Consider the following 288,358-nt stretch of genomic DNA (forward strand, 5'->3'; position numbering starts at 1 on the left):
CGAGCGTCGTAGATACCTATTGGAATCGAAAGATTAGATGACAGGAAGAAAATAGGTTATATCAAGTTTTCTTAACTAGCGAGCAGCCGGAAGCGCCTACAGATTTTTTTAAATTTCGGAGGGTTTGTGGAGAGTTAAAAAAATCATTCAGTCATTTTGGTCCAAGTTAATAATGCTACAAATATTCTATAACTTAATCTGACAATTATTTATTTGCATTTCCTTAATCTGACGATTAGAAGTTCGACGCCTGATTTTCACACTGTAACCGTCAGAATCGTCAGATTACGAAAATGCGTACCTACAAGTAATTGTCCGACTTAGTAATATATAGCACAATTATAGCATTAATTTGGAGTAAAATAACCAAATCCACAATCTGCTTAACTACCTATTTGTTGAACCCCCCCACCAACCAACGGATCAACATAGACGGCTAAAAGTGGTTAGGGAGACTCCACCGGGTATACCTATAGCAAGATATCACTCATACCTCGCTCGAGTAGCTACAAAAATCCCCTCTTGGGCTCCCGGACTAATAGTTGCAGCAGGACAATTCAAATAAGTTCAATAAATCAAAAAAGGCTACTTATTAAAGTAGGTATAATTTTGCTTATTTTTTTGTGTTTCGTAGGTACCCAGGCCATGTTAAAGATAATCGTTTCGGTTTGTATGATGTGAATATGATGAACAAATTCTTTACCACGAAACAGCAAATACGGTAACATTTTTCACGCATAATTATTACATTATCTTGAATCTTACTAACTTTTGTTCACCTATAAAAGGTAGCATGGTGACAGATTAATTGGAAAATAACAACAAGTAAATACTTAGGTACCTTTTGGAAAAAAGGGCTTGTTGCGTTTATGCCTTAAGCCCCCATTCGCACGACAGCTTTTTCAACGCGCGTCGTTAAAAAAGCGTTTGAATCTGTGCACACTCTAAATTCGATTTAACGACCAAGGCTTAAAGTCGAAAATCCAACAACGCTTGATAAAAAGCGCCACCGCTGTCGTGTGAATAAATACACATGTATCCATTTGTGTCATTCAAACGCTTTTTTAACGCGCGTTGTAAAAGCGCCCGTGGGAATGGGGACTTAGTGTCAACAATTTTCAAAATTATTCTACTAATCGGCACCGCGTGGATGCTGTTGCTGACAATGACCGACATTCTTCTAACTAGGTATATAATATACGCATATAATAATTAATAAATCAGATCTCCATCGATGCACTGTAAGACCTTATGAACTAACCAGGTCAAACGGACGTAATATAAGGTAATAATGGCTAATTGTTCATAAATACTCAATCAAGATGAGTGGTTTGGTTGCTCGGTTTGCATGCAAGCGACGTCTGATTATCGGCACGACACATGCAAAGCTATTCGTGATCCAAGATATTGTTGGGGAAAATTAGCACCTAATTAGTCGGCTTAGTGTACGGTCAAGGGGAGTCTTAAATGTGTTAGGAAGCTTATAATTTTCTAGCTCGATCGTGCGTTAACATTGCGGGTTTTTACTGCAGGCAATATGACTAAGTAAGATTTTAAAAATTTTCTCAGGCTCTAGATTTACATAATACAAGAGACTAATAAATATAACTGAGTAGACTGACAACCTGGGAAATTTTCGCCTGTAGGCTTAGCATTAGTTTAGAGTGCCGCGACCGTATCTCGCCTGCGAGATATTAAAACTACCCGTCGCTCTCTTTAAAAGGAAATACCAGCTGAGCCCCTTTTCAAGTTTCAGAATTTTAGGTAAATATCTCCATTTTTAGGGTTCCGTACCCAAAGGGTAAAAACGGGACCCTATTACTAAGACTTCGCTGTCCGTCCGTTCGTCTGTCCGTCTGTCACCGGCTGTATCTCACGAACCGTGATAGTTAGACAGTTGAAATTTTCACAGATGATGTATATTTCTGTTGCCGCTATAACATCAAATACTAAAAACAGAATAAAATAAAGATTTAAGTGGGGCTCCCATACAACAAACGTGATTTTTGACCGAAGTTAACCAACGTCGGGCGGGGTCAGTACTTGGATGGGTGACCGTTTTTTTGCTTGTTTTGCTCTATTTTTTGTTGATGGTGCGGAACCCTCCGTGCGCGAGTCCGACTCGCACTTGGCCGGTTTTTTCTTTTTTTTTCTCTAAGACTCTCTCTAACCAATCGTAACGAAATTTTGGGAACGGGATATTAAAGAAATTATCTGTGTCTCACCATTTTGATCTTTATTCTATATCATTGGATATTTGCGTTTATTGATGCCGGTTTTGCTAGGCGTGTGGTTACGCCGCATTTATTTGACCAAAAAAAAAGCACGTTTACACTGCATACATATATACATACGTTACCAACTAACTTCCAACTAACATACATGCTAACAGGGCAAGTCTAATAAAAGCTTGTAATGAATAGGAATGACGGATGCGCACTAAAAGTAACAAGTAGTGACGTGGTTCAACTGATCATTTTCATACATTGTTTAATTTGGATCAACGATTGTCTCCTCCACTATGGCCCTTCATATAGTAGGTAATAAAATAATAAATAAAAAACTGTCATGTAATTTCAATTTTATATTGGATTTTAGATTAGAACACAATTATTTTTCGATCTAATTGAATAACATTATAAATTCAAAATTTTGCTCTTATACTTTTAGGAACAGTTAAAAAATTATACAAGTAAAACAGCCATGCCAGAATGTGTTCTACTCAATCAAAATAAACAAAATGTAATTGATAAAATATATTAATTGTCATAAAATACAATCGTTATACATTTAAGAAAAGGACGAGATTCTTGACTCGATCCGAATATTATAAAAAGCAGATGCCAAAACGCAAGGGTTAATTTTATTACTCTGTGGTATTACTGTATACGTTATCTCATTATATGGATTTTCTAAGGCTGTTTAAAAGACACTTAAAGATATCGATTACATTTCAGCAAACCAGTTGAATTACATAGATATTCAGTTTTCCCTGTAAAGGCGGATACCCACTGTGGCGCACGGCTACACAACACACATCTTCTCTCCTCGCTAATCCGCATATGATCTTAACAATGTTCGTGACGTCCAATAGGCTAGATGACAAATTTTCATTTATGGTATCAATCAATCAGGTTTTTTTGTAAAGCAATACAAAAGTCACAAATGATAGTCAAAGTCCGACATTCGTACTTCACTCGCGAAACGCCCCCAACAAATCGCTATGTGAACGTGACGTCAAGGTCACTGAGAGCGCATCTTGAAGTATGAACAAAACAAGAAAATTGCATTTTTGTCGGTGAAATATTGCATTTATGTATATAGTTGCTATAGGTACAATCTTTTTATGGATAAAATGTGAGGAATCGAATAGTATACTTACTTATTACTGTATTTTTGTATTATTTCCATTCTTTTTTATATCTACATACTATATTGTGATAAATTGCTCATTTGCTATCTATTTTACTAGATTTTGTTATAAAATTCAACATGTTTGTGTCATCATCGCTATTGGTGCGTGGCATGCGCCGCAGTGTAGACAAGTGCGACCTGATTCGGTCTAAACAAAGAACATGCGACTGTAGGCCAGCATCTTGTCGAGCACACGCAGCCGGCGCGGCTCGCGCTCCAGCCGAGCGTTGTCGAACTTCTCGTTGCTGTAATATAAACGAAACAATTAATAACGCGTTCGTCACATTCATGCGCTCTGCCGGCCTAGCACATGATTGGCGCGACAGTATCTCGCGGCGAGATACTGTCAAGACTACCCGTCCCTCTTTTATTAACATAGAAATGTGCTAGGCCTACTGACATAGGTATCACACAACAAGCACAATTTTTTCCTAGATTTTAGATCACCCGTCAGCGAAGGTCTCCGTTTCAGCTTGGGCAAAAATGCTGTAGTCTGTCCGGATGTTCTTCTCTACAGGTCGCAATTCTCTACCGATTCTCGTGAAATTTTATGAGCCTGTTCGATCCATGATTACCTAAATATAATGTTGTTGTCGGTTCAGTTTTGGAAAATTTCACAATGGCGTTCCGAACATTTATTCAGTTTTAAGTTATGCTCGCGAGGTAATATTCAAAGCTGCGAGCGGAGATTTATGGAGAAGGGATAACTGTCAGTGCAATAACAATCAGAGTAAGGCCCACATGCAACGTTTCACTAACCCGTGGTTAACCGGTTAAACCTGGAGTTACCATGGTTACCAGTACAATTTGACACTTGGTTAACGGTAACAATCGCTTAACCCCGGGTTTGGTAACGCCCAAGTGAGCCTTATGGACTCAAAAATGTAGTGATTGTGAGTACTGACTGGGTGAGCGAGCGGGCTCGCAGGCAGGCGAGGTGCGCGTAGTAGGTGGGCGTGGGGTAGGACACGGAGCGCATGCAGCGCGAGTACAGGTGGCACAGGTAGTACGTGAGCTGCTCCACCTCGTCGTGCCTCAAGTTGCCGTCGTTGCACACGGCGTGGTAGCGCGTGGGCCGGGCGGTGCCCTTGATGGCTTGGTGTGACACCTGAAGCAACGCACTAATAGTTATGGCATTGTTTTTTTTTTAATGACATATGTTGACACTGATTGAAGAGGTTAATAACTAATTTTATATTAGACTAGCGAGCCGCCCCGGCTTCGAACGGGTTAACAAATTATACATAATAAACCTTCCTCTTGATCACTCTATCTATTAAAAAAAACCGCATCAAAATCCATTGCGTAGTTTTAAACATCTAAGCTTACATAGGGACAGACAGACAGCGGGATGCGACTTTGTTTTATACTAGGTGGCGAAACTTAAAAAATATTTCTAACATATCTCGATAATCTCGTATCTGAGTTTGTAAATACCGTGTGATTTCGGGGTCCCCAATGTAAAAAATTCTATTGAGATGGTCATACTGAACAAGGTTTCCCATGAGACCGATACATCAATTTACTTTCGCGATTTTGTGGTCCCATGGGGAAAGTTTATTATGACCATCTTAACACATTTTTGACATTCGGGATCACGATCCCAAAATCATCCAGTATAACTGGTCCCCCGGCTCAGCCTTGCCTGTCCAATTATGTACCTAAATGTAATGTTAATTAATTATAAGCATTTAGCATTAAGCAATGTATCTGACATGTAAATTTTTATTTTATCGCGGATATCAAACATTTTTGTATGTGCCTTATGTATGGATAAAATAATACCTCGAAGCCAAAACGCGTAGAGTAGTGCAAACTATTGAAACAGAACACCTCAGCAATACTTTCTGTAATAAATAACTTACCAAGTAAAAGTCCAGTTCAGTGGCATGGACAATGTGTTTATCCACCACGGTTCCAGGCTCCACATTTCTCGGATTATTTTCACCCGAAAACAATCTGAAAAACATATCTATATGAAACCTAGAAACAATTTAATTAGCTGCGTAAATATTTATTTATTATTTTTCTTTTATTTATTTCTCTTCTTAGGTTGGTTTTTTACAATATGGATATAAAAATAAAATACAAAAACACTTACAAAAACAATACAAAATACTTATAAACATATTATAAAAAACCTAACCTAGGGTGCCGCCAGCAGCGGGGCAAGACCCAAGCTGCCGGTGGTCAGGGCTGCAGAGAGAGGAACCGGCGGACTATCCGCGCCGTGTCCAAGATGACCGCCTTCTGCATCTGGCCCTTGACCCAACCACCTAGCGAGAGTCTCTCAAGATGTTGGTCGAGACTCTTCGCTATTAGACCGTTCGCTGAAACAACTATCGGGACAATGATCGTCGAATCAACATCCCACATGGCGGTTATCTCGTGAGCCAAGTCTAGGTACTTACTGGACTTGTCCTTCTCGGCTTTCACGAGATTCTCATCATGGGGGATGGTGATGTCAACGAGCACGGCCCGGCGTTGCGATCGATCTATTATCACAATGTCAGGCTTATTGGCTACAATAGTCCTGTCAGTGATGATAGATCGATCCCAATAGAGCGTGGCACGACCATTCTCGAGAACTGGCGCAGGTGAATACTTGTAGTACGGTACTTCGCGGTCCACAAGGCCGTATAGAAGAGCAAGCTGCTGGTGAATAATCCTGGCTACGAGATTATGTCTGTGCAAGTACTCGCCGTTAGCAAGATGAGAGCAACCGGAAATAATATGCCTGAGTGACTCTCCGGGACGGCGGCATGCCCGACAAATGTCGACCGTACCGTCCTTCAGGATATATTTCCGATAGTTGTTCGTCATCATTACTTCGTCCGCAATTGCACAGGCAAAACCCTCGGTTTCTCCGAAGAGGTCCCCGAATCGTAACCAGTTCACCGACGCGATCAGGTCCACATCGGGTCCCGTGAGGGCCTTGTAGAACCGCCCGTGTAGCACCTTACTCTCCCATGCCGCCTTGCGATCCGCAGTACTTAGTACCACAGGTTTGCGCCAGTTCTCGTTTGCCAAGGAGAGCGGCGTGAGGTTCCTGTCTACTGCCACCACATCACGATGCATCCCACACTCGTTGTTAAGGAAATAATTCCTGAGATTGTACACCTCGCGGTTGTGGAGATCCTTGGCGTTTAGGAAGCCTCGGCCTCCACATTTCCGTGGGATGTACAATCTCATAACTGACGAGCGTGGGTGTAGCATGCGATGTGCGGTGAGCAGTGATCGGACCCTCCGATCCAGGGCGTCCAGCTCGGTCTGAGTCCACCTTAGTATGCCAAAGGAGTATGTGAGTAGGGGCATTACCCAGGCGTTGAAGGCGCGCACTTTGTTGCCTCCTGACAAAAGACTGTTAAGAACTTTTGTGAGCCGACCGAAAAAGCGCTCCTTCACCGACCGTCTAATACCCTCGTCCTCAATACCCAACGACTGTGACATACCAAGGTATTTATAGGTTTCTGATTCAGAGATAGATCTGAAAGACATTGTCTCAGAAGGTTGTAAATTTGTTGAATTTACAACCCTCCCCCGCTGTACATGCATAACCGCACATTTATCGACACCAAACTCCATGTTGATGGCACTACTGAAGACTTCGGTGGTTTTCAGTAGCTCCTTCAAGTCTTGGTTATTTGGTGCAAATAATTTGAGGTCATCCATGTACAGAAGGTGAGAAATGACTTCACCCTCTCTCCGAAGCCGACAACCTAGTCCCAAATCCTTCAGCAGGGTGCTGAGGGGATTCAGAGCTAGGCAGAACCATAGGGGACTCAGACTATCACCCTGAAATATTCCTCGCTCAATCCTTATAAAATCCTGCGGGCCAGGCCGGTCATCCCCGCCTCCTGGTTGACGAAGGACTGTGGTCCACTGCCTCATACACGCGCTTAGGAAGGCTCTCAAAGCTGCATCAACTTTATACAGCTCTAAGACCCTCCCCAGCCATGAATGAGGCACCGAATCATAGGCCTTCTTATAGTCAATCCAAGCGGCTGAGAGGGCACCTCTGTTCCGCCGGATTTGTTGGCAGATGGTCATGTCTATGAGGAGGAGCTCTTTAGTACCACGGGACCCAACCCTACATCCATTTTGAGCAGGGGCCAAAATATTGTTAGCGACAATATGCGCGTTGATTTTTGTTCTCAAAATGGATGTAAGGAGCTTATAGAGTGTAGGTAAGCACGTGATGGGTCTGTAATTCTTCGCTTCCGTGGTACTACCGGACTTATAGAGCAGGAAGGTGACACCAGTTGTTAAGGAAGGTGGGAGAGAACCAACCAATTATTATTAAATATTAAATATTATTAATAGGTATGATTAGATTAGATTAGATTTATTTATTTCACAATATATGATTACAGTACAAATTACATTAATGTCAATTTATAAGAATTTATATTGTGATCGTCAGAAATACATTTAAATGCTTAATCCAAATAAATTCATAATATGAAAAAAAATCACCTGAGAAGGATCGTCAAATAATAACAATAATTAAACGAAGGTTAAATTAGGTTTTCTATAATGTGTTTATGTATTTTTTATTGTTTTGTAAGTGTTTTTATATTTTACTTTTATATTCATATTATAAATAACCTAATCTAAGAAATTAAATGAATAAAGTATTAAACGAAAACAATGTCAAAAATAGGAACGCGATTATAAATTATACAGTTATGTCAAAAAATTCAAATAATTGAATATAATGGGTTTTCCAGTAAAAAGTTTCTCAATTGACGCTTGAATGTTGTATCGGATGTTTCCGTCCTTATTTCTGCAGGTAATCGCTCATAATAAGTCGGACCGATGACACGCGGGTTTTTTGCTGCAAGTGTCATGCGACGTGGAACTGTTCGTAATCTACCCGTAGTTCTAATGTTTCTACCAGATACCTCAACACGTTTGAATAAAGATAAGTTATTTCTCACATACATAATAATTTCGAATAAATATAATGAGTGGTGTGTCATTATTTTGTGCGTCACAAAAAGGTCCCTGCATGAATGTCTAGGCTTCACACCCGCTAGCGTTCGTATTGCCTGTTTTTGCATAATAAACACTCGATTGGCATCCGTAGAGTTTCCCCAAATGAGTACACCATATGTCATTAGCGAGTGGAAGTGAGCATAGTAAACCGATTTTAATGAAACGTACGAAATAAGGGGTTTCAACTTCCGTAACGCAAAGACTGCACTACTCAATAATTTATTAATATGTACGATTCATTTAATTAAACAAAAACATATGTTTGTGAATTTGAGCCAGCCTAATGGCAAAACCAAAACCAAACAGTCTGCCATTGCCGCCTCAGGCGGTTGGTAAAATTTGTTTATAGTTGATCATGATATGTATAAAGTGTCTACTGATTCGCGTTATGCTCAATTAAAAATTTAATGCTTTTACTAGAAATCGCCCCTATTGAATCCACATTGAACTGTAGGTAAAGTAGGGATGTAGGTCGCTAATTCATCGGCACGAGAAGGCACGCTCATTACGCGTAGAATACTCGCAGTGAACAATGGAAGATGCCTGGACTATAACAAGGAAACACTTCGTTGGTCCGCCAGTTTACCTCTATCGCTCTAAGGGCCAGTTGCACCAACCACATTGGACAGGTCAGGCTCGTCACGCTTTACTTTGAAATTTTCAATGCATAAAAACTTAGCGAACGCTTTAACGATACGAACAGTTTGGTGCAACCGACCCTAATATAGCTAGGCAGATAAGGAAACATCCAGTTCTGACCTGGTGTGGTGCCGCTTCTGCACCAGCAGGAACAACACCTCGGGCTTGGCCGCGGGGCCGGCCATTCGCTGGTACGCCTTGTGTACGGCCAGCAGCTCGCTATTCATCACCTGAACCACAACAAAGTCATGTTTCAACATTCTGCGACAATAGGCTACATGACTAATTTTTTTTTATGGTATCAATCGATCGGGTTTGTTTTTAGGATCAAATGTCTATATGGGACCCATTGCATTAAAGTAACACAAAAGTCAGAAATTGTAGTCAAAGTCCGACAGTCGCACTTCACTCGCGAAACGCCCTATACAAAACGGACAGAGGCCGTGACGTCATCGCCCATCTGGACCGCATCGCCCGTATGGACAAAACAAGAAAATTGCGTTTTTGTCGGTGAAATATTGCGTTTATGTATATAGTTGCTATACAATATTTTTTTGGATGAAATGTAAGGAATCGAATGGTACCCTTACTTTTATCGTTTTTGGAAGTTAAAAAAAACTTAAATTTTGAAACTTTCAGGTCCTGTAATTTTGTAATTTTTCAATATTTTATTTTAATATCCACATTATTGTGATAAATTGCTCGTTTGCTATCTATTTTACTAGATTTTGTTATAAAATTCAACATGTGTCATCATCCCTATTGCTATATTTTTGGATAGTTTAAAGGGGCCCACTAACGGAATCGGCCTGTCAGTTAGAACAAAATTTTGACAGTTCCGAACAACTGACAGGCCGATACCGTCCGGCGGACTGGTAATCAGTGGGCCCCTTTAGGGCCTGTTTCACAAAGTCTCTTAAGTTAACTACCTTAAGTTACGCTTATTTGAAATATACTGTTAAGCTTATTTGTAGATAGTGAAACGGCAACGATGACTTTATTCGTTAGATAAGTGGCATCTAGCTTATTCAGGACTTTACTGGGACATTGTGAAACAGGCCCCAAGGTTATTTTATTGTGCTGATAAAGACATTTCTTCTTCTTCACATTATTACCAAACACTGTATGCCATTGGGCACATTCAATACAGTACAGCACTACTTCAAACTAGAAGCCAAGTAGTTAATTTGAATTTATCTCTAATGGAGTCTATCATGACAAGTACATATTTACAATTGGCCAAACACGACCTTATTATCATAATCTTAAGGTAAGGTATATACTATATACTGCTCCGACTTGGGACTATATGTAAGGCCCAACTAGAAAGTTCTGTAATAATGTGTGTGTAAGTGTACCTGGGCAAATTGTCCCTCGGACACGCCGTCACGGAATACGTATATTTTTGTCGGCAAAAATCCGTTGCGTTGCTTGTAAATAGTCAGATGTTCGACCATCATATCCTCAAACTCGATAATCATTTCTTTCTGTAAAAGAAAAAAATAAGTGTGGTATGGTAACATTCAAATTATTTAATTGTTTTATACTTTTAAAAGTTACAAAATATAATTAAATTACCTTAGGAGTTTGAATACTCAATCCGATATTATACATGAAACACTTTGGATCGATGGACGCTGTAACCGCAGCAATGCTTGGCACCGAAGTCTGAAAATGAAGAAGCCGTTAAAAGACTTATAAGCACATTTCTTAAGCAAAGACGAAGTTTTGGTGGAGTGGTGCCTTCTTTTAATTAATCGGAACGAGTAACCCAGTCTGGAGACACCCCCGTATCGTAATTATTCACAAGCGCCAAAGTGGTACGTTTTGCCCGAAAATATTACACATTAGCACCGAAAATGCACTCATCGGCGCCGAATCAGATTGAGCAGACGATGTTTAGTGTTTTGGAAACCTTGTGGTTTAAAAATGGAAAACTTAAGTCACACGAACCGGCTGCCAAAAAGCAGTTCCCAAACAATAGAGACTACGCTTTCATTTTAAAACGGAATGCTGCAATTACATGAATCTTTGCATTAACATTTACGTAACATATACCTATCTACATCTAGTACATTTCGTTGCTAGAAAAAATTACACAAGGAAAACAGAGTTTTGTATGTAAAACTTCTACTAATTAAATCTAATTTCTTTGTATTACAATGTCTACTAACGAAAACTAGTGCCTGACAAATTTCATGTTATGACAGTTTCTTTGTAGTGTTTTAGTATGTAGCTTTATGTGTTATCTGTGGTGGCATCACCGAATGGGCCCTACGGAAGACCAGCGCTGGCTTTTATAGCTAGCATTATGCTGAGTTGGGTCCATTTCGTGATGCACACTTATTGATTTCCTCTTTTCTTGCTGTTGTTGTTGTCTGTACATGACCGTATTGTCCGTACATGTTTTGTAATCGTCACGAATAAAAATCTTTTATCTTTATCAGAATCTCATGTTAAAATGAGAGCGTGACTCTTTAATGACTCTCTATACTGCCCCCTAAAGTTCACGTACTTTTTGCGTTACTGGGCCCCTGAGAAATTACGTTTTTATCGCTCTTATGACATGGATATAGAGCTTATTTTACCGGCTAACTAAATTGACGCCCTAGTAATGAAAATTATACAAACCTGATCCGGAGACGGATGTGTGACGTCAGCGCCCACCACCATCACCCTGCCGTCTCTGAGGCAGTTGGGCAGGCTCCTGTTGTCGAGGGCTTGGTTTATACCCATCAACTTGGAATTAACCTAAACATACATGCATATATTATTAATCAACTTATAATATGTGAGAGTGATCTCTAAAAACCTTGATTTCAACAATAACCTCAGTAAATAACCGAATATTATCTCGTTCGGCATTTTTTAACTACATAGGTATGTATTATTATGAACCGGAAAACATTATTACATTGTGTGGATAGATTCATTCAAGTTTAATTCACGATAAGCAATCCAATTACATAATACATAAATAACATTTCGTATTGGCAGCAGATCAATCTACCGGATATTATTAATTACCTATGTTGTGGGAAACAGGGGAAGAATTTTATTATGACTATAATAAGCGATGACGGCGGGCCTTGACATAAACTTGTGGTCTCATTTTTATTTGGGAAATGTAAATGTGACTGACGCACCTAGCATAATGTCAACTAATGAGGCCTCTAGCCGCCGGACTGGCGTAATATTCGTACACATAGCCAAGTTAAAGCCTTCAGTAGACACTAGACATCTTACCTTTAGCAGGATATTGCGCGCGGTCTGCGGATTCATACGTTTGGAGGCCGTCTGTTCCTTTATGCACTGGGTCAGGATGCCAACGTCGCGCTCCGCCATTTGCTTCACCTATGGATTATATAGAAAAATAACCTGGCGCCAATAGCAGGTATATCCGAAAAGTGCGAGGACTAGTGATGTGCCGTTCCCGGGAAATTTCCCTAGGTGGGAATATTCCCGGAAACGTTCCCGGGAAATTTCCCATACGAAGGGAAAATAGGGGAATTTTGAAATTGTGCACAGATATATTATTTTATTATCAGAAATTCAATCAACACTTGGAATCTTAAACTTTTTTTAAAACATTAAAAACCGTATCTCATTCGCCTTAGTAAATTCCCTATACTCCCGGGAAATTGCCTTTACTACCAGAGTTATCTTAAATTATAATGAATTTCCTTCACGAAACTAATATTTTCAGATTATATTAGGTTAGATTCTGTCTATTTAATAGTAAGTCACAAAAATTTTATGTTTTATGATAATCAAGGAGTCAAGTAGTATAATTCAAATAGGTACGAGGTACATACGATATGGTAGTAGTCGCGCCCTCTGGTGGGCACAATGATGAACAGGAACCTGACTTGCTGTTCCAAGCACTTCAGTAACGTATTGCGCAGCTCTTGCATTCTCAAATTGAAGAGCTTGACCGACGGTTCCGACACGGTCATGCCCATCTGACGGCCGCAATTCATCATCTGAAAAATAACGTAAATAATGCACGTTCAATGACGATCATAAAATATAGTTTCGTAAACTGGCGCTGCCCTCATTTTGTCGGCCTTTCTACGTTAAATCTTATGGAGTAAAATTAGTTCAAGCGGCTGCCGCTAGTACTAATGTCGGACATTCCATAAGATTACCTGTGTTTGTGACGATCAGCGCCACTTACCTCTCCACCGACTTCGCACGTTGCCAATACATCAGTTCAAAATAGTTTGTCTTGGAATTTACTGCTATGAAATAAATAAATTTCAATCTAAATTATTGCCAGGGTCACCATGTAAGCGTTATAAGAAAACGAGCATAACAACCATACAGCGAGTCATATTTATCTCACTGTATTATTATTATTCTTAGAGGAATTTCTCGCGATATCTTAAACGAGCTACAAGCCACAATTATCAATCGTCAAACTGTAATTTTGACTTATGTATTTATTTTATTTGTATTGAGGCTTGTAAACTAAGTGAAGTAAGGGGTTAAATCATTACTCAACTACAATTGATGTCCCAGTAAATATAGGAAATCATGTGATTTTGATCGCCTTGTCGTTATAGATCGTCTTGTTTTGGGGCAGCTTACAATACAATACTCTTTACTCAAAAACTTGTAACCAAAGAATATAAGAACTTATAATTAGGTACATACCAAGGAGATGATATTGGCGTGGTCTAACTGGGTCCTTTGGTCAGGCTCGATCATTATGAAGCCCCAGTTTTGCAGAGCCTCGGGCTTCAGCAGCCTGTTAGCTTGCCACGAACCATTCCTAGAAAGCAATATTCAGTGAAAATTGGTATTCAAACGACGCATACCCAACACAAGGCGGTTTGTTTACAAAGGGCCTACCAGGAAACGCGAAAATCGAAACTCAGCTATCTGCCTCTTTATCGTTCGAATAGGCAAGTGATAGAGAGGTTAGATAAAAAAAATCGACTCTCTCGTTTGCGGTAAGGCGTAATATTCCCTATTAAAAGACAAACTAAACGTCAAATGGCTGTAATTCAAACTTTTTCGCGCATATCACACATCCGTTGTTTTTTTTTTATTCAGAGAAAAACTAGAGTCGGGGGCCAACTACCACATCGTTCGATATCAAGTAACATGCGAGTTTTGTCAAAATTGTGTGCAAATGACACTTCTTTTCAAATAAAACGTCTTCTCCTAAATGACGATGCACACATACAGTGTTTGTTAATATAGACCCGTTAGCTTATCGTCTCTGAATATATTATAGGGAGGTAATGATATGGATGTAAATAAATAAGCATAAGTACCTAGGCTCGACGCTGCCACTGCCCGTCTCCAGCCTGGGTGGAGCCAGGACTTTCGCGTCAACGGGGAAAAACTTATCGGAAATCTCCAAACCAAACTGTTTGAAATCCTTGTTGCGCGAATAGTCCATCTGAAAGTAAAAACTTTACATAAGTATACAGTATTTCTTCTATCTTCTTAATATTATTTTAATAAGAATAAACGCAACAACGTAAACAGCAATACTCTTAACTGTCCATCGGTTGACCTTATGCCTTTTGGAATAAGGTTTACGAACTGTCAGTTAACAGTATGGGCGATGGTACGTTCAGTTAAAACGAACACGTACACGTCATACGGCTCGGCCACGACATTGCGCGACTTGCGACGACAGCAGCAATAACCATAGGTTGGAGCGAGACACAGCGACCGGACCTTTCGTTCCCACCTATGGTGGTGATATTTCATAGTGGTATTAATGGGTTACAAATCAATGGTCTTCCTTGTCAAAATATAAATGAAATACTCACATCTTTGATGACCTCCTCGATCTTGCGCTTGCGCTCGTCAGGGGGCGTGGCGGCCTGCCGCACCATCGTCGACAGCTGGATCTCGTTCAGCTGTCTGTTGCGGGCCTGTACAAACATGCTTAAAATCACAGTAATCACACACGTGTCTGGCAACTTGGTTTTTTATGTCAACTTTGCATCAGGTCATAATGGTCTTAAAATTTAACGGATTATTCCACACAGGAAAAATGGTATGGTAATCTCCCTACCGTCAGTTTATAATGTAACTAGCGAGATAAACGATGTAATATGACGAGTGTTTACAATTTTACGGTGATATATATAAAATTATGCCAAACACAGATCAGATTCATGGCAAAAAACCAAATTGAAGGCTCAATGAATAATACCTCCGGCAGATGGCACTGGAAGAAGAAGAATGATAAGTAATAAACATCAGAAGCGCTTCGAAAGTGTAGGGTTGAAACAATTGAAGGTTGGACTTCAGGAACGTAAGTGTTTTACTCATGCCTGTAGTTGACATCTCTAGGATCATCTATAGAATGCCCTGGTGCTATTTCGCTTGTCACCCTAAATCTTATTCCTAAAAAAACCGGCCAAGTGCGAGTCAGACTCGCGCACGAAGGGGAATAAGGTCCCGTTTCTACACTTTTTACTTACCTGTCCGTACGCAACTTCCAAGAGCTCCATGGGGTAGTTTATGTTTTTATCCCTTGGGCCAACCCACACGCAGTTTAAATTGGGAAAGCGCAACCTGTACGGATAAGCTTAAAGGTTAATCTTAAATAACAAACGAGTTTTTATAGCACACATTTAACATTTTAGAATCACTCCAATCCGTTTAAACCGTGCTTATTGCTCAACCATATGTAAATTCAAGTTCGTAGGGTATTAAAGTTGAGCAACTGTTATAGCAACAAATATCTGACAGTTGAACGCGATGGAGATGTGTACGGTGCATAGCAACATTAGCACCTTTAAAAACATACTATCATACAAACCATCAACTATAGGCTTTTACCATTTTTTTTACAATTTCGTCTAAAAACAAGTAGTTTTTTGTTTAATACAAAACTGTACAAATTAATTAAAAATATAACTAATTCTTTTATTTCCCACTAGCGACCCGCCCCAGCTTCGCACGGGTTAACAAATTATACATAAACCTTCCTCTTGAATCACTCTATCTATTTAAAAAAAACCGCATCAAAATCAGTTGCGTAGTTTTAAAGATCTAAGCATACACACAGACAGATAGATAGCGGGAAGCGACTTTGTTTTATACTATTTAGTGATAAAATGTATTGTTTGGTGTGTATATGGGTTAATCAACTTTTTCTTGTCTCACGGTCTCCTGAGTCACTCTTAAAATTCTAGGTTTTTCGTATTTAAATGAACCAAACTTGCATTTTATGGTAGTTATAAGACCTTCCTATAATGGGACATCTACTGAGCATGTTAGTAGAACTTGGTACAGCAGTTCTTCTAACAATCTATGCTACTATTGTCTCCTCGCTGATGGGACAGAATAACACCAAGAAAAAGTTGATTGACCCAAGGTATGCATTGAAGGGTTAATCGAGTGACCTGTATCCCTTCTCCTTGGCGAAGTAATCGGCGACGGTGACGTTCTTAGTCTTGCCGCCGCCGATGTCCATGGGGAAGGTGAGCCTGTTGGGCGAGTCCGACAGCCCGTTGGCGATGAACTCGCGCTTCTGCCCGCCGGCCGACGTGTCCCCGCCGATGTACGCGACCACCTGCATCACCAATACCATACAAGGTAGCATCCTATACAAGTGGTCTACGCGTGCCTCCGTGAGGGACAAAACATATAAATTCGATGCTAATACACATAATGCGACGCTATGATTGGTCGAATTTATTTGTTATGGTGGGCAACAAATAAATTCGACCAATCATCAATACGAATTTATGGTGGGGAACAGTGTTGGCCGAAACGTTAATGCAATTGAAAATGTTGGCCATTAACCATTATAAATTGAACCTTAAACCGTAACGGACGATTACAGTTTACGGTTCAATTTATAATGGTTAATGGCCAACATTTTCAATTGCATTAACGTTTCGGCCAACACTGGTGGGGAATAACAACAAAAGTGAGACTGTGACAAGGAAAAACAATAATAGCGCTTTCGCTGCTACTCCTACTGAAAGATACATAAGACTATCCCGTTCTGTCAGTTATCCCCACCACTCATGCCCAATCCTGTTATACTAGATTCATGATCAATACAGAGTACGGGTAACAATACTGAATTAAGGTATGCAGATCAACCTTGACCGCCAAAGACTTCCACAGACGCGCACGGTTACCGTTTAATATCGATCTTCATGTATTCCAATAAGGCTCATTGTAGTGTTATACTATAAAATAGCCGTGGCGTTCAAAGGGTTACGTGGTTTTGGTGAAAGCCATCACATTTTTTTATAGAAAAACTCGACCCGCATTACGCTTGCCAACAGTTTTTTGTCAGTTATCATTGGTGCAGTAAATAATCATAACTTACAAGGACAAATTTAATCGTGACGCCAAATATTATACGTAAACATAGTAAAATAAACCTACAAAAATATTGTTCGATACTACTACTACTTAGGTATAATAACTATTACTATATGCATATACAAGATGGAGTAACTTTAAAATCCTTGAGTTTTAACCTTGAGTCCTTTTACGAAGGCCTGGAAGGATTCCACGGCTCTGTTTCGCTGGTTTTCCACTTTTTCGTTGGTGTTCAGCCTGAAGTCGTTGGTCAGAGCTTGCACGAGAGGCTGCGCTCGAGGGAATCCCTTGTGAGCGACTGTCAACAGAAATGGGGATTTAACTCCGAACATAATATTGCTTTAGGCAATTTGTGTGATTATTAAAGAAAACCGGGTCCAGTCGTTACCCTCCTGTCACTAGGCTGCCTTAAATCGGGGCTTGAGCTTCGCAGCACTTTATACGTTTTTTACTACCCATTAAGAAGGGAAGACTTCTTGTGATAACTCATAACGGCTTAGCCGATCATGTACGCTATAGATTGCATTGCAACATTTTATTAAGCTTTATAATATTTTTTGGACCCATGGTTAAAGAGCTAGGGGAAAACTTTATTTTTTCTTTCAGAGCGATTATTTCCGAAAATATCTTACTTAATCAACAAATTATTTTTTCTACTCGTCGACTGTAATTGCTGAATTCATATTTCGTATACCAAACTGTAATTGGGTACTTTTCATGTATTGGCTCCCAACTCAACTATAACATTTATTTGTGCAAAGTTGAATTTTAAGTTTACATGTTATTATATGTATAACTAAATAAGCTAAAATGAAATAATAGTAAAAAGGCACGCGAGGAAGGCGGTGTGGCACGGAGCATGCAAGCAATGGCAAGCAACACTCAAATCCATAAGAACTTGATTTGTGACAGTGTAATTGAATAGAGACCATGGGACTAGGTATCCATGGTGAAGTCCGATAATTAGATAATGTCAATACATTGTCCAATGTCCAACGTCCTTTCATCTTAAAAATGTTCAGGTATAAGCAGAAGTATAACAAATGGTAAAAAAGAGATGTGTTATAACGCACCATAGACTAGGAATCCTCTAGACGGAGTTTAGAGCAATTATTTCATGAAACCGATGCTGCCAAAAATACTGGGGTGCGGGGGACGAGGTGAGCGAGACCCGTGCCGTGATTGGTCCGTTCAAAGACACGAACGTCACACAAAGACACTTTGACTCGAGATGGAGTAAAACTACCGTATATTTGTGGCAGAGGGGGTAGCGTTACTATGCTCAGTCTAGAGGATGTCTTGTCTGTGTAACGCACCATCGACATTGATGAAGGGGCGCGTGGTGAAGATCGCAGATTGGAACATTCCCGTCCACATCTCCAGGCCGTCCCCGAGGTCGATCGGACGCTCCGGTCGCTTGAAGAACTGCCGACCCGCCTAAACATAACACCATATCGTCAAAAACGATAAATTGCAAACAAAAGTATATCTCATTTGTATAGAATACATTCATTTTAACCTTTCGTATATGCATGGACTAATAAAATCGTGGGTTCAAACCTCGGCCCGTTGTATATGTATGTATACTTAGTTTTTTTTTGCATTAGAAAGAAGCAAGCAATCTTCACGTGTCTTTTTATTGAAAATCATTTTTGAAAAAGATGTCGCAGCAATGCAATATGTAAAAATTATAAATTATATACGACATTCTTTTTCTTTCATAAGTAATACCTAGGTACTAATTTGTAAAAATCGTTTTTCAATCAAAAGACACGTGTAGATTGTCTACCTTTTTTCTAGTGCTAAAAATAACGAAGTATAGAGCAAATAAATCGTTCTGAAAAAATGCAATGTGCCAAAAATTGTGGTCAGGGTCCTCATTTTACACAGACAGATGAACAAACAGCCAAAGGTCAGTCCTCAGTGATGCCAATTTTGGTCAAGAAGCGACTACTTTACATTACATCCACAATTGAATATTACAATGTTACGTTCACAATTACCTTTATGTAAGACTCCAATGTGCCCTGTCGTAAGATTACGTCAATGCACTGAATGGCTTCAGTAGGCGGGTTCAATGAGCTGCCTCCGCTCTTCATGTACCTGATAGAAAAAATATAACAGATTTTCACATCAGTTATATAGTGTTAGCATATTAACTGATTATTAAGAAAACCTTTCGACGCACCTATTTAACATCAAATCAAGCTAATGCAATAATCTAATGGTTGTTAATGTCAAAAGAATTTCAAACAACTGTGGACACATAAATAAGTCTTGTTGGATGAAAAAAAAACAGTTAAAAAATGTACAATGTTGAAGTGGTTATTTGACGAAGACTTACGTAATTATAGTACTGAGATCCACAATTCCAGTAAATTTGAAAGAAACTTCCACCGCCATCTTCTTGCCGTTTCCATCGATATATTCATCCTGAAAGAATCATTTCGTTGTAAATTGAAGTAAACTAAAAGTAGATCCAGCTAAGCTTAGCTTAAATAATTAGTTTCATCATATCTGGGGGCACGGCAGTGCCCCCGCCAAGTCGAGCAAAACAAAGAGGCACGGCCGTACCATCCTTTTCTCGAAGCGATTCAGGCCATTTTCGACGTCCTGTAATTTTGTGCTGGTTGAAGCTAGAGACCTGAATTTTCAGTAATATATAGGGCTTAACATCCTTAAGATATATTCTCAAAAACATTCAATTTGAACTTGTAGTTTAAGAATTATTGTATGTCAAAGTTCCTTATTTTCGACACTGACACATTCACTCATTCACTCACCTACGATCATCACAATTCTAAGGTAGTTCTAGCATACCCACAAGCTTCAAATTTTAAACATAAGTAGTTTCCAGCTTATCAAGCCATAGAAAACCTAAAAATATTGCAATATCAGTCACGTTTTAAAGATCTAAGAACTGCATAAGTAAGTTTGTAATCCCATATAAATATATGCAATTACAAAGTTAATGTTGCAGTTCCTACAAATAGTAGGTAAAGGTACACTACGATGTACGATGTGAGTATGAATGAAGATGTGTTTAGTTATGATATGTGTATACATAGTATGGGTATGAAAAGAAGGACTGCCTACAAAAAGAGATGAGATCCCATCAAAAACATTACATGTAAAAAGGTGCAAGTCTCGCAACGCCTTTACTACAAAAAAGTTTTGAGATGTAATGTGAAACCAAGTCGGTTATTTTCATCAGTGCCAGGGAGTGTTAAAACCGTATCAATAAGATATCTTCAATTTGTAATACATATAATGACTTTTTACATGTAATGTTTTTGATGGGATTCAATATTCACCAAGTCCAACAAGTTCAAATACACATCTTTTGCATCTGGTACCTTAAAACAAATGGGTTACAGGACTTACGGGCCACCTTTTTAACAATACATAGAGTATGTTGACTTGAACATACCTACAATATTTTGTTGAATGTTGAACGGCATTGTTTGTTATCAATCAATGATGAAGCACTTGTTTTTAAAGTAACTCATAACGTTTAGTTTCACTTACCGTTATAGCGTAACGGTCCGTGTCGGATACATTCGGCAAGGGCTTTAGGCAGTAGCAATTTTTCATCTGATCAAATGCAATTAGTTCCCTGGGGAAATATTTTTTCTTTATCGTTTGAAATACGGGAGAAATCATTTTCTTGGGCTTGTCCGGTTTGTACGTAACGTCGTAGCGATGCTGAAATATAAAATAAAGTGTCACCAAAAACAAACAATAGCCTGTATCACATTCACTGCCAGCGACCCGCTAGGCGGGTTCTCTGTTCGTAGGCGCTTTTCGCATTTGTGAGTGAACACGCCTTTAGGACCAAAATTAAATGAAGGTACTAAAACGATTTCCCGCTTGCTGGGAATTAATTCCTCGAAACGCTATTTTAGGATCTAATTTGATTTGATTGTCCTAGTAGGAAAATTTGTTTATGCAATATTACTTGAAGTGTAGGCATGTTCATTAATTTCATTATTCGCTAGGTGCACGACTGGTGCTGCCCTCATTTTGGCAGACTTTCTACGTTAAATCTTATGGAGTAAAATTAGTTCAAGCGGCTGCCGCTAGTACTAATGGCGGCCATTCCATAAGATTACCTGTGTTTGTGACGATCAGCGCCACTTCCCCCTCCACCTACTTCGCACCTTGCCAATATACAATATATACACATGAGAAAATGCAAAAAAAGCTAATAAGAACAACACGAAACTTACTATTTTAAGTGGCGAAATCTTCATTTCCAAGTAATTGGTCAACACCTTAATAGGTCTACAGGGAACGGAGTTTCCTTCGATCCTCAAAGGTATTTTGTATCGGCACACGGTTTTAGAGGCCGAACCGGACCTATCTCCTTGTGGGCCAGGCGCCGCAGGGGGCGTCGTCTGGCGCGCCGACTGCGGTTGCTGAGGCGGCACCTGCTGCTGCGGTGGTGGTCTGGCCTGACCATACCCTGGTGGCCCCGGTTGTTGTACATATCCTGGTGGGCCCGGTTGTTGCACATATCCTGGTGGGCCCGGTTGTTGCACATATCCTGGTGGGCCCGGTTGTTGCACATATCCCGGTGGCCCGGGCTGCGCCAGCCCTGGCAGCCCCGGAGGCCCTGGTTGGCGAGCGTAGCCCGGTGGGGCGCCCGGCGCGCCAGGCCAGCCGGCTGGCGGTCCAGCTTGTGGTAAACCTCCAGGTGGACCAGAAGGCATCCCGCGGCCCATACCGCGCCTATAAACATTTGACATACTTAAAACACATAATTACTACCAATGGCAACCAGGTATGGGAACTTCTAAACAATCTCCATACAACCTAAGCAAAACTGTCCAATAATAAGTATAAGAGAACAGAACAGTCTATTCAATGAGGGTTGTAAAAGAAAGTAAATGACCAAGTCTCATGGTTTTCTTTTAAGACTGCGTCAACCTTCTAGTGGCGCCCTCAATAGGGGAATTGTGTTTTCTAATAAGACAATTAGTTTCTGTATAAATCAGTATTGTATTAATATTGTTGTCCTACTTATTTCCCCATTTTTGAACTGTCTTATATTACTATTTTGACTTATCACCTAAACGGAAAAATGTGGCCACCATTTGCCGTTTAGTTGATAAAGCAAAATAAAACTATGTGACAAAGACCAGCAAGTTCGGGAATCAGTAGGACAACAATATTAATACAATACTGATTTATACAGATATTTATAATTAGTTTATTAGAAAACACAATTCCCCTAACAAGGGCGCCACTGGATGGACGATGGCCTCTTAAGGGATAATATGTAGGTAATATAGTATAACTTTTCAAAAGCTAACGTTGTTAACTTATTAGAGACCAACTAGGGAATTCTGGCGGTCTAGCATGAGTGGCGTTCTCGCGCGCGACTCCATACATCTGGCGCGACTTCAAGTATGGAGTCGCGCGCGAGAACGCAACTCATGCTAGCCCGCCTGGGTGTATGTTTTTAACAATATTTGGGCCGTCCTAATTAAAAGGTATTCAGTTATCAAAAACAGTTACTGCCATTCCACTACAATGCAGTTACAAATAGCCCTTATTGATAGCCTATGCGGTATTAACTCATGTTCAATAACGCAGCATGAACTTATGCATTAAATTAACTAGGTATCTATAAAATTCAATTCTTACCCAGCCCATTGTGCTTGAGCCTGTGCTTGTGCTGGGGCCCATGGCTGACTTGCTACACCAGCAGCAGCTTGCCCTGGTGGCGCAGGTCCAAATGCAGCAGCTTGCCCTTGTGGTGCAGCACCAAATGCAGCAGCTTGTTTTGGCAATGCAGGTGCTGCAGCAGCAGCTTGCCCAGCTGGCGCAGGAGTACCAGCGGCAACTTCTGCCCCTGGTGCAGCTGCCTCTTGTGAGGCTAATGATGGTTTCTTCTTTCTAGGTTTTTTTTTGCTCTTTCCTTCCATGCCCAACCCCAGTCCTCCAGTTTCCTCTTCCTTCTCCTCACTCTTCGCCTTCTCTTCCTCAACTGGTTTGACTGGTTCTGGAGCTGGCTTAGGCGCCTCGGGCTCTGGCTCTGATGTCACAGGCGCAGAGCGAGGTTTTGACCCCTCCAGGGGCGCTGCTTTAGCAGCCTTCTTTGCCTTTCTCTTCGCAGCAGCAGACGTCAAACCAGTAGCCTCCTCTTCCGCCTGAGCCCCAGACTGTGATGTAGAAGGTGCATCACTAAGAGACAAAGAACTCATAGAGGGGACCTCTGGCTCTTCATCTTTCCCTTTGCCTCCTTTCTTCTTCCCTATAAATATAAAAAAGTAACAAAATCAAAGAAAAAGACTCAAATATTAATATTCATACACATTTTCATTTTAACAATAGCAGGGTTAGCCTGAGGGTTCCGTACGAATTTTACTTATTTTTTTACAAATTTATAGTTTTCAGTTTTCCCGGTTACTTGTAGTCTAAGGCGATATTATTTACCAAATTTTTTACATACATAGTTCTAGGTCAACGGGAAGTACCCTATAAATTTTTATTCCTTTGAAAGTGTCGTAAAAATAGATAAAGCTATATGATTTAGCTGGAATCCCCATTATAACCACCAAGATTGACAAGCAATTTTATTTTAAGGTAAAATAACTTAAATTGATAGTTTGTACTTACCTTTACCCATTGTTTAGGCCTTATTTCTGAAAATGACAAGAGGTAGTAGTATGATTATATTCTTACATGAAACTATTCCAGGGATTACATTAAGTTTCAATCAAACCCTGTTATCAATATTGCAAATCATTGAAAATAAGGGTTGGAAAAAGTATCTCAAAGTATAACACAAAAGTATCTACTGTAAGTAGGACATTTGGCGTAAATCGCCCAGGATGTGTCCAAGAAAATATTATTAAAAAAACAATTAAATTCAATAAGGTGTTTCATCACATAAAAAGGGTTTGACCCAGACACTTTTTGAAAACCTGGGCTCAACCTAGGCCAAGTTAAACAAATAAATAATAATTTTACCAAGAAATAGAGTTTAATAAAATATATAAAGATAGTTTATTATTCAAGTAGGCATATTACAATGGCTCCGACCCTACACCACTGCCTCCAGAAGATTAATTGAATTCACCTTGAAAACAGCTGCATAAAAGCAGTTAAAGAGTAAAAAAATTGCAATGCAAACTGCAAATAATAAACTGCGACATTGATAACAGAATTGATTGCAATAAAATGTTTTTATGTTCGTAACTTCCATTGAGAAGCGCTACATTGCCAAATTAAATACAATGATTACAATGTTTACAAACATTGAGAAATATTTTGATGACCAGCCATTGTGTGGATTATTTACATAATAAAATAGCAACATAGTAGAATAAAATACCACGACTTGAATTTGCAGCGGATTAGAGGACATTTTGTAAAAAATAACTTGACAATTCAATTGACGACATACTCATGAAATCACATGAAATGAAAGTAAAAAGTGAGATAGAGCCATGATAGAGCTAATATTATAATAACTCCTCGTGTGGAACGCCGTACCTACAAATAAAAAATAAATATATGCCATACTTTACCATAATATAAATAACAGAACGAAAGTTTCACTCTGACCGATACTTGTTAAATACTGACGCAATAGTTCTTAGTTCTGTAATTTCTGCGGTTTATCCTCAGTTACATACATACCTTGGTTTAATAGTTATTTATGGCACTGTGTACACATATGCCAGGGACAAATTTCAAAACAATTATCAAAATATGACGATTGTCGAGTAATAAGTTATGCGAAGATTACAATATTAATATTATCGGTATTCGGCACAACCATAGATGGTAGTATTTAACCATAGATGGCACAACAATGTCCACCAGTGTTGCCAGAGCGCTTCCAGCTTTTGTACGTACGTACGTCAAAAAAGGTACGATTTGGGTAAAAAAGTACGGATTTTTTTTTAGGATAAATTTCTTACAGAAACAATATTTCTGAAGAATCTGGGGGCCTACCGCAAGATCCTGAATTCGCAAAATTTTTCTCTTTTACTCCAATGAAGACGTAATTAGAGTGACAGAGACAGATGCCCGCAATTTTTGAACATCGATTTTCGCGGTTATTATAGCCCTATTTGGAAAAAGAAAGAGTCGTGAAATAACTTGAATAGTCCAGAGAGCCTACCGCGAACCACCTTCGACGTGTTGCCTGCCTCCCTGTCACATTTACGTACGAATTCATAAGTGGGACAGAGAGGCCACAACTGCCACAAGTCAAAAGTGGTTCGCGGTTGACCCTCAGGACTATAACCGCGAAAATCAAAGTTAGCAAATTGCGGGCATCTTTGTCTGTCACTCTAATTACGCCTTCATTGGAGTAAAAATAGATGGTAGGATCCTAATAGATGTGGTAGACGCGTGCATCCGTGAGGGACAAAACATAAGCAATGCGACACTATACTTGGTCAACCAGATCTTGACAGTAGAAAAAGGCGGCAAATTTTAAAAATGTAGGCGCGAAGGAATATCGTCCCATAGAAAATTTGAATTTCGCGCCTTTTTTTACTGACATGATTTGGTTGACCAGCTATATTAGCCGGTTTAGACTCTCGGCTCGCGGCTCGGCTCGCAGCGCGTCTCGTGGCTCGCCTCGAGCGCGTAAGCCCGTCGAGCTACTGATTACACTCTCGCCTCGTGGCTCGGCTTGTGGCTCGTCCCGTGGCTCATAAGCTCGTCGAGCTAATATATTTAAACACTAACAGCACGGCATAAGGCTTATAACCGAATGACAAGCCGAACGCGAGTGTGAACGCAAGCACGCGTCCCGCGCGAGCCCCTTTGGCTCGTGCCCAAAAAACCGCCCCTCCACGCGAGCCAGGCGAGCGCGAGACAAGCCACGAGCCCAGCGCTTAAGCTTTGGTTTCCTCCGATAGCGGTGCCGTCATATAGCGGCCGTCTCCATACAAATACTACGACATCCATATTTAGCCGTATTATTTAGTATGGAGACGGCCGCTATATGACGGCACCGCTATCCTAGGAAAACCGATCTTTACACTCTCGTCTCGTGGCTCGGCTCGCGGCTCGTCTCGTGGCTCGCCCGAGAGTCTAAACCTCTCTCACGTGAGCCACGAGACGAGTCGCGAGCCGCGCCACGAGACGCGAGTATAAGCGGTGGGCTCGCGGTTCGTCTCGTGGCTCGCAAGCTCGTCGAGCTAATATAATTTAAACACTAACGGCACGGCATAAGGTTTATAACCGAATGACAAGCCGAACACGAGTGTGTCGAGGCGAGCCACGAGACGCGCCGCGAGCCGAGCCGCGAGCCGCGAGTCTAAACGGCTATAACGATAATCGACAACGATTTGTCATACACTTGGTACATAAATCTGTGCAAATCGGACTGCACAGATTAATCGCTACGATTTATAGTTACGTGTGTAATCAGCATAACAAGGACTATAACCGAGAAAATCGAAGTTCGCAAATTGCGTGCACCTTTCTCTGTCACTCTAATTACGCCTTCATTGGAGTAAGAGAGATAGATTCCCGCAATTTGCGAATTGGCGAAAATTGTTCCCGTCTGGACTGGACTGGCCAATAATATAGCAACACTGAGCCTGACGTTTGTCACTGTCAATTTGACATAATTTGCTTCAGCTTTGACATCGCTCCCTCCTCTCACTCTTTTGAAGGCTTTTTCATTCTTTCAGTCCTTGTTACCGAGATTGAAAATTAATTTTAGATCGGAGGGATCGTATTTTATTTGTGATAATATATATAAACTGTTACAAAATTACCTAACGTATACATATTATCTTACAAACGGTATCGTGATTTGTGAAGGTGAAATCAAAACAAGTTTGCGGTGAAAAAAACTTGTGCGACGACCGTGGGTGTTACCGAAACCTAGATCTTACCTCTCTCCTGTTTTACCTGGGTCGATTTTTTTGAGATAAGAACTTTTAATTTAAACTGACTGGATAAAACTTGAGCTTGAGAAGTTCTTGAAAGTGAAATACACAAGAAATCTTACATAATGTGCAAGTTATAATATACATAGCAACGCTCTTCAACATTTTATGATAGGTAAGTACACTATCTAACCGTATCTTTACGAAAACTATTATTATTTATTACAAACCGGAGGTAAGGCATTAACAACCTTGATTCGTCAGTTTTATTGACAACAAATCTGTTTTGTTATATATTTATTAATAGGTTTGTTATTGTAAGTTTTTATTTCTTATTGGAATCTATTTAGTTTGTATTATTATAGCTTTTGTTGTAATGTTACAGTTCTAAAGGACATTTTAAGTAATGTGATATTTTAATGTATTAAAAAAGGACAAATTAATAAAATCTAAATCATTATTAAAAAAATATTGAGTACAATATTAGAATATTATACTAATCATTTATATCTATGAAGTCTTTGTTCACTACCAGAGGCAAATAACATGTTATTTTGAGACATTTACTATTTATTTTATGCATGAATATTTTAATGTAATATTTGTACATAGTTCCCACAAATTGTTACCATTACACACATACTGGAGGTGTTATTGGGCGTTCTTTTTTTGTTGTCCCCTACACTTTTTTTTCAAATTTGGGATTTTTTATGTTATTTCTACTCAGAATCACGAGCTCTTTCTATCCTAATAGGAGAAAAAAACTGTCCCAGAATTTCCATACATTTTTCGATCTTTCCATTCCGCGAACGCCATACAAAGTCTATGAAAAATGGTGACGTAATGGAAATAAAAACCTTACACCGTTTATGGGGGATTACCTATATGTAAACTTAAGATAAGGTATTTAGATATGATTATTTAAATATTAAATATGTAAGCTTCCACACTGCACCATTGACAGATGTTTACTTAATTGGCTTGTTTCTGTAAGGTGTTTGCCAACTGTGCTTCTTCTCGGTACAGCCATAATGATTATGCCCTTATCGACAATGATACTTATCCTTTGATTAAGAGTGTCACAAATTATTTCAGTTGATTTAATCTTCTACGTAAGTGTGTAGAATAATTGAGTCATGAATCAGCCCATTGTAAAATAATTGAGTCATTTTAATCATGGGCAAGAAATACGTATATACTAAGCTGTAATTCTATTATTAGTAGGTATAATAATTATAGTTAAGTATAAAGGTTTGTAAGTATAAAAGTGTAAGTATATGTATTTAGTTGTTAACCTCTAATGACCAAAATAGCCCTTTGTTGAAGGTATCCAAGCTGATGAGCCGCATATAACATTTATATTTCATTTATAGGATTGTTTGCAGGGATACTTACCCCTAACACAGAAAGTGTCTAGATTTTCCCCAGAACAAGATTCTAACTGTGGGAGTGAGTAGTGAGCGGTTATATATAAAAGTTGGCGGCTTTTGGAAGTCATGAGCAATAAATGCTACAAACCTGACTCTTACACACAACAACCCATCACAAGCAAATGCTTAACACTTAAGTTAATTTTGAGGAAGAGATCATCCATCAAGATATTGGACAAGTGTGCCAAATACCAAATCCTGTGAGCGTTTTGGGGTCACCTGTATGGGCGCCAGATAAGAGTTTTTCACAAATAAAAAAAAATACATCCGAACGGCTGTCAAAAATAGTCAACAAATATGGCGGGAGCGTTTAGTAGGAACCTGTGCAATCGAGAGAGCCGAATGCTGAAAAAAGGGGAGTTTGTCGAGCAGTGAGACACCTAATCATGCCAACAAAAAAACACAACCAACCATGAACCTATAATATTACGGACAGAGTTTCGCTTACAACACAACTGTGATTCCAACATCCACCAGTTTCTAAGTATTTACGCGTGACACACACACATTGACAGCCCACATCCACCAGTTTGCCGTCAGACGAATCGAAACGTCACTGAAGTAAACATGTCGAAGAAAAATATAAAATAGCATGCGTAGCTAAATCCTGCTAGAATTGTACCGATCGAAAGAAAAAAAGTCACGGAATAACTTTTCATACTTAAGTTTATCAATTAGTACGTAAAATCACGATAATTTGTTGTTTATAAATTATCAAACTGCAAAACAGGAGTGTGACCAGTAACATGAATAGGGTAATTTCCCGAAAGTAGGGTAATTGATACCCTTCTTATTAAATCATTATGTATTAAGAGATCATTTAGGTAAATGGTTAAATTATTGATTGTGCATTTCAAACTAGGTCGGTATGGTAATTTCCCGATACTAAGGAGCGATACTTAACGTTTGTTTGTTATGTATTATAATTTTTTTGTTGAAAACCAGATATGTTTCAAGTTAAATTTATAAATTAAAAAAACATGACGAACTGATTTCATTACGATGCTAAATATCATTAGGTATTGAAAATAATGGTTGCACAAAGTAATTGTGCAATATTGCGCATTTTCAAGACCTATAAAATCAGATTCGTACACACCTTTTTTATTGTCTAACGTAAAACTGTCCTATTTTTTTTATTTGAAAACAAGAACGATATTAAAAATAATTGTTTCACCATTAGGGGAGAATTTGTGTTACATGGTAACACTCGTCTACACGCACACATTCAAACCGTCCGCCATTGCAGTGTCACAGTTTGTCAAGGGTGACAGTCCGTCCGTAATATTCTAGGTCCATGCAACCAACATTTTAAATACGAAATTCTACCGATTACGCAATTTTCCGTTTCGACCTCGTGATAGGTCTGATTGTGGTCTGAATCATTTCACTATTAACAGTAGACTGCGTTTGCTAAGTCGTACTTAACCTATACAGACCTTAAGCCAGTTTGTTAAGAGTTATATTCTTTTAGCCGAGAAACTGTCGTGGAAGTTAAAAGATTGTAATTAACGGAAACGAAGCGTATCGGAGGCGGCAACTTGGCGAGAGCCGAAGGCTGCGTTGATAATAGTGCATTACATACCTAGGGAGGTGAATTCGTGAATGCTCCAGATCGCAGGTGTTTGTGCATAAATATGCGATCTGGGGCTTTACGAATTACCGCCCGTGGTTTGTCTAAAGTTTTACGTCTTGCCTTGGCCAGGAAGTGAGATTTTCTCCTCGCGTAGCGGGGAGAAAATTCCACCTATTCATGATTCTGGAGTCGGTCCACAAAAGCGTCGCGTTTAAATTTTCTAATTACCCATAAACTTTATGTTTTTCCGCCGCTACTGTCAAAACCACCCTCTTTTAAGGCCTGTGCAAGCCGGCGGAGCGCAGCGCAGATAGCTGAGGAGTATTTACTCCGCGCAGCGTACAGTACACCGACGAGGTAAAATCCCCCGCGATACCGCGAGCACGACGCCGGCGGAGGGCGCACCGTACCGGGGAGCACTCCGGCGCATGCCTGGGGATGCCGCCGCCTACCGCCGCGTGTACTCTATCAAAAGGGATTAGTGACTAGTGTCCACGAGTTCTCCCGCGTCGTCCGCCGAGTCAAAGAGAATTAACTTGTCTCTGGCCGAGTTGCGCCAAGCGTTCCCTTCCCGCAGCCCCGCTACCCGGCGCACTCGGGACTCTCGGAAGGCCTCGGTGCATGCCACGGTATGCCGGCGCCTACCGCCGCGGTATCCTCTAAATTCTAACGTGCTCCTCGATGCCGCGGAGTAACAATCCTCCGTGATGCTCCGAGGTCGGTCTCAGAGCATTCAAATTTATACTTTAAGGTAATTTAAATATGGAAGAATATATTATACATTGATAAATTTAAAGTGATCTGCGCTGCGCTCCGCCGGTTCGCGCGGACCTTTAGGAGGTTCATCATCAATATCATCATCCTCCTAGCGTTTGTCCCGTAGCCGTACTGTGACCTGTGACGGAGTCCGCTTTCCTACTTTTCTCCTTCGACTTCTCTCTATCTCTATCCGTCGTCATTTAACTCACAGGCGTTTAAATCGTTGGCGATGACATTGCGCCACCGCTGCCTTGGTTTGCCCCCGATTTGATTTTTTAGGAAGTTATAAAAAAATACAAATACCTATTACACTACACTTTACATCCAACAAGCACGAGAACGACATCGACGTCGGTATTGCCGATCCGATAGGGTAGGAGCACCTGATGGGCACCTCCCTCAGCTTAATTGACATAACTATTTTCAAATCAAGTGTGATTTTATGATCGAAGTTGGTTCTTTTTAGGCCTATTCCTTTTGCCAATAGTAGAAATACCTAGTTTGACCAGGAAAGGTGGTAAAAAAGTGTCCTTAAGTAATTCGTGATGAGCTGAGCTGATCGATATAAACAAGAACACAGTCGTAATTCCTAAGGTATGAAACGCCTTTTTAACCCATTATTTGAAGATTTGTATATTAGCCGTGCTAATGAAATGTTGTTAATAGCTGCCCTATTTGAGATCAAACTACCGTCGGGCAAGGGTTCCGCTTTGCAGGAAATGATCACTCGTTGGTTCCCATTTCCGCACTTCCGTTCCATTTCACACGGTTGGCACCGTGGTCCTTATGCAATTGGAAATAGACTTTAAAAGTATAGAAAATAGTGGTCGTTTAAATTATATACATATTTACAATATATGTAATTCGACATGTGAAACCAAAAATAATTTGTAAAATGTTATTAGGTGTCAATAAAAAAAACCATAATGATTATCTATACGGGACGCCAGAAATAGTTTCCCTTAATGATGGATATATGATTATGCTATAAAAAATATCGCCATAACTGCGCAGATAAATTACCCTAATTGATTGGCGCCAAGCAAACGAGCTGTTTCCCGCTTGCAATCAACCTATTGACACAAATATTCTACTTAGTCGTTATCGTTACAATTGAAGAGTTGAATCACTGTCAACAGTAATTATCCACTTGGCCTTGTACAAGGAGCAAATAGGTACATTAATGTCTTAATGATACAAAAATACACGAAACAACACTGGTAGGAAATCTTACATTCCGATCAGAACACAAAATATAATAATACCTACTAATAACTAGTAACCAGTAGTAATAATATAATTATAGTAATTCGAATACTTGTCCTTGAGTAGTTTTAATTCTGGTTTCGATTAAAACTGGCACCTACCACACAGAAATATTCTAAAACGTATACGCCTCTGTTTGCGACTAACTCGTAAATATTTTAGAGTCGGCGATAAACCAACGCATTTTAATAACTCCCACTGACGGATTAGTACGAAACAAATGCTTTTAATCTGAAGAACAATACAGAAAGTGGGTTGTGACTGCCTACCTGCTCCTCAGTGTCGACGTCAACGGATGAAATGTATGTGAACGTAGGACGCGGACGTTAGAAGAATGAGCTTCATTAATTTAGATAATTAGCTGTTTACCCACTTGCAGATGCTCTATTATGCAACGGCCCTAAAGATAATCTCTGTCTCTGTGCGCGATAATCAATATCGACTATAAAGTCGAAATTGTTTAAGAACCGAATGTCATGTGAATTTATACTGTCAAAATTAATTCTTGAATAGGAGATTGTATTACAAGGATGCAAAATGTAGTACATATTTCGTCAACATAAACATGTAGAATCCAGAAATCCCAGAGCGAAGCGAAATATTCCAAGATTCTCGTTAGCGTAGCGAGTATACTCGTATTTGCTTAAAAATCCTCGTATAAGAAAAAGTATTATGTTTGCCATCCAATAAATATATATTTGATATAGCTTATGCGCCGTAAGGGTATCTTACCATGACACTTGTTTTTTGAATTACCTATTTAATATTTCCATAAGACCCACACTCGCTTGACAGGGTTTTGCAATTATTTTTATTAGATAAAGGAAAGCATTTAAATGCATTTAAATGCTTTCCTTTTCTAACCTGAGGTAATTTGTTTTCATGCATATTTTTTCTATTTTCACATCGAGTTTACATAATATTCCCATCTACAACAATGATAAGGCACACGCAATCTTATGGAGACATTGGGGACTATCATCAGTCTTCTATACCTAATTACGTCTCTCAGGTCGCGAAGAAGTCGAAAAAAAAGAACAGTCTAATAAAACACATTGCCTCTTAACATACTTACTCGTATTTAGGTCGGTTTGAGTAGCAAAGCCATAAAATAAAGTGGCGGAGAAAAGGGATATAATGCTCTAAAATAGGTTAAATAGGGCGTCACCTAAGGCAATTTTACTTCGAACGTCACAGAAGCCCATTGTTAGATGCTCAAGTAGGTATAGGTACATGTATCTTGTCTTCGGTTTTTCTTTAAATTTTGCAATACCAAACGTAATCAACACAGCTGGGCGGTGGTGTTACTACTTATGAGAACAGCTTGGAAATGTCTTTTAGCGTTTATAATAGCATTGTTATACTCTTTCCTAATGCACAGCGTGATTCATGGTCGACCTTTTTGATCGTGATGAATATGGCTTGTGGCGTAACGTTATTTTTAAATAGGTGCGAACGCAGCGTTGTGGCTTTGGGTATGGGTCCAAATGCAATAAAATATGAAGCCTAATTACTGCTGGTTTGATGTTACACCATGTTACTCTCCCCAGTCTAGACAAAGCCTAGACCTGCACCACAATCTGTGAAATAGTCACAGAGAAGATTGATTAGGATTTAATTGATTTCATACTTATCTAATTAAAGAAATAAAACTACTCAAAAGGAACTGAATAAATTAGAATGTTAAATTCAAAATTTTGGGGGAAAAGCTGAACATTCAAAACTGTGGGACTAAATTGTTTTTCTTTTTTTTTTCAAACTCCTATTTTGCGATACAGGAGTCTGCGTAACCTTCATAAATCGTTAGGTGTCGAAAGAACAAAACTTATTGAGCCAACCTGGTGATGTGAACTAGACTGTGTAGGCAATTCACGTGTTGAGCGCCTGAAATAGTCAGTGCTGTGGAGTAATTAGCTGCGTATGGATGTTAGGATCGTCTCCGCACTTGGCAACTGCTAAGATTTCTAGTGCTTCTAGCTAATACATACTTTCTGTGGGTGTTGTTTGGATTCGGCGAGCTATGTGATTTTTTGCGAAGTTTCGGATGACTAGTGTTTTTTTTGTACAAATTTGTGATTTACGTGCAAGTTCGGCAGTTCGTGTAAGTGTTGGACAGAAATTTTATCGCTGCGAGGATTGCGTGTTTGAGTGACCCCGACTTTTACTCATCTTGAGTGTAAGTATTTCTGGATGGATGTTATGGGTTTTTTTCCTAGTTTGATGGAGGTCAAATAATATTACTTTTAACATTAATTGTCTACACTCCTAATGCATTTGAATAGTTGGATTATGACAAATATATAACTACTCCAAAAATGCTAGATGGTAGCCGCGAAACAAATGTGATGAACATTAGTGTATTGTAATAATAATTGAGATAATGCTACTAAGGTGTTAACTCTGTTATCTAAAGTTTTTCAATGTCTTTCTTCTTGTCATTACTGTTCTACAATTCAATCTGATGGATGAAAAATACATATTTGAATTTTATTACCACTCCTATTTATTATTTAACTTATTGATGAGATAACCACACGCAGGAATTCCATTCTACCTGCAACAGACAGGTTGTTTAAAATGTAATATTTTTTAGCCCTCTCGTTTGGTTTTAAAATAAGTTAGGTAAGTTAAAAACGCAAATTGCATAAATGAGTTGTCCGGTGTCGTTTATGAAAACGTGTCTCAATTTGATTAAATTGGAGGCCATACGAGTATATGACGCTGTCGACTATACCCATTACCAATTCAGTACGAAATATACAGTATATATGTAAATTGCCTGAACTCCAGCTTACCGTGGGCTCATCTAAATTCACCGGTTGCCAGACGCGTTGCCTTTACGACTTTCTGAGGGCCTACCGCGAACCACGTTCGACGTGTTGCCTCCCTGTCACACTTACGTACGAATTTACAAGTGCGACAGAGAGGCAACACATCGAACGTGGTTCGCGGTAGGCCCTCTGAACCTATACGAAATTCGATGAAGACGTGTTTCCTTCTCAAGATATCGATCTTATTCAAGTCAGATTTTTCAGTCCTATTGTATTCGATTTCTAAGGAAATCGGTAGGTGTAAATAGGCACAACTTGTACTTACAACTTACATTATATTAGAAAGACATATTAGCTACCTACCTAGCTGGGTACCAGTGTTGGCCGAAAGTTAATGCGAATTGAAAATGTTGGCCATTAACCATTATAAATTGAACCTTAAACCGTATCGGACGATTATAGTTTACGATTCAATTTATAATGGTTAATGGCCAGCATTTTCAATTTGCATTAACTTTCGGCCAACACTGCTGGGTACTAGTATAAAATATTATAAACATTTTTTTAAGTTGACGGAAGAAAAATTGGAAAAGTTCATGAAAGGATGGATATATTAGCGGGATAGGAATCAGGCTCGTGCCTGAATGAGTTTTTCGAAACTGGTAAATAAGAATAATATAATGTGATTAGTAATTCGCCGTTTGGTGAAAATCGGTATAAAATTTGCATAGGCTTAATAAGCTTTGAACTTCTTTTTTCTTAGTTATTGATGGATAACTAAGGAAAGGGTGATTTCATAAGTGATTAAGTAGAATGGAATCGTTAAGATTTGGGTACCTATGTAAGGTTACAGAAAAGTCATTGGATCGTAGAAAATGTATATAATCATCAAATATTTTACAAATATGGTAAATAAAATATACGAAATTTGATTTTTCTTACGTACAGTCAGCAAAACTATACTGTACATGCCGAATGAGATCATTTACGTTCCATTTTTCAGTAACACGAGTCACATATAGTCCGACAAGAAATTGTAGAAATTAAAAAGTGCCAACGTTGTAGTGTCGTCCCGAGTTCCTTTACAATAAATATGTACTTATAAAAAACTAAAATACTACGACTATATAATAAAATAATACGACTAATAGAGAGTTCATAGATTAATAAGCAGATATAACTTGCCAAACATTTGCTCGAAATAATTATACTTATATCAGTTATATCATTATTTTTTGATGGAAACGGATAATATTGTGTTGAAGCTATAAATTTTTACAAGCTCTCTTACGATGACAACGCAAACTAAAAAAAAGCGGCCAAGTGCGAGTCGGACTCGCCCATGAAGGGTTCCGTATTTAGGCGATTTATGACGTATTAAAAAAAACTACTTGCTAGATCTCGTTCAAACCAATTTTCGGTGGAAGTTTACATGGTAATGTACATCATATATTTTTTTTAGTTTTATCATTCTCTTATTTTAGAAGTTAGGGGGGGGGGGGGACACACGTTTTACCACTTTGGAAGTGTCTCTCGCGCAAACTATTCAGTTTAGAAAAAAATGATATTAGGAACCTCTATATCATTTTTGAAGACCTATCCATAGATACCCCACACGTATGGGTTAGATGAAAAAAAAAATTTTGAGTTTCAGTTCGAAGTATGGGGAACCCCAAAAATTTATTGTTTTTTTTTCTATTTTTGTGTGAAAATCTTAATGCGGTTCACAGAATACATCTACTTACCAAGTTTCAACAGTATAGTTCTTATAGTTTCGGAGAAAAGTGGCTGTGACATACGGACGGACAGACAGACGGACAGACAGACGGACAGACAGACAGACATGACGAATCTATAAGGGTTCCGTTTTTTGCCATTTGGCTACGGAACCCTAAAAAGGTACAAAATAGAAATATAGGTAAGCGTATAACACCGCCCATATTTCCTTTTAATGAACCTTGTTACATTACAACAGCATATTAAGTAGAATAAAACAGGTAAAGTTTATTACAATAAAGCTTGTAAACAGATATACACGTACCATGTTGTAGCAGGAACATAACGTTTAATTTACGAGTAGATCTAGTTACTCGAGCATGAATAGCATCTCACACATAGTTGCCTACAAGTTTCTGGATTTAAGCATTTAAAATTTAATTAATTCGAAATTATGTTTTGCTCGATAGACGCGTTTGCAGGTCTTTTGTTTACTTTTTAAATAACTATACTCTCCTGTCGTACTCACGCAGATTTTCGAGCAGTGTCTGTGACACTTCATTGACCAGTGACCAAGACATGATCAACAATTAGCTGGTCAGATTTTTAGTTTACTCATTACGTGAATACTACAAAATATAAAAACCTTATGGGTGCTATATCACACATATCGATTGATCATTATTGCGTAGTCGGTTAGTCGATAGAACGTTGATCGACGCACCGAATACTTATTTATTATCAATCACAACACTAAGCTTATATAGCATAGTAAAAAATACACTCATTCACGGTACTTGTCCCTTATAATCTGTGCAACAATATCTCTTGGCAGTACGGTTGCGCTGGCGGTTTTGGCGATCGCTGCCTTGGCGCTGCGACCCGGGCGACGGCTGAAGTACATGTACACGTTGAACACCAGCTGCCGCGTGTCCGCGGGCAGCTCCACTCTCGACTCTTCCCGACTCTCTAACCCCCTTCCATTGTAAAGTCTCCTCCAACTAAACATAGTCCATGCGGTCATAGCCTCGTCCCCGTACTGCGCCGTTTTGTCGCAATAATTCACTCGAACGGGATCAATTTTTCAAGCACGCAATCGAGAAAGGTATTCCAAACTGTTGCGAGGATATTTAAATTCGCCAATTCGCGCTGGTAAATATGCGTTCGGTACGAAAGACACCCGGGAACTGACGACCCGGCCGGACTTTGGAGGCCACATCGACACCCTGGTCACACGTTTACAACATCCGCTGCGCAAACGCGGACATCGTTAACCCGTGGACGGCGCTTTGTATGCGAGCGAGCCCTTCGCGCTTTTGACAACCTTGGCCAGATATAGTAAGGAGCCGTTAGGAGGAACATATCCCGCACCATAAAAATGTCACCGTTGGACGACATATTGTAAGATAGGCGCGCTATTGATTTCGTGTGATAGAAATATTCATTAGCGTCGCCTGATGAACGGGCCGTGCCCTGTTCTAGAAATGCAAGTATAAAGCCTTGAATGACGTCCATGCTTTAAATAGATAGAACACGATTGCTTTTAAATAATGCACCACACCATGCTCTATTTTCTCTACAGTACACTCTCTCTCTAATTCGCTCCTCATTTATAGCATATTACCTGACTATTGACTCTACATATTTCAAATAAGTGCACCTACAAAATAAATTATGCAATATTTTTTTCAGGTCCCCGCTAATTCGGTACTGAAAACCTGCGCCATTTTCCCTCAAAGACATCGTGTTTGAGTCTCATTGTATAAATTTATAATTAGGTATTTTTAGTTTCGAAAAACGGAAAGAGCTAGGCTCGAAATCAAATTCCTGGACACATCCATGAGGAATGAAAATGGATTACTAGCGAGCCGTTTTCATAATGCCATTCATTAGGCATTTCATAATTCATTAGTGACGTACCTATATACGACTAACAGTTCAGTAGAACATAAATTTATTGCAATAGTGCATCCGAATGTGCCATGATATCGCTACGATATTTTGAGAGCATGATCATAACATAATGCACTCTGAAATGTAAAATGCTAATGTGCACGAGATAGTTGAGAGTTTACTTACTGCGTTGGTTTTCAAGATAACGTCTATTTCACAAACAGACGTTTCTCAGTTTCCCTTTTATCATTATCAGTATTTGCTAAATGCCTTGTGACCACTTACGATATGCAGTTTTATACTTTTGAGAATGAAGTATGTACCATGTATGATGTACTATGTTATTATAGTAGTTATACCTATCTAGAGTACTTACACAGTTTAAAGTTTTTACCAATTTTACCTGAAAAAAAAATCATGCATGCAGTTTACTCTGTCTGAGAACGCTTTAGATATATCATGGTTATTCTTTGTCACGTGATAAAGTAAAGCTTTATGACCTTAATTCTGCGAAAAAATAAGTTCCTAATCTAATTTGGTTTCAAATTGCTGTCATTGGACTTATTTCTCATTGCCTATTTAACTAATTGGTGTGTACTTTTAATGATTATTATTGTAATATTACTTAGTAATGTAAGCCCAATCGAGTCATGTCAACATAAATCGGAACACAGTAACCAAATGAAGCTCATTATAGCGGTACTGATTTCAAAACAGTGAAGAGGTCGCGTACCCGTTTTTATGTGCAACAACAACAACAATGACCTATGTGCTGTTGAGTATTTATTATATTTGCGACCTTTTGGTACCGCGCCCGTGTAATGGAGGCGTCAATTTTACGGTGGCTGACGACAGGGCATTGTCCTGTGGTCACAGCCATATACCACTGTTTGTTTTAAAACTTTACTTAAGGCTTCGTCACACAGGCGCGTTTTCCGGGCGGGGCGTGAGCGGGGCGCGCCACTTTTACATACCTATAAAACGCTCACGCCCCGCCCGGAAAACGCGTAAAACGGCTATAGACTGAAAGACTGTAAAAGGATGGCATTTAAGTATGTATTGCGAAGTCAGTTTTCTTTTGTTCAAAGTTAAGTACCTACCTAACTTTATTCTACTAATGTACAACTAACGAGTAATGTAGTGCAGCCCATTCCTTATGCACTCTGGTCTCTCTCCCTGACTCCCTCACATTGAACGAGATACTTGGGAGTTGGGAGCCAGCATGGGCAACTTTCCGAATTTTTCTTTTTCTCCACTTCGCATATTACACATAACAAGTTTTAGAAGCTTTATTTAGTTTCACTTGTCCCGTTATCTGTGTAGTATGTCAGTAATCAAATCTGGTAAGCTAAATTAGACCCACTTCCCATTATTCGATCGAGCTGAAAGTTCACAGTTCAAGTTGTATGTAAGTTGGGTGACAATATAATACCTATTATGGTACAATCGACGTCAAAGATATGTTTAAAATTTTGTCCTTATGGAACAAGCACATATTTGTCAATTCCATTGTGGGATATCCTAATAACATGCTTTGGCAATGTTTACAGCATTGAATACTGCTGCAAATGGCCAAATTTAGCACTGGCCAGTTTGAAACTCGTCTTTAACGGCAAATGCGAGATTACATTGTAATGTTTAACCATATTCCATTCAATATTATTCTCCTCGTTATGGTATTGTTGTGCGCCCTTGCAGCCTTGGCTCTCTGCCCTTCTATCCGCCGAGCTAGTGATTCGTGTTTTTTAAATCTTGGCTTGCATCAGCTATTAGTCATTGCTACATGCATTATCATATTAATGAGGGCTCTGCTAATGGATCATTATAACGAATACATTTTTAATTTAAACTTTTAATGAATCACAGTCAGAATTAAAAAATATATATTTCATTACCACTCATTTGATACATTTATAAGTATATAGTACTTCTGAAATATACATAGGTAAGAAGATTTAAAAATTGAAAGCGGAAACTTATTTAGTAGAGCAGCGCTGTTCTGATATGATATCCTTGCAATTTATCTTTATGTCCATGAGGACTATTAGCGAAAACGATATGTAATTATATGAGCTTGGTGGGTTACTAATAAAATTGGCCAATTTACCGATGAATGCGGGCGTTCATGGCGACCACCTATGTCAGCGCCGGCTCTTACGGAATGTGGCGATGACTCAGTCTAATGATTCAACGTGCCTCTCAAATTTCTTCTAAGTTCATTCCTTATGCACTCTGGTAGACTAAATTTACCAATTAAGATTCAGAGATTCACTGTTTCCCTTAGAACTGCACTTTTCGGCATATATGTATGTACTACAAATACTACAATGTCCTTTGTTTTTTTTATTGTTTCGTATCACAACGCTATCGTAAGTAGTGTGTATAGGTACTGTGTATGTGTTCATTTCGTTGATCCAAATCGATGCCATTACACCGAAATTAAACGAAGGCCAGCGATGTTAAGGTTACAAAATTGGGTTGGGAGTTGGAAGGAACATATGTTCCATTCCGAACCAATAATAGACATTGAGTTTTGCACCTGCGTCCGTCCCGTTCTCTCGCACGCGCTCATTCCAGATGTTGGACCCAGCGACGGATGCGCACGTGTTACCCGAACATGCGAATATGTTATTTCGTTGTAACCTATTTATTCATCCTTATACGACACCATTCACTTGTAACCTACTAAACTTCTGTTTCAACAAACACCATACGTAATGAACAGGGACAGGTAGAAATAGAAGTGCTATGAGCGGCTTTTGACATTAAATACATATCTAACACGGAACCTTACGTTCTCACGTCTTTATGCAATCGTAACAGATTTGATTAAGATTTTTCTGTGTGGATATGTTGGATTTAGATGAGATCACCGTCATCGCCAGTTCTTGACAATACATAGGACCGGTCGTGCGGGGCGCGACGGGCGGGGCAGGCCGGGACGGGTGCGCCGCTCCACTCTGCAGGGTTTGTGCGATTCACACCGTACGCGACCCACTCAGTACGACAGTTGTTCGCTGCCTGCGCGGCGCGCGCGCCTCATCCCGTTTCCGATTCGACGACATTCCTTAACTTACAATATATCTAGTCAAAATGAAGTTTAGTGTTTTCTGTGATACTAACTGGAAGTGTTTGTGCGATAAACGAAAAAGTGGATTAGCTCTGTAACGACACGCTACGGTTCAAAGAACAATGCTGTGGGAAAAAATAACGTTCAGCTGGCATCGGCAGTCGTTCCCAGCTACCTACCGAACGTCTCTCCCCCCGCGGGCCGGGTGCCGGGTTCAATGCGCCTCTCTGCGTTTATTCATCGCTTGTGGGAAAAGTTGACCCCCGTTTGAAAAATATTGTTAACGAATTCACACGATTCCTGTTCTTTTGATGCGTGTCTAAGATGAATGGGTCATCAGCTCGCTTGTGCCTGGATCATTATGAGATCACTTCCTAGACACCTGCAACTGAGTACTTCTATCCTAAAGTGATAATTTAATTTCTGTTTACTTGCAGAGGTGTCTTCAACAATTAACTAAGTCCAATAACTTTTTATACGCAAGCCGTCAAGGTTGCACCATTCCTCAGATCGAGTTGTTTGTTTTGAGCTTTGCTGTGTTTGTCGAGTTTCGAGTTCGTCGAAATTGTTATCTTGTAGTGCCACGAATTGCGTACCTGTACCTATATCAGAATCAGAAGTGATTTACTTCATTATTAGATAACTTGTTTTTGGGGAACACGGAGATGAAACGTGTCGGATTTGCCGTTAAAATTTAAATTGCATTAACTAGATTCCGGAGGCCATGGATATAGTGCGGCGCGTGAACAGTGCAAAAACTTCGCATAGGTAGTGCCGCTAAGTGAATTAGTGGATATGTGCTAGTGCTGTGTAGTGTCTAGTGTACCTATTTGGATTTCGCTGTATTGTCCTCAACATGGGGAACCAAGGCTCGTCAGCTCACGAGCCTTTCGACCGAGCTCAAACGCAGAACGCCACCGACTTGAAAATGGTTAGAACTCATTTGATTACCTATGTATTTCCAATTCAATACGCGTGACTCATTGGTTAACTATGGTCATCGTTTTATTGTTCGCTGTACCTGTACTGGTATCTACTGATACTGACAAATCTGCATATTGTGCGTGACCATTGCTTGACGTAGGTACATAGGAATGTATTTAATACTGAAACATGTCTCAATTATCTATATATTGGTATAGTTTTAATACCCCCAAGGTAGGCAGACTGCCAAGTCTACCTACAAATATTACAAATATCATATCACTGCCTAGCGATTTATTTATTTTTAAATACCTTTACATTGAACTTGAATTTAAAATGTAATCGCCTCGACTCGCCTCGTCTTAATGTCTGTCTGTTCGTCTGCCTGTTTAGGATAACAAATGCGATGCGTTTGACAGATATCGTTTGACGCTGCTGTCGTTTTCACGGGTGATTTGAAAATACGAGGGGTATTCAAAATATTCTCGGTATGAGAATGAAAACAAACAAGTACGAAAAGTTTGATATTTTTATTTTTCAATATACTCCCCCCCTATGTTCATACACTTAAAAGATCGATCAATTATTTTTTTTAATCCCTCGTAAAAATATTTTTTATCTTTCGTGTAAAAATGCTCCTCCACTGCCGCCTTCAATGCTTCATCGTCAGAAAATTTATTTCCACGCAGATCCTTTTTAAGATTGGGGAGCAAAAAGAAGTCGCTGGGGGCTAAGTCCGGACTATACGGTGGGTGAGTAACAGTTTTAAACCCACGTTCAACAATAGCTGCCTTGGCAATATGAGCAGTATGGACGGGGGCGTTGTCATGCAGAAGCAGAATACCTTTGGTTAACTTTCCTCGCCTCTTTTCTTTAATTACATCCTTTAATTGACGTAGAATGTTAGCGTAGTACTGTCCTGTGATATTTACACCTTTTTCTTTATAATCGATTAGTAATACTCCTTCACAATCCCAAAATATCGTGGCCATGACCTTGCCAGCTGAAGGGATGACCTTCAACTTCTTGGGATGAGCTGAACCCTTAATGTGCCACTGCATGGACTCTTGTTTACTCTCTGGGTCATAATGATGAACCCAGGTTTCATCTCCAGTAACTATTCTTTGCAGCACCTCATCAGGATTTTCACCGCACAGGTCAATAAAATCGGAACAACAAGCTACACGCATGTCTTTTTGAAGCCGAGTCAGCATTCGCGGAACCCATCTTGCACTTACTTTTGACATATTAAGATGGTCATGTATAATATCATGTACGGTACCAATAGAGAGATTGGTTACTTGTGCTATAGATTTTACCTTCACTCGACCATCTTCCAATATAAGTTTTTCCACTTTATCAATATTTTCTTGTGAAGTAGCTACTACAGGCCGGCCAGGTCTAGGGTCATCTTCAATACTCTCCCTTCCGCGTTTAAACTCGCTTGACCACTTTTGAATGGTAGATAAAGAAGGAGCAGACTCACGGTAAACACAATCCATTTCCTCTTTTATGGTTTTTTGATTTTTACCCTGTTTTGTCAAGAATTTTATCACGCATCGATGTTCTAATTTAGTTAACATTGTCAATTCGCACAGGATGTTCATGTTTGTTCAGCAATTGCAGAAAAACAAAAGACTATCTCGGTTCGAATTATACTTTTTTTTAATGTCAATGAATAAACCTTAGCGGCCAGTAACGAAAGAAATTTTAGAAGAGGTCGTAAGATATCAATACCGAGAATATTTTGAACGCCCCTCGTACAAATTGATATCAATTTGACATCACTCCCATTTATCTCGTAGCAAACTATTTTTTAGGGCTCCGTCCGTACCTCAAAAGGAAAAAAGGAAAAAACGGAACCCTTATAGGATCACTCGTGTGTCCGTCTGTCACAGCCTAAGTTGAAATTTGGTACACATATATGTATGTACTAAATTAGTAACCCAAAGATGGACATGTAACGTAAACAAATGAATTATTCAAGAAAATAGGCAAAAAATTATCCCCCCCCTTTTATCTCCAAAATTAATGGGTCTAAAATTTTGAAAAAAAAATACACAATAGTTATTTACCTATAGATGACAGGAAAACCTACTAGAAATGTGCAGTCAAGCGGGAGTCGGACTTAATTACTTAGTTTTTGATCCGACCCTTATGGGTTTTTAATAGACATTTCAGTTTTCACTAACGTTTCACATAAAATAGTTATTTGTACAACAAGAGATCAAAGTTTGATATTTCTTCGAGTGCTTATTTTGAGTCCCGTGCAAGCAAATGATTCTATACTCGCTACGCTCGTGAATCTAATTTAGAATCTTGAGCGTAGTAAGGGACTCAAAAGCGCACGAGATGTAAATAACTTTGACCTCGTGTAGTTCACAAAACTTTTCACCTCAGCAGTGAGAACATATTAGAGAACCCGAAAAATGTATTCCTTCTTCATCACTTACCTCTATTCATTCATGTTTTCTTAAGATATACCAACAATTAAGTTTTCACCTCAGCAGCTCGAACAAGGGTACTTTGCTACTTACTTAAAAACAGTGAGCAAAAACGCATTTTGCTCACTGTTTTTAAGTAGCAAAGTACCCTTGTTCGAGCTGCTGAGGTGAAAAATACATTGTTAAAAATTGTGTAATGTACGAAACCCTTGGAACGCGAGTCCGACTCGCACTTGGCCGGTTTTATTATATTTCCAATACCTGAACGCCTGAACCTAGTCGGTTCCAAAAAATCCATATAATTATCGAACCTGTTCACAAAATTTCACAAGAATCTGTTGAGAATTGCGTCATGTAGAGTTGAGGAAAGCAGCCGGACATACGACTGCAGTTTTTCCGAAACGGCAAAGCTGAAGCGGAGAGGTTTCGCACTCGCTCGTATTCATTTAATTCTGAACGTATGTCGTATGTATTCCAAACTATCCCAAGAAAAATTAGAAATTAATAAACAATTAAATTATTATCAGGCTGGCGCTTTAATCGTTCAATTGCCGGCTATAAAGCTTCATTAGCATAATGTTCATCGCCGGCAGGGGGTGGCGGGTAACTGGGAATGACCGTGTAGTTTTACCTTTTAATTATCGAATAGGTAATCAAACTGAACTCAATCAATCGTTGTAAATAACGACTAATATTAGACACCAATGCCCAATAAGTAGGTACTTAGGTAGTTATTATAACCGTAAGCATATAGGTGTATAAAGCATAAGCTGCATAAGGGCCAAGTAACACAATGATGCATATGTACCTAATAGATGTAAGGGATTAGGTAATACGTTTCAAAAGTTATACAGCCGAAATAAATTTCGGAGCGTGCTAGTATAACACCGACCTAATTACAAGAACCTACGTATGCTGTTCTGAATTGATGTGACACATGTGTGTGAAGTGGGTAAACAGTCTAGTATTTGCGAAAGTAAAAAACGAAGCTCATGCGTTTTACTGCGGAACTAATAAGGACGAAAATTCAACAATCGTATATCGCATTTGCGCACCCTTGACCAAAATATTAGTTCCCATGGTACACGCGGTCGCTGTTAGTTCTTATTATGTTTCATTACCCACTTTAGGGCTGCCATCTGTGAAATCGCACCTAGAATGTAATCCTTTGAACTATCTAACTATACTGCCACGTGCTTTTTGTAATGTTTTGCCATCTGCCGCTACGCCCGCTACACGCTGTTACCGTAAAACGCGTTTATAAACAGTAATAAATAATCTGTACAATTTCCAGTTTCTGGTTTAAATTAATATATGTAACAGCAGCCATTACCTACCTATGTATACGGTTGCAGGCTTGCTTGCTTTGTCAGGACAATATTCTATAGGTTGGCCCAAAAATAGGATAACATTTTTTTAAGTGGATATTCTTGATAATTTTAACAATGGTTTGCGTTTGTGCTTCATAGCTAAAGGAGAATACTTACATGCCTACCTATTTTGAAAGATAATACTTTTTACTTCAGCTAAATTATTGTTGTTTCAATTTTTAATAATATTTTGTAAAAGATGTATTAAAAAAATAAGAAAAATTACTCCTAAATTTTTTTTTGTCAACGTACTTTGGTCCATTCTGGACTTTGAGTATATAGCCTAATAAGGAGATGTGATAACGTAAACTCTTCGAACAAATTTTTTCGCCACTTTAAGCGGGGGGCGAGGTAAACACCTACAGCACACCACCAAAAGATAAGTAACTCAACAGACACCGATTTTGCTGTTGCGACAAACGCACCTACAAAATATTTCAACACATCAAAAATTACACGCACACAGACAGAGTTTTCACATAACTATGCAGCATACATACGAACATGATAGTGATGGGTCACATCTAAAGAATGAGTCAAATCAGTTTGATGAATGAACTGAATTGTCTTGTACTATTTATTATAAAATTGTAAAAATGAAAATTCTGTACATTGAAGATATTAGGTAGCCAATAAAATGATTGTTTGTATGTATGGCTGTCTGTATTTGTGTACACGCACAGCTAAACTCTGGAATGAACTGTCGCCCGCGGGTTTTCCGGGCTGATACATAGGGATATCGTCCCATAGAAAATTTGAATTTCGCGCCTTTTTTTACTGACATTATTTGCTTGATCAGCTATATTAAACAAACTGCAGTGATTGAATGAATGAATGATTCATTCAATCATTCAAATGTTGAGTCGCTTTTTTGACTTTGTCACATCCCTTAAGACCGATTCGTCCCCGTACCACTGTATTCATGTTTACATTTTTCTGTCGTTTATGTATCGCAACGGTTTTTTCTTTAAATGGAGATTGTACTTCAATATACATTTAATAGTTAGTATAAATACTTATTTATGATAGGAAACGTGATCTTGTTGCGAATTTGAGCTATCAGATCGCCTTTTACACGATAATACTGCACAAGTCACCATTTTTTTAGGGTTCCGTAGCCAAATGGCAAAAAACGGAACCCTTATAGATTCGTCATGTCTGTCTGTCTGTCTGTCTGTCTGTCTGTCCGTCTGTCTGTCCGTCCGTATGTCACAGCCACTTTTCTCCGAAACTATAAGAACTATACTGTTGAAACTTGGTAAGTAGATGTATTCTGTGAACCGCATTGAGATTTTCACACAAAAATAGAAAAAAAAACAATAAATTTTTTGGGTTCCCCATACTTCGAACTGAAACTCAAAAATTTTTTTTTCATCAAACCCATACGTGTGGGGTATCTATGGATAGGTCTTCAAAAATGATATTGAGGTTTCTAATATCATTTTTTTCTAAACTGAATAGTTTGCGCGAGAGACACTTCCAAAGTGGTAAAATGTGTGTGTCCCCCCCCCCTAACTTCTAAAATAAGAGAATGATAAAACTAAAAAAAATATATGATGTACATTACCATGTAAACTTCCACCGAAAATTGGTTTGAACGAGATCTAGCAAGTAGTTTTTTTTTAATACGTCATAAATCGCCTAAATACGGAACCCTTCATGGGCGAGTCCGACACGCACTTGGCCGCTTTTCAAGAGAAACGTCTCGCGACACGGAACGATGCAAAATGGCGGTGAAGCGACTTCAAGTAGTTTTATATAACGTGTTTGAACAGTTGACCAATGTACTTTGCCGGAGGGGGTCGCCCGTGTATCACATCTCCTTAGGCTATATACTCAAAGATTCTGGAATATAGATCTAATACTAACTAATACTAAATCACTGAATATTTCTCAACCCAATTATGAGTAAAGGTGTTTTCCATTTTAGACTATTTTGTGCGTGAGCTTCAGGTTGGCGGGTGGACCTTTCACGCAAAATTTATGTAGGTATATATATTGGACCTTCCGTGTACCTCTGTAAACTATTAATAGAAATCAGTGTACGTCTCTCTAAAACGAGATATTTAACAAAAAACAGGTCCATTAATGTATATTCATACCTATATTCATTAGTACATTCAACATCCACTATCGAAAACACAATTAACTAAAGTTAGAGGCTTAATCATCAACATAATAATATCATATTACTTACCGTTATTAACTTCAATTAATCACACAACTTTGGGAACAAATAAAATCATTTTTGTTAAATATTGCTTGCCCTTAGAGTTGGTCAAAGAAAGACGAGGCAGTCTTAGTAAGATGGCATATAGTTGAGTCGAGAAAATTGGGACGGGTTCCACCGTGGCGGGGTGGCCAAGGGGTTCAAGGCGTTAGCCCGGATTGGCCTTCACCACTGGAGGGCTTCGTCACTTTTTCTTTAATACATATATGACATCTATTTCAGTTTATAATTCAATTAATCAGTTCAGCTGGAATTGGGTATACAGATTCCTTTAACGTAAAAAAATTTGCACTGAAATTGCCACAACATTTACGATGTCTGAATATTACATTAAACATACCTACCTAATATTTTTTGTATTAAATAGCTCTTTTTTTTGTTCGTTCGTTCGTTTTACACAAGCTCATCCTTGCTTCGATAGATTATTGACCACATTATACACATCTATGATTAGATTTATGATTAGGAAAATCATTAGTAGAAACTTAGCTGAAGCAATAGGCCACGTGAAACAATTTTCTATCTTATCGGTTGGCCTGAAATTTGTAGGACACAGTGAAAATAAATTGATAACATTAATTACACTGCAATAAACGCGCGTGTCACTTCTCTTTGGGTATCTTTTCTGGTGGAATATTCAGTAATTCATTCGCATTTCACTACTCTACTATCTACCTACATGACAGCTTTTCTAATTTTCAGAACTATTAATACTTACTTAATTTTTTTGAGAATTATGTTAATGACGAAAGACTCAAATTTTATATTTTGAGTGGTCAATCCTCAAACTGTGTGAATGTTTATGTTTGTGGTAACGCGCATGTTTCATTTCTAAAATTGCATGTAGGCTACGGTGGCGTGGTGTGTCAACTATCCTATAAGGTAGCTTACTGTCAACGTATTTTATACAGTTTTCCTATTTGAAAACAAGTATGTATTTATAAAATAGGTATCCATGGTTATATTTTTAGCAGAGCAGGATATGAATCACTAATTATATACTAACCTCTATAAATAATATGAGTGAAATTATCATGTTTACCAATTGTTGAAATGTCCTGCGGTTTTAGAAGTACTACGTATTCACAACTCAGATTTATAAACGCATGTTGTTCTGATGTCAATCTAGTTCTAGACGGACAGTGAATAAACTCTGAAACTCTGATGTACCTAAGTACTTAACTAGTGTCTGATTTTATTACGATTATGTCACCCGATCCGAAATTTATCTTAAGTACCAGGCAGAGGAGGGCCGGGCCATATGCCATATATACCTTTTTTTTTTTGTTGTCGATGTGGGAATGCTGTTACGCATCGTCCCCCTGGCCCCGACGTGGGCCCATAATGGGGGGTATGTGGGACTCTCACCTCCCAGCTCTTTTCAGTTATGAAAAAAGGGGAGGAGCCTACCCACTAAACCCACACCGGCGTTTCCCACAATATGCCGTTTGGGGAGGCGTCCTGGGATCGCGAACATTCTACCAGGACGCCCCCCCGGGTGCCATATATACCTTAGCGTTTGGTTCTGAATAAAACTGATCTCATATTTATTCTGTGATAATATTTTTATCATATATCGTTTTTTTTTAGCATTTAAAATAAGGTAAACAATCTTGACGTGTCTTTTTATTGAATAAAAAAGCGGCCAAGTGCGAGTCGGACTCGCCCATGAAGGGTTCCGTATTTAGGCGATTTATGACGTATAAAAAAAAACTACTTACTAGATCTCGTTCAAACCAATTTTCGGTGGAAGTTTGCATGGTAATGTACATCATATATTTTTTTTAGTTTTATCATTCTCTTATTTTAGAAGTTACAGGGGGGGGGGACACACATTTTACCACTTTGGAAGTGTCTCTCGCGCAAACTATTCAGTTTAGAAAAAAATGATATTAGAAACCTCAATATCATTTTTGAAGACCTATCCATAGATACCCCACACGTATGGGTTTGATGAAAAAAAAATTTTTGAGTTTCATTTCGAAGTATGGGGAACCCCAAAAATTTATTGTTTTTTTTCTATTTTTGTGTGAAAATCTTAATGCGGTTCACAGAATACATCTACTTACCAAGTTTCAACAGTATAGTTCTTATAGTTTCGGAGAAAAGTGGCTGTGACATACGGACGGACAGACAGACGGACAGACGGACAGACGGACAGACAGACAGACAGACAGACATGACGAATCTATAAGGGTTCCGTTTTTTGCCATTTGGCTACGGAATCCAAAAAGCGGCCAAGTGCGAGTCGGACTCGCCCATGAAGGGTTCCCTATTTAGGCGATTTATGACGTATTAAAAAAAAACTACTTACTAGATCTCGTTCAAACCAATTTTCGGTGGAAGTTTACATGGTAATGTACATCATATATTTTTTTTAGTTTTATCATTCTGTTATTTTAGAAGTTACAGGGGGGGGGGACACATTTTACCACTTTGGAAGTGTCTCTCGCGCAAACTATTCAGTTTAGAAAAAAATTATATTAGAAACCTCAATATCATTTTTGAAGACCTATCCATAGATACCCCACACGTATGGGTTTGATGAAAAAAAAATTGAGTTTCAGTTCTAAGTATGGGGAACCCCAAAAAATTATTGTTTTTTTTCTATTATTGTGTGAAAATCTTAATGCGGTTCACAGAATACATCTACTTACCAAGTTTCAACAGTATAGTTCTTATAGTTTCGGAGAAAAGTGATGTGACATACGGACGGACAGACGGACAGATAGACAGACAGACATGACGAATCTATAAAGGTTCCGTTTTTTGCCATTTGGCTACGGAACCCTAAAAACACGTTTTAAATATGAATAATGGCAAATATGTAACAATTATGAATCGAATACGATCATTTGATTTACTGATTTTTAAAAAGCGTTTTTCAATTAAAAGACTTGTCAAGATCGCTTACCTTCTTTCTAATGCTAAAAAAACAAAAAGCGGCCAAGTGCGAGTCGGACTCGCCCATGAAGGGTTCCGTATTTAGGCGATTTATGACGTATTAAAAAAAAACTACTTACTAGATCTCGTTCAAACCAATTTTCGGTGGAAGTTTACATGGTAATGTACATCATATATTTTTTTTTAGTTTTATCATTCTGTTATTTTAGAAGTTACAGGGGGGGGGGGGACACACACATTTTACCACTTTGGAAGTGTCTCTCGCGCAAACTATTCAGTTTAGAAAAAAATAATATTAGAAACCTCAATATCATTTTTGAAGACCTATCCATAGATACCCCACACGTATGGGTTTGATGAAAAAAAAATTGAGTTTCAGTTCTAAGTATGGGGGACCCCAAAAATTTATTGTTTTTTTTTTCTATTTTTGTATGAAAATCTTAATGCGGTTCACAGAATACATCTACTTACCAAGTTTCAACAGTATAGTTCTTATAGTTTCGGAGAAAAGTGACTGTGACATACGGACGGACAGACAGACAGACAGACATGACGAATCTATAAGGGTTCCGTTTTTTGCCATTTGGCTACGGAACCCTAAAAACGAACTATAGTCTCGGTATTTTTGAAATGAAATTTTTTATCTGTCTCAAAATTAAATCATAAATTTACCAAATACCGACCACCCGCCCCATTAACATTTTGTCCCACCGTGGGGTAAAAGTCAAAAGAAAAGAAAGTGAGATGGGGAGCCCCTAAAAAACTTATACAAAGTACTGAGGTATACAGATGCTTTGTTGCAGTTCACGATAGGCGAGAGGAGGGTATCAAACCTACATCTATCGGTATCAGTTTAATTGATTGATGAACTATTTACGTAAGATCCCTTTGCTTCTTCGGTTCTTCATTTGTAGTAGTTCTAGATTATATATAGATTTTAATAAATCTAAATTCTGTGTGATATGATATGGCGGTACGTTCATGCCCATGTTAATACAATCTTGATGTTAGGATATTAACAACTCCTTAGGATACTACAAAATTCTTACATGTGTATTAATCTCCGCGTAGTTTAATATAGTAATATTTTAATATCGCAATTCCAGAAATCGTCAGTGCGCAGTTCATTGCGGCGGGCGCGCGCCGGCGGCGCCCTCTCGCCGCCCCGCGCCGGCATGGAGCGCCTGCGCCGGTCCTTCCGGGAGTCCTTCCGGCGGCGCAAGGGCTCGCCGCCCGAGTCGGCGCGCCCGCACCAATGGCACGCCGACGAGGCGGCCGTGCGCGCCGGCACCTGCACCTTCCCCGTCAAGTACCTGGGCTGCGTCGAGGTCTTCGAGTCACGGGGGATGCAGGTCTGCGAGGAGGCGCTTAAGGTCTTACGGGTAAGTAATAGTCACCTGTGATTGACAAGGTCAAGAAACAGTTTACTAATTCAATAATAACGCTCATTAATCAACACTTAAGTTTTATTTCAGGGAAGACTAACGATAGGGACAAGTTTAATTTCAGTCCCCCAGTATATTACCCATTAGTTTTTCTAGGCATTTTCCGCAAACCATGCAACGTCCATTGTGCCTATTTTGCGCAATACATCTTCTAAAATTTTTGTTCAGAACCCATGCTCTTCAACTGAGTTCTCCTGTATGTATCATTATAAAAGAATTTCAATAAACTTTACTTTCTAGCAAAGAATAGTACATTACTGCAGACGCCGGGAAAGAAGGGCTTGCCGGGTGAGTAGGTATAGCCGGCCGACCGTAGGGAGGCCGGATAGTGATACGAAGCCGGCAAGACCTTTTCACGGCTAGGCATGTATAGTGCTTTTCTCAAACATGCAATGAAATAAAAAAATAGACCACTAAAAAAAACAAATTTATAATCTTTATAATAAAAATCCAACTTCACAACAAAAGTTTTTTAATTTTCCTTCCAATCCCGCCATAATTGTTTTTTTTTACGGAAGTCGTCCGTATTTCGCGTGTGTAGTGTTCGAATAGACCTTATTAGGGCCATTATACACAATCTGATAATAAGAATCTCAATTTCTATAAATAAAATAAATGCAGAGGATTTTAAATATTGTCTATGGTCTCTGGTGACTTACGTATAGACAAAATTTTAAATTTATTCATCAACACATTGAATCATACAGATTCGTATTCTTAATATCAGTACGTTCGTGTATAACAGGCGTTAACACGGATATTTTGGTCCGATAACCATTCATTCACTAAAAAAAAATATATATAATTCGGCTGTTTAGCCTGTTCATGGACACAGACCCCATGTTTACATTAGAATTTAAAAAAAAATTACTTCCCGGCCTAGGCCTTCAATTTCGTATGAAATTCCTTTACAGTTCTCTGGAGTTGCTCCGCCCTAAACGTGATACTTCGAAGCCTGATATAACGCCCGGAGCGACGACATTTCATTGCATGTTTGAGAAAAACTACTTTACAGTTGGGCTGTCTATTGTTCAACAATCATGCACCACCGCTATTTGTTCTGCTTTGAAAGGCCGTGGCAGGATAAGGGACCATCTTGTGCCTTAACAGCTTTTCGGCCTGATTTTTAGGGTTCCGTAGCCAAATGGCAAAAAACGGAACCCTTATAGATTCGTCATGTCTGTCTGTCTGTCTGTCTGTCCGTCCGTCTGTCCGTCTGTCTGTCCGTCCGTATGTCACAGCCACTTTTCTCCGAAACTATAAGAACTATACAGTTGAAACTTGGTAAGTAGATGTATTCTGTGAACCGCATTAACATTTTCACACAAAAATAGAAAAAAAAAAACAATACATTTTTGGGGTTCCCCATACTTCGAAAAGAAACTCAAAAAAAAATTTTTCATCAAACCCATACGTGTGGGTTATCTATGGATAGGTCTTCAAAAATGATATTGAGGTTTCTAATATCATTTTTTTCTAAACTGAATAGTTTGCGCGAGAGACACTTCCAAAGTGGTAAAATGTGTCCCCCCCCCCCCCCCTGTAACTTCTAAAATAAGAGAATGATAAAACTAAAAAAAAATATGATGTACATTACCATGTAAACTTCCACCGAAAATTGGTTTGAATGAGATCTAGTAAGTAGTTTTTTTTTATACGTCATAAATCGCCTAAATACGGAACCCTTCATGGGCGAGTCCGACTCGCACTTGGCCGCTTTTTTTCTGATGATGGGTCACGCCATTAGTAAGTGTTATACTAAATGCACCATTGTTAGAAGCTTGAATTAAATATATGTTATAGCTCATTAAAAAGCCTATATTATAAGTAAAAAAATTGGAGGTGTCTCTGTTTCACAAGTTAGAAAAAAAAATATTGAAAAATGTTGACACATAAATTTTTATTTTTCTATATGGAGTGTTATCCGGTTTATAGGGACAAATTGCGGGTATTAACTAAGTGTACTATATGTGCAAAGCACGAAGTAATTCGTTGCATTTAAACGGAACTATTCATGAAAATTAATTTTTCTTATTTATTTATTTTGTTCTAAAATAAGACGAGGCGAATGCTGAAATTTAGTAATAACACTTACTAATGGCGTGACCCATCATCAGAAAAAAAATCAGGCCGAAAAGCTGTTAAGGCACAAGATGGTCCCTTATCCTGCCACGGCCTTTATTGTAAAGTAATTAATTAATAAAGAGTGCATACATTGAGTTGCTTACCTTACTGAGTAAGGTAAGGCTTAGGTACTCTATGTCAGTGCAGCGGACAATTTAAAATAAAATCACTCTCATTAATTGATTCCGTCCTTGAAAAATACTATATGTCAAAGTCATGTTATGCAATCCAATTGTCGGAACTCCCGTGATCACATTGACACACAAAAACGAATCGACCCATTTCAACGCGTTACGAGTAATTGTCGCGTTGGTCACTTGCCAATTACCACTGGCGTCGGTTGACCGGGTCTAAGGATGATGAATCAAGTGGGACAATATCAAATTGCGAGCAACAATAGTTTGTCATAATGGCCCCGAAACAGGCCGTAAAAACTATTGTGAATGGCACACTTAAATGTCATTTTGTCATAATATGAATCCGGAAGCGCCGTGGAAAGTATGTCTGCTTCGTTCTTTACGATTTCACGGTTTTACTGACTGGTTTTATTTTATTAATTGTATGTAGAGACTGTTAACATCGCCTCATCGAGGCTTCACGAAGTTTTTTTTTTAATTCTACGAATATTATGTGATCTTTTATGCGATTATCACCTTGTTGCAGCTATTGAAAGGTTGAAAGGCTTGTTTTACAACTTCCTTCAATTCTTTTGATGTATCTAGTCTGTTATGTCTGATACCTACGTAGTTTTTTTAACTCAATTTTAATTGTGTATGTTTTATTCCAGAATTCGCGACGGCGGCCCGTGCGGGCAGTGCTGCACGTGAGCGGCGACGGGCTGCGCGTGGTCGACGAGGAGACCAAGGGGCTGATGGTAGACCAAACCATCGAGAAGGTCTCCTTCTGCGCGCCCGATAGGAACCACGAGAGGGGATTCAGGTATGCCTCAATGTTTAAAGTTCAAGGGAGCGCCAGTGAACTGATAATATACTACGTGAAAATCTCAATAAAAATGTTAAGTTTACTCTGAGGCACGTAAAAATACACATGCAGTAACTGTTAAAATACCAAATTAAGGGTCACCCCACACTAGCGTCTCCCGAGCGTCGGCGTCTAGTTAACTCTAAGGGTGCTGGTCGACGCAACGTCAGCGCAACTACGCAGCGACGCTATTTTACATAGCGCTGACTAGACGCCGACGCTCAAAGGACGCTAGTGTGAGGTGGCCCATAACATGATTGATGAATTTGTAGTTAGTTTGTAGATAGTTTTGTCGCCTGGTCACCTGGAACCTTAACCTTATATGCTTTCCATTTATTCTATGAAATATATGATTCAAACACGAAATAAGTTTGATATTGAAATAATTTGCCACATTCTTAATCTATAAACGTGCTGTGAATAGTATATTAACTAACTACGGTCCTTTGCAGTTGGAATGTAGCCAGAAGCCGTACTAGCGCCGCGAAGGTCGTTGTAATACTAGTATTAATACACATAACTGAGTAACTGAACTCTAGGGATTACTGTTGTTTACTATGTCATATAATGTAATAGGTAATACATATAAAAAAAAACTCAATATTTAACTTTTTTGGGAAAGTCAAGTTTTTAGAGAATTTGGATTAAAGGGTCCCGACCATGTAGACTCCGTAAAATAGAGGCTTGTTTGAATGACTCCACAGATCGTGTTTGGCTACACATGGGTAACTCTAATTATTATTATCAAGATAAAATGAACATTGGGTAATTCATTAAATACGAGTATACTTGTAATACTCGTCCCAACAAGGCCTAGTTTCCCTCTGGGTTGGAAGGTCAGATGGCATTCGCTTTCGTAAAAACTAGTGCCTACGCCCATTCTCGGGATTAGTTGCCAAGCTGACCCCAGGCTCCCATGAGCCGTGGAAAAATGCCGGGATAACGCGAGGAAGATTATGATGATTTGTGTTTGTATATATGTACTGTGTATTTTGCAATGTCTTAATTTTGTCGGTGTATTGGCTCGTCTGTAATGCCGTGTAAATATATTGTTAAATAAATAAATCAATGTCTCGTAATACTTGTATAAACAGACTGTCTTAGAGCTGCAAAACAAAAGTCAAACACTATTATATCAAAAGTTAACGGTTTTTAAACGGTTCCGTAGCTTGCTTAGTCATTATCTTCTAATTAAGAGCACATCCGTGCATAATGGTAACCGGGTTTCAATGTAAACAGCTGAGTCAATACTAGATTCGCGGTAATTATAGGTGAAGGAAAATCCTTCAGCATTATTTCTGGCAGTTAAAACCAGGTCAAACATGTTATTGTTTTAATATACGAGACAGTAAACATACAGTAATTTAACTAATTGGCTACATTTACCAATTGTTTAGCCAACAGATTAAATCATGTTTAATTTAGTTATCGTTAATTTGTAAAAAGGCGTGTGAAACATAGATACGGTATTAGTATTTTGTGACTATTAGAAATGCCTTGAAAATATTTACAATCTTTTAGCGACCGTCATCGTTGGCTTGTTCCTGGGGTTGATGAAGCTTTTTGGTTCTCGCCTGACGACACACAATACAACCCCTTGAAATACTCTTGTCTGACAATGAGTGTTGTCTCCAGCTACATCTGCCGCGACGGCACGACGCGGCGCTGGATGTGCCACGGGTTCCTCGCGTCGCGCGACTCGGGCGAGCGGCTGTCGCACGCGGTGGGCTGCGCGTTCGCGGCCTGCCTCGAGCGCAAGCAGCGCCGCGACAAGGAGTGCGCCGTGTCCATGAGCATCGACGCGGCCAGCCACGCCTTCACGAGGCAGGGCTCCTTTAGGAAATCTAGTAAGTTGAAAACTATTGGTGAATGTATTGAACCAAATTTCTATAATTTCCCTATTAACCGAATTCTCCGCTAAAATGTCATAATAACCTGATTTTTTGTCCAAAGCATCCATGTCTATGTCCATCGAAAGTCGTAAGTGACCCACGCTGCACAATAACTTCAACTATTGCATGACCCAAATATAAGTATAGGTAGATATGTACAATAGACTATAAACTAGTTACACGGGACAACAAGTTACTATACAAAACAAACAGAAACTTGTTATGAAATTACAAAGTGAACACCGCCCACGACTGCGCGTTATTTGCGCTGAGCTTTCTACACTTGGTACAAACGTTAGACAACTTTAAGAAAATATATGGGAATTACGTGACACTTGACAGTATTAAGCATGTTTTAATAGTAGAAAGGTACGAAAAGAAGAAACCTTACAAGTTGCATGAAGCAAAAAGCATTTTTAGGTCATCGACCTGTGATGCTAAATCTATGAAATACTTAGCTGTTACTTTAGCGACTGTATTCTCACTAGGCTGTAGTCATTATAAGTTTTATAAAAAACTTTAAATTTGTTTTAAAACTAGCTCTTTTACTACTTACTTATAGATAAACTGTTGGTTTTGCTTTCACTTGTCTAATTTCTTAATAGATACAACCTTTTAGCTAGATAAATCCGCTGGATACTTTTTGTATTTTTGAAATGCATCGATTTACATTAAACTCACTTCAATTCACAAGAACAAACGTTAAAAAGCGTAATAACATTGTAAGCAATTAGTCGAGTTTTAGCATTAGAAATAAGGTAAACAATCTTGATGTGTCTTTTAATTGAAAAACACATTTTAAAAATAAGTTACGGCAAATAATTATGTAACAATTATGAATCTAATACGATCATTTATATTCTTCTGCTTTCATAAGTAATAGTTACTGATTTTTAAAAAGCGTTTTTCAATTAAAAGACATGTCAAGATCGCTTACGTTCTTTCAAGTTCTTTCTAATGCTAAAAAAACGAACTATAAATACGTGGACATAATGAGCTTGTATCTGAGCTGATAAATCGGGTAGAATAGAAACGAGTGGCGTAAGAGAGTCTCATATAGGTTGAAGACGATAAAGTGACCACTCGCTTCCAATTTCCAACAGCCTCCCGGCACCTTAAGCTGTAGAGGAAGTACAGTAGAGGAAGGGTATGATGGAAACTGAGTACACAATAATTAATGTGTATTTCCAGCGATGACGTCACGGCGCGCGTCGGAGGCGGACACGCCGCCGGTGCCGGCGCTGCCGTCTTGCGCGGCGCCGCTGTCGGCGCCGCCCGCGCAGGCCGCGCCGCGCCCCTCGCCGCACAACCCGTTCGCCGTCGAGCGGCCGCACGCCGCGCCGCACCTTCTGGAGCGGCAGGGCTCGTTTAGGGGATTCGCGCATCTCAATAACAGGTCAGGATTTATCGCAGGACACATAGGTTTATGTACTAATTAAGTATAATTACTGCGAATGTTTGAGGCCATTATGTAGGCCCCAAATACGTAGGATCAAATTAATCAAATAGACATGTTCATTTTTGGTGTTTCTTACAGTTCCCCATTCAAGCGTCAGATGTCGCTCCGCATCAGCGAGTTGCCGTCCAACCTGGAGCGCACCCGCGCCGGCCTGGGCTCGCCGCCGCGCGCCGCGCCCGCCGCGCCGCCCGCGCCGGCGCACGCCGCCAGCCCCGCGCCGGACACCGTGCCAGAGCAGGTATGAATTTTCTAAGTTTATACTTGAGAATTCTATAAGTTCATTCCAACTTGCCTTTCCTAAGGTCAGCCGCACCAAACCCTCTAACACATTTACAATACCCTGTCATACTTAAAATATCCCAAAGGCTATGCCGGAAGAAGCTAAGTCTGCAGGTGCGCATGGTCCTTAATAAGTATATTAAATCGATTCGGTCCTATTCTATGGGCAATTTATTAGAATCCAAAGTAGAAATGTGAAGTGATATCCGTTAAGTAGGGGTCGTATGTTGGTCGGTTGCAGACGTGGTCGGCGGAGGGCGCGGACCCGGTGCTGGCGATGTGCCAGCAGCTGTCGCTGGGGCTGCGCGCGCTGGCGGAGGAGCCGGTGCCGGCGGCGGCGGCGGTGGCGGTGGCGCCGGTGCCGCTGCCGGCGGGCGCGCCGGCGCCGGACGCGTGGCTGGGCCGCGTGGCGCGCGCAAGGCCGCCGCCGCTGACGGCCGCCACGCGCGCCATGTCCTACGCCGGCGTCGCCAACACCAACCCCTTCCTCGCGCCCCAGCCCACGCCGATGTAAATGCGAGGGGTGCGCCCGATGCTTCTTCCGGGCGAGTTGCGCGTTTGTCCGCGAGTTACCGGTCGGGGACCTGAATTTTGCAGTTCTCGGGGTAGGCTTTCGCGCGTCTTTGACCAGTGAGGCTGAAGAGACGACTGACGACGTCCTCCGACTAAAATTGTTTCAAATCGAGCATGTCCCTATCACTAGTGACAGTTAGCTCGTCCGTCTCGCCTTTAACGTTTTATAACCGTCATAGATTAAACGTGTGGTTTTTTTAATGCTGTACGCACAATAGCTACATACTCCAAAACATTGTAGTTAAAATGTAAAAAAAAAAAGATAATATTTGCATGTACAAATAGGTTGTATACAGGAAAACTCCTGTACACGGCCGATTTGTACGAATTTCAAAATATAACGTCGAAAATAGAAAATTTTATGACCTCACGCGAGTTATTAATTATTAAATTACATAGATAATGGTTCGACTAATTTCACATGATGTTTGTGTTGTGATTATTATGCAAACTTTATTATTATCAAGACGAAAATTGATAGCGTACGCCACAAAATAAATGAATGAGTATATTTGTTTGGGACGTATCGGCGAACTTGTTAACATCGAGGTGTGAAATGCTCAATTCAAGCTATTATTTATCGGGTATTTTCAAATCTGTTAGGACTATTATTAATGAATGAATGAGACGCTAAATGTGAACGCAGACGAATACACTACACGCTCCAATTAAAAACGCTTTGTAAGAACGGATTGTTGTGTTTGGTGCTGATTAATATTTATAGATATGTCTTGTCACCGAAACTTTAAAAAATCTGTGCACGCCTAGTGTCAGCTTAGTAACGAAAATGCGATCGGTGTCTATCTTAAAATATTGGATATTGTATTAGTAAAATAAATAATTGTTAATTGACTCGCCTGGCTTAGCCAGGTCAGGCTTCACTCGCAAGAGTGATATTTTTGTTTTATAAAAATATACACCATAAGACGATGCTGTGTTGCGACTTGTGATGGGAATTACAGTCACACTGGCAAACCGTCTGAATAATTATATTGTCCCAGTAAACGATGTTAGTCATTATTCAGCGACAGTAGCGCCTGAATCAGTCTCACTTAAGTTTTTGCTGTCTATGTGATCAGCTGTTATTCTAGATAATCGTATTACTCTGGACGCATTGAGGTATCATTACGGTGACCGAGTAAGCCGGGAGGGGATTGTAACTTAGGTAAATGTTGTACTTAATTTTTCTGTCTATAGCATACCGCACTGTGCTTTTGCGCCGCACACTCTTTGATAATTATATGTAGTATACGTAACGTAAGGTAGAACTAGTTCACGTATATTCGTCCATGGACAGTATTATCAAGTCGAGAGCGTTGTTCCCACAATGCGAAACAAAAATAACGAACAATGCAGTATTTAACTTAATACGTAAATACATATTACTATTATAGGGTTTGGATATATTTTTCCACTTATTTTGTAAATAATTGTACATTTGTAGACCTTTACGTTTGTGAATATATTTTTGAATGAACCAATATACACAGTTTGAGCAGTCTGTTAGGGCTGCCGTTACTGTGCGTAAAATTGTGCTTCAATAATTACTTCGAAATACTTAAAGATTTTGTGTACTTACGTGTTATGTCTTGAGTTATTTTTAATGTTATTCTGTTACTTTTTTTATTTAATTTTTTGTACTTTTCGGAATTAATCATTATTTTACTAGCAATCATTTATCTAGGAAATCATATCATTAGATAAATCATATCGCCACGTTTCATAACTTAAATATACATTGTTTTATTGCGGTTCAAACTAAAAACGAATTTTGGAAATGTAGGGGTGATAAGTATGAAACAGGTAAACTAAAACAAATTTTATGTTAAGACAAATGACGTCCAAATTTTTTGTCAACGATAACATGTACATTACTACTAAAACAATTGATAAAAGAGAAGTCCAATTTGTTAAGCTATTGGTAGTTATGGCTAATATAGAATTATAGTTGTGGTCATTGATTGTACCTGTAAAAGTGCGCATACATTCCAGACTTTTTTGAGAGCTACACCTTTTCTAACTAAATAGCTTTAGATGCATTACAGGCATATCACTAATTAGCACCGCATAATTTTTCCTTGTTATTCTACACCGTTTTGTATAATTTTTACTTAATTGACTAAACCTTAGTACTTAAAATATGTGTAATATGACAAGAACATACTCAGTAGTTTTCATAGAGAAATTTGCCATCACAGATCTATGGGTTCTATCATACGTACCATTGTCTGATTATCAGAAACTAGTTGTTATGTACATAATATTGTGATATGTAATTATTATAAGTTATCATACGTAATAGGTACATGTACTCGAGATCGACGGCACCGTATTTTGTAAACATGTATCCGCACGCTGTTGCATAAGTACATGCATTGTTATAGCCACTGGTAGCCATAGCTTGACACAAATTACATATATTCTGTGAATCGTATTTTCATGTACTTATAAAAATGTGTACTCTTTGAAAAATTGTACTTAACGTTGTTTCGAAATTTGTTGGATGTTTTGTATATTCTACAGTGACTTTATCTTTGTCAAAATCATGTAAATATCAGCACACAATGTAGATATTTTAGATACATAATGAGAGTTCAAATATTATGAAGAATAAATATTATGATTAGTTGACATCTTGTTTGTTTTACACTGTAATGATCCCATGGCTATTATTGCAACATCCACTAGCATAAAACAGATAATAGTTATTACGATACAAGTGCGGAAAAGAGGAAATTCGAAACCAGTGGCGATAAATGAAAACACGACCGAAGGGAGTGTTTTAAATCGACACGAGTTGCGAACTACCTATTCGCACGCGTATCGTACAACGTTTTACAGTACATATAAATAAATATTATAGGACATTATTACACAAATTGACTAAGCCCCACGGTAAGCTCAAGAAAGCTTGTGTTGTGGGTACTCAGACAACGATATATATAATATACAAATACTTAAATATGTACCTACATAGAAAACAATCATGCATGACTCAGGAACAAATATCTGTGCTCATCACACAAATAAATGCCCTTACTGGTACATATGCCCCTTTAAATATTTGACATAGCAACGAAAAGTGCTTATTTACGCACTAGTGCGGGAAAGTAGCACCATATGTACTGTAAATTAGGTTTCTTTTTAAAGAAAACAGTGTGTTCGTTTGCTGCACCACTTTATTCATTTATACATGAATACATTATTCAACGCCATAAACTTCAGTGTCTACATACTACCTAAACAACGTTACTATATATTATATTGTCTGTAAATTATTCTTCTATTCTATACAATACAGCCCGCCTACTTCTAATACTCTTACAATGTTAATTCTAATCGTTTTGCTAAATGCGAGACCGTAACTACCGATTAATGGCTCAGGACCGCTTCGGCCTCAGTTTCATTTCGGCAACTTCTTAAGTAGTTCTCATTCGCATTTGGTCTACTGTTCCGATTCGCCAGCATTCCTATATCGTCACTTTCTTATCTCGCCCGCTTTCTTACGTGGGCCACTGTAGTAACTTGGTTATATTCCTAATTAGACTACAGTGCCGATTCGTCAACACTCCTAATTCGTCCATAGTGCTTACTCGTCAACATTCCTATTTAGACCACAGTGCCAACTCGTCAACTACATAGTGTTTGTGTGCCACGATGTACGTACAGGTCAGGTGTAGAATCGGTTGATCTCAACCTGAAAAACTCTTGTGTTTCAGCTTGATAAGCTTCCTCTACAAATCCAAGTAGTATTGATTGGCTATATTCGTTGTCCATCTCTGAAAAAAAAAACACTTGTAACTACCTATTTATCTGTCTTTCTTAGATACCTATTGAGCTAGAAAAAATATTTTATTTGAATAAAATGTGTGCTGCTTCTGACAGTTTAAGTGGCAATCAGTATTAATTCTACATTCTCAATTCAAATAAAAGAACGCGGACGAGTTGGCACTTTGGTCGAAATAGGAACGTAGACAAAAATGGTATATTGACGATATCAGATATTGGACGAGTTGGCACTATGGTCAAAATAGGAATTTAGACAAAATGGGGTATTGACGATATCAGAAAGTAGGCAAGTTAGGAAGGTGACGATTTAGGAATTGTAGGCTGACGACATGGCACTGTGGACGATTTATGGAGATGACGAAATGAAACTGAGGCCGAAGCGGTCCTGAGCCCGATTAGGATATCATTTGATTAAGCTGTTTTTTCACGCAAGTTTCTATTCTCGGATGTCGTAGTTTTTTACAAGTATAGAAAGCTACCATTGAAACATTAACATTACGTAAACAATACATATAGATGTGCTATTATAGTCTATTACAATTATATATTGACATTCATTTTGCAAGCTATATTATGGTATCTGTTCATTAACACAAATGTCATTACATTTGTAAGTTATGAGTACTCTTATAACACCGAACATATTTCACGATAGTATGTACTTGTGTTTCATGAATTCATGACCTAAAATACAGAAGTATGTTATAAAATTATTTCAGGAAATTAATTTTAATAAATTAACGCAATCTATTTTTACCTTAAGGAATGTTAAAAATGCATGAAGTAAAAATTGCATATTTAAGCTAAATTGACTGCTACTCGAGCCTTTCTTTACATATAGTCCTTATACATTCTGTGATTGTGACTAATGTCACTAATCTAAATGATAATTATAATGAGAAATATCTTTGCAGGCAGTAGGCAGGTTAGTATTCGGAAGTCTGAACAAGGATGGTTTAAGAATCTAGAAATAAGTCAGAGAAATCGTAACCTTTACAGTTTACGTGTTGCAGCAAAGACAGAAAACGAATTGCAAAATAGCAAGAATAGGAATAGGGTTTTCGGTAATTTTTTCATAATAATATGCGTATAAATTAAACATAACAAATATCACAATCGAAGACTGAGCGAGGCTACATGAATACTTCAAATACTTACTTATTACAATTTACAACAAAGGGAAAACAATCTTAAAACTAATTACGTGTATACCATAAAATATTCGACCAACTGTTCCGAGATCTAATAAAAACAATAAATAAAATACATTACCATATTTTTTACAATACTAATACTGATTACTATGTATAAATAATGCGTGAAAAGCACCAAAAGAAATAAATTTAAATAATTGATTCAGTTAATAGTAAAAATATCACAAATGAATGTTTGTTTACTTTGTTTGGCTAATGTAAAAAAAATCTAAAGCTGGATGATGATAATAAAATAACTACGAACGTACGATTGGTACAATGTATACATAACATACAGCACACACATGTATAACCTCTGCTACTCAAGAAGAAAACATCAATTTCAATTTTAAATAGGTATGTTAAAAAAAATTGTAGGTATCGCTCTTTTATCTGCCCGCGGATTTGTAGACTAGCTGAATTCAGTTTTTTTAAGATCATTCTAGGTGAAATAAATCCTATGAGTATAACTGTTTAGGAATGGTGTATGTATATTTTTCGGAATATCCACCAGCACACATTTAATCCCGAGTTTGTATTCTTACATAAAAACCTCACGTTAAATTAAAAATGAACTTGCCTTTACGTTCGCTGCGGCAATTAGTGTAACTCGTAACTAAACCACACTTTGCATAAGGTCTTTCGGTCCAATGCCGTAGTGGGCGTGTTAATATAAATGTCGCAAGTCCCTAAATCGTTCACATTCTACTAAGTCTCTAAAAATACATAATTTATTTATAATAATAAATAATATTTGACTAGATGTTTGATAAAGTCAGGCATTACGATATTTGTACGCATCTGATACTAAATCAACTTTATAAGTGTTTTTTTTCGTCATAAATCGTGTATGACATTCGCTCTTATTAAAGTAATGCATTATAATCTTGTCAACTAAGTACGTCCTGCTCAGTTGCAATAAACGTTTTTTTAATGGACGTCACTATAAAAAGTGGGCCAATTTGGATACTATAGTGACAGTGTCTTGCTAAAACATTAAATCGTACGATTGTGCGGCTAAATCATGAGAATATTAACCAAAAGGTTTAGCTAATATTTTTTAAATAAACATCTTCAAGATACATTTACATTTAGTCAAAGATATACCCCATTCACGAGGATTTGAATATAAAATCTTAGCCATTAGTTATTGACTTGAATATAGGTTATAATATAAGTATTTAGTAATCATCTGGTTACACGGTTATAACTTTGCCGGGGAGTTTAAATAAATATTTGCCAAAACATTTACACACAAAAACCTTAAATACCACTGTTATCTTATCTACACAGTGCATGTATAAATCAAGCAAATATTTCAATAGGTAGACATTTTTACAAAATACTGAATATTCCTTGTTGAGTCACGAAGTTTTCCACAAAAATTGTGTGGTCTGTGTAACCTGAAACGAGATGATAAGATTTGAATGTTTAAAGCTGTTTTCCTAGGATAGCGGTGCCGTCATATAGCGGCCGTCTCCATACAAAATACTACTAATCCATATTATTTTGTATGGAGACGGTCCGATCTTCATACAGCTCTGGTGGCTACTCAGCCTTAAATAGGGCTGGTGTGGGCACTGACCGTCACCTTGCTACTGCTTGGCCTGTATGGCGTCGTGGCAGCGCTGGCACACGCGCACGGGCCGCAGCGCGCGCAGCCGCCGCACGGGCGCCTCGTAGCGCGAGCAGCGCCCGCAGAACACCGCGCCGCACTCGCGGCAGTGGTGCCGCCTCTCCAGCGCCGTGAACCGCACCTGCCAACCACGCCAACGATCACACTGCTGCCAGATTCATTCATTATACAGGGTGGATTTTCTTTTTGGGTCAGTGAGGGCAGCTACCAGATCCCGTGCTGCTACGAGAAAACGGTCTTAGAAGACCTTCCCTCGATTTCAAATTAATGAAGATTGGCTTTTACAGATTTTGGAAAAAACATACAGGGTGCGAGAAAAAGGTCATTTTTGACAAACTTTTTTTTTGATGCCAATCGATCCCATTCCTATTGAGGATCAAAAGCTTGTATGGAAGCAAAAAAAAAATCCGGCTAGAAAAGCCACAAATCGAGGAAAAAGCTTTTCCCATACAATTTGTATGAAAATGAAAACTTTTATTTTTCACATGCTATTTTTGTATGTCAATCGATTCCATTCCTATCCAGTATCAATAGTTTCCTAGGGGTCAACTTACGGTAATGTACTAAAAAGCCACAAATTAATAAAAACTGTCTCCATACATTCACTATGGAGAAAATGTGAAATTTTATTCACAATTTTCTACCTCGCCCATCAGTCCTACAGCAATGTCTTCATACAGTATTATGGTTCTTAAATGTTTGTTGTTAGAGGACTGATTAGCCAGATAGAAAACTGTGAATTAAATTTCACGTTTTCTCCATAGTAAATGTATGGAAAAACTTTTCTTTAATTTGTGGCTTTTTAGTACATTACCTAGCTTTTGATCCTTAATAGGAATGGGATCGATTGGCATCAAAAAAAAAGTTTGTCAAAAATGACCTTTTTCTCGCACCCTGTATGTTTTTTCCAAAATCTGTAAAAGCCAATCTTCATTAATTTGAAATCGAAGGAAGGTCTTCTAAGAGCGTTTTGTCGTAGCAGCATGGGATCTGGTAGGTGCCCTCACTGACCCAAAAAGAAAATCCACCCTGTATAGTAAAGTCAAAAGAATTTGACAGCTGATGTACGGAGCCCTAAAGCGCGATTCAGCTACATGTTATACCCCTCATAACAACCGTATGTAACATTGACAACACAACTCCTAGACCACTCGGTCGCGGCATCACTCCTCCCAATTACCTTCTGTTATTGTCATTTTCATCGCCGTAGTAAGAAAATAATAAAATCTGTATTACCTGACATTGAGTGCAGTAAGGTGCGGTGTCGTCGCGGATCCAGTGGTCCGCCGGCCCGCCTTTCGTCGCGCTGGACATATCTGGCGCCGACCAGCGGAATATCTGCCAATAATCGTAACATGTTTATTAATAACTTTACACTCGAAATGAGAAACATTAATGTGTCTAAATATTGGTTATATGCGAAGTAAGAGTACGTGACGGGGGAAAGACAAACCAAAACAACGCACGGAATGGGAAAAATCTGAAATTTCATGGGATGACATCTTCATTCGACAGCCGTAAACTGTTTGCCTACTAATGTTTGCCATACCCACCGGGGCGGCGCCACAGTCATGAACACTGCGAATATGTCACCGCTGGTTTAACTTAGCACATTAGCGTCGTTTTGCGCACCGCCGCGCCGTACCGACGGAACAATTAATGAGTGTGCGGAGAACTATAGCAGCATTATTCATAAACGTCTGCTAACTTAATCAGCTGATGATCGTCGTTTGTCCCTCTCTATGGCATAACGACAGGTAGGGACAAACGACGATCGTCAACTGATTAAGTTAGCAGCCGTTTATGAATAACGCCTTAGCTATATTGTGAGGAGTGTTTACCCGTCCCCTCGCGTCGCCGACGGCCAGCCCGCGGCCGGAGCGCGCGGCGGCCACGGCCGTGACGGACGCGGGGCACGCGTTGTCGCGCCGCTCGTACGCCGTGTGCATCGTCAGCTTGCCGCGGAGGATCAGTCGCCGCTGCCATTTTATAGCCGTTTCGCTTTCTGTACAACAACATTAATAGTTCCTTACTATAAATACAGAGCAGAATATTGCCAAGGATTTTATTATTCGAGCCACAAATGTTTTATTCATTAAGCCGCATATATCGAATAATTTGTCGATTGTTTCGGTTGTACGATAGAGACCTTGGCGACAAGGATTACAGAATCCAGGGATAATTTGACATTCTATAAATTAATAAAATAACAGATAAATCAAGTAACTACCAGTAAACAGTGTGTTGTGTCCGTGTAGTTAAGGCGCATTACCTGGGTCCAGACTAGGGCTTCCAAATACCGGACTTCTCACAATACCGGTATTAATACCGAAACTGTCTTCATCAATACCGGGATCCCGGGATCCCGGTAATGGATATAAATCGCTTAAAAATATATAGTTTTCTTAAAAAGGTGAATTAGACAGGCTCACTGGAATAACAGATATGTCCTAAAAGCTATTACAACTTACTACTATTACAATCAATGCCGCCATCTGCAATAATTTTATTTCACACTCCAGGTTGGCAATAATTTTATCAAATTTGTTGACTTCACCTCACCAGTCACATTTGTAGTCCAACTTAACCAACCAGACAACATTTTTTCAAATTTCCGTCAAAATTGGTTTGCCATTATTACAATTATCCTTGCTCTTTCGTTTTATTTTTTGATAAAATTATCAGAACTAATTATGTTAATGTTAATGTCACTATCATCATATTCATCACTCACATAACTTCAGGATTCATCCACCACCAACCACCAAATATTTATCTGACGCACTAGGCAACGATCTTGTTTCAATAATAAAATGCGGGCTAGAGACCAGTTAGAGTTAGACCAAGTAAAGTCTGCAACGATTTTGATAGCATACGCAGTACGCAGTGCAAGTATTATTTGTACGTCATAATTTCATAGAAGTTTGACGTTTAATATAACACTTGCACTGCGCGTGCTAACATAAACGTTGCAGACTTTTCTTGGTCTAACTCTAGATGCGTCTGACCTTTAGTAAGCTTTTTGATACAGCCGGATATAATGGATTTAAAGGGTTTATACTGCGGATTTCCCTAATTTTTTTAAATACCGGGATCCCGGTATTGCCTTTAAAAATACCGGTATTGAAAAATGCGTTTAAAAAGACGGGATCCCGGGATCCCGAAATACCGGGATCCCGGTATTGGAAGCCCTAGTCCAGACCAGAGTAGGCTTTGCGTGGACATTGGGCGTACCGACATGACAATGAACGAGTCAGTTAGGCTGACACAGTTCGCTACGGTATGTACTACAAGCTCACCCGGGTCCAGCCTGGGCTTGGCGCGGTCCGGCGCGGGCGAGGCGGGCGCCGACACGACGACGAACGAGTCCGTGAGGCTGGTGTCCGACTTGCTGGTGCGCAGGCCGCCCTCCGTCTCTGTAGACTGGCCTGGCGCGCTGTCCAGAGAGCCAGAATCTGCCGAATCGCCTATGCTGCCGCCACCTATAAAATTGAATTACATATTTTTTCTACTCCCGTACTTTTATTTGTCATTTAAAGGGTCGCGCACACACCTTTAAAACCCTACCTTATAGTTGTCAAGACAAGTCTTTAGTCTATTCCCCAAAAAAGAATTTGTGCATACACGTAGTATCTTTTTGGCGATTTTAAGATACTTCGTATTTTAAGATACCACTTAAAAAATATTGAATGAAATACAGTGTTACCAACCTTATTTTAAATGTAATCTCTGACAAATAAGTGAACCATAGACATGTTTTTTTTTTTAATTTCGTTCATTCATTCATTATTTTCCCGCCCGTACGACCATTTTTGCTACTTTTTGAATTAAAAATATTTGTTAAATTTACAATTTTATTTCAAAGTAAGTGTTTGGTCGTAGAAAAAGTATTGTATGCAACGTTGTTTAACTGAGTCAAAAAATACTCGTGGCGTCTTTATTAACAATTCTCGGCTTCGCCTCAAATTGTTACTCACGCCACTCGCCTTTTTTGACCCCTCTTAAACAACGGTTGCATAAAATACTATTAACTATCTCGGTTAATTTCGATTAAGAGTTATTGAAGTATAAATATAATCTTTCTTTGGAAAGTGAAGTGGGCATGTGAACATACGGCTGGAGTGTAAATTCTTCAATTATCTTGCTTTGTAAGGAGACCTTTTTGTAAAGGACAGAAAAGGCGTGCTAGTAAAAAGATTGTTCTTTATGGTTAGATGGCTCTTGGTCCTTGCATGTCTTTCTAGCTAAACTACTCTTAACATAATAGTACATTATTGCAGAGCTCGGGAAAGGGCAATTCGTGGATGAGTTTCGATTTTGTCGGACGACGCGAAGCGGAGTCCGACAAAGAAGACGAATCCACGAATTGCTATTCCTGCCGAGGTATATATAGTGCTTTTCTCCAAACATGCGAGGAAATAAGGTAAAATAATAATAATTTAAGCATCAAGCATCACTCAAATCGAACCTTCACATCAAAAATGTCAAAACCAATTTCCCTCTTTAATTAATTTTTAAAAGTTAAGGGTACAAACTTATTCTGCCAGTCAGTACCATTCAATATTTGTTCATTCAATATAATTGTGCAATATAGTTGGTCAAACCAATTTGTCAGTCAGTAAGAATTATACCCATCCTTTACTTTTGGATGCTAGTACTAGTGTAAGACAAAGATAGTATGATTCTCTCTGTCTATGTTTGAAATGAGAAAGTCCTTTGACAAACTATATAAGCTTCATGAACACGGATGAGATCCTTAAAAAAATATAAAAATAATCTTTGATTTTATTAAGCAGTATTCGCACGATCATACACGAGCACAACGGTCTTGTAGGAACGAGACAAGTAAGGTCGTTTATCTTACTATCTCACTCTATCCTATAGCTTGAAATGATAGCTGATCGGGTCGTGTAGACGCGGGTCGTGTAGACGCGGCTCGCGGCTATAATAATTGGCTGTTTGCGTTTTTTATTTTTAAAAAGTAAAAAACACTACAGTAATAAGTTATTACTGTAGTGTTTTTTTCATTTCCGTCCGCTAGAACAGGACAGCGATAGTTTAATTTTTTTTTAATAGAGTTTGACAATAACGAAGAACTTCCCGTACTATTTTTGCTACAATAAGGTGAACATTTCCGAGCATATTGGAGAAAAATACTATTAACTATCTCGGTTAATTTCGATTAAGAGTTATTGAAGTATAAATATAATCTTTCTTTGGAAAGTGAAGTGGGCATGTGAATGGAGTGTAAATTCTTCAATTATCTTGCTTTGTAAGGAGACCTTTTTGTAAAGGACAGAAAAGGCGTGCTAGTAAAAAGATTGTTCTTTATGGTTAGAGGGCTCTTGGTCCTTGCATTTCTTTCTAGCTAAAGCCCTTGCTACACAGTCGCCGACAAGCCCCTCAGACCTTGGTCTGGACGGACCGTGTAGACAGTTGTGTCCAACAAAATTTGACCAAAACTGACCAAGGTCAGACCAAGGACAGACGGTTAGAAGGCTTGTCGGCGACCGTGTAGCAAGGGCTTAAACTACTCTTAACATAAATGAACTTACTCTTCCTAAACAGCGGATTCCCCTTAGACTTCCTGCGCATGACGACGTTGCCCTGCTTTTGCAGTTTCCTGTGTTCCTTCTCCGTCTCTGTGTCTTTGTCGTTGTCGTAGTCCTTGGCCTCGTCGCACGAGTCCACGGGCTCCTCGCGGTACGGCGCCTCTTGGTCGCTGCAGGTATCCTTTTCGTCGTGCCGCCGGGCGGATTCTTTGGCACTAGTTGTTTCGCACGCGTCAGAGAGGGAGCTCTCCGATGGGGATTTGACTAGTTCTCCTGTTAAATTACAAAGAAAATTTTAGTATTTAAATATGCTGCTTCAAAATGAACAGAAGTTGTAAGGCATAACGACGACTGGATTGGCCTAGTGGGTATTGACCCTGCCTGTTAAGCCGCGGTCCTGGGTTCGAATCCTGGTAAGGGCATTTATTTGTGTGATTAACACAGATATTTGTTCCTGAGTCTTGGGTGTTTTCTATGTATTTATGTATTTGTATATTATATATATCGTTGTCTGAGTACCCACAACACAAGCCTTCTTGAGCTTACTGTGGGACTCAGTCAATCTGTGTAAGAAAGTCCTATAATATTTATTTATTTATTTATTTATATAATGTCATTACTAGAAGTAGCAATCAATTTAAAGCTGGTTCAAGTGTCAAATGAAAGCTGAAAATGTAACCAACCGTTATCATTATCTTGCGACAAGCTCATCTGCTTAACCAACTCCTCAACCCTCTTGATGGTCGCTTCAGTTTTGCTCGGCTGGTCTTCGCTATTCGTCTCGTCGAACGTAGTCTCACCTTCCGACTTAGCGTCTTCACTCTCTTGCACGGACAAACGGTGTTCTATCTCTTTCACTTCGATTGAACTGGTGGGTTGTTCTAAGCTGATGGCTTCGGTGCTTTGCGGTTGGTCTTCGACGGTTTCAGGTATGTAGTCAATCGACCACATCTGTGAGGCAAATTTAAGTGAAATGATATATGACTGCTATATGAATTAAAAACCTTAATTTGATTTTCAGTTAAGCTTTGGATTCCTCCGAAAACGGTGCCGTCATATTACGGCCGCTATATAGCGTTGACTGACGTCACTATAACGTTGTCTATGTAAACAAGATGGCGCGGTTTCCTAGACGGCGTTACGTTACGTTGATTGTCAACGTAACGTAAGATGACGGCCGTCATGACCTTGTCGATAGTTTCGTGAACGTTTTATTAGATAGCGGTGACGCCATTTTGAATAAATGACACGAGATTTGAATAAATGATTCTGTACTACGATTATTTTCCTCTTCTGAGGATATTTCATCCTCCAAGTAAATTATAGATGATCAAGCAAATCTTGTCAGTAAGAAAAGGCGCGAAATTCAAATTTTCTATGGGACGTTATCCCATCGCGCCTACATTTTTCAAATTTGCCGCTTTGACCTTGGTGGATGACGGTGTGTTATGACGCCGTGGTACTTTCCACATGTCGCCACCATAAAGACGGCCGTCTTATGCTGCCGCTATATGACGGCCGTCATATGACGGCACCGTTTTCGGAGGAATCCAAAGCTTTAGAGTCCCATATTTGGGTTGATTTAGGTTCAGGTAATTGTGTAATTCATTTATCACGTCGAAACTGTTTAATTAACTGTACCGGGCAGAGTAAGATAAATTACCAAGAGTAATCTTTCAATTATGTATGATGAAGTGATGGGGGGGTTATTGAGCTATGACAGCTCGTGACGATACTCACCCGCACCACGCCGTCGGTGGAACCGGTGATGATGACGTTGAGCGGGTCCCACTCGCGCGTCTCGCTGAACGCGCAGCACAGGATCTGCTGCGAGCTCTTGGGCCCGCCGCCGGTGTCCACGGAGCCGAGCGGCGTGCCGTTGATGTCCCACGCGTAGAGATAGCTGCCGCTGCACGTTGCTATGTCACCCTGGCAAAATATCATGTCAATTGTCAATGTGTTTGCATGATGACCTGGGTCATGGAGCGCCTACGCAATATCAATGCGCAAACTGTCAGGGAGGCCAACCGCCGCTCATAGATAACTAAGTGTAGCTTCAAAATTTGCATGTCATTTTTTCATTCTTTCTGTACCACAATCAAGAAGTACACGTCTCATTTAATTATTCTGGAGTTTCTCTTCTATAAGTCCGTCAGCCCCTTGATCATGGTCCACACGAACCGGATATAAAAAGGAACCAGCATAAATATTGAAAAAAAAAGGGAAATACTTATAAATAGGTATAGGATTTATAGTGAACTCCAGGTTAGTGAATTTTTATTGTATAAAGTGTATTGGTAGTTATTAAAGTCAGATTCATTTGTAATTTAGTTCGTTGTAATTACTTAAATGTGATATTCGTCTTAGCGATGTTACGGTTCGACTTCACAAACCGGTTCAAACCGAGTTAGGCCTGAAGTCGACTAAACCGACGTGAGTGTACCGTAAGTCGACTTTTCGATTTGTTGCTGCGTCACTTTCGTTTGACATATTGAGGAAAGAGATGTTTGTATTGTACTAACGCGAATCAATTCCAAACCCCTAAGAAAAATTTTGCCATGCACATTGCCGCCATTATTGAGTCGAGTCTAACTCTCATTGAGTCAAGTCAAAACTTGGTACGAACAGGTAAAGTAAAATGAAACTTATTACATGAGTTTTAAGGTTCACTTTCGCATGGGCTTAATTAAAGAGATCGACTTGGCGGTAAACTTCGGTTCGGTTTGGCGGTTTCGCGCCGCATCGCTTTGCGCGCGGCTTACGGAAATGTACGAATTCGCGCTGATAACTGACAGAACCGCACGAGACCTCACGCTCTTTCTTGCTTACTCTTATACTGCTTTCCCGTTTTAGCTTTAGCAATGAATGAAATTGTGATCTACCTCGCAACGCAACTAAATTATTAGGTACAAATGTTTCTAAGAATTATTTTGAGTCAAAGTTTTTGTTGTCGTGTAAAAGATGTGCTTTTTCGTATAATTGTCTGTATAGAAGGGCAATTGGCAATTTAGAAATTTTAGGCGCGACTTAGGTTTCTCGCCATTTTTTACTGACAAACAAACTGGTTTTCCAGACTATACGGACCATTAAAAAAAACTTGCAGGTACCATTCGCTTTTAAATCTCCTTTTCATAACGATAATGGAATAGCATTAACCAAAAAAATTTAAGTTCTGATTGTCCACCCTAACGTCCCTAACTTAGGATTAAACAAACCGTAAAATTGATAAATCGATTTGGTCGACTCAAAACCAAGTGACTTTAGTGACTACACGCCATACACGGTGCGGTTTGAACTAATGATACTTAAAAACTATAGAAGTTAATTCGATTTGGCCAAACCGGTTTGCAAACCGGTTTGGGTCTAAATCGGAGTCGACTTGTCCGGTTTGAAAATTTAGCGGTTTGACCCATCACTTATTCGTCTAGTCAAATTTTGAAGCTACACTTAGTTATCTATGAGCGGCGGTTGGCCTCCCTGATAGTTTGCGCATTGACATTGCGTAGGCGCTCCATGACCCAGGTCATCATGCAAACAAATGTGAATAAGTTGTATTTCACCAAAGTTGCTGCGTGGTCCCATGTTACAATTATGATTTCTTTCCTTCCGTATTTAATACTAACCGTGAGATCGTCGATAGCAAGTGCAGAAACAGGCGGTGGAGATGGCATAGTAGGTGAAAGTTGCCGTATAAATGAACCACGCTCAGCATCCCACACTATAGCCTGGCCATCGCGGCTTCCGCTGACTACGAGGTTGTATGCGGGGCTCGCGGCCAGGCACGTCACGGCTTCCGAGTGCCCGTAGAGGCACACTTTCACTGTCAAGCGGCGCCGCCGAGCCCAGTACTGCCACACGGTTACCACCTGAAAAGAATTATATAGCCGTACAGCGACATCTGCATTCGTTGTTAAATTAGACATTACAATGAATGTATGTCTGGTGGTCAGTAAAGCTTTGGATTCCTCCGAAGACGGTACCGTCATATAACGGCCGTCATATAGCGGCCGCAAAAGACGGCCGTCTTTACGCTGGCGACATGTGGAAAGTACCACGGCGTCATAAGATAACACACGGTCAGCCACCAAGGTCAAAGCGGCAAATTTGAAAAATGTAGGCGCGAAGGGTTAACGTCCCATAGAAAATTTGAATTTCGCGCCTTTTTCTACTGACAAGATTTGCTTGACCATCTATAATTTACTTGGAGGATGAAATATCATCAGAAGAGGAAAATAATCGTAGTACGGAATCATTTATTCAAATCTCGTGTCATTTATTCAAAATGGCGTCACCGCTATCTAATAAAACGTTCACGAAACTATCGACACCGTCATGACGGCCGTCATCTTACGTTAAGCTTTGGATTCCTTCGAAAACGGTGCCGTCATATTAAGCTTTGGATTCCTCCGAAAACGGTGCCGTCATATGACGGCCGTCATAAAGCGGCAGCAAAAGACGGCCGTCTTTACGGTGGCGACATGTGGAAAGTACCACGGCGTCATAACACACCGTCATCCACTAAGGTCAAAGCGGCAAATTTGAAAAATGTAGGCTCGATGGGATAACGTTCCATAGAAAAATTGAATTTCGCGCCTTTTCCTACTGACAAGATTTGCTTGATCATCTATAATTTACTTGGAGGATGAAATATCATCAGAAGAGGAAAATAATCGTAGTACGGAATCATTTATTCAAATCTCGTGTCATTTATTCAAAATGGCGTCACCGCTATCTAATAAAACGTTCACGAAACTATCGACAAGGTCATGACGGCCGTCATCTTACGTTACGTTGACAACCAACGTAACGTAACGCCGTCTAGGAAACCGCGCCATCTTGTTTACATAGACAACGTTCTAGTGACGTCAGTCAACGCTATATAGCGGCCGTAATACGACGGCACCGTTTTCGGAGGAATCCAAAGCTTTACGGCCGCTATATAGCGTTGACTGACGTCACTAGAACGTTGTCTATGTAAACAAGATGGCGCGGTTTCCTAGACGGCGTTACGTTACGTTGATTGTCAACGTAAAGCTTTGGATTCCTCCGAAAACGGTGCCGTCATATAGCGGCCGCAAAAGACGCCCTTAAGCTTTGGATTCCTCCGAAAACGGTGCCGTCATATTACGGCCGCTATATAGCGTTGACTGACGTCACTAGAACGTTGTCTATGTAAACAAGATGGCGCGGTTTCCTAGACGGCGTTACGTTACGTTGATTGTCAACGTAACGTAAGATGACGGCCGTCATGACGGTGTCGATAGTTTCGTGAACGTTTTATTAGATAGCGGTGACGCCATTTTGAATAAATGACACGAGATTTGAATAAATGATTCCGTACTACGATTATTTTCCTCTTCTGATGATATTTCATCCTCCAAGTAAATTATAGATGATCAAGCAAATCTTGTCAGTAGGAAAAGGCGCGAAATTCAAATTTTCTATGGGACGTTATACCATCGCGCCTACATTTTTCAAATTTGCCGCTTTGAGCCTTTGACCTTGGTGGATGACGGTGTGTTATGACGCCGTGGTACTTTCCACATGTCGCCACCGTAAAGACGGCCGTCTTTTGCGGCCGCTATATGACGGCCGTCATATGACGGCACCGTTTTCGGAGGAATCCAAAGCTTTAAGGGCATGTCGGAGTGAGTACTCGTAACTTACCGTGCTAGTGCCCGCAGTGACGATGGTCTTGGCGCTCGGACAGACGCAGGTCACGATCTCGCCGCACGCCTGCGCCACGGTCTCGCACACGAACACGGCGCGGTCGTTGTCGTAGTTGCCGACGCGCAGCGAGTGGTCCGCGAACCCCCACGCCACGTATTTGTTGTACGATGGCGGCATTAGGACTTTGTTTTGCTCCACTGCAAGTATGGCTTTGTCGGTGTACAGAATTTGGCCTACTGGGCCTTTCACCTCTGAAAATAGATATGTAAAATAATAGTCTCTCTAGGACGAGCAGTCGTTAAACTTTCCCGTATTTCCAGGTTATATAAACTAACTCATAATATTATTCTAATCATTTTTTTTTTCATACCTTTAACAGGTTGCAGAGATGGTCTCAAATTCTCCAGATTATGGAAGAACAACTTCTCAGGCGGCGTGATCCCCTGTGACGGGATGATATTGTTCGGGTCTAATATAGTCGAGCTGCGTTGCGACATCTTTTTACTGGGGTGAGCTTTCTTGAAGAGCTGCTTCGGTATTTGACCGAAATTGTTTATGAAGCCGATCGTGGCGGTTTTCTTTAGAGGGTCGTCGATACTGAAAGAAAATTAATATTAATAGGTGTATAAAATGAGATTATTCATTACGATATATTTACACATTGTTTATTGTGTGACATACCCATAACACAATAGAATCAATAATGAAGAAACCTAGTTTAGTTTATGGGATGTTATATGCGCGACAAAGCGTAAACGAGTGTCAATTGTTAGAAGTGTCTGCGATTTGTTAAGTTTGGACTGAATTTTAACTTAGATTAAAAAAAAGCGTCCAAGTGCGAATCGGACTCGCCCATGAAGGGTTCCGTATTTAGGCGATTTATGACGTATTAAAAAAAACTACTTACTAGATCTCGTTCAAACCAATTTTCGATGGAAGTTTACATGGTAATGTACATCATATATTTTTTTTAGTTTTATCATTCTGTTATTTTAGAAGTTACAGGGGGGGGGGGACGACACATTTTACCACTTTGGAAGTGTCTCTCGCGCAAACTATTCAGTTTAGAAAAAAATGATATTAGAAACCTCAATATCATTTTTGAAGACCTATCCATAGATACCCCACACGTATGGGTTTGATGAAAAAAAAAATTTGAGTTTCAGTTCTAAGTATGGGGTTTTTTTTTTTCTATTTTTGTGTGAAAATCTTAATGCGGTTCACAGAATACATCTACTTACCAAGTTTCAACAGTATAGTTCTTATAGTTTCGGAGAAAAGTGACTGTGACATACGGACGGACAGACGGACAGACAGACAGACAGACATGACGAATCTATAAGGGTTCCGTTTTTTGCCATTTGGCTACGGAACCCTAAAAAAGGATATTCATAGCACTGAAATGGATAGTAGAGTTCGATAGACAAATCCTCAGCAATCAAGTAGCGTATCACTTATACTATAGGTAGCGTACTTGTAAATGTCGACGTTCCCCTCATAGAAGAGGTGGTGGAAGACGTTGTTGGCGTCGACGGCGGGCTGGCCCTGCTGCTTGTGGCCGAACACGAGGTCGATCCAGTGGTGCAGCCGGTGCGACACGTAGTCCGACTCCAGCGCCGCGCGGTGCAGCCGGATGAACTCGCGCGGGGAGCCGCGCGCCCAGGCCGGCAGCACCACGTCGCCGAGCGCCACGCCAGACTGCTTCGAACCTGTGCCCGTAGAGCGTTGCATTGGATATACAATAGACCCAAGACGTATGTTACTTTTTTATTTTTTACTAATATGTACGTACTAAAATGTACTGGCTGCAGGTTTTGTAGTAGTCTAGTAGACAATAGTTTTTTCACACCACCTTTTCAGACAAGAGCTTTTTCTTCCCTGCTAGGAGGGATCAAAGTAACACTTTTCTGTTCTAGCACACTATTTTTACATATTTTGCACATTACTAAATACTAACAAGGGTTTTATAGTGAACATTAATTACGCAAACATACATGTACGAATCATCTAGATACTCAGGTCACATACCCAGGTCAAAGTTGTTGGAGTTGAGCAAGAACTCTGGCAAATAGAAGAACTCCGGTATGAGCTCTTTGACGTCAGCCATGTTGTGGCGCGATGCGGAATTCCAAGCCTCCTTTACCGAATGGAACATTCTGGAAAAGTATAGATTTTATATTTTTGTGATATATTCTTAAATGAAGAAAACAATAAGAAAAAATATGAAAAATGTAGATTGACTAAAATGGTCGTAACACATTTTTTTTGCGATTTGATTTAAGAATCTTTATTTCTCAAGAAGATATAACAAAACTTCACTTAAATGAGAAAAATTCACATACAATTGTAAGTTATGCATGCATGATATTGTTACTATACCTATATAAATAGGTTATATTTTCATACATAGACCCGCCGCCTGTTGATATCTCTATTGCCATCGCAGTATTATATTGCTGTCAATCTCGCACAGTGACATTGCACAATCCAACGACCAAAATGTAGTTCGTACTTTGCAGTAGTCGAAAGTATGTACTATGGCGGTTCTCGTGCGGGGTCTATTATTGTCCCGTTCATTTGTTACCTGTCCGCGAGGTCGAAGTGGCCGCCCTGCAGCCGCAGGAAGTGTTGCGTGAAGGGCTCCATGCGCAGCAGGTACGAGCACACGATCATGGCCGACGAGTAGTGCGTGCCGTAGTGGTACGGCGGCGTCTCGCCGTGCGGGTCGTCCCATTCCTGCCACATTACAAGTTTGCTTATTAGATAAATAGCCAGTAGAATTAGACAATCGGCTGAGTATGTTCATGTCTTGTTCTTTTTAGAGCATATGAAGGGTCCACGGAAAGAACATGTCTAGTCACATTTTTCGAAAAATGAGATTTTTATCTCAAAATGAAAAGCTCTTAATGAACTATTAGTTATATCTTTTGCTACCACTGTATAATAAATGTAACACAACTTTATTTTTAGTTAAATAATACCTGGTCACGGAATTACCATACGTTTTGACATTGTTCCAAATTTTAAAACCGCGATTACTCAAAATGTTACTAAAGTCACTAGACATGTTCTTTCCGTGTACCCTTCATATAGTCGAATTTTAAAAGCAGTTATTGAAATAAAGTTAATGGAGCTATTTTTTGCCATTATCATGCCTACGAACACAGGACAAAGTTACTCTAGGAGTCTAGAGCACACTCCCGAGTTTCAAGATGGTTGTTCTAAAACATTATCCAAATAAGGAATGCACGCCGTTGCGCGGGTTATTCACAGAAATAATAGTCTTGTAGACAATACCACAGAATAAGTAATAGTATTATCATACAGAACGGCCACGCACCGCCCCGCCCCGACTCGCATTACCTCGCCCCGTGCTCGCCCCGCGACATGAATCTGGCGGACTTCTGGCGTGCTCTCAGCAAGGACCGGAAAACCCCTCTTTACGCTTAATCCTATCCATTCGGTAACCCAATCAATTCGGTTACCTTATCATTCGGTAACCCTATCATACTGTTACCTGATTGTAACGGTAAGCTTATTGAAACGGTAACCTTAACCGTTAACCGAGTTAATCTCAAAACCCCATCGCGTTAGGGTTTTTGTTAGGGGTTTTTAACCGGTTTTTATTCAGTTATGGTAACCTTTATTATCGGTTGCTTATTGGTTTGCTACATTCGTATTTAGTGATGTGCCGTCAGTCAAATACTAAGAAAAATTGTTAATAATAAATTAACTACATATTTTATAATAGTTTATTTTGTTATTTTTGTCAATTTTCTTAATTTTGCTTATTTTAATGTTTTTGTTTATTTTACTTATTTTGTTTATTTTTTTATTTTGTTTATTTTACTTATTTCATTTATTTTATTTGTTATTAATTTTGTTAATTTTATTAATTTTATTTATTGTATTTATTGTATATATTGTATTTATTGTATTAATTTTAGTTTATTTACTTTATTTATTTTATTTACTTTATTTACTTTATTTACTTTATTTACTTTATTTACTTTATTTACTTTATTTACTTTATTTACTTTATTTACTTTATTTACTTTATTTACTTTATTTACTTTATTTACTTTATTTACTTTATTTACTTTATTTACTTTATTTACTTTATTTACTTTATTTACTTTATTTACTTTATTTACTTTATTTACTTTATTTACTTTATTTACTTTATTTACTTTATTTACTTTATTTACTTTATTTACTTTATTTACTTTATTTAATTTATTTACTTTATTTACTTTATTTACTTTATTTACTTTATTTACTTTATTTACTTTATTTACTTTATTTACTTTATTTACTTTATTTACTTTATTTACTTTATTTACTTTATTTACTTTATTTACTTTATTTACTTTATTTACTTTATTTACTTTATTTACTTTATTTACTTTATTTACTTTATTTACTTTATTTACTTTATTTACTTTATTTACTTTATTTACTTTATTTACTTTATTTACTTTATTTACTTTATTTACTTTATTTACTTTATTTACTTTATTTACTTTATTTACTTTATTTACTTTATTTACTTTATTTACTTTATTTACTTTATTTACTTTATTTACTTTATTTACTTTATTTACTTTATTTACTTTATTTACTTTATTTACTTTATTTACTTTATGTACTTTATTTACTTTATTTACTTTATTTACTTTATTTACTTTATTTACTTTATTTATTTTATTTATTTTATTTATTTTATTTATTTTATTTATTTTTTTAATTTTATTAATTTTTTTAATTTTATTAATTTTGTTTATTAAACATAACCTAACCATTGTTCATTAATTTTTGTCATAAGCATTTATTTATTTAATTTTATTGTTAAACATTTTTTTTTACTCTATTAAACATTTAGAAGACCTGACGTATTATCCTTTAGGTATATAGTTAAATGTTCCCAAGTTTTAATTCAGGCGTTCTGGGTTTCTGGCTTATATTGATATAGCTTGCATTTTTATACTACATACATTACTACTTAATTCCTTTTACTCTTTCGGGTTTAAAAAAATCCCGTGAATTGGAGAAGAAAGTTTTGTTGGAATGTAAAAAGCATACTAAGTCTCAAGTCTCAGAGTTGGACTAAAAATAACTTGAATAAGAAGAAGAATAAGAACATACATTTTATTCTTATTCCAATCGATTTGAATAAGAATTATTCTTACACTCGTTATTTTAGAATAAAATAAAAGTTAATAAATCATGTCACTTTTATTTTATTAAATGAAAAATAAAAAACGGAATATTTATTCCAGGTGTAGGATTATTCTAAATAACGTTTTATTCAATTAGAATGTTAACGTTAATGTTCGGTATTAAAACCTTCTCCGTTTAGTTATATTGATTTTATACATTTAAAACATTGACATATTACAAGAGTGTGACTTTTCTATTTAGATTTGCACCAAAAACATGTATTCTTTATTAATAAATAAGAAACAACGATGATACGTGTTTAAATATACAATACATAATCCACTTCAATTTCACCCCTCTTTTCAATGGTCGGATTGATTTGAATTTTTTTTTAGCGTAAAAGATTTTATTGTGATAGATAGGTACATTTTTTGAAGTCTTCGAAACGGTGATGATAATTTTATAATGAAGCTACATATAAAGTAAACTGCGAAATTATAATTATGATGGTTCAATGTATATTTCTTTGCGTATTAAGTATGTATGTATTTTGTTTATGATTCCTATCAGCCTTGAGGTCATACGTGTGCTATCTCTTTCACACCTACGGAAAGTGAATGAGATAGTAAATTACTGCAGGTAAGAAAAGAGTCCTACGCTTATCACTAGATTTGCAGAAAGTTGCAGGCGTGTTTCCACTTGAGACCGTCATTTATTACTCATTGGTAATAACAATAGGATTAAGTCGTGGCGTGGTGAATTCTTTGTCAGCATTTGCTAAACACGTGCGGCAAGCGTTGTGTCAAACGATATTAATATCTGTTAATTTCCGTCTAAATAATAAATGCAAATTTTAAATATCAGAAGAACTTTTAAAAACACCATAAGTCTTGGTAGTAACTCGGACACTGAAACCACATACTAAACATAATTCGAAAACAGAAAATAAACATGAGTATTTTCCCCATTTGTTCCTGCCCAACGTGACCGCCGCGATACATGAGGCGGGGACATATGGGAATGATTTAAATGAAGCGCCTATTCCCATCTGTGCCCGGCGGGGAGAAATAGGAATACACCATATCGAGCCATTCCTTATCCTACCTTTAAAAACATCTTTCTTAGGGTTCCGTACCCAAAGGGTATAAACGGGACCCTATTACTAAGACTCCGCTGTCCATCTGTCTGTCACCAGGCTGTATCTCATGAACCATGATAGCTAGGCAGTTGAAATTTTCACAAATAATGAATTTCTATTGTTGCTATTACAACAAATACTAAAAACAGCATATAATAAATATCTAAGTGGGGCTCCCATACAACAAACGTTATTTTTTTGTTGGTTTTTGCGTAATGGTGCGGAACCCTTCCTGCGCTAGTCAGACTCGCACATGGCCGGTTTTTTTTATTCATAGCAGCTGAATTGTACCTGATGATTTAGATCACATTAAAAGAAATACGGGTATCGTCCAATACCAAGACTATGCGGCAGTAAATTAAATTTGTAAGATTTTATTGCATAAAATCAGGTATAAATTAGACAAGAAACATAGTAGTTTCTTGTCTAATTTACTTCTATCTATAAGTAACGCCTATACGGCACCCAGACTGCATGTTTAATCTAGGAATATTATTTAGAATATAAAATCATGATCTTGGGGCACGGCAGTGCCCCCGCCAAGTCGAGCGCGAAGCAAACACTGCCGTACCATCCTTTACTGGAACCATTTCGCCGCATTTTCAGGCCCCTATTTGAGAACCTCTGGATAAGACCAGAACGCAGAAATTTTCGTCATCCAGTAAGTTATAATCACATACTTAAAATCCAATTTCAAGTCTGTAGGTCATTTAGTTCCGAAGTTAAGCGAAAGCAAAGTTTCGCATTTATGACACTCATTCACTCATGATCATCAGAATAGAACTAGTACTTCCCATAAACTCAGAGAGCTGAAATTTGGTACAGAGTTAGGGTTTAATGGCCACATAAAGGGTACACCTAAAAATATTGCAATATCACTCACGTTTTAAAGATCTAAGAACTGCATAAGTAAGTTTGTAATCCCATATAAATATATGATATTACAAATTTACTGTTGCAGTTCATAAATGAAGATATATTTAGTTATGATATGTGTATACATAGTATGGGTATGAGTACCCGAAAAGAAGGACTGCCTACAAAAAGAGATGAGATCCCTTAAAAAAACATTACATGTAAAAAGGTGCAAGTCTCGCAACGCTTTTACTACAAAAAAGTTTTGAGATGTAATGTGAAACCAAGTCGGTTATTTCAATCAGTGCCAGGGGATATTAAAACCGTATCAATAAGATATCTTTAATTTGTAATACATATAATGACTTGGCAATCGCACATAATGCTTTACTCGTACCGTACTCGTAAATATGTGTAATGCTCAAACTGCAATTAGCGCTAGCGTTATGTTCAATTAGAATTATTTTAATAGGTGACGATGATCCTTTTGCCATTATGCAGCCGTGCGATGGCCAAGTCATTATACGTATTACAAATTAAAGATATCTTATTGATACGGTTTTAACACCCCCTGGCACTGATTAAAATAACCGACTTGGTTTCACATTACATCTCAAAACTTTTTTGTAGTAAAAGCGTTGCGAGACTTGCACCTTTTTACATGTAATGTTTTTGATGGGATTACATTTATTTGATTAAGAATTATTCTTATTCAATTTTTTCACATACTAATTATTTCCGATCAAATTTATTTAAATAATTTTGACGGGAATAAAATCAACATGATTTTATTCTTAGGAATTCTTATTTAAATAATGATTTTATTCTTGAATGACCAACACTGCTTACTAAGTATGTATGTATCTATTTAATTTAAACAAAACTATTTCACCTAGCAATGTTATAGATACCCAATAAATATAATGAATTCTGGTATTAATGAAAGATTTGAAGTATTAAAATAAGTTTATTTATCACTGCTATAGATATATATTTTCTGATCGCTGCATTAAGCGGTACAAGGTAAATTACGGCTTTTAGCTCATACAAACTCACCGCATATGAAAACATTTTAAACTAAAGTCTATTTTTTTATTCGGTAGACTAAAATGACATTTCATAGTATGAATGAACATCATGTGTCATTTCATTTCATACTGTGAAATGTCATTTTAGTCTACCGGATAAAGAATAGACTTTAATTGCTTATTATAAAATAAGCTCGTAATAACTAGTACATATGTCATTTGTTAACAATGGTAAAATATCTACCACAATCCACTAGCGCATGTATCTTTATCAAAAAGTGATTTTTTTAATCACTCTATCTCTATTCTCTGGAATCTAAAGATAAATTATACCTAACTATGTACCAGTAAAATTACTAGTTAGGTAAAAATTTTTCTTTAAATCAGTCTTTAATCTGTAGGTACATACCAAGTGTGAACCCGAAAATAAAAATAATAATCTAAGTAGCATAAAATATAACTATGTAAATAATAGCAGATATTACTAGGATAGGATGTTGTTTACTTGCAACCCCTTTTCTAAACATTTCTAAACTAGAATTGCTCCGAAACACAACAATAGGAACACACAGGTATAAAGATAAACAAAGGAATAACCACGCTGCCTGCGGCTGTCGCTCCAAAATAATACTGTAATCGCTCACTTATGTTTTCAACTTTAGCTTAAGGACTCAAAGTGCAATATTGTTTGAATTGACAATAAGCGAAGTTACCGGCAAAAAAACTTGTTTGTGCTGGAGGCTTCATAGACCGCCCATGCCAACCACGGTTATTCAATAATGAGTTGAATTTAAGTCTGCGTAAAGATTACAATCGTTTGAACTAGTTCAAAACCTTATTATGAGGTAACAGAATCGACTGGGTTTTTATTTCGGTTACCGGTAACAGGGGTTAACTCGATCTGATACGGTTACCGAATCAAAGTGTTACCTTATCAGACGGTTACCGTTATGGTAGGGGTTTTTATAACCACTTCTAAAATAACCCTATGAAAAACCCCGGTTAAGGTAACCGGTTCCGGTCCCTGGCTCTCAGTAAAGCGACTTACCCACACATACACAATGACGCGTGTACAGACGTGCCGTGCACACATATAAACGCAAATGATTTTTGATGTATGGCGTGTCCGCCCTGTGACAATACCTTGTATCTCTTCCTAAACTGCTCGAGCCTGTCCGTGCTCTGCGCGCCCATAGGCTTGGTGAGATCGCGGAAGGTGGCCGGGTCGTTGAGGTCCAGCTCCGGCGAGTCGTAGTCCGCGAGGATCCAGGGGAACACCGGGTACTGCATCAGATCGTTGTACGACCGACCCGCGAGGGTGTTCAGGTGCATCAGGTATTGGAAGTTGGATATTTCACCTCGCTGCAATGAAGAAAATAATTATATTAAATACTAGTTACGTTCTGCTTAGTAAAGGCTTTTTTTGATATAGAAATTAGAGTTGGACAGTCAAATCCGGTCCTATTACTTATTACCCAAAAAATTATTCGAGGTTACGACAAATTTTAAAGATTGGAATGGAACACTACAAAGAAGTATAAATGTCATAAACTCGATAAGAACTACAGCAATGTATCTCACGAAAACGCGTTAGCAACACTCGATTGCGTAAATTTTTGCAGTTATCGGTAGCATTGAGACCCGGTTGACATTGGCAATTGCCGAGCTTAGGGCGAGTGTAGATCTGGAGTATTCTGGAGATCAAGCGCGCCATTTGCGAAAAGATCGCCATCTGCTTATTTGGCCTCTGCTTGAAAATTCGCCAAGCAGATGACGGGCTCAGTCTCTGTGCAGAGCGGGAGCGACGCGTTCGTCAGATCTGGTCGCACCATTACGCTCGCACCTCTCGCAAGCTTACCAAACTCGCTTTCGTAAACTAAACATCTGTACTACAAGTGGTATGTTGCACTAGTGTTACCCATCTTGTTTACCCATGTGTTGATGGAATGTGTCCGCAACGAGGCGCTGAGGAGTGACATGACATTCATCAAAACTACCAACTTAGGGAGTTGCAACGTCGTCCTGGCATCGCCTCTATCGGACGAGGCCAGGATGATGTGCCACCTGTACTTAAAAATAATGTAGTGGTGTAATTCTACACTACTACATTATTACTTTATCTCACTACAGGGGTGACATAGTCACTGTGTGACAAAACCTCTTTAAAATTAAGATTTAAAAAAAAAATCTTGTTTGTAAGGAATGGAGTTGTTGAAAGTGGAGTAGACACGTATAGTTTGTAGCTTTCTAGTAGAGCCCGAAGGCTTATCCTATTGTCTATTGTTCAGTAAAACCGCACGTGCTACTTACCTGCAAAAAAGGGTCCTAATTATTCTATTTGGCACCTGAGCGCGGGCTAGTCCAACGCTCAAAAAACCAGTGTAGGTGCGCTCTCCGATAACGCGCCTTTGTTACGCATCTCGATGACACATTTTAGACTGGTTCTGTAGCGTTCGACTCGCCGGCACTCGGTAACCGAAGTACCGATTTTTTATGCAGGTGGTTGTGGCACGTGGCACGAGCGGTTTTTCTTAACAATAGACAATAGGATTAGCCTTCGGGGTCTATTAGAAAGCTACAAAGTATACCAGCCACCGCTGCGTGACGGAGGTGTCGCCGATGAGCGTGGCGAGCAGGCTGGCGGGCTGCTCCACGGCCACGCCGCGCTTCTGCCCCGCCACCGAGCCGGCCGCGCTGTCCGCCATGCCCGTCGCCAGCGCCGTGAACCGGCTGTACACCTGCAATACAACAATTATTTAAGTTGGCTGAGACACCAATTTTACAAATAAAAACAAACAATGGGTATCTAATGGGTAATAAAACCGCTATCTTTTTAGGAAATTTCGTCCGCGAAAACCAAACCCATGACTGCTCAAAAAAATTCATGGCTGGGTTAGGTCCCGAGATTTTCTGAAGAATTATGAGCCATTTTTAGGGTTCCGTAGCCAAATGGCAAAAAACGGAACCCTTATAGATTCGTCATGTCTGTCTGTCCGTCTGTCTGTCCGTCCGTATGTCACAGCCACTTTTCTCCGAAACTATAAGAACTATACTGTTGAAACTTAGTAAGTAGATGTATTCTTTGAACCGCATTAAGATTTTCACACAAAAATAGAAAAAAAACAATAAATTTTTGGGGTTCCCCATACTTCGAACTGAAACTCAAAATTTTTTTTTTCTTCAAACCCATACGTGTGGGGTATCTATGGATAGGTCTTCAAAAATGATATTGAGGTTTCTAATATCATTTTTTTCTAAACTGAATAGTTTGCACGAGAGACACTTCCAAAGTGATAAAATGTGTGTCCCCCCCCCCCCTGTAACTTCTAAAATAAGAGAATGATAAAACAAAAAAAAAATATATGATGTACATTACCATGTAAACTTCCACTGAAAATTGGTTTGAACGAGATCTAGTAAGTAGTTTTTTTTAATACGTCATAAATCGCCTAAATACGGAACCCTTCATGGGCGAGTCCGACTCGCACTTGGCCGCTTTTTAATTATTCATATCTACTCCATAATTTCCATAAGTACAGATTTCGTTCCTTACATTCCGTTACCGTAAAGTAATGGAAAATACTTGCGGCTCTTGAGTAAAAATAACAAAAAGCGGCCAAGTGCGAGTCGGACTCGCCCATGAAGGGTTCCGTATTTAGGCGATTTATGACGTATTAAAAAAAAAACTACTTACTAGATCTCGTTCAAACCAATTTTCGGTGGAAGTTTACACGGTAATGTACATCATATATTTTTTTTAGTTTTATCATTCTGTTATTTTAGAAGTTACAGGGGGGGGGACACATTTTACCACTTTGGAAGTGTCTCTCGCGCAAACTATTCAGTTTCAGTTCGAAGTATGGGGAACCCCAAAAATTTATTGTTTTTTTTCTCTTTTTGTGTGATCTTAATGCGGTTCACAGAATACATCTACTTACCAAGTTTCAACAGCATAGTTCTTATAGTTTCGGAGAAAAGTGGCTGTGACATACGGACGGACAGACAGACATGACGAATCTATAAGGGTTCCGTTTTTTGCCATTTGGCTACGGAACCCTAATAAAAACGCCCAAGTAAAAAAAAGTTCTGTATACAACTATTAATGAAATGGATCATTTAGGAGTCAAGTTTAGATGCGTACCTTATTCCGTACTTTCCTAGGAAAGGCGAGAAGATAATTTCGACCGTCACTTGAGAAAACTTCCAATGCTATTGGTTGTAGTAGATATCTTCGTTTGTGTACTTCCCTGTTGAATAAACAGAAGTGAAATGAATAATCCATTACAAAAGTATATCAAGTGTTCAATGAAAATGAATGGTTAGCCATAATTACCGTATGTCCTCATATAGAAATTTGTTGCATTGTCTCTGGTTGCTCCTCTGTATTCCTTGACTAGGCAATATGGGCTCATAATCATCAGGACAGCTGTCGAGGTCTCGGATTTCCCTGTTCTTTAGTAGAGTGAACCCGTCTATGACGTAGCAATGCTCTCTGCCGAATAAGAGTAGCCCTTCCACTGTGTCGAGACCTTGTATTCTTGCGCAACGGAACATGTGAGTAATCTGAAATTACAACACTAGTAAAATATATGGCCTAGTGTAACTTGTCGGCGCGGAATCGATTCGATACTTCTACTTGTTGGCGCGGAGCGCACGCTCGGGCCTCGCCAAAGGGATAGCAATATTGATGTCCCATTGATTCCTTATTGGTAACTTTACGAAACGTAAGGAGCTCGAAATTCGTCATACATATTATAAATAAATAAATAAATATTAGAGGACATTTTACACAAATTGACTAAGCCCCACGGTAAGCTCTAGGCTTGTGTTGTGGGTACTCATACAACGATATATATAATATACAAATACTTAAATACATAGAAAACAACCATGACTCAGGAGCAAATATCTGTGCTCATCGCACAAATAAATGCCCTTACCGGGATTCGAACCCAGGACCGCGGCTTCACAGGCAGGGTCACTACCCACTAGGCCAGACCGGTCGTCCGATATTTAATAATTTGGAATGTCAACGCATCGACTCCTGTACTGAATTTTAGGATATTCCGAATATTAATGATTAGGATATTGGAAGAAGATAATGGCAACATTTCAAGTCCTCCATTTTTTTTACTTACTTTCTCATGATGTTCCAGCAGCCTCAATAACGTCTGGTTGTCCGGCGGCGGCGACTGTTGTTCGTCCTCATCCTCGTTGTCCGGGCCGTCTTCGTTGCCTTCTGCGGACGTCTGGTTGGTGCCGCGACTTACGACGCCACTGCTCACCAGGTCTGACGGAGACCCGTTTTCATTCGTCTCGTCCAGAGACGGGTCCCTGTTACTGAAATAAAAACAATTATTATAAATGCTAAAGCATAGGTTCCCAATCTTTTTCAGTCCGCACTTGCAAGTTTAAAATTTATTCTCGGCGCCCTAACCTAGCTATTAAGGTATTCGAAATACATAGGTAAGATGGTGAGGAGGATTACCTCCCGACGCTCCTCTTTATATACTGTCTACGGCGCACAGTTTGGGAACCCCTGTGCTAAAGTAATTCTGTATGCATGTTACCTCTTCACGCTTAATTTACTGAACCGATGCAGTTTGGCTGTTTAGCACTGACCGTTGAAATTTGGTATGTAAATAGGTAGAAACATGGAGCAATGATACAGGACAGTTTTTAATTTATTATCGCGTCATTGGAATCGGGTCGAATCGCCATTCGGCGCAAATGAAGTTGCGGAGAGAAGGTAGTTTAAAACAAATGCATCTGGATGTTTTTGTTTAGTGTTTACAATATCACAGTCAGACAGACAGAGTCTCCTAAGTCCCACACTTTCTTACGGTTGTATAAGATATAGTTTATGAATATAAAAAATATAGGTAGAACGGAAATAGTTTACTTGGTAATTTCTTCTTCATATGTTTGTAGATCGGCGGCCTCGATGGCGTCGGTCTCGCCTAAAATGTTGCCGGTTGTCCGCCATTGCTGGTACACCCTGTAGTATTCCTTACTATCTAAACTCTGAGCGACTTTGTATTTCAGTTGTTTCTGAAATAGGGGGATAAAATATAAATGCATGTCTTGAAAAATTTGGTGACAAACATATTCAACAAGATGTTTATCGTTTATAGCCCTTCCCTTTGGATACATTTTACAATATCGAGAGTTTCGAAGTCGAATCGAACGAATGATTAAATATGATTATGGCTTATGCAGATATACTTAGTTCCGGCGCAGCATGATCGGTTCAGCTCCACTTACATTATCGGGATTATCCAGTTCAGGCCTATACGGGTAGTGCAGATAGAATAGATGGTTCCGCCGCAACATCTTCCTCATCCGGCACGGCCCCTCAGTGGAGTCTAGCGCCCACTTCTCGAGCGGCGACGCCCGCGGCGGGCCCCAGAGCCCGCGTTCGCGCGTCAGTTCCCGCCACGCGCCCGCCCATTCCGCTTGCACGTAGCGCGTTGTGTGCATGCATGTGTTTGCGGCTGTTTGTAGTTGTAGACACCAGGCTTGTCTGGGACAAAAAGAGTCTGGTTAGATTCTAATGTTATCCCACACAGGCTAATTTATACAATGATGAAAAATGCGTGCAAAGTAAGTCAGTTCACCTGCCACGCCACCGATCGATTGCGCAACTCCCGTACCACCCAAGGAAACACATCTTGCGATGGTAAGCGTGTCACATTGTCCGTTACCTTCTGGATTGTGTTATCCTACTAATTGGTGGTCAAAGTTATGTAGTTTAACCAGATGAGACAGTCCTGCAGATAATCGAGTGCATGGTCGTCTGAGGTCGAGGTTTGCGGGAATCCTTTTCAACCAGGATCTGGTAGGCTCATTTAGACGGTTCGAGAACTCGCATGCGAGTTTCATTACATTGCGTCATTTGATCGGTCGCCTGAATTAATGTAACCTCAATGGTCCGCAATGTAACTAAAATTGTATACGAGTTCGCGCGCTGTCTAAATGAGCCTTAACTCACACACATAGGGTAACTACTTTTTGTCACGTGAAACGGTGACAAAAAGTATAGTTTACCTGACGAGCTGGACATGATCCTGCAAGTAGGCAAGGGCGTGGTCGCGCGGCGGGTGTGGTCGCAGCTTGCCGGAGTCCTCTTTCTTGACTTTAGTGCGGGATGCGAGTCGAGTCAGTCCGCCTGTCACTTTCTGAATCTTCGACTGGATCTGGTTGTGCAGCTCCCAAGGCACTCGGTAGACAGCCTGTGCACACAAGTTACAATGTAGGAGCCCAATGCAAAAGTCAAATTTAATAGTATATTATTTTCGAGGCTCGGAAGTAGCTATTTGTTGGCTGAGGATTCGTTTTAAACGGACGACCTTGGGAGTCCGTTTAATTGAATCCAAAGCCAGCAAGTAGTCTTCCAGCCGAGTCATATATATTGCTTTTCTCAAAAATGGCGCAAGAAATAGAAATATTTTACAGAAGCAACGCTCTAATTTCTACAGAAAAAAAGTAAAATCCTTAAAAAGATTTGCTTTGCCGCCTAAAAAAAATAGAAGTGTATTTTTCTGCTGAAAATTCGCCATTCTATTTGAGACACCTAAATAGTCGCGGTACCAACATTATAATAAAAAGTACTGATCATATCTGTCTGTTTAATGGACCTATGCCTTCATTTGATATGGCCATTTCAACTTTTAAAAAGTTTGGAACTCGACATATAATGGAATTTGTTTGCAACATTGCAGTCCCGAAATCGAGACTGCAATGTTTATAACTTTTCAATTTTTTGACTGACCATAAACTACGCACTTCGCGACCCATTTTTTAAACGGCAACGTCGACTTTGCCGTGCATTTTTGAGAAAATATAATTTCGTCAGGCTTTAGTGAGCGGTGAGGAATGTCTCAACTCAAGGCACAGACAAGACATCCTCTAGACTGAGCATAGTAACGCTACCCCCTCTGCCACTCATACGGTAGATTTACTCCATCTTCGAGTCAATCCCGTGCCGTGATTGGTCCGTGTCTTTGAACGGACCAATCACGGCACGGGATTCACTCACCTCGTCCCCCCGCACCCCCGTATTTTTGGCAGCATCGGTTTCATGAAATAATTGCTTTAAACTCAGTCTAGAGGATTCCTAGTCTATGACTCAAGGTTACCTTCCGCTCGGTGTCGATGTAGTTGATCCACAGCTTGTGCGCGCTCTCGTTGAGGTGCTCCCGGACCGCGGCCAGGTCGGGCGCGCGCGCGTTGCCGACGGCGGGCACCAGGGTCACCTTGAACACCTCTTCGATGGCAGGCTTCTTGCACGCGTAGGTCAGGCTTGAGTGAGTCAGAGGGCGCCGTGGTGGAATGACATCGATCCCAGTGCGCCCTCACGAACGGGAAAGAGGGTGAAACGCCGGAGTCGGTTTAGTGGGTAGGGCCAAATTCTCTCCCCCCCCCCCCTCTCGCCCAGAGACCGTGCGTAAATGCATTCCCACTCCGTTAAAAAAAAAGGCTTGAGTGAGTGGTGAGGAATGTATCATGCATTAAGTAGGTCACCTTCCGCTCGGTGTCGATGTAGTTGATCCACAGCTTGTGCGCGCTCTCGTTGAGGTGCTCCCGGACCGCGGCCAGGTCGGGCGCGCGCGCGTTGCCGACGGCGGGCACCAAGGTCACCTTGAACACCTCTTCGATGGCAGGCTTCTTGCACGCGTATAGCTCCTCCCACACTCGGCGTGCCGCTCCCGCTATCAGGTTGAAACCTATAGACAAGGCAAACATTAATAGATAAGTTTATATCGTTCAGGTAGAGCATCAAGGTAATATTATTGTACATGCACTAAGACATACGAGCCAACAATTAGGCTTAGTAACAATTTTTTGATAACTAGTCTCTAACGATTAACTGTTTTGTTTTTACTGTTTTTTGTTTGTTTTTGATAACGAGTATGTATACGGCAGCCATTCTCAAAGTGTGTTCCGCGGAACCCTAGGGTTCCGCGACACCCCAGCAGGGGTTCCGCAAGAATTTAGAATAATAAAATAAGCATAATTATTATGCTTATTAATAAAAAAATACACTTCTAAAAACTATTGTTTTATTGTAGGGTTCCATCAAGTATTTCGTTTTCCAAAAGGGTTCCGTCAAAAAAAGATTGAGAACCGCTGGTATACGGTAACTGCATTAAGTAAAGTCGGGGAGTCTGTCTCCGCGTTGGAAGCTCTCTCTCGCACTAACACACACACACACAAGACGTATTTTTTGACAAAATGTAAGAAATTTTATGAAAGATTTTACATTAAAGAAATGTAGTGCTGTTTTTATGAAGAGCTACCTTGATGTGTGTTAAGTTTGTCATCTCTAGACTCGAGATCTCCACTAGGGTTGACGTGCCACGTCGTACGCATCTGCGAGTCCAAGGCTATCTTCATGTTGGCGCTCAGCTGCAGCAGGCAGTAGGTCAGGCAGCCGATGAACTCCAGCTCATGGTTTCCAGCGCCAAATATCAATAACCTGCATAGAAATAGAAATTACAATGAAATACTAGTTACATAAATTAAAGAGGTACCCTAAGTTTTGAGATTGTAAAGAGAAATCTAACGACTTCTCATATTGTTCTGCAATTTTTTAATGTAATTCATACCAAAAGAGTAAAATTAAAGACATGGATGCATTGCACGGAAATAACGAAACACGTCGAAACATAGTAATTACCAGAAGTTCCTAAGCGGGCAAGCTGTTTATAATGATCTGCTGTTTAGAACATTTTGAATTTCTGCTGCTCACTGTATACATACAAAAGTGCGAAATAGTGACCTATTTTCCGATTCTGTCTACGGATTTATATCCACGGAACTGGGTTATATTCTTTAGGCACACGCGATAACGAAATTCTTTTAAAATTAAAATTAAAACATAAGCGACATCTGTTTAGAATGCAGAATACAAACCTGTTATTAGTAAGGTTCCTTAATGTGTCTAAAACGGACATCTGATCCGTAATGGAGTCGGTAGGACGCGAAAGCAAGAACAGTATTGTCCTGTTCAAACAATGGTGCAGCCCCTCCAGTGATATGACGGAAGACTTCTTTTTGGCTTGCGTTATTAACTTCACTATAAAATCAAACACCTGTAAAAAAATTGGTTACAAGTTTAAATATTTGATAATGTATTGGTAAGTTAAAAATGTAGGTCTGTTGTACATTCAAAAACAAACCTTATATCTTATATTTCGAAGCTTCAATTCTAAGTAGCGCGAGACTAAATAAATAGGCATGTAACACGAGTCTTACCTCATGTGGATCCCTAGAAAGTTGCCCCTGCCAAAGTTTGTCGACTAACCTAGCAGCCAAGTAGCAAACGTTCGATATATTGGACTCGGAGCCAAACAACTCCGTGTTCAATAGGTTTTCCATCAGCGTCGTTAACACGTCTGTTTGGAACTCGATTTGCTGCTGACTTGTGGAGTTGGCCGGAGAAGCATCGAGTACTAAATCGATTACCTGTAACAGGACATTGTTGGTGATGAAGACAGTGCGGAAACAATGAATTGGAATGATCCATGTTATCTACGATGTAATACTGGTAGGCTATTATAAAAGCATATTAGGTACAAAATATTTAGATATGACCTATTTTGTTTACGTATAAATGACAAAAAATGCAACCTTTACTCATAATTTTTTTAGGTATATGTATGTCCGTACCCTGTTGTTCTGTTATTTTAGTATCTGAATAATAAATACACAGCTTAGTAGTGACATTTAAGACCATGCATTACTAATAAGATTAACGGCAGTTTTTTGGCCAAAATTCAATATAAAAAGTCATAACTGTGAACATGCGGATAAACTACACGCAAATAACTACACACAAACTGCAACGGAGATAAAGCGACAAATCGAGGAGTAACCGTTTAAGTAATAAGAAAAAATAATATAATTATGTTGCTATTATATAACAGTTTTAAAATTAAATAAATAACGGTGAGGGACTAACTTAGCGTTGCATAGCCACGAGGTATGTATTAGTGCATACAGACAGTGTTAAATAATGTGATGTGATTGTTAATTATGATTTTGATTTTTTAAAGGTATCATTTACTTTGCTCGAATCGAAATAATCTACTTGAAAAGGTTTATTTCGTATGACATATATTAATTTGCGGCTAATAGAAAATAACATCGTTGTAGACATTCAAAATCGAGGTACCTAAAGTTAGTGTCCAGATGTTGAACATTCCAATAATGTAACGAAAGACGATTGGTATTCATAAAAAAACACAATTGACTATTTCATGACCAAAGTAAATGAATGGAACTGAATAAAACGTCTAATATTTACGCTATAAAAGTATGATGTAGGCGTGGAGCAGCTACAGGGCGTACAAAACATGGACGATGGCACTGAGTCAGTGGCTGATGCAGTACTCTACAAACAACAGTCAAGCGAGTGAGGGTTGGGTTTTAAAAGTAAGTTCGTGTAGCTAGGTTTCGCCGAAATCAGTTAAAGCTTCACATAAGTAGTACGCAAGTAATTATCATTACAAAATAAAATTAAAAGCCCGCAGAGCCGGTAAGCCCCGCGTTTAAGTTGTTATAGAAAGGAACAAATAAAAATTCTGCATCTTCTTGACAAAGAAATTCAATTATATAATTATTATTATATAATTGAAGGTGATACACAAAGTGTTTTCGCAACTGTTTGAAAACGCGACAATGTGTTTCGCGTCATTTTATTTCCGATCGGTGGCAACAAAAACTGAAATACTAAGTCAAAAATTGGAATAAATATTTCTGATTTCTGGAAGTAATTGGCCTGTAACCTGACTACAACAAGTAGCTAAGAAGATTAGAACATCGAAAGCTGTTGGATAGAGTATGAAATACACATACCGGGGCAGTCTTGCCAGTAACGCTCAGAGGCAGGGAATCCAACACGATGACTTTAAGGAAGTCCATGATGCCCTGCCGGGCCGGGTGCTGCGTGAGAGCGGCTGATCCGGCCACTATCACCACCTCTTTTTCTGAACCAGGCGTCGAGGCTCCAGAGTCCTCGCCGCTTTCGCAGATCGCTAAAACAGGTTACAGCTCGTTTCAAACTGATGTTTTCATTACATATCATAGTAAAGTCACTCTGAAACTCACGTTTCTAAATGAAATAACGTAAGATAAGAAATACTTACGCATATGAATATCATCCGCTGTATAAGGTGGGAAGAGTGTTGATGCCAATGCTGTTAATACTTCTGCGGTCATCATTATTGTCACGAAGTCTGGGAGTGTGTTGTACAATGAAAACAGCACCTAATATGTAACACATACATTAATGATAACTTCAGCTACATATTTTTAATCGAAGATTCATTCATAATTTCAAGGCGTCACTTAAAATGCAACCTTATTCTTTTTAGATTTAAATTATCCTCAGAGATCCGAAGAGTTATTCATATACATACATACCTACTTCAGATTCGCGGTAATAATCTTTATATAGTGTGTCAAGCAAATCTTGTCAGTGGCAATGTACTGCAAATTAAAGTAGGGTAACACCATGTAACACTCAAAGAGCAGAATTGCGCTAAGAAAAGCAGCAATGTACATCGAACCAAAACGTGTTTATTTTTCCGCCCTTCATACGTCAGTTCGAGTGAATTATCATAACCTCAAAGTTTAGTAATGTTTACCGTCAACGAGCATGATTGTACATTGTAGGCACCTTAGCTTTGCTTGAGGTCATGCATAATCTTGGTATTTAATGGTGACAGCAGAAATTTCTCTTGCAATAGAAACGATTCAGAATGTAAACAATAAGATGATGGCTGTCATTCACGATCCACATTCCACAGATAACACACAGATGACACGCGATTTTGGAATTATTCGAACACAGTGTTGCAAACGCGCGATTTTTCAAATTTGCTGCCTTTTACTACTGACAAGATTTGGTTGAACGAGTATAAATAATCTGTCGAACGAAAACTAATAGGTAGACTTACTTGAATAATCGCTACAGGATGATCGGCCAGCCACTCCGGCAGCGTAGCCGGATCGGCGTGGATCAACGACCTGACCGCTCCAAGCAGGATGACCACGGCCTCCGGGCACAGGGTGATCCTCGCCGCGACGGCCGCGGACGACTGCCTTGAAGGCGCGGCGGCGCCCCACGCCGCGGCCCACACGCGTTCCACTGATACCGTCTTGTCTGAGCAAATGCTCCGCATAGGCTGGCCGAGCGTTAAACCGAATAATAAGTAGTATAGCTCTGGTATGTGTAGGTGGGATAAAAGCAGCCTGAAACAAGTAGCGGATATATTGGCTGTTTACGTTCGATAGCCTAAACTAAATAATAGCTATTTGAATGGATGAAATAGCTCTCCTTTCAACAAGTAATAAAAGCTTAATCTTCTTGAAAATAAAGTCATACATTGATTGTTTTTCATATTTCGTTCTACAAATCCACTATTATCCGACGTAATAATAGTTACCAGGACAGCATGACGAATCCGGAGGTGAGGAGTAATGGCATGTGTAAATGGGAATGTGAATGAATGGCCGTAGAGAGGACTACTCCGGCTTGTTGCGGCGTTACCACTACTTCGGTATGACGGAGCCAGCCACCATTACCGGCGCCTTCGCGGAATCTATGATAAACACAGAAACGTGTAAAATTTGAAAAATTACACTACACATCTAATAAACGTAAACGTTATTTAGTCATAATGACGACAGTTACCTTTGCAATATAGCAGACTGCTGTCCCTGTCCAGAGCAAAGAATGACGAGTATCCTAAGTGCCCACAAAACAGTTGTAGGATGAACATTTTCCTGCATAAAAGTCAGCAACCAATCCATCCCAAGCACTCGTGAAATCTCTTCACATACGATCGTGTTGACTAGATTCCGTTGCGTAAACAACAACCCGTGTAAAACGTTAAAGCATTTGTTACGCAAGATAACCTGTTCGCCTTCACATTCTTTCTCGCAATCGCTTTCCTTCAGATTGAGACTCTTCTCCGTTTGAGAAGGCAGCGGCAGTGTGTACGCCATAAACTGGCCTAAGCAGAGAAGATCGCTCGGCCGCGGCTGGCCCCCTAGTAGCGCAGCTAACAATTGTATGAGAACATTTTTTGTGCTGACGACTTTCACGTCGTTTATGATGTAGAGAAGCTTCGAGACCAGCTGTAGCTCTCGCATTGCGCGTAAGTTGTGCGTTTTGTGCGCCGTTTCGGTGGCGAGTTCGAGTAAATGTTCTAGTAGGGACTTGATGAGGCCTCCCGGGGCCCCGAGCCAGACATCCAGCTCGCATATCAGATCCTGGAACGAGGTTAAGCAAAACTAATAAAACGTACATTATGAAGCCGCTGTTCTAACGAAAATAAAAATAATATATATCTCAGGTGAGTTTGCATACCTGAAAAGCAGTCAAATTAGGTATTGACGATGTTTCCTTTTGGCTATCCACGGTGCCAACGAGGCCAAAGATTAGGTGCAGAATGTGAGAGTTAAGGAGTTGCTTTTTCCTTTTCAACAGCATGGCTAGAGTTTGGTATCCTTTCCGTCGGTCCATTTCTGCTTGAGCGGCTTTGTTAGAACGCACCACGCATACTAAAGCTTTGACACCAGCGTACAGGCACTCAACGTCTTGTGCCATTGCGATTAAGCCTAGTAAAACCGAGCATCCACCAACGGTATCAATCTGCAACATAAATGTAAGTATTAACGCCGCTTAGATCCGAAAATAAAGCTTTTATTGTGTTTATTGTAAATGTGTGTTGGAGGCTTACCATTATGGCGGCTGGTTTAGGGCAGAAAACTCTCACTCCCAAATATCCCACGACGGTTCCGCCCAAGCACCGCGCTGGTCCCATGAGGTGTCCAGCAGAATTGTGTAATATCCTTATAGGCGTCGCATTTTCATGAGAGGACATGCCCAGTTGCTTCGCTATAGCTTTATTGTCGTTCTTGCTGTAGACTTTGCGTATTTTGGCAAGCGTTAGTTGCGACATGGCTCGGGCGTTGATGCCGAATACAACCTTTTCTTCGGCCACTAGTGGTGCTAATGGCTCTTGGTTGTGGCCGGGAGGCAAAGGCGCTTGAAGCGTGCCAACGTAATGTGGACCGAGCTGGTATATCACTGATACAGTTTGAGCAGGTAACACCTGTAGGAAGCGAAATATTCTCTTTATGTATGTACAGTCACATGTTTTAAATTATGACCCATTTTCGTACCTTGTCACAGTGATAATCAATATGAAAGTCGCTAGAGACCTCATGCTATTGTCACTGTGACAAGGTACAAAAATGGGTCATAAATTAAAACATGTGACTGTACTTGATCAATGACCTTATAAACTACACATAGTTACACAATTTTGAATACAATATTCTAAACGCAGAGGTGAATTCATGTTTGAACGGCGCCACGGCGGCGGCGTGCCCAGCACGCAGTACACGCTGGACGCGCCCGACAGTCGGTCTACACGGACAGCAACACTCACGTCCTCGAGCAGCAGCGCGGGCCCCTGGCGCCACACGAGGCGCGAGTAGCGGCGCCACGGCGGCGGCGTGCCCAGCACGCAGTACACGCTGGACGCGCCCGACAGTCGGTCTACACGGACAGCAACACTCACGTCCTCGAGCAGCAGCGCGGGCCCCTGGCGCCACACGAGGCGCGAGTAGCGGCGCCACGGCGGCGGCGTGCCCAGCACGCAGTACACGCTGGACGCGCCCGACAGTCGGTCTACACGGACAGCAACACTCACGTCCTCGAGCAGCAGCGCGGGCCCCTGGCGCCACACGAGGCGCGAGTAGCGGCGCCACGGCGGCGGCGTGCCCAGCACGCAGTACACGCTGGACGCGCCCGACAGTCGGTCTACACGGATAGCAACACTCACGTCCTCGAGCAGCAGCGCGGGCCCCTGGCGCCACACGAGGCGCGAGTAGCGGCGCCACGGCGGCGGCGTGCCCAGCACGCAGTACACGCTGGACGCGCCCGACAGTCGGTCTACACGGATAGCAACACTCACGTCCTCGAGCAGCAGCGCGGGCCCCTGGCGCCACACGAGGCGCGAGTAGCGGCGCCACAGCGGCGGCGTGCCCAGCACGCAGTACACGCTGGACGCGCCCGACAGTCGGTCTACACGGACAGCAACACTCACGTCCTCGAGCAGCAGCGCGGGCCCCTGGCGCCACACGAGGCGCGAGTAGCGGCGCCACGGCGGCGGCGTGCCCAGCACGCAGTACACGCTGGACGCGCCCGACAGTCGGTCTACACGGACAGCAACACTCACGTCCTCGAGCAGCAGCGCGGGCCCCTGGCGCCACACGAGGCGCGAGTAGCGGCGCCACGGCGGCGGCGTGCCCAGCACGCAGTACACGCTGGACGCGCCCGACAGTCGGTCTACACGGACAGCAACACTCACGTCCTCGAGCAGCAGCGCGGGCCCCTGGCGCCACACGAGGCGCGAGTAGCGGCGCCACGGCGGCGGCGTGCCCAGCACGCAGTACACGCTGGACGCGCCCGAGAGCGTTGCCGCACCGCCGCCGGGGTTCGCGCTCACGTAGTGCAGCTTGCCCGAGTGCATGTGTTGACCTGACAACCAAACTCCCATGAGAATGTTAATATCTTTTTTTACCGTATTAATTCGTAATGGACGGGTAGAGTCGCGGCGCTCTCGTGCTATGCCTACTGAATCCGTTTAGTCTCGGCGAGTATTTCTGCTTCAAAAGGCGCGAACGACACCAAACGCGGGTTCCGCACTCGCCTGACGCCTCTGGCTCTAGATCACAATAGATCAGCGATGGTCGCAGTGATACATAGGCTTTGGAGCCTTATATAGCCCCCCCTAACAAGAAGAAGACGCCTCTGGCTCCCATTCACGTCTGTGACAATATCCTCACCGTCCAGGTACAGCGAGAAGGAGGAGTTCTTCAGCACGGCCCGGTTGAGCACCAGCACCAGGTGGTGCCACTGGCCTTCATGTTGCAGGTCCGGACACCAAACGCGCGCACCGCACTCGCCTGATCCTTCAGGCTCCCATTCGCCCACGTCTGTAATAAGAAAATAGGCTAGGTAAGCTACTACATATTACCAGGAGCCAATTGCAAAATATTTAACAACTCATAATACAAGCGGACGCCTCTTTTCATTTCCTTTTATTAGAAAGAGACTTCCGCTTGTATTATGAGTTGTAAAATATTATGCAATAGGCCCCTGTAATAACGCAAAGTATGAAAATTGAAAATATTCGGCTTCGAACTACTTAATAGTAATATTGCTGCAAATACCTGACTAAGCGGCTCTAGTTCCGCTTTTCAATAGTAATTTATGTGACTGCTACATAATGAATAGCATTAAAATACGAGTGTAGGTCTATGAAACGAACGAATTGAGTTTCGTGAAAGGATCACACAACGGAACTCCTTGATGGAATTACACAAACGCATAGAGTTCAGTCACATTAGAATGGTCCCAAGAAGTACTTGATAGACATTTAGTACATGTCTAAAGATGAAGTACAGTTAGCAACAAAGGTGAATATTTTTGACAGTAATTAGTGGAGTGTCAAAACAACTTACTATGCGGGACCATAGTCTCCTGTGTCGATATGATAATAGCCTTGTCCCTCGCCGACAGCACCACCGCCAAGCAGACGAGATGGTCCTCTCTACTGTTGTTGATGTTCCTCACGAGAGTGAGCAGACGGACGCAGTGGGGGTCGGACCGCGGGTCCGAGTACTTCTCCACGCATATCCACGTGGAGTAGGTGAGTCCGGTCTGCGGCGGAAATACTCGATCGCCTGGAGGGAAAAACGAATGATAAATAATTTGAGCCTATATACGTCCCACTGCTGGGCACAGGCCTCCTACCATGCGCGAGAGGGCTTGGGCTATAGTCCCCACGCTAGCCCAATGCGGATTGGGGACTTCACATACACCTTTGAATTTCTTCGCAGATGTATGCAGGTTTCCTCACGATGTTTTCCTTCACCGAAAAGCTAGTGGTAAATATCAAATGATATTTCGTACATAAGTTCCGAAAAACTCATTGGTATAATATTATACGAGCCAGGATTTGAACCCGCGACTTCCGGATTGAAAGTCGGACGTCATATCCACTCGGCCACCACCGCTTAAACCACTACCACCACAAAACCACCTAAGGGAAAAACGAATGATAAATCTTCCCCATCAACTACGCATCCACGTCCACATAGACGTGTATAACTTTAAAGTATAATAATTACCGGAGCCAATGCCGCCAAGGGTAGCGGTGTCTTGCGTGCCGAGCGCGTTGAGGTTGGCCGACTGAGGTGCTATACTCGGCAGGTACAGACAACCGAAGCCTTCCGCTGACATGTCGAATTCCACGAACGGAGGCAGCGTACACGAGTTCTGTGATCTGTTGAAATAAAAGGTATAAATGGTAGTTTTGCAACGTTATCTACGACCATTTAAGGCCACAGCGTCAATGGAGCTTAAGGCGATGTTGACATTCGATGAGGATCCTATACCGCTCCGATGTGCGAGCGAGACATAACTACATAAATGCTTAAGATCGGTTTTCCTAGGATAGCGGTGCCGTCATATAGCGGCCGTCTCCATACTAAATAATACGGCTAAATATGGAAGTCGTAGTATTTGTATGGAGACGGCCGCTATATGACGGCACCGCTTTCGGAGGAAACCAAAGCATTAGCGCTGTTTTGCGACGCTCAGACGCCGAAGCGGTCATGCGGATCCATATCAGTGTGATAACCGTGTACAGATTTGGTGACCTGACCTGTAATCTCTCGGAGTGGTCATGGAGACCAGTGTTTTGATGCGAGTGAGGGGTACTGGTCCGCCGGGCTTGCACACCTGTCCAGGCTCGGGTGCCACGCAATTCAGAGGGTTGCCCATGCGCAAAAACTCTCTGAAACAATTGATAGATAACATTAGTGCTGACCCATCTATGGTTCGTGAATGAGGGAATAGGGGTTCGTTTCGTATCAATTCCTCGAAGCTCCGGCACAGAATTTACAAGTCGCCTTCTTATCTTTCGCAACAGAGGTGAAATAATAAATAATTTGTTTTTATATTCCAGACACAACAATGACATTACGATCGTCCCATTTTATAAAACAAGATGTACGGGCACTCTATAATTTGGCTAACCGAACGGTCACTTTTGTATCTGAAATGTAAAAATAGAGTTTTACAGTACATATGGTGCTACTTTCCCGCACTAGTGCGGGAATAAGCACTTTCCGTGCCTATGTCAAAAATTTAAAGGGCCATATGTACTGTAAAACGTTGTACGATACACGTGCGAATTGGTAATTCGCAACTCGTGTCGATTTAAAACACTCCCTTCGGTCGTGTTTCAATTTATCGCCACTCGTTTCGAATTTCCTCTTTTCCGCACTTGTATCGTAAATAACTATAGGTGTACCTGAGTTCAGCCGGCCTCAACGCGTGCGCAGCGAGACGCTCCAGCATGTACATGGCGGGCGCGTGCAGCGGGTGCTTCTCTGCGCGCAGCGCGGCGCCCATCACGCGTAACACCGCGCCTGCTAGCCCTGCGCCGCACATCACTTGTTGATTGCGCTCGCTGCAACAAAACAACAATCCTCAAGTACGTCCTACTCGTACAGTCGCCATCAAATATATCGGAGCGGCCAAGGCATAGTTATAGATGGTCAAGCGGATCTAGTCGGTAGAAAAAGGTGGCAAATTTGAAAAATGTAGGCGCGTAGGGATATCGTGCCATAGAAAATTTGAATTTCGCGCCTTTTTTACTGACAGGATTTGCTTGACCATCTATTAGTACATTATTGTCGAGGTTCGGAAGTAGCTACTTGCAGGCTGAGGATTCGTTTTAAACGGACGACCTTGGGAGTCCGTTTAATTGAATCCGAAGCCAGCAAGTAGCCTTCCAGCCGAGTCATATATAGTGCTTTTCTCAAAAATGGTGCAAGAAATAGAAATATTTTACACAAGCAACGTTCTAATTTTCACAGAAAAAAGTAAAACCATTAAAAAGATTTGCTTGCCGCCTTTAAAAAAAAAAGAAGTGTATTTTTCTGCTGAAAATACGCCAACGTATTTGAGACACCTAAATAGTCGCGGTACCAACATTATAATAATAAGTGCTGATCATCTGTTTGGCTGTTTAATGGACCTATGCCTTCATTTGATATGGCCATTTAAAGTTTTAAAAAGTTTGGAACTCGTTAAATAATGGAATTTGTATGCAACATTGCAGTCCCGAAATCGAGACTGCAATGTTTTTAACTTTTTAATTTTTTGAATGACCATAAACTACGCACTTCGCGACCTATTTTTTAACCAGCAACGTCGACTTTGCCGTCCATTTTTGAGAAAAATATAGTTATTGTTCATGTAGATACCTGCGCACTAGGCTCTTCAGCACGTGCGCGAGGTAGTCCCTGAGCGCGCGCGCGTGCGGCTCGTGCGGCGCGGGGCGCGGCAGCGCGGGCAGCAGGCGCGCCAGCACGATCACCACGCCCGAGTGCACCACCCACGCCTCGCCCGACGAGCTCGCCGACAGGTTGAGAGGCGCCGTGCGCCCTGCCGGCTTCGACTGAAATGGAAAAAGCGGCCAAGTGCGAGTCGGACTCGCCCATGAAGGGTTCCGTATTTAGGCGATTTATGACGAATAAAAAAAAACTACTTACTAGATCTCGTTCAAACCAATTTTCGGTGGAAGTTTACATGGTAATGTACATCATATATTTTTTTTAGTTTTATCATTCTGTTATTTTAGAAGTTACAGGGGGGGGGGGGACACACATTTTACCACTTTGGAAGTGTCTCTCGCGCAAACTATTCAGTTTAGAAAAAAATGATATTAGAAACCTCAATATCATTTTTGAAGACCTATCCATAGATACCCCACACGTAGGGGTTTGATGAAAAAAAAATTTTGCGTTTCAGTTCTAAGTATGGGGAACCCCAAAAATTTATTGTTTTTTTTTTCTATTTTTGTGTGAAAATCTTAATGCGGTTCACAGAATACATCTACTTACCAAGTTTCAACAGTATAGTTCTTATAGTTTCGGAGAAAAGTGACTGTGACATACGGACGGACAGACGGACAGACAGACAGACATGACGAATCTATAAGGGTTCCGTCAGGGGCGTATTTACCCTAGGGCCAAGGGGGCCATGGCCCGGGGCGGCAGGCCGCGGGGGGGCGGCGAAGCCGCCCCCTCGCGGCTTTTTCTGGGCGCCTTATGCCTTATATAATCAAACTTAGCTATATTTTTTATTATATTTTAATTGACATTTAAATTAATAAACAAACGAACGCTTCAAACCCCACCAATTGCTTAAAATATCTACCAACAAGTACCTAAATTAAGCAACATTTTCGTTCAAGAAGTATTAGTACGGCGTGATCAGTTTCATCAGTTGTTAGCCGAGTTGAGGAAGCGCAAAACGTCAATACGACGTAGTGACGGCCAATTTTGTCTTCTTAGGTAAATTAGACACAATGTCTGAGGCAGAAGTAAGGAGTGCCGTAAACCTTCAAACAGTATACCCGTTAGATCTCGCGGTAGACCTACAAGACGAATGTGTTTTATTAAAACATTTTCTGACCGCCTACGAAAATAAAATGAGCTTAATAAGGCAACTAAGCTTACTCATAAAAATAAGGGCCTTAAAGAAGCATTCGCATAGGTATGTAGAAATATCATCATTGTGCATTTTTCTTTGCACCGCAGTGACTAATTGCAGTGCAGAACGATCATTTTCTGCACTCAAAAGAATAAAAAATTATCTACGTTCCAGGGCCCGGCCACATGTCAGCGGTGCGACGCTGCCGCCGCCGCCCGGGTGGCACCGCAGAAATCTGCGGCGCCGCAAAACGCTCTAAGGCGTCGTCCGCCGCACCGCAAAATTTAGTGGTGCCGCGCTGCGGCGCCGCACGCGGTGCCGCCGAGCGGCGTGCGGCGACACGTGCGATGCCGCGCTGCATAGTACATAAAAAATTAAATTCGACTACCAGTTGTTTGATCAGACATAGCCCTTCATAGCGATAGCGGTTCGCCAAAAACGCTGCAAATAGTGTTAAAGGTATGAAAATCGGTACGATTGATCTTTAGGACATTTGAAACAATTTGACCCGAAGCACCAACAAATAAAAAAAAAAATAGGAGGGGAGTTATAACGTCATCTTTTTTTGTATAGAATAAAAAAAATTGTTTAGAAACCTATCGTGTGTGGTATTACACGAAAGGTATTTCTGAGCCGATTCCAAAAATATATCACATTACATTTGAGTAATTTTTTTTTTATTATAATAAAACTAATTTTCAAGGCATACCAAGTTTGAGCTTCTCCAGATACAATAACGTTATTTTTTTTTTGTAAAATATACCTCAAATTATACCTAATATCCTCATATCTAATTCTAATAAAGCAATTTTGAAAATATTTACAATTAGTTTTTTTTTTTAATATACTCATATTAGGTATAATTTGAGGTATATTTTACAAAAAAAATTGAACGGTATTGTATCTGGAGAAGCCCAAACTTATTGGTATGTTTTGAAAACTATTTTTATTATAATTAAAAAAAATGACTGAAATATAATGATATGATATATTTTTAGAATCGGCTCAGAAAGTCCTTTCGATTAATAGCACAAACGATATGTTTCTAAACATTTTTTTTTTAATTCCATACAAAAAAAGATGAAGTCCTCATCTCCTTTTTTTATTTGTTGGTGCTTCGGGTCAAATTGTTTCAAATGTCCTAAAGATCAATCGTACCGATTTTCATACCTTTAACATCATTTGCAGCATTTTTTTTATGATATAGGAGGCAAACGAGCAGACGGATCACCTGATGGTAAGCGATTACCGCCGCCCATGGACACTCGCAACACCAGAAGGGTTGCAAGCGCGTTGCCGGCCTTTAAGATGGGAGTACGCTCTTTACTGAATTTCTCGGTGTACCGCCAGCGCTATCACACGTGTTCTGCTCTTGCTGTTGTTAAGAAGGCGCAGAAATAAAAAAACAATTAAAAAGAAAAAATTGGGTGAACTCATATCTTCGTATAATGAATGAAGATGGAAATCATTTCAAAATAAAATACGAGGCGTTGAAGATGACTGAAAATAAATTTTATAACTATTTTCGAATGTCTGTGCCGTGTTTTGAAGAACTTTTAAGCAAAATATCACCTCGACAACAGCAAGAGCAGAACACGTATGAAGGGATTCATGTCTGATCATACAACTGGTAGTCGAATTTTTATTCTTTACTATGCAGCGCGGCATCGCACGCGGCGACGCACGCCGCTCGGCGGCACCGCGGCGCCGCCGGGCGGCACCGCTAAATTTTGCGGTGCGGCGGGCGACGCCGCAGAGCGGTTTGCGGCGCCGCGCGGCGGCGGCGGCGTCGCACCGCTGACATGTGGCCGGGCCCATCAGCGAAGAGCGCCTGAATAGCTTAGCTCTTCTTAATATAGAAGCTGAGCTGACGAACGTTTTAAATTACGACAGCGTCATTGATGATTTTGTCAACCAATTTGTACATATGAAAAAAATATAAATGCCTATGTGAGTAAATGGTAAATGTTTCGTTATTTTTATTTCACACCCCAAAGGTACTTGTTGCAGGTTTTATCCTAAATAAAATACTTTATCGTCACTGATGAAGGGGGGCGGCAAATCAAAATGGCCCGGGGCGCCAAATTTGTAAATACGCCTCTGGGTTCCGTTTTTTGCCATTTGGCTACGGAACCCTAAAAAGTAGACATTTTGACCTCGGTTCATATTGTTACTCGCCCCGATCGCTTTTTTGACCCCTTTTGCTACATAAAATACTATTAAAAATGTATACCACTTAATTTAGAACTAAATCTAACGACACTAACCTCATTAATGGCAGAACTTTGTCTCGTTAAACTGGGCGATTTAACGTTGAGCGAGCCGCAAAAGGTGGGTTTGTCGAACGAGTCTAGGGCGACGTCGTACAGGAGTCGCAATACTATGCACGCGTGAATAAATACCACGGGGACATTTTCAGGGAAACTGTAAGAAAACAATTTAGCATTTTACAAGGTATCTTTTAGCGCATTTTATAACGAAAATCATAGAGCAAACAATTAAAGTTAGATAAATCTAAATCCGCCTTAGTTACTTAATCGTGCGATGCAATGAGTACCTGGGTGGAAAGAGGATTATCACGTAGGGAAGCAATAACTTACGTCATATCCAATATGTTCCCAGTAAATAACTCGTGGAACACTTCGTACAATTGCGTGTCGCCGGCTTCAACGTCGTTCATAAGTTCGGTGTCTTTGGTAAAACAACCCAGCAGTCGAATAGTATCGGTAAGTGTTGTCATACAAACCTACAACAAAATAAGGATAATGAATGATATTTCTCATACATGTTTACGTAATGGTGAGTATGGTGACTTATTTCTTTGAAAGGTTTGGTTAGCCAAAAACTTAATCAATTTCTAGAATAAAAAAAAATATTAACTCACATTTAGACCCGTCTATAAATGTGAGTTAATATGTGTTCAAAACGCGAAAGTTTTAAATATTATAAAAAAAAATAGTTCAAAAGTTCTTACTTCGTGATGAAAAAACTTAGCGTTCGCCGGCTCGAAGCGCATAGCCGTGCTCACAGTGTAGAAAACGATATGTATCAACTGCAGCATATCCCGGTCCATGAGAGTATCCCCGCGCAGTTTGCCTTCGAGCGACGCCAATACGCTCGTCACGTACACAAAGCCGCTCACCTGAAGTTAAAAATATTTAACATTGATAGATGTACTGCTGAAACTCTATTCACCTATTGAGATTTTTTTAGTTTGACACACTTATGTTAACTTCATTTGTAACTAACTAGGTAACAAGGTAATATTTGCAAGTTGATTTCAACTTTGATCGAGCTGATTTGATGATGGAGCCAGAAGATGAATGGTGGAACTCTTCTTGAATTACTACTAATAGTAGTGCATACAAACTAAATACAAACACACTTCGACACAGATATACTGTGCCATGTTTAACCACATAGTGATATTATCTTAGCCTATGTTGAATTACCAAATTAACCAATACCCAACGTAACATTACCTTTCTAAATATCGTCCTAGTCCTGTGTGAATCCCTGAGACACGCCAGCAAGGCCTTCAGGATATGCAGCTTGAGTCGTAGCGCGTCGTTGGGCGCCGCATGCATGCCGCAGAGCAATGCTGACATGTCTTCTTCGCCTGAACCACTCACTATCAGTTCTCTTACGACACCTGGACAGGCAAACCATCATAAAATACTCAGATCAGATATGTAACTCTGCAATGGATGGCTGTCAATTTTAGATTTTTTTTTGTATGCGGTACTGTGTTTTATAACGTCACTTATGTCAGTCTTGTAGATGTCTTACAAATTATGTATATGCCTCATTTAAACAGCTGATTAAACATTTATTTAAGTAATGTTTTAACGTTTTACTAAACTTACCCAAAGCCTTACTCCTACAAGATTCATGAACCACCATACCGTGGACGCACTTCGCACCGCCGCAGTCCCTAAATACGTTACAATTGTTCGTGTTCCCATTCAATAACGCAGTCAATCCTTCCATAAGTAAAGTACCCAATTCTTCCTCTTCTATATCAATGTTAGGGTCTTTTATCAATGAATCCTGTCTTATAGACAACCGTTTCCTCCTTTCTGGAGCAATCGGCTCACTAGAAGCAGGATCAGATTCTTTCTTTAATTTCTCCTCTTCAGCGATCTGTTTGTCTTTCAAAAATACGGCGTAGCGAGAGAGGCATGTAACAAACACTTCTAACATGCCTACTTCCCTGTATACATCTTTAAAAATCATATTATGCCTGCAAACAACGAGCAAGTGTGAAAATTTGCAATGTTATCATGTTCGTAAATTTAAAAGTAAATATAAACAAGTAACATGAAGTAAGTACTTACTTTAAGATGTTAAGTAGTGTTTTCATGCACAATATGCTACAGCTTCTCGATTTATTCGCTTTTAATAGTAAAGAAAGTGATATCAGTTCCTTGCAGGGAACAAAATTTAACTGGAAAACGATAAACTCCAAAAGCTCAAAGAACTTTTCTTGAATCTCAGCGTTCTTCAGGTGAATCCTTTCGGAAAATTGACTTAAAGTGTTTTGGTTCTCTAATATGAAATAGTTTGCATTGTCCGCGTGGTATACGCTCGATATGGCATCTAGTATAGTGCAGCATAATGCAGCGGAGTTTGACTTTATGAACACCGATTGCAGGACCTGAAATTTAATTAAAGCGATAAATATAGTATTAATTTCGATCGTTGGGTTGATTTAATCGCGATTGTGGGACATGTGCATAAATAATATAACATCAGAACAATAAAGACAGCAGAATTATTGTCGTTTTGTCCCGCGGTATGAGTGCCGATCTTTTTTTAATTTAAAACAATGTCCAAGTGACCGCGTTGGGAGAGTACGCACCTGGAAGGCCTGCACGTTCCTGACGGCCTGGCCTGGCGTGGTGGGCTGTGGCAGCACGAACCCCTGCAGCTGGAACAGCTCGGTGTTGGCGCGCGTGGGCCGCAGCTCCGAGAAGCCGCACGCGCACAGCGACGATATCATCAGCACGAGGTTGCGCAGCGCCGCGCGCGCCTCTGATCCGCTCACGCGCTCCTCTTCTAACCTATAAGTTTGTTACAAATGCGTATTAACACAATTTCGATTAATTTCTTCACAGAAATTTATGTAAATAATAAATATAATAAATATTGTATAAAGCCTCTATATGGCCATGGACACTATAGGACGCGAATCATGCGTCCAGTGACGTAACTAATGGCGTTATTCATAAACGGCTGCTAACTTAATCAGTTGATGATCGTCATTTGTCCCTATCTGTCGTTATGCCATACCTAGAGAGGGACAAACGACGATCAGCTGATTAACTTAACAGACGTTTATTAATAACGCCGTAGAATCAACTTTTTCTTTTCACTCGTTGCCATGGTTACGTTCTCCTGGGTCACTCTTTAACACCAGATTTTTAGGCATTTAAATTCACCAAACACGCTTTTTTGCGATACTTATAAACCCTTTCCATTGAGGGTCGTCTACCAAGCGTGTCAGAAGGTGGTGTACAATGTCTTCTAACAAATTATGCTACTATTGTCTCTTTGCTGACCGGACAGAATAACAACAAGAAATAGTTGATCTACCCATATAAGTTTTGTAAATAAGTATGTAATGATAGCTATCTCTTGTGCTTACGATCTCTCGAACCCAACCACTCTCAGGCCATGAGTTCATTTTAGCCAGGATGACCGTTTTTCGCGATTTGCTACCTGATATTTATGCGACACAGGAAGAAAGCATTTTAAGCGACGCAAGGAGAAAGTATTTTACGCTTAGTTTCCCGACAAACATCATACACATAATAATGTGTTTCATTAACAAGTCCATGCAATAGGCAGCCAAAGAAATAGCTATTGAATATATGGATTTAATTGTTTACTTATCATAACAACACAAAGCATTTATCAACGGGTTCTATTTAACGATACATTATGTAGGTAGGTACAAAGTTAGATATCAATATCTGCTCGCATCATTATCATGTATTAAGGTAATGTCAGTTAATGTGGCCATCTGTTTGCATAGCAATGCAATACAGATGACGTAATACGAATGTGCATTAAACACTTACACAGTCACATACTAATAACTGGGTATAACTTAGGTATCTTACTTACTACAAATAACTAATAACTAAATTTTGTATCTACCTAATATTTACTACCTTAAAGCCAGTACCTAAGATCTAAAACTGATTTAGCTGTTCATATTAAATGTCTCTAATATGGAAAGGGCCAGTTATGATTCGACACAAGCGAAATTTTAAGAAACGAAACTAATAACAGTTGCATTTATGGGTCAAACGCTATCAGCACTTAAATATAAAGCATTAAATTGCGCAGAAATACTTATAGAATATTAATATTTCTCCGACTTTGGAGAATTTTATTGTGCCATGATCATAGAATTGACATGATTCGAGTTACTTCAAATTCGTTAATTCTGTTGGTGAAACCAGGCGAGCCATGTTATGCCAAATGAAATATGTACACAGAAATTTTGACATCTTAACACATTTATTGCCACCCAGCCAAACAAGACATCCGCGCCAGGCCACAAAGATTTCTTCATATAAAGGTGTAGTACCACGATCCCGACTATCGGGTCGTCCGGCCTGGGAACGAAATCATAAAATACCCGATAGTCGGGTTTTCGGCACTGAATGTGTTAAAGTGAAGTCATTATAATGGTTTACAGTGGAATAATTGATACTTACCTACTAACACAAATTGAATAAGTATGACTAAAAACAGTAAATGGTGCTTACCCTGACGTCAAATAATCGGGTACCCCATCTCTCTCATGCCTGTGATAAAAAATAACTCAAAGAAATAAAACAAAACATTGTGATACAAAACAAACTATTAGATCTAAACACGTGCACATGCACTAATTTACATGAAATAAATGTAGTAAATAAGTTTACTCACTTAAGAAGAAATTCCGACAGAAATAAATATCCTTGACATGAACGAAAGTCGTCCAATAATAATTGACTAACATCACTTGAATCCTTAAGAAAGCAAAATACTGCAACGAACATTTCAACTACCTGAAACAGTAAAAATGATAAAATTCGTCGTAAAAGTAATTAATTGATTACTAGATAAACATATATATGGTATGAGGCAGTTGGAGTTAAAACTGTATAAATATCTGTGTATTAACTTTGGTGTTGAAACAATAGTAGTGAGCCCTTTTGATTCAGATTAACATGAGAGACACTCATGTGTTTGGGCTCCTATTACCTAAAGTAAAAAATAAAGCCACTGAATTCTATTCGACCAAAAATATATGTAATTAACTGTGTTAAATCCAGAGAAAAGATGCCTTTTTTCGGTAGGTTTACACCATCATCAACATTCCTCTAATGCAAATCCAATGATAGCCGACGTAAGCACCTAACGAGATTCCTTTACTGCGTTATCAACATCTATTATTATCAACTAAAGGATAAATTAAAAAAGAACAGTGACATGGGTCTAATCAACCTTTGCACTCACTGTCATCATGTCATGTACCACCGCCCACACTGTTAACTGCAAATTTGTAAACCTTATTGCAAGCACGTAAGGTCCACCACTGGTGAGTTAACAATTTCGCTGACAGTACTAAAGTTACGCGTTGTTAAGCCCACAAATATAGCCTCTCTGTCGTACGGGGCCACCCGTAAATTACGTCACACAAATTTCATGATTTTTTTACCCCTTTCCCTGCTCCCCCACCTTGTTTCCGAAAATATTTTCCTTTATCAAAAAAATGATTGTTAATAAAATAAATTAATTAAAAATTAAAAAACACGACTGCAGTTTAAAAGCGAACTGAAAAGCTAAAAATAATGTTTAGTTATGTTAGCTACTCAACTTAATAAATGTAAAATATAATATAAGTGTTCAGTCAGGGTCATAAACAGCAAACGGAAAAGTTTAGGCTCATTTAGGAGAGTGACTGTACTGTATATTTTATTTCGATTGCAGTCGGGGACCTTGATATATTGAAATGTTCCCACATTCACAGGTCCCCGACTGCAATCGAAATAAAATATCAGGTACAGTCACTATCCTAAATGAGCCTAAACTTTTCCGTTTGCTGTTTATGACCCTGACTGAACACTTATATTATATTTTACATTTATTAAGTTGAGTAGCTAACATAACTAAACATTATTTTTAGCTTTTCAGTTCGCTTTTAAACTGCAGTCGTGTTTTTTAATTTTTAATTAATTTATTTTATTTTATACATTTTAGTGACCATACAAACCAACCACATTTTTTATGATTTAAGGCAATTTAGTTGCTCCAAGGAGCTTTCATCATGTTGAACTTTGATATGTTAGCATAAAACATGCTTAAAAACGTAAATAGGTCGGACCCAAAAACCAGACGTATTGAAAAGTGCTATGGCTTAATATCTCTGCAAATACTTATGTATTTCCTATTAGTTGGCTTTCGGCCTTCGCAATTAAGATACTTGGGGAAGCTGCAGAGAGCGTGCACCTTTCTTACGCTCCGGGCCTTCGGCCCTACGCGAAGCTCGGCCTTCGGCCCTACGCGAAGCTCGGCCTTCGACCTTCGCAATGAACATACTTGGGAAAGCTACAGAAAGCATGCACCTTTCTTACGTTCCGGCCCTTCGGCCCTACGCGAAGCTCGGCCCTCGGCCTTTGCGATTAAGAAACTTGGGGAAGCTACAGAAAGCGTGCACCTTTTTTACGCTCCGGGCCTTCGGCCTTGGCAATTAAGATACTTGGGGAAGCTGCAAAGACCGTGAACCTTTCTTACGCTCCGGGCCTTCGGCCCTACGCGAAGCTCGGCCTTCGGCCTTCGCAATTTAGAAAATTGGGGAAGCTGCAAAGACCGTGAACCTTTCTTACGCTCCGGGCCTTCGGCCCTACGCGAAGCTCGGCCTTCGGCCTTCGCAATTTAGAAAATTGGGGAAGCTGCAGAAAGCGTGCACCTTTCTTACGCTCCGGGCCTTCGGCCCTACGCGAAGCTCGGCCTTCGGCCTTCGCAATTAAGAACTTGGGGAAGCTGCAGAGAGCGTTCACCTTTCTTAGGCTCCGGGCCTTCGGCCCTACGCGAAGCTCGGCCTTCGGCCTTCGCAATTAAGAAACTTGGGAAAGCTACAGAAAGCGTGCACCTTTCTTACGCTCCGGGCCTTCGGCCCTACGCGAAGCTCGGCTTTCGGCCTTCGCAATTAAGATACTTGGGGAAACTGCAAAAACCGTGCACCTTTCTGACGCTCCGGGCCTTCGGCCTTACGCGAAGCTCGGCCTTCGGCTTTCGCAATTAAGATACTTGGGGAAGCTGCAGAGAGCGTGCACCTTTCTTACGCTCCGGGCCTTCGGCCCTACGCGAAGCTCGGCCTTCGGCCTTCGCAATTAAGAAACTTAAATTGGGGAAGCTGCAGAAAACGTGCACCTTTCTTACGCTCCGGGCGGGCCTTCGGCCCTACACGAAGCTCGGCCTTCGGCCTTTGCAATTAAGATACTTGGGGAAGCTGCAGAGAGCGTTCACCTTTCTTACGCTCCGGGCCTTCGGCCCTACGCGAAGCTCGGCTTTCGGCCTTCGCAATTAAGATACTTGGGGAAACTGCAAAAACCGTGCACCTTTCTGACGCTCCGGGCCTTCGGCCTTACGCGAAGCACGGCCTTCGGCCTTCGCAATTAAGATACTTAGGGAAGCTGCAGCGAGCGTGCACCTTTCTTACGCTCTGGGCCTTCGGCCCTACGCGAAGCTCGGCCTTCGGCCTTCGCAATTAAGAAACTTAAATTGGGGAAGCTGCAGAAAATATGCACCTTTCTTACGCTCCGGGCCTTCGGCCCTACGCGAAGCTTGGCCTTCGGCCTTCGCAATTAAGATACTTGGGGAAGCTGCAGAGAGCGTTCACCTTTCTTACGCTCCGGGCCTTCGGCCCTACGCGAAGCTCGGCCTTCAGCCTTCGCAATTAAGGAACTTGGGAAAGCTACAGAAAGCATGCACCTTTCTTACGCTCCGGGCCTTCGGCCCTACGCGAAGCTCGGCTTTCGGCCTTCGCAATTAAGATACTTGGGGAAACTGCAAAAACCGTGCACCTGTCTGACTAGGGATTGCTCCCGGTACTGAGTTTGTATGGCGAGAACCGGGAATTCCCGGGAATTATTTCTGATGCTTGGGCCTTCAACCCTACGCGGAGCTCGGCTTTCGACCTTTGCAATTTGAATACTTGGGGATGTTGCAGGAAACGCACATCTGTCGTACGCTCCGGGCCGTCATCCCTACGTGGAGCTCGGCCTTCGGTCTGACACTTTCACACTTTGTTCCGTCAAAGTCGGTGCACAGTTATATCTGAAGACGGACTCTACAATCTCAGACTCTTTACAAAGAACTTATTTACATTTTTCTATTCCCTTAGCGCAATTTAGAACATATTGGCTTGGTTTTATGAGATTAGCTTTTCTTAACATATTTTGTGAATTCTTACTTTCTCGAAATTAGACTGAAACCCTCATATTGTATATATATTATTGATCGTCTTTCAAAGCGCTTCATTTTGATGCCCTACTCGATGGGTTTGCAAGATATTTTTTTCTTAAAGTTGCGCAATATGGCGTATTTAGTCCGCCATATTGTTTTTATAATGACGTCATATAGCCTATGTCACCCGGGATGATGTAAGGATTCTAATGATATATCATACATCTAAAACGGTCCAGGCATTTAGCTGCTAGGGTGGAACAAAGAAACTTACATACCCACAAACATGAACGCTGAAAACAATACACTCCTTTTTTTGGGCAGTCGTGTAAAAATTAACCGGTATTCGTTTTAAATACCTTCCCAGCGACCTCACACACTGACTGTGGACAAATTTCATGATTTTTTTACCCCTCTCCCTGCTCCCCCACCTTGTTTCCGAAAATATTTTCCTTTATCAAAAAAATGATTGTTAAAAATTAACCGGTATTCGTTTTAAATACCTTCCCAGCGACCTCACACACTGACTGTGGAGTAACATAACAGCGAAAAAAAAAATTTCATTTACGTGTAGGGGAAGTATTCGAAAAACATCTTGTTTTTATTTTAGCAGTTTGTCGACGTCATTGATTTATATATCCATGCCGAATGGCAGCTTTCTAACACTAACGGCCACGGAGCAAAGCTGCGGACGGACAGACAGACAGACATGGCGAAATTACACTGTACAACGAATTAAAAAAACAAAAGAATATTCGTTTAAAGGTGAAGTTAAAGTGACGTCACAAAGTTGTCACAACATGTCACATTGTCTTGACTCCTTCCCACCCCCTAAATGTGTAACGTAATTAATGTATGACCCCTACTGTCAGCTAACATATTACTGGTGAGTGACATTACCTCCAATGGAGTTAGCTCTGGTATTTTCTGCATGTTTTCTATACATAGTGCTACACAACCTTTATCTGTAACAGAAACAGTGTTGTTAAACTCAATTATTCATTTTTATAACACATAGCTGTGAACATAAGGATGATTAATGACTCAGCCTGAAATAAAGAGGTACAGCAGTTTTTTGAGAATAATAGAATGGATCCACACATGCCAGCTGTGATACAGAAACTTTTACCATTCATGTTCACAGTTATAATATATTATTGACCTAATTACACACAACACTTAATTATTCATTGTTTTGCGGATGATAAAACCAGCAATGCTTACTATACTGACTACAGTGACTACTATATGACCATGTCAACCTTTTCCACTGTGTTAAAGAGTCTTGATAAACTATGCATCTGAGTTTTTAAAGAATAGGCAATGTATAAATATATTTTATTGATTGCTGCCTTTAACATCACATTAGCCAAAAATGAGCATTTTAACCCAAGCAATGTATCCTTATATTGTCAATGAAATACTCTTTGAACCCAAGAATGAAGGAAAAAGTGGAATTTTGACTTTAGCAAATTTGTTATTGTTCACAATTGTATTCATATTAAGTAAAAGGTAACATAACTTACTATGTATGTACTGCACAACAGATTGTGTTAATCCATGCCTAGATAATGTCATCAGTACTTCTGCCGCAGACTTTCGCCACATATTATTGTGAGGGGCACACCATGATGTTATGGCAGAGAACAGTAGGCTCAGATCATCTTTCCTTGCCAACTCTTCACATGGAAATGGATGACTGCATAGTCGCACAAGGACCTGCATATAACCAGGACAATATTAATTAGGGGAAACCTGAATAAGATCTCTAAAGTAACTGAGAAATAAATAAGTATGATACAAAATTATAATAAAAATTTACTTTTGTAAGTCAGTCCAAGTAACATACAAATTTAGAGAATTTAGCAAAAGTTTTTTATGGACTAATACCATTTTCTTTACAATATTAAATAAATTAAGATACATTGCTGATTTTGAATGTTACATAATAAATTACCTGAACAAATATCTTCTGCAACAATATTCGTCTTTCTCTTGGAGTAAAATCACTAACACCATCTTGAACATCAGCCTCTGATTCAGGTATTTCAGGAAGATCAAAAAATAGGTATAAACATTTGACTAATGTTGAAGGAATAGCAGCTGTAGTCATGACCTAGAAATAAAACCAAAGTTTCTAATAGATGTAAATCCTCTATGCTTAATTCATTATTGATTTTAGTGTTAGGTTTTAAAACACTTTCACTGCCAATGACTTACAAGAGGAGTTATTTTGTGTAGGAATTGCGATTCCTATACAAAACTATTATGGGTGATACTTCTACCGCAGGTTCGGGCTCGGCTTACTGAAGTTATACGAGTACTACATAGGTACACTTGTATTATCATTATTATTTTTTTTCTATATTTTTTATTTTTGTATTTCGGTTTTTTCGTGAAGTTTTGTACAGTCGGCGGTGGAAGTGCATGACCACTTTATGAATAAGTTCCATTCCTAATGTATCTATGCAGTTTTGCAGCTTGCTGTACACAGTAACCTTGGCTTGTGCTGTTGATACTTGTGTGTAACTGATTTGTAATTATATTTGTTCTTTGTATGCCTACTTAATTTTTATAAGTGAGAACCTGTAATTGGCTCTGTAAATCTATTATAGCTTTTAGAAATATTTATAGCTGTTGGTTTTCCATGTATGTAATAAAAAATAAAATAAAATAAAATAAAAAATTAAGTTATCTAAACAAAACTATAACCTTGTTGTTACAACAATGGTATCAAACAGAAAATTTTCTTTTTCATTTATTTATAATTGTGTACATATCCTACAACCACAACATTAACATTTAACATGCTTTAGATACCTGATGTTACATAAAAAAACTTCAATAAACATGGGTTACCTGTATCAATGATTGGTCTCCCGCTGCTAGAAGATTTAAAGTGGATAGCAACATCCAGCCATTGCTGGATTCCTCGGAATTCTCAATTTCAAGGAACTTTGCTATGGCACAACTCGCTGCCTCTGTGCTTTGGTTGCTAGCTCTTTTCCTAATCTCTGATACCATAAGTTTGGACACTTGCTGGCAAAATGATAAAATGTCCCAAAACTTTTCATTCATCTCACTTGAGGGACTGGTACCAAATACCTGTATTTTTAAACATGTTATATATTTTAGATTCTTAAACACATTCCTCATTTAAATGATATATATTATATATTTCTTTTGTTTAATGCACTTACCTTGCAAAATAGAGGTAGCATATTGTACAGTTTATCATCTTTTTCAGCATCTGTTAGAGGCTGCGCTGGGTGAGTGTACTCCGCAAACAGCTTCTTGAGGTGCATGAGGCCCAGCTGAAGATGTGACGACGCGCTGGCAGACTCCGCGGGCTCCGAAGACGTAGAGCCCGCAGCACCGCGTAATTTGCGCATCAGATTCATATTTCTGGCACTTAATTTTTCCACAAAATTTAAGTTATCCTCTTATTCGAAAAAATACGCATTCACTTCATTGTTATCAATAAAGACACAAATCGTCTGAAAATTTTGGTCTGATGGTAAATCATTTTTTTATTCACTAGGTATTCTCGGCACTTCCACCTACATAACTGATTTAATCTATAAAAATCCTGTTTTTCCTTTAAAAAGATATTACATTATTTTTCGTGAATCTTAAATAAAACCTAAATAAATGCGCCTTCCGTACGCCCACTCACAACAGAAAACAGACAGAAATCTATCAATTTTTATCACTCAAATAGGTAGTGTTGCCCGGAGAATAAAAAATTGCAGCTTGAAACTGACAGCTTATTTACGAGGTGAAATAGTTGCCATATATAATTTATAAAATGCTTGTGACCAATCGACTCCACACTCGCGTTCATGGCTTCGCGCATGAGTGTGGAGGGGGCTTTGCAGTGATACTCCCTGCAATTTTTCTCTTTTACTCCAACAAAAGCGCAAATAGAGTGACAGAGAAAGATGCCCCTCAGTCCGCACCATCTCTTCAAATCTCATGTTCATGATTTCTACCCTCATTATTAAAATGTATTCGGTACCAACACATGCAAGGTAAAATAACTCTCTGTACGAGACCGATAAATTATTTATATTAAAAATAACACTGAGGGGTAATGAACTATAAAAACATTTTTATTTCAATGTAAGAACTTTACTTTATTCTTGCTTTTAAATGTTTCTCTGATAGACAAATAACTTCCTCAGAAAATTTACAAGAACCAGTATCATGCCAGATACAGTACAGGTAGTAGATACCAGTGATGGGTACTCATATATATATTATACTACTCTTTGTGGGTACTATCCAAAAAAACAAACACAGGTTCACCTGTCGACCCCAAAATACATACATTTTGCTGACATTATAGCCAGTCTCTCTCATACATATTTCAATTTATACTTACATTACATTAGCTAACCATTGTGACATAATATAAGAGAAGAATCACAATAAAAAAGGTAACTATAGCTGGTCAACCAAATCTTGTCAGTAAAAAAAGGCGCGAAATTAAAATTTTCTATGGACGATATCCCTTCGCGCCTACATTTTTCAAATTTGCCGCCTAATAATATTAAGTAATCAATTGAACAGTCTACCAGGGGTCAGAACATCATAATAAGCACATTCATATAGTTGGACAAACCAAATTGTCAGTAAATAAGGACAAAAAAACTTTACTTTTCCTTTTCTTTTGGGTGCTAGTACTAGTGTAAGACAATGATAGTAATTATCTCTAGTGATTATCTCTGTCTATGTTTGAAATGAGACACATTTGAATTTGATGAACTATAGATATGTCACTGTAAAATTGTAAACACTCGTCATATTATAATCTCGCTAGTTACATTATAAACTGACTAGGGAGATTATAATCTAACCTAACCTACGTTAGATTAAAAACTTACGGGTTCACAATCTTACTGTGTCATATACAAGGCTCGGAATACACAATAAGGTTATGTGTTCTGTAATAGCAGGGCATGGTGAGCTTAATGTAAATGCCCTCTGCCCTATGTTAATCAGCATTATCACATAAGCAAGCTCAGGTGATAAATGTATGTATGTAAATGCACTTACAAAATTTACTACACTACTTTGTTGACTTGATGTACATAGGCACAACTTACAAAAGTACAACAGTAAAAATAATAGATTTCCTTCAATCACAACAGACCTTATAGGAAACTAATCATCACAATAATATTTTATAACATTACCCTACAATTATTTTAATAGATAATATACTTATATGTTGAGTTTCATTGATCACCTTTTAGAAATGATCACTTTAATTCACATTAAATGCCCATTGAACACATATTGTTTACTTATAACTAATTTAGTACTTGTAGTACTTAATAAGAAACAGAATCATAACCTAGTCAGAGTGCAAGCTTTGAGGATTAAGCTGCAGAAGTGAGTGGGTTTTCATGCCTCGATGCTAGAGGAGTGGGGGCATAGGATACATGGAGGATTTGGTGTTGAGGGTTATGCATGTTTCCAGTAGACATTAGGCTACAGAATGGAATAATTGTGAGAGGATAGTCACTCAACAAGTTGAGTGTTAAACTGGCGGTATGGATCTATTTTTTGTTGAATTAACATTTTCTATATATTTTTTTATAATTGAATAATATTCAGTTATTAAAATATGGCAGAATATTTCATATTCTGCCAAATATTCTGCCAGCAATACAATTCCACATTACTAGCAATGTGTTTGTGCATGGGACATTAATACTTATCTACTATTGGTTTAAATAGAACCCAAAGACGTTCAAACTCCAGTCTGTATTTGTCAACAATTTCCCTTTGTGAAGTGACTGTAACATCTTCCCAGTTGCCACTCAAAGCTTGATTGGTCCAGTTGAGAGATCCCATTATCACCACCGGCACAATAGCTGCGTCTTCGCTCGACGCGTCTACCAATGAGAACTTATGGTGCATAAGGTTTGTTGATTTCATCCACCTAACAGGAATACCTTGTTTCTCCAATTTTCTTATGTGAGAACCAGAAGCATACGCCATGTCAGCGTCAACTATTACACGGACTTTGACTCCTTTCAAATGCTGCTTTAACACTGTCTGGGCTAAATCCAGATTAGTCAAAACGTACATACATATGTCCAATGTGTATCTTGGGGAGTTTACAAAAGATAACAGTCGGTCCATGCTCTGGGTAACGACGCATCTTGAATATTTACTTCTTTGTAGCTCTCCGAGTCCATGAGAAAACATCAAAACTTCGTGAATTTCTTTTAGCGCTATTTTCTTTTCCTTGTTATAGTAATATAGGTAAGCCCATTTAGAAGCAAAAGTAAGTGCAATAAAGATGAATATAGACTTGCTTATCTTCAACAAAGGTGTCATTTTGTTTTCGGATCGTGTTCATTTACCACATTTATCTTTTGAAGAAGAAACAACATCAGCAATTATGTTTGCCGAATCTACAGAAAATAAAAAATAAATAAACACGAACAAAAATGTCAAAAATGACAATAAACTAACCGGAAACACTTGTTTATGGGTTACGTTTTCAAGTCTAGCTAAGTGCATTAAATTTCCATTTCCATTAAAGCCACTATTAAAGCCCAATCTATAGTCCAACAAGAAATTGTAGAAATTAAAAAATGGCAACATTGTATTGTCGTCTCGTTTTCTTGAATTTATTTGAAAGGGACGGCACTATAATGTTGCCACTTTTTAATTTCTACAATTTCTTGTCGGACAGTAAAATTTATTTTTGTTCATGCAAAATAAAAAAAGCGGCCAAGTGCGAGTCGGACTCGCCCATGAAGGGTTCCGTATTTAGGCGATTTATGACGTATAAAAAAAAAACTACTTACTAGATCTCGTTCAAACCAATTTTCGGTGGAAGTTTACATGGTAGTGTACATCATATATTTTTTTTAGTTTTATCATTCTCTTATTTTAGAAGTTACAGGGGGGGGGGACACACATTTTATCACTTTGGAAGTGTCTCTCGCGCAAACTATTCAGTTTAGAAAAAAATGATATTAGAAACCTCAATATCATTTTTGAAGACCTATCCATAGATACCCCACACGTATGGGTTTGATGAAAAAAATTTTTTTTAGTTTCAGTTCGAAGTATGGGGAACCCCAAAAATTTATTGTTTTTTTTCTATTTTTGTGTGAAAATCTTAATGCGGTTCACAGAATACATCTACTTACCAAGTTTCAACAGTATAGTTCTTATAGTTTCGGAGAAAAGTGGCTGTGACATACGGACGGACAGACGGACAGACGGACAGACAGACAGACATGACGAATCTATAAGGGTTCCGTTTTTTGCCATTTGGCTACGGAACCCTAAAAATATACCCCTTTAAAATATGGATACAAGGGAGTCGACTTCCACTAATATTTTTCGTTACATGTCGTCTCGTCCTTTCTTCCTTAAGGCCCCAGTACACAATGGGCCATCGCCGGCCACTCCAAGGGACGCAGCCATGCGGTAGAATGAGATAGCAATATCACTTGCTCCCTCTAACGCATAAATGCGTCCCTTGGAGTGGCCGGCGACGGCCCATTGTGTACTGGGGCCTTTAAATATATGTCGTGCTCGTATGGCGCGTGCACGTTGATTGTCCTGTCCATAGATAATTTATATAATATGTATAGCTGGTCAAGCAGATCTTGTCAGTAGAAAAAGGCGCGAAATCCAAATTTTCTATGGGACGATATCCCTCTTGGAGGATACAACTAAACGGAGTAGCCATTAACAGGCTTTCCCCTCTGTCAAAAATAGGCGGCCAACGGTCATACACAATGTATGGACTGACGTTTATCTGACATGGCTATTTTTACGTTACGCATACATTTGACGTTCCCCTCCCCCGCAAAAATCGGCAGACTGTTTTGTACAGAAAATTACAGACATGGCGTCTCCGTTTGATTATATCCTCCAAGATATCCCTTCGCGTTTACATTTTTTAAATTTGCCGTCTTTCTCTACTGATAAGATCTGCTTGACCAGCTATATGTCCATGTTCTGTCACTGTCATTCTGTTGCTGTCGTCATTGTCACTTCACTTGAAGTTTCGTTTCATGTGCGGACTTTCAGTATTTCGGTCGCATTGCGATAATTGTTCCAATATTCTTCGATATAAACATCTTCTGTTGAAAAAGCAACGTCGAAAATGCCTGAAAATGAAAAGTTAGTCCCATGCTACAACCGTGGTTGTGGCAAACAATTTGACACAAATCAAAATGACAAAGGTAAGAAAATTCCAGAAATTTCCCTTGTGTTCCCTTTATAGTTTCCTTATTAATTTTATTTGACATACCTGCTAATCGACAATATGTATAACTATAGATGAATGTCAGCATCATCCGGGAGTTCCCGTGTTCCACGACGCCTATAAAGGATGGTCATGCTGCAACAAAAAGAGTGTGGACTTCACTGAATTCCTCAATATAAAAGGTTGCACTCTATCGAAGCACTCGAATGTGGTTAGTATTTTTTTTAAGATTGCACGTTTAGCCCTTTATCAAGGTCCTTGGTCGTCAGACACCAAAAACCTAGTAAAAGAAATTTCTACCAAACTAGTCTGGGTGTCTGGTGACCTATGAGCTGGCACATTCTTTGCCCAAAAACTCAGCCTCACTGTGCAGAAGGGGAACGCGGTCAGTGTTATGGGAACAATTCCTCAGGCTAATTTAGGGTTAGATTTATGATTTATTTATTTATTTTGTTATTTAATCTCTGCTTTATTTACATAAAATACTGATTTTTATCAAGTTAACTTAACCTACTCTTGTCAATTTATTCTTTCTCAAATTACAGAAACCGCCAGAACCAGAAAAGAAAGTTCTTGATAAAGAGCTTGAGAAAAAGGATGTGATAGAAGTTCGAGCCCCAATAGTTGGGCCGCAACTGACTCGGCCTCCTTTTGACACTCCTATGGTAGCACTTGAAGCCCGTATTGCTGATTCACTCAAACAGCTTGTCCAGAATTCAGAAAAACCAGCTGCTGCAGTTGATGACGGGTAACTATTTCTTTAGAGTAATAAATCTAAAAGTGTAAATTATTGGCTTATCGAGACTTGTAGGTTTCTATGGAGTTTTAATATTCAAGATGATATTCTTTATTCACAAAGTCCTCTAGAGTCTCTATAATATATAATCGGGTATTATATCTCGGCGCGAGATGCTGTTGTGCCAATCTTGAGCTAGCCCAGCTGATAAAATAAAAAAATATATAGGTAATCCAAACATGTTGTGAAACAAAACATGCATATATTTTATGTGCTTAGATAATCAAGGCTCTGCTATTTCCCTTGTGTGCCTTAAACCATTAGGAACTGAAAGATATTTTACCAGTTAGATTCTTATGATAACATTATATCAAATTTAAATACCAATATAATTGCAGAAATGTGACCATTGGTACAAGTTGTAAGAATGGTGGCTGTTCTACATCATATGATGGTCCTCAGACAAACGACACAATATGCACTTATCATCCAGGTTGTCCCATATTCCATGAGGGGCTGAAGTTTTGGTCTTGTTGTCAGAAGAGGACAACTGACTTCAATGTCTTCCTAAGTCAGCCGGGGTGCACTACAGGCTCTCATAAATGGACTAAAGAAGTAAGTGCCTATATTTTGAAAACTCCATTAATGTACATAATTATAATTACAAACTTTTGTTACCATTTGTGGGACATAGAATATTATTTTTAGTTGAAATGATAATCATTAATCAATTAACATTTTTATTTAACAATTAGCTGATTCTACAGTTACTCTTTATTTCACACCATACACAGATGAAATATGGGTAGGTACAATATGAATAAAATAATATAAATTTGTATTTGTTGTAATTTGGTATAGAGATAGTTTGAGTCCCAGGGAAGGGCATAGGATAGTTTTTACGTCGGAAGTCATCCCTAAAGAGGGTGAAAAGAGAAAATTAATGAGTTGCCTGATAATTGATGTGAGCAATTATGCTCAAATATATCATTGCTATTACCATAGAGAAAAAAATACATAGAGTGCTCACTCCATACATCAGTTTTAGTACCAAAAAGACTATTAGCATCTAGCATCGAGTAGCGGAACTATCAGTACTGCTACTTGACAATAGATGTCGCCACCGACCGGAAAGTCTTATGCTGTTGAGATAAGACTTTCCGGTCGGTGCTACATCTATTGTCAAGTAGCAGTACTGATAGTTCCGCTACTCGATGCTAGATGTAGACACTGAAATTAATAGTCTGAACTGATGTATGGAGTGAGCACTCTTGTCATACTTATTTCTCTATGACTTTATCCAGGCGCTATACTTACTCTAGCTGCCGTTACTGATTCCGCGCAGTTGCGGGAAAAAGCCAGTAAAATATATTTTTTTGCTTCCTATTTACATTGTAATTTGTAATCTGTTGCAGGGCCCTGCTGCAGGCACAGTGAAATGTCGCTGGGACTGGCACCAGACGCCCGACTACGTGATCGTCAGCGTGTACGCTAAGAAGTACGACCCCACCCTGAGCTACGTCAAGCTGAACCCCATCAGGTTGAACACCAAATTGGTATTTAGAGAGGAGGGAGATGCCGTTTTTGAATTGGACCTTGAACTTCGTGGTGTAAGTATTGTATTATTATTTATATCCATAAATCGGGGTTTTTGATCTGGGAATGTGTACACAGCCAAAAATAGGCAAAAACTGTAAAAACCCATACTATTATAACATTTTTAATTCATACATCAAATTATTTTACAAATAAACAAAGTTATAAATACACGAAATCATTTCCGCACCAAAAACCCCGATATATTTTTAAGCAAGTATAATTATTGTTTATCATTTTTGTTATTACCTACGTCCTACACCTTAGTGACCTTGAAACTTCATATATTATAAACTATTGTAAAATTACTAGTTAATAACAAAAATAAAATGTTGAGAAGCTGAATGTGCGTCTCTGTGGTAGAAGTCAATTTTCATTTAGGAAATAAAAGCTTCTATCTGGCATTCTAGTGTTTTTTAACTTACCCAATATAAAAAAGTCTGTAAACTCCTTGTGGTATTATAAAAAATGCATAATATTTTGCAGGTGATAAGCATTGAAAACAGTATTGCATCAATGCTGCCTTCAAAAGTCGAAATCAAGCTGAAGAAAGCAGAACCTGGGGCCTGGGCAAAACTGGACTTCCCTAGATCAGAACAAAAGAAGGAGGAACCCAAACCACAGGAACAAAAACCTATTGAAGACGATTCTGTTGACCTGTCTACTGTAGAAGCTATACGGTCTATTGGACAAGTAAATATGACTGAATAAAATACCTTCCCGATTGATTGTTGGCGCGATTAATTGCGTGTTTACATTTTATTCGTGAAAGGTGAACATTGTGCTTGTCAGACTCCCTCTGATTTTTGTGAAAAATACTAACTAAATGTTGAGTAATGCCGATGGGACTACTATGATTGGATAATATGTATTTTGTATCTAATGTTACTTTTGTAAGAACTATCTACAATAAATCCTTCGAATAACTCACTGTTTATTTATTTAACCTTTTGGCCGCCGGACCTAGTCCGCAAAGACGCTCACTCACACGCCAGAGCAAATTTTAAGTAAACAACTAATAAAAAGTTTAGTGATTGCAAATAGTGATATCGATATTTACAATTTATGGTAAAAATCTTCTCAATTTGGCTTTGTTCTTATCCAACTTTAATTTATTTCGAAAATGCCAAAAATTAACATATTTTTTACACACGACAATGTTAAAAATAAAGGTCTTTATCATTAAAAACAACCACTAAACAATATCGATTCATGACGTAATATCACCGCACTAGGCTGTACAAGAAGTCGTTTATACAAGACAACGGCGCGCATGGACTGTCCGCAGTGCAGACCGACAAGGACTGTTTCCGCGCGGATTAAGTAATAATAGTCTCTAGGTCAACGGCGTAAGCGCTTGTCGGTACGTAAACTTTATAAGGGTAACGTTAGAGCCGCGCATCGTGTGTCGACAATATAAATGTAAGTACCGGAACTGCATTGGGGAAAATTGCACGTGGGTTAATTGAATTGTCAATGAGTGAAGAACAATAATATTGGAAAAGGGTGGGGATCGGAAATGTTCGGGAATGCATGTTTCACATTCGACATGTTCCTTAGATGAGCTTCTCAGTTCCCGTATTACATCCTCCCTACCATGACAATTTTTCGTCAATTTCAAATATATAACACTCGCATAGTTAGGCGACACTGACTATATAGTCCTAGCGTCCGCCTGTACCATTCCTGTGCGAAGCGGTCACTGCAGGGTATCACTCCCCACTACACTATCATCTTAAAATGAATCTTAATTGTTCTCCAAATAAACCACAAGGACAGATTTACTTGTCAGACTCTACTATCAACAGCTGAAGAAGCTCCCTGAACTTCAGCTATAGTTAATGCCTGTCTCTCTCGTCTCGTTTTACGTATTCTAGTTACTAGTTACCACCAATTGGCATTTAACAAGTGTTCAAATGCTTAAATAAAACCAGATTTGCGATTTGATATTTATTTTGAATATTCTCATATCGAGTTAACATTCCCATCCCTAGCTGTCTTGTATACAGGACAACGGCGACGAGGAACAAGAAAAAGGTTGAAATCTGGAGCAATTTTTTTGAGAGCCTTATTATAAAAGAATGGATTTCTATAGCTGCAATAAATGCAATTTTTTTTTAAACAAGGACCTAAAACATTAACATGAGTGTAAAAAAAATATAATTGATATTTTTTCCACATTTACCGAGCGGTTGAATTTTTGTCTTGTATACAAGACAGCGGCGCCAGTGTATCGTTCTATCGTTGTCTTGTATACATGCCAACGGCGGTCAAAGGGTTAATCCCTATAAGTAAAGTCGAATGTAAAAAAAAAACAGTTTTCACACCACCTATTCGGAAAAGAGCTTTTTCTTCCCTGCTAGGAGGGATCAAAGTGGCACTTGTCCTCCCTGCTAGGGGAGGTATCAAAGTAACAGTTTTCTGTTCTAGCACACTATTTTTTCATTTTTTTAGCTTAAATAATCTGTTTAAGCATCAGATTGTGTCAACACTAAGTGTAAGGCCTGAGTGGACGCTCGAGTTGGGCGTGCAGCGGGGCGGAGCGTGCGGCGTGCATGTTAAACAAATGCAAGCGTATAGGAGCGGCCTTAGTGCACGCTGCTCAAATTACTTGTGCGCCCGACGCCACGCTGCACGCCCCGCCGAACGCTCCGCTTTGAGCGTCCACTCAGGCCTTACACTAAGATTTTTTTATTTTCCTAATAGTTGATGTGAAAAGCAGTATGTGTCACACGGTATCAAAATTATTTCGTCTTGGGCGTTAACACTTGAATCCCTCATTACGCTCAGCTTCATTCAGGATTCAATGTACGCCCTTGACGGAAATTTGATCCCTTGTAACACAAACTACTATTAATTTTACCCTGGCCGCACGAAATTATCCATGCATTTGTAGAGCGACGTTCCGTTCCCATCTGTCATTCCGTACGGAAAACGAATGAAAATTCCGTGCGTGTGCGACCAGGCACACTTTCAATTTACAACTACAGGCTATCTCGGAAAATCTCGGAAACGGTTCTAATCTAACGATTTCGATGAAATTTTTCTATATCGAAAAATCGATCTAGCTAGGTCTTATCTCTGGGTTAATGTTCGATCCCCCAGATATTAATTTATTCCATGTGCACTTACTAAGTTACTACATGTGGACAAATTAATTTATTACATGTTTGATGGGAGGAGAAATTAATAAAACTTCAACGTTTGAATGATTTATGTACAATTTTATGTTTTCAACTTTTATTTACACCAAGTATCTTTAAAGGTTATCCATAGTAGGTATGTAATCAATAGTTATTTATTAGGTTACGTTTAAAACTATGTGTAGATCTTAATAAATATTATATATGTACATAACACGATTAACATATGTAGTTCTTTTTTAATGACTAGAAATACATTGACTAGATCTTTTAACTAGACAAATGACTATTAAATGCAATGCAAAAACTCGGAGGTATAGGGTACATGATATGTTAGACAAATTATTAAAATTTTAGGTACCTCTAGACATTTTTTTAATTATAATTATTTTAAGTAGTGGGAACTTATAAACGTGTTAAATGTAGGTATTACAGTGAGTCGATAAAACATAGTCATATGTTTCCTGTAATATCGAGGTACTGTACCAACTGTGTATTTATATTGGTGGATTTTATGTTATGTTACAGTACTATGCTAAGTTTCCTAATAATCTCAAAATTTCAAATAACAAACACCAAGAAACCTATCTTTATATACAATACAATTCAGCTGTTTTTGTTTCCGTTATCATTGCATTTCCTACGCCTTCTCTCAACAGAATGAAATTTCAATTTCTACAATGAATGCTTAATAATTGCAGCGTGTACTTATGACTTGCATGCGCGTCAGGGAGGCGAATTCGGATTTTAAAATATTATATTGTTTTGATATTAATCGCGGTGTAGCTTGCTCGCCCTCATAACTCTCATAAGTATATATTCGTGCGACATGGCAGTCAATTGATTTTTTTTTATTGTTTTGATCTCATTATGATACGTCCTTGAGGTCTAATCAGATAGTAATATCTTTGTTATCTACTAGAAGTAGATTGTTAAACTAGAATCGGCCCCCTGAATAAGCCTCCAAGTTTTCTATTACTGATGATACTCGTAGAAAGCTGCGCGTGCGCGCCACAATTCATGCTACGAGCCTACGACGTGGCACTGTGTCGCGCACTGAATGATTCTGAAGAGTCTGTTTGTTGTCTTCAAATCTAAGGAGAGGCGCAATGTTCAGTTGGAGGAGGGTGCGGCGGCCCGAAGGCCGGTGCTGGCGCTGGCTGCATCCTGGAGAAACAAACTGATCTTAAACAAACCAAACTAGAAGTAGTATAACGTTATGTACCTTTTTCTACTCCCGTACTTTTATTTGTCATTTAAAATGTCGTGCACACACCTTTAAAACCCTACCTTATAGTTGTCAAGACAAGTCTTTAGTCTATTCCCCAAAAAAGAATTTGTGCATACACGCAGTATCTTTTTGGCGATTTTACGATATCGTGTAATGACCACTTAAAAAATATTGAATGAAATACAGTGTTGCCAACCTTATTTTAAATGTCATCGCTGACAAATAAGCGAGGGCATGGCATGAGTGGTGGGGATAACTGACAGAACGGGATAGTCTTATGTATCTTTCACTAGAAGTAGCAGAGAAAGCGCTATTATTGTTTGTCTTTGTCACAGTCTCATATTTTTTTATTCCCCACCGTAGTATATGGTGGGATACAAACAATGCGTAAACGTCAAATTGGTGTGAAACATATGAACAGTGCAAAGATTATCAGGAAAAATATTGAAATCAGTGTTTCGTGTGCATGTAGTAGGTACTTAACAATTCAACAAATATGGTGAATTGCTCAGTTTTGCGCTGTACAAGTGACTGCCGGCAATAACAGGACAGCGTAACATTTCACAGGTAAATACAGATACTTCGATCACATTATCATGCTTAGTAACAGCATCCTACAATCTATATCAATTAAAATCTGAGTAGAAAAAGCATTTACAGTAAATAATAACTCGGGTAAAAAAATTAACCTATTAATATTTTCTGATAAATTAACCGACCAAATTACGTACGCATATTGACAGTAAGCCGTCACCCTTTTAATAACGTGTATTCAATTTAGTCGCATTGCTATTATTCGAGGGATACCAGCCCGTGATGCATACAATTACCCCAAAATTCGGGTATTTTCTATTTTGATAACATTTTTATAAATAATTTTGCTACAGAACTGGACATATACGAACAATAAAATTGAACTGTGTTTAAATTAGAATGTAAATTATATTTATTTAAGCATTACGGATTCTTTCTAACGTTATAGGGGGTTTTGCCACGACTCAGAGAATCTAATTGATATGCTGCAGGCACTAATTCTTAATTTTGCAATAAGAGTGACAGATTACAAAATGAATATTTCGTTTATTACCTCCAGATTTCCACAAGATGCAGGCACGCGTGCTAAATGGATTTTAGCAACCGGAAGGAGAAACTGGGCACCGACGCAAAACTGCCGAATAAGTATGCTCAAAGCATATTACGAAAACCTACCTTTTCTATTTCTTCCTGTGGCACACAGTATGCTAAAAATTCTTTCTTTATGCGTACTTGTAATATGTATAATGAATCGCTTAATGATATAGACATTTTTGTTCAGTTTGTCCGTTTTCAAGAACAAAGTTCATCATATTTTGTTTACTAGTAATTGAAAAATTGTTTCAAGTAAATATTTTGCACTGTTTTCTTACTTTATTTGCGTGTTGTACTCACAACTATACCTACGGGTAATTTATAATTAAGTAACCTATTTACTTTTCATTGTAATAGTCAACTTAGTAACGTATGAAACTAGGCCTATTTTTAGTCATTTTTGTAAGACTTATTTGTAAAAGGCTGTTTGTTTACTAAATAAAAAATAAAAAAAATTGGCCCATTGATATTTTATTTATCGCTGCGTCTTACGTAGGCGAACAACTCGCGAACGTGATTAGAATTACCCCAATATTTGATAATATTGGGGTAATTTTTAACTATATGGTATCTCGGGTTTGTGACGTCATCTATGTCTATCCCTTACGGGGCACGCGGTAGGCCACATCTATAGAAATACTACCATCTATGCAAATAAGTGAACCATAGACATGTTTTTTTTTAAATTTCATTCAATCTTTTCCCGCCCGTACCCTCCATTTTTGCTACTTCTTGAATTAAAAATATTTGTTAAATTTACAATTTTATTTCAAAGTAAGTGCTTGGTCGTAGAAAAAGTATTGTATGCAACGTTGTTTAACTGAGTCAAAAAATACTCGTGGCGTCTTTATTAACAATTTTCGGCTTCGCCTCAAATTGTTACTCACGCCACTCGCCTTTTTTGACCTCTCTTAAACAACGGTTGCATAAAATACTATATTAGCGTTGCTCTAGCTTTTTTTAACACAGGTCGCAAAAAAAATCTACCAATAACACATTCATTGACAGCGACCCACCCGCTAGGCGGTTTCTGTGTTCGTAGGCGCTTTTCGCTATTAACGAAAAAACATGTTATCGGCTACGCTCGTAGAGCGCGTAGCTCGCGCTGGCAGTGAATGTAATCATTGACGCAGGCACTAGTTTTTACGAAAGTATCTGGTGGCCTAGCCAAGGTGACAATCGATTGCGCTTCGCCATCGAATCGCTTTGTGTCTCTCTATCGCTCTTCCATATTAGTGTGACAATGACAGTTGTGTTTCGTTCGCTACGGAGCGTTAGCGATTGGCATGTTGTCTACGGAGCCTGACCTCCTAACAAAGAGAATTGTATTAATAGACTAGCGACCCGCCCCGTCTTCGCACGGGTTAACAAATTGTACATAAACCTTCCTCTTGAATCACTCTATCTATTAAAAAAACCGCATCAAAATCCGTTGCGTAGTTTTAAAGATCTAAGCATACATACAGACAGACAGCGGGAAGCGACTTTGTTTTATACTATGTAGTGATGATAAAGCCTAAGTTATCGGAATTAGTCAAGTTTCCTCAGTTTCCTCACGGCGTAAAAAGATGACATTCGCCCAAATAAGCGGAGTCGTTACCAGTAGGTAGGTATATGTTGCTGACCGCTCTAGCTGGTATAGTTTGTAGCTTTCTAGTAGAGCCCGAAGGCTTATCCTATTGTTCAGTAAAACCGCACGTGCTACTTACCTGCAAAAAAGGGTCCTAATTATTCTATTTGGCACCTGAGCGCGGGCTAGTCCAACGCTCAAAAAACCAGTGTAGGTGCGCTCTCCGATAACGCGCCTTTGTTACGCATCTCGATGACACATTTTAGACTGGTTCTGTAGCGTTCGACTCGCCGGCACTCAGTAACCAAAGTACCGATTTTTTATGCAGGTGGTTGTGGCACGTGGCACGAGCGGTTTTACTAACAATAGACAATAGGATTAGCCTTCGGGGTCTATTAGAAAGCTACAAACTATACATACCGGTACATGTCGTGGAGCAAGGTGGCGACGGACACGTCCCCCACGGTGTCTCGGAACAGGAGCAGCTCGATGGAGCGCGCGCGCACCGCCCGCAGCGACGGCAGCAACAGCAGCAGGCGCCCGAATCTGCGGGCCATTCATGTCTTCATCATGTAAGCCAAGATTCCAAGAACATTGACTCGGGCTAGACATATGCCTTCCCCAAGGATTTGTCGAGCGGTGCATGATCTCATCCGACGGTTTATTGCGATCTTGACCGCTTTCATACGTAGAGGCAGAAGGTATAAATAAAGGTTTTTCGGGTTCCGTACCCAAAGGGTGAAAACGGGACCCTATTACTAAGACTCCGCTGTCCGTCCGTCCGTCCGTCCGTCTGTCACCAGGCTGTATCGCCTGTATCTCACGAACCGTGATAGCTAGACAGCTGAACTTTTCACAGATGATGTATTTCTGTTGCCGCTATAACAACAAATACTAAAAACAGAATAAAATAAAGATTTAAGTGGGGCTCCCATACAACAAACGTGATTTTTGACCGAAGTTAAGCAACGTCGGGCGGGGTCAGTACTTGGATGGGTGACCGTTTTTTGCTTGTTTTGCTCTATTTTTTGTTGATGGTGCGGAACCCTCCGTGCGCGAGTCCGACTCGCACTTGGCCGGTTTTTTTTGTCAGTTCCCTATTCTGTCAAAGAACTTTGTCAGTAATTGCAAAATTCAAATTGTCTATGGGACTATAACCCTTCGCGCCTACGTTTCTAAATTTGCCGCTTTTTTCTACTCGCAGACTTTAAGTGCAACTTCCTATCACTTCGTGATTTCTGCCCAGGAGACTTCTCTCCTGGGCAGAAATCACGACTTGTACAAAAAAAGGTTGATATATTTTCTCAACTCAGAGGAATATTTTTAGGAGTTTAGGAAGTTACGATAAAATTTGATTTGTTTGAAGAAACAAATCAAATTTTATCGTAATTACTTATTTATTACTTGCACGTCTTCAACAATAGTACATTATTGTCGAGGCTCGGAAATAGCTACTTGCTGCCTGCTGGCTGAGGATTCGTTTTAATCGAACGACCTTGGAACCTTTTCCTCGCATTCGATATGAAAAGTAAGAGTGTTTAACTCTGGTGAAAGGCACCATTTCCGTCTCGGAAACTACCTCGACAGAAATGGGTTCCTTTCATTTTAACCCTTGGTTAACAATCTATACTATTGGATGCAACATTGCAGTCGCGAAATCAAGACTGCAATGGTTTTAACTTTTAAATTTTTTGACTGACCATAAAGTATGCACTCCGCGACCTATTTTTTAACCGGCAACGTCGACTTTGCCGTCCATTTTTGAAAAAAAAAAAATTGAATACCTCGTTGGTTGTCTTGTATATCTTGTGCGGACGTAGTCGGCGAGGATACACTGCGCCTGGTCTTGCAACATCTCTACTGGTTGCGTCTCACTCAAGCCAGGAGTATCTGAAAGAAACACAACGTGTCGGTAATTATTAAAAGATTTTCATGAAATGTAAGTTTCTATAATAAGTATAAAAAACAAGAAGTATTTGAGAAATAACATTATGCTAAAAACAATTGCCTAGTTAGTTTTATTTTTATACTATAAACTAACCTGGCGAAAACAACACGATTGCTTTCATGCAGCCGCACTCGCTACCGTCGGGCGCTATCTGCCGAAAACGGCATAGTATTTCCTGCAAACAATACCACTATTAATAAACCTAATGAGCACATTCCAAAATTTCACTCAAGTAAGTCTGTCTTATTTGACGTCAAGGCTCAACGATGCGACACTTACGAGGTGAGGCTTGCGTTAGACGCACGGCAGTTCTCAAAACGTTCTAGCACTGCGAGGTTGTCTCATCTGATTACGATTACGCTTAATTAATTCTCCTTTTGTGCATACCGTATAGACTAGGCTAGGTTTAAATTGGTATGGGAACGCGCGTGCGTGCCGCCGGCGTGGCCATCAGCAGCGCCAGGTCCCAAGGCGCCGTGCACTGCGACAGGTGAAGCAGGTACAAGTCCTTCCACGCGGCGTGCATCGGCACCAGTTCGTCTGTTGGCGTTAGCGCCTGGAATGTCATGGCACCTGCAGTGTGTTGAGCTCCAGATCGGCCAGCGGGTCGGGCGGCAGGCGAGCGCGCGCCGCCGGTGCAGCCAAGAGCGGCGCCAGATCCCAAGGCGCCGACCACTGCGCCAGGTGTAGTAGGAACAGGTCCTTCCACGCGGCGCGCAGCAGTACCAGTTGGTCTGCGGGCGTCAGCGCCTGGAATGTCATGGCACCTGCAGTGTGTTGAGCTCCAGATCGGCCAGCGGGTCGGGCGGCAGGCGAGCGCGCGCCGCCGGTGCAGCCAAGAGCGGCGCCAGATCCCAAGGCGCCGACCACTGCGCCAGGTGTAGTAGGAACAGGTCCTTCCACGCGGCGCGCAGCAGTACCAGTTGGTCTGCGGGCGTCAGCGCCTGGAATGTCATGGCACCTGCAGTGTGTTGAGCTCCAGATCGGCCAGCGGGTCGGGCGGCAGGCGAGCGCGCGCCGCCGGTGCAGCCAAGAGCGGCGCCAGATCCCAAGGCGCCGACCACTGCGCCAGGTATAGTAGGAACAGGTCCTCCCACGCGGCGCGCAGCAGTACCAGTTGGTCTGCGGGCGTCAGCGCCTGGAATGTCATGGCACCTGCAGTGTGTTGAGCTCCAGATCGGCCAGCGGGTCGGGCGGCAGGCGAGCGCGCGCCGCCGGTGCAGCCAAGAGCGGCGCCAGATCCCAAGGCGCCGACCACTGCGCCAGGTGTAGTAGGAACAGGTCCTTCCACGCGGCGCGCAGCAGTACCAGTTGGTCTGCCGGCGTCAGCGCCTGGAACGGCGCCAGGCACCGCACCCAGCGCACTGCCATGAATAACAGCCGAGCGCTCGTCTCCTGTGAGTAAAGTAATTCATAATGAGCATGAATACTTTGCACCTCAGTTATGGATGTTGTCTGTGTATGAACCTACTTTCTATTTATACCTATAATTTAAGTAGTGAAATCAGTAGTGAAATGTATACCGTCGCCAACTAGGAGACGCCACAGTATAAGCTTGACTTAGCTCGCGCGAGGCTAAGTCGACCTGTGTAAGATTGACCCCAAATATTGTTATTTATGTTTATTTATTTAGTTAAGTAGGTACCTCCCTATAGAATAGTAAGTTGGTACGAACATACTGATAAACGTATACTTTCTGATGATGGATAATTATTGTGTAGCAAATTAAAAAAATGATTTTAAGCAATAAACCGCGTCATCTTTTATTGGAATATCTTTTAATGGAAAGTAACACCGGTTTAATCAAGCTTGTTTTTCTTTTAATTTGTAGTTTACTATGTTTAACACTAAATTATTGTAAGTATTAAAGTAGAATAACAGTACAGTTCAAAAGTTAACTTCAACCCGTGTATCGTAGTATCAAATGGGCGGGGAAAGTCAAGGCAAGCCGAGAAGTCACCCCTCGGCCGCCCAATCGGAAGTGCTCGCCCGCCCCTTGAGTCAAAAAGCCACCTACAAATGTCAATGTACACACCCTCTTAAAACTTTAGGTATCGTACAGTTGTTAGACAACTAACCCGACTTTTATATTTTTCGGTGTGAATTTGTGTCACTTTCAATAACAACGGAAACAAGCAAAGCAGTATCTATACCACATGTACCATATACGTATGTCACAGTCTACTTGCTTTTTAGGGTTCCGTACCCAAAGGGTAAAAACGGGACCCTATTACTAAGACTCCGCTGCCCGTCCGTCCGTCTGTCACGAGGCTGTATCTCACGAACCGTGATAGCTAGACAGTTGAAATTTTCACAAATGATGTATTTCTGTTGCCGCTGTAACAACAAATACTAAAAACAGAATAAAATAAAGATTAAGTGGGGCTCCCATACAACAAACGTGATTTTTGACCGAAGTTAAGCAACGTCGGGCGGGGTCAGTTCTTGGATGGGTGACCGTTTTTTTGCTTGTTTTGCTCTATTTTTTGTTGATGGTGCGGAACCCTCCGTACGCGAGTCCGACTCGCACTTGACCGGGTTTTTTTATTAAGTAGGTATATTGTTTTTTTTTGGAGATCCAGCAGCTCAGCTGTGACACTAAACAATAAACATTGTAAAGATACAGGGAGCCCATTATAGGAACTTTCAGCTAGGTACCTATAGTTAATTAATTGACACTTGAGAATGTTACTAGATAGAGAATAGTAGATCCCACCAAAAACATTTTCATGTAAAATGTTGCCAAGACGAAACCATAAGGCTCGCACTGACAAAAAGTTATCAGATATCTTGTAGAGCCAAGCTTCTAACTCTACAGGCCCTACCTTCACAGACTCTACACCTTAGTCAAAATATGTGGCTTGACCGCTTCGTCACATGGGCGTAAGGTGAAATTTGTATTCACTATTCATTATTTTTTACTATAAAATAGTTCTTGTAATAACGAAAACGTCGATTTCCCATACAAAATTCCACCCCCCTTTTCACCCCCTTAGGGCCAATAATTTCAAGTTTTCGGATTTTTTTGTTGTTTGTGGACTAATACTATTTCACATACCAAATTTCAGCTTCCTAGGACTTCAGGAAGTACCCTAGAGGTTTTGATGATCAACAGTGAGTGAATGAGTCAGTGACGAAATCGGGGTTTTTTTGACATTCATAAAATCCAAAGTATAAGAGCTATGCAATTGAAATTTTTTATACTTAATAAGTCCACTATTGACATCATATCCCGAGAGTTTTGTTTATCTGGTATAATCCAAACCCAAGTTAAGAGGGTTCAAAAAAACGACGAAGCGCTTCGAGAAAAGGTAGGTAGTGCGCGCTTGCGCTTCGCTTTGCTCGTCTTGGCGGGGGCACTACCATGCCCCCAGATACTTTTGACGCGTAGTCTGATACGCTTCATTTGATGCTGCCTGTACCTACGTACAACTTTGTGTGGATAAATAAATAAGTTGAGCCTAACGGATGTTTACTTACTTGTAAAAGTTCCCATGTAGGCGCCAGCGGAGCACCAAAGGCGCTCGGCGGAGGCCGAAGGAGCGAGGGGTCGCCTTGGAGCTGCAGCTGCTTAGCGCTCCACATCAGTTCCTAACAAAGGCAATAAGAACAGATATGTATTATGAAAATTTCATCCATAGATACGTATACGCATATTTGATCATTGACATATTTCAATGTCTGTATAAGAGACGAGATAATTTAACATCTATTTAAACATCTCCTCTTCAAAGTTTTTCTATTTTTCTAACATAAAACAGCTGACACGGCGCTCACGTCACACTGAACATACAAGTCCTCACCTGGCACTTGTCGCTGGACATGAGCATGTGCAGCAGTGGCGGCGGCGGCAGGAACGGCTCGGGCACCAACGGTAACGGACTGACGGCGCCCGCTCCGCCAGCGCCGCTCGACCCCGCTGACGACGCCGCGCTCAGCGGCGCTGGCTCGCTCATGCTGCTGCTCATACTGAACTGTACCATACAAGTAAGTTATACGTGAGCCTTTATACCAGAAAAATTTAAGAGCGCAAAAAAAAATCTGAATCATCAACAATTTTAATTATATGTTGTACCCCCCTTTCCCAAAACTTTATTCAAATTGAAAGTCAGCGAGGGCAGGAAAGGAGACGCGACAGCGTGAGTGCTTGCGACTTGTGTGTGTGTGCCATCGCTTGCTCACTGTATGTTTCACAAAGTTCTTACTTGGAAGTTGAAGGTCTGCGGCAGCGGTGCGTACGGTGAGGGTGGTGACAGCTTGAGCGCGTGCGGCTTGTGTGCGTGCGCCATCGGAGGCGGCAGCGCCAGCGCGCCCACGTGTAGCTTCGGCTTGCGCGGCCCGCGCTCGTGCTGGACTGCTGTTGCGGGAAAGTAAATCTCGTGTCAAATATGTTAAACACCAAATATACAGTTCAGATACGTAAACTATAAATGCTGACTTTCATTTTAATATCAAGGGCGCAGGAACACAACGAAATTTTTTAAGAACCTTTTATTTGTTCTTAAACATTCAAATCGCTTAGCAGGATATAATTTACGAATAAGTAGGTACATTAAAACCTTTGGTTAACTTCCATCGGCTATAGAAAGTTCGTGACATTGTAACTTGGCCGTTGTTTTACACGGATTACGTTACGACGTGAACCGCTTACGGCCCGGTAAGCCGGATCGAGCCGCCTATTATAATGCACCATACCCTATAAGCCGGCGTATTTGCGTTGCGTTACGAAATTGTTTTGAGATTAATCTTTGCTGACTTTTATTTGGATATGTGGGATGATTTGCAAACTTTGGTACTTTTTAGTAACTACCTACCTACATATTTTTTAGGGATTTCTGCACTAGTACTAATATTGCAGCACCGAAGCCCAAACCAAAATAGGTACTTAAACGAAATAATAAGGACAAAGAGATCCTGATGTAATATATCTCACCTAAAAGGCCTTCTATTCTGCCGTGTTAAGCGATGAAGGCTGGATGTGATTTTTTAATCACTTCAAGCAAGTAATAAACTATAATGTACCTATTACAACGATCTGAGCTGGTGTCTAATAATGAGTTAGGGTCTCTATTGTTTCCCAAATTGTGTTAAGCCATAATGTATTGTTTGCCCGCATTTTCGTTAGGTAGTCATAATTCATTTGGTTCAGAAACGCGTCACTTTTCAGGATTGCCATAAAACAAACCTAACCTAACCTATCTATAGGAAAACCTAACGATAATCCTGAAATAATCCTGGTTTCAGTTTTATGACTAATGATAATATGACAAACAATACATTATGACTTAAAACTTTATGGCAAACAACGGAACCTCTAGGAGTTGTTAACCTAAGCTTTTATTATTTTAGATCTCCCGTTACCCCGTTACTTTAAAATTTTTTAAACAATACATCCGTAGATTTGTATGTAGGTATGTATAAGCAAGTTGGTATAAACCTACTTTACATATATACATGTACCTAAGTAGTAGTATAGTTAGTATTTTCCTCGCGTTGGTGTGGTGATAAAAAAAGGTTTCAATCGGGAGCATCAGTATGTTTTTGTTTAACCCCCGAGCCTTTGAAATCCTTGCAACGCTCAAGATTCCACTTTTCCAACCACGTCCGTGGTTCAATTTTGGAATATATCGCTTGCTCGGCTCGGGTACCAATAGGTACTTATACTTTGCCACTTGTGAAAATAATACCTAATTTTGTTTAATTTCGTCAATATATCCAGCCAACACCAATTCTTTATAGAAGCTTAAGCCAAGAGTAGTGCACAAAAGAGTGCCGCTCTATAAAACTTGATAGCGTTGTAATTGCATCAGCAGTGTGCACCCCTGACGTCACGCAAGCAGCTTACCGGACTGAGTCCATGAGAATGTCGCCATTGTGTCCGCACATGTCGCGAGCGCATACGTTGCGTTCCCGCCGCGGCGTTCACACTAACTTATTTACCAACAGTACGTGATATATCCATACCAGGGATTTTGCGAACATCCGCATCCGATTCCGCAACCGCGGAACTTCCGCATTATTTTCAACATCCGCATCTGCATCCGCTTAAAAACGATGCGGAGCTTATGCGGATGCGGATGTCGAACAAGTCGGTACAGGAACGTCTTAGCGGCGGCGTAAGTGCTAGGTAATTTCGTCATTATCTATAACGAAATCGTCTAGATCCAGAAAAGTCGGCCAAGTTACTGTTTATTAAATATAACGCACCTATATTCTTGCTTAAATACTAAAAGTTTCATTTTTTTTAAATAAAAAAATACTAAAAATGTAATAGTTGGCGTTTTCTAAGTACCTAATCTTAACATCCGCATCCGCATCCGCGGATGTAAACCTTTAAATATCCGCATCCGCGGATGTCAAAAAATCTGCATCCGCAACATCCCTGATCCATACACAGTGGAGGACAATTTAGGGCCAGACTACCGTAAAATGAAAACATCAGGTTTAAGCTTAACGCGCTAATAAACGGGAGTAGTAGTAGTAGTAGGTAGTAAACACTTTATTGCACAAAACAAGTACATGCATAACACAGATATCCTGTAAATGTGTACAAAGGCGAACTTAGAGTAGGTACCGGATCGCGACCTTGATACGGTCTGAGGCCTGTTTGATCTAGTGGAAGGTGGTTTGCCGTACCTCCTACTATCGCGCAGCAGCTATGAGTGAGAGCGAAAAGCGTTGCGTTTGAGTTTATTATTGTCATTAATGTAGTGTCATTACACACTGTTACAGTACAGTAAGTTAAGACGGTAGGTAAACTGTCGCCGGCGGAAAATATCGTGTGGAGAGTCTATCAGCGTAATTTGCAAGCTACTGAATGGACCAGTATTTTTGAGGCAACCTCATTTGCTTACGAAAATTACACTTTTTTTCTTGCGCAACGGCCCACATAATCGACTGACTTTTGAATAACGACTACATTTGTGAAAGGTGTCATAGGTATGGCTAATTAGTACCTTACAGCAGCGGTCTTGGACTGTATCAACTGTATGGTACTGAAACTAAATATGCTAATAAACAGTCAACGTAGTGGAAACACCTATTTATTATAATAACTCGGCTTAGCTTGTCGATTTTTTTACACTTTATTGAAAATATTAAATGACGCCTTTAATTATTGTGTTAAGGTACTACTGTAGGGATAAGTTTACTGTTGCTAGGCGTCAGCCCGCATGAGCGTTATACGTGGCTTATAGTGAGGATTGCATTTGCAGGCGGACTCTACTGGGCACGTTTCATTATTTTGATGCTTTGAGTATTCGCCAGATTTCTAAATATGGTAAGTTCAGTCATGTACTTAGCATAAACAGGTGTCTAGTACATTTATATATGTGTGGCCCGTTTCGTCTGATAACGTCAAATATCAGGGGTCTACCGCGAAAATCGAAGTTCGCAAATTGCGGGGAACTTTCTCTTTTACTCCAATGAAGGCGTAATTAAGGAAGGAGTTACAGAGATAGATGCCCACGATTTGCGAACTTCGATTTTCGCGGTAATAGCCCAGGTAGTTACCGCGGATACGTACCTATAACCTTCCTTCGATCCGTACGCCCAGGGTGCCAATTCCGATAGGACGCGTAGGTACTATTATGTCATAGGTATACCTATGTAGGCAGTTACATTTTATAGTAGGTGTATTTCTATTGTTACCTGTTATGATGAGAAACTAAATACAAAACAAAATTAAAAACTATTTAACTATGTATTTATGCGATGATGGACTTCGTGCATTGAGTCAATTCACGCAGCTCGGGGCGCGACTGAAGCTATGTTGTTCACCTCTGTTTATGGGGCGCGTGTAATCCCGAAGCGAACACGTGCTTTTTTTCTCGGCCTTCACCCCTGCCCTTGCATCACACATCCAACCAAAACTTAACCATATCCTGTCACGGCAAGGTTTAATTTGCAAGGGTCATAGCTTAGGGGTAGTAAGGGAGTTAGTTTCCACTGTGACGCGTATAAGCGAGATTTTAATTAAATGAAGGCGAACGAAACTAAGTTTGTTTATGATCCGTTATAGTCATGTTGTTTTGGCCTGGACAGTTCAAATTTGTGATGACTTGTTTGTTTATTTTACTTCTCACACTGGAAATAATTAGACTAGTGGCTATGCGGGAGCTGTAGACGTCGCGAGAAGATTCATTAAGAGGATACGGGAGGTGAGATTTAAATATTTTAGGTAAACATACCCGTCTCGCTAATGGAAGCGGCTCCTAAAACTAGAGCGATAAGGACAAGGCGAAAAACCCTGCATAAAAATCTCAAAAAACGAGGTTTCGTACTCGACTGTTTCCTCCCCCAAAACTTAACCAAATGTGACGAAATTTTGAGATCTAAATGGTAATGAAATTATCTTTGTCGGACCGTTTTGATTTATTGGCTAATTGATATCAGTTTTGAATACCATGCCTCTCATTGCGGCATAGTCAATTAGGCCATTTTTGAAGGGTTCTAGCGCCTCAAAAAACAAAAATATCAAAAAAAAGCAAAACGGTTCAACACAGATATTGACAATATTAATTTGTGTTGAAAAAATCATTGCTCTAGCTTCAAAACTCACGGAGGAAACAGTCGAGTACGTTTGTATGGAGAAATTACCACTCCTGTTGGCTCTTAACCTTACTCGTAAAAAATTAAAAATACCTACAGGTATTTCGTTGAGTCATTATCAGTATTATCACAGCGAACTTATAATGGTCATAAGTGCAATAGACACCACTGACAGTCTCGATCTTATGCCAATTTCCACAATTTTGAAGATTTTCCAAAAAACGAAACGACAGAAAAAATATTTCTAACTACCGAACCTGGTCACAAAATTCCACGAGAATCGGTTACTTGAGAACATCCGGACATACGAAAAATTTTTGCCTAACCTGAAAAGGAGACCTTAGCTAACGCTCGGTCAATTAAGCAATGTACACTATGTTAATAGATCAATTATAGAGATATCTCGTAAGTACCTACATGCAATTTTTCGTCATACCATTTACACATATTAAACAAGAAGGCCCAAAAAAACTAACATAATCATAAACTAACATTCAAGTAAAAGGTAATTAAACTAAGCTCGTGTAGGTACCTACCTTGACTTTAACATTTCGTAACAAATTAAGCAATTCATAGGAAATAACTATTTATATAATGGCAAATAGGTACATAAAGTACAATCACTCCACATCCTTTAAAGTTTAAGTTATGAATAAATAAACTCAATAAAGAAAAGCTGTAGGCATGTTTAAGTCGCATAAGCCTCTTCAAAAAGGCTCACTGAATCACATTTCGAGCGTTTAAAAGGGAGATTTAACTTCAAACATCTATCGGCAACGCCCCCGGCGAATTGAAAGCAAACAAAAAGTGTTTATGAAAAACGTAGCTCTGGCAAAACTATACGTTTATGTTATTTTGCGGCCGCGGGCGGCGATCGGCCCCAATTATTTTATAAACAAAACTCTCCGCAAACAATGGCCTTATATAAAAGCTTTTTAACGACAAATTTCAACATTACGCACGTAATTTCGTGCTACAATTTAAGCATTTTACCTACTTGCATCGAACTGAAATTTTATAATTAACAAGGTATTTATTACACCGGTTGTCATTTCATAAATTGCTATCGTTTAACAGTTACTTTATGTTTTTGAGGTGTCGGCGTAGTCAACCAATCCGCCAGACACGTTTTGTAGGAATGTTGGTCAACGGAAGCTAGGTGTACTTTCCTTAGTAGGTAGTTAGCATCCAGTTACGTGAAATATGGGAACACCGTTACCAATATAAAATAAAACACGGCCAAGTGCGAGTCGGTTCCAAGGGTTCCGTCTCACGCTTTCCGCACATTTCTAATAGGTTTTCCTGCCATCTATAGGTAAAGAACAATCTTGCGTATTTTTTTCAAAATTTTAGAGTAGTAGTTTCGGAGATAAAGGAGGGGGAATGGTCGGTCGGACAGACAGACAGACAGACAGACGCACCAGTGATTCTATAAGGGGACCGTTTTTTTTTTTGAGGTACGGAACCCTAAAAATAATTTACTTCCACAATCGACATTAATTTATAGTTGAGTTTAGTGTAAAAATATACATATAAGTACTTAATATTGAATATTTTTGGCAATTTGAGACAAAGTATATTTTTAAAGTATGTACCTATTTGTGTAGTATTTGGTGAAACGGAAAGCTCGGCCGGCCACCAGAAATCCATCCTTTTGTTAGATACACCAGCACCGGCTTACTTTAAAAAGAGACTTGAAACCGATACTCACATGTAATAAGACCCACAGAGGTGGCGATGGGCATGACATATAGCATTTTACACGGACAAAAGATGGACATAGGAGACAACTAGATGGGAAGGACCAACAGGAAAGAGAAGAGGGCGTCCTAGAAAAAGGTGGATAGAAGACATAAAAGCGATAGCAGGAGAGGAACGGAGAAAGAGTGCAATGGACCGAGAGGCCTGGAATAAACTGGAGGAGGCCTATACCTAAGAAGGGCTTCCGATTATAGTTTTGCCGTTCTCGAGAACGTTCTTCCTTATGTATGGGGAATGTTCTCGTTCGAGAATATTTCGCAAAGTAAATTGAGAACGTTCTCGGGAACGCCACAACTATATATACTTCCGATCAATAGCGATAGATATACATATTTACTACGCAGCAACGATACTGATACATCATTAATGTATATAAATATACTTAATGATTGTTGATTGGAAATAAATGGGCTTTAAAAAAAAAGGCTTTAAAGTATAGGGTGTCGTTTTCCATTTCGAGTTTTCAAAATAAAAAATCCTTGGTTACCAGTTCATTTAAAAGATAGATAAACAGACAGCTTACCTCTCTCTCTCTCTAACTTTACTCATTTAATCCTATTACGTTTCCATAAGTAGTTGTAAAACATGAACAAAGGTTGTTGTGGCTACAAATATAACATTAGTAGTAAGCGCCTAGGAGTTATGGGCTAGGTAGTAGGTGCCCACAGCGACACTTCGGGGGGAGGAGGAGGGTAGTTATGTACACCGCTAACGTCCATGTAAATGGAGTTCTGCGGTCGATATAATAGTGACGTTCGTAACTATTATATCGATAAAACATACAAATTATCGTGAAATTTATTTTTTGAAATTTCACATTTTGTGATTGCAGTCAAAATCATTGCCTAGCGTCAGTCAGCGCAATATTTTCTTCTTGGCAGTTCTTTGTCCGATATATAAATATATTCAGAATACAACAATAGACTTGAACTAGAGCGAGATAAGATGAGATCAATGAGATGTAAAACAAGTTGGTATCAATGTTTATATTAATCTAAATATGCCTCATAGTGTAACGTCTACGCCACGCCGCCGTAGAGTGCTACCAGTGCTACGCTTCGTAGGCGGACAGAAGTGTAGCCCCGTCATAAATAGCTCGTTTCAAATAATATATTCATCAAGTGATTAGGTAATAGGTACTATCAGGTGTATTAGTTTCAAGAATTACCATACAGGCTTCTGACAGCAACATTTTCGGAGGAAATTAGCTAGAGTCTGTGCGTAAAGAGAAGCGTCATAGAATGTATTGATTCCCTTATTTCACGACTCCTCTTTTTCCGCACAGACTCTAGATTCAATACCTTAACAGACCCCCTGTTCCGATAAATTGGTACAGCACTAGCCAGGGGTGGGGTGTGATTAATGACCCAATAATCCCGCCCCGGCTAGCCTCCGGAGGCTCCACGAAGCTGAATTGGTGAACGGTCAAAAGGTTTATTGACTGACGACGGCGGAAGACGCCTTAGTGGTTAGACGAATCTGTTATTTATCTATATGTATTACGTACCAACGATAAATCGATTACCGCAACATAAAAATATTCGTAGATACCTAAGTGTCGATAATCTATAAGTACAAGAGGTTTTGTTTTATGGAATTTCGTTAACTGTAACTCTAGTACAAAGGCGTTTTAAGTTGTATGATACCTACCTACCTAGTCACTGGAAGCATTGGTGATAATGATAAGTGCATGATTTCAACAATGAATTATCCAATTTTAGTTCCCAAACGAATGTCATAATTAGTACATTACGATACCATATGTACCTACTGTAAACTACTACGTAATATGTGACTGCTATGTACTGTGTATAATAAAGGCATTAAAATACGAATGTGAGTTTATGAAACGATTTTTGTAAATGAAGCTTTAAGGCAAGTAGTCTGTATAGGCATTTTATACACCCTTTAAAAATAAGATTAACAACTAATCAGATTTCTGAAAAACGTGAAAATGATTCCTTACCATTCATTATAGTTTATGAAGCGCTCAAACCCCGTCGTCACGTATTGAAAGAGCATGACTGGCGAATGTCGGCGCCAAGAGGCGAGTGCGCTTCACCTAACAAATTCTCGATCAAGATGTTAAAACCGCCTTGTGGATCACTGGTTAACAAAGAGGGAAAGATTCCAATATGAAAGATATTTATCTATCTTTTTAGGTTAGACCTTCACAGCAACACGTCATGTTTTAGTAGATACGTTTAGTCTAATTTATAAGAATGACTTTTACAATGACTTATTTCATGGCTAGGCTTCCGTGACATGGCATATTTCTAGCAGTTACATATTTTAATGAATTAAGGATTGTTTTCCAAAAAAATGTTTAGTAAAAATATTGTGAACGAGTTGTACTAAGCTCATGTTAAGATAATAACAAGAAGAAAGATTCGAACACATCAAACTAAACTTAACAACTTTACAAGGTATTATAGGTGTTTTGGCCGCCACAAAGGTTACTACCGCTCCATAGATGCGCATCAGAATCATCGCGTGGAAAATATCCGGTGAGAACGACCCCGTGTCCCGATCCCGACATTCGTTCCGACGTTAATTCCAGCCGCATTTGTTCCATTACATTTCCGACACAAAGTAGATACGCGTTTGCCGACTTGACTAGGTGGATGGTGGATGCGACCAGGCGAACGTCGAATGAAAAGGACCGAGAGAGCGCTCCCTTTGCAAGCAAAAAGGACGAAGCATCAAAAGTGAGAAAGATGTATTCAGAAGTGAAATAGTCTGCTGGCTGAGCACATCATCATTAACGAGCCAGAGAGGGCGGAGGGCAGCGAAGAGGCAGAGGGGGAGCGCCAGGTGGGCAGCCTCCCACGCTCCGGCTCACCTGCGCGCAAAAATGCTCCTTAGCGTTACCGCCTCCAAAGAACATAGCTGTATCAAACGCGCTGCGGAAAACCACCGGTCTCAGGGAATATTTTCGAGTGCACCGACATTAATATGAGAAATATCCAGGTTTTTATTCACCTTCCACCCTGCGGAGTCCGTTCGGGCCCGGACAAACATCTCGTATAATAGATGTCCAACAATGTCGAGATGACAACGGGGTTTCTCACATTCAAAGTTTTATCTTTGTTTTTAGACAAGGTGGGGTCACAAAAGCTTTGTTAATTGTTATTTAATACCTGTGGTCTTTCACTAACAACACTGTTTAACGTTGTAATGTTTTTTTGAGATGTAATATTATTCCATCATTCTGGTGTGGTGCTGTACAAAAACAAGAACACTATATATATAACTGATACTTTTAAATTTATGCTCTAGGTACACAAATGCATAACAAAACACATTGCAAGTAGGTACTATCATAAGATTCATAAGATAAGGCGACCAAAAATTTTTCAGTCTTTTAATCTTTCACTGAAATTCTCAAAATTATGGTAGAGCTGAAATATCTTTACAGCCTGACCTCCTCATTCATACACGTGCTACAAGCCTTAATTAGCTAATAATCGTTTGTCTTAATCTGTCATTTTAGTTATTTATTTGTAAGAAAGGGATAAAACATATAACTAATTGAGGATTGTAGTGCGTTTATGAAGAGGGTTCACCGAGAATACTTGGAGGAAATCGACCATGTACGGCATATATACGATAGCGACACCAAAACGTAGGGAAGTGACGTAAGTTATCTAAAATAAACTCTACCTGTTGTATATTTTAAATCGCATTAATATTTCAACCTTCCAAACAAAGTTACTTATAAAAGTTTAAACTGCGCATAGCGTGAGCATCGAAATCCCCTCAAAAAGTTGTCGAAAGTTACCGGCAGCGGTTTTTGAACGCCGCGGTCGGGTTGCGTCGTCCAAGTTTGAGTGCAACGCGCTTATTCCGCGCTATACATAACTTTGTTCGCTATGGTAAGTTTAGTGAGAAACTTAGGTGTAAAGCAAATGCATTTATGATATCCCAAGAAATGTATTGGTTATATAAAACATTTTAAAAACATAACCCAAAATAATTTGAATAGAAAGGAAGAAACCGTAATTATCACAAATATACTAAACCACTCATGTGCAATGGAATTACCGCAGCAAGAATTAATTAAAATCACGTAAACTTACAAAAAATCCCCCTAAACAGATGCAGGATATTATCCCATTAAGCGTTCTATTTTATTTGCTATGACAGTGCAATAATTTGTTCACGCACAACATTAAAATTAAATTAGATAAAAGAGATTCACCCCTGCAGTCGTGATATTTTGATCCAAACTATTAGTATACCTGTATACGCAGGTACTTATTACATATACCTAAATGTACTTATACCGGGTGCGGCCTGATGTAACACGTCTAAAATAGTTTCAGTTAGAGTTAACTATAAAGAGATAATAAACTATAATATGATACGTGGTAGATTTTCTACGAACACATCGCAATAAGCAATATTTAGAGTAGAAGCTCTCGGCCGGGAGAGGCACGTAAATCACATAAGAGGATCGAAGGTAGGGTCACCCTTTTGTCCTTTGATGAAATCAGTACCCATCTCATATTTATTTTCAAATACGATTCGAAAAGGAGGACTTGGTGTTATATAAGTAGATGTAGCAAGCTATGGAAAATATTGATACTCTATACAAAAAATCTTTATTAATCAAATAAAATAAAATCGGCAAATACATAAGGATGATGTGCCTCAACCTCAATGCTAATTATAATGTATAATTTGCTATTAATAATTTTATTGCCCGAGCCTAACACCCAGCACATCATTATTAAACTTTCACACACCACTTAAAACCTTCATTACCAACCATAACAAATATCCCATACAGGTAAAAACATCTATTACATTTATTGCTGCACAAGCGTCACTAAAATCACTATTATACGACCCTTTGACGTCACCCCACGCACCCCTAACCGAGCAGGGGTGGCCGGCCTAGGTGTCAACACGTGTTCTGATCCTAAACATCGGTGTAAAATTAGACTATCTATATTAGACTTTAAAACTAAGACTGTAAGAGCTTTGCTATAACGCCACTTGAAATGCATCTACTGTATTCGATTTGATACGCATCCGATGAGCTTTTGAACACCGTAACACGCAACAGAGAGCTTTGTAAAGCAATAAAAACAATTTTGGAACAGTGTAGTCGTTAGGGGTTCATTACGTTTAATAAGGTATTCATTGGTCATGGCAAATTTGAAAAATATGTTCGTAATAATTTAAATTGAACGTAAGTAGAAATCGGCCTTCATTTATAAATTAACTTAACTTACACTTAATAAATTAATAAACAAAAACACAGGTACCTACTATAATATTATTTGTAATAATACAGGTACGGTACAATCATAAACCTCATGTAACATACAAGTAGTAACTTGGAAGCATGGGCTGATTATAGATAATCTTTATTTGTGATTCTCGGATGTATTGGACTTAGTGGGTGCATTTGTAACATACTGTGCATTTATACATCGTGGAATTGGGCCGGACTCGTCTGCCGGATGTTTTTGGAAAGACGGGCCAAAATAGCGATCGAACTGGCACTACAGATCGGCTGAGGCAGACTGGCAGATGCAGGCCAAAAAAGATACTGGACTCATTTTTTGGCGACTGGCCTGGCGTGAGCTTGCACAAAGCGGTGACGAATGGCGGAAGGTGAGGCCTATCCCCAGCAGTCGAACACAATGTAAACTATTTAAAAAAACTTTGTTTCGTATCGAATTTAGTAGGTTGGTACCTACTTATATCTTGACTTCATGCAACATATTTTCATAATGAGTTATAGCGAAAGCGAGAAACACGGACAAATGATAACAAAATCACATAATTATGATATCGGAATGTAGGTTCGAATTAGCCTCCAACTTGGGGAGGAGGTAAAAACCTATGGTTCAGAATTCACGTTACATTCGGAACGAAGAATAGGAAATAGGATTTGATTAGCATAAATAAGCAAAAGGCAAAGGTGAAATGTAAATGTAGTTTAACTACAATATTTAATTGGTAAACTGGCGCATTATAAACAGTGATCGGGGATTTCTATGCCACTTGGGGTGAATGACCTCAATCATTATGCTAGTATGGATATGCCGCGGGATTCCGGGATTCGTGTGCGATATAGGAGAGTGTTTTGGCATGTTACTGTTAATCAATTAATCATGCATTGCATATATTATTAATATTAATAATTGAAAATTTGATTACAGATCAATTGAATATATTATCAATAAAACCACTAAGCTCGCATTACCTTATCAGTTTTGCATTGCTTTTCAACGACCAAGTCGAGACCCATGTTTTTTACAGTCCTTTATTTTATAAACGAATTACCAACACCGAAATAGCGTTTAGTTTTCGAACAGTTTTGTTCCTATCGCGTGCCAAGTGGCGTATCCATATTACCATTTCGTCTTGATATCCCGCGGTGTGGCATAGAAATCCCCGATCACTGATTATAAATATGCAACTACCTCTCACCTCTCTATGCTAATATTCAGAAGCCTGCGGCTCCTTTTAAACAAATCGTGCGCTTCAATGAGAAGAAACATGAGAATTGCTGCGAAAAACGATCAAAACGGTAACGAGGCCGCGTTTCAATTCATTACCTTCCACAAAAGAACTTCAAAAAGGTAGCGTTGTACAATCAAAACCTGAGCGCGAACCGTTAAATTAAAAATAAATATTGCGAAACGTCAGTATGTTACGGTACGGGTCGGGCAGGAAAAAATATTCGGGGTAAAATTCGGAAAACGCCAGACTAGCCGGTGTCGGTTCACAGGGTGGTGTGGGGTAAGGTGAATCTTTTTGTGAAGTGAAGAGAATTAATTTAACCCGCTGCGGGGTAACATGACATGGCCGTAATTGAAAAGTTTGCCCCTCGCCGCCGGCGGCTGCTGACGCCTTCGCTGACTTAGGTTTTATAGCAAACCTTTATCGTAATGGGAAAGCCTTTACTAAAAGTCGTAGCTTATAAAACTAAACCCCTGTCTGGGTATTTTTAATGATAAAAGGTTAAAAAAAAATGTTTTTCTAACACAAACATATTCTACGTACAATTTTAACTAATTTCAGTGTCCGTTAATAAGGTAATAATCTAAACTTAGGTACCCATTACATAAGTTTTCTAATTTTATGACATCGTCAGGTGACAAGCAAAAGTCACTAATTACTATAAAATATTTAAAACAAAAATCAACCTTCTTTTCGTACTGATATGGTTCACTATGGCTATGAACTTGTGGTGGTACTTAGTGACTTGTGCATGTCACCTGACGACATATAATGACAATCATCGAGTTACACTTAGTTAAGAAATTCGCTTACAAAGGCAACTGATTAACATTTCAAGAGTACACACTGGAAAAACTTTTTTCAATCAAACCCTTTAACTTTTACGTCGAAAATTGAAAAGTACGATTATCGAGAGGAGTCCCTGGCTTGGTCGCGGACTGATCGATTTTTAATTAATTTCATGAAGTTAAATTGGGGATTATGTTTTATTTGATCGCGCGAGTGAGCGGCTTATGGTTCTCTCTGTTTTAGGTACCTACCTATGTCAGTATGTCCCAGAATACCTACGAATACTGTCAGATGAGTTTTAGGTACCTATGTCAGTATGTCCCAGAATACGATATAGGTATTGTCAGATGAGTTTTAGGTACTTATGTCAGTATGTCCCAGAATACGATATATGTACTGTCAGATGAGTTAGTAAGATTAGGTATTATAGAGAGGTCTTATTAGCAGGGTAAACTGCTACTTCTTATATTCCATCTATTGTGGAGTTCAATAGTTCAAAAGAAATTGCGAATAATGTAAACAAATCAATTTACCTTCATTACTTCGTATCTCGTATCTTTGTATCTAGCACTTTTTAAGAACAACCCTCAATTTCTAGTCAATATATATGTTGATTATTTCAGTAAACACAATCCCCGTAAAAATTTTAGGCTATATTTTGACATTTAAGAGGTTTGAACTAATGTGTGAAATTCATTTATATTCAAAGAAAACCTAGTACCACCTGCTAATTGTACGAGTACATATGTCGTAAGACGTTGTACGTGTTACTTGCGAAGCCGAATGATTTTCGATAAGTAATTTTAATACATTAAAATATGAAACACAAGGGCAGTTGTCGCTATAGTATATCTATCATGATCATCATAAGTATTTATGAGCTGCACTCTTGTCCGTGACGAAATTTCCATGTATTTCTTTCCTGGCCTTTCTCTTTTCAGCCTGATACGACACGACGTATTTTACTTAGGAAATGTAAGTTTTTCTTGGCTTCCCTTTCTTCCTCCTTGATTTAATTTTCATCGATTTCAACTGGAAACGTTGTCTTCTAGACGTTGTCATAAAACTCATAAACTTCAAGTGAAGGGAATCAAGGTGGTCAAGTTACTTGTAGCAATACCACCTCTAATAAGTGAGTCTAGGGTATGAGGTGAAACGCGCTAAATACAAGAACAAGGGATAACACCAACGTCCAGAACAAAACTGTATCCAATAGGACATACGTATAGAAGGTAAAGATTTCATAAATCAAATCTACACGTGGATCCCTTGATCGGGCAAATAGGCACGCACTACGCCAGTATAATCATAATTTCCTAGGTGACGGCACTCGGCCGTCGGACGTGCCCGGGTCTGTTGACTCGGCGCCGATCTTCGCTGTTTGCCGACGATGTTGGAGTTAGCGTGTTAGCTGATTGGCCGACGGACGCGGTCAGCTTTGTGATATCACAAGTTTTGATGCGATGCAGAGTGGGGTTGAAGCGTCATGTAGTTTTAGATCGGTATAGAATCGTGCAAATTTCGTAGCCACGAAAATCTAATATATGCATATTAGCTAACATTGCTAACTTATAATTTTCTTATTAAGTTGGTACGTATGAACCAAAATGTAACTAGTAGTCATTGTGGCTATTGTATCTGCACATCGTAGCCTCAGATCACACAATAATTGATGCACATCATGGATAATCGGATATTTATATAAAGTACCTACATAGCGATAAGATTTCACTATGTTGGCATAATAATTGGTTAAATATACCTAGCTGAGTAAATGTGCTGTCAAATAAATAGACTAATATATAGAGATAGAATAGAGAATAGAAGTTTATTTCAATCCATGAAAATGCAGTTTGTCACGTCGTGAATACCCAAACCGTGAGCCAGATTGTACTTCATCAAGCGCCGACTGTACAGATCTAATTGAAAAGACATTCTGTCCGCAGTACCGGATCGTACCTAGTTAAAGTAGAGCTCGAGATCCGAGACAACTACTAGCAAAAAGAGGGTACTCTTGTACCGGTTTGCTGGAGGTGAAGCGCTTGGAAAGCGTTTATGAATAGAAGGCCAGAACCGCGGATCCATTACCGCTTCACTTTGAGCGTGCGGTCGCATTAATATTGCACTACCCAACTGTTGTCTTCCATGCTTTAGCAAGTCCTTTGGTCAAATGGCTGCCATATTGTGGAGTTTTAAATGTAGCCAAGTTTGTGAATTGAGTACAATATTATGTAAACTCAAATAATATAGGTATGCTTATAATTTTCATTGAACAGACTACGAGTACATGTGTGTAGGTATATTTAGGTAGGATAAAACACCTCTTTACAAAAAATAACTAGTATGTACCTATCCTTATTTAAAAATGTATTTGCACATTTACTTCTTATCTTATTTATTTATGACGTTTATTATGTGAGACTGAGACGATGCACCGGTACAGTAAAACTTCATAATACGTACATTTAAGCCGTATGTATTCGCTATATAGTTATTATTAACTAAGTTGTGAAAGAAATACTTAAACATGTATTTATATACGTACAGCGTTTGCGACGGCATAGTATCGGGTGGCAAGTTTCGTGAGGGCGTATAATTACGCGAGCGAGTAAACATATAAAGGTAATCCGGGCCGCGGCGGCACAAAGTGATGCTCGTGAATAAATTAGCGCCGAGCACCTGTGGGGAAACCGCATTTCCTACGGGGTGCTGCCAAATTTCAGAAAAAAAATTTTTTGTTCCACGGGAAATTACACTATGACAAAATAGGGGATAGGGGAGAACACGTAGAAAAGTTCACCGCCTCGAACGAGACTTAAATTCGCGAACATTGGTAGTTCAGTTGATAAGAGCGATGCGCGACCATCATATCTGGCAAATGCGCCGCTGACACGTCAATTGTAATTTGACATGCAGGCCGTTCGCGAACCTTTCGCAAACATACGAGGAGGTATGCATTCGCGGCGCGCTGTCCGAATATGATTCTAGATTTTTTGGCAGTACTTACTTAAAAATCATCTGATTCACAAAAGCACGTCACATATAATGCCAAAAAACCGATCAGGTGTCTTCATTAGAAATTCCTACATACCCAACATAAAATTGAACAGTTTATTGTGAAATTTGTCAACCCTAACAGACAAAGTGAACCCGTGCGTCGAGATTTAGAAACCCGACTTGCGGTCGACATGGTTCTCTATGAATATTGATAAGTTATTACTAAGTGTATTAAGATTTCTGAGCCCCGGTTGACGAGGCGACGAGTTTTGCTCTCTTAATACTTTTACTTACACCCAAGAATTTACACTGGTAGTTATATAAAACAGACAGTGTACCTAACCTCTATTAGCGGCCCACCATACAAGGAAAATTGGCAATCGGATTTGAATCAATGGTATGTATGTATTAGAAAATAGAGTTGAATTTGTTTTGTTTTAAAATCAAACGAAACAAAACAAAAGCAACTCTGTTCCATTTAATTCAGATTTAATTTAATTGGAGGTACCTAATTTTGTACTATTAGTATTAGGACATTGAACCCCAAGAGGAGGTGTCTTAAATTTAGTTTTTCAGTTAATGTTCGCTTTTAAGGTTATTCAACGGTCAATGACGCTATCACATATATATTTTAGGGTGTTTTGTATAAGTACTTCATATTATACAGCCAAAGTAGGCGTACCTAATAATTATTTACACAGCGCCTTTCCTGGTGTACTGAATCGAAAACGAAATGTATTTTACTAAAATAAATTTTACGCACATACTCGTAGTATTAATGATTACCTGTCAGAGCGACCTTAGGTATGCGCTGCGTTCGAAGCCGATAACGTGGGTTTCCCGCTTTATAGCAGGTTACTGACAGTCAATGTGTTAAATGAAATGGTATTAACCCTTTTATCACATTCACTACGGTCGTAGCGCTACGTCGTAACCGATAACATGAGTATCCCGGTATGTAGCGGAAATGCTTCGTAGAGGAAAAATTACAACGTTTCGTGATTAGTCTGTGCGGAAAGAGAAGAGTCGTGGAATGTATGAGGTCCAATAAATTTCACGACTCTTCTCTTTCCGCACAGACTAGCGCTGAAAACTGGGAACAAAAACAAAAATCGTAAGATAAGTAGTATAGGTTTAGGTCACTTAGCACTTTTCCCAACTCCGAGTCTAAAATCATTTAATTCGACTACTAGCAATGAAAATGAAACGAGATTACCGATCATTTAACGTTATGAAAACCTAGTTACTGTACTCGTAACTGTAATGATATAATTAAATAAATAGGTACCTTCCTATTTTCTGCCATTCCTTGGACCGAATGACAATTTGGGCAGGTGAATAAAACTGACAATGGTACACCACACAATGCCGTAAGTAATATCAATTCGTCGTACGTAATGACAGCTCAGACAAGCGGAAATCGAACTGGGGACCGAGTCCCACTCGATATTTCAGCGGTGTACAAAACAACCTGCTGCGAGCGCGATAACAACTATAACTTTGTAACAATAGCGTGGCGCCATTACTTTTGGACTATTGTTGTAGATTTCAGTATTTTGCTATACTAACAAACTGGTCAAGTGCAAGTCGTGATCGTACACGAGGGGTTACGTCCCCGTTATCAGTTATGGCACTTTAACGGCATTTTTTGTGTGAAAACAACACCTTAAAAAAATTATCTCTGCATGGAGGAGTATATTTGGAAGATATAGCCTACTCTGAAATTTTGTAATCTCTGGCGAATCTGATATCGTTCTCTGTTTTAGCGTGAACAATAGAGGTTATAGAAAATACATAATCAGTGAGATTATGTATTTTCCATTGATTTCAACTGCTTGCCTAGTACGTTTCATAAGATACGGCCCAATAACACACATAGTTGGCGTGCTACGGTCACTTTATTATTCATAGTTAGGTACATAAAGTGATTGTAAATAGCCAAAATTACACAGCGCACTGGTTCCTGTGGGTCTTGTCCACAGGGCACCGTCCTATCATCTCTCTGCTCGCCTTGCACGTGTACAGTCAAGCTGCAGAGAAAAGGTATCCTGCATAGATTTTTTTATGCAAGGGGAGTACCTTTTATCTGCAGCTGACTGTACACCCTGTTCCTGTGGATCGATCGCCACTAACCGTCCTTGTTCATGTTGGTCTGGAAGCACTTGGCGAGCCGGCAGGCGCGGCACTGGTTCCTGTGGGTCTTGTCCACAGGGCACCGGCCTTTCATCTCCCCGGCCGCCTTGCATGTGTACACCCTGTTCCTGTGAATCAATCGCCACTTACCGTCCTTGTTCATGTTGGCCTGGAAGCACTTGGCGAGCCGACAGGCGCGGCACTGGTTCCTGTGGGTCTTGTCCACAGGGCACCGGCCTTTCATCTCCCCGGCCGCCTTGCATGTGTACACCCTGTTCCTATGAATCAATCGCCACTTACCGTCCTTGTTCATGTTGGCCTGGAAGCACTTGGCGAGCCGGCAGGCGCGGCACTGGTTCCTGTGGGTCTTGTCCACAGGGCACCGGCCTTTCATCTCCCCGGCCGCCTTGCATGTGTACACCCTGTTCCTGTGAATCAATCGCCACTTACCGTCCTTGTTCATGTTGGTCTGGAAGCACTTGGCGAGCCGGCAGGCGCGGCACTGGTTCCTGTGGGTCTTGTCCACAGGGCACCGGCCTTTCATCTCCCCGGCCGCCTTGCATGTGTACACCCTGTTCCTGTGAATCAATCGCCACTTACCGTCCTTGTTCATGTTGGCCTGGAAGCACTTGGCGAGCCGGCAGGCGCGGCACTGGTTCCTGTGGGTCTTGTCCACAGGGCACCGGCCTTTCATCTCCCCGGCCGCCTTGCATGTGTACACCCTGTTCCTGTGAATCAATCGCCACTTACCGTCCTTGTTCATGTTGGCCTGGAAGCACTTGGCGAGCTGGCAGGCGCGGCACTGGTTCCTGTGGGTCTTGTCCACAGGGCACCGGCCTTTCATCTCCCCGGCCGCCTTGCATGTGTACACCCTGTTCCTGTGAATCAATCGCCACTTACCGTCCTTGTTCATGTTGGCCTGGAAGCACTTGGCGAGCCGGCAGGCGCGGCACTGGTTCCTGTGGGTCTTGTCCACAGGGCACCGGCCTTTCATCTCCCCGGCCGCCTTGCATGTGTACACCCTGTTCCTGTGAATCAATCGCCACTTACCGTCCTTGTTCATGTTCGCCTGGAAGCACTTAGCGAGCCGGCAGGCGCGGCACTGGTTCCTGTGGGTCTTGTCCACAGGGCACCGGCCTTTCATCTCCCCGGCCGCCTTGCATGTGTACACCCTGTTCCTGTGAATCAATCGCCACTTACCGTCCTTGTTCATGTTGGCCTGGAAGCACATGGCGAGCCGACAGGCGCGGCACTGGTTCCTGTGGGTCTTGTCCACAGGGCACCGGCCTTTCATCTCCCCGGCCGCCTTGCATGTGTACACCCTGTTCCTGTGAATCAATCGCCACTTACCGTCCTTGTTCATGTTGGCCTGGAAGCACTTGGCGAGCCGGCAGGCGCGGCACTGGTTCCTGTGGGTCTTGTCCACAGGGCACCGGCCTTTCATCTCCCCGGCCGCCTTGCATGTGTACACCCTGTTCCTGTGAATCAATCGCCACTTACCGTCCTTGTTCATGTTGGCCTGGAAGCACTTGGCGAGCCGGCAGGCGCGGCACTGGTTCCTGTGGGTCTTGTCCACAGGGCACCGGCCTTTCATCTCCCCGCCCGCCTTGCATGTGTACACCCTGTTCCTGTGGATCGATCGCTTGAAGAAGCCGGAACAACCTGGACAAAATACATTTATTCTAAAACTTTTGCCGCCAAAGAGAAGGGGAAATCTTACACAAAACGGCCTAAAACCCGATTCAGTTTTTCGACCATTCAACTAAGTATACATATATATATTGGTAAGTATTTGAAATAGCATATGCGAATTAAGTGTTCAAAAGGACATAATTTTATCGTTAAAAGAGCAAAAGCGTGTGTAGATTATTTTGGACACTTCATATGCTTTCATATGCTTGGCAGCTTTTGCTAACCACTGTACTCATGTACATACGAGTATTGTAAACTTACCATCACAGCTGTAGATTCCATAGTGCTTGCCAGAGCTTCTGTCACCGCAAACGTTACAGGGGATGTCCAGTAGACGATCACCTGTATGAAAAATTATCACAGTTAGGTATTTACCGTTTCTTCATTGATGAAATTACCTATCCTATATGAAATATGATCTCTGCATAAACGAAATAAAGTATAAAATATGTGTATTATATTTCTTCCCCTGACAAGTAAAGGGTCGATCCCAAAGAGTAAAGTAAGTATAATGTCGATCCAAAAACTGTTTCGATTAATTTAATTATTTTAACCGACTTCAAAAAGGAGGAGGGTATAAATTCGATCGTATTTTTCTTTGTATCTATGTCACCATAAAACTCCGTCATTGCTGAACCGATTTGGTAAATTATTTTTATGTTTGAAAATAGGCAATGTAGTTTTAAGTTGGTCCTATTTTGTCAAAAGCCAGTTTTGATGTTGTGATCCTTGAGGATTTGAGGGATCTCCTCAAATTTTATAGGCACGGACTTCAAACACCAGTTGCTACCGCATATAAATATTTTATTTTATCCTTTTTGAAGTCGGTTTTTTTTTTAAAGTTTTATTTATTATAAATCTGAATTTATTCGAGTGCCTTTGTCTATTTAGAAGACCATGTCGGTTCTGCGTTAGGTGCCTATATGAGATTACAAATTATTAGATTTTAGTGGAAGCCCGAGGACTGGGGTCCTCTGTAAGTATTTGTATTTTATGGTAACCATATCTAACTTACATAATATATACAAACCGCATTATAGAAGCGTTTATTTATTTATTAATTGACACTTCTAAGCGCAACTGAGCGCCCCTTCCCTAAATAGATTAGTCAGATTACATCAATCTCGCTAATAACGTCGGTGTTTTTGTTCCGTTTACTGAAACCTTCCCCTTCGCCCCTTTTCTTCGCGCGAAAGCCTACCATCACACCGTCAAACTTACGACACGGCTTGTCTTACTTACCTACCTATCTGATCTACCCTAATTAAGGTGATTTATGGTAATTATGTCAAACGAATTTTCTTGTAGGTAATTGTAAAATAATAAGTTTATATTGTACAAATTTGCCCGATTTTTTTTAATGACGTATCACTTTATTAGTAAGTGCTACACTAAGGTCCATCAAGAAATGTGTTTTTTTCATGGCACTCTTCCCTACCTACTGACATAAGGTAAACGTACTAGTGCTCGACATGCTAATGTCCAATAGATGACACCCTGCTGTCACCTCTATTGACAATGACTTAAGTTTCAAGATGACATGTACTGGGACCGCGTCGAGCACCAGTACGTTTACCTTACATTTCACATAATATCGCTATAGCTCGTATACGAGGTCACTTTAGTGCTTACTTGTTATATTATGCAGGTGATGACATGTTTGTCTTGACTTGACCCTTTTTGTTCTCAGGAGCAAACATCAAATACTTGATACTTGGAAGAAGAAGAAACGCATCAAATAATAAATTTATTTAACGGTGTTAACGGGTCGGGTCCTAATACCGTGAATCCTTTTCAAGAAAATATCTTTTCTTTTTCCTGAAGCGGGCTTAGGCGACTTTGCTGTCGTCTTTCAGGCCTCCACGGAAAGCCGCGAAGTGTTGTAATTATCCCCTTTTTTGGCGCCACCAAGAACTTTTTCATTTAATTATCGATCATTGAAAAATGCAGGCGTAATAAAAAATGTGTGCTACTCTACAAAAACATACCTACCTACTTGTAAATACGCGGCGTAATTTTTAAGTGATTCAAGATATTCATATACAGGGTGCTTCCTGTAACAGGAGCAACAAATTAAACTGTAGGTTGTACTCCTCAAACTGACCAACATTTGTTCAGCCACTTTTGAAAATAACTCATGTTTTGATTTTTATTACACTTTAAAGTTTATTCTAAGACGCAATGTATTGCAAATTTTCTTATGTTTAAAGCGTGACAAGCAACGTCAAACACACTGATGTCAGCGTACATTGAAGGCAATTATTATTTTGTATGAAAAAGAGGAAGTCTAAAGGATTCATAATTTTTAAAAGTTTCTTAACAAATGTTGGTCAGTTTGAGGAGTACAGCCTTTAGTTTAATTTATTGCTCCTGTTACAGGAAGCACCCTGTATGTACGCGATTGTACTCATTACTATTATATGGTCTGTCACCAGGCTGTATCTCATGAATCGTGATAACTAGACAGTTGAAGTTTTCACAGATTATGTATTTTTGTTACCGCTATAGCCTCTATATATTAGCCGTCTATATATTAGGTCTCGTCTTCCATTCTGATTTGAAGCTTTGTTTTGACAAATCAAACTTGCATTTTTATTGCCAAGTTTTGACGTCTGGGCGGCTAGAGGATAACAACAAAGTCCGACTCGCACTTGTCCGGTTTTTTTTATTTACGGCAATAGGTTACTTTTTTTATTTAATATTAAATAATTTGGCAAATTAATCTAATACCTACACGAAATATATTGATATTGGATCAAAACTGAACTGTGATGATCACATTCGTGTTTCAGAGTAGCTACTAGTCAAAGAGTATAGAATCGCAAACGCTACTTACAGGTATACCCGTACCTAATATGTACCTATGTACCTACATGTAACATCGAGTAGTGTACCCGAGTGCATCGAAACGTGATCCCCACGGGAGCACGCGTGACAAATTACAGAGGCCGTGCGAAACGGAACACTCACTAACATTCACTAATTCCACACAGCAAACATGCACCGAAGGACGGCTATCGCTTTTATTAACTCGCATTCGAAACATCGCTCACATTTCTTGTCGCGTTCAATACACTTATTTATAAAATAAGTATAAATAATACTTAGGTGCCAATAATAAATATCTAGCACAGCGGATCAGCATTGCCATACAACGTGGCAATGCCTTCTGGGGACGCTGCCATTAGACGGTGATTTGGGGCAAGTTTAGTTTTTAATTTACATTTTAAGACCCTTTATTGTTACATACCAATAATTAAATTAGGATTTCCATTTCAAGTTCATCTTAACAGATAAATGCTGAATTTCGTTCTTAATTTAAGTTTACGAAGCATAGGTACCTTTGTAATTACCGGGGTAAAAAAACACGGTGTATAGTGTATAACGATGTACGAGTACGAGTATACCTACATTTGGTAAAATAAGGAAGTCCTCAAAAATAAGGAAACAAATCTGTCCTCCGCTACAGTTTTTATTTTAACTTGTTGATGTAGTACAGTGAAACCTGGTTAAGTGGGACCTGGATAAGTGAGAAACCTCTATAGCTGGGACTCATGGTGCGGTCCCGACACTTTAGCACTGAATTACCTCTGTTAGTGAGATAAAACGAACCTCTATAACTGGGATTAGTTGTTGTGATTTTATAGTCACATTTACCTCTATAATTGAGACAGAGAGTGTATTTTACCTCTTTTACTGAGACTATATTTATAAGATTACATTTTCCTAATTGTTTTTTTAGAATTTTATAGGAATTGACCTCTGTATCTGAGATCACGTCAATCTATGACCTCTCTAACTTGGACTTTATTGATCAATTTTCGTATTTTAAATTGTGTCTAAACGACTTCAAGTTTCATTTAGTTACTTTAAGTATGTAGTTAAAACTATCGAAACGAAAGCTGAAATCTTGATAAGTAACGCGAATAAACAAATTTTCATTTAATACATTTCTAAGACGCAATGACGTCCGTATCAAAAATTGAAAGAATCTTTCCTTTGGAGAGTTTGGAGAATCATTCAAAATAAATTCAAAGAAATATTTAAACAGACTTAAAAAATATTTAGGGACAAGGATTATTTTACCTTATTTATTTTTAAAGATAATTACAAAATACCTTATTAACCACCCCTATAACTGAAATATATCCTCTATTCTCACCTCTATTAATGGGACCCTCTGTAAATGAGACAGAAATTTATTTGTACCTGTATAACTGAGAGCCTGGGTAAGTGGAATACCTCTTTAAGTGAGACAAATATGCTCGACCCTTGAAGTCTCACTTATCCAGGTTTCACTGTATTAGAATGAACCAGACCTTCTGTAGCAATGCTTAGTGCGGCAGGTCTCCGATGAGCAATATCGGTAATCGACGCCCTCATATTACTCGCGTATTAGCCGTGTTTTAGTTTAGACTAACTGATGCTTTAGATATTTTGTAATCCGGGGTTGTAGTAATTGTTTTATATTAGGTAAATTTAATCAGCTTTGGAATTAGGTATAGTTTATAAGTGTTATTATTGATACAAATATGTTTACAGCTGTGGACTCATGAACAGTCTTCATTCTAATGTAAGGTTTGTATAGACACAATATTATTATATGTTATTACTAGCTGTTGCCCGCGACTTCGTACGCCTGGATTTGTATATTGGTGGTTATATATTCTATATTAGCTTAGAACATTATGCAGAAAACGATAGCAGTAGGGACTGCAGTTAATCATTTGTTCATTATTATACACAACCTGGCTACGAAGTTTCAAGCCCCTAACTGAATAAAATTGTTCTCGATATAATCCCTCTCAACCCCCAGCATATTTTCAAGTCCACTATTTAGTAAAACCTACTACCTAACTACCTATTTACGAAGTTTGAAGTTCCTAGCTTTAAATAAAATTTGAACTCTCTACCAACTTTCAACCCCTTCTTAAACCTTTTAGGGGATGAATTTTTAAAAAAGCTGAAATTACTTATTATGTATTATAATAATATGCCTTTATACAACGATTCAAGCCCCGCACTCAAAAAAATGTTTGACCTCCATACAAATTTTCAACCCCTTTTTTACCAACTTGAGGGAAGAATTTTCAAAAATGCCGAAATTACTTTTCTTGTATTCTAATAATATGTCTTTATACAAAGATTCAAGTCCCGCACACAAAAATGTTTGATCTCCATACAAATTTCAACACCTTTTTCACCACCTTGGGGGATGAATTTTCAAAAACGCTGAAATTACTTTTCTTGTATTCTTATAATATGCCCTTATACGAAGATTCAAATCCCGCACTCAATAAAATATTTGATGTGCATACAAACTTTCAACCCCTTTTTCACCACCTTGGGGGATGAATTTTCAAAAACGCTGAAATTACTTTTCTTGTATTCTAATAATATGCCTTTATACAAAGATTCAAGTCCCGCACTAAAAAAAAAATGTTTGAGATCCATACAAACTTTCAACCCCTATTTAACCCTTTCAAGGGATGAATTTTTAAAAACGCTGAAATTACTTTTCTTGTATTCTTATAGTATGCCTTTGTACAAAGATTCAAGTCCCGCACTCAAAAAAATATTTGATGTGCATACAAACTTTCAACCCCTTTTTCACCACCTTGAGGGATGAATTTTCCAAAATTCTGAAATTTGTTTTCTTCTCTTTTATTATAATACCTTTTTACGAAGTTTCAAGTTCCTAGCTTACAATAAAATTTGAACCCCAAGACAAACTTTCATCCCCTTTTTAACCCCCTTAGGGGTTGAATTTCCAAAAAACGTCCCATAGCTTTTTTTTGTAATCGGCTATTATGCTTTTCTAAGAAGTTTCAAAGCATTTGTAATGGATTCAAACTTTCAACCCCTTTTTATCCCTTTTAGGGGATGAATTTTCAAAAACGCTGAAATTACTTTTCTTGTATTCTAATAATATCTCCATATACAAAGTTTCAAGTCCCGCAATCAAAAAAATTTTTCTTCTCCATACAAACTTTCAACCCCTTTTTCACCACCTTAGGGGATGAATTTTCAAAAACGCTGAAATTAGTTTTCTTGTTTTTTAATATTATACCTTTCGATAAAGTTTCTAATTCCTAGTTCAAAATAAAACTTGAACCCCGTACAAACTTTCATCACCTTTTTAACCCCCTTAGGGGTAGAATTTCTCAAAATCGCTTCTTAGCTCTTATACATTTTATAAATACAACCTCGTGTCCAAATTTCAACTTTCTAGCATTTGTAGTTTCGCGACTTCGTACGCGTGGATTTGTATATTGGTGGTTATATATTCTACATTAGCTTAGAACTTTATGCAGCAAAATATTGCAGTAGGGCGGTTAATCATTTGTTAATTATTAATATTATACAACGCATGAGTTTTGTCTTTCACAACCCACGAAGTTTCTAGCCCCTAACTAAATAAAATTGTTCTCGACATAATCCCTCTCAAGCCCCTTAGAAGATTTTCAGGTCCTCTATTTAATAAGACCTACTACCTAACTACCTATTTACGTAGTTTGAAGTAAATAAAATTTGAACCCTATATAAACTTTCAACCCCTTTTTAACCATTTTAGGGGATGAATTTTTAAAAACGCTGAAATTACTTTTCTTGTATTCTAATAATATGCCTCTGTCAAGGACCATAAAAGACTGGACCCGCATTTTTCATACTACGCATCGTACCCCGTTAGTTAGTATCACTCTACGTCGCTAGATGTCGCTGAGAGTGTCATTTAATTCAAAAGTCGTAACTTTACAACTTCTACGTTCACGCAAGCGTGATGTAACACCCACCGAGCGTTTAGCTACATTATAAGTGATACAGTAGAAAGTCAATAGATGGCGTTTGGTGCGATGTTTCATTACTACGTTCCATTTCATCTGACTTCGCAATTTTTTTCAAACTGTTTTATTTGTACTTACATAATTACTAACAAATTAAAATATATTTCCAAGTTTGTTTACCTTATTATTAAGAAATTATCTTCAAAACCAAAATAATGACCACAATTACAGTTTTAGTTTCAAAAGTTTGGTCAAAAGATATTTTAAAATGATTCTGCGCAAGTTGAAATGAAAACGTATACAAGGCTGGCCACAGACGATCGGTTTCCTGATTAGGGCTATAACCGCGAAAATCGAAGTTTGAAAGTTACGGGGATGTTTCTCTTTTACTCCAGTGAAGGCGTAAAGTAAAAACTCTAAAACGCTCCCTGAACTTTAATAAATATTGGTCTGGTGCGGAGCGATCCGCACGGACGGTCCGCGTGACACTAAAACCAGCCTAAGCTAAGACGCGGGTGGATGAACGGAAGTGGCGAAACTATTTTAAGGGTTTTCTAGTACGTACATACGGGGTAGTAGTAGGGGGTCTACGGAACCCTAAAAAAACAATTGAATCTGATTCATACTTGCGCCAGCGGGAAATGAGAGGATAAGTAAGTATAGGTAAGTATACTATATGAACATTATTCAGTGTTTGTTTTCTATCCTTCGTTTTTTGAATCCTAGGGTAACTACCTACTTATGTATATTATAAATTGCAATATCCAAGACTTTAATTTACATATTACAATATACAGACATATTTTTCCAAAAACCAATAATTCGTACTACAAAACTTATCTAACAGGAACCAAATTACGTTACTGTTTTGTTCGTGGAAAATATTGATCGTGTCAATATGTAGGTATCAAGTAGGTACCTATACTTGCCTATATACCACCTATACACGTAATTTTATCAACGTTTCTTCAGTTCACCAACGCCATCTAGTTATTTTGTGTAACAAAAAGTGGCGAACGCGCGAGCAACCTTCAGCAATCAAAGGTTCCAGAGGTAGTGCCATCTATTGAATTCGAGTATTACTACGTTATTGACGACAAAAAAATATAATCTTAAAAAATTGTGTATTGAACTGATATTATGGTCTTAAAATAAAGCAGTATGACGTTTGTTCTTAAATAAATAAAAAAACACGTAAAAATATAGCTGAAAATAACATTTTTGCCACTTCCAGGCTACGAAGCAACGCCATCTAGTTTTAATACCGAATTTTGAACTTTTTCGGAGCTACACTTTGTTGTGTGAGAATGTCAGTCCAGTCATTTATGGTCCTTGCCTCTGTACAAAGATTCAAGCCCGTTCTCACAAAAATGTTTGAACTCCATACAAAATTTCAACCCCTTTTTCACCACCTTGAGATATAAATTTTCAAAAACGCTGAAATTTTTTTTTTTTTCGTTTTAATATAATACCTTTTTATGAAGTTTCAAGTTCCTAGTTTAAAATAAAATTTGTACCCTGTACAAACTTTCAACCCCTTTTTAAACCTGTTAGGGGATGAATTTTACAAAACGCTGAAATTACTTGTATTATCTTCTAATAATATCCTCAAATACAAAGATTCAAGTCCCGCGCTCGAAAAAATTTTTGATATCCATACAAACTTTCAACCTCTTTTTCGTCACCTTAGGGGATGAATTTTCAAAAACACTGAAATTAGTTTTCTTGTGTTTAAATTTAATATCTTTTTGCAAATTTTCAAGTTCCTACCTTAAAATAAAATTTGCACCCCAAGACGAACTTTCATCCCCTTTTTAAATCCCTTAGGGGTTTGAACTTCAAAAAATGTTGCAATTACTTTATTTTGTAATCGGCTATCATGCCTTTCTAAGAAGTTTCAAAGCATTTGTTATGGATTCAAACTTTTAACCCCTTTTTTACCACTTTACGGGATGAATTTTCAAAAACGCAGAAATTTGTTTTGTTGTATTTTAATAATATATCTTTTTACGAACTTTCAAGTACCTAGCTTAAAATAAAATTTGAACCACATACAAACTTTCAACCTCTTTTTAACCCTGTTAGGGGATGAATTTTACAAAACGCTGAAATGACTTTTCCTGTATTTTCATTATATCCCCAAATACAAAGATTCCAGTCCCGCGCTCGAAAAAATGTTTGATATCCATACAAACTTTCAACCCTTTTTTCACCACCTTAGGAGATGAATTTTCAAAAACGCTGAAATTAGTTTCTTGTATTTAACTTTAATATCTATTTGCAAAGTTTCAAGTTCCTAGCTTAAATGAAATTTGCACCCCAAGACGAACTTTCATCCCCTTTTTAACCCCCTTAGGGATTGAATTTCCAAAAACGTCGCAATTACTTTATTTTGTAATCGGCTATTATGCCTTTCTAAGAAGTTTCAAAGCATTTGTAATGGATTCAATCTTTCAACCCCTTTTTAACCCTGTTAGGGGATGAATTTTCAAATACGCTGAAATTACTTTTCTTGTCTTATAATAATATCCCCATATACAAAGTTTCAAGTGCCACACTCACAAAAATATTTGATCTCCATACAAACTTTCAACCCCTTTTTCACCACCTTGGGGGATGAACTTTCAAAAACGCTGAAATTAGTTTTCTTGCATTTTAATAATATATCTTTTTACGAACTTTCAAGTACCTAGCTTAAAATAAAATTTGAACCACATACAAACTTTCAACCTCTTTTTAACCCTGTTAGGGGATGAATTTTACAAAACGCTGAAATTACTTTTCCTGTCTTTTAATAATATCCCCAAATACAAAGATTCCAGTCCCGCGCTCGAAAAAATGTTTGATATCCATACAAACTTTCAACCCTTTTTTCACCACCTTAGAGGATGAATTTTCAAAAACGCTGAAATTATTTTTTTTGTATTTTAATTATATATCTTTTTACGAACTTTCAAGTACCTAGCTTAAAATAAAATTTGAACCACATACAAACTTTCAACCTCTTTTTAACCCTGTTAGGGGATGAATTTTACAAAAGGCTGAAATTACTTTTCTTGTCTTTTAATAATATCCCCAAATACAAAGATTCAAGTCCCGCGCTCGAAAAAATGTTTGATATCCATACAAACTTTCAACCCTTTTTTCTCCACCTTAGGGGATGAATTTTCAAAAACGCTGAAATTAGTTTTCTTGTATTTAAATTTAATATCTATTTGCAAAGTTTCAAGTTCCTAGCTTAAAATGAAATTTGCACCCCAAGACGAACTTTCATCCCCTTTTTAACCCCCCTAGGGGTTGAATTTCCAAAAACGTCGCAATTACTTTATTTTGTAATCGGCTATTATGCCTTTCTAAGAAGTTTCAAAGCATTTGTAATGGATTCAATCTTTCAACCCCTTTTTAAACCTGTTAGGGGATGAATTTTCAAAAACGCTGAAATTACTTTTCTTGTCTTATAATAATATCCCCATATACAAACTTTCAAGTCCCACACTCACAAAAATATTTGATCTCCATACAAACTTTCAACCCCTTTTTCACCACCTTGGGGGATGAATTTTCAAAAACGCTGAAATTAGTTTTCTTGTTTTTTAATATAATACATTTTTACAAAGTTTTAAATTCCTAGCTTAAAATAAAACTTGTATCCCATACAACCTTTCATCCCCTTTTTAACCCCCTTAGGGGTTGAATTTTTCAAAATCGCTTCTTATCTCTTGTACACTTTATAAATGCAACCTAGTGTGCAAATTTCAACTTTCTAGCTTTTGTAGTTTCGGCTCTGCGTTGATGAATCAGTCAGTCAGTCAGTCAGTCAGTCAGTCAGGACACTTGCATTTATATATATATAGATATAGATAATAGATCAGTGATGACATGTTCCGCTTGTAGTAAAATTTGTTAACTAAGTATTGGTGGCGAATGTCAAAAATTCCACATTCATCGCAATACATTTGAATTAGTAAAATATTGACATTACAAAATAGTTCTAGTTGTTCTAAATAAGTACCTAAAACAAGCTCAATAATTAAAAAAAATATAGTTGTTAATATTGAAATTAATCCATTAACATGATAGTGTTAACGCTATATGCATGATGTGCATGTTGGTGTAAGAGGGGGCTCCCTTTGGTGACAGACTTAAGTCGCATTCCGTCAGGCATGTCTCAATACCTACTGGAAGTAACTAGTAACTAAACAAATACAAATATAATTCGGTGTACATTAAAGTTTAGGAAATATTTTCATAGTTACCGGCTAACTTTAAACTTTTATCGTTAATAGGTATAAGAGACTGAGATAAAACAACAAAGTTAAGAAAAAAAGAATACGTAGAGTCAGACGCAATGACTTCAGCAAGCGCATTTGATTATATGACGCACGCATAAACGGTACACTTCTTTAATCGACCAAATGAGTGATTCGGTTCGCAAATTCTGCTTCCGTCAGAAATGTTAGTACATATTTTTAAAAAGGGATTTTTGCAGTCTGTAGAGTAGGAATGTAATGTTGTGGATTGACAATTTGTAATAGACATAAATGAATGCATTCCTTAAATCTAAACACGATACAATTACTTTTGCACAAAAGTGATCTAATTGCTTGCTAGGCTTCCACATGCGATATAGTAGTGCCCATACTATAAACCATGGCTTTCCATTGTCCCTTCCAGGACACGGGACTGCGGAACGGAGATCATGGATTTGCCGGCGCTGGCTTAATACGCATGGCGTTACATGGTGCCTAACTATTCTGAACTATACAGGGGAGGGTCGAAATTATTCACGGGCTTCACGGCCAATTCGTACCGACACCGACATTCTTGGTATAGGGAAGACTCAAAGTTGAGCAGTCGTTCACCCTTAAAACGGAAGGATCTCAAAAATTCTCAATTCTTACTACAGATCTCAATTATTTTGCCGGCGTAGTAAACAACAAGTAAATAAATAACTTGGCACTCATTTCACATTTATATGTTTTTGATAAAAAATATGTAAAATGTTTGGAATAAAATACACGGGAAACAGGAAAGTTTTAATTGGAATTTTTAAAACATTTACCTACTTTATGCACGTCCTCTTTGATTCTCGTGAAATTTTGTGATCAGGATTGATGAATAAAAAAAATTGTCGTTTTAGTTTTTGGACTTTTTTCAAAAAAGCGGGGCCACACATATATTCAGTTTTAATTTATGCTCGCGAGGTCTACAACTCACAGAGCCACTAGTTTTATTTGGTTACTAATACCTAAAACAATTGTGAATGGTGTGTCAGGTGTGTGACATACGGACAATAGATAGATAGACGGACATAACGAACTAAATGGTTCCGTTTTTGCCATTTTGGCTACGGAACCCTAAAAATGATAGGTATATCTTTTGAAGCATTGCTGTGACATAATTTGTTTTCGACGTTTGAAATAAAATAAATAAATGCAAAGTTTAAATTAATCAATTTATAATTTAACTTACTAATTCATCAAATGTTTAAACTGATATGCATACGTAAGCATCGGTTTGACCAATGATTATCATTTTAATTAAGCAATATCAAATGACTACGGCTTGTTATATTTTAATTAAACTTTTATACGTTAACACCCTGTACTCGAATGAGGCTTTGGTAAGGGTACACTAAGAAGTTTAGGGTCCGTCCCTAAGTTACGTTGTGAGGATCCCAACCCGTGATCTTGCCTCCTATTTGTTTATTAACTGAGAACAATGAACTCCTAACGATTTACGCTAAGTAGATAGCCATATGACATCACGATTCCGATTTAAATACGTGTGTGTGTATAGTGTGTTTACGTAGTTGCATTGTATAGTTATTTTTGAAGTGAAAACTTCTTTAGCGGCGCTGTACACTTTTTGAGGTGGGGAAAAAATGTTAAACTCGCGACCTGATCGAAAAACTGTTACTTCAATGTCATTGAGTTTTTCTTTATTGATTTAAATGTATCTAGTGAGTTTCCCTCTAACTGGTATTAATATAACTCGAGCACTAACAGTGATGTGCTTAGGGGTTTCAAGTAATGCGACGAAATATCGCTAGATGGCGTTAACCTATATAGTGCTGCAGACATTTTGCACTAGTCATTGAGTGCAACCCGTTGTTTTTAAGACGTCTTATTTGTAGAAGAAAGAGCTGTAAAGTAAATAGGTAAGATCGATGTGCCTAATTCCGTCATAGGGTCTATTCCGTCCACGAGCGTATATTTCTTTGATTTTCATCTGCTTGTGATTGCTGAAACTAAAAGCAATCGCTGCTTTGTCGATGAAATTATCAATGTTGTTCGTTGTTCGAGAAAAGCGCTAGTATATTCACAGCTGTATCTATTGTAAACACTGCAAAATGAGCCTGTTCTAGTTAATTTGATATACTATCTTTATTACATGATCCGGGAGGCTGGCATTGTCGGATTCTGGTGAAAATGAGCTCAGCACTGACTCACTCTTCACTCTTTTTAACACTCTTTAAATTTCATTTTCAATTTGTTGTACCGATAAACAGCTGTCAGGTGCTCGGATCTGGTAAAAATACTTATTATTATTACTGAATCGCGATTAGAAAGGGATTGAGATAGCTGTCAATCCATATTGATTTTGACGTAAGTGTATGGAAATCTGTTATTTCTAATCCCTTTCTGATCGCGGCATGATAATACCTAGAGCGGTTTCATTCTTGACCTCTATAAAGTAGATATGTAACTTTTTTGGGACTAGAACCTAATGACATAGTTCAACTTGAATAATAAGAATATTTGTTTTAACAGAGACTTAAATCTGATTGTTGTTCTAACAAAGTGATTCACGATTTTACATTCAATACTAAGAACCCTAAAATGATCATTAGTATCATTACAGATTACTTCATAATACCACTTTTCTTATTAGGTAGATACAAACAAGATATATACAGTGTATTACTAAAAGAAATTAAAAACTAGCTTAAATCTAAAATAGGCCCTTGAGGCATTGTACCAAGGATGCTGGCGACATTTCCTCGCTGTATCGCAATGCTGATACGTTGTGCGAGGTAGATTGAAAATGAATTGTATAAAATATGAAATACTGCCGTATTCGAACTTCAAGATATTCACAAGAGACGACACGTACTAGATCCATTCTAGATACGTTATAGTTTAGATTTCAACTAGTTCTCTTTTGCAGCGCAATTCGGGCAACCAATGTCACTTTTACGATAGATCGTGTTAGATATCTATTAGATGTGAATTCGATCTCTAAGTAATATCTTGTGGAAATCGTTCAAGAATATCTCCAGAATCGCGGAAATGTCAAATTTGACAGGTTAAATCTTAAACATATCGTTATCGTATCTTGGCGATGTCTAAAAGATATCTAATAGATGTCTATTACAAAATCCGAATCGGGCCCTTAGTCTTTAGCCGCTACGATTAAATCTACGGCCCCCGGCGTAGCTATGAAAGTCGTAGCACCATCGTAGCACCGTGTGACGATGACGTAGCATCACACAGACACAAAAAAAGCGGCATTGATAGAACTTTAAAAATCCTAATTTTATTATCAACATATGAATTATAAAAGTTCGAAATTCGCTTAGTGTTATTTAACCAAAATCAAATCTTTTTCACAGATTATTACCTACCTACGTAGCGTATCTACATAAAACGCTCCAACCCAGCTAAGCTCTACGTTACTTAATTTTAATAAAAATCCACCATGAAAGGGTTAGGTACCTACAGGTGTTTAAAGTGTTATTTCTTATTATCAAAATAAACATTCGTAACGGTGGACGGACTATCCCTTTGCTTTTAACTATGTTACAAACAACTAACGTGGTTGGATAGTATGCAGTACTTATTGTACAGAAGATTGCCAATGCCATTAATACGTAAAGCTGGTCAAGCAAATGTTGTCAGTAAAAAAAGGCGCGGAATTCAAATTTTCTATGGGACGATATCCTTTCGAGCCTACATTTTTCAAATTTGCCGCCTTTTTCTACTGACAAGATCTGCTTGACCAGCTTTTACATATTATGGTTTGAATGAAAGCGCAGCTATCGATAAGTGCATGGTGGGTACCTGTGCCCATCCTACGGACGGCCGCGGCCGGCGCCCGGTGCTTCTCCCACAAGGTCGACAGCTCGACTACTGACCTCGAACCCTTACTCAACTGACACAACACCCACTAACAAACACATTATTACTTTATTTTAAATAATATATTTAATTTTTATTTGACATATGTCATAATCATGCATATTTTTACAAACTAATTTGATTTCAATTACGAAATTATGAAAATTTATTAGATTAATATTTTTTTGACTTTTTATGTGACTTCACCACCCAGTCGCGGCTTTCGACAGACTGGTCTGATAATTGTGATCTTTGAAGCTGCGGAGATCGCGAGTCACATCATCCCCTGATTACATCGAGTCCCACCCCCTGAGCGAGCGCGGTATACCCGCGCCCCTGCGGGCGAGAGGGAGATAGATGAGGTCCCATCTTGTGTCCCAGTCCACAGGCTACATTGTCATGTCGGTCGCGAATCTGACCGAATTACGTAAGAGACTATATGACTATCGCGGGTGTGGGGGTATTATATTGGCAATATAAATCGGATATTTGTTTTTATGTCGTGAAATTAATTGATTTGACTTAATACTGATATATGTTGGTGTTGATAGTCTGTAAAACAGCTATTTCGACTTTTTAATCCCCTAAAACAGGTCGGAACTTGGGTAAACATTGCTAGAACAAAATAACACAGCGTCTCTATTGATTCAACACTTAAAAAGTGTTTTAAGAAACAATTATTAAACTACTTTAATTAGATGTAATAAATTAATAGCCAATAAATGTTACTTACACTAATACAAACTTAATTTCAATAACTAATTACAAACCTCTGTAATTACAGCCCGTAATTGAAGTGTAATGTAACGGTGACTAGCGTATCGTAAACATTAGAATGTCAAGTGTAAAAGAGGGAGTTAGCAAGTCTGGGCGGGCCTGCGGACCAATGGCGGCGCGGGGCGGCGCTAGCTAGGCGAAGTCATGTGACACAGCTTCTTGGTCATGTGTGTGACGGGGGTAGATTGGTTTACGATACGATTTTGAATTCGTTTATGAACCATACATTATTTTAAAATGGGCAGGCAACCAGCCGTAGTAATTATGTTAAGAATACAATAAATACAATACAATACAATAAAAATAAGAATACAATGTTAAGAATACAATAATAACTTTATTAAATTGCAAATTGATCTCGTCCTTTCTATAAAGATGGATTGATTTGAAATTGTCATTTAAATCCTACAAACAACAACAAACTGTACCAATTATCAATTTTGTCGTCAATTATAAGTACCCGTGTTTACACAATTTTTTATTTTTTAGGAATGCAGCATACATTATTTAGCTAGTTTTTAATTTCTTTTAGTAATACCACTGTATATATCTTGTTTGTAAATAAATGAATTATTTCATAAATAAATAAATATCAACATACAAATACATATGTAAAAAGTGTATTACCTTATTTCCGATGATGAAGGGGGCTGGAAGCGTGCATGAAGTTCTAATTCTGCGACTTCGTATCTGCTTCTGTTCTGCAAAATAAGAAAATCTGCTGATGCATGTTTACTAGTTGGTATCTTCATTGGTGATCTGATTACATCTTTATATTTTTATGGTTCCTTTCCAAATAATATTTGACTTCACTACACTTTATTTTATTGCAAATAGATACCTTGGTACTTAAACTACGACCGGTTAAAAAGTATGTTGTGGTTAGTGCTGTACACATTATGATTTTTTGTAGTACAATATTATCACGATTAAGAAAAAGTCAAGCTTTCACATTTCATTTGACACTATATTAATGCATTGGCTGGCTAGATATGATTGAATACAGATTTAATGTTAGTTGGGCCATAAATTAAATAAATATCCTCACCTTTATCTAATGGTACAGTAATAATTAGTCGTATTTTGATAGTCGCCCCCTCGCCGCCGGTCGGAGATTACCGCGCATGTTGTTTTGCGCCCTTGTGCCGTAATCCGCACGCGATGCACGGATCATTCCACTTCATACGAGTAGCCCTGCACTCCCTACGGTCGACAAATCGTTGCATTTATGCAACTAAAGTAGTCGGATGAGAATATTATTAGTCCACACTATATTGACGATGGGAACGTATAAGACGATGGAAGCCTGTAAGTGCAACCAATAATTAATATGAACTCGTACGGTCAAGGAACTCAGTAGGTACCATTTCGTACCTGTGACAATAGTATGACATACCACGTTGAATACACCGGTTCTCGTCCGATCACCGAAGTCAAGCAACGTCGGGTGAGGTCAGTACTTGGATGGGTGACCGCCTGAGAACACCTCGTGTCGTTCGTTAGCTTTTTGCCATTTTATTTATCGTTTATTTTATTTTACTAACATACTTGATGATGATAACAATGATAACACTATGAGCCTGTGAGGTGAAATTAAATTTATTGACTGTACTTAACAACCTAATGTGCGCTCATTGATAGTGCAAGTGCAACTTTTAAAATAAGTAATAGTACAAGTATCACTTGGAATATTGAAGCGAGGGAAGTTTTATACAAAGTGATCGGTTTTCATTACTCTTGAGTGTTTTTTGATAGTAAATGCAAAGCTCATTCATTTCATTTAGAAATCCAACAATTAAATGCCAAGGTATGTTCGATAATTGTTCATGACATGACGAATAGGGGATTTTCATCTATCAAAATTAAATTTCAGATTATTTTTTTACAACAACCAACAGAAAAAAAGCGGCCAAGTGCGAGTCGGACTCGCCCATGAAGGGTTCCGTATTTAGGCGATTTATGACGTATAAAAAAAAACTACTTACTAGATCTCGTTCAAACCAATTTTCGGTGGAAGTTTACATGGTAATGTACATCATATATTTTTTTTAGTTTTATCATTCTCTTATTTTAGAAGTTACAGGGGGGGGGGGGGGCACACATTTTACCACTTTGGAAGTGTCTCTCGCGCAAACTATTCAGTTTAGAAAAAAATGATATTAGAAACCTCAATATCATTTTTGAAGACCTATCCATAGATACCCCACACGTATGGGTTTGATGAAAAAAAATTTTTTAAGTTTCAGTTCGAAGTATGGGGAACCCCAAAAATCCTATCCATAGATACCCCACACGTATGGGTTTGATGAAAAAAAAATTTTTAAGTTTCAGTTCGAAGTATGGGGAACCCCAAAAATTTATTGTTTTTTTTTTTTTTTGTGTGAAAATCTTAATGCGGTTCATAGAATACATCTACTTACCAAGTTTCAATAGTATAGTTCTTATAGTTTCGGAGAAAAGTGGCTGTGACATACGGACGGACAGACAGACGGACAGCCAGACAGACATGACGAATCTATAAGGGTTCCGTTTTTTGCCATTTGGCTACGGAACCCTAAAAATGTGCCAGGGGTTGTGACAGGAAAACCTTTAGTTCCTTAATCGAGAATGTAAGAGTATGTCTTAGCTATCTTGATAGATAGAGTAGATATGAGACTAGTGTAATATTAAAATAAAAAAAGAAAACACTAAAATATATAAAATTAGTTTAGTAAAATAAGCTAAACCACATCGTGGGACACTCTCACGGAATTATTTATTCACCACCAACCATAATCACATAAAAAAGTTCAACATCACTCAAGTTGTTTTGAAATATTTAAATCAAAATGTAAAATTTACAATCACAATTGTTCATTTTAAAATAAGAAAAACATATGCACTGGTTAAGGGGCGGCTGAAGTGTCGCGTTGAGGGTGTTTGAACAGAGACGGACAAATAAAGAGCGCGTGACCTTTTCAAACATTCGGAAATCTTTTTTTAAATCCTATTTACTGGGCACTAATTCGCATTTGATGGATGAATGGAATCCTAAGGCTTTTTGGATTATTGCGAAAACCCGTCTAAGGTCATTAAAAACAACCTGTCCACGAGATTCGAATGAAAGTGCATGCCTAGTACGTTTCCGAGTGATTTAGCCACATATGCAGCTCACTCTATAGCACGAAATCAACATACATATTGGAATAGTTTGAAACGCTGGCACCGAGCGTGAAAATGTAGCACGCTAATCGGCGCGTAGAGCTCATGAACGCTGCGGGCGCGGCGGCTGCGAACGCTAATTGAAATAAATTGTACGCTGCGATGTCGCCGGGACATAAATCAGAGCGCCGCCGGCGACCAGCTAAGTGCCTGCACGAGCGCCGAGGCCAGTGTTACTGATAGACAGGGCGCGGCTCAATTATTGTCATAGTCATCTTGAAAATTTAGGCTGACTAAGAGATAAAATAATACGAAATTGTATGCGCTTTCGAAACAAGAAATGACATAAGTAATAACAATATTTGTCGGATCTGTATCCACATCCCTTTACTCAGAATTTCAAACTAAACAGTTTCTTCCAGTAGCGTAGTGATCGTGAAAGCATTGGCCATTTAAGCTTTTTCTAAAAAAACGGTAAGATGAGGTAAAAATCCTCATACGGTTTTTCTTTCCATAAGCAAAATAAACTATGTTTCTCTTACCCCATGACCATTCATTAGGTACATAGTAGCCATTTCAAAAATTCTTCGCAAAGTTCACTTCTACCGCATTCGTAAGTCTTCGCCCTGGGATGACGAACTAAGAGACACCGGGAGACGAATTAATTCAGCCAAAGCGGTGCTCGGTTCGAGGTTCGCTAGGGGCTCGATTTTTCACCTAGTGCTCGTCTGTCACTACTGCAGGTGTGTATCATCACACCGCTAAAAGCAGACCAAGGCTGTGGTTTGGAGATTGGATAAGGCTTATGATTTTTTGGCATTGCTATACGTAAGTACCTAATAGTATACGTAGGTAGGTACAATACCTATGTGCTATAGGTACCTATACACGTAGGTATCAATATACATTAATTACTCTTTGCCAATTTATATGCTTCTATGTATTTCTTGTCATTAACTTATTTAACAAGCCGGTTCGATAATAAATAAAAAACCGGCCAAGTGCGAGGTGGACTCGCGCACGGAGGGTTCCGCACCATCAACAAAAAATAGAGCAAAAAAATCGTGTTTGTTGTATGGGAGTCCCCCTTAAATATTTATTTTATTTTATTTTTAGTATTTGTTGTTATAGCGGCAACAGAGATACATCATTTGTGAAAATTTCAACTGTCTAGCTATCGCGGTTCATGAGATACAGCCTGGTGACAGACGGACGGACGGACGGACGGACGGACAGCGAAGTCTTAGTAATAGAGTCCCGTTTTTTACCCTTTGGGTACGGAACCCTAAAAATTGTCCGGTCAAATCAGTACGTGCGGACAAAAACGCCAATATGTACCTACCTGATCTTAAATCTTATTGAAAACTTTATTATAGGTAAATATAGCCGCTAGCTATCCTTATAAATTGCTAATAGTTTACAAGTACGCATTTCATGTAGGTTTATATTTATTTGGATGTGTGTAGGTATTAACCTAAACAACTGCTGGTTGTTATACCTACTAGCAAAATGCCTTATCCAAATTTCGTACATGGAACGCCTCGGGTTCTCTAATAGCTATGTCCCTAATGATTCTGAATAAAGGGTAAGCGAGTAGATTTTGATATCGAATGAGTTGTCATTTTATTTCTGACAGTACATTTGTAATAGATTTTGTCGCAGAACTTACCTAGTTAATGAACCTTTTGGTTACAATACAAGTAACGCAGATTAAGTATAGTTGACTGTTCTTTTTTTACATTTTTAATTCAAGATTTGAGCCGTATAGCTTTGCAATTGAACGGATTTTACCCAATACCTTTCCGTAAAGAAAATAAATGGATAACAACATGTTCAATTATGATATATAGGTACTGAACGTAGTGTTATTTGTAAGTGCTATCTTTGTATTTGTGACAGAAAATGTACGTAATTAAGAATATTAACACTTAATTTGGTTCGCTAAAAGCTGCAATTGGAACCCCGAAGCAAACAGAAAGCGACCGTTCGCGAAAAAGTCCCTTTAAAAAATGTTGGGGCACGTACGGAAGAAGGCACCCATTACGGCAAAGTGGCCACTGTTGATTCAAAGATTTGAGAGCAAACACGAAAGAACGCTTCACCGTTACACGGACGGAATAATTTTAAGTATGTTTTTCCTTTTTTGTAGGTGTGTGAAGTAAGCTATTATATGACAAGTACAGGTATGTTGTTTGAAGGTAATCAAGTTCATAATTTACATCAACAAGGCTAGGCTAGTCAGATGATAATTATTTTTAGACGTAGGTATTGGTTTCTACGAATATTGCAATTTTGCTCGACTAACCCAAGTCGTAGGTAGGTACGTAGTCAAAGTAAATATTTATTTATTTTATTAGGTAAGTCTTGTTGATTATGGACCTACGACCTACTTGCTTCTTGTATCGTACAAGTGTTGGGATTGGGGTCAAAATGATTTGTTATTTAGTTAGGTAGGTTGATTTTGTGGGGACTAAGAACTTAACTTTTTGGCATTCTGATATACTTATTTCATAATCGGTCGGAGTCTAAGAAGTCGGTGTGCTAAAAAAAAACGCACCTCATTAGAGTCATTAGGTAATTATTACTGATATAAGTCTTCTTCTCTTGGCATGTTATATAACTCGAAGCTCGAATATAAGAATTAAACCTATGAAACGACGAACCTTTCGAGGCCCTCACGAGGGATTCAAAATCCACGTTATAGTTTTGAAACTTCGTAGATATTTATTTTTTCATGTATTTCATACGATCCACCAAATTCAAATATTAGAGATATGCGTATGAAGGTCTCGTGAACTTCACAACGAATTATTATTTTCACCCTCAACAAACAAGATATTAAAATTAAACATTTTTTTTACTTTTAACCTAACTTTATTAACTTTATTTACTGTTTGTAACAGTCTGAATTCCTTTCACCCAATGAATTCACGTTTCACTATGCTTCAACTGCTTTATAATACTACATGGTTCGTTATCTTCGCTGAAGTCCAAGGAGAGATATTCGCTGTCGTGTTCCATGGCATTGACGTCTTTCGCAGGGTCTTCGGTGGGTTCCTTATCCTTGTAGCCTTCGACATCGTCTAAAGCGGAGTAGACAACGTTTTTCTCAATTTTTGACAGTATTTTTTTATCGTGGAATGGATGGTTATGGAGATTCCCTCTGTAATAATAGAAAAATACTGTTATCTACTCTCTTCGTATATTATACATACATCTCATAAAAATAATAACGACATACCTGCCAATCACGACGTTCTTGTCGGATACGACGTAGGCCATACACTTGTGGTTGCGATAGTCGACGCAGCGCCAGCGACGCACGCCAGTGCGGTGCGTCACAGAGTGCAGGTTGTAGATGTAACGGTTCAGGATTATTTGCAGCGAGCCGCGTATCGACACGGTGAATTGTAGGTTCGATGAGTCTAGGAAAACAAAGTAAAAGTATTACTAGAAGTAGGCCCGTCCAAAGAAACGCTTAGGGTGTAAGTACGTCTGTCTGTATAAGTATACTTGGTCAACCAGATCTTGACAGTAGAAAAAGGCGGCAAATTTGAAATATGTAGACGCGAAGGGATATCGTCCCATAGAAAATTTGAATTTCGCGCCTTTTTTTACTGACAATATTTGGTTGACCAGCTTTATATACCTAATGTTTTACGATACGACTATAGTAGTTTATGCAACAGTGATATAATAAGGGTTCTTAAAATTCAAGGGTCGAAGTTACAAAACGAGACGTAGTCGAGTTTTGTAAAAAAAGACCCGAGAATTTTAAGAACCAATTATGAGCTGTTGCATACATTACTTTTTCTATGACAGCTGCAGCAAAAAAAAAAAAAAAAAAAAAAGTTATAAAAAAAAAAAAGGGTTATTATTAAAAAAAAAGAGTTATTATTTAAAAAAAATTGAGTTATTATTTAAAAAAAAAAGAGTTATTATTGTAAATGAAAACATACCTCTTTCAATCAAGATGATCGGAACTTGTATCTTTAAAAAAAATAAAGCAGTTGTATTATACTCATAAGATGACTGCTAGCAGTCATCTTATGAGCCTATAGACAAAGCATTCAAATGACATTGCTTTAGATATCACTGTCAGTCATTTAATTGACACATTTAAGTGCTGGAGTAGAAAATAGTAGTTTATGCAACAGTGATATAATAAGGGTTAATTATGAGCTGTTGCATACATTACTTTTTCTATGACAGCTGCAGCAAAAAAAAAAAAAAAAAGAGTTATTATTAAAAAAAAGAGTTATTATTTAAAAAAAATTGAGTTATTATTTAAAAAAAAAAAGAGTTATTATTGTAAATGAAAACATACCTCTTTCAATCAAGATGATCGGAACTTGTATTTAAAAAAAAAATAAAGCAGTTGTATTATACTCATAAGATGACTGCAGTCATCTTATGAGCCTATAGACAAATCATTCAAATGACATTGCTTTAGATATCACTGTCAGTCATTTAATTGACACATTTAAGTGCTGGAGTAGAAAAAGTATATAGTTGCCTACCAGTACCAATGTTTGTTACTTACCTTTTCCGAAACGGTTAATAGCGTCGCCCGTTAGTGGTTATTAAGTTTAGTTAAGTAGCTATTAAAATTCTTAAAAACAAGTTTCTTACGTTTTTCTGTGCCCGGTGTGGCATCTAACATCGAATTCGCGGCTGTTTGGTTCTGAAAGTCGTGGTCGTCATCCGAATCGTGTGCAGTGTCATCAGCCATAGCATAATCCGACATTATAGGAACATTGTCCGGCACATGTATTTTAGTTTTACTGGAAAAATTAAATACTTAAATACATGTTACTTACATGTACATGTAGACATGATGGCAATTAATGTATCCTCAAAATTATTGCCTCATGTTATGAATATAATTGTCTTAAAGCTAAAAGTATGCATAAGGATGTTTATTGATCACCTTATGCGGTAAGTACCTTTCTATGAATAATGACATAATTTTAACTGGCATAATTGTTACTCAATGAGAGTAGCGATTATTTCCCGAAAATCGAATTTTACTGGAAGCAATATATTCGCTAAATTTACCTTTTTATTCTTTCTCACTAGCTTCCTTTCCCGGAAGCATTTTCAACCAAGGTGCATATTTTCCTATTATAATTATATTTCAATAGCTTATTTTCTTGATACGTTTTCAAACCATTCGAATAGTTTGGATAACTTTTCTTATTGTCTGTAATGTAATGTAAATCAATATTGTTCAATAAAATATGTTGGTTCTGGGGCACTGTTTTGGTCGCAGTTCACCTAACACACTCCTCCTCGCTTTGCTCGTCGTCGTACCTAACTAGGCTCTGTCAAATGACACTCTTTTGTGATTGAAAACAAATGAAATATAGCGGGAAATTATGCGAATGGTTAGAAATCCTGTTAGGGAAATAATCTATTGAAAAATAAATATATAGGAAAATATGCGAATTGGTTAGAGATGCTATCGGGAAAGGAACCTATTGAGAAATTAAAAAGTGATAAAATTTGCGAATGGCAGAAATCGCAACTAGGAAAAAACGATTTTCGGAAAATAGTAGCACCACTCACTCAATAATAGGGGAAGACCGACTTTAAACATTTTTTTGGAATGACCGTCACATAGGGCAAGACAAGAGCTCTCGTTCAATAGTCAGAAAGTGCTTCGCTCCTTCTCCGCCGACTGTCTGTAAGTGGAACTCGTGTACAAATGCAAAAACTAGAACTACTAGAAGCGACGAAAGAGCTTGTATACGTACTTACGCAGGTACTTACCTTATAGACGGTCTTCTACTCACATTCACATTTACATTTGTTTTACAATATAATGTGCCTCATTTAAAACCTCATTGTAAGTTTTGAGGCTCCTAACGAAACCTACGTACTGTAGTAGAGTTAGAACAAGCTAAATTGGCAGTGATTTTGATAGCCCAGACTGTGAAAGTGTTATTTTAAAGGTCAACTTAACTTGGTCTAAGTCAATTTCTTTTTTATTTTTTGTTTTATTTCCCCAAACGCTTAAAATAGATAATAACGACCGAAGTTTTTACTATCGCCACGTATATAATCTCTAAAAAAGACAGAGCAAGAACTTGCATGATAAACTGATATATCACATACAAAAGAAACTGGCCAAGTCCTGCAGTAGTCAAGGCTGGAAACCGCAAGGAGGAACCGGCATCCTCAGCTCACATGCTCAATTTAAACACAATTCAACATTTTTTAATAGAATCATTTGACTTGTTAGGGATAATTCAACTTGCTTGATTTTAGAAGGTAAGTAAATCTTGCAAAATATACTTACAAAGGTCCAGGTGTTTTTGTATTACTATATGTTTTCAGAGCAATTTTTCTTGTCACAGGCAAGTTCATCTGTAACAATGTGCAGGGATGTAATTATGTACATACCTAGATGTGATATTTTTTTTGAGTAGTAGAAATTAATGATACATATGTACATAAATAATTGTCAAAACAAATTTTACCTGTTCAGTTTTTTCATCTGAAGAAGTCAATATGTTCTTAAATTCACTAGTTTCCAACTGTGATATGTTCGTACCCATTCGTACAGGTAAACATTCACTGCTGCTCTGAAAACATACTTTAGTTGTAATTGCAGGGTATGGAAACTGGACTTATTCATAAAACTTTACAGGTTTCAATTAGTTAATTTATGTTTTATCCCTTTCTTACAAATACACAAATCAAAATTAGCACATTTATGAATACCGCTAATAATATTTACCAAGCTTTCCAATCCTTTAATGTGTAATGATTTAGCAGTTTCCACAAAGAGTGCCAGGCTTTCAGCTGGGAGCAGCACTTCCCCCATGTATACATACTCTAAGAGAGAACACAATGTCTTGTGACTCACATTCTGAAACAATTGCTTTATATATATATATATATATATATAGTTCAGTCGAATAATAATGGTTAAATATGTGCTTTACAAAAGAGAATATTTATATTTTATCACTATACAATAAGAAATAACTCAGCAATGCCAAAGGCATTTATCACACTGGATGCGCATATTAGACTGACATCCCGCTCACGCATCAGTGTGATGTGCAAATGTTCATATGACCTAGGGTAACCTCTGCTCCATTATACAACAACACATAACAATAAATGTACAAAGCTAAGAGCGTGTTTAGTATAACTTACTTTAAGGCCAGGTCAAGAGCACCCTAAACCGGTGTGAGAGTGTATGAGGAATGTTATGAAAGTAACGGAAGCGAAAGAGGTATGTCAGAATCATAGCAAGTGGAAATCCATGGTCTCTGCCTACCCCTCCGGGAAATAGGTGTGATTATATGTATATATGTATGTAACTTACATTAAGGAATATAACCGGGTGCTGGCACGGAGCAGATGTGATCAGCTCCTTTAGATATGGGCTGGCCATGGCCATCACCATTTGATGTACCTTCACAAAGTGTCCGTCTGCTGCAATTGTCATGTCTACAAATTCGCCATTCTAAAAATATCATATTTATAAACAAACGCTACATAAGCTAAGCAAGTTTATGGGTGGGTAAAGAAAAACATAATAAGTCTTTCAGAATTTGTAGCTAAGAAATAAAAAGAAAAGCACGAGATATAAGCCACAAGTTGTCTAATTAATAGTAAAGTAAATAGGGTACCTATGTTTTAAACAAATCCCTTTATTTATACTTTCCACATTTAAATTATGTTACATATATCCCTTTCTTACAAATACATTAGTCAAAATGACAGATAAATACAAACGATTATTAGCTAATTGAGGTTTGTAGCGCGTTTATGAATAAGGGGGTTAATTTTTACTTTAATTATGTTAGGCATAGTTAAAACATTAGTATGTACCTGTTGTAGAGTACTGAAACCATTGCACATAATTGATTTATGCGAATCCCATGATAAACTAAACTGTGAATGCACCATGATTGACGCTTACTACTTTATTTAATAATAGACAAAATCTAGAGTAACAATTAAATTCCACTTTAATTTTCAAACACCTCTACCTCTACTATTTTTGTTACGATTATTTCATTTGACAGCTCAACTGTCAAGTCGAGAAGACATATCGATGACATGACATTGACAGTTTATAGGGGCCGTTCCGAAGTATGTTAAGGTCCGTTATCCTACGATAGATATTCCACCTGTCCCATTTTTGATCAAATGTTCATTGCGCCTCTCTCTCATTAAGCAAAATGTGAGATGCAAATACAAATTTGACAAAAAAAACAACGGGTTGCACTCCGGGAGTGCCGACAGAAGTGAAAACTCAATGACCAGTACTAGTCCAAAATGTCTGCAGCACTATGTATAATTGACCCGTTCTCCTTTCTATTGAAAAACATTAAGTAGTTCCGAAATTGTTGGCCAGTGAGCTTAAATTTGTAGAGTTAATTGTTTAAAATTCGAATAGAAATTGTAAAGTTACCTTGCAGACCTCGCATCTATAGCTGGTCAACCAAATCTTGTCAGTAAAAAAAGGCGCGAAATTTAAATTTTCTATGGGACGATATCCCTTCGCGCCTACATTTTTCAAATTTGCCGCCTTTTTCTACTGACAAGATCTGCTTGACCAGCTATAAATATATTTGGTCATGATATTTTGAGTTTTATTCACCAGTACTAGAGTTCACTTTTATTAGCGATTTCATCAAGATGTAGCTTTATTGAATTATATTTGAGTGATATAAAGTTAGAATGTAACTGTGAGATCCTCGTATTTCAGCCCGTTCAAGATTAGAACCTTTTTCATGTAATGTCATTGAGTTTTTCTTTATTGATTTAAATGCCATCTAAATGAGTGGCCATCTAAAGCTTACAGTCACGTGATCGCCTTACGCAATCTCGACTCGGTGCAGTCATATCAAAGAATAGTATAATATATATAGTCCGTCAACCAAATCTTGTCAGTAGCAATGTAAAGCAAACTAAAGTAGGGCAACACTCAAAGAGCAGTATTGCGCTAAGAAAAGCAGCAATGTACATCGAACCAAAAAATTTTTTTTTCGCTGAGCGCGCCCTGCGTACGTCAATTACTCAATTCAAATTGTCACTCGCGGTTTATTGAAAAAATTTGAAACATGGACGTACAATTTAAAAGCGATGTTAAAATAATGTTAATCAAAATGATGAACAAATTAGAAGATATCAAAAACAACTCCCTATCGTAGTGCTTATATTCTCTTTGTTCCCTATCTGTCTTCTAAGTTTACTAAAATAAAATCATATCAAAATGCAGATAGTTAGATAGTGCATATATTCGTTATTTACAATATAATATGCCACTTGTTAATGTAAATTAGTGTACTCTTCTGGATGAATATGACATACCTGTGAAATTTTTTTGATTGGTATATATTGTACAATATACATATTAAAAATAAAACAACTGATATTTGGGTGTTTATTTAATTTAAAGGTAAATAAGATAAGGGTCACTTTAGCTTACACTATAATTCAGGTCATTAATTGAAAAAATACAATGAAGTTACCAATATTACCGGGTCACTTCAACCAAGCATAATACTCTGTAGTAATCTATTTCATCTTAAGCATAAAACAGATTTGTTTCAAAATGTGTAATTTAAGTTTTCAAACACATGGAATTACTCTAAGTCTTCTCTATGAAATATATAACTTAAATTAACTTACAACAACTTTTCTGAGGTATTAACTGTTTTTAGTTTACCTAAAGTAAGTAAAGTAATTTGTCTAATTTAAAAATTAAGTACCTTGGTACCTATTTTATTTCATGACTTTTATTGAACAAACAGGTATACTACATTTCAAATACCAAGGCCCGATTGCACTTGAGACGGTCATTGGGCGTTAACAATAGGCAGGGTTGGGCAGTATTTCAATTACATGTATTTGAAATACGTATTTGAAATACAAATTAGTATTTTGTATTTGTATTTCAAATACTACCTCAAAAGTATTTTGTATTTGGTATTTCAAATACTGCACTCACATGTATTTAGTATTTTGTATTTCAAATACTTCAAGCTTCAAAATACATTTCTATAAATACATTTTATTAAATTCTATAATCCTAAAATGTCTAATCTCTCGCACAAGCTGTGAGCCGACCGCGAACCTCCGATCCAGCCGAGATACAATTTTCATTGGCTGGATACTGGATCTATATTAGGTCAACTTCTGCGTGGAACTTTTCGTTTAAATCTAGGGGATAGGGTCATTGCAGTAGTTTCCGTCCATGCACTAGTTTTCGACGACTTGACGGATTATCAAATATATATGTATTTCATTTTTAATTTACTACTTTTTGCGAAATCTTCATCTTCCTCGCGTTGTCCCGGCATTTTGCCACGGCTCATGGGAGCCTGGGGTCCGCTTGGAAACTAATCCCAGTAATTGGCGTCGGCACTAGTTTTTACGATAGCGACTGCCATCTGACCTTCCAACCCAGAGGGTAAACTAGGGCCGTAATTGGAATTAGTCCGGTTTCCTCACGATGTTTTCCTTCACCGAAAAGCGACTGGTAAATATCAAATGATATTTCGTACATAGTTCGGAAAAACTCATTGGTTCGAGCCGGGGTTCGAACTCGCGACCTCCGGATTGCAAGTCGCACGCTCTTACCACTAGGCCACCAGCGCTTCCTTTTTGCGAAATATCATTGTTATATGTAGACAGATATATTGCTTAGACGCCTTAGACATAAGGATTGAAATCAGTCCAAATTTGTGCAGGAATGTAGGTATATATTCAAATTTCGTCAAGTGGACGTAAACTAGAGCTGGACGAAAACTAGCGCAATGACCCTATAAGTTTATATGAAAGGATATTCGTTAACGTTAAAACTAAATGCTAAACAAAAAAATAAATAAAGGTATATTTTGTAATTGAAATACATTATTTTAAACACTGTAATTTGTATTTTGTATTTCAAATACCCGTCACCAAAGTAGTTTGTATTTTGTATTTCAAATACTTTTAAAAATGTATTTTGTAATTTGTATTTCAAATACGTGGAAGCCAGTATTTTGCCCAACCCTGACAATAGGATTAGTGATAACAAAAGATACCTGGCTAGACCCTTTTGCTTAAACGCCTTTTAAACAATGCAGATTGCACCGACGCGTGCCAATTTGAAGTATTTTGAAGTGCTCCAAATTAGATAACAAAAGGCAAACATTATGAGCCCCATTGTTAAGTTTCAAGTGCAATCGGGCCTTGGTATTTGAAATGTAGTATATGTACAGCGACTTAAAACTTCTTTTAAATAGATACATCCCTACTTCAGCAAGTATAAACTAGGATTTCCTATAGGCAGTCCCATAGGTACATATGTGCAGTAACTGAGTGCATGAATCAAATCAGCCTACATAATCTCTTTTCTTGATTAACATAATGATAACTTTTACAAGAATAACCTGTTCCATTGCTCTCAATATTTTTGTTACATTTTTAAATAATAAGTTTATTTTTCGACTTGGTTGCGTTGTACACGTACATAAACCGCCATAGGTAAGTATTGTCTGAAGAGATACTACCCACTACGAACGCCTTATATTGGGCAAGATTTAATCCTGCAACAAACATGTATGGATTAGGTAGATATTGCGAAAGAACGGCGATATAATCAAGGCTCTTAATACTGTTTAAAAGGTTTACCTTTGTAAATAGTCACAACTGATTGCTGAAAATATTAGACATGTGGGCCTATGGACGGTTTCCAGGACACAATTTATGGTCTTGTTGGATAGATTTAGGCATACGTTTTATATTTATTTATGCCTTTTAACCCTAAAACAAAAAAACTGAACATAATCTTAAAAGTTCGAAAGAGTTCTTCCAGTACTTGTCATAACCTAAATTTTTAGTAATGTTTACCATCAACGAGCATGATTGTACATTGTAGGCCCCTTAGCTTTGCTTATTCTTATTTAATGTATTGGTATTTAATGGTGACAGCAGAAATATCTCTTGAAACAGAAACGATTCAGAATGAAAACCAAATGAAAACAAATAAGGTGACGGCTGTCATTCACGATCCATATTCCACAGATAAAACACAGATGACACGCGTTTTGGAATTATTCGAACACAGTGTTGCTAACCCGCGATTTTTCAAATTTTCCGCCTTTTACTACTGACAAGATTTGGTTGACGGACTTTATATATGAGTCATATAGCAGCCATAGCGGTGCCGTCATGTAGCGGCCTTCTCCATAATCACCATAGATCGTAAGATCCTAATAGATGTGGTATACGCGTGCGTCCGTGAGGGACAAAACATAGGCAATGCGACACTATGATTAGTCCATGAATCTAGTATTAAACTGGATTGGGCATGAGTGGTGGGGATAACTGCAGAACGGGATAGTCTTATGTATCTTTCAGTAGGAGTAGCAGCGAAAGCGCACGGCAGACATGTTGGATTCCAAAACTGTCATCATTTTCGAAACCGGCACTCCCTGAAACCTATAAAACCACACCCATGACGACTTTTATGTCGAAGTGCACGGCAGACATGTTGGATTCCAAAACTGTCATCATTTTCCAAACCGGCACTCCCTGAAACCTATAAAACGACACCTATGACGACTTTTATGTCAAAGTGCACGGCAGACATGTTGGATTCCAAAACTGTCATCATTTTCGAAACCGGCACTCCCTGAAACCTATAAAACGACACCCATGACGACTTTTATGTCGAAGTGCACGGCAGCCATGTTGGATTCCAAAACTGTCATCATTTTCCAAACCGGCACTCCCTGAAACCTATAAAACGACACCCATGACGACTTTTATGTCAAAGTGCACGGCAGACATGTTGGATTCCAAAACTGTCATCATTTTCGAATTCTGCACTCCCTGAAACCTATAAACCGACACCCATGACGACTTTTATGTCAAAGTGCACGGCAGACATGTTGGATTCCAAAACTGTCATCATTTTCGAATTCTGCACTCCTTGAAACTTATAAAACGACACCCATGACGACTTTTATGTCAAAGTGCACGGCAGACATGTTGGATTCCAAAACTGTCATCATTTTCGAATTCTGCACTCCTTGAAACCTATAAAACGACACCCATGACGACTTTTATGTCAAAGTGCACGGCAGCCATGTTGGATTCCAAAAGTGTCATCATTTTCCAAACCGGCACTCCCTGAAACCTATAAAACGACACCCATGACGACTTTTATGTCAAAGTGCACGGCAGACATGTTGGATTCCAAAACTGTCGTCATTTTCGAAACTGGCACTCTCTGAAACCTATAAAACGACACCCATGACGACTTTTATGTCAAAGTGCACGGCAGACATGTTGGATTCCAAAATAGTCATCATTTTCGACTTCTGCACTCCCTGAAACCTATAAAGCGACACCCATGACGACATTTATGTCAAAGTGCACGGCAGACATCTGCACGCAAGGCATCTTTTTTTTACGTACAAAAATGACCCACTGTCAATTTTCAATCGAGATTTAATCGAAAATTTATTCGTATAATAAGCAGATTAATTCAATTTCAATCGTATGTTAGGTCGACTAAATTAATCGCGATTAAAATTTGACGATTAACTTTTTTATTCGAATAAAAAGTTAATCGATTAATGCCCATTTCTGCAAGCAGATCTTGTCAGTAGAAAAAGGCGCGAAATTCAAATTTTCTATGGGACGATATCCCTTCGCGCCTACATTTTTCAAATTTGCCGCCTTTTTCTACTGACAACTTCTTGTTAGACATGCAAATAGAAGAAGTACAGTCAGCAATAAAAGTGTGTCGCAAAAAAAATATACCTAGTATCTTATGCTACCAGTATAATTTATGGTTAGGAATAAAAAAATGTGAGACTGTGACAAGCAATAGCGCTTTCGCTGCTACTCCTACTAAAAGATACATAAGACTATCCCGTTCGGTCATTTCCCCCACCCCTCATGCTTGATCCAGTTAAAATACTAGATTCACGATGATTCACGATAATCACAGAATAAATAATAGTAAGTACTACCGTACAGAAAGGACAAGGAGTCCTACAAAACTTATTCATGTACAAGACTGAAGTTCGACTGCGATTCAGGGACGAATCATGCTGTCCGTTTCTAATGTATGGCACTAGAGTCTGTTCGGAAAGAGAAGAGTCGTGCAATGTATTGGGCCCCATACATTCCACGACTCTTCTCTTTCCGCACAGACTATCCATTTTGGCTATTTAGGGATGTCAAAATTCAAGTCATTATATTATCTGTGGTCGTGCACGCGAAGGGCCGGATGTAAAGCTGTGTCAACCCTATAAACCGAAACACCGCGACCTTGGTGCGCCGCACCCATAAGTGAGAGCGAGAAACAGATATCTCTTTCTCGCTCTCACTTATGGGTACAGTACACGTGGCCTTGAACGGTGCGGTAGTGTGTTACGGCTATAATAATTGCTCGGAGCAATGCTGAGCCGAACAGAGCCGACAATGCCCTAAAAGAGGAGTTAGCAGCAGCCCGCTGTGACATTGGGTTACACCAAAGTGTAAAGTATAATAATAAAATTGTGCTTCTATAATCTATATACATACGGGGCTAAGTATGTTTCACAAGTCAGAAAAAAACATCCGTGCGTCACAGCAGGCTGCTACAACATTCAGTTTGGGCAGGCTTTTGTACAATGCGAGGAAGACTCTCGAGCTTAGGGCTGTTATTTTGGTTAAATAATATTAAAAATATCTTCATTATATGACAGCTTTTATTTATGTTCAAGTTCCATGATGACACTGATGACCAGGTTCCTTACTAGGGTAAAAAGTTACGAAGTCTTACTTTTTTATTTCATAACATCTTGCGCCATCTGTATAGTCGTAAAAATTTTCACATCTTTTCGTGCCATTTTTTTTCTGATTTTTTCTTCGTGATTTGGATGGCAATGCTTGTGCTTTCTGAAAAATGTATAGGTCGTATTGATATTGATAGTCTTTTTTTAGTAGGTACACACATTTAGCTTCACTATGTAAATATATATTATAGTATGTGCTTTAAATCTTGTAGCTTAAATTGGAATCACTTGCTGGTATCTGAGTCCGTTGCAATTTGGTATTCTTCCATAATCCATGAGTCATCATCATAAGCAGCATAGCATATGGAGCTAATGATGCAGTCGGAAGGTAGCCACATCGAATGTATATAGTTTTAGTTAGGCTCATTACTCATTAGAAAGGTCTCGAAAAGTACTTGTTAGACATGTAAATAGAAGAAGTACAGTCAGCAATAAAAGTGTGTCGCAAAAAAATATACCATGGTATAATAATATACTCCGCCTGGTACTCTCTTCCGAGATTCGCGAATGACCTAACTGTCACTTGCCTACGTCATCATGCTGTTTACAGGTTCTCAAACTTTAAAATGTGGGAGAATTTTAACCAACGGTGAAAATTATTTTAACGGCATTAATTTTAAGTTATTCATGTAGAAACATAGTAAAATAAAACAAATCTATACTGAACTTTTCACTCCTACTCTTACAGTTCCGAATAGAGCAGCCAACCATTTTCGTAACAAAACATTAATTACCAAGCTTACGACGTGAAAAGTTTGGAAAACACTGCGACTGCTGACACTGAGCGAGAAGGAAATAACAATTAACACGCGTTCGACAAGGATGACGGTCAGGGACAAAATGGCGGATTGTCAAATGTGACAGCGCTACCCTGTGTTGCCAGTAGTGTAAACAGAATTACCCGAACGTCTGAAATTTCTTTCGTGAATCGGAAGATATTGCTAACGAATAATTAAAAATGACGTGTTATTGTAAAATTTAAGATAAAATACATATAAATGAAAATTATAAAATTATAAAGAAATATTTTAACTTATTACCCATAGATATAATGTACCCATGTAACATGTTATGTTGAAATAAAGTGGCAATGTTATTGTGACGTAGGCAAGTGACACTCTGGGAAGAGAAGACCATGTAAATATACCTAGTAGCTTGTGCTACCATTCATTTCGTGGATTGTTTGGATTTGCCTACCATTCATGCTGCATCTCTCCCTTTTAGATGACAGACGAAAGTGACGCAACCACACTATGCAAACCCAAACCACGAAATTAACTATCGTTATATAAAGGGTCTGGCCGGAATCCTGTAGTGAAACTGCTCCTGGCTGAAATGTATACCTTTCTTAGGTGCGTTTATTTGTCTTATTATAAGATACCGTTTTACCAAATTTCAAGCCTAGAATCCCCTTGGTTTAGCTAAAAAAAATTAAAAATATCGTTTTTTTTTTTGTAGGTAAACTAGTTGTTCGATTTCTTTGAAATTTGGATGTTACATGCACCTAATAGTAATTCATTTAAAAAAAAACAAGGTTCTAACTTGTTCATAAAGGCTTAATTTTTTTTTATATACTTGGAAGATAGCGACAACCTCAATTTTTAGTTATATAATGCAGAATATATTATTGCATAAAATATATTTTTTGTAAAAAAATCCATTTGGAGCAACAAGGTAAAAATGTCTTACTAATGCATACAGGCCGTCCTTCTTACGTACTTTAGGGTGGTTCACGTTTGTATGGGAAAAATTCAAACTCAGCTAGAATAAGCGGCACCCCCTTATTTGGTTACACTTATTATGCTGATAATGTACACCAAGTTTTGTAACTTTATTTCAACTACAAGGGGGTGCTCAACCACTTTGAAAATTTTCAACCTTGTATAAAATCCAAAAATAAATAAATAATTTGTTTTTAGATTTTTATGAAAGTAGTTGTTTTCACATTATTTGTAAATGTGATTTATAAGTTATTAAGTAAAAAATTATATATTTATTTATACAAAAAAATAAAAACGATTTTTTTTAGCTAAACCAAGGGGATTCTAGGCTTGAAATTTGGTAAAACGGTAGACAAATAAACGCACCTAAGAAAGGTACCTATACATTTCAGCCAGGGGCAGTTTCACTATAGGATTCCGGCCAGACCCTTTGTTTTCACAAACTACTAAGATACTTTTACTTATTTAAGAAAAGAGGTGCCAATGCACTTGCATTTGGGGCATGTAGCTCTTAGCACGCGCTGGTACAGTCACCAGCATAAATAAATGACTATGGGCAGCCGTGCAAAAATATCTGATGCTCCATTGGAGGCATAAGTATATGACGACACTACCTCGGTAAAAATATGTGATCCTTTGTGACCAGCAAAAATATCGTTAGTCCGTATCCGCATAAATATCGGATCGGGTCGCTTAAAAATATTTGATTACTCATAAAATTCAAAATTATGTGATTACTCTCATCTGGAATAAATATATCTCCACTGTAAATGCAAATACATCGGATGGACGACAGACCGCCTATTTATCTGATACGTTGGAAAATCACAAATATGTTATCGACCTTTAAAAACGAACCATACATGTTTGGTATAGAGCCGTAAATTGTATAAAGTGATTTGACAATTCACGAAAAGAGTGCCGACTTGTCATTGTATATGTCTGTCTCACATTATATTCTATCATCGATTTGACGGAATAAACTGGATATAATTTTGAATTGTAACGTATTGCAATCATGAATCTAGTATATAACTGGATCTGGCATGAGGGGTAGGGGAAATGACAAAACGGGATAGTCTTAGAGACAAACCAAAGAAAGTCTGCAGCGCTAGATTAAAAGTAGTTTTTAAAAATCAGTATGCGACAACACCACAGAAAATGGATTAAATAGTCTTGATACTTGTGAAATTTCTACCATATTTACCGTCTATGAAAAAATTAAGCTGTATGCACAGCTTAATTTTTATGGTAAAATAAATTTCATTCCAACAATAGATGTCACTATTAATATTTAGACATATACTAATATTGATAAATAATATTGGGAGAATGTGACATTTGGCTTCATCAAAATTAATAAGCTTTTGTAATATCCGCGACGGCGGTAAATAGGCACAGAGGGCCTACCGCGAACACCGAAGTTCTCAATATGCGAGCATCTTTCTCTTTTACTCCCATTAAGGCGTAATTAGATTGACAGAGAAATTGCCCGCAATTTGCGAACTGAAGTTTTCGGAAAAACGAAATAAACCATTAAAACAATAAACATATATTAAAAATTAATTTTAGCTTTAACTAGTAGGTACCCATGCCGTGAGCATAAGCATGGAGGTTGTGGGTTCGAGCTCAAAACCCGGCTAGTACCAATGAGTTTCTCGAAATGTTAGAGGAAGTTCATAAGTATGCCTATACCTATTAGGTGTGTTCAATTTGCTGTGAAACCTTAGTCTAAACCAATATTATATTATCTAAGTAGGTACGAGGGGCGTTCAAAATATTCTCGGTATTGATATCTTACGACCTCTTCTAAAATTTCTTTCGTTACTGGCCGCTAAGGTTTATTCATTGACATTAAAAAAAAGTATAATTCGAACCGAGATAGTCTTTTGTTTTTCTGCAATTGCTGAACAAACATGAACATCCTGTGCGAATTGACAATGTTAACTAAATTAGAACATCGATGCGTGATAAAATTCTTGACAAAACAGGGTAAAAATCAAAAAACCATAAAAGAGGAAATGGATTGTGTTTACCGTGAGTCTGCTCCTTCTTTATCTACCATTCAAAAGTGGTCAAGCGAGTTTAAACGCGGAAGGGAGAGTATTGAAGATGACCCTAGACCTGGCCGGCCTGTAGTAGCTACTTCACAAGAAAATATTGATAAAGTGGAAAAACTTATATTGGAAGATGGTCGAGTGAAGGTAAAATCTATAGCACAAGTAACCAATCTCTCTATTGGTACCGTACATGATATTATACATGACCATCTTAATATGTCAAAAGTAAGTGCAAGATGGGTTCCGCGAATGCTGACTCGGCTTCAAAAAGACATGCGTGTAGCTTGTTGTTCCGATTTTATTGACCTGTGCGGTGAAAATCCTGATGAGGTGCTGCAAAGAATAGTTACTGGAGATGAAACCTGGGTTCATCATTATGACCCAGAGAGTAAACAAGAGTCCATGCAGTGGCACATTAAGGGTTCAGCTCATCCCAAGAAGTTGAAGGTCATCCCTTCAGCTGGCAAGGTCATGGCCACGATATTTTGGGATTGTGAAGGAGTATTACTAATCGATTATAAAGAAAAAGGTGTAAATATCACAGGACAGTACTACGCTAACATTCTACGTCAATTAAAGGATGTAATTAAAGAAAAGAGGCGAGGAAAGTTAACCAAAGGTATTCTGCTTCTGCATGACAACGCCCCCGTCCATACTGCTCATATTGCCAAGGCAGCTATTGTTGAACGTGGGTTTAAAACTGTTACTCACCCACCGTATAGTCTGGACTTAGCCCCCAGCGACTTCTTTTTGCTCCCCAATCTTAAAAAGGATCTGCGTGGAAATAAATTTTCTGACGATGAAGCATTGAAGGCGGCAGTGGAGGAGCATTTTTACACGAAAGATAAAAAATATTTTTACGAGGGATTAAAAAAAATAATTGATCGATCTTTTAAGTGTATGAACATAGGGGGGGAGTATATTGAAAAATAAAAATATCAAACTTTTCGTACTTGTTTGTTTTCATTCTCATACCGAGAATATTTTGAATACCCCTCGTACATATGGTGAAGTATTAAGATGTTTCATTCCACTTACCCGTCATCAACTCCAAATTTTGTAAACATTGTCGTTTTTCAGCTTGAATCGCCTCGTGCTGACTTTTTACAAGTGTAAAATTATTCGTCATGCGGAAAAGTAACTCCCGCACGCCGGTTTTGTAAGGTTTCACCATGTTTATTCCGTTCATCACAAAACACAATGAATATTTAAACGATTTTGACAAACAGATACCATAGTGCATGACGTTTACTGACTGCTTAAAAAACATTGCCATATGTAGTTTTTTAATTCGATGTCAAATTATTGCGCTGCAGACTTTCTTTGGTTTGTCTCTATGTATCTTTCAGTAGGAGTAGCAGCGAAAGCGCTATTATTGTTTGTCCTTGTCAGTCTCACAGGATGACCTCTTCATCATTCTTTTTTATGTAAGAAGGAGGTTTATTACACATTGTCTATTAAAAGTCTACCTGAATTATGTCACAATTTAAAATTGCAAATGAAATATGTGAGACAGATATATGCAATGACAAGTCTGCACTCTTTTCGTGAATTGTCAAATCACTTCAAACAATGTAAGGCTCTATGCTATCCAGGTATGGTTCGTTTTTGCCGATTGATGACATATTTCATAATTTCGTGTCAGATATATAGGCGGTCCGTTTGCCATCCGATGTATTTGCATTCACATTGGAGAGATATTTATGCCAGATGAGAGTAATCACATAATTTTGATTTTTATGAGTAATCAAATATTTTTAAGCGATCCGATCCGATATTTATGCGGATACAGAGTAACGATGTTTTTGCCGGCCACAAAGCATCACATATTTTTACCGAGGTAGTGTCGTCATATACTTATGCCTCCAATGGAGTATCAGATATTTTTGCACGGCTGCCCACAGTCATATATTTTTGCTGGTGACTGTACATGCTGGACCCGTACACTTTTTTATACAGTTGTTTAAACAATGCATATAAATATAACCAACGAAAATCATCAACATGTGGGTCATTCTCTCATTTCGTGCAAATCGGTGAGATTCTCTCGATTTGTAATTTTTGTTTTAAATGGTAAACTTTTGAGTTTCGTCAATTTGTGGATTCATTTATTAACATTTTTCTGCTAAAGGCACCTTTGTAACGTTATTACTTTTCATTTAATAAGGCTACTGGTAATGAACTACGCGCTGGTAATGAATTCGGCCGAGATGGTAATTTTATCAGTGGACGGTAATGAAACAAACTTATGAAATCGAACATATTCTATGTATATAAGTATGTATTTATCTATATACGTATGTATATCGTCGCCTAACACCCATAGTACAAGCTTTGCTTAGTTTGGGGCTAGGTTGATCTGTGTAAGATGTCCCCCAATATTTATTTATTTATTTATTTATTTATTATTTATATAAAAAACTGTATTTCAAGAAAATTAACACCAATTAAAATCAACAATATTAAAAACATGTGTCTTAAGCACTTCGGAAATGATCAAACCGACTTGACATACACTTGGAGTTGACAATCTCAACTTATAATGTTCAAGCTAGATGGTACATTCACCATTTACTTATCATCATTATAAGTCGAGATTGTTAACCCCAAGTGTTTGTTAAGTCGGTTTGATCATCTGCGCACCATATCACATAAAACATAGCTTTCAAATTTTCAAAAATTAGCATAGACAAAATATATTTAAATCATTCGCGTTTTGTACCTATGTAATTTTTTTTTATCGTTTTAACCCTATAGTGTGGGGTATCGTCGGATAGGTCTTTAAAAATAAATAGGAGTTTGCAAACAACATTTTTTGATAAAGTCAATCAATTCGGAAATAATAATTTAGAAAGAATAAAAAACGGTTATTCCTTCTAACTTTTGAAAAATCGATCCAAAAAATATGGAAAAAAATCATAAAAATAGTGCTTAATAAACTCATTCAAACAAAATTAAAGCGAACTTGATAAGTTAAGCCGTTTATGAGTTATCGCTAAAAGTCTTCCCTTCTTATTTTATTTAAAAGCCTGGCAAACCTTATTTGTAACCGAATTTTCGCAAGCAACCCTATAACCACATAATAGTGACCGGAAAAAGATAGGCAACCTAGTTGATTTATATTGTACAAGTTGTATACTTTCCATTGGAACTTATTTCGTTTGTCAGACAGATCGGTGAAATTTAAAGAAAAAAATTTTTTTTTTTTTTCAAAAAATAATTAAACATAGTTTTGACCATATTTATTTAAGCAACCCTATTTATTTATGTTCAGGAATATATTTTCTTTCATAATATGTAAGTTTCATCCGTCAGACATATCGGTGAAGGTCGACCATCTTAGACTACAAAGGCTCCCCGGTTGGGCTCCCCTATTATCATATACAGTTTTAAATGTTTATAACAACGTAATATTTATAATAACTAAGCCTCTTTCCATTAAATGCACTGCCTCGAATATATTATCATTACCTTCTTAAGTCATTCATTACCTTTCCCAGTAAAATTAGAAGGAAAAGAAGTGAATGAAACCGATATGAATGAAGTTTTGGAAGTTTTTGTCGCCTACATCAGTTGGCATCAGACCTTAATTTTGCAGAATAAACCATCTGAAAGGGGACACTAAAACACTTCATTACGTATAATTATAATAATGTACACTTGCTACTTACTGTATAAATCACGCGATGGCGATGAAGACTAACGAGAACCACACTCCTTCCCGACCCGAGAGATCGTATATTTTTTCGCTAACAGCGGCACACGGGCGTCCGCTACGAGATCACGCGGCCAACTGACTGACGAACAATGTGTTGCATCGGCGGTAGGCGCTATATACCCTCGCTATATAGCAAAATATAGCTAATCTATTTCTCGCGTCGGTAATGAAGAAATTACTTGAACCATACACTTATAAGGCTGTATAGTTTTTATTATTTATTTCTAGCTTCTAATATTATACGATTTAAAACATAACTAAATAAGTCATTTATTGAACAAACAACGAATTTTCTATTTGTAGTATCTTAAGGTTAAAATGTAGGTCAAAGTTATATCTTCACGCGTTACATGTAGAGATGAATGAAAAATTTGGGTGTTAATTGTACATATAAAGAAAATACATATCTTTTTAGAATTGTTCATTGGAGAGACATATACTTTAGGCCCTATGTTACAACCTTGCATTAACAGATATTTGAAAACGCCACCACATTTTTGGTAAATTTCCGAAAACACCGATTTGCACGAAATGCGAGAACGACCCATGTGCACTATGTGCAAGCTACATGCTTTATAAGCAAAGCGCCATTGCTATTTTATACTTGTCGTGTACCAACGGCCACGCCAGGCGCCACGATTTACCGCGATAATCAATGCTGTGGCTTCTAAATAACCATGGATATTATTAATATTATATTAACGTCCACGAATTCCACGATATGGCTATACCGTTCACCGTTTACGGTAAATAAATACTAACGTCATAAGGGACTGTCTGTCTGTCCATCTCTTAGCTACTGATAGCTAAAGGAGCTGATGATGACGATGATGACTTACTGATAGTTAAAGGTAAAAGTTTTGATGAAAGTTTAAAGCCTTAATTAAATTTTTCGTATAGAGCAAGTGACAGATTATCTAACCTAACGCAGGCTGTGTCACAGCTAGATATATTATAACTTAATCAACTTAGTGCATTGAAAACTGAAGATACCTTGCCACAATCTGTTCGCCAATTGTGTCAATCGAAGCGACACATTTTTTATCTCTATATTCTATACACCGCCACCGCCTTTTGTGGCCGTTGTCTCGCTGGTAATGGCAGCCGTACATAAAACGGTTTAGTATTAACTGCAACGCGCCCCGATTTGATGCCGTGTATAGTAATGAATCTGTAATATAGAAATGCATTAAGTAGTAGATGAGATATCGAAGTTTCTAGGAAATAGTCAAATAGGGTGTTCACCTTCAGTTTGTTTGCTGTTTGTAATAAACATTTAAAGAAAATATTTGCCCACAGCCATTACCTAAAAATTGAGAGTAGATACTGTACCTGTATCTGTAATTTGTTGAACCATTTCATCATTTTCTTCCCTATTACTTGAATAGCCCATCTCTTCAATATTTCTGCTTGAAGCTGGTGTTTCCAACAATTCAGATTGATTATCCACATCCATGGAAACATCATCTCCAAAATCGAATAATTGACTCATGTCCGCATACTTAACATTTTGTGTGTTAGTTTCGTGATGATTTGATGTGTTCTGATTGCTGATATTTGCTAGTGCTTGGGCATATATCTCTGGCAACTGCCCTTGCCCAGTCGAGTTAACATCTGCAATGCTACATTTGTTTTTAATGAGAGTAGAGCTAAGTATTTCAATTTTAGCAACTGGCTTTGTTTTTTGGCTAACATTATCATTGTTCGCAGATTCATTCAGAGTTATATTGATTGTTTTACCAGGTACATTTATATTACTTATACTTTGAAACTCGCCACTTATCAGTGCTTGATCAATATTGTCATAGATTGCTGCAGATTCATCCAATCTCAGATTGATACCAGATGTATCTATATTTCTGATATTAGGAAAATCATTACTTTTTAGATCTTGGTTAATATTATTGTTGGTTTTCACAGGTTCATCCAAAGTTATATTGATCTTATTGTGTGCATTTATATTTCTGACATTTGGTAATTCATTACTTCTTAAATCTTTGTTAGTATCATCATTTGTTACTGCTGATTCATCCATAGTGATATTGATCATCTTGTTGGGTGCATTTATATTTTTGGTAGCTTTTAATTCATTACTTTGTGGCTTTTCATTCATATCAGTACCCGTTGCTGCTGATTTATCGAAATTTATATTTATTCCATTTATATTTCTGGTATCTTGAAATACATTACTTTCCAATGACGTTGGTGTACTTTTCATAAAGAACAATGATTTATCATTTTCTTCATTCTCATTTCTAGTTTCAGGTATAACAATGGAGTTGGTGTTGTTTTCATTTTTTGTTGCTTTATACATTCCAGTAGCAGATAATGGTTGCCTGGAATTTTCAAATATTTATCACTGATATCAGGTTTAATGATCTTTGTTCTATTTTGTTTAATTTTATTGAATAATATTAAAACATATTTGATTTCACAATAAGGCCTTATTATCAAGGTTAAGCACCTACCTATCATTGAGAAATACTTGTTTACTTTGCTTTTCTTGTCTTGGTGCTTCATTTTCCTAAAACATTTAAATAATTGTTCTCATTATCAACAATTATGTTTGTAATTAATAAGTACACATAGAGCTAGTTAAACTTACATCAGGTGGTACAACATTCTTTAAGCCTGCAATCTGCATATCTCTAGCTGTGTGTAGAAATGATTTCACTTTTTCTGCTGGTATTTCTACTTGACCAGTATAAATATACTCCAAAATAAACCCTAACGCTTCATGACTGACACCCTAGAAGAAAAAAAGGGTTATTAGCCAAAAGTCTTAAACTTAGAGTTTAAGTACCTAAATCAATCAATGTTTAGACTAAGTCCGAAGCCAGGATGTATTTCTGTACTTGGATGCACTTCAAGTACATACATTCAAAAATATTTATTCATTTAACATGCGCTGGGTATACAGGTGTGTTGAATCCTCCATTTAAGTTAATAACTTACGCATGTATTTGTCTGTTATTTTCCATAATTAAAACTTGTCAGTGGTACGCAACCATTCGATTTTTTTATTTATTATACATAAACAGTATAGATGAAATACCCACAATACCTACTTATACTGCTTTTAATTTTGAAGATCACTTTTCAAATTACAGACTAAGTTACATTTATAGGTTCTTATTGTAAGTTGGTAATACTTTGTCAAATGAGTGGGCAGTCAGTTCTTAAGCTGTTCTTAAGTCATAGAAGGTAGCATCATTCTATAGAAGTGATCTACTCGTGCCTCCGTGAGGGACAAAACATATAAATTCGACCAATCATCCATACTAATTTATGGTGGGGAACAAAGAAAAATGTGAGACTGTGACAAGGACAAATAATAATAGCGCTTTCGCTGCTACTCCTACAGAAAGATAAATAAGACTATCCCGTTCTGTCAGTTATCCCCACCACTCATGCCCAATCCAGTTTAATACTAGATTCATGTCTTAAGTATTCTAACTTCCACTTAGCAATTGCTATCATATAATTTTTTTAATTACTTACATACAGATACATGACAGGGTGCTGACATGGCAAACTGTGAAGCAATTCTCTGAAGTATGGGCTTGCGAGGGCTACAAGTGTCCGGTGGACTTTTACCCAATGCCCTTCAGCTGCCAAAGTCATATCAACAAACTCATCATTCTGCAAAGGGATACAAAGGCAAAATAAATGTTTGTACTTTTTTTTGCATTCCTATTCAATTAAAAACTGGGTTAAAGTCCAGCCCTAGTAGCACGGTCGCATTTTTATCGTTTATCACCATGACTGTCACGTTCTAACAAGTATGTAAGTGCGAAAGTGACGGGCATAGTGGTAGTCGATAAAAATGGAACCGTGCTGAGCCCGCAGGTGTCAACTAAAGAATGAAAAATTACCTGTTGCAAGCTGGAAAATCCTTCAAATATATGATTTTTGTATGTACTGCTGCTTAATGAAAGCGCGTAATTATTTGGCATTGTTGTGTTATAAAATATCTTCTACTAGTAACTAACTATTAAAGATCATCAACGTTCTGCTAAAGATTAAAACTCTCAAAGATTTTTTCAACGATTTAATGAGATGAAAGAAAATGTAATTGTTTATCATATGTCAAGTGTAATATCTACTAATCTAAGGGTTTTAAGGATAACTGATATCTACTTTTTAATTTTGTGACTCGTAATATATAATAATCTTAAACATATAATAATTATTCTACTCTTTGATAGTCTTCTTCGCGAATATACAATATCTGTTTTGTTTTTCGCCGACTGACATGTGTTTGGTGACTTTTGACTTTGACACTGACTGTCACATGTTTTTTTCTTTAGGGGTGGCTCCAAATCAGTAACGTTTTTAAAGCAAGAAAATGGTTTAAGAAAAAAAGTCATAACACACTATTGCACCAAACCGCGACCTTGGTGCGTCGCACCCATAAGTGAGAGCGAGAAACAGGCCTTAAAAGCTAATTATAGCCGTGACCAGATGAGACTATATTTTTCGTCAATCTGATGAAATTGTCCGATCGCCGACGCAAATGCCAATTTGATTCCTCGATCAAATCAGCAGGTGCGGACACAAAAATGACAATTTTCCACAGAAGGTAGCATCCTATAGAAGTGGTCTACGCATGACTCTAGTATTAAACTGCGGGCTCAGCACGGTTCCATTTTTATCCACTATCACTAAGCCCGTCACTTTCGCACTTACATACTTGTTAGAACGTGACAGGCATGGTGATAAATGATAAAACTGCGACCGTGCTACAAGCCCTGGATTGGGTATGAGTGGTGGGGATAACTGACAGAACGGGATAGTCTTATGTATTTTTCAGTAGGAGTAGCAGCGAAAGCGCTATTATTGTTTGTCCTTGTCACAGTCTCACTTTTTTTTTTATTCCCCACCGTAAATTAGTATGCATGATTGGTCGAATTGATTTGTTGCCCACCATAACAAATAAATTTGACTAATCATAGCGTCGCATTGCGTATGTTTTGTCCCTCACGGAGGCACGCGTAGACCACTTCTATAGGATGTTACCTTCTATGGGTCTACGCGTGCCTCCGTGAGGGACAAAACATACGCAATGCGACGCTATGATTGGTCGAATTTATAGATGGTCAAGCAAATCTTGTCAGTAGAAAAAGGCGCGAAATTTAAATTTTCTATGGGACGATATCCTTTCGCGCCTACATTTTTCAAATTTGCCGCCTTTTTCTAATGACATGATCTGCTTGACCCAGTATATTTGTTATGGTGGGCAACAAATAAATTCGACCAATCATCCATACTAATTTACGGTGGGGAATAAAAAAAAAAGTGAGACTGTGACAAGGACAAACAATAATAGCGCTTTCGCTGCTACTCCTACTGAAAGATACATAAGTCTATCCCGTTCTGTCAGTTATCCCCACCACTCATGCCCAATCCAGTTTAATACTAGAACTAGATTCATGATTTCATGCAATTTTCGAATCTATGTAATGCGAATTGGTGATCAAATTGTGTACGTGTGGACGCTAGATGAGATTGGCGCCAATTATTTTCCTGATCAAATCGGTCGATTTGCCCAGCTCGTGTGGATACGGCTTATAGCTTTAATTATACTGATAAGCCCCTTCGACACTCCACACTCGTGCGAGTCGTGCGCGAATCGCGGGCGTAATTAGAGTGACAGAGAAAGAGGTCTGCAATTGGGAGAAAAACTAACTTTTTATCCCGCCAGGTGGCGCATTAGCGACTGTACCTCACTTTGACATAAGAACTGTCAAACCACATACATTTTTTGTAAGTTATTCTAAACTTTTTTTTTTTTTTTTTAATCTTTATTTATTTATAGAGGGTTTTTACAAATGCCACCCTCATAGTGGCTCTCTAAAAAAAACTACAACAATCTAACTTTCACTATTTCTAATTTGTAAGATGGCCTTGACCATATTATAAAGAAGCCCAGCCTCTTCGGAGGCTGGACATGCCAGGATGCTATTGACTCTGCCGAGGTCATAGCACCTGACATTGAGCAAACGACGCTGTGCAGCACCTCGGCGACATTCCATTAAAATATGAAACACATCTTCAACTACTCCGCATAAGTTACATTTAGGCGAGTCAACTTTACGCATCATAAACGCGAAACTATTTAAAGGAATGTGGCCAGATCGCAATCTAAGAGCAACAATTAAATCTTGCCTGTTCATCCTACAGAAAGAGAACCATGGAGCACGAGGAAGTGTGGGTTGGATCGTTTTATACCATATACCCTTTGTGCGAGATCTTTCATCAAAATATTCAGACCACATGTCAAAGCACATATTTTTGACCTTGTACAGAACATCGGAGAACCAAGGGGTATTATGGCATTTAACACCCATTTCGGCTGCTTCCCTAGCCAACCGATCCACCACCTCGTTCCCCACAACACCACAGTGGGACGGGGTCCACTGAAAAATAACTTTCTTTTTGGCAGCGCATAGTTTAAGTACTAGACGAATTATAGTGTAAGCCACTGGAATGCCCCTAAAGACGTAAGTACAACGGTTCAAATGTTGAAGTGTGCATTTAGAATCCGTTAAAATTACAAACATATTGTGACTATTGATGCTGTCAATATATGAAAGTGACTCTGCAATTGCAATCATTTCAATAGCCATTATCGAAATATTGTCCATAATGTGTAGTTTAATTACTTCACCGGTTTGCCAATCTAGGAATGCTGCCCCACTACCAATATCTGTTTTAGATCCATCTGTAAATATCTTATAATAGTCATGATAGGTGTCTGTAAGCATTGAATTGCATATACTTCGTAACTGAGATCCGTCGTACTTACGTTTAGCTTTATCGATTTTCTCAACATTTAATACTAGATGAGTACTTAAATCTATATTAGTAACCCAGGTATCGAGTGAAAACATTTCTAGCTGGTTACTACAGTATACCGGGGTGTCCTTAAACTCATTAAATACAAGTCCAATTAACGGTTTTGTTTTGTTACGCCAGTAAAGGTTATCAAAAGAGTTTTTTAAATCCGACAGAAGACCAGGTAGGGAATTTGTACTTTGAGATTTAGATTTTAACAACATTTTCCCTGCAAGATACTGTCTCCGAATTGCTAACGGAGGTACGGTCAGTTCTGATTCCATGACATGGATAGGTGTACTCCTCAAAATTCAATTAGATGATCTAGTTATAGAAAGATCGACTGGTCGCGGTTTAGCCCAGGGGGACCCGCTATCCCCGTTACTTTTTAACATAGCCACTATGAAGATCTGTAAAACCCTTGAGAAGGAGATATTCATTTCTCAATATGCTGATGATTACGTTTTATATTGCCATTGTAAAAACCCTGCTGAGGGAGAAGTAAAAATCCAGCAGGCTTTAGATAAAATACATACCTTATTTTTAGACATAGGTCTAGAGATTTCTCAGAGTAAAAGTAAAATTTGTCTGTTTAAAAGGGGATTTAAAAAAGATAACATTTCTATTAAAATTAACAACAAAGCACTTGAAGTTGTGGATACCGTTAAATACTTGGGCCTTTGGCTTGACCGAGGCCTGCGATGGGGGAAACACATAAATGAAATCAAAATTAAAGTTACTAAATTTATAAATATATTTAAAGTTTTGGCGGGAGCGGGGTGGGGAGTGCACCAAGTCCACTTAAGACGACTGTACATTGCAATGATAAGAAGTAGGCTCGATTATGCTAGTTTTTTATACGGGAATAGCGCTAAAACTAATTTAGCTAGGTTAGACACACTTCAAAACACTTGCTTACGAATAATTGGAGGGTTTATAAAAAGTTATTCTAAACTTGTACAATTTTCTCAAAAATGCCTCAATGTAGTGCGCCAAATTGTACAAACAGAGGAGCGCATTTATTTCCCAAGGACCCAACACGAAGAAAACGTTGGGAAACTGCTCTGCGTATTAAAAACTTTAGGGCAAGTGATTCAGCCCGCTTATGTGCAATGCATTTTAAGGAAGATGATTATTTTGGAAAAAGTAGATATACAGGTAAGTAAATTATTAATGAATAGGATAGAATATCTTTATTAGCACAAAATGAAATGCAATTTAACTTAAATGCTAGTAAGTTCGGCATAAATGTCTTGATTTCTAACATAAACTGTGTCGCTTAACTTCAAACTTAGGTAAATCCATTCTGCTGTAATGGTTATTTAAAAAATAATATAATAATCTGAAAGATAAACAACCTTAGAGCAGAATGAATTTACCTGAGTTTGAAATTAAGCAACACAACTGATATGAGGTGATGTGTCCTAGTTAATACATACCTGGCTCAGTATTAATACTATTTGTACTTTCTAAACTTAATTTTTTAATTTTCAGACAATGAACCAGTTGCAAAGTTCTTAAAAAAAACTGCAGTACCAACCATATTCTGTTTTACTAAAATAAAACAAGTAACACCAGAAGCGCTTAAACGGCAGGAGCGTTATGAAAAAATAAGTCACAGAAAACTGTTTAAAGATGACAAACAGACAGAACCCGAAACGAGCACAGAAGCAAAAGAACTTGGAACAAGCACAGAAGCAATAGTGAGCCATATTAATCTAGGTGTAGGGCGGGAAGAAATATGTACTACTGAGGACATTAAAGTACCGGTTCAAAATACATACACAAGTCCGGAATATTTGTCAAAAAGCACTCAAGTAGATCATGAGCATGTATATGGTTCAATAAACAGGTACAAACTTGATGACAAATCTATACTTTTCTATACTGGCTTTGAAACATACAAGAAATTCCATTTTGTTTACTCCACACTGAGCCCGATGGCACCCAAGATTAGATACTTTAGCAGCAATGTAACTAGCTTATCTACTGAAGACCAATTTTTCCTCACTCTAATGAAACTACGGCAGAATAAATGTATATTTGAACTTAGCAGGTTTTTTAATATTAGTGAAACAACTGTGTCAAATATATTCATAACATGGATAAATTTTATTCATCAACTATGGAGTAGAATAAATATCTGCCCTAGTAGCACGGTCGCATTTTTATCATTTATCACCATGCCTGTCACGTTCTAACAAGTATGTAAGTGCGAAAGTGACGAGCTTAGTGATAGTGGATAAAAAATGGAACCGTGCTGAGCCCGCTGGCCCAGTAAAGAATTGATCCAATACTACATGCCTCAACATTTTAAACAATATGATGAAAATGTTAGAGTTATATTAGATGGAACTGAAATAGCTGTTCAGAAACCAAAAAATCCGACTTCTCAGCAAGCTTCGTGGAGTAGTTATAAACATGCAAACACTCTTAAAGTGTTAGTAGGAGCAACACCAGGTGGATTGCTATCGTATTGTTCACAAGCATACGCTGGATCTATAAGTGACAGGCAGACAGTTGAACGAAGTGGTCTAGTGTCCAAGTGTGAAAGTGGTGACAGTGTACTAGCAGATAGAGGATTTACAGTACAAGACATGTTTGCAGACAAAAACATTACTGAAAAGATACCTACTTTTTTAAAAGGAAAATCACAGTTACCAGGTTTAACAATCATAAAAGATAGACAACTTGCAAGTAAACGTGTCCATATAGAAAGGATTATTGGATTGACAAAAACCTACAAAATATTAAAGTCTGAACTTGATCATAGTTATATTCCAATAGCAAGTAAAATATTTTTTGTATGCTTTATGTGTTGCAACTTTCGAGAATGTATAATGAAGAAAAATAAATAAAATAACATTACTTTTTAATGTTTTTTTATTAACAACAAATAATCCTTATACAAACATTTGTTCATTATAGCTGGTTCGAGGTCATGAACATAAAAGTTTATTAATCCTGAGAGCATCTCATTAATATAGGAATCATCCCGCTCTATAAATAAAACTTTCAAGTCCTTAAAAGTATATACAATAAAATTGCAATACTTTCTTGCACTGCAATAAAGCTGCCCTTGGATTTGAGCATAGTAAGGGTGTCTTTTTTTCAGGCACAAATCACCATTTACCTTTTCAAGGTATGGTACTGACACCTCATTTATTGTGCAATATCGTGCAGCATATGGGCACTTTACCTCCAGCACAGTCTCTTCTCCTATCAAGCCATCTGGTGAGGCGGCAAGAAATGGATATTCTTGAGATATAAACAAACCACAGTTTTGCACGTCTAACCCATATACAGATTCATATTTTTGAATAGCGAGCGGTTCCTGTATTTTTCCATGTGTGACCGCTCTTGTGTGCACTGGCTTAGGCGAGAGAATTTTGTCTATTATAGCCTTTTTTCCTATATGGGTGCTATGGCTCACTGTGTAAAACATGCTGGCTGTAATCCTGCAGGACCGCATTTTATGCCAATCCGGTGAAGCATCTTGTCTTCGTTTTTTGTTCCACCTCTTTGATTTGGTCAGTACTAATGTTTTTAAGAAATAAATCTTTTAGTATTTTTTCCTGCATAGTATCCTCAGTATATGAGTGATCCCATTCAATCCCATGAGGATTTGCCGGTTCGTATGTTTGTAGTAGAGGCATAGATGTCTCCCCATAACCTATGACTAAATTTCTGACATAGTCCTCATAGTTTTGCATGATGTCCTCCTCTTTCAGGGGTTCGTAATTACAAGTTTTTATTCTCTTACTTGGCAAACTTTGTGCAGCAATGGGTGATTTCTGGAAAACCTTTGTAGGTTTCTTAAAGGTCATCAGTTGTTGAGTGCAAACTTGATGTAATAATATATACTGTTTGTTTACTATATCGTGCGCACCTAACAACAATACAGCAACATGCTTGCAGCTAGCTTCTGTACCGCTCACTGCTCAGCTGCAGCACACTCACAGTGGCACTCCTCTATTGAACCTTCTTGAGTGACTTTCACATCAACAACATATGTCAGGCTCTTCATGCTGGCTTTGCATTGTCCACGTAAATAGGTGTACGCACCATCGGACGTGTAACGAGCCGTCACAAGATGACGAGACTCGTATAACAGTTGTCCTTTTGGGTGAGTATTGAATCTGTAGAAAAATAGTGCAGACATTAGACATTTTATATACATTGTCAACAAGTAATAATCATGGACAGTGTGATGTACAGTCAAGAAACTAAATTATTAAGATACCTTTGAAAATATTCTTGTATTTCATGCTTGCTGATGTTGGGTATAGGCGAATCGGCGTTAATATCTCTGAAAGTATCAGACGGCGGGCACACATATGACCGGTCCTCCTGAACGTCCAGATTAGCACCAAAGTTTTGGTTACGATCGTAAGCCTCCAATCTAAAATAAAGATAACACTTGAGCATGGAAATTTTAAATGAACACTAAAAATATGAGACATAACCTCAAATATAATAAGTGATTACCTTTGTATCAAAATAGCCTTTTTTCCAGCCACTGTCGCATTTCTCCTTCGAAGCTCAGCTTGAAGCTCACGCACAGTCATTAAAGCGTACATTTTAGGTAAATAATCGCAAGGATTAAGCAAAAAATCGACACCACACACTTGACACGAAACGTAAACAAGGTATACTCGCTTGCAGCGCCATCTGTCTCGAGCTTTTAGTGTGCCTCCCAATTTGCCAACTTCGATTTTAGCGGCGATTCTCATATATATATTATACTACTCTTTGGGTTATAGCCCACGCGCTATTCCTAGAACCATACCAAGGTTGCAGTGTGGTGCGGTAGTCTGTTATAGCTTTAATTCAAGACTTTGATTCAAGTGTATCACATTCATTTTGGAACGTAACCTGAATGCCGAACGTACCTCTACCTAATGTTATGTCATTATCATTAATGTCATTATGGCGCGACACTCGAATTTCACGTCGCATGGTTAAAATATAGTTAGATATAATATATCGGTAGGTAGAATTGAATATTTTTCTGGTGCCAGTATATATCTAGTTTGTTTTTATATATAACTACATATCATTGTGCTCATTATAATTATTTACCTTGTCTCACCTATTTGGATCGAAGCCAAAAACAAAGTGCTGAACTCTGTAAAATTGATTGTATTCGCGTGGCTGTAATTTGAAGGGAAATAGAATTCTGATTGCAATTTCTCTGTGTAACTGAATATTGTATGCTAAGACACAATTAACGATTCGGTTACAGTTCAATTGGCCTGGTATGTGATTGATTTGACCTTGCGAAGGAGCGTCAGAAATGGATGAATTGCCGGAGAGCAGTGCAAGCGGCAGTAATGGCGGTGGCCAGCTGGAGCCATTGGATTACTTGCGCGGCGTGGAGTCGTCGACGTGCCTGCTACTAACGCCGAGTCCCACGCCGCTGGATTTTAAGCATCCCCTGTCCGAGGAAATGAATGAAGGGCCTTTTATAACGCTCAATGATGAACCTATTGTAAACCTGCAGAATCTGGCCAACTGTGGTAAGTTATTGTTATTCATGATTTGACCTTTTTAAGTACAAAGTGGCTTAATATATGGAACACAAAGGTATTTGAGAAACTCCAGCCTAAACCCACTCAGGCAGTATGACTGCTACTGCAAATTGTGAATAAAAGGATGCTTGTGCCTAGCAGTAGAGATACAGATAAACAGACATTAAATTATCAATGTTCTTCTTCAGCGAGTATGTACCCACAGTTGCATACACATACACCCCTTAAATTTACCTCCAAGCAGCCTGTTTGTTGATTTTCTCCTTGAGATCTTATAAATTGTTAAAGTCCAGATTTAATGAGTTCAAATGCAGATCTTGTAAATTATTGCTGCTATAAAATATGGAACCTTATGTATGGAATTCAGGGCTTAATATCAGGTTTTTTAAAAAGTACCGAAAATTTACAAGTGCACCAACACTTTGTAAAAAAATATTGAACTCATAAACGTGGCACAAGTTTCTTTTGCATAACTTTGACTTCATATATATTTCAGATGCTTCAGGAGGTGACTCCTGCTCCTCAGGTGACTCGAACTCTGTAGTTCAAGACCCAGTCAGCGCACAGCTCATCAACAACATCAGCATGATGGATTATCAGACACTAAGCAAAAATGCAGACCTAGTTACTGGTGAGGTATGACCATTTTTTAAATATATTTACACTATTTTAATATCATATTTAAGACCACTTAGTACCACAATAATTAATAAATTAGTGCTTATCATTTCAGGTTGAGGATTGCAAAACTAATGGAAGCCTCAACTTTGGCAACAGAAAATTACCAAATTTTGTGAACTGGAATTGGTGCATTATTCGTAAAGTGATGCTTTGGGTGGTCCTGTCAGGCCTTGTGGCTTGCTTGGGTGCGATTATTGGTATGGTGATCTCCATCCCCAAGGAGTGTGACCCTGATCTTCCATGGTACCAAGGAAAGGTGTTTTACGAAGTTTTCCCTGCTAGCTTTAAAGATTCAAACAATGATGACAGAGGTGATTTGAAAGGAGTTATTATGAAACTGGATTACATACAAAATCTTAATGTAGCTGCTATAAGATTAAATTACATATACCAGGCTAATGGTTATCCTGAGCACTATTACAATGTAACATCTCTAAAAAATATTGACAGTAGCATTGGAGACTTGGCAGATTTGGAACACCTAGTAACAGAAGTACATAATAGAAATATATCAATCATCCTCGATATACCTGTGTCGTCACTGGCTTACCCTCATTCTTCTTCAACTCATAATGCTACTCAACTAAGATATTCAGATCCCACGTCTGATGCCATTGACTTTTGGTCCAGAAAATATAATGTTGATGGATTTTACTTGAAAAACTTAGAAAGATATGTCAGTGACAATGACTTAGGTCAAACACTAAAATTATGGAAGCAAATTATTGGTTATGGCAAGATTCTGATTGCCAGCGAAGAGGCTTATAATAAAGCTAAAGGTGATAATTTAAATGTCTTGTTGTCTAGAATGGATCTAATTGATGTGCACTTAGACCTGGGAAGAGGTATAAACGAGTTGAAAAACAAAATTAAAAGTGTTATAAATGGGCCCCTGTGGACTAAACCGCACTATCCTTGGGTACACTGGAACATAGGTAATATTGATAGTCCAAGAGTAGCCTCTGAAAACGATAAAAATGCTTTAGCACTCGCAGTACTCGAATTAATCTTACCTGGCACAGTAAGCATTTTTTATGGAGATGAAATTGGTCTTGGGAATATGCCACATTATGAGGCGGAAAAGGATTACCATGAGTACGAAAATGTGCGTAATTTGGTGCAGATGAAATTCTCGAATAACGGAAATGAAGATAAAAATATTATGCAAAAACACGTGCAATGGAACCCTGAGTCGGGTTTACAACCGAAATACGATTTCTTACGTATAATAAAACAATTAGTTAAATTGAGGTTAAAGACGCCTACAATTTATTTAAGGTCTTTTTTCAAAGATGGCAATGTATTGAAGAACATGGAAATTCGCAATGTAACCGATGCAGCTGAACAAAATCTTTTCATAATCGAAAGATGGTATCCACGGAGGAATACGTGTGTTTTTGTTGCCAATCTTGGCAACAGTTCCATTACCACTGACTTGACCACGATGTACTACGGGGGCACCGTCATATCCGGCACCAACAGCTCCTTGATTGGACAAGTTATGTACTTTGACCGGGTAACGTTTCCACCGAATTCTGCCATTGTGTTGAAGCTCGAAAAGTAAATTAGTTCTTGATAGCTTCCGAGCGGAATTCTAGGCAGCAGTAACACATACATGTAGACATATAGGTAGTTATTGCGATGGATATTTTTATCCGGTACTTAATTAATTACTTATATACTTTTAAACAAAACTATTTGGCATGTAGGTAGGTAGTTAAATTCCATAAGAATAATGACTTCCAAATAATCCACACTTAAACCTTTTTTTATTCATGTAGTACCAGTAAAAATAATTTTACTAGATAGGTAAGTATATAACCAATATTTTGTGCGATGTAATAGACCTGGTGAAGCGTGTTCTGTTGGTACTTACTTTTTTATTTTATTTTAGTGGCGAGTATTTTATGGGGTTACATAATCATACCATTATCTGTGTTGTGTATTTTGATAGTCTAGGTAATATGTACGATATGTTTGTTGGTTGTCTAAGTACTTTATTAGGTATAGTAGGTATTATTGAAACAAATTATTCCTAAGCGTATAGCAATTTAATGTGTCTACTTCCGTTTAGGGGGTGCTCCTGTACTGGATTTCCTTAGGTACAAAATCAGTCCCGTAACCGGGATTTTCGTCGCTATACAAATTCAGTGCCGGAAACATACTTAGTTTCCGTTATTATTTGAGGCTCATCAATATTTTTTAAGGATTATTATGAAATAAGACAGAATTTTACATATAATTATTTTATTTACATTTGTACACATGGTTGTATGTACCTACTCATTACACTTGATTATATATACATGTAAAGATTGTCTAAACAAAATAAATAACTGCAGATATTATTATGTAAGTATTATTATTCTCTACGACTTATCTATACAATGACTTCAAACAGATCTAGATACCAAATAATTATCTATCATCTGCGAATTCTTAAAATTGCGAGTATTTATTATTACGAATAGGTAAAGTGAATGTGTATAACCGTAAAACAATGACCACTTGAACATCTAGAAAACAAAAATATAGTTAACTTAATACATACGAGAAAACAAATTTTATTAGAAAAGGTCGTGCGTTGCGTAGTAACATAAAATAAATTAAATTAATATCGAATTAATGGTTGGCTGGAGGTTATGAGTTTTTTTAAATTGTATGCAAGCAATAATACTATATAAATAGGTATTCATAGATTTTGATAGCAGCAACTGTACAAATACGTGTTTTTAAAATTAAAAACAGGTTTTATACTACCTACTAGACTAGGTATTTGAAATGAAAGGTACAATGTAGTTAAGGGAAAATAATTCAATATATAACAATTTTCGTGTTTTATATAATACGAAATGGTTTAAAATTTTGAAAATCTACATTGAATAAATTGTATAATTTTCGCTCAACTACATCTACTTGGTAAAACAGCCAGACAGCAATAAGGAAATAATTGTTTATCGACTATGGTTCATGTTAGATCGTTCATAAGGCATCATCAATTGCCTATTAAGGCCCTGTGAAACATACCTAACACATCGATAAGCCTGACTGGTTGTTTATGGCACAAATTCATCATACTTACTCAGCCAATTTCATTTATTTTTAACTTGAATGTTACTTATAAAATGTAAGTATGTATCTAATGTGCACTATTACCGACACTCTCAAAAATGGGAATGTTTCTGTTAACCTATTTTAAGGAATGTGAATAATTGTGATATCATTGTAATTGTGCTTAAAATAACTAGTAGATAGGTCTATAAGGACTTTTTATTCAGTCTTATTGCGTAAGGTCGGTGGAGAAGGCTCATATCATAGCACTGGAAGTATTCACAAATAAGTAGTAAAGGCTAAATTACGATGTCAAGTCGGCACAGCGTGTCATGAGCTGGGTTGGATTTTCTTTACTTTTACACTTGGATGCATTACGTAAGTGTTCGACAATGCTCTAGGGGTGTGAGTGTCGGAACTGGGTAATGCGGGAAGTTTGTCTGTCGGCTTTCTTATCAAAATTTTCTTTTGGGACCCTGTCATTGACATTCTTGCGTTACCTTCCTGTTTGTTGTTATTCTTAAGTTCTAGATTATCGGTGGAGTTTAGAACAGACTTGGTACACTTTCGTTCACTTTCACTTACTGTTTGTTTATGTAACTTAGGAACACCAAATGCTTTTGTTTGCTTTAATAACGACCGGTCGTTACATAACGCGGCGATCAGTGGCAGATCTAAATTTTTACTTTTTTCACGAAGAGTTTTTATGTCTAGATCACCATTAGCGTCTCTTACTTTACTAATTTCACTCATCACATTTGCGCCACTGTTAGAAATGTTGACTTCCCTAAGAGGCGCCGAGAGCTTCTTTTTATGTTCATAGGGCGGCGGAGGCGGCGGTGGCATACGCCTCGAGCGAATAGGCGGCGGATCCCTCGGGTTTAACAGGTTGTCGTCCGACTTGGTTCGCGGGAAATTGGATACTTCCGGAGTTCGGATTGGTATCTGTGGACGATCCAGGTTAACTGAGTAATTACTAAGTGATGTTCTGGATGTTAAGGAATACCAACTTGAACGATTTCCAGGCAATTGAATATAAGAGTCTGATAGATTCTGTATGGATCCGTACATGGATGACGTCGACATGTTCGTCGATAAAAACGGCGTACTTCTATATTGTAGACCGCTCTTGTGCATATTTGAAACACGGGGTTCAGAAAATTTGTGATCGAGGTAGTTTTGTTGGGATATCGTCGGGTCTTGTAAAGGATAGTAAACGTAGTCCACGTCGCTATAAAGCTGTTGATGAAACATGGGATTATGTGGTGGAGGCGGAGGAGGCAGGCGGGCTATAGGCGGTGGCGGGGGTAGTCGGGTGCGGCGGGGAGGGGGCGGCGGCGGCAGTTTCATCATTGCCACCAGGACATTAGCGTCTACTACATGAGAGGATATTTCTCTTGATGGGGATAGACTGCTAAGCCCTTGAGCTAGCTTGGACCGCCCGGCTCTACGGCTGGAAGCTTGTAGCCGTTTCGATTTCTGAAATCTGTGTTCCATCACCATAGGACTAGCGAAGGTTCTTTCGCTTGGTGTATTTACATCTCCTGCTTCCGCTTTTAGTATCGTTATCATAGGCTTAGATGTTACGACTCTAGCAGCTACTTCTTCTTTTTCTGCGTAATTTTTAAAACAGCCATGACCGCTTATAGAACCGGGGTAAGCAGGAGGAGCTTTTGTGTTTGTAGATGTTTGCGCAGGAACAGTTTTGTGATTATAGTCGTATGGTGGTGGTGGAGGTTTTTCTGGTATGGATGAGTTAACTTGATCCCGATCTATGTCCAATATGTTCGGGAGAGATAAATTAAAAACTTTTCTGCTATCAGTTCTAGTCGGCGGAGTTGGTGGTCGGTCGAAAAATGAACCGTTTGGGTAGTGATCATCAGATGGAGCAGTATCTTCGTGACCTTGGATGTAACTGTCACCAGAAAACGGCAGAGGTAACCTGACATAGTCTGATACTGAGTCTAACGTATCACTGACGGATTGACTTTTAGGATATACTCCACGTCCAACTATTAAGTCACTTAATTCACTAGCACTAAGTAAATTATGTTTCTGGTCTGTGGGGTCGCTGCCGTCGCCATGAAAAGATACGGCACTGACATTGGAGCTAGATCGTTCCCTAAAAATATTTTCTTTGTCATCATGCTTTTGATTTGTAAACTTTGCATCGCCATCAACACAATCAACATCTAATAGAGACGCCTGTAATCTAAGTGGTCCTGTAGAGTGACTAGGTTCTGCTTTGTTTTTTAATATTGACGAGACACTGTCAAAGGCAGCAAGATCGTTTTCTTCTGATGGTTTGTAGCTGTCATAATGAGAACTTTCATACTCGGTTCTACTACCTTCTGAATGGATACCAATTTTTGATCGTGCAGTCAGCTCTGAACTACCCATTGTGTAAACTCCACTCGTTTCGCTCGAGGCCGCTATTGTCACAGGCTGACCCAAGCCATCGTACAGCGCTGACTCGGTATCTTGAGAATATTCCACATCTATTCCAACTGTGCTGTTATCACTCAACATTGAATTTTGTGCTGTATGGCTAAATCCTAGTTCTAAACTGCTTGTATTTGATGCTCTACTCAATGTACTAAGGCCGGCTCGCGCCATAACTACCGTACTGCAAGATGAAGAACACTGTGATCCCGTGCATTTAGATTTGTTGACAGGGCTATCTGTTTTTGACTCGCTTAAACTTTGATCGGGTAGCGACACAGTCTCGACCAGATTATTTAACACAATTTCTGAAGTAGTATCTAATTTAAACGGTTCATTCTCATCCATACTTTTGGATTGATGTAACTTCGGTTTACGTAGCTGTAATGACGTTGTTTTGTGTAATAAATGGCTGTTCTGAGAATCGTTTCGTAGGAAATATGAGTTTGAACTATCTAATAAATGGGCAAATGCCAAACTCTCTGTGGATGGAGCGGGAGGCGAGTCGATCATTATCTCTAATTCGTCTTCAGATTGCACTCTGTCACTGACAATTCCTGATGTAGTGTTTGAACTTGTTGTTGATATTACTGATATTCTTTGTTCGTTTTTATTATGCTGACTGTGATGAAGATTCAACGATTTCGAATATCCGTAACAAACTTTTCGTTCGTCTTCTTCTCTTTTAACAATTTCGTTAAATTTGGGTGCAATCTTCATAGAAAACTGATGGGACTCTTTGCACAATGCGAACAAATATTTGCATTTTTCATCACTAGACGAGTATAAAGTTATTTTGCCTTCTTCAGATTTTATTTCAAACTTTTTTCTATCAAAACTTAGTTTTCCGATAGAACTCCATATGAAATTATAGATCGATCCATTATCGGGTAAAATTTGTATGCCTTTAGCTGTCACCAAGAGCCAAACAGTTCCCGGCTCGGGTTCTGATTTAGTTTGCTTCATTCTGTATCTGTGCGAGTTGATAGTGTCGGGGAGCAGGCAGACTTCTCGAATGAATCTAATCTCTGCGTCATTCTTTGAAAGTCCACGGTGTTCGCGGTGACACGCACGCATGGCAGCCGCGACCCAGTCACCTGTCAGGGATGGTGTTGCATAATCCTCAACTTTGAAGTAGTCTCGGTCCTCGTAGGTGTCCGCGTCACCATATTCTGCTTGCAAAGCCAAACCGGTGAGTAGCAAAAGAACTTCCGTGGGCAATCCTTCTCTAGTTCGGACGTTATGCCGCAACTGTAAGAAGTACAAATGTAATCCGACCTCGTCTTGCAGCAGAAGTGGACTCTCGATGTGAAATTGAATGACAAGGTGTAATTCCAGCAGTGGCTTCCCATTTGCGTCCAAACCCTGAAATCGAAAATAATATTTGGATTATTTAGTTCCATATATAGGATTGGTTGGTAAAACACCGCGGGTTAGTAAAACCAGACTGATCTTAAAGGTTTATTCTTGACCGCGTTTAGAGACTAAAATGTCATACAAAATTTTCTGAAATCGGTCTTGTTTTAATGTCTTGTTTTTGAGATAGTGACAATTCTTGTGAAAAATTGTTTCTGTAATAACTTAGTGAAAAACGTATTTTTGTACTCGTCAACTGTAATGGTTGAATTAAGATTTCGTATGCTAAACTGTAATACGGTGTAGAAATGTAGATTTTAAATCACAAATAGGTATATCAAATTGTAGGCCTGAAGGTCTGTATGGTATGGTATCTTAATTAAGTAAGTAAAATATTTTCATATAGGTATCTTACGTGTGTGTGTGATGACCTCCAGCTCTTTGGTGCATATTTTGATAATTTACTTTCTTGGTCAACAAACAAGTATTCTCCATCTGAAATAAAAAAAACAGACATTTAATTTTTTATATTTCTGAGTATCTCAGTCAGTAAGACAATAAAAAAAATTCGTGCTGTTATTTTAATTCAATTTGTTGTACGGTTTAATACCAATCTGTCTTCAAATTTAAGCAAACAATGCCTATTGTGAGTAACCGACAACTCGAGGACGACGTCTGAAAAATCGTCCATTGTTCTGGTGAAAATGTCGCCTTGTAAGATTGGTAAGTATGTGACGCAACTAATAATAAGCGGGAAGCGAAGTGTATCTGCTTACGAGGATACTTTTGTAAATAAACAAATTGAAGCGATTTATCCTTTCACATGTGGGCAGACGGTATAGTTACACTTAGATACTAGTGTCGATTGTGGTGTTGGGACAATAATTTCGTATCGTGTACCAACTCCATTAATTAAGCGTTTAACTCAAATTTGACATTTATTGTCATTACTTAATTGAAGATAATTTATTCCCCTCTTTCTGGACCACAACGTCTGTCCTTAATCGGCATAAGATAGATTGTAACATAACTTACTTTGTAAGATGGCTAATCCAAAGAAGTCGGTGTCGGTCATGCCTTGTAGCTGAGCATGTGTGCTGGCCAAGGCCTTGAGCTCCTTGACCCTCGCCTTGGCTTCGACGACGAAGTGCAGCGGCTGGGCCCGGCCGGGCACGCGTAGCGACAGCAGCCGCGCGCCCGCGCCGAGCGCGCGCGTCTCGCCGCCGAGCGGCCCGCGAACCGAACATAGAGCGCGCATGTCGCATCTCGAAACAACTGTTACCCACCCTGAAACAATAATGCACATATTTACGATTTCTGTTCATTCACTAAGAGATTATTTAACTTGCCACGAACATTTAACGGAATGCTGGGATCGCCTAGGTACAAATAATGCTTGTATTTATTTATCAGCCCTGTCCATACTGCTTACTTGCTATCTGATGAGTGATGACGAGCTTGTAATAGGGGTAAACATTTTTGGAAAGGTCCCACCCAAAAGGTTATGATATGATCAGGACCTTCTGGACCTTATTAAAGCCTCTGCTACATGCACTATCTGCCTATCAGCAAGTTTTCATAATTTGAAGATTTTGATGCACATGTACATAATAATAAATTTTTATAAGCTTAGCATAAAAGAGGAAAACCTGAAAAATGGGTCTTGAAAGTTAATAATGCAGTTTCTTTCTAACGGTTTTGCATGAAAAATTAATCCGATTGACTTATTTACTTCCGAGAGTTCCGAGCAACACCCACGTACACGTACACCTTCCTTCTAATAAGCAGGACATATATAAGTTTGAATGGAAGGAAAGGAACAGAAAATCCAACACGGATACATAGTATAATTAGTATAGCATAGTATACAGGGTGGATTTTCTTTTTGGGTCAGTGAGGGCAGCTACCAGATCCCGTGCTGCTACGAGAAAACGGTCTAAGAAGACCTTCCCTCGATTTCAAATTAATGAAGATTGGCTTTTACAGATTTTGGAAAAAACATACAGGGTGCGAGAAAAAGGTCATTTTTGACAAACTTTTTTTTGATGCCAATCGATCCCATTCCTATTAAGGATCAAAAGCTTGTATGGAACCAAAAAAAAATTTCCGGCTAGAAAAGCCACAAATCGAGGAAAACTTTTCCCATACAATTTGTATGAAAATGAAAACTTTTATTTTTCACATGCTGTTTTTGTATGCCAATCGATTCCATTCCTATCCAGTATCAATAGTTTCCTAGGGGTCAACTTACGGTAATGTACTAAAAAGCCACAAATTAATAAAAACTTTTTCCATACATTTACTATGGGGAAATGTGAAATGTTATTCTCAATTTTCTATCTCGCCCATCAGTCCTACAGCAATGTCTTCATACAGTATTATGGTCCTTAAATGTAACAGGACTGATTGGCTAGATAGAAAAATGTGAATTAAATTTCACGTTTTCTCCATAGTAAATGTATGGAAAAAGTTTTCTTTAATTTGTGGCTTATTATTGTATTATTATATTACATTACCGTAAGTTGACCCCAAAGAAACTATTGATACTGGATAGGAATGGAATCGATTGGCATACAAAAATAGCATGTGAAAAATAAAAGTTTTCATTTTCATACAAATTGTATGGGAAAAGTTTTCTTCGATTTGTGGCTTTTCTAGCCGGAATTTTTTTTTGGTTCCATACAAGCTTTTGATCCTTAATAGGAATGGGATCGATTGGAATAAAAAAAAAAGTTTGTCAAAATCTGTAAAAGCCAATCTTCATTAATTTGAAATCGAGGGAAGGTCTTCTTAGACCGTTTTCTCGTAGCAGCAAGGGAACTGGTAGCTGCCCTCACTGACCCAAAAAGAAAATCCACCCTGTATAATAGGTAGGTAAGGTAGGTTATATCAGGTGAACTTTTCGGCTTGGGCTGGTGGATTGGAGAAAGTTCACGTGGTATTATTTAGCTCGATTATAACTGATATTTTAATTCTAATTGATGTCCTATATTCTAATCAACCAAGCCGATGATTTGAAAACGAGAACGCATGAACTATAAAATATAAAGGTACACAGGTAGATAAGCAATTAATTATGAAGAGTAAAGGAAAATAGTAGGTAATAATGTAACAATATAAATAGTTGAGATATGTACGCATATAATCACCTAATAAGCTAATGCGGTAAACCGTCTAAACATAGTCTAAGAGCCGGAATTGTTTTTCGGAATTTGTCGGCATTACCTAATGCACATCCGTTTAAGTTGTGCCTTCCCGCGGCGCGGCAGGAATGTCCGGATCTCGCCATCTGTGCATTCCTTTAGTTTTTTTTGATGCGATCTTCTTTTTGCTACCTGCTGCCTGCAAGGCCCACATTGTTGCCGCGGTATAAATATGCGTCTATATTTTGCTATAGTTTGGTTTAGCAACGTATTAAATAAAGGTCATAAGAATAATATTTTCATTAAGGGCATTAACGCTGAGCAATAGTAGATTAAGTTATGTTACATTTTAATTATAAATATCACATATTTCTCAAATTTCAATAAATGTAGGAGTAGGGAGGGTATAAGATAACTAACTATATTGGGAATAGGTTAGCTTCAAGGGAATTAATTTGTAGACAGTAGAGTGGGCATTTATGTGAAGTAAAACTAAAGGTTGTCTTTATTTCTAGTGAGACTAAGATAACTCCGCAACGATGTTATTTACCTATACGTCATAATTTAATAGAAGTTTGACGTTTAATAAAATAACACTTGCACAGCCTAGGCTATCAAAAACGCTGCAGACTTATCTTGGTCTAACTCTAGTGTGGTGATTATGAATGGTAGGCAAGGTGTCTATGGGTTATTCAGATTACCTGTCTACATACATATACATATTATATTCTTAATTTGAAGAAATTTGTGATCTAACACGTTTTTTGTTTTAGTAAATGCGCGATAGTTTGTGATGGCGCGGTCAGGCGCGCGGGCGCAGCGGGGGCAGACCGGTCCGCGGGGGGCGCGGGGTGCGGGCGGGGCGCTACGTAAGCGCGGTAGCAGCGGTCGGCGACGCGAGGAATGCGGACGACCTTCAGATGCCGAGCGCCCCACCCCCAGCGCCAGCCGCATCTTGCGTCCTCGCATGCCTGTGCCTGTGGCCATCGCTTCCTCCACTTTTCGACATCTTGCTACCATTTTTGACACTAACGAATTGACAATATTACGGACACTAAGTATATTTTCAGGCCTATGCATGTAGGCATCAGCGCAAGTAATGTGCCACCGCCAAACACCATACGGATATCTGTTAATATTTATCAATTGTGCAATTTGGAAAGTATTGTTTTCTGTTCGTGCTTATAATGAAAGCTGAGAAAAGCAAAAGATTCTACAAGCAGAACTTCGACCGATTACAAAACTAGTATCCCAATTGATGATTTTCAATAATTGCTGATCCAAACCAGCTGGCATGGAATAAGTCGAAATAACAACTCAAGATGTGGCATCATAAAAATACATAATTATGCCTGTTTGATTCAAAATCTTGTCAACTTAAGAATGAGATGTGCATGATAACAACTCCGGCTCGGCTCTTGGCTACTGCAGTAAGTAAAAAATGACCTTTTTTAGTTGCATACATTCAATTTAATTCCAAGCTGAAATGTTCGACGTACGAGGCCCAATTTCTTTCCCTTTTCTTCTGAGATTGCTGGGACCTGGGACTAAGACTGATTTTAATGACTTGATTGTCAATAACACAACGGGTACTAAGTAAACAAACCTTTAACCGCTCGGTTACGTAACGAAAAAACACTAAGTAAACATATAAGTCTAATATCAATCACCAGCAATAATTTCTTGGTTTGTATTCTGTATGGCTGCATTAGGGAAAGAGATGCAATACGAATATTTGGGCATTGACGTATTGCATTTAATTTGCATTAAATCGTGTGGGTTATTCCCACTAGTTACCACCAAGTTCTTACCAGTGGTAACTACTGGGAATTTTTTTCCCACCTTTTACCACTGGTAACTACTGGGAAAAATAATTCCCAGTAGTTACCACCAACTCGGTTTGGTGGTAACTAGTGGGAAATTTTATTCCCAGTAGTTACCACCAAGATTTTGTTAGGGTTAAATACTAATAAAAACAGTATAAAAAATAAAAAATAAATATAGAGTGATTCGTGTTGCATCTCCATAGGCCAGGTGTGTCACTGGCATTAAAATGCCGTACTTATATAATTTAATTTTTTATTTGTTATTATTAATACATGAAATAAACTTATAATCTAATACAGTTCCCTGCAAAACTGTTTGCACAGTTTGACTGCAGGCGCGAGTCTCTGTTGTAAGTACTTACATAATCAACGTAACATATTAAAAATTAAAACTAACATCGTAGCTATAACTAACTTCACTTGAGTGAAATTTGCAGGCACAGGCATACAAATGTCACCCAAGTGTATATATTATATGTATTAATGACGTTCTAAGAAGTGGATAAGAAAAACTGACTTCAAAAAGGATCATCATCGTCTTCCTCGCGTTGTCCCGGCATTTTGCCATGGCTCATGGGAGCCTGGGGTCCGCTTGGCAACTAATCCCAGTAATTGGCGTGGGCACTAGTTTTTACGAAAGCGACTGCCATCTGACCTTCCAACCCAGAGGGTAAACTAGGCCCGTATTGGGATTAGTCCGGTTTCCTCACGATGTTTTCCTTCACCGAAAAGCTAGTGGTAAACATCAAATGATATTTCGTACATACGTTCCGAAAAACTCATTGGTACGAGCCATGATTTGAACCCGCGACCTCCGGATTGAAAGTCTTCAAAAAGGATAAAATAAAATATCGGCACTACTTTGAAAAATAATAACTCTTATCTTGTTCGGCCACTCAAAAGAAAATTGTTGTAACTATGTATGGGATGCACACAGTGAAGTACAGGCGGGATGATCAAATCGACCGATTTGATCAGAAAGTAAATTGGCGTCGATTTCCAATTTAATCACCAATTTTAGTTTTATGGTGATATTTATTATTATTAGCGAACCGTTCGAAGTCCAAGTTGGTGTTCATCAGGGGTCCACTTTAAGCCCTTTACTGTTTAATTTAGTAATGGATTATTTAACCAAGGATTTACAACTGCCGGTGCCATGGTGTATGCTATACGCGGACGACGTAGTACTCTTAACCAAGTCAGCTGAAGACATGCAGACCCAACTTACATCCTGGACTAAAGCATTGGAAGAAAATGGCCTCAAGATTAGCAGGAGCAAAACCGAGTACATGCAATGCATATTTTCTACCGAAGTCCAAGACGACAGGGACGTGTGCATCGGAGAACATCCTGTACCTAAGGTAACTAGGTTTAAATACCTAGGATCTGTCATTTCATCAGATGCCAATATTGCCAATATACATGCAGACGTCTCCCACAGAACACAAGCGGCATGGCTCAAATGGCGAAGCTTATCAGGGGTTCTATGTGACAGCCGTATGCCCATTAAAGCGAAAGGAAAGGTGTATAAAACTGCTGTGCGACCTGCCATGCTATACGGCTCTGAGCGCTGGGCCATAAAGAAATGCCACGAGCAAACCCTTCACGTAAATGAGATGAAGATGCTACGGTGGGCTGGTGGTGTAACAAGACTAGACCGGATAAGAAACGAGTACGTGCGCGGAAGTTTCAAAGTGGCTCCAATTCAAGACAAACTCCTTGAATCTCGTCTACGATGGTACGGCCACGCTCGAAGAAGAGGAAATGACCATATTGTAAACATTGCGCTATTAGAAACGACCTGGAGAACCAGGCCGCGTAGTCAAGATGCCAATCGCTTACGCTCCGTAGCGATCGAAACGCAACTGTCACTGTCGCACTAATATGGAAGACTGATAGAGAGAGATGAAGCTTTTCGTTGTCGAAGCGATAGCGATTGTAACCTTGGCTAGGCTGGCTGAACATCGAAGAATAGACAACCCCCAAACGTGAATATTGGACTCACAAATTGGTATCCTTGCGTCCGCCACCTACATTTTATCGGTAATATTGGTCATAATCGGCGATCGAAATCAGCGAGCCAAATTGGCGTTTGCGTCCGCACGGCCTGATTTGATCGGAAAATTTCATCAGATTGGCGAAAAATTGTCTCGTTTGGACACGGTTTACTGCATTTCAACTTTGAATTGCTATTGTGTGTTATTGCTGTGTGAGATGCGAGATTTTTTCAACGTACTCGTAGCATACCTACTTACTAATTTTGTAAATGCTAAAGTAAGGTAACTCTGTACGTATGTCTATCTGCCTGGATAAATAAATATTCATTATATACCTACACCTGCCAAGTTCCGAGCAGAAGCTAGTACATATTACATTAAAAAAAAACAAGCATGCGACGGTAGCTCCTATTGAATACCAGCCCAAAACTCTTTATACTTTTTTACATTCGTAAATCCTAAATGCTTTTTTTGAATTATGACTAGGTATTAATCAAACCACGATGGATACTTTTTAGGGTTCCGTAGCCAAATTATGGATTCATCATGTCTGTCTGTCTGTCCGTGTATGGTCACTGCCACTTTTTTCCGAAGCTATAAGAACTAGAGATGCCACGAATATTCGGCAACTATTCGGTATTCGGCCTATTCGGCCAGTTTGCCGGAATTTCGGTATTCGGCCGAATGTTGCCTACTATTCGGCCGAATACCGAATATCTGTTGCACCTACTTAAAAAGAAAAATTGCACAATAAAAATAACCAGAAACTATGTAGGTATAAATTAGAATGTGTTCTTGGAAAGTTGTTAAATACGAAGACCCTTTTTTGAGCATTTGTTGATTAAAAATCATTTTATTTTGATCATGGGTCTGTTTTGTTTGACTGTATTCATTAATGGTGTTCAACAAAAATATATCTTAGCTAACGTCATCTAACGTTGAGCTTTGTTAGCGATCAGTTTTCATAATAATTGTGACTCAAAATGTTCGCATGTCATGCCGAATATTCGGTCGCCGAATATTCGGTATTCGGCCGAGGGGCCGAATATTCGGTTTCGGTATTCGGCCACAACCACTATTCGGGGCATCTCTAATAAGAACTATACTGTTGAAATTTGGTAAATAGATGTATTCTGTGAACCGCATTAAGATTTTCACACAGAAATGAAAAAAAAAACAATAAATTTTAGGGGTTTCCATACTTTCCATACTTAGAACTGAAACTCAAATTTTTTTTATTTCATCAAACCCATATGTGTGGGGTATCTATCTTCAAAAATGATATTGAGGTTTCTAATATTTTTCTAAACTGAATAGTTTGCGCGAGAGACACTTCCAAAGTGGTAAAATGTGTGTCCCCCCCCCCCTGTAACTTCTAAAATAAGAGAATGATAAAACTAAAAAAAATATATGATGTACTTACATTACCATGCAAACTTCCACCGAAAATTGGTTTGAACGAGATCTAGTAAGTGTTTTTTTTAATACGTCATAAATCCCCTAAATACGGAAGACTTCATGGGCGAGTCCGACTCGCACTTGGCCGCTTTTTTAATGTTGGGTACCTACATTTACTGAATTGGAACATTAATACATTCAATAGAATAAACGACATCAACGCTCTCCTTGACAACTGTTTCTTGGCTTAAATAGGTGAATACTGTATTAATTAGATTCAAAACAGGTTTGGACCTACCTAAGTAGTTTTGTTTAATTGAAACACAACACCCTCAAAATATTAATAAATCTTTACAGGCATTCCATATTATTATCATTTAACGAATGAAGAACCTTTCTACCTTAAACGTAAAAATCCATCCAAGTTAATACTTCACTGCAAATACTGCAATGAAATAACACTATTTACACTTATTGATAACACCACCATGGAAGGTGATTTTTATAAACAAATGAAAAACATCTAAATTTTTTTTTGCAAGTACGATATTGCTGAAATAACGAAAGGAAAAAAATGTCCTTGTGTCTCGGACTATTAAGTACTATTAACAGTCAACAGGTCATAGTTCAATTGTTTGCTAGAGAAGAAGCCGTGTTTGGTCAGACGCAGTAAAAATAACTAAATTCGTATTTTCTGTGGGCAATAGTTCGTTTTGTGTGGTCGTAGGTTTTCTAGAGGGACTACACTTGCTACAATATGGGGTTCTTCAAAAAGAGGAGTGTACCTACTGGTTTTTATAGAGTCGGAAACGCGCATGTAACACCTTTGGAGTCGCAGGTGTCCATAGGTGACTGCTTACCATCAGGCGGGCCGTATGCCTGTTTGCCACTAACTTGGTAGGTATAAAAAAATTCTTATTTTATGCACATAGCATTTTTACAACTTAAGTAAACTGTACGTGCGTTTTTGACCGACTTCATAAAGGAGGCGGTTTTCAATAAATTTGTTGGCTGGTTATAGAAGAGCCTGGGGTCCGCTTAGCAACTAATCCAAAAAAATGGCGTAGGCACTAATTTTTACGAAAGCCACTGAGTCGGCATATACAATACAATACAAATATTCTTTATTGCTCACCAATATGAAAAAGAAATTGATATACAAATTATGCATAACTTAAACTATCGTAGATAACAGGCGCATACATAGCCCTGCATGCCCTGTGTATGGCATATACAGGGTGACTTGGACTTTTGTTTTGGGTCTTTGTCAAAATTTTACAATAACATTTATTTCTTATACAACGTTTTTAAAATGCCTAATGTTATAATATTAGTTTAGTTAGCAATATTTTAACTTCGTGTAAATTAGCATAATACCGATCATGCTACATTCATATGTCGCTCTAATAAATAAGTGTAAAATTTACTAATATTGCACATAAAGTATTTTTGATAGGTACCTATTCGGTTAGTTGAGTAAAGCTATGTTAATATTACATTATAGGTATACTAGGAGACGCACGCTTCAAACCAATTTTGCCTATTTTCATTTATGCAAGTTCAGAATTATTTTATTATATAAAATACGTACCTAATGCATTACGCCGTGGTAAGTATAAAATAATGCTTACCTTGGAAAATTCACAAATTGTATAAGTCTAAGACCGCAAGCATCGTTTCATCTCTATATAAGACACTTCATATCAAAACCCTTTGATCGTTGGCAAAACCAGTCAATTTTGTAAACCACAAACCTAACGTCGTCGAAGATAGCTATGGAATGCGGTCGCAGTTGTAGTCGCAGGAGCGTGTAAATTATGAATCATTTACTTTATCAATAACCGGTGTGCTAAACAAATAGGTAAATTTGTATAAAATAATTGGACATCATAATGGATGGATGTGGCTGTATCTGTGTAGAGATCAGTAAGTAACAATTACTTTTAGGTTAAGTGTATAGGTCTATAAAAATTGGTATGGAACAAAATAATGCATGGCAATTATTATTAAAGCGGGAATAGTGGGATTCGATGGTACTTTGGTCGCTGTTAGGGTTTACATGTGATTTTTCCTTGCAATTACGAGTACTAATAACGTTCAATAACATATTATTTCAAACAATTAAAATTTTGAGATCTGCATGAAAAACGCATGGGTGCGTGCCGCGTGCCAAGGCTATAAGGACTTTCCACGAGGTGATGGGATGAAAAATGTTGTGTTAACGATCCGGATAGTACTGCCATTTTTCTCTGGACTTGTAGTGTAAGACGATATTACTTGCCAAATTTCATAGTTCCAGGACAACGGGAAGTATCTAACCTATAAATTTTGATTCCCTTGAGAGTGTCAAAATATACGTTTTTTGCGGCAAGAACATTTTTTCACAGCTTCAAGGAACTGTAAACCTATGTATAAGGTTTTAATTTCAACACGATACGCCCACGCGTTATTCCCGAGATAAAAGGGTCTTGACGGACAGACAGACGGACGGAGAGACAACAAAGTGATCCTATAAGGGTTCCATTTTTTCCTTTTGAGGCACGGAACCCTAAAAATGACAAATAAAAATGTGTGTTTGTTGCATTGACATTAGCACCGTTTAGGCTTTAGCTAAGTAAGTAAGTAGTTGATTTCGCACCATTCCAAACTGTGACGTCTAATTCTCCGACGGGTTTAGCCTTTCTGACGTAATGCTTTTGAGTAAACACCTGAACTATTCGGTCACATCCGAATATCTTACTCATTTTTAATGTGGATGTGTTCCTTAGATAGGTATAGTTCGTTTTTACCTACCTTTAATACTCGTATGTGATTGAAAGACAGATTTTATTAATTTGATTTTCTACCTTGTCTACTTGTTCATATTTATTGTAATGTAAGTTTAAGTTTTGTCCCTATGAAGGTGAAAATTGAATGTGAATGGGGAAATTTTAATGAATGAGGTATGATACAATGTATACCTATCATAGTAATACCTAATATTAATGGCGCGGGTGAAATGTGAAATAGGCTACATTTATTCTGTACACCGTACGAATTATGCCATCTGTAGTCCTTTATGTAGTAAGTTCTTCAAACTTTGGACCTGTCAAGTGTCAAATATACTTAAATTCGTTTTCATAATTGTTTAATCGACACCAAGGTTCCTGATGGCTAACGCAATACCTAACGCTAATTTAAAGATACCTGTCATTTCAGAACCCTATACTAATTACCGACCCATATGGCTTACACAGTGCACACCCTGTATAGTTGTCGTTTTAAGATGAACTTAGGTACCTAACCTACTTACTAGGTAGGTACTGCATCCCAAACATAAAATTCTACCTAGTTTAAGTACCAGTGAATCCAGTGATTTTATTGTTTCTTGATATTTTGTAACAATTGGGCATCATAAATAGAGATCTCTATAGGTATAAAGGAAAAGAAGCCAATCAGAAACACCAAATATCTTCTATCACATACCCGTCTTATTTAATTACTACATTACCTATTAAACCTACGTAGGTGGGTGCGTACTGTCAAAATCTATCTCGAGAACGCACAGAACTCTAAAATTTTGAAGAAAGAGGCATTACGATAAATGATTAGGATACCCACCTAATTTGTATTTAGTACCTAATTGGTATTGGTAATCGGCAGTCTGCAGGACCTGCTACTTTGTGCTGTTTGCCAATCTATCTGTACCAAACAGTAGAATGCTAGAGCAGTTGAAATAACGCGAGGCTGGTTGGTTGAGTAGTTGGTGAGCGTGGCTGCGATGGTGCTTGCCGCTTGCTCCAGAGGAAGGGCGCGCGGGCGCGGGGTCAGCGGCCGCAGCGCGGTCGGCGCGGGTGCGCGGAATTCGAGCTATGCGTATGAAATGAAAGTGGCCGCATCGTGAAAGCGCGCGCATCTACCATCCTCGTACCCGACGTAAACCAAAGGATCGAACTCACCATGAATAGACAAATCCAAATTTGCTGAACGCAATTGCACTATACTCCAAAGTCAACCGCATCCATTGGCACTTCACTTCACTTCTACAATCGCGCGATCTCCTACGAACAATAAAGAGCTTCAACGCGCGCAGGCGGCTAGAGCGCGCTGGGACGACTGAGTTGGTTGGGTTAGTTGAGCGAGGCAGGCGCGTGGGTCGGCGAAGGCACGCGCGGGGCGCGCCGCAACTTCGGCTTGGTGGAATGCGGCAAGCAAGATAGTGGCGCGGGTACCGGCCGGGGCCCGCTTAGGCTGGAGGCTGGAGCCTTCGTGCCTTAGCTACGCGACAGGACTCCGCGCCGCGCCTGCGCCGCTTGTGGCGCGACGACGGAATGCGCGCACACAACCAGGGTTGGGCAGTATTTCAATTACATGTATTTGAAATACGTATTTGAAATACAAATTAGTATTTTGTATTTGTATTTCAAATACTACCTCAAAAGTATTTTGTATTTGGTATTTCAAATACTGCACGCACATGTATTTAGTATTTTGTATTTCAAATACTTCAAGCTTCAAAATACATTTCTATAAATACATTTTATTAAATTCTATAATCCTAAAATGTCTAATCTCTCGCACAAGCTGTGAGCCGACCGCGAACCTCCGATCCAGCCGAGATACAATTTTCATTGGCTGGATACTGGATCTATATTAGGTCAACTTCTGCGTGGAACTTTTCGTTTAAATCTAGGGGATAGGGTCATTGCAGTAGTTTCCGTCCATGCACTAGTTTTCGACGACTTGACGGATTATCAAATATATATTTCATTTTTAATTTACTACTTTTTGCGAAATCTTCATCTTCCTCGCGTTGTCCCGGCATTTTGCCACGGCTCATGGGAGCCTGGGGTCCGCTTGGAAACTAATCCCAGTAATTGGCGTTGGCACTAGTTTTTACGATAGCGACTGCCATCTGACCTTCCAACCCAGAGGGTAAACTAGGGCCGTAATTGGAATTAGTCCGGTTTCCTCACGATGTTTTCCTTCACCGAAAAGCGACTGGTAAATATCAAATGATATTTCGTACATAGTTCCGAAAAACTCATTGGTTCGAGCCGGGGCGGGGTTCGAACTCGCGACCTCCGGATTGCAAGTCGCACGCTCTTACCACTAGGCCACCAGCGCTTCCTTTTTGCGAAATATCATTGTTATATGTAGACAGATATATTGCTTAGACGCCTTAGACATAAGGATTGAAATCAGTCCAAATTTGTGCAGGAATGTAGGTATATATTCAAATTTTGTCAAGTGGACGTAAACTAGAGCTGGACGAAAACTAGCGCAATGACCCTATAAGTTTATATGAAAGGATATTCGTTAACGTTAAAACTAAATGCTAAACAAAAAAATAAATAAAGGTATATTTTGTAATTGAAATACATTATTTTAAACACTGTAATTTGTATTTTGTATTTCAAATACCCGTCACCAAAGTAGTTTGTATTTTGTATTTCAAATACTTTTAAAAATGTATTTTGTATTTCAAATACGTGGAAGCCAGTATTTTGCCCAACCCTGCACACAACCAACATCTAAAATATCCTCAGGAAAAGTTTCCGTGATCGAAAGGAACTCTACAATTCTGTGCAGTTTCATTATTTGGAAAACATTTAATTTCAGCTTTCCTGCCTATATAAAACCTAACTAAGGATGACCTAAGGCGTTTATCACACTGATGTCGCTATAATATGCGCATAGCGTTGTCTCGCTCAAACATCGGAGCGACATGCGAATCGCATCCAGTGTGATATCAATATCATCATCATGGAAGACCTCGCGTTGTCCCGGCATTTTGCCACGGCTCGTGGGAGCCTGGGGTCCGCTTGACAACTAATCCCAAGAATTGACGTAGGCACGTTTTTACGAAATCCACTGCCATCTGACCTTCCAACCCAGAGGGTAAAATAGGCCTTATTGGGATATTAGTCCGGTTTCCTCACGATGTTTTCCTTCCCCGAAAAGCAACTGGTAAATATCAAAATTTATCAAAGGAGATTTCGTACATAAGGTCCGAAACACTCATTGGTATGAGCCGGGGTTTGAACCCGCGACCTCCGGATTGAAAGTCACACACTCTTACCGCTCTAGGCCACCAGCACTTTTTCTTTTTTCAACTTTTAAATGATACTTTTCAGAAATGGGCTAAATTGATTTTTTTGAAATTAATGCATGTCATTTTGAAGGCCAAAAGAGTGACAAATAATTACATACCGTAAGAGTAGACAACTTTGCCCTTTAACATAAATTTGCCCACCGCGTCACAGTTCAGTACTAGCACTAGCGTACTAAGTTATTTCGCTTTTACTGAACTAACTTAGTTCAGTAAAAGCGAAATAACTTAAAAGTACCTACCTAGTACGCTAGTGCTAGTACTGAACTGTGACGCGGTGGGCAAAGTTATGTGAAGGGCAAAGTTTTATTGATTTTTTTGTGCAATATTTTTTTTTTTATTGGACCTGGGGAGCCGAGCCTTTCCCCCCTTTTTTGGGGGTCCGCACGGTACGATCTTGAAATTTTACCGCAAATAAATGCCCGATTTGGAACCACAAGCTTACACTTCTGCGAAGTTCTTTCTAATGCTAAAAAACGAAGCATACTATACTACTGTACTTGGTTTTAGATCGCGACCAATAGTTATTTGTACAACAAGAGAAGAGAGCAAAGTTTGATATTTATTCGAGTGCTTATTTTGAGTCCCGTGCAAGGGAAAATTTCTATAAAAGATCTAATTTAGAATCTTGAGCGTAGTAAGCGACTCAGCGCACGAGATGTAAATAACTTTGATCTCGTGTAGCACACACATCTTTTCACCTCAGCAGTGAGAAAATAATTAGACAACTTGAAAAATGTAATCCTTCTTCATCACTTACCTATTTACTCATGTTTTCTTAAGATATACTAACAATTAAGTTTAATTACCGCAATCAAACACAAAAATAAAATAAATTTCAGCAAAATAGGTAATAATAATATTGAAATAACCCAAATAACAACGTAGTGATTATATTCTCTTTGGTTCTATTCAAATGTAGGTCACATGAATGTCATTTTGTGTCACTGTTTTTAAGTAGCAAAGTACCCTTCTTCGAGCTGCTGCGGGCCTACCGCGAACCACGTTCGACGTGTTTCCTCTCTGTCGCACTTATAAATTCGTACGTAAGTGTGACAGGGAGGTAACACGTCGAACGTGGTTCGCGGTAGGCCCTCTGAGGTGAAAAGAATATTAAGAGCCAACAGGAGTGGTCATTTCTCCATACAAACGTACTCGACTGTTTCCTCCGTGGGTTTTGAAGCTAGAGCAATGATTTTTTCAACACAGATCAATATTGTCAATATCTGTGTCGGACCGTTTTGCTTTTTTTGATATTTTTGTTTTTTAAGGCGCTAGAGCCCTTCAAAATGGCCAAAATGGCCTAATTAACTATGCTGCAATGAGAGGCGTGGTATTCAAAACTGATATCAATTAGCCAAAAAATCAAAACGGTCCGACACAGATAATTTCATAATCATTTAGATTTCCAAATTTGGTTACGATTAGTTAAGTTTTGGAGGAGGAAACAGTCGAGTACGAAACCTCGATTTTTGAGATTTTTACGCAGGATTTTTCGCCTTGTCCTTATCGCACTAGTTTTAGGAGCCGCTTCCGTTAGCGAAACGGGTATATTTACCTAAAATATTTAAAACTCAGCTCCTGTTTCGTCTTAATATCGCGACCGATCATATTGCAACCCAGGGTGCAGGTCTTTGGTGCAGGTCATAGATATAATATATTTAAAGATGGACTCTAAGCGAGCTGTCACCGCTGTCACTGTTACCACTTTTGTTTAGTGTACGATTAACAATGTGAATCCACCTTGCTGTAGCTATGTCGATAAAGTCATATCGATAAACTATCGACATTTCTTGCAATTTTAATTTTACTTGAAAGGTTTAACGACAACTAAAATAAACAAAAACCGGCCAAGTGTGAGTCGGACTTGCGCACGGAGGGTTCCGCACCATCAACAAAAAATAGAGCAAAATAAGCAAAAAAACGGTCACCCATCCAAGTACTGACCCCGCCCGACGTTGCTTAACTTCGGTCAAAAATCACGTTTGTTGTATGGGAGCCCCACTTAAATCTTTATTTTATTCTGTTTTTAGTATTTGTTGTTATAGCGGCAACAGAAATACATCGTCTGTGAAAATTTCAACTGTCTAGCTATCACGGTTCGTGAGACACAGTCTGGTGACAGACGGACGGACGGACGGACAGCGGAGTCTTAGTAATAGGGTCCCGTTTTTACCCTTTGAGTACGGAACCCTAAAAAACGCTTCTATTCTTTATGGAGGTTATCAGCGGGCCTACCGCGAACCACGTTCGACGTGTTTCCTCTCTGTCGCACTTGTAAATTCGTACGTAAGTGTGACAGGGAGGTAAGGTAAGGCCCTCTGATCACGATTTTATCGTCACGCCGCAGCAGGGAACAAAGGGAAAGTTCAGATTTTTAATTACAATACACAAATACCTACAAAAATATGTGTTCCGCAATAATTGAATTATATTATGATATTATAATATATTCATTATCCATTAGCATTTCAATTATGTTTATTTTTAACGAAGATATTGAAGCTTCAATTAATCGCTATTTCGTTCCGCTGTGTAGCGTTTATTGATATATAACATGATTAAAATCGACTTTTCACATCCCTAAAAGAGCACACGTATACGTTTTTACGCACACATACACAACTTGACACCACCTAAAACGGTAACACCTTGATTTGAAGTCCATCTTGTCAACAGTATGGTTGTCCTTTTTTGACAAACGGCATTTTTACAAGAGCGAGGAGAGATAAATGATACTAGTTGCTGCGCCGTCAAAGAGAACAGATAACGTTGGGGCATTGGTGCAGGTTGACTTTTCTACTGTGTCTGCGTACTGATTAGCTTGCTTCATAAACGTAGATTGTTGACAGTGTTGACACTGACATTGTCAATGTCAATCTGAGGTGTCAATTGGCAAACAAATTTGCGGTGTTTGGTTCATTTCATATCTTGATGATGCAAATTTATATTATAAATCGTGATATTCATTAAAATTATTCCAATGGCGGATTAATAAGAACAAAGTTGATCATGCCTTTCTCCAAAACTGCAATATCTCTTCTGTGCGTGTTGTTATTACTTTCAATATTTGTGACGAATTTGCTTAACAGTATTGCTACGAATCACAGTTACTCAGAAAACCAGAGAGAAGGCGAAAATTTCACCAAATACTTGGCTGATAAATACGGACGCATAACAGACGCAAAGGAAAATTTAATTTGGTTTATGCAAGTGAGTTTATGGGTGATACATATCCAACTAAAAGGGATGTCACATAACTTCTAAGTACTGTTTCATCGTATCGATTCGAACAGCGTTACAGCGCAGTTAGCTGCAGAATAGAAAAAATTCAAAACATTAACAACCTACCTACCTACTACATGTTTTAAAGGAAGCATGAACACAGAGACATTTTTATTTAACTTTACAGTTGAGTAGGTAACCTTATCTCTTAGAGCAATTTAGTGAAGGAAACACACTTTGGACCAACACTGTCTAGCTCTAGAGATTGGTGCTCTAAGAACTTACTAAATGGAGAGGGACTCTAAAATCTTCAACCCTTCTAGAATCTTTTACCCTTTTAGTATAGAGGCTGGTAAAACATGGCTCGCAAGCTGCTTGCGCCTCTTGAAAAGTATAATTGCAGCTCTTTAAGCCACCTAAAAGGTTAACACATAAGTGTTCTTAGGCCACTGAAGACGGCAAAAAAATATTCCTATTTGCCTTGATATTTCTTTGTTGTCAATTTTGTTTTAGATATCGGACATCCATTTAAGCATATTTAGGGATCCAGGGAGAATATCACAGTTTCAGCAATTTTGTGATAGTACTGTGAAGAAAATAAAACCAGCAATTGTGCTGGCCACTGGGGACTTGACTGATGCTAAAGCCAAAGACAACCTAGGCAGCTCCCAGGTTAAGACGGAATGGATTTATTACCACAATATTATTAATGATTCCAGAGTCACAGAAGAAACTGTTTGGTTAGACATAAGAGGCAATCATGGTATGAATCTTGTCATATTATTGATTTCTCATTTAATAATGAAATTTTTTGTGACATTCTCTTTTTAATAATGTAATTTTTTTTACTGCTGTTTATTGCGTCTTACTCTGTCTAATTCTATTTAAATATTACTGTTGTATTGTCAAATAATCAAAGTTGTTTTAATTTTACAGATAATTTTAACATTAGAACATTAAACTCACAAGAAAATTTCTTCAGAAACTTTTCTGTTCAGGGAAAAACATATCCTAAATCATATGTCCATTTTGAAGAGAAGAATGGTGTAAGGGTTGCATTTATTGGCATAGATGCATGCCCGGAGCCTGGTTTGAGGAGACCATTCAACTTTGTTGGTATTCTTGACAGTCAAGAACAAAAACAAATAAAAATATTACAAGCAGAGGCAAATGCAAAAGCTGATCATATTGTTTGGTTTGGGCACTACCCTACATCATGCATCCTGTCACTTGACACAGGCACTGAGAAGCTGGATCTGAGGACACTGATTGGCGACAGCAAAGGCTCCCAAGTATATGTGTGTGGGCATCTGCACACTATGGCTGGCCGTGTTCCTAAAATGTACACCAGGCAAAGAAAAGGATACATGGAAATTGAATTAGGAGATTGGAAGGACAACAGAATGTATCGCCTTGCAGCCATAGATCACGGTATATTTTCATTTGTAGATCAGAAACATAATACATGGCCTCTTGTGTTGGTCACAAACCCGAAACATGCAAAATATACTTTGCCTGGAAGAGAACCCCTGCAACTGATACCAGATTCAACTCATATAAGGATCCTTGCATTTAGTGATGTCAACATTGACACTGTTGAAATATCCTTTGACAAAATTAGCTGGATGAATTGTAAAAACTCAGAAGGACCTCTTTATGTCTGTCAATGGCTGCCACACTTGTTTTTACGAGATATTAATTATCTCTATGTAACAGTCAGTGATGAGTGGGGAAAACAGACATTTGTTGAACATCCATTTACTATGGATGGTTCTACCTTGAATTTCGACATAATGGCGAGAATACTCCTCATGCTTGATGCACGAGTAGTGGTAAGTTACGCTTATATTTTATTTATTTATTTAAACTTTATTGCACGGTATTTTTTTTACAAAAGGCGGACTTAACGCCAGACGGCATTTTCTACCAGTTAAAAATATCTATATTTAAACATACTAAAACAATATAAATTAATATAATATTATATCTATGTATATATATAAACATACTAGCAACCCACCCCAGGTTCGCACTCTTTACAAATTATACACCTAAACCTACTGTTCAGTAGTTTTTGAGTTTATCGCGAACATACAGACAGACCCGGCGGGGCACTTTGTTTTGTTTGATAGATAAATGCGTGTGTCCTGACTGACTCATCAATGCAGAGCCGAAACTACAAAAGCTAGAAAGTTGATAAAAAAAAACATTTATTCATAAACAGCACACATTTTTGCATTGGTACAACCTCCGCCAAACTGTATAATAGTTGGCAGAAATAGGCTCCCTCTCTTTACATACTGTTTTAAGCTATTACTTATGTACTTACTTAGTACATAAACACACTAGGTTACATTTAAAATGTGTACAAGCATTTTGAGAATTTCAACCCCTAAGTGGGTTAAAAAGGGGATGAAAGTGGGTATGGGGTGGGGTTCAAGTTTTATTTTAAGCTAGGAATTTGAAACTTTGAAAATTCATCCCCTAAGGTGGTGAAAAAGGGGTTGAAAGTTGGAGATCAAACATTTTTGTGAGTTTGTTGCTGCATGAAGGCATGAAAAACAAACAAATATACATTTTATAAAAACAAAACTACAATGAACTATTTTGTTTCAGTTCCAGGCAATATTTGGAACTCTGCTTTTGATGAACGTTTTACCCTTAGTCTATTTACGATGGCAAAAGCAACCACCGAGATGTCGCAGAAGATTGATCCGCTATGTGCTGAGAAGCCTATGGCTGTTGAGTAAAATTGACAAAATATACTATCCCATCGTTCTGTATGCAGTCTACGTGCCACTCGGACCCTGGACGGTCGGCGAGCTAATCGATGGTCACGTGGGCGTGGTCTTCGCCTGGGGGATATTGATAAAAGGAACATTTTTGCCTGAGCCATTCACTTATATGTATGGAGGAGTACAACTACTGTTTATACAAATCCCTCTTATATTTGTGTTATCGCACACATTACAGAATCGACTTTATAGTTCATATTCTAGAGGCATAAAAAGATTGATTCAGAATCTACCATTCATTATGCTACTCTCAGTTCAGTTGTTGTTGGCATACTTCTTTTGGTTAGAATATGGAAGCCTGGCGTTTATATTTGGACCTCTCAGAACATGGAGTGTTTTATTAAGTATTACATTGTGGTACAAGATCTTAACACTACCTCCCGCTTACTGCAGGTACCTAATAATACTTTTACATTAATTCATTCAATAAAGCTTTTGTGTAGTTCTGTTTTTAAACTACGTGTTTTTTTTTCAGAAAACTTGTACACTTGAACGAGCGCACGCCATCGTAATATTGTCTTCGCGTGAAGATATCGGACGAGAAGAGAGCGGCCGCCAATAGAAAAGGTATTCCTTTATTGCGTGGATAATAATTATTTATTACTAATATTTTAAAATTATTCGGTGTGATCTCTGAGAAATATGTCGATCTGTGTTTTAGCATTAGTGTTTCGCTTATAGACCCAAAGTCAAGGCCGTAGTTAGGGGGGGTTGGATGCATTCATTACGGCTGCTCTATCTTAAATTCAACTCTGGCTGTGGTTACGGCCCTACCACACAGTTTGCTGGCGACGCTATCCTCAAAGACAGTTTCTAGTCCATCGTCCATGGCGGTGAACAGTCAATCAGAAAAGTAAAGCCACGGCTCAATAAGGCGCATGCACGACACGTCTTACGAACATGTACTGTATATTTTTGGATCAACTGCAGACTTGCTGCCTTGTTAATGGTCTCAAGTATAAATAAATAATCGTATTGAATTGAGACGTCCGATCACACGGCGCGAGGTCCATTCGGTTTTTTCACTTATGCGGTCTTCCCGTATAGGTACTTGCAACTATGATAAAGTTTCACGTCAAGTAGGTATATGAAGTACATGAAACGAGTATAAAAGCATAACTGGTACCTAACCGGGGGCTTTCAGAAAAAGTACACATTAGGTAACTTTTTTTCGAAAAACTGACTTTCAGACGCTTTGTTTGGAACGAAGTTCCTTATCGGACGGTTGGCAGGTGGGGGTAGGCGAAATAAAGTGTAAGATTTTGCCGTCACGAAAACCCGTCACGGCCCTCTTTTGTTTAAATTTTTTCACGAGAATAAGTAGCCTAATTTCACCGATTTGCGTCTGTCCTATCCTCCTGAGACCCAGAAGCATTTGTTTTGTTTTTGAATTTGGTACCCTTAGTTGTACTCAATGAAAGTTCAAAATATTTTTTGGAATATGTACCAAAATTTGTACGCTGGGTCTTAGGAGGCTATAGTGGCGCAGTTGGTAAACAGCCGTTTAGAAACAAGTGGTGACACCGACGACCCGGGTTTGATCCCCGGACGTGTATGCACATTGCACATATTACTTGTACTTTTTGTATTTTGGAAGTTATAAATTATACCGTATTGCACAAAACGCTGAGCTTAACTTGGAATTAAAGCTTTAACGGTTAAAGGACGCGTGGGTAATATAAGTTAAGCATTAGTAATCACCAATTATTAGGTAAATTAAATAATTGAACACATTCCAAATGAGTACCTTCATACCTTCTTCACCATACATATTTACCTACCATACCTTCATACAACATTCCTTCATGTTATTTTTCCAGTTGTGTTCTGATTTTTGTACAATATATACCTTACCTATCTATATATTTATATATTGCATACCTTCTTAGAATATTTTACTTTTACTGTCGTAGGTTACCTACTTTTTCCTAAGTACGCAGTATTTTATTTTATTTTAACCGATAAGAGGTTAAACCCTTTTATACCTATTATAATCAAATTAATTAACTATTTTTAATTACCTACCAAAAAGAGTTGTAGTTGTCTAAACAAGGTACAGTCACCTGCAATAGTATGTTACTCTTCGAAGGCCGCAATTATATGTGACACGCTCTTATAGTTCTATACAAATAAAAACGTATCAGATATTTTCAGGACGTAACAAACATTAGAAACATCTGAAAGTTCGATCTACATTAGACAATAATGGTTGAACTTCTTATTAACTCAAACTAAAAAAAAACGTTCACGCACGGTCGCACGTAACCCCTAGACAATTTAAGGTTAAATATACTGCCAATAGCTTACTCAAGTGGACGTTGTAAATGGTTGTATCTGACGGGTCTGAAGTCTAGTCCTAGGGTATGTTTTTCCTGTAATGTTTTCACTTCGTTAACAAGGCATTGAATAGGTACGTTTTTGGTTTTTCTTTAACTCGAAACTCGGAATATGAACTCAAGGACCTGTCAGTTCCAACCACGCCACCCAGTACCATGCAATTTAGGAATTCATTTGCAGTGCTCACCTGTGTTGGGCGTCGTGCGTTTAATTAATAATCTAGGTGAATTAATTGTGAATTAGTCTTAGTAAATTGTTGTTAAATATGTTTACTATATATTGCCAAAGAACATTGTATGCTTAGATATCTTTATCATTCTATTGATTAGTTTTCCTTACATCTATCAACAACCGCGTAAGTTATGTGCATTAAAAAAAAACTAGTGATGCAACAAATACATTGATTCGTATTAAAAAGGCATTCGTATTTATTAGTGCTTATTGCAAAGTTTGCTTATTTTATATACGTTTCACAAGTCACCGTCACTTTAGTTATTTCGCTTTTACTGAACTGTGACGCGGTGGGCAAAGTTATGTTAAAGGGCAAATTATTATAATTTTACGGTACTCATTGATCATAATTCATAATCAATATTATATTAAAAATCACTGCAAGTCAATGTTAGCTTAGCTTAAGACACTAGTCAAATATGAACGCTATGAAAATTATGTAAATGTTGCTTAATATATATTCGTTTATCTTAATACGTGGTGACTTACAAAGCACTAAAGTAATGAATTGTATTATTTACACAACAGTTGTTGTTTATTCATATGTGTAATTAAAATGAAACGATTAATGTATTTTAAATTGTAAGGTTAAATAACGTAAATCGATCAGATGACCGGTATTTTCTGTGTATTTTAATTAAAATAAAACACGCTGGATAAAAAAACATTGGATTAAAAGGTTTATTTATTTATTACTCATTTATCTTTCCATTAAACCGATATGTTATCCCTAAATCCCTATTTCAGCCGTTCTGTTTGGGTTATTATACTCGTATCATCACTAAACAGCCCCGTGAGGGATGCGTTCATAAAGTTAAATTTTAGGTAAATACTAACTAGGTACATGAAACATATGCTATTCTGTTTCTGTATTAAGTAGGTACCCCGTAAGAAAACTAACAGAAAATGTCAATAAAAATATACAACAATAAAAAATATCGGGCATTTTCATCACTAAACCGCATCAGTGTGTTAAACGGTTAAACGAGTAAGTCTCAATTCAAAAATCATAAACAATGTCATGTACAACAATGACGAGGCGACGTGCCTCGTCATTGATCAAAGTAGGTACCTACTTTTATCAGGTGGCTATCTATCTACAAAGATAAATTGATTGTATAAGACAGCGGTTCTCAATCTTTTTTTTTGACGGAACCCTTTTGGAAAGCGAAATACTTGATGGAACTCTAAAATACGGTGGCGGCATAGTAAACATTTTCGAGGCGACTAAAGCATAGTGCTCTAAATTCTTGCGGAACCCCTGCAGGGGTGTCGCGGAACCCTAGGGTTCCGCGGAACACACTTGAGGAGTGTCTTTTCAAAAGGGTTTATTTTTTCTGGGAATCTATTTCTAAATTGGACCTTAAGTTTTCTTGAGCAAGGTTCTCTCTAGAAGTACCGCTAAGAAAAAAATAAACCCTTTTGAAAAGACACTCCTCACTTAGAGTGGCTGGTATAAGATGTATCAAGTTTAAAACAAATTAAGTATTGCTTCGAATTGACTGCTAGAGTAGATGGCGCTGTACGATTTCATACATTATGTGGATATTTTGTGGTGAACCTGGTTGTCATAAGTTTAAGTTTGACAATTCAGTTACTACAAAACATACGGCGCTGCATAGCGCCATCTACTTAAGCTGTTAAATTCGGGCGAACGATCTTCTTAGACTTAACATAGTTCTCATAGTAGTAGTAGTACATCTATTATATCTCTCTTTGCTACAAAAATAAGTACTAAATATACAGTCTTATTGATTTATTGTTAGTGATAATGTGTACATATCAAATTTCATATAGATCGCTGCTGCGGTTTAAGCGCGAAGAGTGAACACAGAGTTAATTTCGCTTTTATAATATTATATTACAGCTATTACAATGCGCCTTATCTTACTCGTTAGTATATATAACTATACATATACAGTGTTATACACTGTGAACATGTCATGGAATGTTATTTATCCTAATTAGGTATATTTATGAACATTATTTAAGAATTTCTATGTAAAGTAAATCTTTATTTCAGAACATAAGTAGGTACCTATAGATGATATTGAGCATATTAAACATAAAAACCGGCCAGGTGCGAGTCGGACTCGCGCACGGAGGGTTCCGCACCATCAACAAAAAAATAGAGCAAAAAAATCGTGTTTGTTGTATGGGAGCCCCCTTAAATATTTTTATTTTTTTATTTTTAGTATTTGTTGTTATAGCGGCAACAGAGATACAGCATTTGTGAAAATTTCAACTGTCTAGCTATCGCGGTTCATGAGATATAGCCACCAGGCTGTCTGTCACCAGACAGACGGACGGACGGACGGACGGACAGCGAAGTCTTAGTAATAGGGTCCCGTTTTTTACCCTTTGGGCACGGAACCCTAAAAAATAAGCAGGTACTCGAATAACATAAGCAAGGACTAAATTCTACATGGTTCCTAAACTAGGCAGAGCCTGCAGCATGTCCTGTAGGTAGATAATACAGTTACGAGTATTCAAACGACATGTAGCGCTATAATAACACAATCAGAGGGCCAACCGCGAACCACGTTCGACCTGTTGCCTCTCTGTCGCACAAAACATATGGAACAGTACAGCGCCATCTGTTTTGGATGTCAGACTAAAGAGCACGTTTTTTTCTTAGACTTAACCTCTCTATTACAATCAGTTCTCTTTGCTAAAATGTTGCGATTTACCGACGTAAAAAATATATGAAATGTTATTTCATTCATAGTAGCTATGTAGCTCTCTGACTACTAGTATACTATCGACATGCCTTGTAGACTCTGTATTTTAATACACATACAAACAAAATCTGCAATAAAACTATCCATATGAATAAGGCGTAGATATCATATATGAAAGGTCTATTTAGTCCTAGATATACGAGATACTCCTTTGGGGTTCGGAACAAGCAGAATATTTTGTTGCACGGCAGTTGTTCTCGCTCGAAGCCGTACGCTGCTTGCACGAAGGCATCGAAGGCGTACCGGAAGTACGATATGTTTGCGAACGGCTGTAAGTATGGCGGCATCTCGTGGTACGGAATGAAAAACTCCGAGAACATCAGCATCGGAATATTGGCGGCTGGTACTACGAACATTCCCAACTGCAAAAAACACGATCTGTTTAATATCAGAATATGGCATGGAGATGGACAAAAGTTGCAAATTGAAGTTCACCATCTGTCACAAGTTTTATTTGTTATTTTTAACGCTACCTCGTCACTATTAGGTATATTACACAAAATTCACCGTAGGTATCAAGTACTGCCATTACCCAAGAGATAAATAGGTAAATATCGTGGTACAATCTTCAACATATCAGTCTTAGTTCCCACACAGTAAGCTCTATATCAGTGGTTCCTAACCTTTTCAGTCCGGTCTCCCTTATGACTAACTAGGGAACCTGATTTTACCCCTCCTCCCAATGGTAATAAAAAAATAAAACGTGTAGGTTAGCTTATGCGATAACTGAACGTATGAGTGGCTATGCCATTAAACACCTTGACATCACACGCCGTCCCGACGACCAGCCCGAAGGTCTGCGCCAGAATCGTGATGAGAACGCAGATAGCCCAGGCTAGGCCCAGCCGGTGGTATTCCATCGGCTGCGACGTCAAATACCACGCCGGAAACAGGAACAGCGTAGCACACAGCAGCTGAAAAATAACAAGTATCTTAGTATTTACTTACATATTCTACACTACATCTTTAAACTTTATCTTACTGCATGTAATAAAAAATATATGTTGAAATTTGAACTTCAATAGCTGTCAATAGAGTTGAATATCATATCCGCCATATATGTCTTGATCGTATGCGTTAAAGGGTTAATAGTACATTTATGCGACTAAGGACGGAATATAGTAGGATTACTGCTAGGATTAGAAAGCTAGATATACATTGTCCTCACCTGCACTGGTAGATCAATTATGATTTTGGACATGCAGTATGCTGTTAAGCTGTACCATTTATTCAAATGTTCCTGAAGGATCACCGTTGCTTCTGCTGGAACTGAAATTTGAAATGAAAAACACTGAAGTACCTGCCATCTGCATAAATGACTAAGTAATACCTGGTTCATACCTAACAAAAAACTTATATGTACCAACCTAGAATGATACCTACACACAAGGGTGAGATGTTCAAACCTTACGACTTCCCAACTCTCTTTCGTTGACGCTACACCTCCCTTAACTGGTAACCGATTGACGGCTTTTTATTTATTTTGGCAAAACTAATATGTATAAGGTATACCTACCCGGGTAAGATCGGTTGTAGGGTAAGATCGTATGATCGCAATTGCAAAGGAGTAGTTCAAAATTCTAAAAAACCGCGAATTGTTCAGTTTTTTTTTAGATTTGGGCGATTATAACCCCAAAGGACTGTTTTTGATAGTACATTTTCGGGGCGTTTTTAAACTAGACCATGCTACTTACAATACGAGACAAGAATTGTCCCTTTAGACCTAATAGTTTCCGAAATAAAGCGTTTCAAAATTTATGTCGCTTGGCACGATTGTTCCTAAGGTCAAACAAAGCTGATTTGGCCCGGTAGCCGCGAGATCGTACCGTGCCTTGGAGGATATAATCAAACGGAGACGCCATGTCTGTAATTTTCTGTACAAAACAGTCTGCCGATTTTTGCGGGGGAGGGGAACGTCAAATGTATGCGTAACGTAAAAATAGCCATGTCAGATAAACGTCAGTCCATACATTGTGTATGACCGTTGGCCGCCTATTTTCGACAGAGGGGAAAGCCTGTTAATGGCTACTCCGTTTAGTTGTATCCTCCAAGTACCGTGCCTACCCCCTAAAAAAGGGGGGCAAGAAAATATTGTGTTTCACCATACCAACACAAGGAAAATAATAACTGTACAATATCAAACAAAATCAAAGCAAATCATCATCATCATTTAAATAAAAGTCAATTCTAATACAAGCAAACACAAATAAATAACTTAAAATTTTCATTTGATTACTTTGCCTCACATGTAGATAAAATGCAACTTATCCGTTTTTGAACAATCAATACAGATTTTACCACCTGGTGTGGTGAAAATAACTACTTCTGAACTTTGTGGCGCTATGGTACCTACCTAAAACGATATACCTTTAAACGAGTAATTCTTGTTTATTTATTTATTTAGGTATATATATATTTCGGAATCTCGGAAACTGCTGCGGGGGCAAAAAATTGATCTATCTAGGTCTTATCTCTGGGAAAACGCTCATTTTTTAGTTTTTATACGTTTTCCGAGCTAAGCTCGGGCTCCTAGATATTATTATTTAATTGCTACAATATATTGTGATAAGTATTGTGATTCTCTGTCACTAGGTTATTTTTTACCTCACCCAAGCTGACTTCCATCGCTTTCCTTCGAAGGCATGTAATACAAATAAGCAAGAGTAGGAGTAATTACACGTGTTAACAGTAGGCATTGCGTTGGAGAAGAAGAGGAAGAGCAGGAAGAAGAAGAGGCAGGCGGTGTTGGTGACGATGCGGTCGGCGGCCGCGCCCGCGCCGCTGTACAGCGCGCCCAGCAGCAGCGCCACCAGCAGGTGACACACCAGGCGGATCTGGGAACCCGTGCAATATCAATTTTTAGGGTTCCGTACCCAAAGGGTAAAAACGGGACCCTATTACTAAGACTCCGCTGTCCGTCCGTCCGTCCGTCCGTCCGTCCGTCTGTCACCAGGCTGTATCTCACGAACCGTGGTAGCTAGACAGTTGAAATTTTCACAGATGATGTATTTCTGTTGCCGCTATAACAACAAATACTAAAAACAGAATAAAATAAAGATTTAAGTGGGGCTCCCATACAACAAACGTGATTTTTGACCGAAGTTAAGCAACGTCGGGCGGGGTCAGTACTTGGATGGGTGACCGTTTTTTTGCTTGTTTTTTGTTGATGGTGCGGAACCCTCCGTGCGCGAGTCCGACTCGCACTTGGCCGGTTTTTTGAGATATGGTTTGCAAAAGCAGATCCCGTTATCGATCTTCTTTAGGATGTAACCGGGAAGCGCTATAAAAGAGAAGATCTTTCGCTTTAGGAGGTGCTGTATCTTTAGGAGGTAGATACCTACAATGTAAATAAGACCTAAAATAATCTCAAGATGTAAAACTTTAGCAACTCATTAGTAAAGTCGAGTGTGCACACATCTTCATATATCCTTCATCACACAGAAAAATATATCCTATAGCTCTTATGTCGGCGAATTAAGAACTATGAGACATATTTTTGTGTAAGTTGTATGCATGCACCCTTGTTTTAGATGTCTTTTCCGTATACTATACCTGTGTTAAGTGTACGTCTCGCATGGCGCCTATACTGCAGCGCCACAGCAGCGCGCATAGCTGTCTCCACAGCCCGGCTGTGAGCCGTGCGGGTTGCGCCGGCGACGCGCTCAGTAAAGCCTCGTCTTCTGTTGCGTAAACTGGAATGAGGTGTCCGGAAACAATAATGCTTTGACAGATTCACGATCGTAGTTAATTCTCATAATAAGATATTATCATAGGTGGCAGGGTGATCTTTTTTTAGCACTGTCGTGTCAGTGCTGCTATAACCTAACTGCGGCCATTTTATCAGACACTAGGTACTTTTTTAGTTACCTACTAAACAGTGAAAGTATATAACTGGAAACCGCCTTTGGGAACATTACCGTTCAAATTCTCGGGCCAAATTAGCACACATACACAATTACGCCTACATTTAAATAAGACGATACGTTTACAGAGCCTGTCTCTATTACACTAACGTACACAGCTAAGTGTAGATGAAATGCATATAATGTCAATAACTACCAATCAGCGACATTAATCCGCTAATAACCTTCTTGCTGTACGTACTGGCCGCTGAGAGTTCGCGGTTCATATTTGATTAGAATATGACTTGGACAGGGATAGGTATATGCCATACATTGAAGAACCAGTCAAATAATTCACGTATAATAATTTAATGCAGATTAAAAGATAACTAGTTAAAATGTTGTTATGAAATTAAATGACAGACTAACTCAACATAATTAAATATTCATTGTTGTAGGTATAAATGTATTCCGCTATAATAAGTATTTTGTATATTTTATTATCAGTCTGTATGGCAGTGCGAAGTCACGTTCAGAGCCCGTACCATGAGTCACTGACAGTGTCAAAACTGACATTTACGCTATCGAGAACGTAATTTACTTTCTATACATCTCGTTTGCACTAATATGCGAGTATGAGCGAGATGTATAGAAAGTAAATTACGTTCTCGACGGCGTTTGTCAGTGCCAAACTGATGGTAGCCGTACTGGTATAGTCTGTCCGTTTTTCTAAGATCAAGTACGCCATAGTAAATGTATGGCGAACTTGATCTTAGAAATCGGACAGGCTATACAGCCTGTAAAATTTACATGGGTACACGAATCGGGTCAAAAACATTTGAACAGGCGGAGTCACAATAAATCCCCACTTTCAATTCCAATGGAAATATTTTATATGTATATAGCCGGTCAAGCAAGTTTGTCAGTAGAAAAAGGCGCATAATTACAATTTTGTATGGGACCATAACCGTTCGCGCGCTTACATTTTCTAAATTCGCCGCTCTTTTCTATTGACGGAAATGGCTTGAGAGAGAACCTACATATATGTGACAGTAGAGGGTGGATTAAAATGATCAACATTTTGAGATAATGTGTGTATTTGTTAAATTAATTCAGTGAAAGCGTGATAGAAAAAAATGTATCTATATATAGGAGACCGGGTATGATTATCTCACGGGTTATCTCATGAATAGAACATTAGATATCTTGCCAGGCATCCACTCAATTTCATGTCTCTCTAATTGGACAGCTTTTTTCCATAGTTCTCTGCGAATAGCATCTTGTGGGAATCTGAATGGAAAGTAATGTAAAATGACAATACCAAATTTGATTATTAATTTGAAATAACTAGGTAGTTTTTTATAGCTCCATCTCATGAAATAAAAAAGGAAAATACAAATCTGTAAGAAGGAATTTATTACTACATTTATAATTACAGTGGAATCCCTTTATTATGACTCCGCTTATACTGACCAACCGCTTACTATGACGCAATTACTGTGCGAAGTTTGGTTTTCATATAAAATTCTTTGTGACAAAGTCGGATAAGATGACCTATAAATACTATTTTTATGGAATTATGTCCGGTTATACTGACAAATTCGCTGGTTTTCGTGGCCGGCCCCACATCTTTCCCTGCAAGGACGTCTGTGGCGTTTAAATTGTTTTAGTTTTTACTCTCGGTGAAAGTTGATAATTGGTATAAGGTTAATAAAACTCATCTCTCACAAAATAGTTCAAGATTAATTTGGAAAACATAAAATAAAAAGTTTATCAACTATGCTTTATATGACATCCGCTTAGTATGACATGTTTGTTACTTCCCTTCAGTGTCATTATAAGCGGATTCTACTGTATATAGAAAATACCTAAACCAATCATAAGTTAATAAAATAGTCTACTTCATTTGGCATAAAACCATCCCTATTATCCTCGCAATTTAAAAAGTCGTATGTTGTTATGAAAGTCGTATGCAGTTGTTACGTTTTAGCTTAGCACGGTAGTATTGAAAAAATGTCGTCATGTTTATTCCAAATTTTACTGAAGTTATCTGTTTACTATAAGTGAAAAGTGATTCCACTGTCCTTGATATGAACTAAAACAACTTCTGCACCACTTCACGACACATGAAGACATTTTTAATTACAAAAAAACGTAGTTTTTATAAACCAATTTAGCCATTCGTCACTGACTATCATCTCGGCCGCACTGAAGTTGCCAATCGAACAGTCTGTAAGCACCGCCTACAATCGAATACTTTACGTTGGGTCATAATTGAGCGGACAGAATACTTCCATGGTTTATATGCGTTCACTGCCTACTAAATCACAAAGCTTCGTATGTTAAAATTAAATATGACTGCAGTTGTAGATTTTATATGGGTTTTAATTAAATATTTACACATTAGTCAACCTGTGACAGTTTCGTTCACTTCATTATCGTGATCGCACGGGAAACTATTTTCCTATTGACAAACATTTCCGGTCATGTTGTAGAAACTCCCAACAGGTGTCTAAGTTTTTTAAGCTAATAAATGTTTTCTTGTAATATCATAAAAATATGTGCGTTCACGGCAATGAAGTGGACCAACTAAGTAGTCAAATAATGACTGTCCGTACGACACCCACCTTTTCCGTTTCCGTTTAAGACTGTGTTCTTGGCTATTTTCTTCATTTCAACCGTGTAACTTTTAGCTTCTTGCTCTATGTAGCTTAAATTACCAATGTGCTCTCCACTGGCGATTTCTAATACTGTAAACAAATATAGGCGGATCATTATTTTGTTTACTAATAATGTACTTAGTAAAATAAATCATTAGTGTATTTTATATAGGTAGGTAAGGTGAGAAAAAGATCCATAACTCAGAAAGAAATATTTGTGTTTGTCAAACAAAAGAAGTTCAAGCTGACCATCAGCTTCACACCTTCATCGATCGCTACCAACAGGGCTAAAGTGGGAAGGTAACTTTAAACCCTCAATGTGTCGCATAGGTACTTACAATAATCAGCCATATTGTAGTACTGCGGACATCTATAACCTGCTTTAGCCAGTGTGTCGGGGATATCTTGTATCTCGCCCGCGTATATCGTCCGCCCTTCGGCCATCAGTATGACGTCGTCGGCGGACGTGAACAGGTTGGAAGATGGTTGGTGGATGACGCACGCCACGATGCGGCCGTTGCTGGCGACGTCGCGGAGCGCGCGGGCCACGGACATCGAGGACACAGAGTCTAAGCCACTGGGAAGAAGAGAGCGAACTCATGAGAGCTTAAATTTTTTTTACAGTTTAAAATCTAATATTAGTTATTTTTATTGTTCCGCCAACCTCACCTTTGCTGAAACTTTGGAATTTAGAACAGAACAACATACCTTCTCTTATAAGTACAGTCAAATAATTTAATTGCAGTAGTATTTCGGACCGTGTCACAGTGAGAATCAATATGAAAGTCGCTTTAGGGACCTCATACTATTGTCACTGACGTCACTGTGACAAGGTACGTCATGGTCAAGGTACTGAATATTATTCTCGGAATCTCAAAAGACCTGTTAAAACGAGATGTCAAAGTCCGGTTATCCGTCATCTCTAGTATCTCTACCGCTATTACATATAATAATACCTATTTTGCAATTGTGTAATACGGTCTTGCTGCCCATATAATACTCATGTACGTACGTACCTGGTAGGCTCATCCAGTAGCATGATTAGAGGATTGGTGAGTAGTTCGCATGCAATCGTCAGTCGCTTCCTTTCGCCTCCTGACATTTGACCAGCTTTTGTGTCAAGTACACCCTCCATACCGAGCTGCGATGACACCGACTCGATCTGGAGGCAAATTTGACTTCTTTTAACGAAGACTCATTACATGACGATCAAAAGGCTATATCTCTTTGTAAAATAATGTGTGTTATAGCAACGGCATTACAAGGTTTTCAAATGTATCCGGCTTAATAAAAATGTTCTGTAACCGCAACATCCCTATACGATTAGGGCATTGGGCACATATTAGGTATACAAATTATACCATTTAGACCCACTTGCACACACATTACAATATTTAATTATTTATCTTAACGCATTATTTATTATAAAAGTATAATTTCGCAAATACAAACTCCAACGCATTCACTGCCAACGTTTTCGTAGCGCTACGCTCGTAGCCGATCCCAGCGTTTCCCGCTTTGTCGAAGAAAGCGACTACGAACAGGGTACCGGCGGAGCTGGTTCCCGGCACTTAATGTGAATACTCGTATTGGATGCTCATGGCCGGGAAAATGAAAATTATTTCCACACTCCACATCTAGTACAGTCGCCATCAGAACCTGCCTCTATTGTCAAGGCGTTAGAGTGTATTTATGCCTAAATCTACTTCTCTCTTTGTCAAACTTACCGCGTTTTCTCTCTCTCTAGGTGTAGCATTGGGAAGCTTGAGGCTGGCTGCAAATATTAGGGTTTCCTTTCCTGTGAGAGTGTCTATAAGCGACGCCTGTTGAGCCACCAACACCGTGTTCCGGTCTGTACCGTAGAGCAATCCTTCTACACCAGCTTTCCTGAAACCAGGGGATTATATCGTGTTACATAAATATTAGGTCCTTACATATGAAATTGGCGTTTGGCGAACTGGCAACTTTGGTTCAAAATATGTGGCGTTCGGCTAGGAATTCCAAATTCAAATTTATTTCAAATTTAAGACCATGTATTTCTGTGTTCGAATTACGAAATTTATTTGTTATCGCGTCATTTGTTTTTCTTTCACATCGTTCTGTTCACAATATGGAGAACTTAAAATATCGCTATATTTACGAATATGAGTTTCACCTCGGCACTAGTGCTGCAGAAACGGCTCGTAGGATTAACAATGCGTATGGGGAAGCTACTGCAAAAGAAAATACGGTACGTTATTGGTTCCAACGTTTCCGTTCTGGAAATTTTGACCTACAGAACAAGCCCCGTGGACGGCCGGAGACAGAAGTTGATAACGAAGAATTAAAAGCAATTGTGGAAGCAGATCCATCGCAAACCACGTCAGAGTTAGCGGCAGGCTTCGGTGTGAGTGATAAAACCATTTTGATTCACTTGAAACAAATTGGAAAAGTGAAAAAACTTGAAAAATGGGTACCGCATGAATTGAGCGACGCAAACAAAGAAACACGCGTCGAGTGTTGCGTTTCACTTCTCAACCGGCACAATAATGAAGGCATTTTGAATCGTATCGTTACTTGTGATGAAAAATGGATCCTGTACGATAACCGGAAACGTTCTTCACAATGGCTGAACCCAGGTGAACCAGCCAAATTCTGCCCGAAACGAAAGTTGACTCAGAAAAAGGTACTGGTAAGTGTCTGGTGGACTAGTGCCGGTGTCATCCATTACAGTTTCTTAAGATCTGGGCAAACAATCACGGCTGATGTGTATTGTCAACAATTGCAAACGATGATGGAAAAGCTAGCCATTAAACAACCCAGACTGGTCAATCGATCTAGCCCACTGCTGCTTCAGGACAATGCTCGACCACATACGGCACGTTTGACGGCCGCAAAACTAAGGGAGCTGCGACTGGAATGTCTTCGACACCCACCATACTCCCCGGACCTTGCTCCAACTGATTACCATTTTTTTCGGAATTTGGACAACTTCATGCAAGGAAAAAAATTCAATTCTCACGAGGCTGTCCAAACGGCCTTCAAAGATTTTATTGATTCTCGCTCACACACTTTTTTTTAGTAAAGGAATCAATGAACTACCTTCGAGATGGCAAAAGTGCATAGATAGCCATGGTACATACTTTGACTAAATAAAAAAATAGTTTCATAAAAAAAAATCGTTTTCATTTCTGCCATATGAAACGCCAATTTCATATGTAAGGACCTAATATAACATACTGTGTATCACGACTTCCTTAATTAGCAGTGTCCAAGCAGTGTTAAACTGACATATGTATTCGATAACGACTTCGTAACTTAGGTACTATGTATAAATCTCGCTTGCACAAGCTTATGCGAGTACCAGCGATTCTTGCTAATTTAACTACAGGCTAAGCCAATCTACACTGAAACCGTTTACGTGATGGTCGAAGGGTTAAGTCGGGCTTGGCTGAGCTGAGCCTGGGCTCAGCCTGAGCGTACATATTTATAAGCCAATTATACGCGGTCCTTAACTAAAATTTTAAAGACAATAACGAAATAAAAAACACATAATGTAAAAATCGGTCGATGAACTTTTACATTATGTTTGTTTTCATAGTTTCAACTTAAAATTGATTGTTTGATTTAAATAGGGAGTTGTAATCAATGTTCTAATTGATTTGTACTTACTTATACTTAAATTGTTAACCTTGGTAACAGGTAAGCCAGGAATTTCCTTTATTTAACGGATGAAATATATTTATTGTCCTTAAATTTCAAAATTACCTTAAATTAATACTTAAAATTTAATTAGGTACTATTTATAGAGTTTACTTACTTTCGCTTGGCTAATATTTTTAATAAGGTGGTTTTCCCTGCCCCCGATGGCCCGAGGATGAAAGTCAAGCGCCCCGGCCGGAGCGCCCCGCAGGCTCCTCGCAGGATGGCTGGTCTATCGCGTGGGCCTCGCTTTGTTCTCCTGCATATCCGACCTGTAAACGTGCGACTGTATGTTAGTATCCATTATTTAATTACAAGGGGGCAAAGTTGTTGTTTAACCTATCGTGCTAATATCGATGCCTGAGCAAGCGAAAAATTCCAATCTTGATCTAACAGCATAATCAGTCAGTGATGATATATCTATTCCAATAGAGTGTGTCAAGGCCGTATAAGTAGGAGAGCAAGTTGCTGGTGAATAATCCTGGCTATGTGATTCTGTCTGTGCAAGTACTCGCCGTTAGTAAGATGAGAACAACCGGAGATGATATGCCTGAGTGACTCGGGGACGGCAGCATGCCCGACAAATTTCGACTCGTCTTTCAGGATTATTATGATTATTGTATCGGACTCCGACAAACGCGACAATGCGATGTGATTTTTTTTTTTTTTTTTTTTTTTTTTTTCATTTATTTAGGTAAACAAACAGCCACTACAAGTTATACTTATTACACTAATTACCATAATATCTACCATATGTGTGGCCCACGGCGCTTACCACTAATTACTATGAATAATGTTCATTCAGAGCTAAACTAATCACCGTTAGTCTTAAGGGCTCCCGGTGTCAACAATGTGATGCTTTGGCATCTCTATACCGGCGGCTGGGAGGAAAGTGCTGAATTGAGACCCGAGTGGCGTAGAGACCTATGCGTGGGAGTGATGAAGCACGACGAAGTGTGGCTCGTACTTGAGACATAAAAGGCACATGCGTTACCAGGCTGGTAACCTGGTCTCATATCCAGAGGCCCAACAAATACATACATGCGACTTATGCGGCAAAAAATGCCGTGCGGCGATAGGCTTGTATAAGTAATATAGGTACTTAGCCATAAGCGGAAATGCATTGGCCGTCTCAACCGCTCTTGACACAGCGTTGCAACAATCATCCGTCAGGGATGCTGTGGCCATTGATGATACCTTCCTTATTTATTGACTGACCTATCTGTGCTTCAAATTTCTTTGTCCTTATCTCTGACCCTAAACGAATAACAATTGGAAAATTAGTTACTTAAATAAAGTAGAACGTAGAGTACCTAGGTAGAGTAGGTAGACCTATTAAGGATGACTCGTGTTACTTCGTACTTTGCTGGACGTGGAAGCCGATTCAAACTTGCTTACTTTTATTACTCTCATTTGTATCTCGCTCGTACTTAATATATTGGTACGAGCGATATGCGTTGAGAATATAATATGTAGATAATATACTAACAAAAAAGCGGACAAGTGCTAGTCGGACTCGCCCATCGAGGGTTCCGTACAAATGTAACTTATTTTTTAAATATTTTTGTTATATTTTTACACATTGATAGTTTTCAATTTTTTCCCTGTATTTGTAGTAGGTAGGGAAGGTGGGGAGGGTTGATCCCTAGGGGACACTTGGTAAACTTCATTTTTAATCAAACCAAACGAGATACATTTTTTTACGCTGGTAACACTCATTCATTCGTTCCTAACTTCACGTTCTGTCATGGCACTGTATCGGAAAAGTCAGTGGTTCAAAAATGGCGGACGGTGAAAGATTTTCTGCGTACTACATTCAATTTTCGGTAAGCTTTAACTGGATTTATTTTATAGTATGATATGGAAATGATGTTAGTGAGTGCGCTTATTTTATTTGTTGTTTATTGAAATGATGATTAAGGATTGTATTGAAATACGCGAACACACGTTTCGAGTACGGCACGTTTTATAATCTTACTATGTGTGGGGAGACTTTGTCTTTTTCTTCAGGGGAGATATGATTCCGGGATCATGTCATCCCCAAAGGGATCAGGTATACATTGTAATAAATTTACTGACAAAATGATTGATAGAGCTATCTAAAATATTTTCTTTTTTTAAGTAAATCATGCCGCGAAAGTACGACCAGAGAAACACTGATTTAAACTTTCAAGGTTTTTGACTCATTATTGTTTATTAAAACGAGATTTAAGAGCCAACAGGAGTGGTCATTTCTCCATACAAACGTACTCGACTGTTTCCTCCGTGGGTTTTGAAGCTAGAGCAATGATTTTTTCAACACAGATTAATATTGTCAATATCTGTGTCGGACCGTTTTGCTTTTTTTGATATTTTTGTTTTTTAAGGCGCTAGAGCCCTTCAAAAATGGCCAAAATGGCCTAATTGACTATGCCGCAATGAGAGGCGCGCTATTCAAAACTTATATCAATTAGCCAAAAAAGCAAAACGGTCCGACACAGATAATGTCATAATCATTTAGATGATTTCCAAATTTGGTTACGATTGGTTAAGTTTTGGAGGAGGAAACAGTCGAGTACGAAACCTCGATTTTTGAGATTTTTACGCAGGATTTTTCGCCTTGTCCTTATCGCACTAGTTTTAGGAGCCGCTTCCGTTAGCGAGACGGGTATATTTACCTAAAATATTTAAATCTCAGCTCCTGTTGGCTCTTAATGGCGTATAATTCAGTTTTTAATTATACCCCCGACGTTTCGAAAACGTAATTATCTCCGTGGCCTTTGAAAAGACTGACATCAACATTTTACGAACTACCCGCACTTGGTCTTGTTTATCAACTTGAAAGCTTTACATACAAGGGATGTTACTCGGTCGACAAACAACACTCATAACGATATTTGGGTTTTCAACCGGAGATATTTGTTTTTATTATGGATGAGATGCTATTTCAATGGCTTTTCGACCTTTTATACTACTTATAGAAACGATTTTAAGATTATGCAGCTCAAGCACCGTCCTCGAAACGTGAGCGGTAAATTTATAAACTTAGTTATAAGTGATTTTAGTAAACAATAACGACCAGAGATGGGTAAATAATTTAAAATTGCTGTGGGTATCTGAAGCTAAAAATACCTTCATAAGAACTTTAAAATATTTAGCTTACTTGTTACAAGACATTTTATGTTACTAACTTATTTTTGATTTTTTTAACTTTTTTTGGTACAAAAATTGATTCCCAATTTTATGTTGTTTTATGGAAAATACGATTACATTGTTTTTTTAAAGTAAAAGATTATGGATTAATATGTGTTTGATATCTTTATATATTAATTTCCTGTAGATAAAGTGAATAAATTAATGTAGATACAACCCTCAAAATATGGCATTGCCGCTTAAAATCTTTTTACCAATTGTCCCCAAATATGGAAGACTTGATCCCTTCGGGTGAGACATCTGATTACCGGAAATACAACTTCAAAGTATGGAAGATGCAATATATATATGTTTGCTGTGTATTTTCCAAATTCTAGATGCATTGCTAATAGCGATCCGAGTTATATAATCAAAGAGAATCTGGTTTGGGGAGACATGGTAAAAATCTGTTTACCATCTGTCCCAAGAATCAGGGACACTTGATCCCCCTAGGATCAAGGCTCCTAATTAGGGGTAAACAAGTCTCCCTAACATAGAGGACACATGGTAAAAGTCTACAGTATGGGTTTTTATTAAATAATGGTCTAATCTGTTGCACAAATCTGTTCTAATTCAAACTATTAATGAATAGATAAATTCTGAATCGTGTGGTCTATAAAGTTTTTCAATACTGCAAATGGTTAAGAAAATTTATGCTAAAAACAAAAGGGGTGATCAACCCTCCCCAGTCTCCCTACGTATAAGATATTACTTGCCAAATTTCATAGTTCTAGGTCAACGTACGATACCTTTAATATACGTTTTACTTACAAGTTTGATTTTTTCTCAACTTCCAGGGACTATATAAGTATAGACTTAAGTCACTATTATGGTTTTAATTTTAACTCGATACCTCCATGATGCGTTCCCGAGATAAAGTGTCTTGACAGACAGACGGATGGACTGACGGACGGACAAAAAAGTGATCCTAGAATGGTTCCGTTTTTTCCTTTTGAGATACGGTAACCCTAAAAATCAGTACTTAACACATTTGTAAAGTTATGAATAAGCGTCGTCCGGCACTGGGTCACTTAACTTTTAATATACCTACTAATGTAGGTACTTACTTATACGCGCCAGAGCGTTGGACGTAAAACTGCGTAATTAATTATCCATTAAAGTTACGCTACGAAATACGAGTATGCGACCCTTATTATAATACGCACAAGGCTTGGGCTAGTCAGGCTCGAAAAAGTATTGTGAGTTATTTGATGCTATAACACCTTAATGCGTGTTGTTTACCTTTCGTTGATAGTGAGCAATTGTGTTTGTGTGAAGTGCATGTGCACTGAATTATTCATTGATTAATACAATAGTAATAGGTGGTTATATACGTATATCTGCAGGCTTTGTAAGGAAGGACATCACCAATCGTCTGGCAGGTTTTTATAAATAAGTATCTGCGACGCATCTTAGGGATTTACTAGCCACGAACCGTCTCAAACGTCAGGCAGTGGCAGATGACTGACCAGCGACCCATAGGACAGGAAATCCTTGCAGCAAATGGCGTTGGATCGGACACGTATTCCGTAGACGGGACAACCACCTGTCCAAGTCTCTACTTGGACTTGGGCAAGTAACTCTCTTGAGTAAGCAAACTCTCTAGTTAGTTTGCTAACTCAAGAGAGTTATTTGCTACAGGTACCTACCTGGTAAGTACCTACTTACCTACCTACTGTTAAGGTACATATAAGTTTAAAGTTAAAAACTTGTAGAACCTGTTATAATATACTTAACTATTTTAATAGGTATATTAAGAAATTTAAATAAATGAGCAATCCATATTTAGTAAGTTCGTCATATTATCCAGATAATTTCTAAATTCATTAATTTCATTTTTGATTTTGAAAAATATTTCATGTAGAATACATAAAATGTATTCATTTTATATGCCTCGCCTTACCTTAAGTTAATTGGTTTTTGGGTCCTTGTTGTATTCTTACTCGTACCTATTTGTTTTTGCTCACCGCAAACTTAACCCTGCATAAACAGGTATAGGTGTTGTTTATTAGGTACCTACACGACCGGGTGACTGTGTAAGTAACAATGCATGCATAGTTTACACATACACATATACATACCCATATGCATTTATATTCTATACGTACATAGGAACTGAACATAATAATAAATAAAATCCGTCAAAATGTTGTGCCCATTAGCCTCAGAGATAACAATTAGTTTGGGAGATATGAGATATATGAATATGCTTCTAAAAATCGACAATATCATGTTTGAAGAAACGTATCGATTACTTTATTGTTTACTTAAACGTACAAAAAAAAAATGATATCCGTGCTCCCGGGCACAAACTTCCATCTCGCTCACGCAGCAAAGTCATTCCACAGTATGGGTGACATACATACTTATCTAAGTTTAAAATTAAATAATGTAGGTATTGTTTGTATGTCTCTATGTAAGTGAATTGTAATATTCTTTTAGAGAAATAAATTTTTAAACCTTAAACCATAACCATAAAATTATAGGGAAAGGAAGTAAAGTTAGCCTGTGTCTTGAAAAGCAAGTAACTAACTAAACACGACAAGGGCTAGTTTTGCGAGAACTTTTATGAGTTATTAACTTATTAATTAGAAGTGGGCAAGTAAGCCTAAGCACTTAGTTTCACTCACAGAATATGGAAATATACCACAGTTTTTATATTTGGTAAATTTATCCTTATTATGTCTCTTACGTGTAGGTTTGTAACCTTTGAGTAGATTAACTAGTTGATAAGTGCAAAAAAGAGACAAAATTACCTACGCAATACACAAACATCAATTACAGTTTAATAAAAATTAACGAAATTACATCGCTCCGTGCAAAGCGGGTGATAGGGGAAGCCGAAACGATCGCAGCGCTTGATGTGGCCCATGGTATAATAATATACTCCGCCTGGTACTCTCTTCCGAGATTCGCGAATGACCTAACTGGCACTTGCCTACGTCATCATGCTGTTTACAGGTTCTCAAACTTTAAAATGTGGGAGAATTTTAACCAACAGTGAAAATTATTTTAACGGCATTAATTTTAAGTTATTCATGTAGAAACATAGTAAAATAAAACAAATATATACTGCACTTTTCACTCCTACTCTTACAGTTCCGAATAGAGCAGCCAACCATTTTCGTAACAAAACATTAATTACGAAGCTTACGACGTGAAAAGTTTGGAAAACACTGCGACTGCTGACACTGAGCGAGAAGGAAATAACAATTAACACGCGTTCGACAAGAACGGTCGGTCAGGGACAAAATGGCGGATTGTCAAATGTGACAGCGCTATCCTGTGTTGCCAGTAGTGTAAACAGAATTACCCGAACGTCTGAAATTTCTTTCGTGAATCGGAAGATATTGCTAACGAATAATTAAAAATGACGTGTTATTGTAAAATTTAACATAAATTACATATAAATGAAAATTATTAAATTATAAAGAAATAAATTAACTTATTAACCATAGATATAATGTACCCATGTAACATGTTATGTTGAAATAAAGTGGCAATGTTATTGTGACGTAGGCAAGTGACACTCTGGGAAGAGAAGACCATATTTTATTAGACCATGGAAAAAGGTCAAAGTTTTTATAATTGCAAGCATCGTACGTATCCCCAGGAAGAGGATCACTAAGTGAGTTATCAAAACATAGTGAAATATACATTTTTTCATTCAATTTGTAACGAAACAACAACGAAGAAAATTGACCGAATAATATAAAATACACACATAATTCTTACTGTTTTCACTAAAGCAAAAACCAAGTGTATTGTTAAGTACATTATAGTAAATATTTTTAAGGAATAATCTTTATTTTGTTGCGCTCGTTATTTGACAGCGCCGACCACGTTGCGAACGCTAGGCGGCGCTGCCATCGTGCACGGTCCCAAATTCATGCATAATCTTGGTATTTAATGGTGACAGCAGAAATTTCTCTTGAAATAGAAACGATTCAGAATGTAAACAATAAGATGATGGCTGTCATTCACGATCCACATTCCACAGATAACACACAGATGACACGCGATTTTGGAATTATTCGAACACAGTGTTGCTAACCCGCGATTTTTCAAATTTGCCGCCTTTTACTACTGACAAGATTTGTTGATCCAGTATAAATTATGTTATTTTATAGCTTTTAAAGTATGTAATGTCGAGCACGAATTTCAGGCTCCTGAGGGCCTAAAACCTCATCAATGGAACTTCGGCCCTCCGAGTAACTCTTGTACATATGACACATATTATTGTTGGGTAACATTTGACGATTGGTTCGTGTCAGAGCGCTGCACGCTGCTTTCTTACAGCTCGATCAACAAATATCAACATTGATTTCAGAAGCTTGGCCTTTTGCCTCGCATGAAAGCTCACCTCGCTGGTTATAAGTACGCTTTGGGCTTGTTAAGTAATGTGGAGATTGCTGAGCTCGACCTTCAGCCAAAAGTGAGGCTACCTCAATTTTTGGTTTGTCTTCCAAATCTCCTCTTCTTCAGCTTAGCCTTTGGTCTCGCTGCGCCAAGCTCAGCCTGCGGTCTCGCTTTTTAATACAATGGACATTCGTTGGCGTCTGTGCTCCAGCTGAGCTTGTCCTGAAGCACGGTTTTGACCTCGCATGAAAGCGTCGAGCTGGGGAACTTCGAATTTTTAGGGCCGGCCCGGCCTTTCTAACACGCTCTCACAATTTTTTTCCAAAAAAATTCGCGCTTGCTACGCTCGCGATTTTTGCTGGTTGGCCCTGTACCTACATGGTAGCTTAACTGGTCAATGAATACATGGAAAATCATTATTAGTTGAGTCTCCTTGCTCCTATAATTACTGATATTCTAAATTGCTCCATCTCAACCAGTGTGTTCCCTGTCCAATGGAAGGATGCCGATATTATTCCTTTGCCCAAAAAATCTAATCCTTGTTCCTTCTCCGATTACCGTCCTATTTCCATTCTTCCCTTTTTATCTAAGGTCTTGGAGCGGTTAATACATCAACAGCTAACTTCGTACCTGAACAGAAACGATTTATTTAACCAATTCCAGTCTGGTTTCCGTTCAGGACACAGTACTTCTACAGCTTTAGTTAAAATCACAGACGATATTCGATTTGGCATGAACAACAGAATGCTAACAGTCTTGACTCTACTGGATTTTAGCAATGCCTTCAATACTGTCGATTTTGATATTTTGCTTACTGTTTTGCGATCACTTGCGGTTTCAAAGTTATTTGGTTGGTCGTCGGCAAAGAATAAAGGTATAAGCTTTCCGCTCGTCTTGGTGCAGTACACTGGCCGGCGTTCCGCAAGGCGGTGTGCTGTCACCTTTATTATTTTCCATTTTTATAAATTCTATCACTCATGATCTTTCTTGTAAATTTCACCTTTATGCCGATGATCTCCAGATATATAGGCAGGGAGTAATTGGCGATCTTCCTTCCGTCTTAGAGAGCACGAATGATGACTTGGCACATATTTTGAAATGGAGTACAAGTAATGGTCTGAAAGTCAATCCTACGAAGACCAAGTTATCATTATTGGCAGTAGCAAACTTACTCCCAGAGTCAACCTGTCGAATCTCCCTCCCATATACTTTGACGGTGTCCAGATTCCTTTCTCACACCAGGTGAAAAATCTTGGTGTTATTATGGATAGCTCCTTATCCTGGGTGCCTCAAGCGGGTGAGGTTAGTAGGAAGATGTTTGCTGCTGTTGGTTCCCTGAGAAGACTAAGTAATTTCTTACCAATCGCCACCAAAATTGCACTTGCTCAATCTCTCCTCCTTCCGATTATTGATTACGCCGACATATCCTATCTTGATCTCACAGAAGAGCAACTAAATAAGCTTGAGCGAATTTAAAATCTCTGCATCCGATTTATATTTGGATTGCGTAAATTTGACCACGTTTCTCACTTTCGCGTCCAACTCAAGTGGCTCAAAATCCGTAATCGTCGTAATTTTCATATTCTTTGTCTTCTATATAGTGTACTCTTTAATCCCACCAGTCCCCGTTACCTACAAGAACGCTTTAGTTATTTAAGTTCCACCAGATCCTCACAAAATTTGCTCCTTGCTGCCCCTCCTTCCTCTTCAAAATTTTATAACTGCTCTTTCACCTTTCGTGCTGTTCGGCTATGGAACTCTCTTCCTGTCGAAATCCGACGCGCTCAATCCCTTGCGATTTTTAAATCAAATCTTAAAACATATTATCTGTCCCTTCCTTAGTATGCCTGTTCGCGTTACTGGTTATCACTTTTGGCAAGAATTATAGTATTGTATATATGTATTATAATATATGTATATGTGTTGTGTATATATATGTAGGTATAAATAATTTTAGTAGTATGTATGTTTATGTATTGTATTATTGTTGTAGAATTAAAATTTAAAGGTATTCTTTCTAGTTTAAATTTAGTTTTTTTGCACCTCCTAATTATAATATCATTTTTCATTTCTCCACTACCTAAAGGTTGTCTGGAAGAGATCGCTATTTAGCGATAAGACCGCCTGTTGTTTACCTCTGTCTTCATGTATTATTTGTGTTTCCATGTACATTTATTCTGAGGTTGTGCAATAAAGAGGATTTGTATTGTATTAGTAGTTTAATTTTAATCATGTGGCTCAGCGTATGGTCTTACGGTCGGACAATCGCTGTTCAGCCTCGCAAAATATTTAACTACCTAGCGAAAAACACATCGCTCGGCTTGTTCGGATCGGCTCAACCGACACCTGAAGGTTGAAATTAAAACCGAAAACTTACTTCCCTATACTGAACATTATGTATGCAGAATTGACTATAAGGGGGCCCCGAGCATTGCACTGCCTAGGGGCCCCGACACGCTTAATCCGGCCCTGCCATTGGGAGGAGGGGTAAAATCAGGTTCCCTAGTTAGTCATAGGGGTAACCGGACTGAAAAGGTGAGGAACCACTGCAATACAACGATACTGTTGCGGCAGATCCTTCTCACCTAAATTTAAATTCAGCATTATAAGAGCATTTTGCTAGATAGTATTATAATTCTTTGTTATGTTACCATATGCTATACCAAATTGTATTTTTGATAGGTATTATTTGTTTCTCTTCACTTGTACTACAGACGAGTAATACGACATAATTTATACATAATTTTTTATTGTTATTTTTTTTATTTGCTTAAAAGCTACAAATTTGCATGCAAATTTTGTTCTTGTTGTGCTCACATAGGGTTAAAGTATACAGTTGAAAACGTTGTACCTCCAAATTTAAGCGCAATAACTGTAACCTGTTTTGTGAGCATAAATAAATTAAAATAAAATAGGTAGAGTTAGACCAAGACAAGTCTGCAACTATTTTAATAGCACACGCAGACTTTATATTGATAAACTCTCACTACTATTAATTATGTAGTAAATGTGTGTTGGTGTGCTCCAATTACCCAGTGGTGACCAAAGTAGGCACATTTTACGGTACAGTTTAACTTTTTTACGCCAGTTCAAATATATTTAATTTAGCTTAATGCTCGGGGTAAAACACAGGAATAAAGTATGATTATACATACTTACTTAAGAAATCATAAAAGTTGGTCGTTTCCAACACGGTAACATCCAAAAAAAGCGTTGCGTTCACATTTTTATTTTCACACAGATCATTTATTTGAAGGACTTCCATAACTGGGCTACGCTACGGTACGTTTGTGTCAAAAGGTTTAGTGACGCGGCACCCGGCGTGCGCGCCGCGAGCATTCGTGTGGGACTGATGCTGATATTGCTGATGTAGAGAGGTCGATCCAGCACACCATCAAGCTTGTCTGTGTTTATCGCTTTACACACACGTTGAGTGATCTCTAACTATGTATGATTGTTACGGATCTCTAGATCACATTTATACTAGCGTCGCGTAGACGTGTGCTTTTTGATCGACGGGAATAAAGGATGATATGACTCACGCTAGACTTGACCGGGGCCGGGCCGGAGCTTCCTGAGCTTCGTTTTCTATGGAAAGCACCACGTGATCACCGATCAGCCGTCATAGAAAATGACATGTCGAATGCCACGGCCCGGACGGGGCCCGGTCTCTAGCGTGAGTCATCTTTTAAGGATAATAAATAACTGACCAGAGGGCAAAATATTTGCGCCGTTTACTACATAAGTAGTTTGAGTATGTTATAAATTTAGCGTGTTATCACTGTTGTAATAATTGTAAGTAAATATTCTTTATTGCACCAATAATTATACCTACATTTTACATTACATGTAAGTAAAAATAAATTTTAACGGAAAATAGAACCAGGTAACAACAGGCGGTCTTCTCGCTAAAAAACGATCGCTTCCAAACAACCTTATTTGGTCAACCTTTGGGCTTTGGGTTGTAATACCTACAACTATTTTAGCTTAAATTATGGAGCGTGATTCAATGTCATTAGGTATTAATAATGTTTTAATATAAAGTTAGGTCAAGTCGTATTGTATACGTAATGAACGAAGGCAAGTAAACAAACTAGGCATAACATAACAGATAAAGATTTTCTGATATCATTGTGTGCAATTCATTATAGTACCTAGGTATCTACACTATCTACTTCAGCTGCTGTGTGCAACATGTTTATTTACCTACCTTTAATGGTGTAACAACAAAGTAAAGGTAACATTTCAATTGCAACAGAATTGCAGCGCAGCGTTGCTGCAGATTGCATTGCTTTAGGAAACGGACAAACTGAGCCCACGTACGCAACGTATGTAATACATTACGAAATTTGGACCCTGAAATTTGTATAGATCTATACAAATTTCAGGGTCCAGGCACTTAGAAACATACTTGTCGCAACGCATGACAAGTATGTTTCTAAGCAGACAACTTTCTGGGTCCAGTTTGTTTGTGGGCTCCGTTTGTGGGCACCTTAATTTACTCGGTTATCATACCTACTGATGCGGATCTGCGTGTAAGCCAGACAGCTTAGTCCAGGTGATTTAGTAGTAGTATCAGATCAGCATTTAAGAATAAGACCGCTATAATATAATTTATTTATTTATTAATTTATTTAAACTTTATTGCACAAATTTACACAAAAAGAGTACAAATGGCGGACTTAACGCCTTGAGGCATTCTCTACCAGTCAACCATTGGGCTAAACAGAGACAGTTTGTTTGGTGCAGGATTGTAAATAGTGGATATGAAGACAGACACAAGTCGAGACTACTATGATACTATACTTACACAAATATACATTTTAAATATACCTACATATATGTATACCAATTCAATATATACAAGGTGTCCCAAGAAGTAGTGATATACTGAAGCTGGGAGGTAGAGGACCTAGAGGACTATCTGAATCACCCCCATGTATGTTCCGCGATTTTTCGTATTTTCGGAGTTATGATTTTTTTTAATTTTTCACCTATCGCCGAGTACGATGAGATTTTTATTTATGGTGACGTGAATTATTGCGGTAGATGCTTGATTTTTTTTGTGTGCTAAGCTGATAGATAGGCCAATTCAGTATGGTAACATTTACTATCGTTAGATCTTTGAATGGAAATAAAAAGAAGTAGTGATATACTGAATATATCACTACTTCTTGGGACACCCTGTATATATATATAAATAAACATACATATATATAATAATTATGTACCTAGTGTGGGACTTCACGTAGACATTTAGTCGCGAATGCTTTCAAATAAGTGCTTACGCAACTTGCTTTTAAATGTAAGCTTGCTCTGAGCTTGTCTGATGGACAGAGGGAGAGCATTCCACAGAGGCACAGACGAATTGCTTGCATATATGTTCTTCATAAAACGTTAATTTTCTTTCAGCAATGTAGTCTGCAGAAACGCAGCACAGCGGTGCTGCAGACAGCATTGCAGCAAGAAATGTTAATTATCCCCGTCATCTATGTAATCAGTTGGTGTCGTAATCGGAATGTTTGGTTTGACCATGTCATGTTATTATTTTATCCTCTAGCTGCCCAGAGACCTATAAAAAGGTCTCCTGTTCCATTCTAATTTGAATATTATTTTTGACAAGTCAAAGTTGAATTTTCATTGGCAAGCTTTGACGTCTCGTCTGGGTGGCTAGAGGTTATTCTAAGCACTAAGTTATTAACATATGCATGCAAACACCTGACAATAAAAATATACTTAGATACAGACATTGCCTGAGGTGTCTTCAAGGTTGATAACCTACTCTTTTGTTGTCATCAAGGGTCCCAAAAGTCATTTAAAATGAAGTAATAAATAAATTATTTGACGAAGCCTGAGGTGGATGAGCTTTCTGTATGATGACGAAGCCTGCGCTGTTATAGCAATTATTGTGAGAAATTATTATCAAGATAGTTCATATATTGTTTATAATGCATATTTAATGTTGCTATACCCTCTCAGGGTTCATGTTGAGACTACTTAGCTTTAAGCTATATATAAGCATCAAATGTACCTACACATGAAACGCAATAAAATATTTGAAATTTGATAAATAAATAGAACTAGCGACTTGCCCCGGCTTCCCATAGAGCTATTGTCAAGGTCGTATCAAAACCGTAACAAAATGTTACATTAGAATAGGCCTGATGACATCAAATCCCTTTTATTATTGTCGGTACACTTGTACTGGTTCCGAAAAACAATATTTCAGGTATACTCATAAGATTTAACATAAATAATTGCATTTTTTTATAGCTAGTTTAAACCTCGCGCGAAAACGCCTCGCAAGCGATTTGTGACGTCACGAATTAGTTGGTGGAAGGGTGATAGACATTGTTTACATACTTACAGTTACGAATTTTCCCTTGAATCCGAATGATATTGTCAATTCAGCACCATATATTACGATTAGGGATGATAAATACATTACAAACATTAATCACAATAACTCATTTTATATACAAAAACTCTCACACGGTTGCAATTTAAGATGAATTATTTAGATACATGTAAATTCTGAGTGAAAATCACCGAGCGCCAGTTTTACTTTTTCATTTTTCATTTTTTCTGGATACATCAGCCAACACGGCAATGGACCATTCAGCCAAATAATTAAAAAGTTTTTTGTTGAAATATCGTATTATTTAGCATTTTATTTATATAATAACAAATAAATATTTACTTTACATCGTGTAATAATATTTTTTGGACGTAATAAATGATTAGTGGCGAAATAATAATTTTTTTTGAACCCTCAAACTCTTTGGTGAGTATGTATGCATTACGGTCAATGAGGTTGTCTATGCTGCTCTAAGAAATAAGTCATGGATTTATGACGTCACTCCTCGCTCGCTTCTGATTGGCGTTTCAGTCAAAATGGCTGATTGGAGAATTTTGCACTTTTATTTTATTGAATATATTAATCATCCTAATGTTTATACCATAGAAATAGAGCGCGAAAATTATGTTTATTTGAAACCATTATTTCCATGATTCTTTGTTACTGTCATCAGGCCTATTGGTCTCATGGACTACTACGACCAAAAAGTGTGTTCGTAAGGTGTACTTCCGTTTGGGCCAAATAGCTTTAGCCAAATTTCACTTCCCAACAAACTTATCGCAGTAGTTTCATTTCCCAAATGAATCTTCATTTAATTTGTTTGGTCAAATTATCTTCGCATTTATAATTTGTTTGGTCAAATTATCATTTCACATCATTTTACTTTGTCAAATTTTAATAAGACAAAAACTTATTTAGCAAACGTTTTTTATTGGCTAAAATTATATTTCAAAAAGATGTTTGATCAAAATTGTAACTTCGCAAATTTGACAAATAGGCATCTCTATTTATTTTGTACCTACCTAATTTGGTTAGTGGGTATACCGTGGGCCTCATTAGCCTAGACGGGAGTCCCACATAACCACTCCAATCATGGAGAATTTTGCACTTTTATTTTATTGAATATATTAATCATCCTAATGTTTATACCATAGAAATAGAGCGCGAAAATTATGTTTATTTGAAACCATTATTTCCATGATTCTTTGTTACTGTCATCAGGCCTATTGGTCTCATGGACTACTACGACCAAAAAGTGTGTTCGTAAGGTGTACTTCCGTTTGGGCCAAATAGCTTTAGCCAAATTTCACTTCCCCAACAAACTTATCGCAGTAGTTTCATTTCCCAAATGAATCTTCATTTAATTTGTTTGGTCAAATTATCTTCGCATTTATAATTTGTTTGGTCAAATTATCATTTCACATCATTTTACTTTGTCAAATTTTAATAAGACAAAAACTTATTTAGCAAACGTTTTTTATTGGCTAAAATTATATTTCAAAAAGATGTTTGATCAAAATTGTAACTTCGCAAATTTGACAAATAGGCATCTCTATTTATTTTGTACCTACCTAATTTGGTTAGTGGGTATACCGTGGGCCTCATTAGCCTAGACGGGAGTCCCACATAACCACTCGGGTCACCCCCCGCACCCGAGTGGTATGAGGAATGCATTTCCCCCCTAATAATAAAAAAAGGTTTGAACTCATAAGTATGATCCTCACAAAACCGAACCGCTATCAGAAAAGTGGTTTTTTTAGGGCTGTATTTCCTAAACCGTGCGTCGTAGCGCAAAAATAATCAAACTTTGGTTTTCCTTTAAGGGAGGGACCCCTAAGTATTATTATAAAACCCGAAATAATAATAAAATGTTCATTTCTCTGTTAGAAGCCCCTAATATTTAAAAAATTGATATTTGACCGTTGATATAAAAAAAAAGAAAAAAAGAAAAAAAAATAACAAAAAAAAATTTATAAGGCTGTATCTCCTAAACCGTACGTCGTAGCGCAAAAATTCGTCTATACCTACTCACCCGGCAAGCCCTTCTTTCCCGGCGTCTGCAGTAATGTACTAAATATTTTGTTAAACAATAACTTGCCAAAAAAGAGTTTTGCTAACTTTCTGTAAAATTGCGGTAAGTTGTTTTGCCAAATATTTTTGTGGAAATGATAAATTGGGTAAAATAGTTTGGGACTTAATACGTTTTTGGTTCATTCATTAATAAACCGTTCGTAAGACAAGCCAAACCTGTTGATTTAATTACTGGTTTTATGACGTGCTTAAACCGGGTGCGCATTAAAAAAATGGTTGATCTCTAACAGCGCACTGTTGCTATTTGGGAAGCTCGGTAAAAACTAATCGTAGATTGCGCTCTCGACGAATGGTACTTAGGTACTGTTTTTGTAGGGATTAAAAATGTTGACTATAACAAGACAAATATAGGATTTACTGACCATTTATTGCACTATACCTGAAAATAATTATATCTATCATATTATAACCGACCTTTGATTTGTATAGATTATTACAACCGAGGCCAGAGATAAACCCAGCGGGTTACATATCAGAATACCGAAAACTGATTTACCTAATGTTGAATCACCTATGCTTGATTCCCCTATTTTTAAATTACCTATCGATAATTTTACTTAAACATTGACTGACCTAAGTTTATAATACCTAAGCTCAATTAACCTAATGGACGAAAAACCTAATGCACGATATACCTAATGCACTTTTTACCTACTGCACGTTTCACCTAAAGCCGATATACCTAATGCACGAATCACCTAAAGCTGATATACCTAATGAACGATGTACCTAAACTTGATTTACCTAATGGACGAACTACCTAAAACTGTTAAACCTATTGACCGAAATACCTAAAGTTGATATACCTCCTGAACGAATTACTTAATGTCGATATTCATAATGCACGGAATACCTAAAGTCTAAATACCTAGCACAAAATTCATATCATTTTGCCGAATGATCAAGTGGCAACTCCACCCAATAAGTCGTATGATTTCCCAACCTTACAGTAGAAAATGTTTGTTTGGATAACAACTTAAAAATACACTTTTAGAAACGCTACGTTTTAGGTAGTAGAATGATTTCGTAAGTCTATTACAAAACACAAAAACTTTATTTTTGTAAGTTAACATTTTGACGATGAAACTAAAGTCGGGTTTGGCACTGTTTGGTCGCAGTTAACACGCTCTTCCTCGCTTTGCTCGTTGTCGCACCTATCTCGACTCTGTCAAATGACTAGACCTTATATTATAATAAAAAAAATAGTAAGCCAATGGAATGATTTGGCTAAAAAAATTATACCAAATGTTCTATGTCCTAATAATATTCTACTAAACAATAATTCTATTTTTAATTTTGATTTTAGGTATTTCGTTCATTAAGTGCATCGATTTCAGGTATTTCGTGCATTAGGTATACCGACTTTAGGTAATTCGTGCAGTAGGTATGTTAATTTTAGGTAATTCGATCATTAGGTATACCGATTTTAAGTATTTCGTGCATTAGGTATATCAACATTAGGTGTTTCGTGTATTAGGTATATTAGCTTTAGGTATTTCGTGTAATAGGTAAATCGGTTTTAGGTTAGGTTAGGTTAGGTTAGGTTAGGTTAGGTTAGGTTAGGTTATTTCGAGCATTAGGTGTTTCAACTGGGTGTCATTCTGAATCCCTAACAACGTTTGTCCTAAAGTCACTTGCCCTAACTGGTTTGTCCTAATGGGCACATGTCATAACGATCAATTGTCATAACGATTATTTTCCATAATGCAAGGTTCTGAAAAATGGTTAGGTTTTAGAACTTGCTGCCACAAAAGTGGGTTAGGTTAGGGTTCAACTGCGACCCTCGCAAAAAAGAAAATATGCATAATAACATTGGGATAAGTAATCAATATTAGGATAATCAAAATTAGGGTTTTTAGTGTTAGGACAACTGATCATTATGACAAACAATATTAGGGAATGCATCGATAGGAGAAAAGACTTTAGGGATTTAGATATAGATCCACCAACTCAACTTTAGGTAAATCGACCATAGGTATTCTGAGCTTAGGCAAACCAATTGTAGGTGAAACGTGCAATAGGTAATTCGTTCATTAGGTGTTATGAGCTTAGGTTAATTGATCATTAGGTATTTAAAAAAATAGGTGAAACGAGCATGGGTGATTCAGCATTAGAGTCTATTTTTTTATTCGGTAGACAGAAATGACAGTTAATAGTATGAAATACTACTATTAACTGTCATTTCAGTCTACCGAATAAAAAATAGACTTTAGGTAAATCGATTTTCGGTATTCTGATATGTAATCACCCAGCGGAATTGACAAGAATAAAGAAAATAACGATATTTACACTGTGTTGTGTTTGTAGATAACAAAAATTAACACAAACCGTGTTTCCACTTCAACAATAATTTATAATATAACACAACAAATTACCATCTCAAAAAAATAAAATAGAAAACAAAATCTTGGACCATTTATTTTAAATATTACTTTTCCTTCATATATGATAGGTACTTAATAATTCAGTATAACTACGTTTTACTATTATTTTTGGTATACTAAATATAAATTAAAGTCTTCAATCAAATAAGGTGAGTATGGAAATCTCCCATTCAGTATATCTATTTATAATAAAACTAACATTTTTTATAACTATCAAGGTCAATTACTAAGTATGAGTTGTATGTACCTACTTACCTACATATAAGTTGTCGTTTATTTTAAAATATAAATTTATATTTAGCACTGATACTTCTTACCAGAGGTCGGCGGGGGTGAGCTATTTTCCTTATAATATGACGTAAAACATGTCAAATTATAAGGTAAGAAGTATCAGTGCTAAATATAAATATCTATTTTAAAATCAACGACAACTTATATGTAGGTAAGTAGATACATACAACTCATACTTACACCTCTGCTTCTTACACCAGGGGCGCGTTTCTCAAAAGCTTGTAACTTGTAATACAAGTGGAAGTCCCTTTCAAACAAAAGCTGTCGAAAGTCGAAACGCACCCTAACTCTTATAATAATTAAATCCCCCCCTCCTGGGGCCGATTTTTGAATTTCGACCGCTCGATTTCGTGTATTTCGTTCAGTAATATCTCCACTACTAGGCATATAAATTCTACTAATAGAATTGAAAACGAGTGGTCAGTACCACTGGATTCCAAATTTCAATCACTCGTTTTTCAAAAATTAGCATTTCGCTGTTTTCCACTGATTTTCGAGTGACAAAATCGGATTCGAATGATCGAAATTCAAAAATCGGCCCCCTGAGATGTGCGAGGATAAGTTGCAAGGGATGTGTTTGTTAAGAACCAATAGAATCACTTCATTTATTTTCATCGCTCAGCGTGCAGTGATTTTATTTTTAATAACCATCCAGCACAAAATCACAAAACATCCTCGAACATCTCTTCTCTTTCTCGAAACGCACCCTTAGGAGGTTTTAAAAAATTGTATGTTTTTCACTCCTAATCGTTATAATAATCAAAAAATTGAAAGATCTAACCAAGGGACATAGCTATATACTTACATATCTAATATTATATAAAAAAAAACATCATGACATCCAGACAGGAAAACGGGGACTCCGTTTGTATCGAGAACCAGTCGTCCCCTTTCCTCTCAAGTAATCTGGGTTTTAGGTATTTACTTAATTAGGATAATTAGTAATTAGTATTGCTGTTCAATGGAATGTTACCAAGCACAAAATAATATTAATAATGCTCTAAAAAAGGAAAATAGACACTTACCAGCAATTGACTGTATCCTGGTATATTTTGTGTCTAAGAACACAACGCGACTGGAGTCCTCGATGCTTACACTGTCTTTGCCGGATTCGACGTCCATTCTCGCAAAATATTCACGTTTAAGTAGCTTCTGACCGGACGAGCTGGTTACTCTGCAGCTGCACTTGTGGAATTGAATAATCGTTTGCGAGTAGCAGTGAGTGGCTGCGGCGCAGCGTACGCGCAGCACGATACTAGCCGCCGCCAGTCGGTCCAAGCACACGATATACGATCAGTCCCACTTACTGCGAGAAGTGCTAGACTTTCACTTATACTGACTGCTAGCTGTTGCCCGCGACTTCGTTCGCGTAGATTTGTATGTTGGTGGTAATATATTCTACATGAGCATAGAGCATTATGCAGCAGTGGCAGTCTTCTTCTTCTACTTTATTTGCCATGCCCTAACGGGTGTCGTCGACCACCTAAAGAAGATAGCAGTAGGGACGGTTACTCATTGGTTAATAATACAAAGCATGAGGTTTGTGACAGACAAACTTTCAATGCTTTTTCACCACCTTGTGGGATGAATTTTAAAAAATGCTGAACTTTTTTCTGCTCTTTTTAAAATACCTTTTTACGAAGTTTTAAGTTCCTAGCTTAAAATAAAATTTGAACCCCATGTAAACTTTCAACCCCCTTAGGGGTTGAATTTCTCACAATCACACACTTTATAAATGCAACTTAGTGTGCAAATTTAAACTTTCTAGAATTTGTAGTTTCGGCTCTGCGTTGATGCATCAGTCAGTTAAGACACGTGCATTTATACATATACTTAGACTAGCTGTTGCCCGCGACTTCGTACGCGTGGATTTGTATATTGGTGGTTATATATTCTACATTAGCTTAGAACATTATGCAGCAAAAGATAGCAGTAGGGACTGTTAATTATTATACACAACCTGGCTACGAAGTTTCAAGCCCCTAACTGAATAAAATGGTTCTCGATATAATCCCTCTCAACCCCCAGCATATTTTCAAGTCCACTATTTAGTAAAACCTACTACCTAACTACCTATTTACGAAGTTTGAATTTCCTAGCTTTAAATACAATTTGAACTCTCTACCAATTTTCAACCCCTTCTTAAACCTTTTAGGGGATGAATTTTTAAAGAAGCTGAAATTACTTTTCATGTATTCTAATAATATGCCTTTATACAACGATTCAAGTCCCGCACTCAAATAAATGTTAGACCTCCATACAAATTTTCAACCCCTTTTTTACCAACTTGAGGGATGAATTTTCAAAAACGCCGAAATTACTTTTCTTGTATTCTAATAATATGCCTTTATACAAAGATTCAAGCCCGCACACAAAAAAATGTTTGATCTCCATACAAACTTTCAATACCTATTTAATCCTTTTAAGTGATGAATTTTTAAAAACGTTGAAATCACTTTTCTTGTATTCTTATAATATGCCCTTATACAAAGAATCAAATCCCGCACTCAAAAAAATATTTGATGTGCATACAAATTTTCAACCCCTTTTTCACCACCTTGGGGGATGAATTTTCAAAAACGCTGAGATCACTTTCCGTGTATTCTAATAATATGCCTTTATGCAAAGATTCAAGTCCCGCAGTCAAAAGAATGTTTGATCTCCATACAAACTTTCAACCCCTATTTCCCACCTTGGGGGATGAATTTTCAATAACGCTGCAATTACTTTTCTTGTATTCTTATAATATGCCCTTATACAAAGATTCAAGTCCCGCACTCAAAAAAACATATGATGTGCATACAAACATTCAACCCCTTTTTCACCACCTTAGGGAATGAATTTTCAAAAACGCTGAAATTACTTTTCTTGTATTCTAATAATATGCCTTTATGCAAATATTCAAGTCCCGCACTCAAAAAAATGTTTGATCTCCATACAAACTTTCAACCCCTATTTCCCACCTTGAGGGATGAATTTTCAAAAACGCTGAAATTACTTTTCTTGTATTCATATAATATGCCTTTATACAAAGATTCAAGTCCCGCACTCAAAAAAATATTTGATGTGCATACAAACTTTCAACCCCCTTTTCACCACCTTGGGGGATCAATTTTCAAAAACGCTGAAATTACTTTTCTTGTATTCTTATAATATGCCCTTATACAAAGATTCAAGTCCCGCACTCGAAAAAATATTTGATGTGCATACAAACTTTCAACCCCTTTTTCACCACCTTGGGGGATGAATTTTCAAAAACGCTGAAATTACTTTTCTTTTATTCTTATAATATGCCCTTATACAAAGATTCAAGCCCCGAACTCAAAAAAATATTTGATGTGAATACAAACTTTCAACCCCTTTTTCACCACCTTGGGGGATGAATTTTTAAAAACACTGGAATAACTTTTCTTGTATTCTAATAATATGCCTTTATACAAAGATTCAAGTCCCGCACTCAAAAAAATATTTGATGTGCATACAAACTTTCAACCCCGTTTTCACCACCTTGGGGGATGAATTTTCAAAAACGCTGAAATTACTTTTCTTGTATCCTTATAATATGCCCTTGTACAAAGATTCAAGTCCCGTACTCAAAAAAATAATTGATGTGCATACAAATTTTCAACCCCTTTTTCACCACCTTGGGGGATGAATTTTTAAAAACGCTGAAATTACTTTTCTTATATTCTTATAATATGCCCTTATACAAAGATTACACCCCGCACTCAAAAAAATTATTTGATGTGAATACAAACTTTCAACCCCTTTTTCCCCACCTTGGGGGATGAATTTTTAAAAACGCTGAAATTACTTTTCTTGTATTCTAATAATATGCCCTTATACAAAGATTCAAGTCCCGCACCCAAAAAAATATTTGATGTGCATACAAACTTTCAACCCCTTTTTCACCACCTTGGGGGATGAATTTTCAAAAACGCTGAAATGACTTTTCTTGTATTCTTATATGCCCTTATACAAAGATTCAAGTCCCGCACTCAAAATAATAATTGTTGTGCATACAAACTTTCAACCCCTTTTTCACCACCTTGGGGGATGAATTTTCAAAAACGCTGAAATTAGTTTTCTTTTCTTTTATTATAATACCTTTTTACGAAGTTTCAAGTTCCTAGCTTACAATAAAATTTGAACCCCAAGACAAACTTCATCCCCTTTTTAACCCCCTTAGGGGTTGAATTTCTTAAAACGTCGCAATTACTTTTTTTTATAATCGTCTATTATGCCTTTCTAAGAAGTTTCAAAGCATTTGTAATGGATTCAAACTTTCAACCCCTTTTTAACCCTGTTAGGGGATGAATTTTCAAAAACGTTGAAATTACTTTTCCTGTCTTATAATAATATCCCCATATTTATTTTATCCAGTTTCAAGTCCCGCGCTCGAATTTTTTTTTAATTTCCATACCAACTTTCAACCCCTTTTTCACCACCTTAGGGGATGAATTTTCTAAAACGCTGAAATTAGTATTCTTGTATTTTAATAATATATCATTTTACGAACTTTCAAATTCCTAGCTCAAAATAAAACTTGTACCCCATACAACCTTTCATCCCCTTTTTAACCCCCTTAGGGGTTGAATTTTTCAAAATCGCTTCTTATCTCTTGTACACTTTATAAATGCAACCTGGTGTGCAAATTTCAACTTTCTAGCTTTTGTAGTTTCGGCTCTGCGTTGATGAATCAGTCAGTCAGTCAGGACACTTGCATTTATATATATAGATTATATGATTATATAATCAATAGGTAGATTTAATTCCACTATCGCAATAGATATTTGTAGCCTTTAGCGCTTTATCTGTCAACGCTTGCATTAAAGAATGCAAGTGATAATGAAAATATATCAATTAATGTGCCTGGAATACACGTAAGTACCTATTTAAAATATGAATATACAGTGGTACCTCGATAGCACGAAACTCAAGAAATACGCCAAAAATAATATGTTAACGAGTCTGGTCTATCTTATGCATAATGTAGAGGGAAATTGTACTGGAGATCCAGAAAATCGTTGGTTACTTCGTCTTAGGTTAAATATTTCGAGTTATAGAGGTTTTGGGCTTTGAAGGGAAGGAGCATTTTGTTACGTGTAAACGAGGGTTTCGCCTTGACGAGGTTCGAGTTGCCGAGGTTCTACTGTAGTTGCATAGGTACTTTAACTATCATTGGTGCCTTATCATATTGACCCTAACCAGGGCACTTTGTTCGATTTACTAACTACATTATAGATTAAGTGCCAGTTGCCCCAACCACAATTAAATAGCAGACTGATCAACGTCACTGAGCAGCAAACTTTGAAAATTTCCATACAATAAAAGCGGCCAAGTGCGAGTCGGACTCGCCCATGAAGGGTTCCGTATTTAGGGGATTTATGACGTATTAAAAAAAAAACTACTTACTAGATCTTGTTCAAACCAATTTTCGGTGGAAGTTTGCATGGTAATGTACATCATATATTTCTTTTAGTTTTATCATTCTCTTATTTTAGAAGTTACAGGGGGGGGGGGGGGACACACACATTTTACCATTTTGGAAGTGTCTCTCGCGCAAACTATTCAGTTTAGAAAAAAATGATATTAGAAACCTCAATATCATTTTTGAAGACCTATCCATAGATACCCCACACGTATGGGTTTGATGAAAAATTATTTTTGAGTTTCAGTTCAGTGGGGAACCCCCAAAAAAAATTTTTTTTTATATTTTTGTGTGAAAATCTTAATGCGGTTCACAGAATACATCTACTTACCAAGTTTCAACAGTATAGTTCTTATAGTTTCGGAAGAAAGTGGCTGTGACATACGGACGGACAGACGGACAGACAGACAGACAGACAGATAGACATGACGAATCTATAAGGGTTCCGTTTTTTGCCATTTGGCAGTTTGGTGCAACTGAGAGACAAAAGACATTATTTTTATCTTCCGCGGACCAAAAGTAAGTAAATAATCCGAATTGGCTCCACTTATCCAGTAAAAGTCTAAATTTTGAAAAAAAAAAGTCTCTAGTAAATATATTTTAAATAGCTCTATAACATCCCCACCTACTTATACCTATGGAGTCGTAAGTTTTACACTTTGTACTCATATAAAAATATTTAATTTGGCTAGGCCCAAAATAAGACATTAAGCACGAAACATTTTGTACATTAACGTACGACTTCGTCGACGTTCGAATTTCGGACCAAGTGCAACCGCTGAAACGTCGGAAAAAAGGTCAAATAATGAAATTTCATCGCGTTAGATCCGTTAATTACATTAATTATGATAAATATATTTTTGAAATGGTCTTTTCACTAGCTTTCATGTAATATCCATATTGCTAAAGTTATAAAAAAAATATTACAAAAGTTACGGAAGGTACTTACAGATGTTGTATACATGTCATAATACTCGTAACAATTCTACCAACTAAAACGTTATCTTAGTTCATGAAAATTTGCCGGATGTTGGTTGCCAAGTGTAAATTAAATCATCTGCATGTAATGTATTGCAATCTGATATTTTATTTAATCCGATAAACATGCACTAAGTATGTGCATGGTATCAAAACTAAAATATCAATCAATTACTAGAGCCATAAGTATATTATACGCTTTTAGATTACACTTTTAGAATTTTCCATTTTGTGTCATATAATGATATGGTAGTAAACACTCTATTGTGCGTGGCCCGCTTACTTGCCCGGTTCTTTAACATTTGTATCTATAGTCGTTTATGTTTTAATAGGATTACTAATCCAGTGAAACTGTAGAATTTTGTAACGTGGCTCTTCTGCGTCAAATCCGGTAGTTCTGATTTTTTGCAGACTTATTTATGATGTTGGCCCAATTAATAATCCAGGTTTGTGACCTCGAGCGCCGAACACAACTTTGTCAAAAAACGAAAAAACCGCGAAAATTTCGGGTTTGTTTTAGATTTGGGCGATTATAACCCTAAAGGACTAGTTTTTGATAGTACCTTCCTTATACGTTTTTAAAGAAGACAAAATTTTCTACAATCTGAAATTAGAACTGTCTCTGTAGATTGAACAGTTTACGAGATAAAGGCTTTCAAAATTTAGATTTTTTTTAAATTGAGCTCGTAAGCTAAGTGAGTGCAGTGAGTATGCACTTTTGACTCAGGCGATGCCGCTTGGCACGATTGTTCCTAAGGTCAAACAAAGCTGATTTGGCCCAGTAGCTACGAGATCGTACCGTGCCTACCCCCAAAAAGGGAGGGGAAAGGGTCGGATCCCCAGGTCCAATCTAAACTATATTTCTTCCTGCTCTTAGCAACTAGAGCGTTATATATGATTTTCGTATAATTTAGGGCTTCCTTATTCTATAAAGTATCACTTCAAAGCAGGCATTCATACATTTTTTTGTAAAAATATGAAGCGGATTGAGTGACGATTTCCATAGAAATGTAATTATGGCCAAAGTCAAAAGTTAAAAATCTTAAAAAAAAAACACTTAACTTGGCGTTTTAAAAGTATGAATATAATGTTTTCATCCCTAAATTGTATGAAAATGATATATAACTTGCCCTAGTTGCTAAGAGTAGAAAGAAATATAGCAAAGATTGGACCTGGGGATCCGACCTTTCCCCTCCCTTTTTGGGGGGGTAGGCACGGTACGATCGCGTAGCTACTGGGCCAAATCAGCTTTGTTTGACCTTGGAACAATCGTGCCAAGCGGCATCGCCTGAGTCAAAAGTGCATACTCACTGCACTCACTTAGCTTACGAGCTCTATTTCAAAAAAATCTAAATTTTGAAAGCCTTTATCTCGGAAACTGTTCAATCTACAGAGACAGTTCTAATCTCGTATTGTAGCAAATTTAGTCTTCTTTAAAAACATCTCAGGAAGGTACTATCAAAAACTAGTCCTTTAGGGTTAGAATCGCCCAAAACTAAAAACCAACCGATATTTTCGCGGTTTTTTCGATTTTTGACAAAGTTGCGTTCGGCGCTGGAGGTCACAAACTTGGATTATTCATTGGGCCAACATCATAAACAAGTCTGCAAAAAATCAGAACTACCGGATTTGACGCAGACGCAAAATTTATAAAATTACTGGATTATACGTTTCAGTATCAATTCTAACGGATCCGCCTACGAAGAAAACCAGGTTACACTTATCTTATCGAACATACCTATTATGCAGACAGTAGTAAATTTAACAAATTTAAAATATATTGCAGGTACAGTAGGAACTCGCTAGTCCGGAAGGGCAAAAACAGCCCTTGACGGATTACAGAGGTTTCCCAATTATCATCTGCAAAACTTTTATTTACTTATGGCGTTATTCATAAACGGCTGCTAACTTAATCAGTTGATGATCGTCGTTTGTCCCTATCTGTCGTTATGCCATAGAGGGGGTTAATAAATATCCGGTTATTAGCAAATAAATGAAAGATTAAATATATGTAATTAACATATTACTTTGATGAAACTAAGTGAATAAATTACTAGCAATAAAAAACACTCAAAGTACGAATAGGTATGATAATATGAGAAGGCAGGAAAGAATCATGAAAATAAACGTAACAGGAACTCATGAATTGCATGTCATAACATATCATGGAAATCTCAATTAACTGGTTCGTTAGTTGTTATTCGGAAGATTAGTGTCTATAGATGCTAATTAATAAAAGTTTTTATATGTCTTAGGTTTTAATATTCCCCTTGTATAATAGTAGTTTATGCAACAGTGATATAATAAGGGTTCTTAAAATTCAAGGGTCGAAGTTACAAAACGAGACGTAGTCGAGTTTTGTAAAAAAAGACCCGAGAATTTTAAGAACCAATTATGAGCTGTTGCATACATTACTTTTTCTATGACAGCTGCAGCAAAAAAAAAAAGAAAAGAAAAAAAAAAGTTATTATTAAAAAAAAAGAGTTATTATTAAAAAAAAAGAGTTATTATTTAAAAAAAATTGAGTTATTATTTAAAAAAAAATGAGTTATTATTTAAAAAAAAAAAGAGTTATTATTGTAAATGAAAACATACCTCTTTCAATCAAGATGATCGGAACTTGTATCTTTAAAAAAAATAAAGCAGTTGTATTATACTCATAAGATGACTGCTAGCAGTCATCTTATGAGCCTATAGACAAAGCATTCAAATGACATTGCTTTAGATATCACTGTCAGTCATTTAATTGACACATTTAAGTGCTGGAGTAGAAAAAATTGTTTTTACAATGTCATTTAATACTCTATATTCATATCTCTTTTCTTCATAATATTTACAAATACATATTCATGACTAAAATGACATGTAACGAACTTCGGTTCCATCATTCCTGACGATATAATATTGTCAGGTGACAGCCAAAACTCACGACTTTTTCAAAAGTTAAGAGCCATAATGAACCGTGTTAGTATAATATACCAATATAAGGTAATTTTTAGGGACCCTATTACTAAGACTCCGCTGTCCGTCCGTCCGTCTGTCACCAGGCTGTATCTCACGAACCGTGATAGCTAGACAGTTGAAATTTTCACAGATGATGTATTTCTGTTGTCGCTATAACAACAAATACTAAAAACAAAATAAAATAAAGAGTTAAGTGGGGCTCCCATACAACAAACGTGATTTTTGACCGAAGTTAAGCAACGTCGGGCGGGGTCAGTCAGTACTTGGATGGGTGACCGTTTTTTTGCTTGTTTTGCTCTATTTTTTGTTGATGGTGCGGAACCCTCCGTGCGCGAGTCCGACTCTCACTTGGCCGGTTTTTTTTGCTTGTTTTGCTCTATTTTTTGTTGATGGTGCGGAACCCTCCGTGCACGAGTCCGACTCGCACTTGGCCGGTTTTTTGTTTAATAATTTTTATCTAATTAGTGAGTTTTGGTTGTCACTTGATTATATTGAAATGTCAATTTATTGATAAATTAATGTGACAGTACCGCACCAAACTTAGGTAAATACTTAAGAAATTATCGTTGTTCAAGTAAACTTATTGTGTGAGGATTAAGCATACTAGATCATTTTATCCTTAACTGTTTCGTCCAGGTCTTTCATTACTAATGCCAATTTGATAAAGAGTTTGAGAAACAGTAGGTACAGGTAAAACGAGTATACTAACTAGAGGTCGCAAAGGATGTGCTATTTTACCCAATTTAACTTAATAATGACTACTTAAATATTACTTACTGTAATGACTGTAACGACTGAATATCAAAGTAGGTATACATACGACTTATCTATATTTCTGTCCATTATGGTTCGGTTATCTGTTCAAATTAACATTAGTAAATATTTTAACAATGGAATCACAAAAAAGAATATAGCAAACCCTTTCCAA

General features: G+C 38.4%; 13 protein-coding genes, 1 long non-coding RNA gene and 1 pseudogene across 19 annotated transcripts; 5 read left to right on the forward strand and 10 right to left on the reverse strand.

Moving 5' to 3' along the window:
- Positions 1–3,518: 3,518 nt before the first annotated feature.
- On the reverse strand, positions 3,519–24,118 carry LOC134649760 (protein argonaute-2-like). The gene is made up of 22 exons (XM_063504591.1): positions 23,989–24,118; positions 23,014–23,623; positions 21,594–22,095; positions 20,893–21,069; positions 19,709–19,797; positions 19,368–19,467; positions 18,681–18,801; positions 17,523–17,662; positions 16,428–16,597; positions 15,501–15,594; positions 14,841–14,945; positions 14,334–14,461; positions 13,708–13,825; positions 12,867–13,034; positions 12,298–12,405; positions 11,683–11,802; positions 10,630–10,719; positions 10,410–10,538; positions 9,172–9,281; positions 5,280–5,373; positions 4,320–4,522; positions 3,519–3,659 (listed from the first exon to the last, which is right to left on the reverse strand). Exons 1-22 carry the CDS (start codon positions 23,996–23,998, stop codon positions 3,563–3,565), a joined length of 3,483 nt encoding a protein of 1,160 aa, XP_063360661.1. The 5' UTR covers positions 23,999–24,118; the 3' UTR covers positions 3,519–3,562.
- A 17,397-nt stretch (positions 24,119–41,515) lies between these two features.
- On the forward strand, positions 41,516–60,280 carry LOC134650139 (protein numb). Its single transcript, XM_063504991.1, has 7 exons — positions 41,516–42,642; positions 52,690–52,965; positions 55,940–56,091; positions 57,769–57,980; positions 59,217–59,421; positions 59,563–59,722; positions 59,981–60,280. Exons 1-7 carry the CDS (start codon positions 42,568–42,570, stop codon positions 60,275–60,277), a joined length of 1,377 nt encoding a protein of 458 aa, XP_063361061.1. The 5' UTR covers positions 41,516–42,567; the 3' UTR covers positions 60,278–60,280.
- A 1,688-nt stretch (positions 60,281–61,968) lies between these two features.
- On the reverse strand, positions 61,969–62,619 carry LOC134649563 (uncharacterized). The gene is made up of 2 exons (XR_010096975.1): positions 62,176–62,619; positions 61,969–62,144 (listed from the first exon to the last, which is right to left on the reverse strand). It is a non-coding gene; the product is annotated as an uncharacterized LOC134649563 (long non-coding RNA).
- A 3,855-nt stretch (positions 62,620–66,474) lies between these two features.
- Positions 66,475–121,890, reverse strand: LOC134650095 (WD repeat and FYVE domain-containing protein 3). Its single transcript, XM_063504929.1, has 53 exons — positions 121,614–121,890; positions 121,273–121,518; positions 120,371–120,529; positions 119,940–120,132; positions 119,314–119,378; positions 114,889–115,010; positions 112,808–113,009; positions 112,284–112,603; positions 111,813–112,189; positions 111,429–111,598; positions 110,921–111,088; positions 110,547–110,692; positions 110,214–110,370; positions 106,716–106,909; positions 105,758–105,916; positions 105,107–105,238; positions 104,571–104,725; positions 103,902–104,123; positions 103,224–103,373; positions 102,746–102,915; positions 101,108–101,482; positions 100,735–101,019; positions 100,057–100,637; positions 99,809–99,964; positions 99,320–99,614; positions 98,507–98,627; positions 98,217–98,395; positions 96,615–96,824; positions 96,273–96,451; positions 95,657–95,835; positions 94,881–95,083; positions 93,405–93,589; positions 92,622–92,880; positions 92,260–92,408; positions 91,496–91,697; positions 90,691–90,920; positions 90,499–90,604; positions 88,946–89,095; positions 87,501–87,719; positions 80,761–80,912; positions 80,205–80,332; positions 79,651–79,885; positions 78,547–78,773; positions 78,174–78,427; positions 76,130–76,372; positions 74,247–74,435; positions 73,190–73,457; positions 72,510–72,779; positions 70,254–70,436; positions 68,796–68,959; positions 68,191–68,292; positions 66,910–67,075; positions 66,475–66,721 (listed from the first exon to the last, which is right to left on the reverse strand). The coding sequence occupies exons 1-52, from the start codon at positions 121,812–121,814 to the stop codon at positions 66,914–66,916; spliced, it is 10,548 nt and encodes a 3,515-aa protein (XP_063360999.1). The 5' UTR covers positions 121,815–121,890; the 3' UTR covers positions 66,475–66,721; positions 66,910–66,913.
- Positions 121,891–124,091: 2,201 nt separating this feature from the next.
- On the reverse strand, positions 124,092–124,831 carry LOC134653656 (uncharacterized). The gene has a single exon (XM_063509050.1). The coding sequence runs from the start codon at positions 124,762–124,764 to the stop codon at positions 124,129–124,131; it is 636 nt and encodes a 211-aa protein (XP_063365120.1). The 5' UTR covers positions 124,765–124,831; the 3' UTR covers positions 124,092–124,128.
- Positions 124,832–126,447: 1,616 nt separating this feature from the next.
- Positions 126,448–129,918, forward strand: LOC134650033 (cysteine and histidine-rich domain-containing protein morgana). The gene is made up of 6 exons (XM_063504858.1): positions 126,448–126,635; positions 126,733–126,869; positions 127,204–127,406; positions 127,793–128,009; positions 128,810–129,004; positions 129,477–129,918. The coding sequence occupies exons 1-6, from the start codon at positions 126,557–126,559 to the stop codon at positions 129,699–129,701; spliced, it is 1,056 nt and encodes a 351-aa protein (XP_063360928.1). The 5' UTR covers positions 126,448–126,556; the 3' UTR covers positions 129,702–129,918.
- Positions 129,919–133,189: 3,271 nt separating this feature from the next.
- On the reverse strand, positions 133,190–163,041 carry LOC134654170 (protein dissatisfaction). The gene is made up of 11 exons (XM_063509620.1): positions 163,026–163,041; positions 162,674–162,754; positions 162,221–162,382; positions 142,216–142,367; positions 141,814–141,984; positions 141,491–141,601; positions 139,166–139,405; positions 138,104–138,185; positions 137,847–137,952; positions 136,483–136,608; positions 133,190–133,300 (listed from the first exon to the last, which is right to left on the reverse strand). Exons 1-11 carry the CDS (start codon positions 163,039–163,041, stop codon positions 133,228–133,230), a joined length of 1,320 nt encoding a protein of 439 aa, XP_063365690.1. The 3' UTR covers positions 133,190–133,227.
- Positions 163,042–179,477: 16,436 nt separating this feature from the next.
- On the forward strand, positions 179,478–179,595 carry LOC134654970 (5S ribosomal RNA; annotated as a pseudogene).
- A 4,544-nt stretch (positions 179,596–184,139) lies between these two features.
- LOC134653660 (uncharacterized) lies at positions 184,140–189,244 on the reverse strand. The gene is made up of 8 exons (XM_063509057.1): positions 189,084–189,244; positions 188,575–188,715; positions 187,978–188,109; positions 187,718–187,822; positions 187,537–187,604; positions 185,868–186,019; positions 184,477–184,660; positions 184,140–184,398 (listed from the first exon to the last, which is right to left on the reverse strand). The coding sequence occupies exons 1-8, from the start codon at positions 189,159–189,161 to the stop codon at positions 184,164–184,166; spliced, it is 1,095 nt and encodes a 364-aa protein (XP_063365127.1). The 5' UTR covers positions 189,162–189,244; the 3' UTR covers positions 184,140–184,163.
- A 6,763-nt stretch (positions 189,245–196,007) lies between these two features.
- LOC134650085 (uncharacterized) lies at positions 196,008–205,028 on the reverse strand. Its single transcript, XM_063504918.1, has 3 exons — positions 204,871–205,028; positions 204,532–204,709; positions 196,008–196,142 (listed from the first exon to the last, which is right to left on the reverse strand). The coding sequence occupies exons 1-3, from the start codon at positions 204,992–204,994 to the stop codon at positions 196,031–196,033; spliced, it is 414 nt and encodes a 137-aa protein (XP_063360988.1). The 5' UTR covers positions 204,995–205,028; the 3' UTR covers positions 196,008–196,030.
- Positions 205,029–205,979: 951 nt separating this feature from the next.
- On the reverse strand, positions 205,980–207,552 carry LOC134653669 (broad-complex core protein isoforms 1/2/3/4/5-like). Its single transcript, XM_063509065.1, has 4 exons — positions 207,414–207,552; positions 207,040–207,180; positions 206,144–206,287; positions 205,980–206,062 (listed from the first exon to the last, which is right to left on the reverse strand). The coding sequence occupies exons 1-4, from the start codon at positions 207,492–207,494 to the stop codon at positions 206,003–206,005; spliced, it is 426 nt and encodes a 141-aa protein (XP_063365135.1). The 5' UTR covers positions 207,495–207,552; the 3' UTR covers positions 205,980–206,002.
- Positions 207,553–215,530: 7,978 nt separating this feature from the next.
- LOC134649857 (uncharacterized) lies at positions 215,531–218,209 on the forward strand. Of its 2 annotated transcripts, none has more exons than XM_063504697.1 (3): positions 215,531–215,894; positions 216,403–216,542; positions 216,625–218,209. In XM_063504697.1, the coding sequence occupies exons 1-3, from the start codon at positions 215,672–215,674 to the stop codon at positions 218,149–218,151; spliced, it is 1,890 nt and encodes a 629-aa protein (XP_063360767.1). In that variant the 5' UTR covers positions 215,531–215,671; the 3' UTR covers positions 218,152–218,209. The 2 variants fall into 2 exon arrangements, with proteins under 2 accessions (XP_063360767.1, XP_063360771.1); XM_063504701.1 differs by having other exon boundaries at positions 215,532–215,894; positions 216,640–218,209.
- Positions 218,210–219,782: 1,573 nt separating this feature from the next.
- On the reverse strand, positions 219,783–236,078 carry LOC134649751 (protein expanded). The gene is made up of 4 exons (XM_063504585.1): positions 235,739–236,078; positions 224,472–224,723; positions 223,852–223,931; positions 219,783–223,445 (listed from the first exon to the last, which is right to left on the reverse strand). The coding sequence occupies exons 2-4, from the start codon at positions 224,692–224,694 to the stop codon at positions 219,969–219,971; spliced, it is 3,780 nt and encodes a 1,259-aa protein (XP_063360655.1). The 5' UTR covers positions 224,695–224,723; positions 235,739–236,078; the 3' UTR covers positions 219,783–219,968.
- A 4,707-nt stretch (positions 236,079–240,785) lies between these two features.
- Positions 240,786–244,453, forward strand: LOC134649564 (transmembrane protein 62-like). Its single transcript, XM_063504361.1, has 5 exons — positions 240,786–241,104; positions 241,630–241,879; positions 242,053–242,948; positions 243,733–244,304; positions 244,387–244,453. The coding sequence occupies exons 1-5, from the start codon at positions 240,904–240,906 to the stop codon at positions 244,421–244,423; spliced, it is 1,956 nt and encodes a 651-aa protein (XP_063360431.1). The 5' UTR covers positions 240,786–240,903; the 3' UTR covers positions 244,424–244,453.
- Positions 244,454–249,227: 4,774 nt separating this feature from the next.
- Positions 249,228–279,314, reverse strand: LOC134649571 (ATP-binding cassette sub-family G member 1-like). Of its 5 annotated transcripts, none has more exons than XM_063504408.1 (11): positions 279,083–279,314; positions 259,522–259,675; positions 257,450–257,609; positions 256,739–256,884; positions 256,061–256,299; positions 255,690–255,812; positions 252,773–252,912; positions 251,898–252,054; positions 250,389–250,489; positions 249,979–250,134; positions 249,228–249,582 (listed from the first exon to the last, which is right to left on the reverse strand). In XM_063504408.1, the coding sequence occupies exons 1-11, from the start codon at positions 279,177–279,179 to the stop codon at positions 249,238–249,240; spliced, it is 1,818 nt and encodes a 605-aa protein (XP_063360478.1). In that variant the 5' UTR covers positions 279,180–279,314; the 3' UTR covers positions 249,228–249,237. The 5 variants fall into 5 exon arrangements, with proteins under 5 accessions (XP_063360478.1, XP_063360462.1, XP_063360470.1 ...); XM_063504392.1 differs by having other exon boundaries at positions 255,684–255,812; XM_063504400.1 differs by lacking the exon at positions 279,083–279,314 and adding an exon at positions 270,093–270,202 and having other exon boundaries at positions 252,773–252,900.
- Between the last annotated feature and the right edge of the window lie 9,044 nt (positions 279,315–288,358).

The sequence above is a fragment of the Cydia amplana genome, chromosome 1 (genome assembly GCF_948474715.1).
Source record: "Cydia amplana chromosome 1, ilCydAmpl1.1, whole genome shotgun sequence".
NCBI lineage: Eukaryota > Metazoa > Arthropoda > Insecta > Lepidoptera > Tortricidae > Cydia > Cydia amplana.

Coding starts and splice junctions, on each gene's coding strand:
- LOC134649760 (XM_063504591.1), bottom strand. Junction 15,595..16,427: donor GCCAAGGAGAAGGGATACAG/GTCACTCGATTA, acceptor TTATCCGTACAG/GTTGCGCTTTCCCAATTTAA. Junction 3,660..4,319: donor CGAGCCCGCTCGCTCACCCA/GTCAGTACTCAC, acceptor TTTATATTACAG/CAACGAGAAGTTCGACAACG.
- LOC134650139 (XM_063504991.1), top strand. CDS start 42,568: ATGGGGAACCAAGGCTCGTCAGCTCACGAGCCTTTCGACCGAGCTCAA. Junction 52,966..55,939: donor AGGCGCTTAAGGTCTTACGG/GTAAGTAATAGT, acceptor GTTTTATTCCAG/AATTCGCGACGGCGGCCCGT. Junction 59,422..59,562: donor TTCGCGCATCTCAATAACAG/GTCAGGATTTAT, acceptor TGTTTCTTACAG/TTCCCCATTCAAGCGTCAGA.
- LOC134650095 (XM_063504929.1), bottom strand. CDS start 121,814: ATGAATCTGATGCGCAAATTACGCGGTGCTGCGGGCTCTACGTCTTCG. Junction 78,774..79,650: donor GGGAACGTCGACATTTACAA/GTACGCTACCTA, acceptor ATTTTCTTTCAG/TATCGACGACCCTCTAAAGA. Junction 70,437..72,509: donor GAATCCGCTGTTTAGGAAGA/GTAAGTTCATTT, acceptor TCAATTTTATAG/GTGGCGGCAGCATAGGCGAT.
- LOC134653656 (XM_063509050.1), bottom strand. CDS start 124,764: ATGACACCTTTGTTGAAGATAAGCAAGTCTATATTCATCTTTATTGCA.
- LOC134650033 (XM_063504858.1), top strand. CDS start 126,557: ATGCCTGAAAATGAAAAGTTAGTCCCATGCTACAACCGTGGTTGTGGC. Junction 126,870..127,203: donor TATCGAAGCACTCGAATGTG/GTTAGTATTTTT, acceptor CTCAAATTACAG/AAACCGCCAGAACCAGAAAA. Junction 128,010..128,809: donor CTCATAAATGGACTAAAGAA/GTAAGTGCCTAT, acceptor AATCTGTTGCAG/GGCCCTGCTGCAGGCACAGT.
- LOC134654170 (XM_063509620.1), bottom strand. Junction 142,368..162,220: donor GGCCAACATGAACAAGGACG/GTAAGTGGCGAT, acceptor TTCCCGCAACAG/CAGTCCAGCACGAGCGCGGG. Junction 139,406..141,490: donor CTACATGGGAACTTTTACAA/GTAAGTAAACAT, acceptor CTTTACTCACAG/GAGACGAGCGCTCGGCTGTT.
- LOC134653660 (XM_063509057.1), bottom strand. CDS start 189,161: ATGGTGCATTCACAGTTTAGTTTATCATGGGATTCGCATAAATCAATT. Junction 186,020..187,536: donor ACAAAAACACCTGGACCTTT/GTAAGTATATTT, acceptor TAATTTTTCCAG/TAAAACTAAAATACATGTGC. Junction 184,399..184,476: donor AAGAACGTCGTGATTGGCAG/GTATGTCGTTAT, acceptor CTATTATTACAG/AGGGAATCTCCATAACCATC.
- LOC134650085 (XM_063504918.1), bottom strand. CDS start 204,994: ATGGATGTGGATAATCAATCTGAATTGTTGGAAACACCAGCTTCAAGC. Junction 204,710..204,870: donor TCAACAAATTACAGATACAG/GTACAGTATCTA, acceptor TCTATATTACAG/ATTCATTACTATACACGGCA. Junction 196,143..204,531: donor GGCGAACAGATTGTGGCAAG/GTATCTTCAGTT, acceptor TACATTTTTCAG/AAAGCACAAGCATTGCCATC.
- LOC134653669 (XM_063509065.1), bottom strand. CDS start 207,494: ATGCCAAATAATTACGCGCTTTCATTAAGCAGCAGTACATACAAAAAT. Junction 207,181..207,413: donor GATTTTCCAGCTTGCAACAG/GTAATTTTTCAT, acceptor ATCCCTTTGCAG/AATGATGAGTTTGTTGATAT. Junction 206,063..206,143: donor AGAATGTTGTACCACCTGAT/GTAAGTTTAACT, acceptor TAAATGTTTTAG/GAAAATGAAGCACCAAGACA.
- LOC134649857 (XM_063504697.1), top strand. CDS start 215,672: ATGGATGAATTGCCGGAGAGCAGTGCAAGCGGCAGTAATGGCGGTGGC. Junction 215,895..216,402: donor GCAGAATCTGGCCAACTGTG/GTAAGTTATTGT, acceptor TATATATTTCAG/ATGCTTCAGGAGGTGACTCC. Junction 216,543..216,624: donor CAGACCTAGTTACTGGTGAG/GTATGACCATTT, acceptor TTAATAAATTAG/TGCTTATCATTTCAGGTTGA.
- LOC134649751 (XM_063504585.1), bottom strand. CDS start 224,694: ATGCGCGCTCTATGTTCGGTTCGCGGGCCGCTCGGCGGCGAGACGCGC. Junction 223,932..224,471: donor TGGATTAGCCATCTTACAAA/GTAAGTTATGTT, acceptor TTTTTATTTCAG/ATGGAGAATACTTGTTTGTT. Junction 223,446..223,851: donor GGAGGTCATCACACACACAC/GTAAGATACCTA, acceptor TTTCGATTTCAG/GGTTTGGACGCAAATGGGAA.
- LOC134649564 (XM_063504361.1), top strand. CDS start 240,904: ATGCCTTTCTCCAAAACTGCAATATCTCTTCTGTGCGTGTTGTTATTA. Junction 241,105..241,629: donor ATTTAATTTGGTTTATGCAA/GTGAGTTTATGG, acceptor ATTTTGTTTTAG/ATATCGGACATCCATTTAAG. Junction 241,880..242,052: donor AGACATAAGAGGCAATCATG/GTATGAATCTTG, acceptor TTAATTTTACAG/ATAATTTTAACATTAGAACA.
- LOC134649571 (XM_063504373.1), bottom strand. CDS start 270,198: ATGGAAGTCCTTCAAATAAATGATCTGTGTGAAAATAAAAATGTGAAC. Junction 259,676..270,092: donor CAACTTTTATGATTTCTTAA/GTAAGTATGTAT, acceptor GCACGTTTACAG/GTCGGATATGCAGGAGAACA. Junction 249,583..249,978: donor GGACGGCGTGTGATGTCAAG/GTGTTTAATGGC, acceptor TGTTTTTTGCAG/TTGGGAATGTTCGTAGTACC.